Source organism: Mirounga angustirostris, unplaced genomic scaffold (assembly GCF_029215605.1).
Source record: "Mirounga angustirostris isolate CCGP_5_RB_7025 unplaced genomic scaffold, mMirAng1.0.hap1 SCAF_4, whole genome shotgun sequence".
Lineage (NCBI taxonomy): Eukaryota > Metazoa > Chordata > Mammalia > Carnivora > Phocidae > Mirounga > Mirounga angustirostris.
Window position 1 is genome coordinate 187081478 of NW_026991712.1, and position 288358 is coordinate 187369835.

At 51.9% G+C, this 288358-nt stretch overlaps 1 protein-coding gene across 2 annotated transcripts; it reads right to left on the reverse strand.

Moving 5' to 3' along the window:
- Positions 1–58237: 58237 nt before the first annotated feature.
- On the reverse strand, positions 58238–177540 carry AJAP1 (adherens junctions associated protein 1). 2 transcript variants are annotated; one of them, XM_045895529.3, is made up of 6 exons: positions 177312–177538; positions 119571–120376; positions 69315–69402; positions 66922–67164; positions 65113–65244; positions 58238–58330 (listed from the first exon to the last, which is right to left on the reverse strand). In XM_045895529.3, exons 1-5 carry the CDS (start codon positions 177338–177340, stop codon positions 65172–65174), a joined length of 1239 nt encoding a protein of 412 aa, XP_045751485.2. In that variant the 5' UTR covers positions 177341–177538; the 3' UTR covers positions 58238–58330; positions 65113–65171. The 2 variants fall into 2 exon arrangements, with proteins under 2 accessions (XP_045751485.2, XP_064446124.1); XM_064590054.1 differs by lacking the exon at positions 58238–58330 and adding an exon at positions 61829–63034 and having other exon boundaries at positions 177312–177540.
- Between the last annotated feature and the right edge of the window lie 110818 nt (positions 177541–288358).

Here is a 288358-nt window from a genome sequence, read left to right on the forward strand (position 1 = left end):
ACTCCACATCCACACTTGACCACTTGGCTGAATATAGACTGCTAGTTTAACTCCCTGACGCTCAGAACTGAAGGCAATGCATTATTCCATTTTCTCCTTGTTTCCAGAATTGCTCGTAAGAAGTCACATGTCATCCTGATTCTTGATCTTATAGGAAATGTGTTCTCTCTCATATCTCTCTCTCAGCTTTTAGGATTTCTGCTTTGTCTCCAGGGTTCTGAAGTTCCACCATGCTATGGTTTTATGTCTTAGTATGCATAACATTTTATCCATTGTGCTAGACATTCAAATGGTGTTTTCAGTTTGGAAATGTCAGGTCTGGAAAACAATCTTGAAGTATTTCTTGGATTTTATAAAGCTATTTTACTGAGAGGCAGTCTAGTGAAGTGGCTAGATCTTGGACAAGAGAGCCAACCTGCCTGGATTCGAATCCTTGCTCTGCCATTTATCAGCTGGGCGACCTTGGGTAATCAGACTTCCATCCTCTCTGTGTTTTACTGTCTTGATTTATAAAGTAGGATAAAAATAATGTCAACCCCAAGAGTTTTCATTAGAATTACATGAGTAAATGTGCAATGATTGAGTTATTAGACAATGCTTGGAACACTTTAAGGTACCTAGAATTACTACATCATGACCAGTTATCTCTGCTGTTCTTTGATGATTTATCCCCCTGTGCTACATCCATTCTCCTTCCAACTTCTCCTCCTCTTTTTTTTTTTTTTTTGTTGATTCTCCAATTTTCTTATCTTTTTTAGATTGCTTTGGCATTTTGCTACTCTCTGAGAGACTTCCTCAGCTTTATTAGAAACTTTCTTCCGAGTTTTTAATTTTTGCCATTATCTTTTTAATGTCCCCAAGCCATTTTGTTTCTTTTCTTTTCTAAGTGTTCCTTTTTAATGGCACTCTGTTCTTGTTTCATAGATGTAACATCTTCTCTTGTAAGTTGGAGGATATTATTGGCATCTTTCTTCTTTGTTTGGCTTTGGTTTTCATCTTCCTACAAAATCATTTTTTCCCTGGGGTTCTGTTTGTTTGATATCTGTCTATGTTACAAGACTTCTTCAAATATTTGATGATTTTTAGAAGTTTGCTCATATTTAATAGAAGGGTCCTAAAAAGTGGATTAGGAATTCCAAGTAATGGTGACACTTGTCAACTGTGGTCTTGCAATGGGGCAACCTGCCTGGAATGTCACTGTGGGGACCCTGCTGTTCTTATCTTTAGATCTTTTCTCTTGGGCTGGTGAGATTTCTGAGAAAAGAATTTTCTGGTCTCCTCCCTGGAAGGGAGAAGTCTGATCACCAGGATCCTGAGAGGCAACCAGTAGAAAAATCTCCATTTAATTATCATATTTTCAATTTGACTATTCATTTAATCCTCACATCTTCAGTGACCCTCTGTTTTAGCCTCTCCAGAGAATAGACCTCTGGTCTCCTGCCTGAGCCAACACACTGAGTGGGGGAAGGAAGGCACATCTGGGGAAAGGAGTGGTCGAACTCCACATTTGCTTCCAGGGTACCAGGTACATCAAGTCCTGAGCCCACTGGGGGTCTTCTATGTGTTGCATGTTTTCCTTTATGTTTGTGCTTTCTTCTGTTTTCTATGTTTTAGGTACTATAGATTGGATCCTCCTTTCTTGGATGGTCCAGTCTATAAACACTCATCTCTCTGCCTTTCAGCATCCACAGTCATGTTACCATTTCCTTTTCTGTTCTCATTGTCCTTGTGATCTTGGGTATGGCTAAAAATTTCCACTGAATCTCCTTTTTAGTAGGATTTAGGTAGGCACTGAAGACAAATGTGTTTGCATTCATTCTGACATCTATAACCTAAAATCCTAGATGCTATTTTAATGTGACAGTGTATTATTTCACCAACGTGTTTCCAAGTCTTCACTATCATAAAGAAACTAGTGAGCATCTTTGGGTCAAAGTCGTCATGGGACGGTGTATGTAGGCTCCTTCACAGACACAGAACAAATGAGTAAGTCACACCAGGCAGGAGAGTGAAAGCGTTGGGAGAACATGTCTTGAGTTCAAATTTTGTGTCTGTCATGTACTAGCCACATAACCTCAGGCTAATTGCATGAGCTCTTTCTTCTGTTTCTCTACTCAGAAGACAAAATGAAGGTTATGGTATATTTGACAGAAGAATCAATGCATTGGCTTCATATACCAGTGTGTCTATGGTACGTAGATTTGGACCTGGTGTCTGGTAAGTGTTAACTATTCTTTTCATGGGGGTTTCTGAAGTCTTTGATAAATATTGCGCAGAATATCAGTGTATATAGCCACTAACAGTGGCTAAGACTTATCATTTCACTAACTGGCTAGTAAAAATGTACGTGGCTCCTTCTAGTTGGTGGGCAAACACACACACATCCTTGTACACACATATTTTATCTATTGTTTGATTTGCATGTTTTAGTGTCAAAATTGACATTGCTTCCATTCATTTACTTCCTAGTCGTATGTTTGTGTTTGTGAATTACCTGCTTGTGTCTTTGGCCCATATGTATTTATGTTTTACTCATCGGTTGGTATGACATCACTGACATTTACGAAGACAAACTGTAATATTGAGGAACAATTCACTGCTGTCAGCCCCACCAGCTCTCCCCGGAATTAAGTTTCTATCAGACAGATTCAAACCTCTAGGGGGCAGTGTGGACGCCAGTGTGGACGGGAACACCTGCGTCCACCAGAGGCTTCTATAGATCCACTTTGGGGATTGCTGTTGACCTTTTGCTGCGTGGGGAAGGGTCTGCAGCTTCTTGTCGTGAGCATGCCTGGGAAGGTTTGGAGGCACCCAGGGACTGGGCAGAACATGCCTGGATTTACATCATCAGGCTCCTGCCAAAATGATAAACTTCTTTCCATCTTGAAAACCTTGACCAGATCCTCTCACTGAGATCCCAATGCCAAATGGCCTGAGCTGTTCTCGTAGATGGAAAACTCCGGGCCGGAGACACAAAATCGCCCATCTGGGGGAGAGCTGTCTTTCTTTTTGGCAACTGTTGCAGTGAAGGGGAAGCAGTAGTCCTTGTCTTCCTCTTGGGGGAATAGGAGGGAAACCACCTCTGGCAATTAACGCAGGCCGATTTTTCAAAACCGAAATGCAGAGGCCCAGCAGAAAGGTTGAAATGTCGAAAAGGCACTGATGACGGATCTCCTCCAACCAGCATGAGGTAAAGGCTTTGCAGGGTCCGTTTGCCCCGATGAAGACGCAGAAAGGAGAACAGTTTGTTTCACCCTCCACACCGTCTACGGGGGAGGAAGGCTGATAATCCCTTCATTATTTTTTAAGTGTACTTTCTCAGGGGCCAGGTGATTAGTGGGTCACAGAGATTTTATAACTGCAGAGGGCCTTGGAGAACATCGGGACATTTCCCAGCGGTCTTTCTTTGGAAACTAGTGAGATGATCCTATAAAAAATAATATCCTGTAGTCAGATCCGCTTGGGAACCTGGCATCCCACACCTGGCTCCCAGGGGACACCAGCATATTAAAGGCTAGAAGATGCTGCTCAAAATGCTTTGTTTAGTCCGGTAGTGGCCAAAGGATTGGATCTGAGAAACCCATTTACCTACAGGAGCAGCCAGCAGGCTTCAGAACCGCAGGTCCAGGGAATCTGTAAGAGCCCCTGAAGACTCGTCCTCCCATCTGATGAGGTCAAAGGGAGAAGGAACTGCCCAGCCATAAACTCTCCAGGACAAGACCCTGGATCAGGAGACTCTTGCCCCCAGATCCTTTCCAATTTTGCTTAACCACCAGACCTCAGGATCCCAGGCATCGGGGCTCAGCCTGTACCTTCCAGGGCTTGGAGAGGAACAAGCCCCTAGTGCTTGTGGCAGGGCTGAGCCCAGGGTACTGGGTGGTGCCCAGAGGGTGCTCCAGAATCATTGGTTACAAAGTAATGAGAATCTTGGTTACAAAGTAAGTGAGGGTGAGCTCGGGGCAGTGGGTGGTTCCCAACAGGTGCTCACACCAAACCCTGCCAGCCAGCGCTGAGGCAGAGTAAGTATTCTGAAAGGTAACTATTCAGATTTCTTTCCTGCTGCTTGAACAGAGCTTCTCTGACCAGACTCTAGTCAGGGCCTGCTGTAATCTCCTCCCAACTGGGCCACTACCTTTGCATTTCCACGTCCATCTGTGCACCACCCGGCTAGAGCAAGAACCCCATTGGGTTCGGTCAGTTTAGCCAGAATCCCTGCCGTTAGCATCTGATCAATCTGTATTGATTTGTATGTGATCAATCTCTCATACCCTGGCCTGCTTCCAGCAAGAATCCCATTGGGTCAGTTTAGTGAAGAATTACCCCGTCTTCTCACTGATTTTCCACCCACCGCCTCTCTCCAGCCCTGCTCCTTTGCTAGAAATCCCACCTTCTGTCTTGTGTTCAGAGTTGAGCTCATCCCTCTCCCACTGCAGACCCCCCACTCCCCACTGCCGCAGAAGTCCCTACCCTATCATCACATCATGGCCCTGAATAGAGCCTGACTTTTGAGTTTAAACAAGTGTCAGAATCATTTTGTCCTTAGCATGTTTGCCTCCATTATTTCTAAAATAATTAATTAAACTTTCACCAATCTTGGACAATAATCAAGGACCCATACCTAGTAGTCACAGGTCCGGATCTCTGTACTTTAGGTACACTAACTCACTAACTCCTCAAACCCCACAAGATGCAAGTTATTATTACCCCCATGTTGCAGATGAGATCACAGAGGCTACAGAGAAATAAAGCAACTTTCCCACAGTCCCTCAGCTGAGCTGGGAGCTGAGCCTCAGATGCCCACCCAGGCGGCTGAGCTTGCAGCATGTGTCCTTAGACATGGGTTACACGCCTCATCTACATGCTGCAGCCACCACTCACGAGCAGGGAGCTCTGTCCCTCTTCTCGAGAAAAAGTAACGGCCTATGCAAGCTGTAGGATGCACACAGTCACCAACATTATTTGTTAGAATGAATGACCGATGATGGGAAAATATGCAGTCCTGTAGGGGAGGGAAAAAAATCCTTTTCCTCCTACCCTTTCAGGTACTCAGCTGGTGCTAGGACAAAAGGCAGATTAACAAGAGAAAAACAGGCAAAAGTATTTCATATAAGTGTTTTATGATACGATAGCCTTCGTAAGGAAATGAAGACCCACTAAATGGTTAAAGCCTGGGCCTTTTCAGGTGAGGTCTGACGATGAGTGGAAAGTCACCAGACAAAGGGTACGAGCTCAGGGTGGTAAATTGGGGCAAACTCAGTGTGGCCTTTCATTCAGATTCCTCTCAGCACCTCTCTGTCTTTTCAGAGATAAGGCTCCTTTCCTCCAGACGCAACGAGGGTACCTCTCACAGGAGGGTCTGTGACCTGCTCCAGGGAGAGGATAGAGGGTCCTTCCCACACCTGCCATTTCTCAAGTTCCGTCAGCTTAAAATACTCTGCCAAATTGCCATATTCGGAATAGTGTGTTCTGAGCCCTATCAGTCCACATTTTAAATAAGTGAAGTCAGAACAATGAGCTAGGTATGGCTAATCCGTTTGCCCCGGGGAACAGACGTCTCAGACTCAAGGATCCAGGAGGCACAGAAGCTCCACGCTGGTCCAGTGCCCCTGAATCCCAGGGTCCTATTTCCAGATTGTTGCTTAGGCCCCCTTCACTCTGCAGTATTTGAGGGGGAAGATTCTCTCTCATCTGTTTTCCTGACGGGTGTTGAGGAACAGCCCACGGGAGGGTCTTTGTGTGGCAGGATGTACCTGGTTCTTCCTTATTCCTCCTCCGGACCTTTAGGTCACATTAGGAGAAGGGTCTCACTGTCTTCTTCCCGTCTCCAGGGTGGTCCCTTGATGTTCTCATGCTCACTCTGAGAAAAAGTCTCATAACCCTCTCCCAGTTCACCCATCCGGCAAACATTCCCCCGGAGAGGGATGGCCATGTGCCGTCTCAGAGACCACCGTGGTCAACACAAAGGAACATGTCTCTCATGGAGAATGCCGGCCGATGACCCCCACATCTTCTACAAATTGGGAACACAGTCTGTGGAGCATCTCAGAGTCCCTGGGAGGGGGAGGGAGGTGGGAGCAAGCTTAATCACTGCATGCCTGAAGGAGAGTGAAATGCTTCTGGTGATTAAACAGCATGAAACGAAGTCATTACAGTTTCCAGGTGCACCAAGCCAGTCTTGGGTGGTCCTTACAACCAAGTCACTTGGGAGAAGTTTCAGAACCTTTGCTTGAAGCCCAGGCCCTGGCGCCAGGTCTTTGCAGCTTAAGGGAACAAAGGTCCTAACTGGAGAACAGTGCTGCCCTGCCCGCCTCCCTCCGGGCCCTCCTGACCGGACGAGAAGCCTGGCCAGACAAGTCACACTTCTCAGCAAACACACACATTAGCAAGCCCTTCAAGAGCGTCTTTCCAACTCATCTTTTAGGATCTGGCTTCCGTCCCTAGATGAAAGTGAGCAGATGTGGGGTCTTTGGCCTTGGGGTCCCCAGGGCAATACTTAAGGTAGAGGCCCTCAGTTCTCCATCGTCCCTGAATCTCCAGTCCCCACCCAAAATCTCTGCACTGCTGGCCTTTCCGTCCTCCACCAGCTGATGGCAGAGTTGCCACCATACCCCTATATTATGAATCAGGGTCTGAGGACGACTCCCTCACCCCCTCTTACGTCAGCACCCAGTCATATGAGGGTCCTGTCCTAAATGTGGGGGCCTTTCATTAATTGCAGGTACTGGCACTGAACAGGCCAGGCCCCTGGACTGAACGAGACAAAGGACATCTCCCCACAGACCAGGGATTCATTCCTTGGCCCTGCAGTGACTTGTCTTCTTCTAGGGGCCCCAAGGCCTTCTCAGCCTGGGGAGCCCAGGCACTGGGGCTGATGTCTAGCGAAATCTGTTGGGTTGGGATGGAACCAGGGTTAGCCTGGAGTATTTGAGGAAAATTCAGAAGGAAAGCATAGAAGGACTTTGCAGGAACATGCAGGAACCTCCCAATAAACCAAAGACAAGTTCACATGCTCCAAGCTCCTCCCACACCACTAATTTAGTCATTAAAATATAAAGTCGAGCTGTGTTTGCTGTGAGCTGAAATATGTAATAAGACTTGCACTGGGCATCTCTCTGCTCCCTACTTCCTAAGGAGGGTTCCAGAGATTTGGAGGAACAGCCAGCATGCTGTCCTTCAGTGCTCGAGCCCCACATCCCACCTGCCAAAAGTTTCACCATCTGTCTGGTCCTATAAGCCGATGAGTATGATCCTGTCTAGCCTGTTGGTCAAGAAGTCCTCTCTACTTGCCAAGATGTACATGGGTTTTACCTCTTGAGGCTTGTTGAGTGAGTTGGCCCTGTCACGAGGAGGCAGAACACTCACATCCGTGACTGGGTGTGGGTGGGGGTCTGCCACCCCTCCTGGACCTTCACCCTCATTCTTCAACTTGCCACCCTGATTAGGTCCTTCTGCCCCTCCCTCTTGCCCCTTGTGATTGAAGATGTCAGCTTCAACTTCTGCTAAGACTGCCACCAACAAGACTCCAAAAGTCCCCCCAGGCCCCCCGGGGAGGAGAGAGACAGCCACGCACCAGCCAGAAACAGGGGCTTTCAGAATAGATGAAGGGAAAAGCCCAGCCATCTGCCTTGCAGAAACCATAAGATGGAGCTCACAGAGACCCCTCTGCAGTGGTGGGTTTGGACGTGGATCTCTATACCACCTCATCAATAGAAATCCTGCTGGCAGGGCCCCCAGGCAGACAACCTTGGGCTCGGGCAACCACAGTATTTGCTGGGAATAGTCTCCAAGGGTCTCCGGCTCAGCTCATCGCTTTGGGGGAGGGGGACGCTTGACCTTGGCTTTGCCATGTCCAGCACATGTTCTCATGTGGGCATGTGGGCCAGATTTAACAACTTATGTTTTCTCCTTTTTTTTTTTTTTTTTTTTTTTATTCATGAGAGACAGAGCGAGAGAGAAAGGCAGAGGGAGAAGCAGGCTTCCCGCGGAGCAGGGAGCCCGATGCGGGACTCGATCCCAGGACCCTGAGATCATGACCTGAGCCGAAGGCAGACACTTAACCATCTGAGCCACCCAGGCGCCCCTTATGTTTTCTCCTAAAGAAGGTTGGTTTTCTCTCACGTGGAAAGCCACCACCACTGAGCTGCCTGCATGTATGATGGCGTTGGGGTGGGGGCAGGAGGGAGAACCGCAGAAGGAGACCTAGTCCCTCTCTTACCCCAGGGATGGGACAGCTCTGTCACCACTTCCTAGGACACCTAATGAAAGAAGATTTATCCATATCAATGCACTGAATGAATGAGTGAATGAATGAACAATGCTTTCTGTCCCCCCTCGATGGCTGACTCACTCACCCACTCACCACCCACCCGTCCAGTGAGCAAGGCCTCTGTGGGGGCAGGCTGTGCCGGGCTCTGGGAGCAGTGAGTTAATTTTAGTTCAGTCCTAATTACTAATCAGCCCTGCAATGAGTGTGGAAACAAAACCGTCAGTACCGGCTATTACAGACGTGTAGACGTGTCTCATTTAGCGCAAGACGGAGCCGCGAAGCTGGTACTGGAGCAAATGGGTATGGACCAAATACCCCATTTAGAGAGAAGCATTTTTGCAGCATGAAGGTGTCTGCAAGAGTCCGGAGCTCACTCGGGGAACACTAGGCTGTGAGGCCCGGCTCTACCGCTCCGTAAGCAAGCTCCTGGACCTTCCTGAGTGTTTTTTCCCCTGGGAAACCAGGAATGACGTGCATCTTGGTGTTGTCAGGGACCCAGTTAGACAAGGATGTGAAAGTCCTCTCCTTGGAAAGATCGGCTCTGAGAACCAGCTCCTTTCACACTGCTTCTGTCTACTCACCCAGCAGGGTTTGCATTTTGAGGTGGAAACCGCCCGTTCTCCCCTCTGGCTTCAGCCGGGAAAAATGCCCCTGTGCAGAGCCAACGGCCCCTTGCTCCAGCGCCCCGTTAAATTGCTGGCGGGAGGGTGAGCCGAGTGCCAAATGGTGTGAGATTTAATCTGTGAATGCAGGCCTTGCAGAAGGCCCGTGGAGCTGGGAATGGTGAGTTTTGCTGATGGACCTGCAGATGGGTTGGCTCCTGTTGTCTGGTGTCAGAAACACTGGCGGGGAAGCTATGAAGCAGGCTGCTTCCTCCCGTTTCTGCAGACTCTTGGCAGGTACTTTAGGGGTGCACCTAGCAGTGATGAGAGGCTAAAGGAATTGGTGAATCACCAGCGGAGGACCAGGAACCACGGGGCCTGTCTTGCTTGCTGTTCAAACACTGAAGGAGCACAGGGCTATGCAAGAACAGGGGAGCCATCCCCGGCCACCTTCCGCAAGCTCGGGCTGGCTCTCCCTGGAATCTTAAATCTTCTGCAAAATGGAGTCAGCGAAACCATAACCTAGGGACATTTCCGAGAAATCGTTCCCTAGAATTAGCTGCAATATGGCTCTAATAAAGAGAACAGTCTATAAAACATTATCAGTTCTAATTGATAATGGGATTTTTTGCGTTACCATAAGTAAGGCTAAAAGCTTCAGATATTGTATTTAAATTTCTACTTTAAAAATCCGGGGAAACCCAGCCAGACTCTTCCATTAGAGAGACAGGAGAGGGAGAGAGATTTGCATAATGTGTATCAGAGACAAAACCTGTGGACAGCAGGGGAGCATGGCTTTAGTAATCCAGAGCTCTTAAAAAATTTCACTTCGACGTGCTCTTCTTAATCACCTCACCTCCGGATGACACATGCTTAGTGTACTGTTACCTGAACGTGGGACAGGCATGGCCCACTCTCCCCAGGGTTAGTTCCAGGTGGCGTCCTCCAGTTAAGAACGGAGAAGCCTGCAGGCTGCAGGATGCCATTTGGGAAGGTCTGGGCCCGCCCCGGGGCAGGTGAGTGCCTGTGGACGGGGCCGGTGTTGAAGACCCTCTGCAGTGAAATTATCCATCCCGGAATCCCGGCGCTGGAAGGATCCCCAAGGAGCACTCAGCTTTCCACCCTTCTTGGTGCGACCAGAGCGCAGTACTGAGCTCGGTACCTCCAGAGTGCTCTGGGGGCAGGGAGGGACATCAAATTTAAGTCCCAAGAAGGGACAGCCAGCAGTGGGTCAGCTGGTGCTCCAGTGTTAGTAACTGGATGAGAGGACATGCAGCTATTATATAAAACATTGTCATCCAAGCTTTCTGGCAAAGATTCTCTAAAATTAAACATTTTACACCAAAGATTAATTCTTTGGGTTCAGGCTTTGGCCTCTATTTCCCATTTGTCCACACTGAGAAAGCAATGGCGCCGTCAGTGGCCCTTCCCCAGGACCAGTGTGTGGTCAGGGCAGGACAGGGGGTGGTCCAAACACCAGAGCAGGAGTTGGTCGACCCGACAGGTGTTCTCTGGAAAGCCGATGAGGGGCTTGGGGACACAGTAAGGCTGGTGGTTAAGGCTGACTTGACCCAGATCCTGGCTGAGGAGAGGCATGACCTTGCATGACCCTGCACGACCTTGCATGACCCTCCACGACCATGGACAGGTCCCGCTGTGTCTCCAAGTGCAGATTTCTCTGCCCGAGCCGACGTGAGCAGAACCCAGGCCACATAAGACTGATAATATCTAGTAACTCTGCATCCCTGTGATTGCATAGAGGACCCTGACCTCAAAGGACCCAGTGAATATCGTGGGGTCCAGCACAGAAATGGGGGAGCGGTCATAGAAGAGACGTGTGTGTACGTGTGTTGGCTGTGTGGTGTGTCTGTGTGCGCCAGGGCTGAGCGGGTGCAAGAAGCAAACCCTGGGTCTTTGCTGCGGTTAAACACCGCCCCTCCGAGTGTCCCCGACCCCCACAGCCTTGCGTCTGAGTTCTGAAAGCATCTCGCTCGACAGATGCTTGGGACATGCAGAGCCAGCAGGGTGCCCCCTGGAACCCCCCCCATCCCCGAGCTGCCCCGGTACAGCCCTCCGGGTTCACCGTGGAAGACAGAGCCCTCGGTTCCAGCATGATGGTGCAGTCCTTAAATTTGCCAAATTGCTACAAGTCAGCCTACAATCACTTCTGTTTGCATTCCAATTATGGAGGAGGTGAATTTTACCAACTAAACAATTCATCAACTGAAATTCCCCTGGAGAAATACTTCTGATGTCGAGACCGTCAGCTTTGGATGGAGACCCAGTAGCCATGGAGCCACAGGTATAAAGCCCTGGGAACCGGGGGGGGGGGGGGGGGCGCTCCCGAAAACCCGGCCCTCGCTGCTTACCACATCGTCCAGAAAATCAAAGGATGTAACCTAGGAGAGAGCCACATGCAGCCCCAAGAAAAGGAGTCACATTAATGCAGCATCCTGCTAAACCCTGAAGCCCAGACGGGGCATCCCAGTGCGCTTGCTCTTCTCCTATGACCTTGCTCACCCCGGACCATGACCATCGCTGACACTCCTACCCCATTCACGCCTGGCTGGCTGGTACCCAGCGTGGTCCACAAGCTGACCATAGGGTCACAATCTGCCCTAGTAGAATGGGTCTCGGGGGGGTCTAGCCTGCCAACCTCCTCACACGGCTGTGACATGGGCGCTTCACACCAGAAATCCATCTTCTCCCGGTTCTGAAGGCCCGAAGTCCAAGATCCAGGGGTGGGCATGGCTGGTTCCTCCATCCCAGAGCCTCCCCCAGCTCCTGGCGGTCTGCTCGCATCTCTGGAGTTGCTTGGCTTGTAGAAGCCTCATTTCTACCTCATGTCCACACGGCATTCTCCTGGGGTGTCCCTGTGTCCACATTTCCCTCTTATAAGGACACTGGTCACATTGGACCAGGGCCATCCCACTCCAGCACAATCTCATCTTAACTAATGAACTCTGCAATGACCATATTTCCAAACGAGGCCACATCCTGAGGTCCTGGAGGTTAGGACCCGATGTATGAACTGGGGGGAGGGGGCACAACTCAGTCCACAGCATAATCCACCTTTCCCATTGGCACGTCCGTAACGGAGAGCTTCAGGACGTGTGCCGGAGGGGCATGCAAATATGAGAGCCATCCTGTCCCTCAATGCGGCAGACTGGTTCCCAACGGGATCCTCCCCCTTCCCAAACATTAGCGCACCCTTGCTGTGCCCCAGGGAACTCAGCAGTGCGTGCCCACTCTTGCCTTGTGTGCTGGGCTGGTCCCTCCCACCTGGGTGAGCCATCTCTCCTCATGCGTGAAGGGGACGTGGGTCTCCCTCCAGAGATTCACATGCAGTGAGTCCTGGCACCTGGCAAGTTCCCTTCCTGGTGCCCCCCACACACTTGTGCTGTTTTCCTCACGTCCCCACGGTGCTGAGGGGCTGGCCTGGGATTCCGATGGCGGAGCCGCCTCCATCCACAGACAGGCTCTCAGGGCCTCCCCCACTCCCTCCATTATCTCTGCCTGACTCTCCATCCTCCTCCCAAACTCCAGCAGCCCCTTCATGGGACCCCCTCCTCCAGTGGTGATGACAAGCTCCAGCGACCTTGCACCGAGAGCTACACTGGGCTCCTCCCAGAGACAGGAACTGGGATCCCGTCCCACTGGCCGGCGTTGGTAAGCCCCTGGGGGCCCTCCGGTGGTGGACGCCATGGGAGCGGCTCGTGTTCATATTGAAGGAGCTCCTGCCATGCTTCTCTTGCAGTAGAGACGGTTCCCACGGGATTCGCCCCAGCACACGGGGCAGGGCAGGTGGCCCCTCAGCAGCCTCCTTGTCCTCGTCACACTAATGAGGAGAGAGCGTGTGCATGAGAGCGGCCAGCTCTAAATGAACGGCCTCTCCGTTTCTCATTCTCTCTACTGAAAAATAGGTTCCCTTAAAAAAATTAAAAGTTAAAGGGAATTTGTCAAAAGGCCATTTACCTGCAGACATGTCTACCAGGTGCTTCTCTGAGTACTTGTGCATAATTAATTAGCAGCACAGTCCCTACATAACATTAAAATCCCATTTTGCCATGTTCCGTATCTTCTGCTCAGCATCACCGTCAAGCGGATTGCAAGGGAGACACGTATTTGCATCCTGCGCCAGGCTGCTCTTCTCACAGAGACAGACTTCCCCGGAGAAGTGAGCACGGGCTTCATCCTCACTTGTGGGTTCCGCCCAAAGGCCGAGGGCGAGAGATGCGTGGGGGGGGTGGGGGGGGCCGGCGCTTTCCAGCACCGCAGAGAGAGCAGCTCTCCATGGCCAGCAGTGCGTGCAAATGGCAGGGTGAGCTGCCCAGCAAAAAAAAAAAAAAAAAAAAAAGATAGGTGATTTAACTCAGTTTGGGATTAAGCAAGAAAAATAGAAAAGCAGTGGGTGCCTGGGTGGCTCAGATGGTTGGGCGTCTGCCTTCGGCTCAGGTCATGATCCCAGGGTCCTGGGATCGAGTCCCGCATCAGGCTCCCTGCTCCTTGGGAGCCTGCTTCTCTCTCTCTCTCTCTCTCTGTCTCTCATGAATAAGTAAATAAAAATCTAAAAAAAATAAAAAAATAAAAAAAAAATAGAAAAGGAGTAAGAAGACAAGGAAGAGGAAGAGAAGGAGGAGGAGGAAGGGGGAAAGGAGGAAGGAGCATCTCTTTTGACCTTCTTGCCAAGGAGAGATGGGGCTTTCTTTCTCAAGATCCAGGCTCCTCTGTGCCCAGGAGAGTGGTCCCATGAAGCGGGTGATGGGGAGGCTGGCACGAGCTGTTTTGCAGGGGGAAGCCCATCACAGTTGTGTTATCCTGGAAGGGAAGACACTGGGCTCTGTAGTTAAGGGAGCAAAGAAATGGCCCAACCCTTGGACATGCAATGCCCCAAGACCAGGAAAAGGACACCCACGTGTGGTGGGCTCCCTGAGGCATGGAGGGGACGGGACCCCCACGGCAGGCCCCTATGAAGGGTCAGTCTCTGAACATGAGGCCTCTGGGTCCCCTGGAAGATGCCCTATGGCTGAGCTAAGGCAGGAGAGATTCCTGGGAATGGGGTCCAAGCCAGGACACGGAGAGCAGAGCCTTCCAGGCTCTGTCTGGGGGTCGCCCAGAGCACCCCATTCTGGGGGACACTGGAGCGGGGGAAAGAGGTAACAAGGAAAAGTTGAACAGTGGTGGACTTGTCTCCAGGTTTGGTTCTAAAAGAGCTGGCAATAACTGCATTTTAGAAATGGCATGTTTTTAATCGCACCTCGTGCACGGTAGAGCTCTTCTTGCCTCTACACGGGACGATTCACCGCACAAGGCTGAACACTGGTGCAGCCACTGGTAAAACTGTGCGTATGAGAAACTGAGGGGAAGGAGCCCTTCCCGGCACACGGTGCTTACTCTTTACAGGGACAGAGCCACACACGTCATGCCTTTCAAGCCTTCGGTCAATCTGGCAAACCAGGGACTGCAACTCCGTTTTCATTCAGTGAAACTGAAGCAAAACGACTCATCAAAAATTTCACAGGCGGTCCTTGGTGTCATCGATGCTGACTCTTACCTGCCTTCTAAGAATAATTCAGGATTGCTTCAGACAGAAGGACCTTTGAGATGTCTCGTAAGACAGCAACTGAACATTCGGGTGCCAGGGTTCGTGGGCTCAAATCCTGGCTCCGCTGTGACCTAGCTGCATGACCCAGAGACACACTTCACCGGTGCTTCTTCGTCAGGGAAGTGGGGATGAGACTGGGATCTCCCTCCCAGAGCAGGGCTGTTCAGAATGGCGGTGAGGCCCCCATGACACACCCCATACTCTCAGAGATGACACAGATCCCTCCCGCAAGTCATTTCCCCATACTTAGCTTCCCAACACACCGACCACCTTCTCCGACCTAACGAGAGATCGTATTGTTCCTGTAATGGTCAGTTTGCTGAGTCAACCTCGCTGAGCTGTCGTCCCCAGGGGTTCAACCCAACATGAATCCAAATGCTGCTGTGAAGAAATTCAGCAGATGTGGTTGACGTCTACAATGAGCGGGCTCTCAGTGAAAGGGATCGCCTTCAATAATCTGGGTGGGCCTGGCCCAATCAGTTGAAGGGCTTCCAGACAGAGCTGAGCTCTCTCCGAGGAGGAAACTCTGCCTGTGGGTGGGCCCGTGGCTCTCCAGCCTGCCCTTGTTGATGGCCCACCCTGCAGATTCCAGGCCTGCTTAGTCAGCCCCACCATGGGGAAAACCAATTCCTCGGGGAAAAAAAAAATAAACCTTAATATGTGTATATCTAAGTATTTGTATTTCTACAGCCATATCCAGCTTTCTGTATCTTTATCTTTATATCTATGGATTTAGATCTGTATCGCCAGATCTATATAGATCACACATATACATATCTATGTGTCACGTATCCTTAATCTGTAGTGATGCACGCATCTGCAGGCTTATAGAAACAGAGATGTCTGTACAGATACGGATGTGGACATGTGGGTAGACACTGAGAGGTGCAGGTGTAGGTACGGATAGAGACGCAGATACAGGTCTCTTACTGGCTCCTTTCCTCCCTGCAAGGACCCTGACTGATGCATCTCCTTAGTAAGCAGAGATTGTCAGTAAGCTGTTGCAAGCTCAAGAATCGGGAGGGACTCCCTTCAGATCCTCATTACTCTTCACTATCATACCCTGGAAGTGCCTTTTTTTCCTGCTGAAGGCGAAATCATATCCGGAATGAAGCTCTCGGACGTCTCCGAGTCAGCAGGTGACCACCGCGCGCCCAACAGCACCCGAAGCCGAGGCCGTGTTTGTCTCGGTTTCCCGTTGCTCATCTGGCAAGCACTCCAACAGACCTTCCTGAGCCAGACAGGAGAGGCTTTTCTTGGACGACTCGCTTTGATTCTGAAGACCAAGCCTCCATGTCAAGCCGTTTCATCAGAGCCGAGTCCCTGTTTCCTGCATGTGCCTCGGGAGGCAGGCACTCTGCCTGTGTTTATAAACACGCATTAATCAGGGGCATAGGGCTTCCTAATTGCCATCAATCTCTGAAACCCCACAATGAACACGGCTTTCTTCTACATTATTTTACATCTGAAAAGTCTTGTTAGGGCCTCGTGTTTCTAGGTGATGTATACAGGCAGAAAGGAATAAAAATGCACGGTCGTTATTGTGAATTATAATCTCACGGTGCATTGTGCTGCGGAATATGTAATAGCGGGAGCGCAGGTGAGCATCTCCGGATGCTTAGGCGGTGAATGGGGTATCATCAGGGATGATAATGCCTGCCTGATTAACAATTACGGAATTTACTATAACACAGTGCCACACCGCTGCTCTTAATCAGCACCTTCTGTGCCAGGGCTGTTGGCCGCGAGGATGCGTCTGGCCTGATGTGAGCTTCCTTACGCTTTCCTGCTAGGCTCCTCGGAAACACGCTGGGCCACGTGATGTTTTTTGAGGCTGGTTGAGTGTGACCTGAGAGGTTGTGCTGCCATCATAACCCCACCCGCGGGTTCACCGCAGCCCTTTCTTTAGGAGACAAATGGGCACTGAGACCCTGCTTTTTAAGGCATGGTGCAGTGTAGGCTGAACACATTTTCAAAGTGTTGGAGTGACGCTCTAGGGCAGGACATTATTTTTTTGATGGAAAAATAAAGACTGGAGAATAGCACACCTAGCCGGGAAAGCTAACTTGGGGAAACATGATTGCCACTTACCTGCTTTTCTCCATGTTTAACTGTAGTTGGAGGAGACAGTTTGCTGCTCAGATTGTCAAGAAGCCCTTGAATAGTATCGACGATGGGGGTGAACACCATAGGACTCTCTGGTTTGCAAAGGTCTTTCACTTACATTACCTAAGTGATCCTCAAGTCCATCTCATAGGCTGGGGAGAGGAGGAGGAGGAGGAAGGCAAGCTTGGTGCAGGCCCCAGCTGTCCAGCATGTGGCGGTCAGACTAGGATGGTTTAGGTACCGGCCTCCATGGTACTAACAGCCTGGAGGGGCGATCTGACTTCCTCCCTATCTTGTAGCTGGGGAAACAAGGGGCTCGAGGGGTTTAGCCAGGCAGCCCCCAGGCACCGCAGATAGTTAAGACTAAGCTTAAAAGCAGCTCAGAGGGAAACCTCCATGCTGAGCAGAGCATGGGCTTGTGAGGGGACTGTCCTGCAGACGGGAGATAGGGTTTTGGGGCTGAGAAGCACAGGGGAGCTTTTGCTGAAAAGCAATCTGCTCGTTTGTCTAGAGGGCCTGGTGACAATGACCCGTTTGTTGAACTGCTGGCTGCTGAGTATGCTTGGGACCATGACATCACAGCAGCATTTGATGAACGTGGAAAGGGATTATGTGTATGGCTTCTTCTGCAACCTGGGCTAATTTAGAGGGTTCTATTAACCTTTCTTTCCTCATACTAAAGCCCTCAAAGGGGATAGATTTTAAAATGAATTTGAAAATAGAGTTTGGAACAGAAGATGTCCATGAATTGACCATGGTTGCGGGGGGGGGGTGGTGGCAGTCTAAACAGAGCAGGTGCATCCAGGAAGGCTCAGGGACAGCACTTTTTAATAAATGAATGAATGGATAGGTCAAGATTATTCCTAACAGAAGCTTAGAGATGTGCTAAAATCTTACATATTTAAAATGTCCCGGGCTTGCTGAGCACCCAGCCCCTCTAACACATCACCCTGTTGAGTCTCACATCACCCCAGTGAGGTAAAGATTATTTGCCTCCATCACAGATGGGGGAACTGAAGCTCAGAGATGTTACATAATTTTCCTCCAAGGGTCACAGGTTATAAGATCAGAGCCTGTGCCCCACCCCAACCCCACTTCCATCCCTCCATCCTCACTTTCCCACAGTGTGTTATAGAGGTCATGCTCCCTCGGTTCCCCCATGCCCAGGTTGGGGCAGACCAAGGAAGTCAGTTCAGTCAAAGCAGGGAATGGTCGGCTTCCAGCTGGGGGGAACCGTTTCACATCCTTACTTCGAAATTCCGAACCAGCGGGTGGAGGCCCTTCCCCAGCAGCAGAAGCAGTCTCCGTGGAATCCAAGTCCCTAGATGCCCTTGAGCTTGGAGAGTTCTGAGCATAAAGCTGTGTTTGTAACTGTGTGACCTTCTGAGTACCCTCTGGACAGTCCTACACACGGACAAGTGCTTGCTACTTTACCAACCACATCAGCAGAGGGAGTGGTGTGCAGAATAAGCTGCAGAAGTCAGGAGAGCCACGGCGAACTGGACTGGTGCCCCTCTGTGATCCAGAGCACCCACAGAGCACAGAGGACCCAGCCTCAGCAGTCCGTCCAGACAACTCCTCTCCTCGCCCTAGGATGGACAACAGTGACTAACATTCACTGGACTCTTACCACAGGCCATACACTGCCCTGAGCACTCAGTCTGCAACCCTAAGCCTCGTATCTACTGTGTGCAGTAGGCACCATCCTTTTTTTATAGATGAAGCCTGGAGGGGTTCGGTAACTAGCTCAAGGTCGCAGAGCAGGAAGTCCTTTAGACATTGAGTTCTTGACCAGCACAGTCTAGAGCATATCCCTCTAATTCCAGTGAGTTAGCAAATGGCAAGATTCTAGCGTCCACCTACAGAAAAGACCCATTCTTCCAGCTCAGCTCCTGGGAGAAACAACGAGGGTGGGGCTGGCTTGTCCATGCTGCCACCAGGCAGGGGGAGCTGGTACTCCCTGGTTAGAGTCGACGGGGGGAAATCAGGGCTAAGTGACAAAAGTTCTGAGAGCTTTGTTTGTGTCTTGCTTATAATTCTGTGTAGAGCTGAAAACATCCCAAGATTTTCAGTTGCACGAGCCAATAAATCCGCATTTTTGCTTAAGACAGTTTCTATCAAGTTTTGTCACTTTCAATAGAAAGAGCCTTAACTGGTTCAATATTCTCTCATTTTTCACAACTTAAATAGCATGTGAAATCTAAAGATGAAGTTGGCCTCTTTCTTCCTCAAGATAGAAGCCGAAAACACCGAAAAGCTGAGCAAGGCGTTCAGCATCTTGGGGCTAGCTCTGTGATGACAAGCAGGTGTGCTGGCCCACTGACAGCCCTAGGACTTGGGCTATGCCTTTACCTCTGACGTCAGCTTTGGGCCACCCCAACTCTGGACATATGCAGGAAGGGGGCCACGGCCCACATGTTCCCTTGTTGAAATGTACTACTCCCCTCCTGGGCACACAATCAGATTTCAGAGGAAATTTACTTTGATACATTTTGAAACTTCAGATGTGGGTATCAGCAGGAGCCTGGAACAAGAAAAAAGGTGGTGTGAGTGAGAGGTAGGTGTGCTCTTTGCAGACAGTGGGCTCATCGCCTTTTCAGCTATAAACGAGAGAAAGCGAGATGATGCGGAGAGTGAGTCCTACCCACAGGGGACCAGACATTTAGCGTTGCTTGCTATTAAATCATTATTGCTTTTGCATGCTCCTAACAACATGATATGCCTCCAAACTCTTTCATCCACAGCTGATTAATGTGTTTTAGAATTTTCCTCCAACTATCAATGTGGATGGGTTGATTAGCTCATTAAAAATTTTCCTCCTCTTTCAGAGTCCAAGAAAATCACATTTGTTGTAATTCATTGATTTAAATAGAGATGGTTGCCCTCCAATAAGTCCTAATTTCAGAGAGAAAAATAATTTGAAAAGTTATTTATCTTAATGTCAACGGAGACTAGCTAATTAGACGTAACTTCAGTGGTTTGTACTTACTGAACGCGGGGCCCCTGAGTCCTGTGATGGTGTTTATGGATCTGAAAGAGTTTTGAGGAACAAGAAGGAAAGGAGTAGGGAACTGGGGTCCTGGCCGGCCCGTCTGGTTCGACGGTTTGTGAGGGAGTAGCTCTTTCTCCTCTTCTGTTCCTGCCAGTGAAGTTCCTACATTCTTACCAGGCAGCTTTAGCAGTGGTAACAATAAAGGAACAGTTCCCTTAACTGGTCCTGCATGCTCACTCTGTATGCCAGGCAGGGTTCAAGGCACTTCACACAAAACGGTACATCTCATCCGACAGCACGTCTTTCCTCCTTACTGTGGAGGACACAGAAGCACACGGGGAATGCCATCACTCAGCCCAAATCTTAAAACCAACCAGTAAGGGACAAGCCAGGATTCAAACCTGCATTTGCTTTCTCACATCCGTGTTGTTGGCTCCTCTCCGGTGAGAACACGGGTTGAAGTTAAGGGCCCACCGCAGATGCGGAACTAGGCACCAGCATGCCTGGGCGAGTCACTGAGACTGAGTGTCCACCATCTCATTTGTAAAGCAAGGATGATAGAGTCTAGCTCGTGGGGCTACTGGCAACCCCGGGGAGCTCGTATATTTGGAAGGTGTCTGGTGTGGGGAAGGCTCTCCACATATGTGTGAATATGATGGAAAACCGCTCTTATGATTAGGATATATTAGATGGCCAAGGTGAGGGGACTCTGCAGGTGTCCTTAAGGTCCCTCAGCAGCTGGCTTTGAGTCGTTCAAAAGGGAGACTATCCTGGGTGGCCCTGGGTTATAGAGAGATAGAAAGATATATGGATGCATAGATAGGAAAACAGATGCAGAGAAAGTTAGTTATATTGTGTTTCAGTTTTCGACTGTACCACAAATTTAGTGGCTTAAAAAACCACAAATCTGTTATCTCATAGTTTCTGTGCATTGGGAGTCTGGGTAGAGTTAGCTTAGCTCTCTGCTCACGGTGTCACCAGGCTGACATGAAGGTGCCTGCCAAGGCTAAGTCTCATCTGGGACTAGAGTTCCTTTCCAAGCTCACTAATTCGTGATATTCTGTTTCTTGTAATGGTAGGACCGAGGCCCTCCGGTTCTAGAGGCTGTCCACTATTCTCTGCCATGTGGTCCCCTCCATAGCATGGCAGCTTGCTTCTTTCCAGGCCAGCAGGGGACCACCAGCTGCTTTTCATCTTGTTCAAGGGATCACCTGATTAGGCCAGGTTCATCAAGGACTATCTCCCATCGGATTTTTTCGAATGAGTACTAGGCAGAATTCTAGGATGGTCCCCACAGTTTCCACACCATGGTGTATGCAGACTGGGTATCCCCTCCCCTTGAACATGGGCAAGATTTGTGAATATGATGAAATATAATTCCCATGAAGGATCAGTTTATTTTATATGACAAAGGAGAAGGGATTTTGAAGATGTAATTAAGGTCCAAACCAGATGATATAACAATGAGGACAATGCAGAAATGTGTGGTCTCCAGGTATGGCTTGATCAAGGACCAGCTCCACTTCCTTAGGATAATCTTGACTCTCCATTTCTCTATGCAAAGACTGGCTCCCCTCACGGAGGGTAAATTACTGTAGGAAGTCTGTGTGCATGTCTGACCGTCCACAGTGCGAGTGGATACCTCTTTACCCCCAACCATCAAGCAGCAGAATGCCTCATCACCCAGTTAACCAATGCCTGGGCCAGAACAACTGTGTGCACTGATTCACCTCTGTCTGGGCTTCTGCCCACTCCTGAGCTCATGTCTGTGGCTAGGTGGGCAGGATCACCCAGCCTAACACAGACTAATCGGGGTCCACTCCTGAGCCTGGAGCTGAGGGTGATATAATCCCTGCACAAACAAGAGCTGCTGCAGAATGGGGAGGCTGCAGTGGTTGCCTGAGTGGTTGTCCCCATAGTGCCACAAAAAGGTTGCTGCACAGTTGCATTCATCAGGTCCTACATCAACCACCAAGCTGTTCAGGTGCTGGGCCAGGTGCCAGGCTAGACATGAAAGAAACAGCCCCTGCCCTCTCAGAGCTCACAGCTTTCTGGGAGACGAGCATGAGCTCACACACAGGCGTGCCACACGAAACCTCTCCTTAAACTGGGACACACTAGGTTGGTATGGGGGAGTGGGTCTATGGCTCTGCAGAGGGAGGGAGGGAGGGAGGATAGATAGCCCAGACCCTCCCCGCTCTGCCAGCCATGCATCTGTGTATGGCCATCAGGGTTCAAGCCCAATTCATGTCAAAAGTCTCTATTAGTTATCTAAGGTGTGTAACAAATGACCACACGTTTGGGAGCTTACAACACCATCCACTGATGATCTTGAGGTTTCCAGAGGTCAGGAGCCTGGTCACTCTGTCCAGATGGGTTCTCTCCACAGCAGTTCACAAAACTGGAATCAAGGGCACCTGGGTGGCTCAGATGGTTAAGCATCTGCTTTCGGCTCAGGTCATGATCCCGGGATCCTGGGATCGAGTCCTGCATTGGGCTCCCTGCTCAGGGAGGAGCCTGCTTCTCTCTGCCTCTGCCTCTCTCTCTCTCTGTCTCTCATGAATAAATAAAATCTTTAAAACAAAAAAACAAAAACAAAAAACTGGAATCAAGACATCAGCTGGGTGGGGCCCCTTTCTGGAGCTCGGGGTCCTTTCTAAGCTCATGTGGTGTTGACAGAATTCAATTTCTTGTGCTAAGACTAAGGTCCTTTCATTTTTGCTGGCCCATGGCCAGGAGCTGCTCATGTGGCTAACACCATGGCAGTGTCCTCTGTAAAGGCCAATAGGAAAGCATCTCTGTGGCTTTGGGTCTCTTTGACCTTCTTTCTCTGATTACTAGATTCTCTTTTCCAAGGGCTCACCTGATTAGGCCAGGCCCACCTACACAAAGGAGGGAGTTATACAGGGTATGCAAACCAGAAACCAGGATTCCTGAAGGCCATCTGAAAATTTAGCCCACCACAAAGTTCCACCCCACTGGTGTAGGAAAGCTTCTAGAGAGAAAGGAGGCTTAAAAGTAACTATTTCTTTTTAAAGGAACAACTTCCTGGAGGCCACATTCATGCATAGTAATGAAGCATCAGACTCAAAGCCAGAATGATCTGCTTCCTGGAATGAGTGTAGGGGGTGAGGAGTGCCATGGTGGCCCCATACTGGCTCTAGCCAGCCAAGGGCAGCTCAGCCCAGTCCTGCTGCAATGGATGTGTGAGGTCCTTTCTGGGTGGACTCCCTGCCCCAATGTTTTGCACCTTCTATAAGATTCACAATAAGCCTCTGCTCAGGAAGCCCCAGGACCTACCTGCCATGTCTGTGGAGGAGCACAATGCACCCTGTGGTCTTGCTGCTGATTTAAAAGGGCAAGCTGGTGCAGAGCTGGCTTGATGGAGCCCAGTGTCCCCACAGAAACCCCACTGAGGTCAGGAGATGTCACCCTGTGGAATCAGTGTCCAACTTGCTGGCAACCAACATAAGCCTGAGTTCAGGAGACAATCAGCTGTTGAGTTTGAAAAGACTAATAAGCCCCACTCAAGCCAACCTGGGTAATTTCCATGCTTCTTTCTCTGCTACAGCTTGCAAAGAGAGCCTCCCAATTTGTGGGAGGCAGAGGAAGCTGGAGAGAGGATCAAAGGGGTCCTTTCTCTCCCTTCATTAAAAATGACACCTCTCGTTCATTTTGAAGGGAATGGGAGCTGTCTTGAGGTTCCTATCCTGACACTTTGAGATTTTTCTCTGTTAAGAACTTGAAAAATATGCAAATGCCCTGCATAGAACCAGGCACTCTGCTTTTTTTTTTTTTTTTTTTTTTTTAATGGGTTGGTTCTGATGAAGACTGATTTTGCTCAAGGTAGCTGGTTTTCTTGAGCTCAGAGTCTGTTATCATTCTTCTGCCTTAAATGAGTTTCTGCCATATTTCAAATCTCTGCTGAGGGAGATTGCAGGTGGAAAAGGCTTATTACAACAAATTACCTTGACATCAGCTCTTTCATAACATTAGCTCCTTACTAAGAGCTCACCTCAGCCCCAGGTGAGCCGCTCTTCCTCCAGAGCAGGAGGAAGATACCTTATTTCAGACACTCAGTGTCTCCGACTCAGTGGTTTCAGATTTGGTTGGACTAATGCACACACAGTTCCCTGAGCACAGCGGATTGTCGGCTTTCCAAGGGAACTCCTCTGAATAGTAACATGCACATACATACAGGAATGCATGCACACATGTTGTATGCACACATACAGTGTGTATATGCTGCATACATGTGCTCACTCAGTCTAAACCACTGGGATCAGAGACTGAAATTAATCGGCACATGGAAGCCCCTAATTTCAACTTTTCTTGGAGGGAAACCAATGATCATCCAGCAAACATGCTTCCTCCTTTCTGCCTTCCCTCTCTTATTTTTCCATTCTACTTGTATCAGCCAGGAAAGACTAGGTTATGCTGCTGTAACAAGCAGCCCCAAAACTCAGTAGTTCAACATAACCAAAGTCATTCCTCGTTCACTCAAGGTCCTTGCAGGTGGATGGGGGATTGGTGATGACTGTCTTTCCTCGGGGATGGAGGTTGATGAGGCTTTGTGAGAGCACAGCTCCCGCTATCACCGCATGGATGAAAGAGAATGTACTGAATACACATAGGGTTGGGATCGTCTGTCAGAGTTAACACACTCTTTTTGCCCGCCCTGCACTGCACTGACCGAATCCCGTCCCATGGCCGCTCGTAACTTGAATGGTGCAGGGAGCCATGGTTCTACCATGTGTGCAGAAGAACCAGAAATACTTGGTGAATATAGTACAAATACCTACTGCACCTCCTGAATGAGTCGCTAGAGCGGCCGTGACAAAGCACCACCGGCCAGGGCTATAAGCACCAGAGAGCTATCTTCTCCCATTCTGCAGGCTGGAGGTCCAAGAGCAAGGTGTCATCAGGTTGCTTCCTTCCGAGGCTATGAGGCAGAATCTGGTCCAGGCTCCTCATGGCTTTTGTAGCCCAAGAAAGCCATGCAGCTACCATGGAGAATCAAGTATCATCAGTAGAGCATGACTTTGGAAATACGTTTGCTTGGGAACTCTCTCACCTTTTCAAGCCCTCACTTTCCCTTATCTATGAATGAAGGATAAAAATACTACCCTTTGGGGTTCTCAAGAGAGCAAAATAAAATAAAGTATGTAGAGGGCCCAGCCTGTTGTGAGCAGGAAGTGTGACGGGCATCCCTGCCCCCCAGGGATGGCTTCATGGGTGTGCAACCTGCCCAGTTGCACAAAGGCCTGTGCTTAACAAGGGCCCATGTTTGGTTTAATCTCTTGCTGTTTTGAAATTCATAATAATTCATGAACAAAGGGCCCCACACTTTCCTTTTGCCCTGAGCCCTACACATTATGAAGCCATTTCTCCACCAGAAAATGGGCTTCTAGGTAAACACTGATTTCTTGTTATTTTCCTATGCAGGGAAGACCCCAGGGAGAGGAGAGGAGAACCCCACAATGAGGAAGGGAGGAAATGCCCATGCACTCAAGGGGTGTCCCATCCTGGCTGTCAGTCCCTGAGAATGGATGTGCTAAGTAGTGGCATGAGGGAGGGATTGGCAGGTACACTTCAGAAGTGGCCACTTCATGCTCCTGCCATAGGGGACATCATGCCTTACTGTCAAAGGGCTGCTGCTCATCTGTGCAGGGCTTAGCTTTGGGAGCTCAGTGTCCTGATTGCATGTCATCCTCAAGCCGGCAAGTTGGCATTATGACCCCCAAAGTTATAGATGAGGAAATTGAGACTCAGCTATTAACCCCAGCCCAGGGTCAAGCAGCTGACAGCTGGGTTGGAGCAGACTCCCTTTGCTGCAATGTCCCCTCTGTTTTCTCAAGGCCAAGTGTCGATCGTTCCAAGACCACAGCTAGCTAGTAAATAATGCATGTGTGAATGAGTCCTACCTGCATACAGTGTTGAACAAAAGTGCTCTCAGATGTCACTTAGTATATTTTCAAGTAAATAAAATAATAGAAAAAATCAGGAGAAAGAATGGAAGAGTCAGGAATCCTGAACAATTACAAGAAGGACTCACAAGAACAAATTATGTCCCACATTCTTTATTGCTTATTTCCGCCCAGTAGAATTTAAAAAAAAAATAGAAAGATGATTAGACACAGTTGGTGCTATATATTTAGACTCATAAAATGTTTGATAGCATCTTGTGGAATTTTTACTGGTAGAATTATTTAAATTGGCTGGGTTCAGAACATTGTCACAAAGATTGAAGGCTGGATTACTGCCAGTGAATACAGGGTCATAATAAATGGCAAAAAGAGAGCATTTGAAGACTGGTGTTCTGGGGTTTGCAGAAATTCCATGTTTTAATTAACTCCTCTATCAATAATTAAAATAAGTAAATCTGGCTCTCTGGGAAAGGGGGCTGTAGTTGATGTTCTTGGAAACAGATATAGTCCAAACACTGACGACGACCACCACCACCACCACTGTCATCAACCACCTCCACCACCATCATCAACCACCATCACCACCATCATCAACCACCTCCACCACCATCATAAACCACCATCATCATCATTAGCCATCACCACCACCACCACCATCAACCACTACCTTATCATCAACCACCAGCACCACCACCATCATCAACCACCTCCACCACCATCATCAACCACCATCACCACCACCACACTGTCATCAGCCACCACCACCACCATCACCATCACGACCATCATAAGCCACCACCACCATCATCAACCACCATCACCACCACCATCATCAACCACCTCCACCACCTTCATAAACCACCATCACCACCACCACACTGTCATCAGCCACCACCACCACCATCACCATCACGACCATCATAAGCCACCACCACCAACATCATCCACCATCACCACCATCATCAACCACCACCACCATCATCAACCACCATCACCATCATTAGCCATCACCACCACCACCACCATCAACCACTACCTTATCATCAACCACCACCACCACCATCATCAACCACCTCCACCACCTTCATAAACCACCATCACCACCATCACTGCCACTGTTACAACAGCCACATAGCTACCAGCACCACCAACACCAGCACATTATCAGTAACAACCACACCGCCACCGGTACAACAATGGCAACAACAAAGTCAACAACTGTAACCATCACTATCACCACCACCACATTAACAAACACAACAAGAGGCCTGGTTTGAACATCAGGATGGAACTGTGCAGAGACCGCTGTGGTTGTGGCGCATCCTGTCTTTGACTTTGGCTCTAGCCCGTGATGGTCAAGCAAGGAAGAAAGACTCATCCAATCTGACCTCCTCCATCTCCGGGCTTCCTTCCAAGACTAAAATACAAACCCCTTGAAAGCAAGAACTTTGCCAGTCTCTCCATCTCTGTGATGCCAGCATCTGGCATGCAGCAGGGGCTTCTGACATATTTCTGAGTCAATGAACAATGAAAAGATGAAGAGGGGCTTTGCAAGTGGAAACACCCAGACAAGTAGCCTCTTGGCATCGAGGCTGCCCTGCTGGTTGATCTGTGGTGATGGAGGGGCCTCTATGGAGGCTGATACCCACCCTTCCCCCATGCACGTCAGGATCAATAACAACTGAGCTCCCTAGAATCTGGCATGATTTACAAAGTGCTCCCTGCAGTGCTCAGGGTTCTGATCCTTGCAGCTCCTGGAGGGGGTACGTGGATCTGGTGTTCTTGTTGCCTTGCTTTGCTCACCAGGAGAAGGACACACAGAGAGGGCACTGGTGCAGCGGGGTCTTGGGGAGGCAGTGGGGAGGTGGGGTCCGGCCTCATCTGAGGCGAGGGCACCTTCCTTTTCCATCTCTCTGGTGTAGGAACAGCTTCTAGAAACCCCCCTGCTGCCCTGCGTGCCCACTCACCAAGACTTGTGAATTAGAATTGCATCTGTAAGGCCCAAGCCCATAGTGCGACTGCCATCAGCAGGATCTGTGTGTGATGTGACGGGTTTTAAACATGCTGAGATGTTGGATCGAGTCTGGGTATATCCAATGTCTCTTGTCTTAACTAAGGCTCAAATTCTTAGCTGAAGGAACCTGCATTGCCACCCAGCCACATGAAGCGTCTCGACGCAATAGACGTCTCAGTGACAAAACTATACAAACCCATCAACGATTCAACCTATGCGGCATGGGGTGATTTGGTCACAGCGATGCCGCTCAACAGGGCAGCAGCAAGATGCATTGGTTTCGGACTGATTTTTACAGTTTTTTCCGGTTTATGGATTATACCCAAGATTCAAATATGAGGAAAAGTAGTATTCTAAATGAAGCCAAAAATGCAGACCAAAAGAAAATGTATTTGTCAGCCTTTTAATATTTCAAAGGCATTATGATTTTTTCTCATTTTAAATATTCATCCCATGATTTAAGTTTGTGTGTATGTGTGTGTGTGTGTATATATATATATATATATATATATATATATATATTTGTGTTTTAAATATAAGAGGGTCCTAAAATTATATATGTTTCTTGCACCACCAAACTTGGATTCACCTCTGCCGGTGATGACTCTGAAGTTTCCCTGTCCCCAGAGTGGAAAGCACGATCGCTGATCAGATTCTGTTTTTGCTTTCTGGGAGTTCATCGTCCACTGCCCATGGCCTCAGCTTCACCTCTGGGCTCCCCATGCTTCCTTAAAGGCTGAATTTTCAGGGAGATAGGGCTTGCTTTAAGATTCAAATGCTCATGGCTTTTGCAAGCAAAGGTTGCCTTTTATTTGGCAAACCAGTTTTATAAACTTCCTGGCTTGCAGTGTGTCCCAGGCCTGAGTAACCACAGGCAAAGCCATCCTTCCTGCGTGAGGCTTAAGCCTGCAATCCTTACTCATTCTGGGGCCTCTGTGTTTGGCTCATCTTCTTCTCAGTGATGGCTTCTTTGAGACCATCAAGTCGACATGGGTGGGGAGGTCCCACCCTCGATCTGCCCACTGCCCGCTGGACTGGCTCTACCATCTGGCCAGGAAGTATCAATGGGGGAGTCTTGTGGATGGCAGAGGCCCCCACACATACACCCAATTGTCTGTGGTTCAAAGGCGTTGACTTTCTCAAGCCAGCAAGGTCATGGGATCTGGAGACTTGGACACCTGGTATGTGGGCACCAGCAGAGCGCCTTCCCCAAGCAGAGCTGTGGCCCTTCTCTGCACCCCTGCCCACAGGACCCCTGGTACCTGTCCGGGCTCCTCTCTCATTAGACTTTGCTCAAACAAACAGGAAGCTGCCCACTAGACTCTTCCCAAGCACTTCTTCTCCAGCAGGTGGTTGACCGTCACTGGTGTTGCTGGTGTTCTAAGAAGGCCCTGCAGGATGCCCATATGGGCCACAACTCCTGGCCTGTGAGACCTGGGGCTTCCCTGAGTCAGTCCGCATCTCCTGGGTGTAAGTATAGCAGCTCCCATTTCTGTATTTATTAGACAACAGTCTGCAGTGCTCTAACTAGGGGACCAGACTAATGGTGGTAGAAATGTTCTCTTATGTTCTAGTTCAGAAGTAAGCAATCCATGGTCAGCTGGGCATGTCCGCATCCTCTTGTGGGTCATGGGGAGGCACCAATTCTTGCCACCCCCAGGGCCAGCTGGGAAAGAGAGGGACGAGGGGAGGGCACGGCTGATCCATTTCAGGGAAAGAAGCAGCGTGCCTCGCTCCCACTCACACCCACTGGCCTGAACTGAGTCAGATGACCTCACTGTGTGCAAGGACGGATGGAGGCGGCCACCTACCCAGCTACAGTCCTTTCCTGAGGAAGCTGAGGGGGTTAAGAGAAGTAGTGGGGCAACCAGCGTCTCCCCCATGTAACCGGGGGCCAGTTCTCCCCACTAAGTCCCAGTGAGGGCAAGTGCATTCACTGCATCGCTGTAGAGACTCTACCAACTCAGGCCCATCCAACGCGGGGAGCTTGTTTGCTGCGCACTCCTGGGTTACAGTCGTCATCCCCACCAGCTCCATTTCCCGGGACCATGGGTTTGGGGCAGACCTTCATTCAGGCTCTTTGCACTTGAAAACCAGAACCACGACGAGGCAAGTGGACTGCGCGGCATCACACGGGACTGCACGTCGGTGCCCAGGGCATGGGGACGTCCAGGAGAAGGGTCGGTGAGGGGATTTCTCACCGGCTTGTCTGCCTGAGGCTGTGCGGGGCTTGGGTGACTGCGTGTGGCTGGCACGCACGTGTGTGTGTCTGCATGTGAGACACTGAGACACATGGTTCCCTCTTCAGGTGAGAAGGTGAAAATGCCCAAGAAACCACACCTGCCATCCGGTCTCTCTGCTGGAGGCGCGTAAGAGGAGGGAGCTCGGCGCTGAGGAGGAAGAACCTCCCAGTGGGAATGCAGAGACCGTCTCGCACACCCCAAACCTGAACGGTAGCGACGCCCATCCCATACATCACATATAAGCCTACACCCTAACACGCCCCAGGTGCACAGTGACGCCCCCCACCGGTGTCACGCCCTCAAATCCACAGTCCTCTCCGTTAGTGACAGACAGACTCTTGGTGGCCCCAGCCACAGGCTCCTGGACACATCATCACCCACGGAAGTCACTGCCACACCCCCCTACACACCCATGTTCCTGCTGCTGCGCCCAGACTCACGCCCGCCTTGTGTGTTTACACACCCCCACCCTCACATACCCCACAACCCCTCTACACACCCTCCTGGGCTCCACACACCTGTGCAAGCCCCCAGCAATCTCAGCTCCAGAAACACCGTTCCCATCAGGAGCAAACAGGAAACAATCCCAACCCATCAATATGTCTCGGCATTGACGTTTATGCCCAGTAGGTGTCAGACAGGTGTTACCTGCTCCTGACTGGCAGTGGCCCCTTCAGTGAGTCCCCCAAGGAGAGGGAGATGTGTTAACACAAGAAACAGGAGCAGAAAGAGGCCTAGAGGCACCAGGACTCTGGGCTGCAAGGTTGGGGCGGAGCCTGTGTTACCTGGGCTCTCCTGGGCTCATGAATTAATGCATGAGCACGCCTTCAGGCAGGTTGCCCGAGGCCAGGTGCTGGTGGAGTTGGGGAGTCAGTTAACAGCCTTTGGAGGTGCCATCTGCATCCAGTGCTCAGGATGGGTGGGGTGTGGGGACGGGGGCCTCCTTGTACATCGGCACAAACCCTGTTGAGTGTGTCTGGGGAGGGTCGGGGGAGCAGTGAGTGTAAACCCAGTGCAAAGTAGGACGGGGCAGGCCTGTCCAGGCACTTCCAAGTCTCCACATGCAGCCCCAGGAGTCAGCGTGAGGTGACGGCTAGCCTGCAGGGGGCTGAGGGCGGTGGGTTCCACTCAAGCCCTTGGTCTTCCTGGGCATTACCTGGGGACCTTACATGGCACCCCGGCTCTGCACTCTGCTGGAAGCCGGTCTTGGGTCTGAGTACTGCTGTACTGGGAAACAGAGGTCCCCGCAGTTACTTACGAAAAGAATTGCTACATTGTATTGGGGCTGCTACAAGCCACTTCCCGATCCCGCTCTCCATTTCCCAAAATGATACACTGACTTGGGCTTAAAATATCCCAGACACTCCTCTCTGCCTTAATTACAATCATTAGGTTTGGAAAATGGCTAATGATGGGTGGGTTTTGTTGTTGTTGGAGTTTGTGTTCTTTGTTCGGCTTTCATAATAAGCCAGCTGGCCTCGGGCCCACGTGGGCCAGAAGCACTGTGGCCCCTTCCTGACCCAAGGACTAGGCATCCCATGCCACGGTCTCGGCTCTGGGGTCCAGTGGCCCAGGATGGCTACGGAGAGCCCCAGGAGGTTTCCAAGTGAACCCCACTTGTAAGTGAGCTGTTCCTCCCCAGCCTTGGAGCTCCTGACCCACCGTGAGCGCTCAGTAAACGTGAGCTGTTACTTGGTACCATCTTCTGTGGGGTGGGGGCAGCGGCTGTTCTCAATCTTGCGGAGTCCAGAAGCCCCGAGGCACAGCGCTGCCTCCCCGCCTTGCCCTGGAGCCAGAGTCTCTTCCCCCCCAGACACTGAATTCCTATTATCATGCTAATATGTTGACCGAGTAGCATTTCTCCCCATCGGAATCCTTAACCGGAGTTAATCCGCAGAATTAGAATAAGAAATGGGAAGGCCCCTGGGGGCACCACCTGAGGTTAAACCCTGGACCCTGAGGCGGTGACATCCCATCTCTGGGCCTTGTTTTTTTCCCCCATAAAATGAGGACCCTGACTGGCAAGGTGATGGCAAGTCCCCATTTGCAGAAGAGGCTGTGGTCACGCCTTTGGTCACTTTTAGACCCCCCACTCTCAAAGCAAATCCTTTGCTTCCTCCCTGGGATGGCCTGGGGCTCGGACCCCTGCAGCTCTGATTCCGGTGCCGCTGGGGTGGGTTCTTGTGGGGAAACAGGAGGCAGCACTTGGGAAGGGAGCCCCAGAAGGAGGGGCGGTTCTCTGGGCGTGGCTTCTTGAGGGGCTTGGTCTCTCCTCCAGGCTTCTCTTTCTTCCCCCCTGAAACGTCTACCGAGGCCTCAGACCAGGCCCTGGGTAGACTCACTTTTGGCAATACTGGTGTCTGTGTGAGTGGTTCCCGCTGGTGTTGTGCAGTACACAACCTGTGCAGCAGTGCATGGTGGTCCTGTGCGTCTGAAGCCTTCAGTGACTGCCCCATAATCTGCCGACCTTTTAAAATTTTTAAGTTATGAAATATAATATACATAAAGAAAGGTGCATAAAACACCACTGCTCGGATTAATGAATAGTGGTAAAGCATACATCCGCGGAAGCATGACCCAAATCAAGACATGGAATATTGGCCCAGGAAGATCTCAAGTCTCCCTTCCACAGAGCGTCTCCTATCTTGACTTTTAGGATGACTACTTCTTGCTTTTTGTTGTTGCTGTTGCTACTGTGTAGGCAGCCAAATGTGCATCCCTAAGCACCATACCTCAGCTTCACCGCTGCTGGAAACGCAGTATAAACTGAGCCATGCCATGTGTATTCTGTGTCTGGCTTCTTTCAACATTACATTTGTGAGGTTCATCCATGCATATTGATGTACCTTCGTTCATCTTTATTGCTGTTTAAGTATTTTATTGTAAGAATGTGCCGCCCTTCATGTATCTATTCTACTGCGGATGGAAGTCTGGCTCGTTTCCAGTTGGGGACTATTGTAATCAGGGTTGCCTATGGACAATCTTGTACACATGACCAGGTGCATTTAGGCACCGGGCTGTATGCCTGCCAGTGTGAAATCAGTAGGTCATGGAGAATGTGTGTGTTCAATTTCAGTAGATAATGCTCACGGCATTGGAAAGTAGCTGGAACAATTAATGTGTGTTTCTGTTCTACATCCTCAACGAACAGTAGATAATGTCAAATTTTTGCCAAACACGTAAGTGCAAAGGGGTATATTCTGGGATTCCTTTCGCATTTCTCTGATGATTAATGATATTGTGCACTTTTTCTTGTGTTTATTGGCCATTTATAGATCCTTCTTTGTAAAGTGTCTGTTCAAGATGTTTGCTCTTCTTTTTTAATGGGCTATCTATCTTTTAAAAAATTTTTTTACCCGTAGATGTTTTAAAGTATTGCCTCTCCCTCACCCTTCAGCAAATCAATTTCCAAAGCCACTTACTTCTCATTTAACATGCATTTTCATATTTGACTTCAGACCCTGGTCTTCTGTATTATGGCCTTTTACAATTTATTATCCACACAAATGCCTGATGTGAGCATGAAAACCAAGTCTCCATATGTCAGTCCCTGCATAAAACCCTTCATCAGCACACCATACAGGAAATGATGTCTTAGCCACTGCTTGAAGGCCTGTTTGTCCTGGCCTCCCCCACCTCCTCGGAAGCATTGGCGAGTCTTTCTGTCCACATTATAACACCAGAACGCAGGTGCCCCGGGGGTTACTGTCTGTTATTTCACTAGTTTCTGACACCCATCTACTTGTTCCTGGAATATCCTGCACACTTTTGAGAACCAACATTATTAAAAAATAAATTGCCCTGAATCCCAGTAAAAAAAAAAAAGAAAGAAAGAAAAGAAAAGAAAAAGAAAAAGAAGACAAACATTATTATTTTTTTTAAAGATTTTATTTATTCATTTATTTGAGAGAGAGAGAGAGAGCACATGAGAGGGGGGAGGGTCAGATGGAGAAGCAGACTCCCTGCCGAGCAGGGAGCCCGATGCGGGACTCGATCCCGGGACTCCAGGATCATGACCTGAGCCGAAGGCAGTCGCTTAACCAACTGAGCCACCCAGGCGCCCAAGACCAACATTATTGAAGTTAATTTGCAAACAATAAAAAACACCCATTTTAAGTGTAGACTTTGATGGGTTTTGACAAACGTGTAGGCATGTGTAACCACTACCAAAAATAGAGAGAGAGAGAGAGAGAATATTCCAATACTGCAAAAAGTTGCCTCGGGTCACCTTGCAGTAAAACTTGGCCTTCCCAGTGCCTCCCACCGGGCAAACTCTGATCTGCTTTGTGTTTTTTGGTGCCTATTCTAGAATTTCACATACATGGAATCATCATAATGTGTGCTTCTTATCTTGTTTCCCTTATTTTGCTCATCCACATCATTGTCTATCAGCACTTGCATCCTTTGCAACTAAGCTTTCCTTAGTGTGGAGGTACCACGGTGTCCTGGCCCTGTCACCTGTTAATAGACATCTGGGTTTTCCTGATGGGGGCTATTATGAATACAGCTGCTATGAACATGCATGACTAAGTCTCTGTGTGGACGTGCCTTTATTGCCCTGGGGTAATTGGCTAGGGGTGCAGTGCTGAGATCTATGCAAGTATATGTGACCTTCCTGAGAAGCTGTCAAACTATTTTCCTACGTGTTTCGGTACGACCAGCAATGCATGAGCATTCCAGTTGCTCCACGCCCTCACCACACTTGGTTATATTCATGATGAATTTAGCCATCCCGGAGGTATAAAGTTGTACCTCATTTCACCAATTTTAATTTGCATTTTTTGATGACAAGGAGGCTGAGAGCTTCTCATGTGCTCACCATCCACTCGTCTATCTGTTCAAGCTTCATGCCTATTTTTAAAAAATCAAGGGGCGCCTGGGTGGCTCAGATGGTTAAGTGTCTGCCTTCGGCTCAGGTCATGATCCCAGGGTTCTGGGATCGAGCCCCACATCAGGCTCCCTGCTATGTGGGAAGCCTGCTTCTCCCTCTCCCACTCCTCCTGCTTGTGTTCCCTCTCTCGCCGTGTCTCTATCAAATAAATAAATAAAATCTTTAAAAAAAAATCAAGTTGTCACCTTTTATTGGGTTCTTTCCAATATATATTGTAGATATTTTCTCCCAGTCTGTGACTTAACTTTATTTTCTTAAGAGTGTTTTTTTTGTGTGTGAAAAGCTGAAGTTTTAAATATTGAATTAAGTCCTATTTAGTGCTGTTTCTTTTCTGCTTTGACCCCTCTGTGTCCTATGAAACCTTTGCTCACCTCATGATCATAAATATTTGTTCTATACTTTATTCCAGAAGTTTATACTTTTAGCTGTTACTTTGAATTCTGTGGTCCATTGCATATTAATTTTTGAATATATTGTAAAGTGAGAATCAAAGCTAATTTTTTTTTGCAATGCTCCAACACTGTTTTTGAAAAGACTACCATTTCTCCACTAAATTATCTTGACACCTTTATTGAAAGTTAATTGACCACATAAGTGTGATCCTATTTCCTGAATCTCTATTCTGTTAAGTTGATTTATATGTCTGTCCACATGGCTGTACCACAATGTCTTGATTACTGTGGTTTTATAGTAAGTACTGAAATCAAGAAGTGGTAAGGCTCCCACTTTGCTCTTTGTGATGGATCCATATTTGTGTCCTGTCCCCCAAATTCATATGTTGGAACCCTACCCTTAATGGGATGATGGTATTCAGGGGTGTGGCCTTTGGGAGGTAATTAGGTTTAGGTGAGGTCATGAGAGTGGGGTCCTGGGGATTGTTAGGGTTACTGCCCTTCGCCAGAGAACTCTCTCTCTCTCCAACCTCCATCCCCAGTCCCTGCTTCCACCCCACACCATGTGATCTTGAACTTCCCAGTCCCCAGAACCATGAGAAATGCATTTCTGTTGTTTAAACCATGCAATTTATGGTATTTTGTTATAGCAACACCAACAGACTAAGATACTTTTTTTTTTTTTCAAAAATCATTTTGCCTGTTCTAGGTTTTTAAAATTTTCCAGATAAAGTTTAGAATCAGTTTGTCAATTTCAAAAAAAAAAAGTCTTTTTGAATTTTGATTGGAATTACATTGAATCTGTAGATGGATTGGGGAAGAATTAACATGTTGATCTGGAGTCTTTCAGTCTTTGGACAAGATATTCCTCTCCCTTTACGTAGGTTTTCTTTCTTTCATTAATGTCTGGTAGTTTGCCAATGGACAGTTCTTGCAAATATGTATGCAAACATACATATATTCCCAAGTATTTACATCATATATATATGTACACACATGTACATATACACAATGCTCTACTATAGGATATATAGTGTACTTAAATATACTATGCTAAGTACATATAACTATAATGAATAAACATGTATCCTCAAATATTTTGCTTGTGTGAAGCCGTTTTTAGAATTTCATTTCCCCTTTGTTTGTTGTTGTAATATAGGGCCAAATTGATTTTTGTATATTGATTCTGCTTTTAGAGAACTTGGTAAATTTGGTTACTTGTTTTAGCTATGCTTTTCTAGATTCCTTAGAATATTCTACATACATGATCATGTCATCTGCAAAGAAAGACAGTTTAACTGCTTCTTGTCGAATTTGTATGCCTTTTATTTTCTCCCTGTGTCTTTTTGTAGTGGCCAGGACCACCAGTAAAACAGTGACTAGAAATGGTGAGAACGGACGTGATTCCTACATTCCTGTAAATGTTCAGGTTTTCATGTTAACAGTACACTTTGGTTGGTTGGGGTTTTCTTGGAAACCCCTTTATCAGTTGAGAATGTTTCCTTCTATTTCTACTTTGCTAAGAGTTTTTAACATTATGAGTGGTGAATTTTGTCAAAAGATTTTTACTAAACCACTGAAAGGATTGCAATTTTTTTTTTTAAAGATTTTATTTATTTATTTGAGAGAGAGAGAATGAGAGACAGCACGAGAGGGAAGAGGGCAGAGGGAGAAGCAGACCCCCTGCTGAGCAGGGAGCCCGATGTGGGACTCGATCCCGGGACTCCAGGATCATGACCTGAGCCGAAGGCAGTCGCTTAACCAACTGAGCCACCCAGGCACCCTTGCATGTTCTTTTTTCTGTCAATATAGTGAAATATCTATTGAGTTTTTGAATATTAAGTCAACCTCTCTTTCCTGGGATGAGCACCAGGTGGTGTCATCCTCTGTACATATGCCTGGGTTTGATTCCTTTTTTTTTTTTTTAAAGATTTATTTATTTATTTGACAGAGAGAGACAGTGAGAGAGGGAACACAAGCAGGGGGAGTGGGAGAGGGAGAAACAGGCTTCTCGCCGAACAGGGAGCCCGATGCGGGGCTCCATCCCAGGACCTTGGGATCATGACCTGAGCCAAAGGCAGACGCTTAACAACTGAGCCACCCAGGTGCCCCCTGGGTTTGATTTCTCGAAATTAAAGATTTTTGCACATATATTAATGAAAGATAATAGTCTGTAAAATGTTTTGCTTCTCTACTTGTTCAAACTCTACAGAACACTACAGGTTTTTCTTTTTTCAATTGAAACAATAAAGTATATTTTTAAAAAGCAAGATGAAAAGAGCTTATTTTAGATTTACCCACATATTTACCATTTCTGGTATAGATCTGAGTCTCCCTGTTATCATTTCCTTTCAGCCTGAGAACGTTGAACATTTCTAGTATGAACCTACCGGCCCCACATTCTCTCAGCTTTTGTTGTCTCCAAAAGTGTTTATTTCCCTCTTTAAATATGTCATTCCAGCGTCTTCTGTCTTGCGTTGTTTTTGATGAGACATCTGTGGTAAATCTTCACTTTGTTCCCCTGTATGGGACATATCTTTACTTACTCTGAATATTTTTAAGATTTTCTCTGCCACTGGGTGGCAGGAACTGGGTGACAGTGTGCCTTTGTGTGGCTTTCGTTATGCTTATTGTGCTGGATCTGTGAGGCTGCTTAGACCCGTGGGTTATAGTTTGATCATATTAGGAAATTTTCAACATTTACTGCTTTAAATATTTTTCTGACCCTTTTTCATCCCCTTCTGGGACCCCGATCATACATATGTTACATACAAGACTTGATTTTTGCCCTCCAGGTCATTGAAGCTTTTACAGTTCTTTTCAGCCTTTCTTCTTTTTCTGTGTTTCAATTGGATAATTCCTACTTCTGTATCTTTGAATTAACTGATTCTTTCTTCTTAAGCATTTAATCTGCTGCTAAGCTGATCCAGAGAATTTTTTTTATTTCAGATATTTTATTTTTCAGCTTCTAGAAGTTCCACTTGCTACTTTTTTAATATCTTTTACTGTCTCATTATTTTCATATTTCCCTGTCATACCCCTGAGCATATTTACAATTACTGTTTGAAAGACTGGTTGATAATGCCATCATCTCTGTGACTTCTGGATCTGTTTCTATTATATATGTTTTCTACATGTAATTGGTTACATTATCCTGCTTCTGCACATACATAGTAATTTTTTATTGGATGCTAGACATTTTGACTATTACATTGTTGAATGTCTGCATTTTGTTACCTTTTAGAATACACTGAGTTTTGTTCTAGGTGCAGTTGGGTTACTTGTGGATCAATGTGATCCTTTTGGGACTTGTTTTTAATTTCTTACAGGACAAGTCTGGAGTAGCCTTTTATCTATGGCAATTCAGCCTTACTAATGAGACATAACTCTGGAATCTCTCTGGAGTGTCACAGATGTTAAGCAACTCCACTCTGGCTGATCAGAGTTCAGGATTCCAGGAATACTATGTGGATTTCAGAAAATGTTTGCTTTGCAGGGTCTTGGTAGTTCTTTAGAAGTCTTACAGAATGTTACCCTTTGCTGCTTAGTATTTAGCAATACACTCCTGAGAACCTCTAGGCAGATTTCTTGAGTTATTTGTTTCAACACGACTCTCTTCTCTCCACTTCTGAGCTCCCACCAATTCCAGTTTCTCTGTCCTCACCTCAGTGAGCCTGCCGTCTGCTTGGTTCCCCTCCTTATGCCACAGGATGGGAAGTACCCCTAGGGAGAAAACAGTTACCTCACTGGTTGCTTCTTTTATAGATTACAGTCCTACATTGCCAGTTCTCCGATGTTTCATATGTTTCATACAGTTTTTTAGTTTCTTCTTATAGGAGTACAAGTCTTATACCATTTACTCTGGATTGGTGAAAGCAGAGATTTATCTTTCTGCTCAACCTTGAGTCAGTAAATCCAGCCCAGCCTTTTCTTAAATGTCTGGCTTCTCGTCTCTAATTACCTAGAAGACATCCCCTGCCCTGCCATCATCTCTGAGTCACGTGTTCCCCTTATCTTTCCTTTCCCATCTGCTCTCCCTTCTAGTTCCCCTTTGTCTGCTAAGGTCAAAATCTTGGTCATCTTTAAACATTAACTTAATTGTCCATCTCTTTAAAATCAATTCCAGTTTCAAGCCATGCCAATTCTTCCTCAAAGATCTTTTAAGTCCACTCTTTTCTCTCTGTTTCTACTTCATCCTTACTGGGACAGACCCTCATCCACCCCAGAATAGCTTTCTAAATGAGACCATTGTGGGAGGCTGGGTGATAACATGTATGTCAGAGGCAAAGAGGACCCCACAACGATCTGCAGGGCTCTTCAAATATGTCCAGTCCCCTCCATATCCCATGTCCTGCGTACTTGCAGGGCCATATTAACCCCCTCCACCACATTCTCTCATCTTGCATACTGTTCCCTCTTCTTGGACCACTTTTCTTCACCCCCCACCAGCTATACTTTGTTTCCAAACATCTACTCATCCTTCAGTTCTCAAATCAGACATTCCTTCTTTCAGAAAGCCTTCCCTTTCACCTCTTCTACAGATGAGGTTTGGTGTCCTCCCCCTGGGTTTCTTTCCCTGGGAAGTATTTCTCCTATTTCTCAGTTTCATAATTGTCTACATCCTCTGTTAGATCCTAGGATGACGCTTGTGTGTCCCATGTATTCCTGGTGCTGCTACAATCACCTCCATTCATCAGTGCTTGGCACAGGATCTGGCACCTGTAGGATGCTCAGTACATATTTGCTGAATAAATGAATGGCCAGATAATTAAACAAGAGTGATGTTTACATTGTAGGTTCTTGATCCCATCAATGGACCCAAAACAGACTTAGAGACTTATAGAAAGTCAGAGCTACAAAAGACCTAGAAGTAACTTGGTTAATCTTCCATTCAGGGCATATGTCCCTTTGCCACTTCCTAGTAAATAATCAGATAGGTTGTGTTGAACCCACTTACAACTGGGAATTTAATCTTTGTCATAGCAGCCTGTCCCATTTCCAGACTATTTTATTGTTCCAGATTGCACCAGAATCTTCTTCTACACAGCTTGCACCCATTGGTCTCAGTCTTCCCTCTGAATCTGTGTAGGCAAGTGTTATCTTATATTCCAATAATAGCTATCAAGTGTCTAAAGACTTCCTGTAGCCCCCAAATCTCCCTGCTAATGATGATGATTATCACTATAATAGCTAATATTTCTCAGGTGTTTACCTGCTTGGTTTGAACTTCATAACAATCCCATAAGATGGTTCGTATTATCAGTACCATTTTAGAGATGAGGAAACTAAAGCTCACAGGGGGACCACACAGAGATAAAGAGAGATGCCTGAGGAGCCCCAGCTGTTCAGGGCTCCCCAACTCAGGTCCAGACTTATGAATGAGGATTTTGGAGGATTCCAGGTCCAGCCACCATCTGACTGCCACCAGGTGAGAGGCCTTGAGGGACAACCACCCACCTAACCCAGATGACTTAGAGATAAAAATAAAATGAGCATTTTTGTGCTAAGTCACTAGATTTGGGGTGGCTTGTTATGTAGCAATAAGCTACTGACCTCATCTTGCACTGCCCATTCAGGCCAGAGTCAGGTGTGGACGAGGTACATGCTCAACAGATGTCACCTGCTGCAGCTACCACTTCCTTGAGTACTACTATGTCAGTGATAGACACTGTTCCCTACTCATAAGATGAATAGGGAAGGGGGATGAAAAGACTAGGAAGGTAGGGAGCAGCCTGTCCAATCTGGTGTCTTTTGAGGGATGAGGGCAGCTTCCCACTGGCAGGAAGCATCCAGGCTTTGGAGACCCCTTCACTTGATTCTCCTGCATTGGGTTATCTTACTCCAGTGTCAGAAACAAGAGGAAAAGCTCCCACCCCCTTATCTGAAGATAAACAGGGGATCGATGAGATGCCAACAGAAGGGTTACAGCAGTAAAAGATATGCCCCTGATTTGGCCATTGTCCCACCATATTTTCAGAAGTTGACATTGTTAGATCTTGCTTGGGCAGGTTCTCCTTCTGGCTCCTTCTGTGCTCAGCCCCAAATCCCCGGCTACAGGCAAGGAGCTGCAGAGTTCATGCCTGTGCTTCCGGCACACAGCCAGGCAAGAGGACAGAGGCAGGTTCCCTCTCCCAGACACCCAGCACAGGGCCTCCCGGTGCCTGGCAGTTCAATTTATATGCTTTTGGTGACGTTTGATATTCTTACACCCATCACCGGCCAGAACCCAAACCTTAATGAAAGGGGAAAGAAGAAGTCCTCTTTTGGTGATGAGTTTCCCCCTGGTTGGCTCTCAGACTGCACAGATGACAGAAGAAAAGCTTTGGGAGAAAACCACAGGTCGGTCTAACCAATAATTAAAGTAGATCCAGAGAGTCTGGTTGCACCTGAGAAGTAAGAAGCCACCATCAAGGGGAAGGTAGGAAATACCCATAAAATAATTAGGCTTTATCTTTTACTGAATAAAATATAACTTCTCCTGGTTGTCAGTTTCCAAAGGAATGCTCTTTTCTAGGCAAAAATTGAATTCAAGGGGGTTCATTCCCGGGTGAGTAGAAGAAACAAAACCCCAGCTGTTTCCCAGGACTAACACAAAGACAGGAAATGAATGGGTTTGGAGGCTCTGGAGATTTTTGTCAGGAAATATTTAAGGCCGGCTTTGTGATGGGCAGGAGAGGCGAGAGATTGGGCAGGCCAGTGGTGGATGGGGTAAAGGGGGTGCAGCTTGATCAGAATGATGCAGGAGGGATGGAGAGAAGGGTGGTTGCAGAGCCAATTCTGAGGAAGACAGATGGCCTGTGGGGAGAATGGGGCTCCCCGGTGATGGGGCCTTGGTGATCCCCTTGCCTTCCTCGGCACTGGGCAGCCCCCACACTCTGCTCCAGCTCCCCTCATCTCTGTTCAGCCAAACACATCCCAAGACCCTTCTTTACTCACTGGCACATGTCCCTTCCTTCTCTGGGCCACCCCCCTGCCAGGCAGAGACAGGAGTCCCAGTGGGTGGTGGGTGAGAGGTAGCAGCAGTCTGGGACAATGGGGCTCTCTGAACCTGGCTGGATCCCTAGTGTCTGTTTACTCCAAGATCATACCAAAAAACCTTCCACCCCCACCCAGCCCCACCACCTTTGGGATTTGTGCCTGACACAGCCTTGTGTGTGGACATTTCCAGCATGGACAGCTAGCTTCCTGGCAAGCATCCCAGATGGCCATGGAGACAACTCCATGTTCTGTTCCTCCCACGGACGCTCCCCCTGAGCCTTGGCTCTGCCTTGGGTGGCCTTTTCCCTTGGCTGACTACTGGCTTGGGTCTCATTTCCCTCCAACCCACTGTCTGCATCCTTTTCCCCAAACTCTGCTCTGTCCTTGTAAGCCCTTTGCTCAAAGCCCCCCAGTGGCTCCTCATCACCTGAAGAAATGATTCTGCCCCAGTGGGGTATATAGGGCTCACCTGGGACACCTTCCAAAACCAGAGCCATTTAGTCTGAATGTGAACTTCTTGTTCAGGTGATCCAGTGTATGACAATTGAATGTGTCCCACTGGTCCACAGAATGAAGTGTGAATGTCTGAATCCATCCTTCAAGGCCCGGACCTATCTCCATAACCTCATCGAAATGATACCCTGGACAAACCTCTGTAGCAGATGGGTCTCCTTCAGGTTGTCTCATGTTGCCACTAAGCTGGGAAACCTTCCCACCTACCCCCTACACATTGAAGCCATACTTTCCCTCCAAGACCCAGCTTTATCTTCATTTGGGTTTCCTAGAAACCAGCTTGAGGGGGACTTCAGTGCTGATGCTTTTATTGGAGGGGGTAGATTCTAGAAGTGCGTCAGTTGGGGTGGGGGAAGAGAGGTGATGTGAAAGGGAAATGAATGCAAGATGGTGGTGCGTTACCGTGCTGGCCACGGTTTCCCCCAAACACACAGGGGGGTTGCTTTGTCAGGTAGGGCTTCTCTAGAGACACACTGGGGGAAGAAAAGAGAAGAATTTACCCCCTTGGTCCTTCTTTCCTTCCTTCTCCCACTGGATGTTAGCTCCCGTGGTCCACTAGCAAATCTTGGTCAGGTGACCTAGAGAGTCAAACAGATGTGGTGTGGCATCCTCACTCCTGTTGGACCCCTCAGGTCTCCCAGGCCCACTTATCTGTAAATTTCATATGTGTGAAGCACACGCTGTCTTGGACTTCACATTTGGATTCTATCTGACTCAGTATCCCTCCTGCACCTGTCAGTGAATCTTCTTCCCAGAACCTACAAGTCCTCCAGGAATGTTGGTCGAAGAAGACCTCTCCTCCAGAGGACTTTGCAGGATCCACCCAGCCACCACCAGCAAGTGACATTCTGGAGTGACTTCCTTGGCAAGTGGCTTATCAGAGTGGTGAGTAGATAGGCGCTAGAGTAGGACCACTGGGTCCAGGTCAGCATGTGTGACCGTGGATGAGTTACTCACCTCTCTGTCTCAGGTCCCTCATCTGTAAGGCTGGAATGACACTAATGCCTCCTTCCTAGTGTGGTTGTGAGGGGTAAATGAGGCGATGAAGTGGTATGCTTGGTGCTTGATCTGTGGTCAGGAAGGTCTCTGTCCCTCTTGTGGCGGCACCATGAAGGAGGAGGGGGAAGTTCAGGTCCCCTTGGAGGGCTGCACGCCCTCTGGCCTCAAGGCAGTTCCTTCTTTCCCTCCTCGTCTCCAGCACATTGCCCCATGGGGGTACATTGTGCCTTCTTGCTTCTATGTGATAACATGACACAAAAGGGGAATGTGGACCATTGCAAGATGTTGCTCACTTTGGTAGCCACACCCTTGGGGGGGTTGGCAGAGCCTTGACTGTCAAAAAGAGCCTTTCGTCAGCAAGACTGACGCTTCGTCTTTGACCTCCCTTACAGAAAAATAAGTAGAAAATTCTGATTTGTAAGTGAAGCATCTGCTACCTGGTTGGACAGGCAGGAAGAGAAGACATGTCCAACACAGAGGTGGTCTGGGGGCCAGTGGGACCTGACTGGGAAAGGTTGGGTCTGAGTTGGCACGGTCTCTCTCATATTCCCCTGGCTGGTTTACCTTTGCCCCTTGGCCCCTGGCCATATGCACCGCCCCTGCCCCCCCAACCACAGGAGACAGGTCTATGCCTTTGATATTCTGAAGAAAAGCGTCACACTTCCCATTCACCGTGACCATGGAGCTCCCCTCCACACTCCCCTCCAGCCTGACCTGAGCTGGGGCTTCCTTGGAAGATGTAAAACTCCCCACTGCCCCCCATGCTCTCCCCCCGTGCCACATCCTTCCAAGTCTGTTTCCTTTGTCATTGATTCCAGAATGAGATGTTCATTTGCTCTTTGAAAAGAGCATTCAGAGCCATTCAAACAAGCCTCTTTGGCTCAGATAAATCACAGAGAATGGAAGGGGAGCTCAGAGTTGTTTTTCATTTAGAGGAGCCCCGCTCTCCTGGAAAGCACCCAGGGCTTCCCAACTGAAATATAGCCTCCTCCTTAATTTCGTTCCACAAACCCCCTGCCCACTGTCAGTTTGATTTAAGCGGTAATTCAATCCCAAAGTGAGCCGCCCCTTCAAATGCTTCTCATTACTTTCTGCATAATGTTATCATATATAAGGACCTGGGCTGAGGGATGCTCACACCCCAACCATTACTCATGCACAGTGCCTGGTATGGCAGCTTGGCAAGGGTCTGGTTTAGGGAATCAGGTGTCTACCTCATTCTTGGGGGCAATTGTGGTGTGATCTCTTCTCTCATGGGAAGAACAAAGTTCAGCTCAGGATAACAATTCATTATTTTTTTTCTCCATGACCCAAAGCGATATAGTATAATGGTGGCCCCTTGCTGACTGGGGAGGATGCATGATAAGCCAGGTCACAGACTGAACCACCTCAACACAGAACAAAGACTTCCATAAGACAAGGATGAAGCATTCTCAGAATGCTTGAGTGCTCTCCTGACTCAGCGGCTTTTGGTGATGACAAGACCCACCAAGCCTGCTGGTGTTAATGAGACCCGTTGGAGCTGCTTTGTGTTCCTAGGAAGATCTAGCCCATGTCTACAGCTCATGTAGTGTCATTATCAAAAACTCATTATCTAGTAGTTTTTCAGAAGTTCTTGTTTGTGTGGAAGTGTTCTCAGTGACCACACTCAGGGCGATTGACTCGACAGCAATCAGCCAGATGTCCACACAGCTGGTTCTTGTCAAGATGCGTTACCAAGCCAAAGAGAAAAAGTGAACCAACCCTAGCATCTCTCCAGCACCAAGTTGAGGTCCAGGGGCCTCCTGGATGAGGGATGGAGCAGACGGGCAAGAGCCAGAGCAGCTCAAGTATAGACTCACTCTGTGTCGCAGCTGGGATGCAGTTTCCTCTGCACCATCTCGCCCCTGCCTCCGGCTCTGGCACCTCCAACTTCACTCTCCAAACCCTGCAAGCCTGGAGAACTGCTGCTTAGAAGGCCAGAGATTTGGCTGCATCATTTCAGCCAAGTTCAAAGCCTGATAGTTAGGAAATACAGAGAGATGTGGTGAAGAGGGAGCACAAAGCACAGGGTCTGGACAGATCCGAGAGGAGAAGGTCCTTTCCATATCCAGACTGTCTTGGGGAAAATGTGGGGAAGAGCCCACTGGATCACAGGCCAAGTTGACAAAAGTGTTTGCCTCCTTCTTGATCAGTGCAGCAGATCCTAATGGGGCACACCGTGATGCTGCAGGGTGGAGCGTGCAGGAGCAGAATAGGGAGTTCCAAACGTCAGGGATGAAGTGAGAAGAAATAAGGAATCACAGATGCAAACACGGGGAAAAAAAGAGGCACATCTCTGCATTGGCAGCTGCTCCCTGTGCAGAATGATGTATTCAGAGTTACCCTTTTTTTAAGTTTTATGACAGCATATACCCGTGGCAGCTGCTTCACCTTTGTCTGGCAACCTGAAACCAAAACAAAAACACTATTCTGGGGACAGTTACTTTAAAAAGGAAGTAGTGTCTCCTTCCGAAGACCAGCTGGGCCTCCAACTAGAAACCCAGCTGCCGCAGAAGGAAGAGGTGGTGCCACCACTGCTCCAGTCTTCCCTGGACCAGCCCCTAGCCTCACGTGGGGAGGGGAAAGAGCTCGAACCTCTTTCTGGACTCAGCTGCCAGCCCCACTACTCTTTCTTAGGGCAGATACAGAACAAGGAAAGGGAGCGCAGATTTCAGACTAGTGATGGCATGTCCCTCTGACTCCCTGATGCTCTGGGCTGAATTGTGTCACATGGTCAAGTCTTAGCCTCCAGTAGCTCACAAGGAGACCTTATTTGGAAATAGGACTTCTGTAGCTATAGCAAGTTAAGATGAGCTCATATTGGAGTGGGGCCCTAAATCAAAATGACAGGAGTCCTAATGAAAAGGGGAAATTTGGACACACACACACACATGTGCACACACAGGGGAGAACACCACAGGAAGATTGGAATTCTGCTGCCACAAACCAAGGAAAGACCAGAAGCCAGGAGAGAGGCCCGGGGTAGATGATTCCCCAGAACCTTCTGAAGGAGCACAGTCCTGCTCATCCCTTGATTCTGGACTTCTGGCCTCCAGAACTGAAAGACTCTAATGTCCTGTTGTTCTAGGCCACCCAGTTTGTGGTATTTTGTTCCAGCAGCCACAGCAAACCAATAATCTAGGTTAAAAATCAAAACCCAAAACCAAACCAAACAACAACAAAACAAAACAGGGGAAAGGGAGCCTATGCTTCACTTCTGGGGATGCCTCGACTGCCTCCTGACCAAGTTGCTGTTTTAGGGAATATTCAGTGTGGGTCAGTTCTGGGAGCCAAGTGTGGTAGACCAGATGTCTTGAATGACCAACATCTGGTCTATTTGAAATTACCCTCTGCAGAAGGGAGGCAAACCATAATTCCCCTAAATCAGGGTTTCTCAACGTAGGCACTGTTCCCATTTGGGGCCCGATCATTCTTTGCTGGGGGCGGGGGGCACTGTCCTGTGCATGATGGAGGTGTAGCAGCTTCCTTGGGCTCTACACGCCAGATGCCAGCACACCTGCCCTCCCCAGCTGCAGTGATAACCAATACCAGATGTCTCCCAGGGGGTTGTAGGGGGAGCAAAGTCTGCCCTTGATGAGAACACTGTCCTAAAGGGGCCTATCACACTTTCTTAGACCCCACGCTCTTGCTTCTGAAGCTAATGCATGAACTAGAGAGCCCCTGTGGGCTGTGGGATCTAGAAGCCTGCAGTCTTTCTCAGCCTGAGCCATTCCTTTGGCTGGTTTTGTAGCAGACCCAAAACACACCTTTGATTGTTAGACTCCTGAATTGGCTTTCTCTTGCAGGAAATGACATGGAGCTCCCCAGCTTCCCTCAAACCTATGTTCCTGCCTTCTTGGTCCAGAGTTGGTGGGGACACTTGCTAACGAGATCCTGTGTAACACGCCACATCCCTGGGATGCTCAGCCCATCTTCCCTGCGACTGGAGGGAAGCCTCTCTAGCTATTGTCCAGCACCAGGAGGCTTCTGTTGTGTTTGTATATTTGGAAAACCATCATAGTCGACTCTGCCAAATTCATTCAGCCATTTTGGGTCCCCCTATTTATTTTCTTGGCTTCAGTTCAAAAGCAAGAGCTTTATGCACTAGTAAATGGATACTAGAATCCCAATTTCCCCCTCTCACTGGTGAGCAAATTGAGTTTATTTTAATGGTATCCAGGCTGTTGATTTGTTTAAATCAATTCAATGACCAAAGTGGTATTATTTTTTCTGCTTGTTAAAGACAGTTATGTATCCCATTCATCAATGTGTCTCAGGGCATTAAGCCCATCACTGATTCAGGAGAGGTTTTCCCTGGGGAGCCCGTGGTCACTTCAGCCATCTGGCAGCTCACAGCTTCAGAAACAAATGGAAGCTCCTGGGGTGTGCATAAGAACCAAAGACAAAGGCACCACTCCAAGGTAAGACAGAAAGGAAGCTTGCGTGTCACCATGGGTCCTGTGTGCTGGAGAAGGCAACATGTAAATTGTGTATCGATTCTGCAGTGGTTATGGGGTGGGGGTAGGAGACAGAGTGCCACTTGCTTTCCTGAGCTAATTAGAGGTAAATAATGCTCAACATTAGTTGCACTAGTGCTTTCAATTTTTTGCACATCTGCATCTTTAAATGTTTTCCTTTTAAGAAAAGATTCTTTAGACCTTCTTTCTGCAGCTCTGCAGACCTTTGGCTGAGGTCCTGATGTGCACATCAGCTTTTTTGTGTTGACTGATCCCTAGGACCATGATTCCCAGCTCCATCCTTCTTGTCTTTCTGGGGCTTGTCTTTGGCCTTGGCAAGGGCTTCACCCAATAAAGAGAACCAGAAAACTTAGCAATAAGTTAATCATGCCTTAGACACGTTTCTCTGGGGGGTGGGGTTGGGTGAGGTTTCGGTTGAATAGGGGTGGACCGGGTGAGGTGCTGGGTCTGGTGTAGCCCCACCCATCCTGGGCTAGAGGAGGTTCACAAGCTATGTGCCCTCATGGTGCCTTGGTCTGTCCGATCCATTAAATGGGACAATCACTGATGCGTATGACATTCATGGTATGTTCATATGTTCAAATAATTCCAAATATGTGAAAATACCTCAGACATGGCCAAAGATGCTTAGCAGATGTAGAATGCACTGGGGCTGAGGAGCATAGCTTTACTGAAAAGAAGGCCTTATTGTTCTTGCTTTCTTAGACTAAGCCTTAGTGTCAGCTGGTCTAGGGGCATCCCTGGGGCCAAAATTGCCTGTGGTTAAGGATTGTTGCGCTGGCTGCAGGACCCTTACTCACACATAAATAGCCTCATGTGAACCTGTCTTTCGCCCTCTGTAAATTCTGTGCGTTCCATGTATCCCCTGGCTCCAATAATGGAGGCCCTTTGGAATTTCTTGCCTCGGCCTAGGCACACAATTACAAGCTTTGGGCCCATCTTTTCCCTAGGAGGTGGTTTCTTCTGCAGGAAACTCTGCAGATGTGAGCTGGACTCAAAATGTTCATAAGAGTGCAATGGAAATGCCCGGGCCTGCTCTTGCAGATGCATGTGGTCCCAAGCACAACACTGTGGGATGGTCTCCGTTGGTCCAGACTCAGTTATACCCAACCCCAGGGCCCACACATGGAGATCCAGAAATGTTTTCTTACTCGTTGAAGTAGGAAAGCTTTGTCTTGAAAATAATGCAGATCCGGGGAGGAGATTTTAGAATCTGTGAACTATGGCACAGAAACACGAATGCCCATATTCTTAGAGTTAGTCTCAGATAATATTGTTAAAAAAAATAAATGAACAAATAATATTTTTTTAAAAAGCCCTTTTGAGGTCATGGCCTCAACTCATGGCAATTCTTTTCTCATTTTTTTTCCATATTATGTTTTTTTTTTTTAATAGCAACATCAGAGTACTAAATATACACAGGAAAGTTGATATAGGTGTTGCATGTACAATGTTTTTCAAATACATAGCTTTGAGATACAGAAACAACTTAAAAAAATCTGGAATAAAAGTTAACCTGTTTGGAAATCACACCCAGCCCCCCACCCCCACTCAAATATATCATGTCATTTCTGTTTATTAACATGATTATGGTATGCATTTAAAGAAAAACACAACAGTAAACTACAATAGTTTAACTTTCAAGAAGATGGCATATAAATATGTCTATAAGGACAGCTGTGGTATATATATGTATAACACTTAAACAGAGAGGCTTTTGTTTTGCTCTTGAAAAATAACAAGTGCTCCATGTAAAAGTATAAATAAACAGTTAACAGTTTATTGTATCAGAAAATAATTTAGGAAAATCAAAATAAACCCAGCTTTACTATACATGAGGAAAGGGGGAAAAATAAAGTTCTACAACATTTAACTTAAAACTGTGAAAATAGGCCACTGTGGCCATCAGCATTTAATTTCTTGTCCTGTGGTTCAGGTTCATGGTCTGTGGATTTTCCAGTTCCATGGGTGAGCTGGGGAGGAGGAGGAGAGAGATGGGCCCGTCTTTAAATGTATGTAACTAGACCTGGCAAATTCAAGTGTTATTCAGATGCACTAGGAATGTGGAAAATAGAAATGGATCCCTCTGTTTCCCAGACATGTGTCACATAGATGCCCCATGTGAAAAATCCAGCCAATAATCTGGATGTTTCTCTGGGTATTCTGATTTATCCCACCCTAATGCCCAGGTGTGCCCAGTGACTTGAAAGCAAAACATCCAAATGGTTGACTGCCTTTTCCTCTCCCAGTGGCACTCTAATGATCGATGGTGAGTTTAGTCAGTGACAAGTTAAACCGGCAAAGAGGCATTCAAAAGCTAATTGGACTTTTTTTGTATAAAACATACATAGGAGCCAGATTTGTTGACTTGACTGTGCAACCATGGACAGATCTCTGCAATTGGTCCCCACCGGTTCAGCGCTGAACAAACTGTTTCCATTAAATGAAACAACAGTTGAAGGATTTCAGATATTTCCCTTGTTTGGTTATTGATAGTTTCTAAATGTTTTGCAGTAAACATTTACTCCTTCTGGGAAAAAAATGTAAAAATAATTTAAAAATATGATCCATGCTTCCTCTAATGTCCAGTTTAACACTTCTGGGTCTAACTCATGTTTGAGAAGAGTCCTGATCAATAGCATGTGTAGAGAGACTTACTCTCTTGCTGATCCATACCTCAATCCAAAGTTAAGTAAACTTAAACAACTTAAATGACAAGTTGAGGTTGTTAAAGCTCAGGGAAGTCTTTGTTGTTACTGTTCTGCTATTCATTTGAGTCATTTTAACTAAGGGTAACCGAGTTCTGGGCTCCAGCACCCGCCATCTTGCTTTTGTAGGGAAGGTGGGAGAAGGAAATGATCCAAACAGGGCTGCCAGAAGAAAGGGAAAACAAAACAAAACTCTAGTCTTTAAGAAAACAATTACCTGCAGCCCAAAGCTGGTCACATGTTTCCCCCAAATCTCTTTTTCATTCCAAAACTTCACAAGTTCCCACATGTCCCTTTCACCATGACTGGTGAGTGTTTCAGGGAGCAGCGGATGCCATGGATGCTGTTCTGTCTTCCCACCGAGCAGAACAAACACCGGGGCGGGAGTGGGGGGATCTCTGAAACATTCGCTGAACCTCAAGCCATTCCATGTCATCTTGGGCTTGGAATTCATCTTTAAGGATCAATTCTCTGGTCAGTTGACTGAGGACCAACTTTGTTAAGGGCCTTTCACCCTTCTGAGGAAGCAATCCAAATGCAGTGAAAAGAAAACAAAAGGCCTATTTTTTAATGTGTCTGTAGGTCATGACAGTTCAGTTCAAGGAGTGTGTGACCAAATGTGGGATCTGCTATGCCGGCTGACTTTTCAAAAGCAGCTGCCCATCCCTGTCTTTAATGCCCTTCACCGGGAGAACAGTTGTGCTTCTATGTGGAAGTGGCGTGGTACCTAAGAGCACCTTAGACCTGTCCTCTCCAGGAATTCCATGGTAAGTTCGTGTTTTCCTGCTGTAAACTCATCAAGGAAAACACTCCTGTTGCTTTGTAGACCTTAAGTTGTAAGCCTTCACATAACATATTAGAAATCTATATGCATAAGAGAAGAAAATGCAGAGTGGAGTTCCCAGCCCAAAATAGACTTTGGAGGCAGAGGGGGAGGGTGCCTTCTGGTGGCAGTGGTGCCTCACAAAACTTGGCCAGGAACAGTACTATGGGCTTGATGTCACACCCTTCTGTGGATTTTAGCAGCCTACGACTTCAGCAAAGCCCCTCTCTCCTACTCCTGATGGTCCCTCAGAGTTTGGAAATGGAGGTTGGATGTTATAATGGCTTTGAGATTGGCCCTTTTGGCTCGCAATGATTGCAGAGTGAAGGACACATGGTTGTCTTAGAAATGGGACAGTGGCCCAGGAGGGTGGTATATGTCTGCCTTTATGGTTCCCTGCATAATGATTTGAAATAATTATACGAGCATCCCTCAAAGGGTTCCCCGTGCCTAGACTTTTGTAGCTACAAGTCTTCATGGTACATGATGGTGCCCAAAAGTAGATGTTAGGACTGCATAGTGTTCTTGCTTCTCCCAAGGCTAAAGTACTCCCCGATTCTCTGGAAGCAATAATTTGCCAGATTCAGCAAGACTGGAATGAACTGACCAATGAACTGACAGTTGCCAACCCAAAAGCTATAAGCATCAACACCAAAGCATTTTATTGCAGAATTTCAGAAATCTGACAAAATCTAACCAGTGTGATGAGCTGAGTTAATGTCCACATAAGAATGAAGTTTATAGGGATTTGTTATTTGGTGTTGCAGATATTTACATGTTGATTTATGTGTGAAAATCCAGGTCTCCAGGGGATCCTATTTTAAGAGAAAGACCACCTGGGACAAACCTAATTAACTTTCAAACAGAATTTCCTACAGTCCGATCCTCTGCATCATTCCCACCACACATTACTCAGCAGATGTTTTACTGTGAGATTCAAGATATTGGCAAGAGTGAACTCAGCCCCAGGGGATGTCTTAGCAACTCTCTAGGCTTATTATATTAACCTATTTAATTTACACTATTCATGGTGTATGTGTGTTCTGATTCTACCCTACACAGAAGAGATAACATGACTATTTATACATCCACTGACCCTCACCCCACTACTCACTAGCTGTTTAAACTGCCCCAACCCCAAGTGCTCATAAACCTATATGTCCCAGATGGGCAAGGTCGGGCCAGTTTAAACCATGTCTCTTAAGCTGAGGTTGTCCCACACATGACTTAGATATATGGTTCATTCAAAACTATTCTCTTGAGTCTACGCACACTAACTCTTGGAGCATTTAGCTGGGGTGATCTAAACAATGATGGTTCTTTGCCTACACCTCTCTTTACCCACTCCTTACACTCGAATGCAAACGCTAACCCCAGAAAGGCAAAACTATGCACAACCATGCTCCACACTTTTCGGAAGGAAGGGCTGGTAGCATATTTCAAAATGTCAAACAGCTATTTAAGACCTCGCCAAAACCCCACGAATTGTGCTGAGTGTAACTAACACACAAATCTTGGCTCAGAGCAGGGAATGAAGAGCAAGTTCGTCTTCATAGCCGGAAGCACATCAATATAAAATAAGTCAGGAAGAATAATCAAAAACTCAGATGGTGAGAGTTTTGCTCATTTATGTGGGCTGTGCTATTTACATTGGAAAACAAACAAACGATCAAAAAACAGTATGGCATAGCAAATTGACAAACTGCACCAAAATAACCATTCCAAAATTACATGAATCATGGCGTGTTTCGGAGTATCTGCTTACTTAAAAGCAGATGTTGTTTAAGAAGTACGTTGCTAAGTGTGATCAGTATTGAGGGTGAGCTTTGGAAAAGGCAGCTGTCTTCTCTTCTTTACCAGGAGGGATGACTCTCCCTGGGGCTCCCAGGACCCTGTGGGCTGTGTCCTTGTCCTTGGATTCTTATGTCTTCCTTGAGAATTGGTTGACCTAGCTAAGAGTCGACAATGTATGTATGTGCACGGGAAGGCGTCCATGGAGAGAGGCAGCGCTCAAGGAAGAGAGAAGTTCATAGCCTCACCTCCCTGCCTCCCCTGCAGGGCCACTCCTGGCTAGAATGACGCGGGGTTTGGTGGGAAACAAGGTGGATGGCTTGTAATGACTGGGGCATCTCCTCCTTGGCACTGCACTGTATTTTCATCCAGGAGGCAGGAGCAAGGCTTCCTTATTCTCTTAAACCTCAGGCCAGCCCTCGTTAAGCAACTGACCATTCCCAGGAGATGCGGACAGCCCCCTCTTCTCTTCCTGCCATCACTTTGCCCCATTCTCTTCCTATCACTTATCCTTCTCTCTGGAAGTCACTGTTTTTTGCTTCTATGTTAATTATCTGCCTCCTCCTAGAGTAGAAAGTAAAACCCATGAGGGCAGGACCGTGTGGCCAACATGACAGTTCAAGCCTTTGCATGAGCAGATGAATGGCAAGTTCTGGCAAGCCACAAAGAATCGCTTCTCTTCCAACTGCATCTGTGAGTAGTGTCTTCTTAAGGGACTCATGCAGCGCAACAAGAATGACCCCAGTGCCCTTCCCCACTGTGACGTGTGGGGTGACTCGGTGGAGACAGGGCGGGGGGAAGACACCTCAGGGGAGTGCCGACACTCACTCATGCTGGGACCTGCCTGTCGAGAAAAGATGACGGTGTCACAATATGGACAAAGAACGGTATGTACCAATGCCACCACGTGCTGAGATGAAAGTCATGGGAAGACCCAGCCAGACCTGACAGGGCTGCAGGTCCCAGCCCTGGCTCCTCGTCTTATCTCCCAAGAGACTGGGATCAGCCCAGCTTCCTGAGCAGGTGATGCTACTGGACCATCTGGGAGAAGAAGCAAAATAAGATGGAGTAACTCCATGGGCAGTAAGAGTCACATGGAGACCTTACAAGGCAAAAGGGTCAAGTCTCCATTATGTGCTTTTCTTAATATGACAAATGGGAATGGACATCCTCACACAAAATTCCTGAAGACGAAAGCCTATACAGAAGATTCTGCCTGATGCTGAAATGTGGCTGAGAAAGAGTAATGTATCTGTGAGAAGGAAGAGTGCTCAAAGATGTCAAGGTCACGGGGGTAACTACTGAATTCCTGGGGGTCAAATTCAGAGTTGGTGGGATTTGCTGATAAGTCCAGGTTTCTGAGTTTCAAATGCTCCATGAAGGACTGAGATAAACATCTAGTCAAATGCAGCATGAGATGTCCACCCAAACTCAAGATGGGGAAGGACCAGAAACACTTGGGAGAAACCAAGGCTTCCTAAGAGGTGTCTACTTCCCACACAGGAAGGACACTGACTATGGAGACTAACAGCCCTCCGACGTGCCTGAGGGGTCCCCAGACTTCCACACTGAGTGTGAGCAGGCTGCAACCGAGGAGGAAGATGCGGTGGGCACACGGCCTGGCTTTGCCCTGGATGCTGCTGGAATCCGAGCCCAGTGGGGAATGACCAGGAAGCCTTCCCGGCTGAGCCTGGAGCCCCTTCCCCTCAGCACTCAGAGCTTGTCAACAAAAGTAATTACACCCATTATTTCAACCAGATAAAAATGACAAATGCACAAAGATTAGAAGTAATTAAACCTAGAAACAGGCTGGACTGAATAGCAGAGAGTGCCCAACGCCCAGCCTAATTGTTCAGAAAGTTTTAATGGTAGATGATGGGCAGTGGTCTGTGTGTGGCAGGGGCCACAACCACGGATTTCAGTCACTGAAGGGATGAGATGGAGGTGGACAAAAACTGGGGGACTTACCAAACTATAATCTCTTCCTCTGGGTACTTCTGTTGAGGGACAAAAAAATCTACAGCAAATGTGAGGACCCAGCAGATGGAGGGAGGCTGAGGAGAGCAGAGGCCAAAGCAGAGCGTGGCCCCAGGCTACGGACAGACGGCCTGGACACAGCCTCCACATGGACACACAGAACGCCCGGACCTGCGTGCCTAGGGCCTCACTCCGGAAACGCCTGCCCAGTCTCACCTTATAGACGTTCTCACGGGCAGAACTGAATTCCTAAGCCTTCTCGCTTTCCGTTATCATCCCCTTGTACAGAGATGATGCTTCCACGTTTCCAGGTGACCATTTAAAAGCTAAAATCCCTACACACACTCCCTCAATCGTCCTGAAACAGTAGCCTTCCCCGAGGTGGATTTGCCTTGACAGATGTCAGCTCAGAGCAGACTTCCTGGTGGGGAACGTGCAAGCATGTGTGGGCCGTGCGCGTGTGGGGCGCCCGGCCGTGCCCTGAGCGCGTGCCCAGCGGGGCTCTCTGTGTCTGGGGGGCTTAGTTATTTTAAGCTTCCTTCGAAAGCTCGGCATCACATGGGGCTCTGGAAAGAGTTCGGGTGTCGGGACAAGATCCGAGGAAGGGGCTGAGCAGCAGTCAGATGGGAGGGGTGGACGCCAAATTGCGGCATCATCAGGAATCCCGGGTTCCTGCTGTCGGCGAGCAAATAGGCCCCCTGCCGCCACGTCCTTCTCGCTCGGGCTCCCTGGAGCTCAGGGTGTCGGGGAGCAGAGGGTAGCTTCCGTTGCCCCCGCGAGCGCGGACAGCCCTTGCCTTGCACTCACCGAGCTGTGCCCACCTGAGTCAGGAAGGCCCCCGTGCCACCTCCAAAAACCTTCAGGTAATGAGATGGATGAGCGGGGTGATGGACGGAGAGAGGTGTGCCTTCCAGCGCCATGCAGGTGAGCCCCGGGAACCTGGCGACGCCAGGGGCAGGCGTGTGTGGTCTCCACACGTGCCGAAGCTTTCGGGGGGAAATGACAAAACCAAAACCCAAACCAAAAATCGGACTTTCCCATGTGGCGAGCAATTCCAAACAACACAGACCTAGCACTATGGTTTCCTCCTTCCCTGGCATCACTTTGGTCTCCCAGATCCCAAGAGGCGCAGAAGCATGTTTCAAGGTGTTGTAGAGGGAGACTGAGCCCGATGGAAGAAAGAGGTCACCGACCTGGCCAGTCAGTGGGCACAAGGCTTTCTGCCCACCTGACCTTCAACCTTTCGACCTGGTCTGCAGGGCATTTCACGAGATGGGCTCCCACACCCTCCTGGTGAAATCAAAGTCACACGTGGGCCATTCATAGAAGGCAGGCCACAAGCACCTAACCTGGGATCCCTGTGAGGAGAAAACAGCGTCCGACGGAGCCTCCCATCCCTCACAGTGCCCCCTATACACAGCACGATGGGGCACCAGGGCGCCATTATGTGGCCGGGATTGGGAGGGAACTGCCCGCCCCAGACACGGCAGCGTTTCTAATGAAGTATGTGTGGTTGGGATTCCCTGTCCCGAGGCTCCAGCCTCGAGCCCCTATTTCCACCGGGAAACCCCACTGTGGGATTCTTGATGGCAAAAACACAGATGTTGACCAACCAGCACCAGCGAGAGAGAGCATCTTTGCTCCAGTCCCCACCAAGACTCAAAGCCAGGCTTGGGTTCTAGAAAGAGCAGTGACTTGTCCAGCAACGTGCGGGAGACAAATGGGGAACACACTATAGGGCACAGCTCCCGTGGGAGCAGCCTGGATCCTCTGCACGTGCAATTATTTCTCATTCTCAAATGAACGGGGGCCCTTGTGTATTTTTGAGTTCTGTTCTGACGTACGCACACACATTATAAGGATATATTCCTTTAATTTTTGGAACTGGAAAACTTTCTTTAATTCGCTCTATTCTTGTAGGACACAAAGATGGTCAAGAATCCACCACCCACCCAAGCTGACGCTCAGCCCCGTTTGTAAGCAGCCGGCTACATAAATGTGTGCGTGGCTGTTAGGTAGTTTCTTCCAACGATTAAATGAAAAAAAAAAAAAGATCGTATTTATGTGTGTCTCTCTCTCTCTATATGTATGTATATAAAACCATGGCATTCTTAATTCTGGCCCAAGATAATAAAGTATACATCTAGTGCCACTCACCAAATACCAGCGAATGCAGGATGTGTCACTGAGGGGTCTGTTGGCGTGGGTCCAGGCTGTCCCCCGGGATGGATGGCAATGGGATACCAGGTCACCAGAAGGAATATGCTCACTCGTGGAACTGCATTTCCAATATATGCATATATATGCGTGTGTGTGTGTGTGTTCTTGTGTGTGCAGTATGTTGCCAAAGTAGAAAACACCAGTTTATTCTGCCCGTACTAAGCGTGTTAAATAAATCAGATTCTGTAACCGATAACATTTTTTTTTTAAAAAGGAACATTGAAGATCTTCAAAAATTGCTACAGTACAAAAAAAGTGTGTGTGTGTGTGTCTGTGTGTATTTATATATTTATATATGTATATTAACCAGAAATAGCGACTCTATTGGAAGATTCCCACCCCCTGTTTTCGGGAAGATTTCTACGCGTGGTTCGCTTGGCTTCACCTTGGTCACCAAGTCCTTCGGGTCAGTACATGGCACATAATGGTATTATCAGCAAAGGTTCAGAATCAGTTCAAATCCCAGGCTCCAGGTGCTTCCTGCTGGCCTTTCTTCTCTGTCTCCAGCTTCCTCCTTGCTTTCCTTCTTTCTGCTCTCCAAAGACAACTCTGGCAGAAGGCAGTCCCCCATAGGCGTGGGCATTTTTATAAAAATATATTTGGCCTATAGCGTCCTGCTCTTTGAGCTCCCCACCGGCAAACTGAAGCGGTAGGTATGGGGACCCTCCCCGTAGAGAGTTTAGTTTTTAGGTTTTGTGTGTATGTGTGTGTGTGTGTGTGTGTGTTTTAATTTTTTTTTTTAATTTTATTTATTTATTTTTTTTACAGGTTCACCAACGGAATCCTGTGTGGAAAGAAAACAAGAAGAGATTAAATAGCAGGGAGCCAAGGGCAGGATGAGTCTGTATAGCCCCTCTGAGCCTTGCTGGCTTGCAGACACCGGGGTCTCCTGCCCTGGGCACCGGGGACTGGAGCACATGCTAGGAGTCCCAGGGACCTCGTGCTAATCACAGTACTTGATGGTGGAGCTGTTGCTTCTGCCCGCAACAGGAGTGGGTCTGGGCTTCCTAAGAGGGGCTGGGACCACCCCTGCGTTAACTACGAGGGGGCCGTGCTCCACAAGCCTGCAAGTGACTGCATGCACCCAGTGCCAGGCTGACCCCCTTTTCAGCTCCTACCCACCAGGAGCAGATGCCGCCCGCCCCATTCCTGGATGGCGGGAAGCAGTGGGGTCCATTTCAGCCCACTGCTCAGCTGGAGGCTCACTGAGGCTGGGACTTGGGGAGATTAACCGGTTGCATCAGAAAAACTGACCCCTGGGTCTCCCCAAGACGCGATCTTGCTGAAGAAAGAAAGAAGGCGAGTGCTTGCAAGCCAAGTCAGCCGACTGCAAAGAAGGGCAGCTCTTCCCAACCTGGGCATACCTAGTCTCAGAAAGTAGGAACCCCAGAGTCTTCCCGCCTCAGTGACAGACCCCAGAGGTCAGCATCTCCCAGAGAGTCAGAGACCTGCGGCTGTTCTGGGCATGGCCAGGGGCATTGGAACACGCCATGGCTCAGCCTGGAGGCACTTCTGCTGTAAGGATGGGGCACTGTTTCTCTCTGCTGTCACTTGGAGTCCCCCCCAGCTCACAACTACAGGAAACGAGGACCCTCAGACAGTACAAAGGGGGAGGACGCTGCACACTCATCTATGCCGCTGAGACAACTAGACGGGGGACAGTAATTCCAAAATAAAGCCCAGAGGCCGTGGGCTGGAGCTCTGGCAAGTCCGCGGGGGGTCCCGGCCCCGCAGGACCGGCCCTGTCCTAGTCACCTGCTGAGCACTTCAGAAACACACACACCTGCACCCACCTCCAGAGGCCCAGACGCAGGTCCTCGGGTAGGGCCTGTGGATATGGGTTTCTACAAGCTCCCCAGGAGACTCTGATCCTGTGCCAGGCCTGGGCCCATTACCTCTGTCTCAACAGCCGAGGGGGTAGGATGCTTTGTCCTGAATTGAATAAGCCTGCCGGGTGATCCTCCCCGGGACTGGGGGCTGCGGGGCGCCCAGGCTGGGGGAGGCAGGAGGCTGCAGGCCAGCATCCTGCTCGGCACTGTCTGCACCAGGAGCTTCAGCACGGACATTCTCCTCCACTTGGGTTGGGGGTGAGGGGGCTCGTTTTCCCTCCGGGAGCCCTCCTGGTCTGGACAACAAGGCAGGGCCCCTAGCTGCCGCCTCACCTTGCCTTCTACCTCTGTATGACACGTTTGAGCAACCCTAGGAGGCCTAAAACGGAACGTCTACTCATCTCCCGAGGGACTGCATGCTCTGCTGTGGGCAGGGTGTCATCTCGTGTAAAGAAATAGGACATCTGGTCAGGTGGGTGCTGGACCACCCTCGGCAGCTTCACTCCAACGGTGCCCTGCCCCTGCTCACCTCCACTTTCTAGGATGGGGTGGGGGTGCTTTAAAAAACGAAGCCATTAAAGAGGAGAGTAATGTCCCTCCTGCATGTCTGCCCTCATTCTAATTTTTGGAAAGCTAAAAAATGTGGACACAAATGCTCCATGACTCCACTCACAGGAGGAGTCAAGTGCAAAGAGCCTGAGAGGAGAAGGGGGCTCCAGGGGCTGGGGGAGGGGGTCGGGGGGGGTCGGTGTTTCATGGGGGCAGAGTTCTAGTTTGGGATGATGCGGAGGTTCTGGAGACAGGTGGTGGTGAGGGATGCACAATGTTGTCGATGTGCCTGATGCCACAGAACTGGAAATGGTCCATTCTGTGTTAGGTACGTGTTACCGCAATTTTAAAAGTTAAAAAATACACACCAAAAAAACATGGGGACTCGAAAGCCTGTGCCTGGTGATCGCGGGCCCAGGTCCGGCGGCCTGGGACCCTCTCTGGTTTGAGCAGCGCCCCCTCCTCGCTGGCATGAGGGTCCTGGGTTGGAGCACCTGTCAGACGGCTGTCCCCTCACGAGGGGAGGTTTCCTGCGAGGACCGCTGCAGGGCTACCTTCAGGTCCTTTATTCTGACGGTAACCAGACCGATGGAGGTGACAGGTGCGGCCTCGTCCCTTCCCTCGCGCCCGCCGTCGCGTGGGGGTTCTTCCGTATGGAGTTTATGCGGCCACTGTCCCACCTCACGTCTTCAGTGCTTCTGACCCCGGACAAGGTCCTGCCTCCTCGTTCCATGTCCTTCGAGTACCTGCAGACGGTCACCTCCCTGGGGAGGCCTTCCTGGACAGCCCCTCCTCTCCTAAATGCGACCTCTAGTTCATCTTTGTCTATTCGAGCTCGCTGTTGTGGGGCTTTGCAGGTAAGGGCAAGCCACGCGGGCTCTCCTGAGTGTGTGCACGCCACGAGTCGTTGCAGGTGTTACGGGGTGCCTGCTGGGTCCACCGCGTCTCCAGCTCTGTGCCTGGCCCGGAGTGGACCATCAGTCCTGGACGCAGCTCAGGGAAGAGGCATGTGTGGGAGTAGCCTCGTCCTCGGCCCCCGAGACTCATGACCTTCAGGCGCTGCGTGCAGGTGGGTTCTGACTACTGCATCCGAGGACAGACGGAGCGGCCCTTGCGCTGCTGGGGATGGAGCCTCTTCCAAACCTACCGGCGTCTGTCTCAGGACGAGAGAGGCAGAGAGAGAGGGGCAGGGAGAGGGCTCCACTCTGTGCCCTGCATTCCACCTGAACAACAGTGCTGGCTTCCTGCAGAGGTGGGTGGGTTCCCTGCAAGGGTCTCCGGCAAGGGTGGCATCACCCCGTCAGGCCGGGAGCAGGGGCGTGACCTTCCACGCCCGCCCCACGTTCCTGCTGCTGGCACTCAGCTCACGGGAGGGCTTCGGCTTTCTGTTCCCAAGGCTCGGTGTATGACCCTCTCAGCTGGGCACTAACCCTGAGAGGGACCTGAGAGGGCCGTGCATCCCAGGCCAATGGGAAAGACAGCCAAGGAGCACGCCCCTCCACGTCCTGGCTGGAGACACATGTCAAGGGCACCCACACCCACACCCACGAGGGTTCCCGGCCAGAAAGGGAAGCAGCATGCTGCAAAGTGATCTGAGAGACTGGGACCTGGGATGAATTCTGACTTTGGAGAAACTAGTGCTCCCTGCTGCCTGGAAGGAGATCCTGGGTTTTGCCTGGCCCCCCCAGCAGCAGACCACACGCTGGGTCCCAGGCTCAGAGATCAGTGTCTGCCTTTGCAAAACAAAGAACACACCGTGGCAAGAGCACCCAGTGCCAGGGGCTGCTAGTCCGTTTCTCCACTGCTGCGTCCTGAAAGGGGTACTTTGCCGCCAGGTTTGTCTTGCTGCTGGTGCTCGGCTGAGACAGACCAGTTTGCAGTACGGTCTGCACGTTGCTTTGAAAACAGTGCTCCTCTGAATTGCAAAAGCTGGGTATTCTGTTAATGTGTTGTTTTTTGTTTTTTGTTTTTTTTTTAGAACAAAGCAGGAAGGCTCAGGTGCATATCTCGGCTTTTATTAGTTATGTCTTCAGTGTGTTTTTGAAAATAATAATAACACATGATTTATTTCTTACTGGCTTCAGATACGAGAACTTTTATTACTTTTCGGGCTCAGTTGGGAATAAAGTGGCCTTGGCAAATGCAAAGATCTGAACACTAATGAGGTTTTCTGAAGTTTACCTGTTATGTGAAAAATGACAGGAAATTAGCCCGAGAGCCAAGGGCGGGCGTGTGTCCTTGGCCCCTTTCCTCGGTGGGCGGGAAGGTCAGGACAACTGGGTGCCACTGTGGAGGTGGTCTGAGGCAGGAATTTGCCAGAATCGACTACAGAGGCCGAATCAGGGCGACAGAGTGAACATCTGCCCAGACGGGGGTGCCTGAATCCGGGACAACCCGCCCGCAGGGCAGCGCACTGGCCACTTTCGGGTCCCACGTGTGCGTGTGGGTCAGCGCGAGCGGACAAGACGGTGTGGTAACAAACTGCTCTGTCATCATGACAAACGCATTCGGAGGGGCTCAGCAACTACGCAGGAGATAAGTATCTCCGCCAGCTCCTAAACCTTAATTAAATATTTTAGTATTAATTGCTATTTATTTAAGGGACAATAAGTACCTTAGTAAATCTGAGCGATCTTCCTGGCCATTCTCTGCTCGATGCTCATGTCCAGGCATTAACTGCAAGAATCAGGGAGACTTAGAATCCGAATGCTTTCCTCCCAGTGAGTGATAACCGGTCTGTCCGACACGTGGTGAAGGAGTCTTTAAGCATTTATCAAAGGCTAACAAGACTGTTTGCGGAGCCCTCCTGGTCTGCGTCTGCCACCAGGTGTGGCTGCTACATGTGGCCGGACTCAGAGGAGGTCCTGTCTCGGCTCTTCTCACCTCCCCGAACGGCCCGCCTGGGGTCCACAGTGAGCGGGTCAAGCTCTTCGGACACAGATGTGTCCCTTCCTGAGAATGGAGGTGGTCCTGAGACAGTTCCTAGGACGACCTGGCAGGTGGGGGTCCAGACAGCCTGAGAGGAACGTGGTCCAGGCAGGGCCCACCTGGGAGTGGCAGAAGGGGTGAGCCCACCAACAGCTTGCGGGGGTCCTTTGATGCCTGAGTTGCTAGAAGAGAGAACTGAGTCTGAAAAGCTTTCTGGAGCACAGGAATCCATAAAAGCACTTTTCTACCATTTTTTTTTTTAAGTCAGGGCTGTGACTCTTGGTTCCAATGTGGGTGAGGAGGCTGGTGGCTCAGGCTGTTGGGCGCTCAGGAGCTGATCTCCCGTCTGTAGAACTGAGCTAAATGTCCCAGGATGCCAGTTTGCTGGGAAAGCCCACCTCCAGCTGCACCAACTCTCCTCCCACTTGGGGCCGGGCTGGGGGTGGCACAGGGGACAGAGGGATAGCGCGGAGGGCTGCAACCGAGAGAGAGCCAGGCCGCCTTGGGCTGATCCGCCCCACCACGAGCAACCTGACTGGCCCTAGGCAAGTCACTTAACTGCTTCGTTCTTCAGTTTCCTCTCTGTAAAGTGGCATTTCTGGGAGGACAGTAGGAGTCCCTAGATGTCAAGAGTGCTCCCTAAGTGTCCCCCTGAAAGTCCACCTCAGGGAACCTGCCGCCCAGCCCCTGCTGGTGGGGGGGAGCTCCCTGGAGTGAAGAGCACCTCCAGGCTGTGAGCCTGCAGCTCCTGAAGGAAGGGAGCAGAACCCTTGACGTGCAGGGCCAGATCAATGTCTTATGTTTTTATGCATTTTTAAAATCCTAACAGGGATACTGGTGACCACCGGGCCATCCTGCAGAGGGTTCACCAGACAGGTGGGAACTCTGCTGCTAATAAGAAGCTCCCTGTTGCCAGCCTGGTTGGAACTCCAAAGGGAGCTTTGTCCCTGGCCTTAATGAGGTGAGTCACATTGAGGCAGACAAAGGCACCAGGTTCTGATGGATGGGCCATGCAGGCGCATCTGGCCCTTGAATGGTTGGGGACGGAGTGCACCGTACCTAACTTGCCTGCACAGTCTCAACAAAGGCCTTTTGTGGGGGTGGGGAGGAGCGCTTTCCATTCTCGTCTAATCACATTTCTTTGCCCGATAGCTGCACATCATGCTAAGCAGGTCATTTTGGCTTCAGGACAGGAAGCGAGGGCTGGAGATTTGATTTGGAGCAAACACTTGATTCATGAGGGCTGGATTAGGACCGACCCATTCACTCCTATTTCTGAAAGCCGTGGGTTCCTCCAGCCCCTGGTTTCGTGCTGCGAGCCGAGCCCCCCAAGGGGCACACGGGCGCCCCCAGGAAACACCTCCCACCCACTCTGATGATGATTCCTGCCTCAGAAGGTGGGCAGAAGGAAGAAGCAAGTATTTTCAAATATCGATAACCCATCCTAGGACCTGGGTTCCCTACTCAGGGAAGGGATCCGATGTCACAGAGTATCTGTGTTTGAGAAAAAAATGAGGGTCCTTAGAAAACCCAACATCAAAAAGAAAAACAAGACCAAAAAGCCCAAAGTCCGGGTTGCATCTATTGACTGTGTGGAGACAATGTGCAGTCATGGGGGCAAAATGCACTTTCTCCCCCAGCAGCCTGAGTGTTCGGGAGACTCGGCACAGAAGAAAGCAATTTACCGTTAGCATTAAAGTTAATATCACTGAAAGCAAAGCAAATGTTCCTATTCAGCAGAGCGTGGAAAATTCATCCTGTTTTGGTGCTGGTCCCTGGCTTTAAATTAGTAGATGTCTCAACTCTTGCTTCCTTCCTTTATCTTTTCCCTTCTTATCTCTCATTTTTATATTCCAAAATTGTGTTTTAATTCTGCTTCGAGTCCTCCTCCGCCCACCCCACCCCCCGCCCCGACGTAGAGACATCCGATGCAGGTGTGATGCCTGCCCGCATAGCCGCTGCCCTGGTCTCTGTCTGTTGAGGGGCCAGGTTTCCCTGCCGGCTGGGGCCTTACCTGGGGCTGGGACGGCGCTGCCACTCGTGGGTGTCTGTCCCTCCCTCCACGGGGACATTTCTAACAAGTGCAGCAGAGAGACCACAAGCCCAGCCCTCCTGGCTCGCATTCGAGATGGCAACGCCATTGGAATTCCACCTGCCATGTCCAGAAGGGCTCCCGGTTGTCCCAGAGTGGAGGCGGGGGTGAGGAAGGTGAGGCAAAGGGGGGAAAAATTGATCGATGTCCAAAAAAAGAGGTACGTACCATAAAACAGACACATGGCGTCTGCCCTGCCCCCAGGAGGTAAACAAGACTTCGGCCAGTCAGCAGGAGATTTCAAACCATTTCTCAGACACAAAGGCCACAGGAATAAGATGCCGATCAGAAGAAGAGGGTCTGCAGCGATCAGAAAAACGGGCTTGCGTGCGCTCGGACAGAACACCGGACGAGCAGGCCGCCTGAGGCCTACTGCCGGAAACTGGCTTCTTGAGTCGAAAAGAACGCAGAAAGGTAATGCTCAGCTGGGACCCACTGGCCTTCGGCAGGAAGGGGGCCCCTCTCCCTGTGGCCAGCTAACACTCATGTCCACCCTGGAAGGCCCTGGAGGACACAGAGCCTGAAGGAGCCGTGCACAGAAGACATGTAATTTTTAGTTTTTTAATTTGCAGGACAAGCCCAAAGCTTGGGGTCTCCCCCTCCAAGGGCAAGGATTCCACCCACTTTACTGCACATGATGGAGTGGGCAGGGCCTGACTCCTGAAATGGGTCTCCTGTCACTTGTCACCTTTGAGACCTAAGCTACCATTTCCAAAGGCCAGAGAGAGCCAACAGAGCATTGCCTTGGGCCAAAAAAGCAAGAACCCATTCCACCCAATGCCTCCGAGCCAGGGCTCAGTGCGCCCACCTTGCAGCTGCACCCACCTTGCACGTGGACAGGGCAGGGCCAAAGGGGGACCAGTGGGAACAATGATGGTCACTTGGCAACCCAGCCCCCATTCCCCAAACTGAAACACTCGTTGGCCAGCACTCATAGCCAAACCGAAACACATGCGTTCAGTGAAATGGTTTGAAAATCCTCTTGCCGATTCTTTGTGAACTAGGCCTTCTGGAAGGCTGCGATGCAACCGAGGAGCTCCCCAAATGTCGCTGAGTCCAAGCAATGTGGGCTGCAAGGACAGTCCTGAGGCCCCTGCTCTCCACTCTCCTGGGCTGGGAGGGGAGCATCCCAGGGAATATCGTGGAGTCCAATGCAGAGATGCAAGAGGAGGAGCTTAAGGAAGGTCCCCCCATTCTCACGGCCAGGATGAGGACCCGTTAGCTATGGGCAGCACAGCTAAACGTCACCCGAGTCTCCTCAACCTGGGTTCTGGGAGGAACGCTTTCGGGCCCCCTGGGCATTCACAGCTACTCCTACTGCTGACGGTGGGTCCCTCGGGTCCGCCTGGTTTCCTACTCATTTCTTCCTAAGATGTTTAAGTGGTTGGAGAATTTTTTTTTTTTTAATTTACAAAATGATGCATATGTGCATGCTCACTTAAAAAAAAATAGCTTATTGATATTTTCATCTAATTCCGGATAAACCCTCGGAAGCTGACTCGAGGGTTTCTTAAATGTTCCCAGGGATGGTTTTAGGGTCATGTCTTCTTGGAAGGATTACCCATTAATAATAAAAAAGAGCACTGAATAATCAGGAATTTGGTATTTGATATTTTTGCAAGATGCGTCACTGACATTTTATTGATGGGCGTTCAGAGAGACTGATGGGGAGTGTGTTGATATCAGGAGGCCCGCTGCCACAAAGCCGGCCAGGATGCCTGCTCAGCCCCCGGCACGTGCTGTCCAGGGTGGGGAGGGCCTTCTGCCCGCTCTGCAAGGGTGCGGTCCGGAAGCGAGCGGGGCTGCTGCTGGGCTCTGTCTCTGGTGGGTGAAACACCTCCTTCCGTCTACCCCGCCCCTCCCGTTTCCTCAGACCAGCTGCATGCATTTGCTCGGCCCCCCAAAGACACGTGAAGGGTGCCCCCACCCCAGGTCGACGATGCTGTGGCGGAGGGCCTGGCCCAGGCCTGAGCTTACCGGTTCCCGTTAAACGTGGATTTGTAGTCGGCCGTCGGGTGCAGCGTCTCGTCGGTGTACATGGGCGCGGATGCCCGGACACATTCGTGGGAGCACTGGAGGGTCTCATTATAGGCTGTGAATATGTCCAGGCTGCTGGGCACCCGGGCAGGGGTGAAGTCCGTCAGGTTCTGGCAGCTCTCCTCCTGCTGGTTGATCTTCCGCTGGTGGCTCTTCCGACGCGTGTTCCCGCTTTGGGCACAGCTGGAAGACAGAGGAGTCGGGGTGGGGGTGCGGCGGGCAGATGCCAAAAGCCAGCACTCAGACTACGGAGGCTTCGCCTCTGGGCATGAATTATCCGTCATTTAATATTACATGGTAATTCCCAGCCTCTTCAGAAAGATCAACCACAATCAAACAATCAGCTCACTCTCTCTTTTTTTGTTAATAAAATTTGAATTTTAAATGTGGCCATTACTGCAGGGCAGATTATGAGATAAGTTTCTGAGCTGCGTTATCCCAGAACTGAGGCCTCGTCTGGCCGAAGGGTGTCAGCCAGGCAGGGGTGCTGACTCGGTTTCCCCATGAAGGGATGGGTACAGGTGTGGTTGGTCTGGTGGCTCATTCTGGAAGGGACTATTCTTTGGGGAGAATTATTAAGTGGGGAGCCCCGCGTCCTCAGCCCTGCCCCTGCCCACGCTCCCAAGTTGGAAATGAACGTGGATCGTCCATTCTTCACGGGTATCAGGTCTATGGAGAGAACTGTTCTGCATGCCCCATGGATCCTGTCCTGTTCCTCTGGACCACAGAGCCTTCCCAGCGCCACCAAGGATGGACACGGGAGTCCCACCCTTGACAGCCGAGCGATCTGGGGGAGTAGATTATCAGTGACCTCTCCCAGGCACTTCCGGCAAGTCACAAGAAGGGTAAGTGGAAGTCCCATCCCAGTGGAGGAGGGCAGCTAGGAGGAAATTTGGGGAGCCCCCAGTTTGGGGAACCAGTTTCCCTTCTCCCCCTCCCTGCTGTGCTCAGAGCCAATGCGGAAGGAAGTGGCCATGAGGGGCAAGGGTCCATGAGCCCATCTTCCTGTAAGTCATGGACATGCCCTATCTCATCTTTCCAGTGAGAGGAGCCCTGGTTCCTGGCGCAGAAGCCCCACCCCATAAACAAAGGTGGGAAGATAAATGCAAACCCAGGGGACCCCCCTCAAGGTCATGGAACCCCCTCATCCACTGCCTGGGTTGTCCTCCCCAGAAGAACTCTCTGAGGCTTCACTGCAAACCCAAATGTGGGAAACCACCAGGCGACAGCCTCCTCCATCTCCTCTGGGGGCCGTCAAGATGGTCAATGGGATTTGTCCAGCCACACATCCATGTGGTCCTGGGCTCCAGACCAGGACCAGCCCCTGCCCAAGATGCCCTGTGGTGAGCTGAGGGTCGTCCTCATCACCTGTCCCAGAAAACGCCCTGGGTCTCGGGTTTGCTGGCCTTCGGGAGGCCTCGCTGGTTTGCTGTGAGGTCTGCTTTGGGGTTGTGCCAATCCCACCCTGCCACCTTTGCTAACCCTGGAGACTGGCTTTCTCTCGGATCTCCGTTGTCTGGACCCTCGGGAGCAGTTGCTGCCCATCAGCCCCACTTGACCTCCTGTCACCACCTGCCGGCAACGGGGGCACCGTTTGGGTGTATTGCCCTACAAGGGAGTTTGAGCTTTGATGCTAAAAGGAGACACATTTGCTGGAGGAGGGGCTGCAGGCAGATGGGGCGTCGGAGGTGTGTGTGCACCAGGGTCACCCAGCAGTGCCCCGATTTTCCCAGGGGTGTAGCAGGTGGGTTCACCTAGCAAGGCCAACCTCAAAGTAGGCCAATTTCCAGGAGGAAATAGGCAAAAACGGGCTGCCTGGAGCAAAGCAATAACCTAGTTCAGCAGACACAGAGCGGCCACAAGAGGAAGGAAGGATTCAAATCGGTGGGCAGAGCACGGCCCCTGGACAGCCGGGGGCAGCGAGGGGTGGGCGCGAACCTGCCCAGGCTGCTGGCGTGCTGGGTGGGTGGCATCGAAAGGCACATTGAATGCAGACACAGGCTTCGGAAACCCCAACACCTGCTGCCTGAGAAACTGTCATGGAGGCTGGGCTCACTTGCATTCTGCAGAGAAAGCCACGGTCAGGGGCGCGTCCCCCAAGGGCAGTATCAGAGAGCACGGCGCCTGTGGCCGGCCAAGCTGCCGTGGGGCTGAAGGTGAGCAGACTGAAGCAAGGCCAAGAGCTGCACCCAATTCTCTGGCCCAAATGAGAAAAACAATGCCCTGGGATGCAATGTGGGACCGGGTCTGACAAGTAGGAAACCCTCTGTGCACACTTCCCGGGGGAGCCCCACAGCCCCCATGTCCAGGCCAGAGGGGCCGAGGAGCCTTACCAGTTTTTTAAGACAAGAGTTGTAATCAGAGCAGCTATGACCATGATGAGGGAGACAGTGATGGTGATAATCTGATGAACAGCCAGACCTGGAAAAGAGGAAGGGGGAGGGCAGCCATGAGACCGGGGCATGAGACAAAGGAGCCCAGGAAGGGCAGGGCCTGCTCCTGTCAACTCGGGTCTCTCCTTCCCCACGGCAGGGGCTGGGCACCAGGGCTGCGGTCACCTGGAGTCCAGGAAGGGAGTCCCCAGCCCCGGCGTCTCTTGGCTCCCCAGCTGTGACCCGGCCCACGGGCAGCTGTGTCCTTTCTTGCACCTGTCAAGCTCCTCACCTGGCCCAGGTGAGCTCAGGCTGAGGCACGCCCCCCAGGACCTGTCACTCTTCCTTTGCCTCCTCCCACCTGGCTAAGTTCTCCATTCTGAGCACAGGCCTTTGAGTGGGAGCAGGTCTGGCTTGACACAGGAGGGGCCGAGGCAGCCCAGGATTTGTTGGGAAGGTAGGGGAGAGTGAACATGGGTTGACCTCCTGGAAGACTCAGGGGTTACCTGGATCACTGGGGAGTATCTTCCTCTTTCCAGAGTCCTCTCCAAGATGCTCACTGCCTGATGAGGTTCCAGGAATAAAAGACCCAGGCCTAGCGGCTGATGCTTCCCCAAAGCCCAGAAAAGGATCTGCAATCTAGCCTCGCTGCCCTGTGTCTGCTGTGTGTGTGCATGGGGTAGGATGGTGCGGGGCATAAGGAGTGGAAACAGCAAGTCAGGGACAGAAGCGGGGCAGCCTGAGCCCCACCTGAGAGCTGTCTGCTGACCCCATACAGGGATAGCAGAGGACAGGGATTCTCTCCTACACTGTCCCTCTGTCCCCACCCCCTGTACCACCTTCCACTGACCACAGATGCAGGGGATGGGCGGCAAGGCTATGTTCCTCCTGACAACACATCTGTCACATCCTTCCTGGAACACAGACACTGGGGGCACGCCCGGCAGATGCCACTGGTCCATAAAAGCCACCTGCAAAGGCCCTGTCCTCCTCTGATCAGGAAGAACCCTACCTGAGGAGCTGGGCCATAAAGGTCCTGGGGGCTCTGCAGTGAGCCCTGCAGGGGGCAGCCCCTCGTCCCACCGAAGTGCTAATTTCCCTGTGTTCTTGCACCTGGGAGGTGTAAGCACTTGCCTCTCTCCACTCCAGGGGTCCAACTGCAGAGGCCCGCCCATCACCCCGAGGAACCCAGCGGGTCCTGGGGTGAGAACAAGACGCACATGTGTCCCAGCATGGAGGATTTCAGAATATAAGATTTTTCTGGCGGTCTCCCAAGGACACAGTCTCGCAAACAGATGTTACCTCTCTACTGAATATGATCCTCGTGGGGGAAATTATTAATAAATGATTCAAAGTTGGCATGACCAGAAAACAAGCTTTCTTTTCCTGTTTGCCCGTCTTCCGGGCTATTTCTGTTTGTCGTGAGGGATTCCTCTCCTGAGCCCACAGGATAAGCACCACTAGGAAAACTGGAGAAGACATGAATGTAATGGAAATCCCTTCATTTATTCTTTTATCCACTGATTCAAGAACCAGTTACAGAGCACCTACTGCATGCCAAACATTGTCAGTTTTGACGAACTCAGCCACGGTGCCCCCCCTTTAAGGAGCGGCTTCCCTAGTGCCCATTTTTTCACTTGATCTTAGCCGAAAGGCTGGGAAGTGATCTAGTGCCCATTTTTTAAAATGGCAGCATTCACTGCTGGTTCTGGCCAATGGCTTCACATACATCTATGCCCAAGTTGTGGCAGCTGCCATAAACCTCTAGGCCAGTTTGCCTTTTCATCTAAGACTGCCAAATCAGTTTTCCCATAGGACTGACAGCCAGTTACACCACAGGGAACACCCTCAGTCTCATCAACAATGGAGTACCCGCCAGCCTCAGAAATCCCTAACTATTCAACAGCTTCCCCAACACCCAACTCAGACCGCTTTGGCAGAGGAAGGGTTGGAAAGGATGGTGATGGTGATGATGGTGATCTCAGGCATGCTCAACAAGTGGTAACAATTGTCAGAGGTGCATTATCCAAATTATCCTGGTAACAACTCTCAAAGGTAAATACTATCATCATCAGTTATGCAAGTGAAAACCAAATGGACCAGTTTGTGTAAATTCCTTGGTTCGCATAGGATCTGCTGGCTCAAAGTCCATACTAAGAACAGCAGTATAATATGATTCTGAGCTCAAACTTCATTAATCTGCTTTTGCTCTGACTTTCTCTAAGCTCAGTTTTGGTCTCCTTTATTCCAAGGTAGAGGCTGGTACCTCTCCCGTCCACATTCCTGGGGGAGAGCAAGCTTCTACATCTTCTTGAGCCTCACCACCTCCTCCATGAACAGACCCCTCAGGAAGTGCTCCAGGCCCATGCCAAAAACTTCTCAGCCATTCGTTGGCAGGTCGCATCCCATTCCCCATGGCAAGAACCGAGTCTTCATTCCTTGGGCTAAACCTTCCATCTTCTAGGTCACGAGAATCCAGCTTATGGAGGCTGGCGATGTAAAAGTACACAGTGAGTGGGTGAGCCAAGAGGACACGGGGGCTGGTTCAACTGCTAGGTCAGGCCGAGCTGAAGGCATTGAGAGCCCCACAAGAGCAGAGCGCTGTGCCATCCATTCCCCACCATCTGTAGGACCAGGGGAGGCTCAGGGCACTGCTAGATTTTGACCTGTCATCTTGTTACTATGGGAATTCTGTGGGGTTGAATATCTGCAAACGTCCTTGGAAGGGAAGAGTTCCATGACCAGCTGCATCTTAGATGTCTGATCACCTTCCATTCCCCGCTGTGGGTGAGGATGGGAAGGCACGGATTCTCCTCCTCTGATAGATGTAAGAAACTGAGGCCTGGGGGCAGAACGGTTGGCTCAAGGGACCTCTCCCTCACTGATGACTCTGAGAATAGAAGACCAGCCCTTTGCCCGAGGGCCTCATAAGTCCCTGAGCCTCCTTAAGAAAGGGGCCTCTTCAGATGTGGTATATATATACAATGGAATATTATGCAGCCATCAAAAGGAATGAGATCTTGCCATTTGCAACGACGTGGATGGAACTAGAGAGTATTATGCTAAGCGAAATAAGTCAGTCAGAGAAAGACATGTATCATATGATCTCACTGATATGAGGAATTCTTAATTGCAGGAAACAAACTAAGGGTTGCTGGAGTTGGGGGTGGGGTGGGAGGGATGGGGTGACTGGGTGATAGACACTGGGGAGGGTATGTGCTCTGGTAAGCGCTGTGAATTGTGCAAGACTGTTGAATCTCAGATCTCTACCTCTGAAACAAATAATGCAATATATGGTAAGAAAAAAAAAGAAGAAGAAGAAGGTAGCGGGAGGGGAAGAATGAAGCGGGGGAAATCGGAGGGGGAGACGAACCATGAGAGACGATGGACTCTGAAAAACAAACTGAGGGTTCTAGAGGGGAGGGGGACGGGAGGATGGGTTAGCCTGGTGGTGGGTATTGAGGAGGGCACATTCTGCATGGAGCACTGGGTGTTGTGCACAAACAATGAATCATGGAACACTTCATCTAAAACTAATGATGTAATGTATGGGAATTAACATAAGAATAAAAAAAAAAAAAGAAAGAGAGCCCAAGATTGGGGGAAAAAAAAAAAAAAGAAAGGGGCCTCTTCATCTTCATACCCACCCCTAGCCCCCCACACAGTCTAACATAGTCCCTTACAACTGTAGCTGTGTGACATATTACATTTATAACTGAAAAGGAGAAAATAAAAACCAGGGGAACAGGGAGAAAGGCGATGATATAATCCTAAGGTTTGCCTTATTCTGGAGGCCCTTCTCCTGCCTTCAGTGTGCAACTCCTCCATAGAACTTACCAAATTAAATTTTGGGGGAAATGATCAGTGGGTTAATAACCAGCCAAGATCATCTGCTATGCTTTCTAGAAAGACTTCTTTATGCCAGGTACCTTGCCAAGTCTTCACATGTGATCAACCGAATCCATCACCATCCTGCACTTTTGCACCTGCCTGACTGATGAGGAGCTTGATGCTGAGGAGTAAAGTGACTTTCCCATCATCATTCGGCAGAGCCAGGATGAAAGGCAGTTCTCTGCTCTGGAGCCTCAGAGAAGATCAAACATCTAAAGCCAAACTAACCCATCTGTAGCTACATTCTGGTCATAAAACTAGCTAGAGGCAAACATCTGACTACTCCTCACATACTTTACTTGCAAGGCAAACAGCCTTATGCTTCAACGCCTGGCCCATGAGTTCTGATGGGCCCCTGGGCTCGTGCATAAAAGAGCAATAGCTTCAAGAAGATCCCATAGACCCCATGCTCATGATGGTGGAACAAGGATCAGGCCTTTTGACATGTGGCAAGAATGACACTTGTAAGAAGCAGGCTGGAAGACAGAAAATCCATAAGGATGCCTCCTCACTTATTCTCTCTGGGAGGTTGGCTACCACGAAGAGAACAGAATAGCATGTGAGAAGTGATGTCCTGTTTCAATCATCTGCCCTGTTATTTAGTCCTCCCCAAATGCCAGGAGTCCTTTCTTCTTCATCAGTATAAATCCCTTAAGTCTTCGCATGGATGCTGGGTAGGCAAACCTTGCCATGAAGGGCCAGAGAGTAAATATTTTAGGCTTTGTGGGCAGTATGGTCTCTGTCGCAACTTCCCCATCAGGCCGTTACAGGGCAAGAGCAGACATGGATAATACGCAAGCAAACGGGTGTGGCTATGTTCCAATAAAACTTTATTTACAAAAACAGAGAGCAGCCAAATTTCGCTCATAGTTTATAGTTTGCTGGCCTCTAATTTACGTGAACAGCTGAGGGTGGTTTGTCTTATAAATTAAATAGAATATATATCTATTTTGAAAGATTGGTTAAAGCTGGGACTCAAGCTGCAGTTCTTTGGTTCTGAAGACTAGAACCTTCACGCTCCATCATCAAAGGCTTCCTGAGTTCTGAGAATTTCACTGGCCACTGCCAAGGTGATTTCAAAGACAGCCACAACGTCCACTTTAGCAAGCTGGACCGTAACAGTTAGCCATGGGCAGCTTTGCCCTGCCAGGTTTGTCCATGTGAGGTTGGCTTGGGAATAGATCACTTTGTGTGACAGTTTCCTCGAGAACTCAATTAGACAGGATTCTTGATTTTTGGAAACCAAACTCCTGGGAGAATTTTATCAATTTAGTCCCTCCGGGGACCCAAAGAATTATTTCAGCCACATGTCTTTCAATTTTCTCCATCAAGCCTGAAAAGGAGCTGCATTTTGCAAAAAGACAAGGACGTTCAGATCTCAGATGTCAGAGCTACTGGTTTTCCCTGCCCCACGCAAATGGCAGGGTTCTTTGGAGGTTATCCCCCAAAGATTCTCTCCTTCCTCACTAATTTCTCCCATATTACTCACACCTTAACTAGTGCTCCCCTCAGGCCAGGTCCCTTGTGGACATTACATACTGCAGGTAGGAACATCTGTCCCACAAATCCTACTGACCCCGAGCAAGAAAAACCTAGAACAGTGTCTACTCCAGCTGTCAGGCAGGCTGTGATCCGGTGAACGAGGATGTCACCTGAAGGGAAGGTACACTCTATACACCCGAGAAAGGGAAGAAAACACAAACCTTCTCCTCTCCATTTACAAGGTCAATATTGAATCCATCTTCAAATTCTTTGCAACTCAGACATGGTCCCAGAGTGCACAGCATGCTGTGTGGGGTTCTTGCTTCCCCTTTCTGACAGGTGTTATTGTTCCTGCTAATTTAGGGGCCCTTTCTGCTCCTGGTAATTGCCACTGTATACTAACGTGTGAGGAATCAGCTGCCATCCTGATAATGAAAAATTATACCTGGAATAATGGATGGGGACAGATGGATTAGCAAACTCTGCCTCAATCAATAGGGCTTTTATGGTTGTATTTGTGGTGGTTTGTAATAAGATTAGGCCCTGGAGATTGATGGGGAGTTGGTAATCCATCTCTGGGTCTGGACGACTTTCTCATTAAATGGAGCTGAATCAAACATGGGCCACTGTCCATGGCAAAAGCAAACCCATCGAGGGCCTTCTTTCCTAGTGCTTGAGGAATGTACGTGGTACATCCGGCTGGTATCCTTGGATGAGGGCAGGAGCAATGGCGCTGGCGTTTGCTGAGGCAAAGGGATGACATATCTTTGTCAATGGTAGCTCATCATAGAATGCAGGGATCTCATGTGCCTGCGCCGTGGGAACCAGGGACGGTGACCACTGGATCCAAGGACGTCTGTCTTCAGGGGCTTGATGGATGAGAGGTGACAGGGGTCTCCCAAAGTACCAACCTCACTGCAAAAACTCCATTCCTTTTCCACCAAGGCTGCAAAACATGGACTCCACAGCACATCTTTGACAAACAGTCTCTCTGGGAACTTGGTGAAGCTCGCAGCGTAGTGAGAGGCTAGCCCAGCTTTCTTGAGAAGGAGGCGCTCTGAAGTTTGGGCTCATTCTGAGGCACTTGGCCACCTCCTGGGGTGAGAGAAGGCTGCTGAGGGAAAACGTGTCTTCCAAAACCAGGGTGTTCTCAGAGAAACAAGGCTGCTAGCTTTTTTGGTGTGGACACAAAGGAGTGTGCCATTTTCTGAGTGACCCTGCAGGGCATTCCATGCTGTGGGTGATGGGGGAGGCTGGAGCCAGGACTCCATGGAGATAAAGCTGCCTCTCATTGGAATTCTCTGCATCTTAAGGCAGGACCACCCCATACAGAGAAGAGAGCCCCACTCTGGAAACAGCTGTACTAACACCTCATGATAACATGGTGAAGTTAAGTCCTTGAGGAATTACCCTAAAGGACCTGTCAGATTGTCCTCAGCCGGGGGCATCTGGCCCTGTCTGGAGACATTTTTGGTGGTCACACAGGGGTGAAGGGTCCTACTGGCATCTAGTGGATAGAGTCCCAAGATGCTGGCTCTGTCCTACAGTGCACAGGACAACCCCATAAGATCTGGACCAAAACGTCAATGAGGCTGAGGTTCTTCACTAATGAAAGGAATGCATGAATGACACTAGGAAACAGTGTCCCCATCTCAGATCTGGCCACATCATCCAAACTGACTTGCTGGGACACAATCACTGTGGTGGTATGTTGGTAGTCGGTCAGAAATGTCCTGATCACACCCCGTATGGCCATAGAAGGTGAAATGTGGTCCTCTGCCCATCACGTCCCCTGTTCTCCCTCCAGCCACTTCCTTCTTGGTAGAAGGTGAGGCTGGTGGAGGGCATGCAGGACTGAGTCAGCAGTGACTAAGGAAGTCACACGCATCTTAGTGGTAGTAGGTGCCCCACATTGTTTTTGGCGAATGAGTTTATATATGCTCCCTCCAACCTCATGAGGTGGGTGCAGAAATGCTCTGCATTTCCATAGGGAGGTAGGGGGCTTTCTCAAAGCTGCACAATATATTGGGAGGTCGCCAAGACTGCCTTCAGGTTCAAAAATTCACTCAAAGGACTCACCGAATTGAGCTGTTACACTCAGTTTTGGCTGACTACAGTGAAAAAACACAGATTAAAATCCGCATTGGGAAGAGGCACAGGGGGGCAGAGTCCAGGAGAGACCAGGTGTGAGGAACCAGTGGAGGAACGTGGGCAGCCCTTACCTCCCACCCGTGATGTTGCATAAGAACACGCGCAGGGTGTCGCCAGCCCGGGAAGCCCCCCTGAGCCTGGGTGTCCAGAGTCTCTGTCGTGGCTTGGTCGTGTAGGCATGGCAGGTCTTAGCTCCAGCCTGACCAGAGGTGGAGCTGACGCCCTGGAGCCCAAGGCCTCCCCCATAAGTCACATTATTAGCACAGACTATCTGGGAAACCAAGACACTCTTATCAGGCAGGACAGTCGGAGGACTTACAGTGACCTCCCAGGAGCTGGGCTCAAGGTCATTTCTTTGAGCAAGATTAACCTTTTCCTGCTAAGAAAAGCAGCTCGGACGCAGGAAAGCCGGGAAGCAGGCTTGCTCCAGGGCCTGTGTCTTTAGCCGCTCCCCGCACAGCCTGCTGCAGAACAGTGGTCTTTTCACCACGGGGGGAGGGCCAGTGGCCAGCTGCTGTGATCTAGAGAATGTGGGGGTCATCACGCGCACTCACTGACAAGGGTCTCCAAAAGGGCCTCGAGATGGGGCTTAGTCCCCTGGCATTAGGCTGACTAAAGCTGTCCCACCCCCAGGTCAGTCACATCGAGGAGCAAATTCCTCGGATAAGGAGAACCTTCTCTGACTTTGGAGACTCCCCTGAATTTTAGAGCGTAGTGGGGAGACAGAGGGAGCTGGGGGCCAGAGATCACAGAGCAGCCAGGTCCAGACTCAAACAAATGCATCGGGAAACTCCGATTGGAAGTTTGGGAAACTCCACTCACCGCCAGCGGTGTTGTCCTCATTTTACGGATTGAGCTGTGTCTCCCCAAAACTCACAAGTGGAAGTCTTAACCCACTGCCTCAGAATGTGACTCTATTCGGAAATGGGGTCGTTGCAGATGTAATTAGTTAAGATGAGGTCATAGTGGGGTCAGTGGCCCTAACCCAGTATGACTGGTGTCCTTATAAAAGGGGGAGATTCGGAGACACACACCCCCACAGGGACAAGACCGGAGTTCCACTGTCAGAGCCCATGAACCACCAGATGCTGGGAGAGAGGCCAGAACATCCTTCCCTGGCCCTGCCTTGCTCTCATCTTCTGGTCTCCAGAGGTATGTAAGGCAGTGAATCTCTGTTGTTGACAGCACCCACTCTGTGGTATGTTGCGAAGCTATAACACTAGGAATCTCACACTCCTGAGCTGAAATGCTTTGTGGAGGCCCAGGAGCCTGGGGGGGGGGGGGGGGTGGTCAGTTAGAGTCACGGAGGCCCGTGGCCCTCACTCGACTCTGCAAAGCCATGATCCCCCACACAGCTGAATTTAGCCAGCCCTGGACAGCTGGTGCCGGGTCCTGGGAGTCCGGACCCTGGACGAGTGACCTGCTCTCCCCACAACCCTGAATTCACGTCCACTTGTCCAACCTCAGAATATGACCTGATTTGGAAATAAGGTCTTCATCGATTTAATTAATTACCTAAGGACCTTGAAATGAAATCGTCCTGGATTTAGGGTGGGTGGTCATTACAATGGCTGGTGCCCTTATAGAACCCCGGGGTGGGCACAGAAAAACATGAAAGAAATCCACGTGAAGGTGATGCAAAGGCTGGAGGCCTACGGCCGTGAGCCTGGGGCCACCAGCAACCACCAGAAGCTGGAGAAGGCAGATAGGACCCAATCCTAGAACCTTCGGAGAAGGTGTGGCCCTGCTGGCTTCAGTCCTCCGGAACCTCGAGAGAATAAACATCCGTTGTTTCAAGCCCCCGGCTGTGGGACTTGGCCCCTGGTGGCCCCAGGGGATTTGCACGCTTGCTTTGCCTCACTTGACTCATCTGCAAATAAGATCCCAGGAGAATTTATTCAGAGGCCGAGGGACCCTCATTAGCCGCGTGGCCTACGCACAGTAGGTCTCAGCAAAGGCTGATGTCATCCCCGTGCGGCCGTGACGATGGGGGCCTCTAAGGCCCTGCTTCCCCTCCCTGCACACATAGGAACCTTCTGGGGCGGGATGGCAAATGGGGCTGAGGTTTGCCTCTCTCCCACTTCCTGGGGTGGCTGGCAGCACACGAGTAGGAAGGCCTGGAAGCAGATGTTTGAAAACTGTGGCCTGAGGGCCAAATGCAGCCCCGACCCCGACTCTGTAACTGAAGTTTTATTGGCACATGGCAACATCAGACTAAATGTCCGAGGCTGCTTTGGCGTTGCCAGGGAAGGATTCAGTCGTGTGGCCCGGAAGCCTAAAATATCCGCCATCTGTCCCTTTAGGAAAGAGTTGGGGGCCCCTGCCCTAGAGGGCTGGCCTCTGTGACCCTGCCCACCCCTTGTCTCAGGGCCTCTCCCTCCACGGGACCACACGCAGTCCACCCCTCATGGAAGAGGGTGCAGGTAGGATACGTGTTTCTGAGCTGAATTTAACAGCTAGGAGAAGGGGTTACACACCGAGGCCAGGCCCCATCCATCTGGCCCCTCGGACTCACATTCACAGGCAGCAGTGACCAGGAGGCCGAACTGGGGCCCAGGAAACATGCCTCCCGCCTTGGGCCCTGAACACCCCGGAGGCCGGGTCAGACCTGCTCATTCACAGGCAGCACGGTTTCTGAGCAGAAAGGACAGTTCTGAGTGAAACCCAACCCCTCAGAGAGGAGGAGATTCGCAGCTTCAGGAGTTCTGAAAGCATGAGCGCTGGGGTTCCTTCTGCCGGCCTCTGCCTCCACCTTTCTCTTGCACTGGTTGCAGCTCCCTCCCTCCCACGCACAGGCATGCACACATGGGCACACATGGGCACACGTGAATGCACATGCACACACATGCATGCACACAAGACACCATACACACATATGGACACATGTGCATGCACACACGGACATGCACATACATTCATGCACATGCATGCACGCACACACGGGCGCACACGTACACACACTGAATTTATTGCTCATCTCATTCAAGAACAGACGCTGCTGATATTCAGCTTTGAATTCAGTAGCCAATATGGAAATGACCCACTTCTTTCACTTAACTCCCAAGAGCACTGGGGTAGTTCAACAAAGGATGGCAGGCAGGGAAGGAGTGTGCCGGGGGAAGCCGGCATCGCTCCATGCTAAGGAGATGTTGGGGGCTGGGGAGGGACTCCCCCGCGATGCCCATCAGCCAGCACGTCTGGCCTTCGGCTATGAGGGGCTTCGGCTATGAAAGCAGCATGGTCTGTGTGCAAGGGCCATTGGCCAGGGCTCCAGGCCCCATGAGTCAGCTGCAGAGTCTGTGGCTGGATTACTCACGAGGAGCGCCAGCGCCCGCCATCAGTAACAAGTCCATATTTAGCCCATACAATAGTGAATGGATCAAACCTCTAAGCAAACAGTGCAGCCCTCCCCCCCAAAGCCTGGCTCCCTCCCGCTCAGAGCATCCTCGCCGTGCGACCTGGCCATTCCCGCCCCGCAGATGGTGCACGAGCGCTGTGTGGTGCTCCCAACCAGGAGCCGGTGCCCCGTGGTGTGTGGAGGGCAGAGGCTCTCACCCTGGCTACTGTTACTTCTGTGGAGTGTGGGCAGAGGCTCAGGCCGCCTTCCTGGCATGGGTCGGCCGCGGCTGGGCATGCCCACTCGGTGCATGGACCGAGCAGACGCTTGGTTAGTGCATTCTAGATAAAGCGACGCACCAATGCCTAGTCTGCATCGGAAAGCCCAGCATGTGGCCAGATTCCCACCGAGTGTCCAGTCCTGGAGGCCTTAGTCCTGCTAATCTTTTCATCTGGGGCTCCCTGTGCTTCAGATGCCCACCCAAGCCTGAGGGACAAGGCCCACACCGGAGGGTATCCACTTCCTGTGGCTTAAGCACTTGTCTCCTACTTATTTTCAGGGACATTTTGGCGTGTTGATGGTGGCCCAGGACAGAGATGCTGTCTAGGGGCTGCACCTGACAGAGGCAGATCCAGGCATGTCTGCCCCCCACCAGGCAAAGACACCCCAAGGATGGAGCAGCAAGCGGTTCTCAGATGCTGGCTGTGTACCGAAGGTGCATGCATGGACTCCCGTGAGAAACCCCTTACCTGTCAGTGCATCCCAGGTAAGGACAGAATCATGGGACGGCCACAGGCGGGCTCAGCCATGCCTAGAGCGGGCTCATTGGCACCCTGTCCCCAGCATGGCTCTGAGGCTCTGAGCTGCCTGCCTCCTGACCTGCCCCGGAGGCTGCAGAAGACACACAGGAAGCCCCCGGCCTGATGCCCGGGGCAGAGCAGACGCAGGGACAGAGGAAAGCACAGTGTCTGGACTGAGAACCGGATTTCCAGCAGGAGCTGCCCCCCCCCCGTATCCTCGGGGGTCACTCATGAAGTGCCTTCTGTGCCCCCGCCGTCCCAGGGGAGCCATGCTGTCATGGGGCAGGGGCACGCCGATTTGCCCTTCGTAGAGAGTGAGGCGGGTGGGGACGTGTCTCTGCGCTGTGCCTGCAGGACCTCAGACGGCCGTCCTGTCACTTCTCTCCCTCATCCCCCAGTGTCACACGAGGGGGCAGTGACACACCTCCTCTCTGGAAGGTCCCTGTTGGATAGAAAAGTGCTAGGTGTCCGCTCAATACCTGAGGACCTACTATGGACCTACCACGAGGACCTACTCAGTGTCTGAGGCTGGATGCTAAGCTGCAGTTGGGGACAGTGGCTGCCCAGTCCCCACCCTGCACATGCCATGCTCTAGGGGGCCGAGGGGCAGGCACCAGCCAAAGGCGCTCAGGAGTAGACGTGCACTGCATCCGTGACGAAGGCTTCTGTGACCAGGGGTACCGTGATGGCCCATAATGAGCCAATCCAGGAAGTCGGGGAAAGGGTCCCGAGAGACTGAGACTGGCACCCAGCCCCAAGTCTTCACCCCTCCCTCCAGCCACACTCGGCTTTGCAGGGCGCCCCCCCGAGAATGGGGTGCCCTGCCCCAGCTCTTACCGCCATGCTGTGCCCCGAGGGTGCTCCCATAGGCGATCTCCCTGAGGTCTGGTGCTGTCATTTCTGGGACCCCAGCTAACTGACACTACGTGAAGAGGGACGGGGCCGGTCCTCCAGGCAGAGAGAAGGAGCTGCCGGGACACAGGTCAGAGGAGACTGCCAGGCAGGCCTCATGGCAGCACGACCCTACCAACACCACACGGGGGCTACGTTCCTGGCAGGACTGGCGGCTTCAGGTCCGGAGAGCTCAGAGCGTCAGACATCACCAGGCGCCACATCTCACTCACTGTGTTGCCATGTCCCTGGGCAGCTACTCGCACATGAGCCACGGTCACAGGGTCTCCCTGTGGGAGCCAAGTTCTGACACGCAGGAGGAAGGGGAAGGGATGCGGGACAGATCGGGTTTGCTTTGTAGAAGAGAAGGGTTTAGGGAGGTGGCCCGGGGCAACCTGAAGGCACCTGCCCACAGGGGCTATGATGGACGCAGGCCACGTCCTTCCCTGGAGACCCTTCACAGGGGTCCAACGCAAGAGTTTTGTGCTGTCCTTGGAACCAGGCACTGTGCAGGAAGCTTAGCTCTCCCTGCTGGAGACTCCTGATGCACGAGTTTGAGGACTGTCCGGTAAAGAAGCCTGTTTTATGATGTTGTTTGGACCCAGCACCCCCCCGAGAATCTGACACATGCATTGTCTTCCCGCAGAACATGCGTTTGAAGCCTGGCAAAGCTAGCTCTCCGTGGAGCTCGGCGGCACGCAGGCTCAGGAGAGGAACGAACCCCCGTCCCAAGGGCCTGCTCTCTGTTGCGCCTCCAAGGGCAGCAAACCAGCTGTTGCACCCACGGCCCTCAGTGACCATTTGTGGGGTGGAGAGAAGAAACTCAGCTTAGGAAACATGGATCCAGGGCAGATGCTCCTTGTTGCCTGGCCGTGGCTGGGACAAGCCCTGCTTTGGTGGCCAGAGGTCAGAGAAGGGCTGTCCAGGACGCACGTCAATGACGAGGGCCACCCAGAACATCCTGGAGCACTGGTCCTGGGCTCTGAGCCAGGTGGCCCACTGTGCAGAGCTGGCCACTCTTCCAGCCACCACTGAGTCCCTCCCCGCGGCTGGCATCTGGTTTAGGGCCCTGTGCTGGCCACTGCTCTGTCTGCATGCCCAGAGACACTCGCTCACTGACGGAGCTATGGAACCCCATCAAGGGCTACCTTCCAGGGACCTGGCAAGCTCCAAGCCCAACCTGTAGGGTTAGCCCACGTCCGAGGGGCAGGGTGGGAGGGTCCAGCCGGGTCTCTTCTGAGCACTGTGCAGCTTGCAAACAGAGCCCCGTGGCTCAGCACGCTGTCAGCTCTGCCCTCAAAATCCACTGAGAGTGTCGACGGAGCCAGCGGGAGGGAGATGCCTATCCCCTGTTCCATTAAAATCCCCATGAAGCCCTAAAGTTTGGGGAAATTGCAATGCAATTTTGATGGGGTGGGGAGTGTGGGAGAGAGGGGAAATGCAAGAGTGCCCACCAGCTTCCCAAAGGGGTGATCTGAGCACTTTTTAAAAGCTTCCTGGTGGGGAATATCCTTAATCCCAACAGCGGCCACTATTTTTATGCTGCCAACTGCCATTTTATTAAAAACAATAAGCAAACAAATAGACACACTTAACAGGGCCCAGTGCCCCCTCCCCAACCCAGGGGCCCTGTGCAGCACCCCCATTACCCTCGGACAATTGTCTGATCCTTCCTTTTCCCACTGGGAGGGGGCGCTCGATGAGAATCACTGCTGTCCTCACCCCCCTCTCCAGCACCAAGGCAGGGCCACCTGGAGGGTCAGCTGGGAAGGTCAGGACGTGACAGGTCTGAGCACCCGCAATGCTAGGAGAGCAGGGAGGAGGGCCTGAGGGGTGGGAGGTGCAGGGGAGGGGTGGCGTGTGGTGGACGATGGAGGCTGACAGGGAAACATCTGCCCTTCGCTTTGGTGTGTGGTCCTCACAACATCTGAACCCATGTTTGCAAGACAGCCTTTCAAAGCCCAAGACTGCCTGTCAAAGAGAACAAGCAGAAACCAACAGAAAAATGCCCAAGCTCAGCCTGGGGGATCAGAAGCCAGGAACTCCCTGCGAGTTTGGAGAACAGAAGAGGCGCTGTTCTCTCACCCCAAGATGACAGCCGTTTAGAGTCAAGGAGGCTTGTGTAGGCTGCAGACAGAAACGGGGGCTGAAGCCTTCCGAGGGGGATGGGCCTTCCAGAAAGACAGAAACCCAGCTTCCAGTCCTCATGATCCCAACCTAGATGGCTGAGGAGCAGCCTCGGGGCAGGAGTGGGAGGATGTTTCCTGTGAAGGGCCAGGGGTTAGCAGTTTAGGCTTGGAGGCCCCTGTGGTCTACATGGCAACCAATCACCTCTGCCACTGTAGCTCTGAACCTGCCACAGATCCAGGCAAAGAAATGGGCACAGCCGTGTCCCAGTAAGACTCTGCCTGGGGCCACGGACATTCGAATCTCAAATAATTTCCCTGTGTTATGAAATACCATCCTTCGATTTGCGCCTACTTCTTTTTTTAAAAAAGATTTTATTTATTCATTTGAAAGAGAGATGACAGAGAGACAGAGAGAGCACAAGCAGGGGGAGCTGCAGAGGGGGAGGGAGAAGCAGGCTCCCTGCTGAGGAGGGAGCCTGATGTGGGACTCAATCCCAGGACCCCGGGATCATGACCCAAGCAGAAGGCAGATGCTTCACCGACTGAGCCACCCAGGTGCCTCCTGATTCATGCCTGCTTCTGATCAGATTCTGTCTATAACTTTTCATCCACAATGTCCAAAACTGAACCGAAGTTTACCAGGCACACCAGGGGACAGCAACAAAGAACAAATTCCAGGAGGAAAGAGACAACAGACAAAAGAAATGGTCTTGCAGAATAACTAGGCATTGGTGTGATCAGGTGCTAACTTTAAAATTAAAGGTGATTAATATAGTAAAGAGAATAGATTACAAGAGGGAGAATTTCCAGAGAGAACTGAGACATACATAAATACTAATATCTTAACTATAAATCATGTCTATGGATAATTTACATATGTATCTAAAAATAATACATGTGGGTATTTTTGAAGAAAATAGAATCTATTTCTGCTTATTCCTGTGGGATTGGCCCTGGGCAATTGCGGTCCCCTTTCCAGGGGGTCCTGGTTTCCCCATCCGTGTAATAAGTAACTGAGTCTACATCGGTGGTCCTCCAACTATCCTCCTAAGCCCGGACACTGTACTTTTGGGGGTTGGGGGAGCATCGAGGAGGGTCTGAGGTCCCCTCTCCCTCCTTAACTGTGCCGCCCCCTTCAACCTGTTCTCCATACTGGGGGTACAAGATTTCACTAAAAAGAACTGTGAAAACATTTGGATGGATCAGTGCGGGGGGCCCCTCCAGCAGCAGCAATGTACGATTCTGTCCAAGGAGGAGGTCTGTGACAGGCTCCAGCTACACTCTTCAGAGGAGGGAAAGGACAATCAGGAGGGGCCCCTGATGGGGACCTGTCCGGTGGCCAGAACAAGGGTCATGTGGCCAAGGAGCCACAGGAGCATGATGAGGTCTTCGTGGGCCCCCCGAGGCCTCCCTCCTCCCAGGGCTCCAGTCATTGTCTCATGCCTTGAATTTACCATTTTGGGTCCCGGTTTTATAGATGTCTTTTGAGAGGCAAACTCCCTGTAAGAATAAATCATTCAGGTGACAGTGTAATGGGATGGGGGTGTGTGGGAAGGCGTGGGAAGTCAAGATCCCTTCTTATTGGCTGAAGGGATTCAGAGAAGCAAGAGAATCCTGGGTCCTGATCCAAGTGGTGTCGTTGAGAAGCAAAGGACCAAGAGAGGCCAGTACCCCCCCACCCCAAGAACTCCATGCAGAAGCCTTATTAGGCTCTGCTTATGTATCTGATTTACACTCTGCACCATAATAATCTTATTTGCTTAGCACCTACTATGTGCTAGGTGGAACCCTCAGCCTTCCCTGCCAGATACGGGGCTCATGGAGATTGCACTGTGCTCCCCCCAGGCCATTCCACCTGCCCTCAGAGCCAGGATTACCATCTCACCCTGACAGTGCCCACAGCATCTTCTGCTGCTGGTTCTCATTTGCTGCCTTCCCCTGTCTGCTGGGAGCTTCCCCAGCGGTAATTGCACCCCCAAGCACAAAGCAAACCTGTTCCTTCCTGGCCCCCCATCCCAGTGGATGTCACCAGTGTTCTCCCTCCTCCCCCCTCCTCCTCCCCCTCTCCCCTCCTCCTCCTGCCTGTTTAACCCCTCCTTTCATGACACGCTTGGCTTTCCCCTCCTCATGTATCTGCGACATGATTCCTCCATGCACTGAGCCCTGGACTCCACACGGGGGCTTTCCTGGCTAGCTCGCCCTGTCCCACTGTGAGCACTGCCATCACCATCCACGGAGGTGGCAGGTGCATGGCATTAGAACGGGGAGGGAGGCGAGCAGGAGGCCCAGTCCGGGAGCCAGGCCCCCCGCCAAGCCCCCCAGGCTCTGTGTCTACGGTCACCTGTGCACTCGGGCTTCTGCCCAGGTCTGGCTGTGTGTGCGTGCCCACTGACCCGCTCTTATCACTGTGGAAATGGAAAGACACTTCGCAGAGGGCAGGGATGCTCTTTCCCCGGCTTTTGTCTCCACTGCATCCTGTCCTCTTGGACAAAATGCTATCATCTGGTCTGCTCACCAGGTCTGTCTTCGGATGACATGCTGGATCCTGGATAAAACTGGGGAACAGACACCCAGGCAGAACGTGCCGAGCCGTGAGGACGGTGGCACACGTGGCTGTGGGCGGGGCCCTCTCCTTCAGCTCCCGCAGAGAGATACCAGCACTGAGGCAGAGAGCGCTGCCCCCAGGCCCCTCACACAGCCCACCTTCCGGAGCTGCGGGCAGTCACAATGCTCATTCACAGTCACCTGATGTACCCTAAGCTGTGCTGGACCAAGACGCCAAAGTCCTTCCCAGGCCACAAAGTGCTCTGCCGGATCCAGTAACCATGAAATCAACTCTGGAGGACGGTGAAGAAATGATTGTGACAAGGAAGAAATGGGTGGTGTGCCGGAGAAGCCCCTGGTGCCCCGGCATGGGAGGCCCCCCAGGGGCAATGGAGGGCTGGCCTCAGGGCCCCCAGCCGGGCTCCAGAAGTGGCCTGGCCAGCGCCAGCTTGGTGACCCTGGGCAAGGAGATCGGCCGACCACTCAGAGTCTTGGGTTCTACAATGGGAATGAGCAAAAGCTGACCGCTGCCTCACTCACCCCAAGCCCAGGTCAGGGTGGTGGAGGTCTCATCCCTGCCTCTTGGCTGCCCCATCCGCTACGCCTCCCTGTCCCTGGGACCATGGGCGGCGTTGCCGGAGAGGAGCATTTCTCCCGCTTCCCTCCTTGTCCCTTTCTGTCTGTCTCTCTGTCCTTGTCTGTCTGTCTCTGTCTTTTGGAAGTCTGGATCCCTTCCTCTCTAGTCCAATCAGAACGAAGGGCGCCACGGAGCCCTCTCCTGAGGTGACAGCAGGGTCCCCCTGCAGGGACGGAGGGCGAGGGGGTTTCACAGGAGATTCCTGAGCTTTGCTGTGACCCCTCCCCCCGTGGCCCAGGCCCAACTACAGCCCCATCCTTAGGGGACACACTAGTCCTGGCCTGAAGGGGAGGGTGGCTCCGCTTGTAAGAGCAGGGGCTGCCAGGTATAGCGTGCACTCCAGGTGTTCTCAGAAACCATTTTTAGAAGAGTTATGAGGGTGACAAGGTCCCCTGTCGGGTCCCTGTGGTCACCTCCTGTGTCGTTCGTTAGCACAGAGTTCTCAAGGGCAGGGAGGCAGTCCAGCCTTGACAGCATGAAGGGTATCCATACCTTGGCCCCCTCTGCTGCGGGCATGTGCACGCACACGGGCAACCAAGTACACACTCACACCCTTCCTTACACGCCGGCCCCCTCTGCTGCGGGCGTGTGCACGCACACGGGCAACCAAGTACACACTCACACCCTTCCTTACACGCCGGCCCCCTCTGCTGCGGGCGTGTGCACGCACACGGGCAACCAAGTACACACTCACACCCTTCCTTACACGCCTGCTTCCCTCTGCTGCAGGCGTGTGCATGCACACGGGCAAACACAAGTACACACACACACCCTTTCTTACACACGGGGCCCCTGAACGCCTCCCGCATCTCAGTCGCTGTGCCCCTCTGTGAGCATGTTTCTGGTGGTGGAGCCGACACGCTGAATCCTTTTGTTTTACCCGGACTGCCTCTTATCAGCCCACACCTCCCACACAGCCTTCCCTCCTGGTCAACCCGTCCTGGGAGAGCCTGCTCTGAGAAGAGCAGATGCAAATGCACAGAAGCCCCTGAGGTCCCCGGGTGGCACTACCTCCTGGGATTACAATGTCCCTGCCTCCTTCGCTCTTTGCAGAGGCCCAGTGGGTGGGGAGTCAGATGCTATCTCAGCTTTGCAGATAAAAAGACCAAGGTTCCAGGACAGGGTGACTTCTCCAAGGCGACTCCTCAGCTGGAAGCACAGTCTGCTTGAAGGTGCTGCTGGACCCTGTGCCCTGTGCAAGGCAGAGGTGTAGGTCCTATGGGGCCTGGGGGCGTCCTGTCAGCTGCTCAACCTCCCCCAGGGTCTTTATAACCATGCAGGGAATACAAAGTTAACGGGATGGAAATACCAGGAGGCTCTAAGGCTGAAATGCACTGGGGGGCTTGGAACGTGTGAGTAGAGTGGAGCTGTTACCCATTGTGTGGGGCCCTCTAAGAGACAGGCTAGAGTCTCAACCCCCAGAACCTCAGAATGTGACCTCATTTGTACATGGGGTCACGGCAGGTGTGATTAGGTAAGATGAGGTCGTACGGGAGCAGGATGGCCTCTACTCCAGGGTGACCAGTGTCCTATAAGAGCCGGAGACATAGAGATGCCCACAGAGGGTAGACAGCCATGCGGAGACAGAGGCAGAGGTCAGTGTGACTCCCAGGACCCCTGGGAGTAGAAGAGGTGGCCAGGATCGTCCCCCAAAGACTGTAGGGAGCTGTCCACTCCTGCATCCCAGACTTGCGGCCTCCAGATTATGACACTGACCATGGGGCTTGGTCACAAGAGCCCCCAGAGGCTGCCACCAGCAGTGAAGGCTGGATTCCGTGGGGTCAGGTGGCCGAGGATTCATGGGAGGGGTCTTCGGTGGCAGAGGCGCGGGCTGGACCAGCACAGCCTCGTCCTGCCTGCCCTGCCGGCCCTGTGGAGCGAGTGTTCTTTGCAGACAATTCACACGGTCTGTACCAGCAGCGCAGGGACCATAGGGACCCAGCACCTTCCCGACGTGGCGTGCGGTGACCTGCGGTGCACGGCTGTCTCCTCTGAGACACTAAAGGTCACCAGCTGCCTCCTCAACTAAAATCCCAATTTGTGGGCGGCAATTTCTCAGGGCAGGGAGCACTTCCAGAGGCCAGGCTGTGAACAGCCAAGCGAATAGACAACATAAAGCCTGGTGTTCCTTCCGCTTAACCACCACCCCAGCTGGTGCCCTCCAAAGAACAGAAACTCAAAAGAACGGAATGCAATGCAAACAGTTTGTAGTAAATATGACTGTTTTCATCCTAAGCCATACAACGTATTTCCAGTCGTGGTGTGAAATTAGCTTTGGAGCAGGCCTTGTGGGGTCAGCCCTGGCCAGGCGGTCCTTCCATAGAGAATGATGGCCCACCACCACGTGCTGGGCGGCCAGGTGCCACAGGGGGTCCGTTACACACAGTATTGGTTATCTTACGAAAATAATCTTACAGAGTACACACTCTTCAGTAGCAGGCAAGTCCTAACTCCCTGTACCTCTGAATGTGACCTTACTAGGAAACAGATTCTGTAGATGTAATGAGCTAAGGACCTCCACTGCTCTGGATTTAGGGTGGGTCCTAAATCCAGTGGGGGTGGAGACAAGAGGGGGGACTAGGACACACTGAGACATGGGGGCAAGTCCACGGGAAGACAGAACAGAGGTTGGAGCCGTGCCCCAGGAGCACCCAGGTGCTGGAAGAGTCAGGAAGCACCCTCCCCGAGAGCCTTCAGAGGGAGCATGGTCCTGCCCACATCTGGATTTGAGGCTCCTGGCTACCAGACTGTGAGACAATAAACTTCTGTTGTCTTAAGGGCCACCGCCACCACCACCCCAACCCCACCGCTGTTTGTGGAAACCTGTTTCCCGGTGGCCCCAGGAAACTCATACAGTAGACTCTGCTGTCTTCACTTTACAGGGAGGACAGCGAGGCTTGTCCAGGTCACCTGTAGTCCCATAAGGGGCAGAACCGTGATCAGACACAGCTCACCCTGATTCCAAAACCCTCCCTCTCTCCACGCATGCTCACGTCCCATCCAGGCACTGAAGCAGGCCACTCACCCCAGCAACAGGGGCTTGGGAGGAAGACCCTCTCCAAGAGAATGTGTATCCCAGTACCCAGTGACCTCTGCTGGCCAGACTCCACCTCAGATCCCCAAATGATCTGCCTACCCTGGATTCTAAGCCAAACGCAGAGGGCATGCCTCACTCACAGCTTTCAGAGACGACCTTTCATCCCCACCCTCTGTTGGGGGTACTCTGGAAACTCCAAGACATGCATCATTCATGCCTGAGCTAAATCAATCTGAGAAGCTGACTGGCAGGGGCGGGTGGTGCCTGCATCCAGCTGAAGGAGGCAGGGAACCCCCGAGGAGCACTCCTTCAGGCTTGAGCTTTATTATTTTCTAATCAAGGCACCCAGATCTGTACCTGCCATCAAGGTTGGGAAGTGGGGGCAGCATTCCTCCCAAAGGCATGGAGAGGAGCCAAAGGCTCGTAATGGCGGGAAGAAAACAACAAAGTCGGGACACCTGTTCCTCTTGGGACGCAGGGAGCCCAGAATCACCCTGAGTCTGCTTCAGCACCGGAGCCCACACCTGCTGTTTCCCCACGCACGTGAAACAGGAGGCCCCTGGAGCAATTAATTTAGGAAATTGTCATCCCGGACTCTCCAACAAACTCTAGCGTTTGACGGTGTCTCTGATGACCATTTGTTATTGTTACTCGTTGTTATTTAGCATGATTGCATGTGATTATTTTGATTATTTCAATTCTAGCTGTGGAGGGGAAACGCAGCTGGAAGTCCCACTGGGACTGCCTTGCTTCTTCCCTTCCTAGGATGCTCTGCCTAAGGGGCTCTTTCCTTGGCATAGTGGCGTTGATGGCCCGGGATGGAGGAGGCGCAGGTAGGGTCTGGATCCCTGGGTCCCTCAAGAGCTGTGAGTGCAGGATTCAGGCCCCATGTAGGTCTGCTTCTCTCCCAAAGCCCCTGTAACCCACCTGGTTTTACTTCTTCTGCTTTCTGATAACTCTTCACGGTGCCATCACCACCCTTGGGCAAAGCATTGTGCTTGGCTGGAAGCTGGAATCTGTGTGTGCACGGCGTGTGTGCTCATGGTGTGTGTGCACGGTGTGTGTGCGCATGGTGTGTGTTCACGGCGTGTGTGCGCATGGTGTGTGTGCACGGCGTGTGTGCACAGTGTGTGTGCGCATGGTGTGTGTGCTCACGGTGTGTGTGCACGGCGTGTGTGCTCAAGGTGTGTGTGCGCATGGTGTGTGTGCACGGCATGTGTGCACGGTGTGTGTGCACGGCGTGTGTGCGCATGGCGTGTGTGCACGGCGTGTGTGCTCATGGTGTGTGTGCACGCATGGTGTGTGTGCACGGCGTGTGTGCACGGTGTGTGTGCGCACGGTGTGTGTGCTCATGGTGTGTGTGCGCATGGTGTATGTGCTCATGGTGTGTGTGCATGGCGTGTGTGCACGGTGTGTGTGCGCATGGTGTGTGTGCACGGCATGTGTGCTCATGGTGTGTGTGCATGGCGTGTGTGCATGGTGTGTGTGCACGGTGTGTGTGCTGCATGCAGATGGCTGAGTGTGGAGACATGTGCCTAAGTGCACACGTGTATATGTGTTTGCATGTGGGACTATGTGCCTGTGCATGTGCGTGCTGTGTGTGCTGTATGTGTGTGGCCAAGTGTGCAGCGTGCATGCATGTGTGTGCACACGTGCCTGTGTCTCCATTCAGATCCACCCTCTGGCTAAGCTCAGCCAGGCCTATGTCTTCCTCCACGGGGCCTCTCTGTGGCACTCAGCACCGTGCTCTCTGACAGAGCTCAATAATAGCTCTGTTGATTGATTCATTGACCTTGGACAAATCACTTAAATTCTCAGCCTACTCATCTGCCAGAGGGGGAAAAAAAATGTGAGTCCTTTAAAAATCACAAAGCATTATACAAATGTAAGGATTATGTGTAAGGCTGGAAACAGGAGGAATGGTCACATCCAGCACTTGGGAGCCCAGGCTCTTTCTAGGCTAAACCTACATAGAAGTGGCTGCACCGTGTGCTGTGAAGATCTGGCCTGGCTTCGCAGCCCTTGACAAATGACTCAGGCATGCAAAGGGCCAATCTGCATTCAGCTATCCCTTGAAGTCACGGTGGCATTGACCAGAGCCCATGTGTCTCTGTGCATCCTCTCTCCTACTCCCTGCCTCTAACCCTCTCAACAACCCACTAGCCTGTCCACACAGACCCCATTCCCTCCCAATCAAGTCACCTCCCCATTCCAAACTGCAGTCCCAGCCTCACGCTGTGACAGTCCAGGGCACACCGAAGCCTCATCTTCTCCTGTAATTATATCATCAAACCTGAATCAGCACATGAGCCTTATTGAAGTCAGAAGGCCAATTATTCCCCAATCAATTTTGAGTAGGTAAGTCAGGAATTGTTCTTGGCGAGACCTCCTATAGATGGGGTTGAGCCAACCTGACCTTCACTTTGCAAATCCGCCCCAGATGCACTGAGCATTTAAGGGCTCAGGTCAAAATGTAAAAGACAAATTAACTGGGGTGTGGGAGAGGAAGAAATGAGAAAACCATTCAGGCCTATCTGGCTGTGAACTCTTAGCAAAGCCTCAGTATTTATTTGATGGCCTATGGCTGAATAAATGGATTGATGGATGAGTGGATGGATGGATGGATGGATGGATGGATGGATGGATGGATGGACGAGTGGATGGATGGATAGATGGATGGATGGATTTATGGATGAGTGGATGGATGGATGGATGGATGGATGGATGGATGGATGGATGGATGGAAGGAAGGAAGGATGGATGGATGGATGGATGGATGGATGGATGGATGGATGGATGGATGGTTGGATAGATGGATAGATGGATTTATGGATGAGTAGATGGATGGATGGATGGATGGATGGATGGATGGATGGATGGATGGTTGGATAGATGGATAGATGGATTTATGGATGAGTAGACGGATGGATGGATGGATGGAAGGAAGGATAGATGGATAGATGGATTTATGGATGAGTGGATGGATGGATGGATGGAAGGATGGATGGATGGATGGATGGATGGATGGATGGATGGATGGATGGAAGAATGGATGGATGGATGGATGGGTGGATGGATGGTTGGATAGATGGATTTATGGATGAGTAGACGGATGGATGGATGATGGATGGATGGATGGATGGATGGATGGATGGATGGATGGATAGATGGATGAAAGGATAGATGGATAGATGGATGAGTGGATGGGTAGATGGATGGATGGACAGATGGATTAAAGTATGGATGGATACACAAAACAATTGGGTGAATGGGTATTCAGGGAGGGCAGGCGCAGATGACAGCTGTGGCTTCCACAGTTTGTTTTTGGTGCTCGTACCTGTGCTGAGCCCTTCTGCTCTGAATTCCCTATAACTTGCTGTGCACCCTCATGCCCCTTAACTGCCTACCTCCCCCAGTCCTACATCTGTCCCTGACCCCAGCACATATGGCTCCATCTCAGCAGAGCCGGGTATTCAGATCTTTGCTTTTACAACATCTGTCCCGTGTCCTGTGTCCAAGGAGGGCCTTAGGGAGGAATTGAAAAGGGTGATGTGCTTTTAGATTTTGTGATTTACTTTACTTTGAATTTTGAAATAATTTCAAACTTAGAAAAAAGGGGAGAGGATGGACAAATTCACTGGGGGGTGGGGAGAGGAAGAAATGAGAAAACCATTCAGTGTGCGCCAACACTACACAGTGGGTTGAACAGTGTTCCCCCCTCCCCCAAAAAACACACATCTACTTGGAACCTCAGAATGTGACCTTGTTTGGAAGTAGGGTCTTCTAGGATGAGACTGAGTTAAGACGAGGACATACAGGGTTAGGGTGGGCCCTGACTCCAACGACTGGCATCCTTGTAAGAAGAGGAAAGGACACACAGACTCACACAGGGGATAATGCCGTGTGAAGATGGAGCAGAGGTTGGAGGGAGGTGGCTGCCAGCCAAGGGACCCCTGGAGCCCCCTGTTGATGGAAGAGGCAGAGAAGGATCATCTCCTAGTGTCTCCAGAGGGAACGTGGCCCCGCTCACACCTTGATCTTGGATTCCTGGCTCCAGAACTGGGAGAGAATGCATTTCCATTGTTTTGAGCCCCCAGCCTGGAGGATTTTGTGACACAAGCCCCAGGAAACCAATACATCCTCCAAAGGCAGCCTGACACCATGAGAAACCTGGTCCTCACTGTGTGTTTACTGACCCCCCCGGGGAGTGGCCATCCTCTGATGTCCTCCCGCAATGGTGGAATGGCCTTCGACTTGCAGGTGACCCTCCTCTGCTGTTGGGACCCCTGGAGAGTATCTCTGCTCAGATGCTTCCTCCCGAGGATGAAGGCCAGTGCCAAAAGCAAGATGCCCCGGTCCTTACACCGTATAGAACTTTGCCAGATCTTTTTTTTTTTTTTTTCATTTGAGAAAATTGTGATAAAACATACATATCACGTGAAATCTATCCTTGACCATTTTTAGGGGCATGGGTTAGTAGCCTTAAGTGTATTCACACTGACATGCAGCTAATCTGCAGATCTTTTTTCATCTTTTTTTTTTTTTAAAGATTTTATTTATTTTTTAGAGAGCGAGCGAGAGAGAAATAGCATGAGAGGGGCGAGGGTCAGAGGGAGAAGCAGGCTCCCCGCTGAGCCGGGAGCCCGATGTGGGACTCGATCCCAGGACCCTGGGATCATGACCTGAGCCGAAAGCAGACGCTTAACCATCTGAGCCACCCAGGCGCCCCCAGATCTTTTTTCATCTTGCATATCCGAGACTCTGTCCCCGTTAGACGAACTGCACACCCCCTCCCCCAGCCCCTGGCGCCCACCCACCCTTCTCCTCTCTGTCTCCACGAACTGACTCCTCTAGGGACCTCAGAGGAGCAGAAACCTACGGTATCTGTCCTTGGGCATCTGGTTCACTTTGCCTAGCATCACGTCCTCACAGTTCATGCACACTGCAGGGTAGGTGAGAATCTCCTTCCCTTTTTTTTAAAGGCTGAGTGATATTCCATCATATGGATCTACCACATTTTGTTTTTCCATTCATCTGTCAACTGGCACTTGGGCTGCTTCCACCTTTTGGTGATTGTGAATAATGCTGCTATGCAGACGGGTGTACAGATATCTATTTGAGTCCCTGCGTTCAGTTCGTTTGGGCATAAGACATGTCAGATTCTTTTCTCCTCCGGAGATGAGAGGGTCTGTGAGCTGCATGGGGATGCCCGTGGGGCGGGGGGCTGGCCTGAAAGCCTCTCAGGGGTCAGAGCCCTGGGGGCCTGGCATGGGCCATGTACAGGGGGGACCCCTACCCCCAAGAGCCACTCAGAAGCCAGAAACACAGGAAGAGACCCTGGACTCTGGCAGGGAAGCAGAAGGAAATGTGCATTTGACCAAATAACGCAAGTCAAAGTCAGAGTCAAGGGCTACATCAGCCACTCCCGGCTGGAGGAGCAGAAACCAAAGCACAAAAGAAAATGAGAAGAAAAAAAACCCAAAAAAACAACCAAAACAACCTACACACAACAACTCAGAATCTGTTGCCTCTTCCCGTTTCTCAGATGGCTTCTTTTTTTAAAAAAAAATATGCTGAAAGGGTCATGTCTGTGCAGCAAGAGAACATGAAAAATACCAAGAACCCATGTGAAATACCAGCCAAGATGACTAAGTAAGAAAAGACGAATGCAAATTGGTCTCTGCCTCCTGGGAACTGATTTAAGAATCTGTTCAAAATCAAATTAACTTTTTGACTTATTTCCCCAGAAAGCTCGAGAAGGCAGCAACGAGACCTCGGGTTCACATTCCCACGGGGAAGACACAGAAGCATGGGGGACCCAGTCGCAGGTGCATTCCCAGCACGGGGCTCCAGGCCGTCACCTGCGGTGGGTGCTACATGGACTGGGTCCAAAGCTGGTGGACCCCGAGGCCCAGCACGGTCCACTTCGCCAGCGCCCTGTGTCATCCAGATTCAGATTCACCAGGACTCACACTGGTGAAGAGGGAAATCTGGTCCCCTGTGCAACAGGGGGACAGAGAGCTGTGCCCTCCCAACGTCTCAGCTCCGTACCTGAATGCGTCTAAATGCTGAGGCATGCCCCACTTCAGGAGCCCACGGCTCAGGAGGACCTCGGCCTCATCGCCGCCCTCCCCTGGGGCCTCCGCCACCGCTGACCCTCATGAGTCACAGGGTTGCGTGTAGGTCCTGCCCCGCTTCTCCTCTCCCCTCCACCTGCATCCCAGCAGGCTGCCCTGGGCCCGCACTGCTTTGAAACATAGCAGCCAGGGAAAACCCTGAGAATGGCAATCAGACCTTGTCACTCCCCAGCTCAGACCTTCCAGTGGCTTCTTCCGGTCTTTAGACGCCTCAGAAGCACTGCCCATGGCCTGAACACCCTGTGCTGGCCCTCACCACCCCCCACTCACACCCTCCTCTTCCCCTTTGCCTCATGCACACTCCGCCCCATGCACACTCCACCCCCTGCACACTCCGCCCCCTGCACACTCCGCCCCATGCACACTCCGCCCCCTGCACACTCCGCCCCCTGCACACTCCGCCCCCTGCACACTCCGCCCCATGCACACTCCGCCCCATGCACACTCTACCCCATGCACACTCCACCCCCTGCACACTCCGCCCCTGCATACTCCGCCCCCTGCACACTCCGCCCCCTGCACACTCCACTCCATGCACACTCCACCCCCTGCACACTCCACCCCATGCACACTCCGCCCCCTGCACACTCTGCCCCCTGCACTCCACCCCATGCACACTCCGCCCCCTGCACACTCCACTCCATGCACACTCCACCCCCTGCACACCACATTCTGTACACTCCGCCCCATGCACACTCCACCCCCTGCACACTCCGCCCCTGGCACACTCCGCCCCATGCACATTCTGCCCCCTGCACACTCCGTCCCATGCACATTCCACCCCATGCGCACTCTGCCCCATGCGCACTCTGCCCCCTGCACACTCCGCCCCCTGCACTCGGCCCCATGCACACTCGGCCCCATGCATACTCCGCCCCCTGCACACTCCACCCCTGCACACTCCGCCCCATGCACACTCCGCTCCACGTGCACTCTGCCCCCTGCACACTCTGCCCCATGCACACTCCGCCCCCTGCACACTCCGCTCCCTGCACACTCTGCTCCACACACACTCCGCCCCCTGCACACCACACCCTATGCACACTCCGCCCCCTGCATACCCTGCTCCTTGCATACCATATCTTGTGCATATTCTGCCCCCTGCACACCACATTCCGTACACACTCTGCCCCCTGCACACTCTGACCCACTCCATACTCCTGACGGCTCCTCAGGCCCTGCACCCACATGCTGCCCCGGGGGCCAGGTTCTATGCTACCTGCTGGGCTCTTCCCTTGGGCTGCTGACCAACAACCCATAACCACTCGTCCCCTCTCCCAGCACACAGATTCCCCGGTCAGAACAGCACACCTCTCCTGCAAGTTCCTCTCACAGTCTTCCACAAGTTTCCAGCTCGCTCACTGCAGTTGGCAATTAGGCACTTGTTTGAGAGAATTTCCACATCACCACCCCTCCTGGACTACTGGCTCATGAGAACAGAGCCCCAGCTGGTTCACAACAGTATCTCCAGGCCCTGTCACCAGGGCCTGCATGTAGTGGGTCAGTGATGATCTTAGACATGAATGAATAAATGACCTCTACGACCCCCGTGGCCTTGACCTTCCTCTACTCTGGGGCAGTCACCCGAGCTCTAGGTCGTCCCACATAGGATGCTGTACATGGCAAGGATCGGGTGAGGAAGGAAGCGAAGCTTCGAGGCTGAGCAGACTCTGTCCCCGGCAGCAGCCAAAGGCCCTTCCTTGTCTTCCCGGGCGGGCACCCTGCTGGTGGCAAGAGTCCAGCCGGCTCTGTGATGCTGCGCTCCAGGTTACGTCCAAAACCCGATGGCGCCTGACTCTTGAGTCCCCGGCTCCTCTTTTGGCCCCTGGGCACAACTAGGCAGCTGGTGTTTCCCTAGTTATGCCCAAGCCCATGGACACGGGGCCCAGAAGGCAAGGACCCAGCACCCCAGGCCTGACTCTCCACCACGGCACACCCAAACCGACGGCCATAACCCGTGTGTCTCATGACAGTCAGGGTGAAGAGAAAAGAGCACGCCCACCCTCCCTACCCGACCCCTGCCAGGTGATCAATACGGCCCAATATCTGTACAAGACATGAGGAGCTGACCGGAGGAGAGGCAGGCTTGGCCAGGGTGATCACCTGAGGCAAGGAGCTGCAAAGCTCCCCACAGCTCGCCCTGGGGCTCTGCCCTCAAGGACCCCACCCCCGCCCCTGGGCCTGGGCTCTGATGAGAGCCCCCAAGTCTCTCATGTGCTCCATCCACCACTCCAGCACTAACTACAGATAGGCGAGGGACAAGCTCTGCTCAAGAAACCACGTAGAATAACCCTGTTTTCTTCCAACCATGCAAAAATGGGCAATAATCCCCATTTACCCAATGCATGCATGTCAACTCGGGTCTGGCAGGCTTACCCCGTCCTTCCCAGGGTGGCTGCATTGCTTGACTGGGGCAAACAAACAAAGCAGCCCAGGATGAAACTCCAGGCTTCACTCCACAACAAGAGCCCGCTCTAGGACTCCAGGGAGGGACCCAGGGGGAGCCCACCTGAGCTGTGCCTCCCAAGTGTAGATGGGCCCCCTGCCTGCACCCACAGGGCACATGGCTAACCCGGAACCTGAGGCACAGTCTGGAGCATTGAGGGAAGGAAGAGATTCCTTCTGGCCACAGGGGGTTGGGGATGATTTGCACGAGGGGGATGTTTGTGGTCAGGGGCTCTGGAGCAGGGCAGGGGGAGGCAAGGCAGCAGGCTGACTGCAGAGCAGTGGACAAGGAGGGTCCCGGGAGGCCACGTGTGAAGGCTGCTACAGCCCTGGAGGCAGAGGACAGCCCGGGACCTTGGGAACTCTGCACAGAAGGAGGGGACAAAGTTGGCCCACCGCCATCAGGGGCTCCTCTTAGGGGCTGCCTTCTTTTTCCTTCTGACAACACCCACAAAGTCGGCTCACACACTGCATCCAGCATCACCCGTGGGGCTCACTCCCCAAGTCAAACGTGGTCTGAGATCACAGGGTGGCAAGGGTCACCAATGCGTGCTGATGTCCGGCTGGGTGCCCAGGCTGCTGGAAAGGGATGGTGTTTCCCAAAGCTGACCTTGGGGGTGCTGTGACGTTGGAGTGCAGGTGGCTTTCCTGCTCTTCCCACACACCTTCTGTCCCCCCTTTGCATCAGATGCTTTGAGCACCGTCACCGGGATCCCCCGGGGCGGGTGCCTCCTGGGGAAGTAGCAGAAGCTGCAAGCGGGAGTGATGGAGACCAGACAGGTCTGGATGGGAGTGGGGGGCCCAGGCCTCCCCAGGGGAGAGGGCACTCCAGGCTTTAGGGTGCGCTCCCTCAGGGTGCTGGAAACGGCAGGCCTGGGGGACCAGCCTGCCCCAGGTTCCATCTCTGCTTCTGCCCCACCACAGATGGTGCTCAGGCAGCTTAATCTCTTTTGTGCTCTACCTCCTGATCTGTAAAATATCTTAAGAGATAAAAATAAATATACTATACACCCCAAGGAGTTGTGGCAAGGATTGAATGAGATAAGGCCCAGGGCAGTACCAGTACATGAGAGTAACATGCCCAAAGCCAGTTTCAAATCACAATCCTACCCTTTACAGGCTGTGTGACCTTGGGCAAATCACTTAACCTCTCTGTGCTTCTGTTTCTGCCAACGCTGAACAGGCTATTATTCCTGTTTCCCGGAAGTGTTGCATGCGTACAAGATTTGACTGAAGTGAAGCACTTAGAACCTGGCTCGTGGGGAGTACACCACCCATCTGAGGTAACCCTTAGTAGGAAGACAGGAGTCACGAACTGGACCGCCCTGCATTTTCCAGGGCTCGGGTGATGAGTGCTCTTTTCTTCTAAGAATGCAGCCTCTGAGCTGCCGCCTTTTCCCTCCACCCAGAACAAGTCTCGGGGTTCAGGAGCTCTGTGGATTGTATTTGGATCTGAATTGTCGTGACTGAAGGGGACTTTTGCGAATCACTCCCGTTTTTCCCGGGCTGAGCAGAGTCCAGGCTTGGGAAGTGATCGCCTATGAACGCGGCTAATTGGAGCGCGGCAAGGCCCTGCTCACACCACGCAGACCTTGCGTGAACCGCTCCGTGCAGCCCGCTCTCTCCCCCACCAGATCTTTGATCCACATTTCGTAAGGGCATCTTGCCCTAGAATTATGAGCACAGAAATCAGAGCAAGAATCTTCCGTGTTCTATTTCTGGCCCTGACACAGACGCCAGCGTGTGGGCAGATCATAATGCCAGAATTTTCTCTGGTCTCTGGGAAATAGCACAAGTCACAGTGGCCTTCTCCTGCCCCTGCCACCCGAGGGGGACGGGGCTTGTCTTGGACCGGCCACGGGTGGGTCAGGACGCCCTGGACCTTCCCCGCAAGGCGCGCCCACTGGGATTTCCCATGCTTGGGAGCCGGGTCCGTTCTCCTTGCTTGCTTCTTCCAGGACGGCATCAAAGGGGCTTTCGGAACAGGAAAGCAGCTGTTCGGCTGCATGTGGTTCCCACTGGATGCATCTTGATGAGGACGAGGGGCCGGCGCCATCCTGCTTGCTGGGGAGGTCCCAGCAGCCAGCACAGAGCTGGGCACCGGGTGTATGAATGAAGGATGGAAGAGACGAGCAAGCCCACGGGACTCTCTTGGCAGCTTCTCCTTCCTGTGTAACCTGCTTCCAGACCCAGGGTTTGGAGATGATTCTCAGAGCAGGTGGGGCCTTGGGCAAGTGCAGACCCACATTTCTCCTTGTGTGATCCGAGCTTCAGGGCGTGCAGGCAGTCTGGGGGGAGCATACTGTTCCTATAAAAAGTAAATCAACTGAAACTCTGAGCCAAGCCCCGGGGAGGCGGCGGGGGTGCTCCTGCCTCCGGCCTCAACACGAACAGAAAGAAAAGACTGGGGAGGGGGCAGCCCACAGGGGCCAGGAAATCCCATGAAGATTCCCAAGGTGCAAGTGTCTTAATAGCTTTTCACTTGTCTTCCACGCTAATATGCTCTGTGGTGGCCCACTGGGCAGAGAGGAGTTCAGAATCCTATTTCAGCTCGTCTGAGGGAGTCTGGAGCAGAGGGGGCCACAGGCAGGCACCCAGGTCAGATTCTAGCTCCATGATCTGTGTGCCAAGGGTCACCCCATATTACAGATGCGACAGAGGCCGGGGCCGAATGGCTCGCCCCAGGTCTCTCAGGGGGCCAACGAGGCCCAGCCGGGCCGGAACTGCAGGCGGGCGTGGGTACGCTTCTCTCCAGCATCTGTGTCCTGCTCCTGGACCTGCATGGTTTTCTCAGTATGCTCAGACCCCAGGGGTCCTTCCACCACCCACAACCCTCCTCAGGCTCTCTGGGGAAGGCAGCTCTCCCCCTCCCTGCGTGTTAGGGGCTCTCTGAGCAGGGGGCGGTGGCAGAAGGCTTGTCCCTGGACCCTCAGAGGCCTGTGGGAATGTGCTCACTGGCCCCGAGGGTGAAGGACACTTACATCCACTCCCTTCCTGGTGGAGCCTCTCTGTCCAAAGGTACATCCTGCTGCCATTCCAAAGTTGGCTCTGCCCCCACCCCCGTTGCCATTATAGTGAGACCAGGAGGGGAGGCACCCTGGCCTCTAGGGAGGGGTGCTGGGGGATGGGCAGCAGGGGGAGAAGAGCCGAGCTGCTGGTGACGGGCCCCCAGCCTCCCAGGACAGATGGAACCAGGGACAAAGGGGGAGGTGGGCATCCTCCCAGGAGCCTAGTGTGACTTCGGCTTTTCTCTAGAAACTGTCAGGCAAAGAGGCCACTGTATGAGGGTCTCTGCCTTTGTCCCAGGGGTGCTAGCCCTTCTGAGGCTCCATGCAAACAGCACCCCGAGTCCGAATGGGCTCGCTCCACCGGGGCCTCCATAAGTCACCTGCTTCTTTCTCCTTCTCAAGCTGTCCCCGCAAGTCTGACTTGCTGATGGCTGACCAGATGGGCACCTTCCCTGCAGGCTGACCCCGCCCCAGCCCCTCAGCCCCTGCCTGCCTACCTCATCCTGTAGTTTTCTTCCCTTTGCTCTGCACACCACCACCTCCTGACATTTTTATTGAGGTATAATTGACAAATAAAATTGTATACATTTAACATGAACAACGGGATGCTTTGATCTCCTTAACTCTTTGGGGGCACTTAAAAATGCAAAGGGAAGGGTTGTAGCAGGGCTCAGAGATGGCGGCGTCTGGAAGGAGTCTATGCGTGACAGCTCTTCAGTTACTTAAAAAAAAAAAAGCAAGCAGTAAAATGTTCTCATGATAAAAGCTTTTGCAATCTCAATCTCCTTTTAATTTTGGGAGTTGAATCTGAGTGAGACTAAGAAGATACATAGGGGAGAAGCGAACATGCTTTCTGCTTAGGGGGAATAAGGGATGCAGGCAAGGTTTGATCCAGCCAGGCAGGGATGAGAGCTGCTCAAGCACCGAATGCAGGAGGCAGTCGGGATGAGTGTCAGGTGTTGCTCGAGAGGTCTGTTCCTCCTTGAGCACCTCTGGGTGCCCAACTCCCAGAGGCACCTGACAGGTGTGCAAGAAACACTTGTCTCCACGGGGAATGGGGCTGCCCCAGTCCAGCAGCTGCAGGCTCAGGGCCGAAGGACAGAAACAGCTGGTGTTTTCCCCCTGGGAGAGATGTGTCTCCCCTCGACTCTGGCCTGAAAGGCAGGCCTTGGGTTCTGCGGTGTCACCCCCAACAGCAGAGCATGGAGGGCCCACAACGTTCCCGATACCTGGGTGATCAGGAACGACTGCAGGCCCCCCAGGAATCGACCCGCATGAACGACAAATGCAGCAGGAGAAGTGGAGGCTTGTGTTTTTGCTTTTCTTTAAAATTTGTAAAAATGAGACCAGATCAAGAGGGAGGTGGGCGCCCGGCTCGGTATGCCGCAGATTAATCCGGCTTCTGGAACAGCCGTGCCGAGCTGCTCTGTGATTGTCTTTCAGCGTCTCATGAGTTATTTTTCCCCCTGAAGCCAAAGTTAACAATAACATCAAACTTTGCACGAAACCTCTGCCACCAAACAGCAGCAGGCTTGCCTTCCCTCCCCCATCTTCTCCTCAGATAAGACGTTAAATGATCCACATTCGGTCGGGGAAAACTCCTTAAACTCCTCTTGTGGGTGAAGAGCCCGCCCCTGCTCAGGCTCAGGCTTTGCTCCCGAGGGCCTCATGGGCAGGCGTTGCCTGCTGACACAATTTCTTTGCTCAGAGACAAGACAGAAGAGCCGTGTTTGGTTGGCAATGGGGTGTGGAAAGAAGGGGGGTACTTCCAGGGTTGAACTTTGTCCCCCCCCCCAAAAGATGCTAAGTCCTCCCGCCCAGACCCTGTGAATGGGACCATATTTGGAAACTGGGCCTTTGCAGATGTAATTAAGTCTCTCTAGATGTCATCATCCCGGATTATCTGGGTGGGCCCTAAGTCCGATGACACGTGTTAGGACTTGAATTGTGCCCCCCTCAAGAGATATGCTGAATTCCTAGCACCCCCAGAGCTCAGAATGGGACTTTACTTGGAAAGTGGGTCTTTACAGGGGTCATCAGTTAAAATGAGGTCATCAGGGTAGGCCCTGACCGAACATGACCACTGTCCATATGAAAAGGGAAATTTGGACAGAGACCCGCGCACAGAGAGCACCCTGTGGAGACACAAGGAGGGGACGGCCGTCCATAAGCCCAGGAACCCCGAGGCTACGGGAAGAGATGCCTGGAGTGGATTCTGCCTCACAGCCTCAGAGAACTTCCCTTGGACCTTCAGGCCCCAGAACGGGGACAGTAAACGTCTGTTGCTCAGCCCCAGAGAGACTCAGAGGTCCCTACGCAGAAAGACACCACCCCCTCCCCCCACTGCATGGAGCTCTTAGTTGGCTCCAGCTGACGCGTTATGGCACCACATTGGGATTCAGCAAACAGGCCTGCACGTGGGGCAAGAAGGTCCTCCTGAGGGGGACACAGAGCCCAGGAGCCAAAAGACGCAGTTGTCTGGGAGGGGCCTGAGCGTGCAGCGTGTGGGCAGGGGGCTCTCTCGCCCCAGGGGCCCGGCCCGCACCTGCAGCTGGACCGGCAGAGCGTCTGGGTTAGTGGGTGACAGCCGTGGGGACACACGCCCTGTGGAGGGTTGTTCCTGCTCTGACCTGCTCTCTTGCCACAAGCAAAGGGAGGACCTGTCAATATCCAGGCCGGGAGCCAGGCTGCTTGCTTATTCATTCACTGTCGGTGCTATATACGGGTGGGAGTCGAGATGGCTGAGTTTATTAATTAATGATCCATCTCTGCTGTTGATAAATAATTCATTTCAATGATCTTTCCCAGGACACAGCACAACCATGGGCCCCGCGCTAGCCCAGGCTCGAAGGAAGAGTGTGGAGGGCTCTGCACACGTTGGAGCTACAGGAAGACCAACAGAGGGTCTGCGGCCAGGGCTGGAGGGCCAGTGGACACCCTGAGAGCCCTACATGTCTGGTGACACGCCTGGCGAGGCTGATGACAGAGACCCCAGGAGGGCGGGTCAGAGGAGGAGTAGGTCTCAGAGACCCTGGGCGCCAGAGGTGTCCAGTGGGGGCCGGAGATCTCCCATGGTGGGGCTGTGTTCTCATCTGGAAGCTCAACCAGGGAGGGGCCCACTTGCAAGCTCATTCCAGATTTCATTTCTTCATGGCCGTGGGACTGAGAGGGATGGCTCTGTGCTGGCTGCTGGGGGGGACAGTCCTCAGCTCCAGAGGCTGCCTGCAGTCCCCCAGCCTGTGGGCCTCCTGTCCCACCACATGGTGGCTGCTTCGTCTAGGCCAGCATGAGAGTCTCCCTCATGAATCTGCTGGCAAAGTGGGTTCTGTATGAGGGAAGGTAACCAGAGGATAATGTCACCTGACAGCCTTGCCATGTTCTACTGGTTGGAAGCAGGTCCCAGGCCCTGTTCATGCTCCAGGCGAGGAGATCCCACAAAAGCACCTACCCGGAGGTGGGGATCATGGGGCAGACAGGCCAGGGCAGGGAGAGACCAGAGAGTTCCTGCTCCATGTTGTTGTGCAAGAAGAGCTGATTAAAGGAGCCATGAGTTTTCTCAGCCACAGGACGGATGGCAGCAAAGGGGATACACTTGGGAACCCTGAAAACACACAGAGCAGGACATGGGGCCGGTCGGTTTACAGGGCGTCTTGGCTCGGGGCCCAGAGGGACACAGCGGGAGTCGTCCCACAGCATTCGCACATCAGCAGGGCGGCCAGCATGTTAGGAGCAGGTGGACCCCAGGTCTGAGCAACGGCTCGGCGTGGAAGAGACCGTGGCCGTAGATAGCGCTGTGCAGACGGCTCCGGCCGGGGGGGGTGGGGTCCCTCCGGGGGCCTTTCGTGGGAGTCTCCCCCCCTACACCCAGAGGAAGCAGAGATGAAGATGCCCGGGGGAGACGTGCCCAGCCCCAAGCTTCAGCTCAGGGCACGCCTCCGCTCTTCTCATCCATTTTCTCTCATCCTCACTAAGTCAAGCAGCACTTACCGAGGTTTTGAAACCTACCTTCGGAAATATGGAATCTGACCACTTCCTCCCGCCCAGACCATCCACCAGGAAGCTCCTGTGGCTCCCAACCTGCCACCCCAGCCAGCACCCACTCCCCACGGACAAGCCGCACTCGGCTCCGGGAAGCAGACTGCTAGCAGCCCCTCGTGGCTCCTGGGGAAATCTTCCCAGACTGCAATCGCTGAAGTCTCCCCCACCTGATAGGGAAGGCAGAATACGAAATGGGTATGTTCAGAACACACACCAGCCCTGACCACTGTGAGTTCGCAACATAGGAGCGGTGCCCCCAAAGACACACATGCACACAAGCAAGTCATGCTCAGCTTCTGCTACGGGGTTCCACGGCCTGCCCCCCACTTGTCTTCATCCCCATGGGCCCTGGAGTGCATTTTCTTTCCACCCAGGACTGTGGACTGAATTGTGTCCCTGCAGCACCCAATGTGCCCTCTTTAAGGAGGTGGCCAGGATAAACACGGTCATATGGGTGGGGCCCTGATCCTACGGGACGTGTGTCCTCCTAAGAAAAGGAAGAGTCACCAGAAAGCCTTCTCTCTCTACACGCACAGCTGTGCCATAGAAGACTTTCCTCCTCGCTGCCTGCTGGTGGGGGGATGCCCTGGCCAGTCTGGTCCCCAGGGCCCTGCCAAAGAGGACTTCACACCTGGGTGGGACTCCCCGCCGCAGTCTGCACCCCAGCTGCAGGGGACCGGTTAGCGGGGGCCCAGCTGAGTGGCTCCCAGCTTCCCTGCTACCCTGAGCGTGTGGGATGGCAGGCAAGCAGCTTCATTCTCTTCTCCAAGACACGGCTGTCTTGCTCGCTCTGGATGAGCCGGAACTGCTCCCCACATTCGCACATGTGTGTGGCGGTGGATGCCGGCGGGCGAGCCCCGGGCGGGGGGTGCCCACGCAGCCCCAGTGGGCATGTACGTCGGCACGAGTGTGGGGGTCTGCACAGAAGCGGTACCTCCTCTCGGCCTGGGCTCGGGCGACTTTCCGAGGCGCGGTGCGTTATTACCCCCCGTCTCTCCTCTTCACGTCCTCTTTCCCTCTCACTAAGGGTCAAAGACTGCACAGCATCCCCCCCTGATGAATGCATGCGCACAGGAGTTGCATTTTTTGTCTGTTCAGAAAAGCAATGCGAGCCAACTGTGGGCCAGGCGCTGTGCTAGGAGCCGGGGCGCAGGGGATGTGGGACCTGGGAGCAGCAGGTTGGTTTCTTCCCCTGAAGGAGCTCCGAGGCTGGCTGATCACCCAGGGAAAGTGCTGAGCATGCAGGGGTATGTGCTGCTATTGGTCCTGGGTGGTGGGGGGTGCGGGACAGACGTCCGGGCAAGTGGCCATAAGATGACAGAAGTCATGGTAAACGCCACGAAATGGGGACAAAGAATCCAGGGGGCCCTAGAGGTGTGGGCGTCAACAGGAGGAGGGGGAGGTGGCCCCTCCAGCTGAGGGAAGAGCGTAAGCCTGGCCAAGGAGAGGACTCCCGGATGCTCCGGAGAGATCCAAGGAGGCCCCCTCCCACCCTCCCTCCTGCTGCCCGATTCTCAACACAGGAGCCAGAGAGGTGCTTCCCCACCTTGGGGGAGGGGCGGGAGCTTAAGTGTCCCAGACAGTGAGGAACGGCCCCGAAAAGACAAACTGCAGTCGGGAAGAATCGAGAGCTGGGGTGTGGCCAGGATGACGGCGGGGCATGAACCTTCAGGTCTTCCTGCGAAACGTGAGACCTCCTGCCTCCCTCTCCTTGCCCCGAGGCTCTGCGGCCCACACTGCCCCCCAAGTCCGTGGAAGTCTGGGACAACAGCAGGGCGGAGTGGAGTGCCTGCTGAGGTGCCCGAGGTGGCCTCCACCCCCTTACACCACGTGGCTCCTCGGCTCCCCTGACGAGTCAGCCTTCCACCAACCGGAAGGCCCTGCCCAGCCCTGCTGAGAGCAGGCAGCTGACCACTGACCCGTGCTCTGGGTGCAGCACCAGCCCTGGGTCTTGGCCCGTAGGCCCTAACCAGCCACCCGCGTCCCCATGGAGACAGACAGAGCGCACGTTCCCAGTAAAGCCCGAGCCTCATTTCTGAGTCTGCGTCCGAGTGTCTGCCAGGAGCAAGGCCAGTCTTGGTGTGGGTTAGAGACGGCAGTGGGTATCACCTCCACGGCCTCGGCGAAGGCTCTGAAGGAGGAGACGCCCCCGCTGCACCTGGGAAGGGCGGACGGATGGCAGAGGACGGCCCCGCGATGCTCAGTGCATCCGTGGTGTTTGCGGTAACAGCGACTTTTGGCTGCAGCGGGCGCGGGTCTCAAGGCCCCGGGAGGGGGATGCAGGAGTTGGCGCAGGCTGGTGTCTGGAAGGCATCATTCCGATTCCTCTGGCCCGTGACATGACCAGGTGAGGATGCCGAGCTCCCCTCCCCAGATGAGGGACCTCCAGGGAGGCCGGGGACATTGCCAAAGCCAGCGGGGACAGGGCTGGCCTGCACGTTTGGGGATGGCCCTCCCACAGCTCCTGTCTGCACTTGGGGAAGCACCCAGTTCCTGCTCCTGACCAGGACCCCCTTCTGCCCTTCCCTCATCCAGCCTCCCTTGTGCCAGGAGGCCTCTGCACGAGCCCCGCATCCCCGGGCCCACATCCTCTCCCAGACGCCGCTTCCCACCAGGCAGGCCCGGCTCACACGTCCCCACCTGCATCTGAGACGGTGTCCACGTACCTGCTCATCGTCGGTCCCCACCTGGGGACAGCAGCGCTGCAGGGCGGGGCCCCTCTGCACTGTCCCTCGGGGGCACGACCTCCCCCAGCTCACACAGAGCTTCCCAAGTGAAAAGGGGAAACGTCTGGTGCCAGGAAAGCGGGATTTCCCAGACAGACTGACTTCTCCTCACGCATCCTGCTCCCTCCACAAACCCAGCCCATCCTGCGTGTCGCTCAGCTGTGCGCACAGGCGTGGGCCGTCCGGCAACCATCGGGGACCGTTCTCACTCCGCACAAGGACTTTGCTTGCGCACCACCAGCACCCGAATTCATCCTGCCCTGGACCCTTCACACTGGCGGGACCCTCCACCTCCCGCTCCCTGGCAGGTAGCAGCAAAGGATCCTCCCCACTGCGCCTTGCTTCACTTCTGGTCCACCCTCCCCAGCACGTTCCAGCCGGCCTTCTTGTCAAGCCTCCAAGCCTGCACCTCCGCGGGGGACAAAGGTGATGGTCACCTCCGTGCTCATCCCTCTTGTCTCCCAGGAGCCCTGATGTGGGACCACGTCCTCCCTACTTCTCCTCCCTCCCTCCTTCTTGTTCCTTCCCTCCCTCTCCCTCCCTCCTGTCTGCTCCCTCTCCCTCAGCCCCCCTTCCTCTCTCCCTCCTCCCTCCTCCTCTGTGAGGTGCTTTCTGCCCCAGGCTTCTCTGGTCCCACCCTCCCCCATTCCTGCTCCCCAGGCACCCTTCCTTGTGCTTTGAGGACTCTCTGGGGCCCTGTCTTCTGTCCCTGTCCCCCTCGCACACCGTCCACTCTCCCTCCAGGTGATCTCAACTATCCACAGGACCTTTAAAACCACCCAGACCCTGATGGCTCTGGGGTCTCCACCGCAGGCCAGACCTTCCCCAGCTGCAAACACGCAAGTCCAAGGGGGCCCACAGACGGCCCCTTTGACAGCTGATTCAGCAGCTGCAGTGAAACCGGGCCCCCAAGGGGCTGCCGGCCGCCCTTTCCCATCCGCGCCCACCCCAGCTCAGGACAGGCGCCACTTCCTTCGAAGGCGTAAGTTGCTCAAACCAAACACTTGGGAAGCCTTCTAGATTGTTCTCTTTCCCTCATGTCACGCACCGAGTCCTCAGCTTCAGGACCGTCCACAGGGTCAGCCCACTCTCTGCTCCCCCCATTATCCTCAGACTAAAGCCCGGAGCCCCCACGACTGCCTCCAAACCCCAGCCCAACCTCTGACCTCCCTGCCCCCCCGGCCATGTGGCCCGCCACACCACAGCCCTTGCATTGCTTGTCACGCTCCCAGCACCTCGGCTCCTGGCCGCCACCCTCCTTCCCCGTCCTACCCCCCTCTTCTCATCCACTGGTCTCAACTCGAGCATCAGCTCTCCGCCCCAGGCTGCGGGCATCCTCCCCACACACCTGGGGAGGTGTGTTACTTACTCATGTTCGGATGTGTGTCTGTCTGTCTGCTGCCCCTGGAGGGGACAGAGACTGTGTGTTGTCTTCTGACGTAACAACACTGTCCGACACATAGTAGGCGCTCAGGAAATGGTTCAGATGGATGCTCGAGTGAGTGAAGGATGGATCTTCAGGGCACAAGGGCCAACCAGAGGTCAGACATTTTCATCTCTGACTTGTTTGTGAAGCTTGGTATATACAAAGCGTTTTTTGCAAATGGAGGTAGTGTTTTCTCCAAGCCCCCCAGTGGCTCCCAGGGCCTCGTGAAGGGCGGGTGGGGTGAGGCTTGGGCCAATGCCCTCCCCAGGCCCGTATTCTTCTCCAGCAGGACTGGGGCAGATGAAGGGTCTGCGATTCTCCCAGCTTCTGGAGAAAATCCCCAGGCACTGCTGACCCCTGGGCAGAGGAGGGGATGCCGGCCCCCTAGCCGGAGCAGATGGCCGCTCTTCCTGGATTGAATGGTAGTGCCATGGAATAGATATGCCCTCGTCCTAACCCCCCCGACCTTGTGAATGTGACCTTATTTAGAAGAAGGAACTTTGCAGATGTGATGGCATTTAGGATCTCAAGGCGAGACCATCCTGGATTCTTAGCTTGGGCCCTGATGCAGTGGCTGGTGTCTTTATAAGAAGGGGAGAGACACAGACACAGAGGGAATACGCCGTGTGAAGACAGAGACACAGGCCAGGGTATGGCCAGGAGCCAAGGAACACCTGCCCGTCACCCCCAGCTGGAAGAGGCAGGAAAGACCTCCCCTGCCCTGAAGACTGGGAGAGATCTAATGCCTATTGTTTCAAACTCCCAGCTTGTGAAGAGTTATTCCTGCGGCCCCAGGACACTCAGGTGCAGATGGAAGCTGGTCCTTTCTGTGCAGTGTGTGGATGGGGGCAAGGCCACCTGTCTCCGGGGTGGGAGGCTGCCTCTGGAATGTCTGGGCCGAGAACAGGGATTCTCGGGGGGCGGGGGCATCTAGGAATGTGGGGGACGTTTCTGGTTGTCACAATGACTGACATTATTTGCGTAGGGGGCAGGACGCTACCTGCCCCACAATGTATAGGACAGACGTGCTCACCCACGGCCGGCCCTCCATTCTGTGTGACTCTGAACGTCCTTCTGCTCACTCCTGCTATAAATGCTCAGAGAGCCTCCTTCTGTTCCACGTACAGACCCAGAGTATTTTTTGCATGGTTTTAATAAGCACCAAAGTTTCCAAGAACACAACCACCATGTACGTCGAAAGAAGGCTGGATTATTTTTGTCCCAAATGTTGCCGGGAGTTGTTCACCATTTTCCCAAAGTCACCTGCCCCCCCCCCCCCCCCCCATGCTCAGACGGCACACCTGTCTTAGCTCGCGTTGCCCTCAGGTTCCTGACGATGCCACACGGGGGTGGGGGGTGAGCCTCCGACGACCTCACCACACCTTCCGGTGAAGATGTGCATGGAGGAGCATCTATCAAACATCATGTCACATCACGTCTCCTCTCAATTCCACTGAGGGCATTAGATGAGTCTGGAGGACCATCAGCTTTGGTCGGTTATAGTTTCTCCAAAAAGGGGCACTCAAAGTGAGTAAAAGGGGGTATTACCAAGATGCTTTGTAAACTTGGGCCCCCGGTCTGGAAGGGCAGGGAGCTAACTCTAGAGTGCTAGCTTTTCTTCCTGCCCCACTCCTTAGACGATGCCGATTCTCTCCTTCTGGCAGATGTGGGAACAGGGATGGGGACCCAGGTGTGGCTCTCAGGGGCTCTGCCTCTGGCCCCAGGACACATCCCTGGGGGCTCTCTGTTCAGCATGTGAAACCACACAATGGGGGCCTCCAACTCTTCCACCCACCTGCCATGGGCTCTGCTGATGGAGAGGCCTCCCTGGAGCTTCTAGAAGGTTCCTTCATCACTGGACCTCACATATGGGCCAAGAACTTCCGAGGGACTAAGGCAATCAGCTTCCTCTTGGATTTAGGTCCCACTCAGGATGCCCTGATGCCTCAGGCAGCAGGGCTGTGTGTCGAGGAGGGACCCTCAGCATCAGAGAAGGGGCCCTGACCCACTTCCCCCGACTCACGAGAGGCTGAGCCTCCCTGAGTGTCAGCCCCACCGCCTTCCGTGGGCAGTTCTGAGAACATGAAGAGTGAAGCACAAGTTTGGCAATAAGCCACTTAAAGGGATGTGTGCAAGGGACAGTCTGCTGAGAAGCCAGCTGGCCCCTGGCAGAGGACACGCGGACCGGCACTCCAGCAGACAGCCCTCCCCTAGGCCGGGCCGCTGGACGTGGTGCTCCCCCTGGGCATGGGGGCTGCTGACCTGGCGAGTTATGGGGCTCTGCTGATGGGTTTCCCAGTGGGTCCGACTGCCTAAATCCTTCCAGGACAGAGAAAGGTCATGAGGCAGCTAGACCAGCATTGGCCAGGCACCTGCACGTGCTCAACCCAGCCCCGTCGGGGGATGCTAAAGGTGACAGGGGTCCCGCTTCCCCAGCACCGGTGCCCTTCCCTCCCCGATGGAGCCGCAGAGCGAGGGGGCCTTCATGCACCCGGGGCCCCTGACACTCGCTGTGTGTGCCCAGCTTTCTATGCGGGTGAACTCAGCCACGTCTCAGAACCACCCCTCGAGGTGGAAATTACTTCTCAGTCTGCTGTCAAAAAAGCCAGCACTCCCTGAGGTCACGGGGCACAACAAGGGCACACCAATGGCCAGGGTCGGTGGGCGGCCAGGGCCTGGGTTACATCTGGGTCAGGGCAGGGGCTCTCCCCGTCAGCACCAGCTTCACTGCCCCCACGTCCCATCCTCGGTCAGCTCGGCAGACATCTCCGCCTCTGCTCCTGAGACAGACTGGGCATCTGACGGAAAGTTCTGGAAGAGAAACTTAATCCTCTGGTGGTGCTGATCATCACCTCCAAGCAACAGACTCCAAGGCGGAGATTCACTGAACCACATGGAAAGCCAGGACCGGGGAGGCCTTGTCTTCCCGTCTGATCATATGGCCCGACCATCACGTGTCTGCCTGTGATCTTGGCTGAGCCTCCAGAAGCAGGCGGCCACCTCGGGGGTGCGCCGGAGCTTCCCCTGGAACCCACCTGCCCCGGCGCTGAGGGCAATGCCTCTTGCAGCAAGTACATGCACGTGGGGCCTTTTCAAACTGGCCACCCGCCATGCAGAGCCGCTCCTGGGCGGGGGTGGGTGACTTCTCCCACTCACCCGGCAGCTCAGAAACCCCGGCCGCAGCTGCCTGCCCCACCGACCCCAGAGCTTGCTGGATCCACTGCCTGGAGTGACGCTGGAAGGGAGGGGAGGGCCAGAGCCCACCAGCCTTCTCCTCTCATGACAAAATGGCAGGGCAGACCATTTTCCTAGCTGTGGGCAGAAGGAACACAGAGCCTCGGACGTTCTTATGGACCGTTAGAGCTGGAGGAGGGGCCTCAAGGGTTTTTCCTCCAGTGTCTTTCTAGATGTGAGGAGACTGAGTCCCAGCCCACCTGCTCTGCTGCCTCCACCATGCAGGCCTCCGGGCTTCTGGTCTCCAGAGTGCTTGGTGCCCTCTGCCTTCCCCGGTGCTCTGCCCATGCATGCCCTCCCCATCGGTCAGGACCAGCCTCATTCACTCTCCAGGAAGCCTGGCGGGACCCTTCCCACCAGGACCAGGCCCCTCCTCCTTTTACTGGGTTTTCAGAATCACTGTGCAATTGCCCAAGCTGGGGCTTTCTGACATGTCTGCTCCCGTCCTTAACTGTCACTTCTCTCTTGTGAAGCCTCGTGTCCTTACCTGTCTGACTTTCCCAAATAGATTTTAAACTCTTTGAAAAGACAGCCAGGGCCCCGGTTTTGTATCCCTTCACGTCTCCCCCACCCTGAAGCGTGGTATTTCATATCAACCAAGTTCAGAGCTGACAGTTCCCTGCACGACAGATCAGAAGCTAGAAATTCCAAAACCAGTCTTCTTCACATCGTCAAATAATTCTAAAAATAATGTTCTAATATTTAATCTCTACGCTTAGAATCATTCCCCTGTGTGTGGATGAAAACCACAAATTCAATCCACCATATATCACACTGGTCTGTTACCCATCCCGTGTTTAGTGAAGCGATGGATGTCAGGAAGTCACATTCTGCGGGGGTGGGGGTGTCGCCTGCAGCCCCCCAATACCTGCATCACCAGCAACCCAGCCTGCCGCCCTTACAGAGGACCAGTGTCAGTTCAGGCCCCTTCCCACAGCTCCTAGGGCTGGGCAAAGGGAAACAGAGAAAGGGTGCTAGGACAGGCACTGTGATCCCACGAGAACTCAAGTAACTTCCCGACCCCTAAACTCGCTCTCAGGAGAAGGAGGCAGCTCTGGCAGAAACAAAGAAGTCTAAGAAGCACTAGATGCAAAAGCTGGGGCAAGGAACACATTAAAGGGAAATAAAGGTAAGCGGGTGATAAAATCATCTCCAGAAGACTTCGAGACCAGCTCTAATGAGTCGGAGCTCATTTATCCATTTGGTGTGAACACAGCTTTGCTCAGCAAAAGCAGAGGAGCGCTCTGGGAGGTTGGACGGGTGCAGAGGGCTGTCGGCAGACGCGCGCCATCCCACCCATGCCACAACGGGTCACCACGCGAAACCAGGCGCATCCATTCTGACGTCCCAGTTAAGACCCTAAAGCCCAGCCTCGCCAGCTACGGAGTGTGGGATGTTTAGCGAGCTCCAAACACTCATTTGTTCGTGGATGCTCTTATCCCAATTAAGCCACTCAAAACTTTTGAAGTTCATGAGTCATTTGCTTCAAATATCTTTAAATTAGGGATGGATTCACTTCCCTGGTAGCAAACACCCAGCAAGTTAATTAAAAGGGGCTCAGCATTTAAACCACCATCACAGTTTTAAACAGAAGGAGAGGAGCACGTCTCTCCCTATCACAGCTGCTCCTAACTCTCTTCCACTTCTATCCCAGCATTTTGAAATATTTCCCAACATGAGACTTGCTCCCAGGGTTGCTCTGCTACTCAGGTCAGCTGACCATCACTGTGAGAGAAGAGGACACCAGTCTGTCCCTCCTGCTTACAGTGGGACACACCTAAAGGACACTGAAGGCCCCCTGGTGACAAGGACAAAGCAACTTGGAAATCATCCTTGGAAACGCATGAGTGCATCCCAATGTAAAAATTACCAGGCAGGATGGGGATGACATCTGAGCCATCTCTTCCTTGAGCTGCTGGGTGTCACGAATACATGACTGATCCAAATGGGAACACACCTTGAATGACCATTAACGGAGACCTTGCAGGGCTTCGTAGCCCCTCCTGGGTGGTGTACTTTCCAGAGCTAGGAACACGGATAGTTGAGGAAAGCATCAGATGTATCTGAGCAGGCTGGAGAATCTCAGGGTCCAGGGGCCAGCGGGAAGGTCTAAGAATATCAGGTCCCAGAAGTCTTTAATGAGCACTAGCTGTATGCCACGCACCCACAGCCTAGGAGATCCGCGGTGGGCAAATGCAATAACCAAAATCAGCTGGCTTGAATTCCCCACAGCTCCCTTTACGAGTTTTAAGATTAAAGCCCAGGAAATGACTTTGTGTTTTTCTCCCAGGAGACTTTGTGATTCCAGACTCAGAACATGACCAGCAAGAGAGCTGTCACAGGAAGATGGTGCTTCGCTGTGGGGAGTCCTCCTCTCTCGACCTCAAGTGAACTCCTGCCCCATCTGACAGTCACCCTCTGCCAGCACCACGTGAGGCTGGAGCTCAATGCCTCGGTGAACCTAAGCCAGGTGATTTTCCATCCCAAGCAGTTCCTAGCTAATGCCACCTATACCTCCACAAAGAGCACCAAGGTCAGGGACAGGGATGTGGGACTTCATCAAATGATCTCATCAAATGACCCCATAATGGAGCAGTAAATGTAGCAGCAAGCTAGTGGTAGCAAATCATCACAAGAAAAACAATCATTATTACCATCACTATCACCATCACCTCCATCACCACCACCTCCTCCTCATCATCATCACCATGAGCCTCATCACCATCATCACCATCTTCACCATCATCACCAACATCACCACCATCACCATCATCATCATCACCATTACCACACTCATCATCACCATTGTCATCATCACCATCACCATCATCACCATCATCACCACCACCATCATCACCATCATCATCACCATTGTCATCATCATCATCACCATCATCACCATCTTCACCATCATCACCATCATCACCACCATCTCCATCATCATCATCACCATCACCATCATCATCACCACCATCACCATCTCCATCATCATCATCACCACACTCATCATCACCATCATCACCATCTTCACCATCTTCACCATCATCATCACCATCATCATCATCACCACACTCAACATCACCATCATCACCATCTTCACCATCATCACCATCATCATCACCATTGTCATCATCATCATCATCACCATCATCACCATCACCATCACCATCACCATATTAACAGCAGCAAACATGTAATGAACAGCTGTTATGTGTCAGGCACTGACCACCTGGCATACGCTATCTCACTAATCTTTGCAACTTTATAAGGTGGTTAATTCTGTAATTCCCACTGAGGCACACAGAAGGTAAGCAAGTTGCCCAAGTTCACACGGCTAATACAAGAGGAAGCCAGAAATTCGAAGGCAGACACTCTTATCCACTACCTTAAAACTAGGAGAGACTTTCCAATCACTTCATTTATGGGGTGGTCTCTGGGAGACGGGCCGTTTGATGATTCCAGCAGCTATCCCACGTAATATTCACTCCTGAGGGATTTCAGAGTGCCCCAAATCTCCAGCCATCTGCTTTTCTATGCTCACTGGTATCTGTGCTCTGGGCAGATGGGCCAAGGTAACTTTCCCCTTCAAACACCTCTCTACAGAAGCAAAAATAAAAACTCACAACTCCCCAAACCTGATTCCAAAGACATCTCTTTGGACAACAGAACTGACTTAACAAATTCTTCCTATCTTTCCAAAACCTTAATTCTGTCCTTTGGGATGCCCTCAGTGGTGAGTGGGCAGAGCTGGTGTGTCTCAGATGAAAAGACTGCCATGTCCCTGGTGGCTTGTTGCCCCTGACACCTGCAGGCTTCTCCTTGGAGTCCTTCTTGCTGGGTATAGAAGCACCTGGCATGGTCGCAGGGTTCTTAGTTCATGCTTGATGTTGTTCTACCGAATCCTCACGACAACCATTTGGAAGAGATATTTCTAAGCTTTAATTTTTCTGGTGAAGAAAATGAAGCCAAGAGCGAAGAGAACGTCCCTAGGGTCACACAGCTACCTGCAGCTGAGTCCGGATTCGCAGGCGGTCTGCGGCTTGCAAGCGCATACGGCATGCCCAGCCTCCTGGACCACCGCGCTGGGATCCCCAAGACCACCCTTGCCGCCTTAATCCTGCCTGAGAAGGGTGAGCAGCAGAAGTGCTCCACAAAGAGTTGAGAGCCCAGGTCTATGTGTGGTGACTGCCAGGACAAGGGGGATTTATGGGGCTCCCGTCAGGGCCCTGAGTGGCTTGGGTCACTTTTGTGGGATCAGCTGAGCTGTGACGGACCTAGTTAGAGGTGTCACCTCAGCACTTCCCGTCTTGCCTTGCCTTGGCCTGGATGCCGAAACCTGCTGGCGCCCCTTCTCAGCATCCAACATCACTTCCCAGAATTAACATTTCTCTACACCAAAAGCAAACACATGTATTCCCGCCCCCCTTTAAATTTGTTTTGCTAAACAAATTAATCTAGTACCAGATTATATTATGAAGAACCATAAATCTTTTCCAAGATAAGCATCTGTCGAGTTGGATTAGCAACATCCATTGTACTGTGAATTAATTTGCTGAGCCTTCTAATGCTGTCCCAAGCATTTAACTTTAGTAATAACAAATGTAATTTGGAATAAACGGGAACTTGTTTTCTCGTCCGTGCCTGTATAGTTAAGTGACGTGTGTAGAGGGTATGACAGTAAATGAATGCAGCACTAAATTCTATTATGATGATGGCTTGTGAGTTTATTGAGGTAAAAACAAATGCTTTCGTAAACTGCTTTCGGGCACCTGGCGCAGACGTGATGGACGGCAGGCTGTGTGTGCACAGGTTCTGGACAAAGGCTGGCCGGGAGACAACCCGCGACCCCCTGCAGACCTTCTCCCCCCGTGCTCCAAGCTCACAGCCTCCGCCCCTGGGTCTGGGTCTGGCCCTGGCCCCTGGCGTTGAGGTGGAGCTGGGTTTGCTTTCAGAGATCTGTTGCTCTATAGGGAAGAACTGCTCAAATACAAAAACTGCAGTTCTCTCGTCCAGGTGAAGGAAGGAAGTAGGTCATGGAACAAAAGCCACCCACTCTATGAAAACCTATCCAACTCCTGACCACGGCCAGACGCAGCCTCATGCGGATGCAGCCTGCAGGAAAAACTATGCTGCCGACAGACCCTGGGCAGCAAGTCTCTTCTGTCCGGGGTCCTGAAGAGGGCCTGCATGGGGACAATGGACCCCGAGGCCTCAGGACGTGGAGAAGCAAACAAACAGGGCGCAGAGGCCACGCGGCAGCCCCACCCCTTCGTGCCAACACCCTGGACTTCACATCCCATTTTAAGAGCTAGCCAACCCTGCGGCTCGTCTGGGATGTGCGTACCCAGATCTGATCTGTGAACATCCTGCTCCTGGTGGGGCGTGGGGTCGTGGCCTGTTCCCAGAAGCAAAGGGGACCAGAGGTGGGCTGGAGCACAGGGGTCCCGGACTCTGCACACGCCCTCAGCCTGGGGACGTGCCTGTGGCTAGCCCTGGAAGGACGGGCTGTGGCCTGGGAGATTTTCAAGGGCCACTCCTTTAGAAGCAACTGGAAGAGGAGGTAGAGGAGAAGAAAGACAAAACTACGTTGCAGTAGATATTTCACGGTAACTGTCCATATGCACCCAGAGCAACGGGCAGAGGACCCAGAGCCGTTTGTTCTGACCCCGTCCCCCAAACACCTGCGACATCGCCTCCAGGGAAGATACTCCCCAACCCGAGCCAGTTTGCAGAGGCTCAGCAAACAACCACAGGAAGTTCTTCCTTATACCTGACCTAATCTCTTCTGCTGCTTAAAGTGATCCCTAATTCTGGGCCAATGTGGCAGTCGCCCCTCCACAGGCCACAGCCTTGAAGGTTTTTGGGTACTCTACTTGGGCCCTAATTCCACCAGCAGGAGTGTCCGCATCTCACTGCCAGGCTGGCCCAGAGGTCGAGGTTCTACCATTTGGGAAGACGTGGCTCTGTGCCTGGAGGGGTCTGGACGCCCATGACACAGGCAAGGCGGGCACAGCGTCTCCTTCTAGGCCACCACTATGGAGAGACCCTGTCCCGTCTCCCTTCCACCAGCCAGAAGGGCTTGGCTAGAGCACAACCCGCAAGTCCACAGACACACATGCCCCCTCTGTCCCCAAGGCCGCCACCCAACCGTCAGCACTCTGCCGTTGTTAGGTTTCTGCCGCTGAGAAACAGGGAGGCCTGCCACGCAGTGTCACCGGGCACAGCACGGCATCCTTCGTGAGCCACACCCCCAGGTGTCCTCCCCCCACCAACCGAACCCCAAGCAGAAAAGAGGTGGGTGTACCTGAGGTCTCCCCCAGAATCCGTGGGGGCTTGACGTCTTCACCATCGTCTTTGCTGGGACTGGTGGAAGGCTCTGTTGTGCTAACCCCAACCGGGATCCTATTCCTCGGGCCCAGGGGCTCAGTGACCCCCTTAGTCTGCAGCGTCGTGGAGGTGGCCGTGGTGGCGGGGGCGGTGGTGGTGGCCACAGTTGTCTTCTGTGTCTGTGGGATGGAGGCCGTGGTGGGGCCGTAGAGCCCTGGAAATGTGTTGGATTCCGGGGCCTCCTCCTCCCCCGTGGGGCCCCAGGCGATGAACTCCGTCTCTGTGGTGGGCCTGCTGCCCCGGAAATCAAAACCGCTGAAGCCAGCCCCCTGCAGGTGCCTCTTCTCCCTCCGCAGGAGGGCCTGCTGGTCCGTGGTGGCCCCGCTGCCCGCTGCGGGGGACGGGGACGACGAGGAGGAGCCAAGGGAAGGGCTGGATTTGGCAGCGGCTGGGGGCTTGGCGAGCCCCCCTCTGGGCACCAGGGCGGCCACCTGGTCCCTGGGTCTGTGCGCCCGTTTGGCGCGCGGGCTCGGCACCTGCCCGTGGCTGCGCTCCACGCGGGCCGGGCGCGGGCTCCACACGGGCACGGGGATGCGCGCCGCCTGTCCGCTCTTCAAACTCCACAGCCGGGGCGGCCGCTGCGGCGGCCGGGGAAGGAGCCGGAAGTCGGGGCCCGGGCCCAGGGACTCACACGAGGGCAGATCCATGGCGAGCTGAAACATGGCTATAAGTATCCAAGCATGGCTTCCTAGGGAGCAGCCCGGCCAGCGGATGGACATGGAACTGCGTGGAAAAGAGAGAGCAGTGTCAGGTGGGGGCTCTGGGGGCTCCGCCGGCGGTCCCTCCACCCCCACCAGGACACGGAAGCGCTCTTCTGGTTATGAGCGCTAATCCTAACTTCAGAAGGGAAACCGAAACCCTCCATTAGCTGACTTCACAGCCCTGCTGCAGTGCCACCTCTTCATCAGCATCTTAGAAGCCCTGTCCCCCATGCACCTGCTCCCAGGAGCCGGTTCCCCCGCCTGCACCTCACATCTCTTCCCAGGAGCATGCAACGCACATGGCTGGTTGACATGATGCAGGAGGGAAACCGAGTCTCAAAACCCCCAGCTCAGCCGACAAGATGACCTCAAACACCTTCTGTTCCCCACTCGGCTTCTGCCCGGAGTTCATGAAACGGAGACATGGAGAGGACGTGAGGTAAGACGACGGCAGAGCTGGGGGCTCGGGTCACCCCTGGGTCCAGGGCTGAGCACCTTCCTCTGTGTCACAGAACTTACAGACCCAAGGTGTGTGTCTCCCTGAGGCCTGCGAGGACGGGGGTTCCACCCTCCGTGTGGCTGAGCCCGCCGGACTTCACGGGGGGCCCGAAGGCCAGGCATCTCCCGGGCCCCCGCCCCATGCTGTGGTCCGCAAACCCCACCCCCACCTTCTCAGGCAAATGTGCGTATCTCACAGCAGGCTGTGGCCTCGGATGCCGTACGCTAAGAAAGCTTCTTATTTTTGGCCTCCTCTGGATTTTGTTCAGGAAAATGAGATCTGCTGTGGATAAGCTGGAAGTTTATTGATGCACCAGCCCTACCCAAGTGCTGTTCTGTTGACATTTCGGCTTCCCCTATTTATCTTCAGCACAGGTGCCCTTTGAAACCCCATCATCCACCTGCTCAGCTCCAGGCTCGGCTGGAGAAGGGCAAACCCCACACGACCCGGGGAAGATGGTGGGGGGCTGGGTGCACGGAGCATCACGTGAGCACTCAGAGCGCGGCAGACAGACCCGGGCAGGGCTTGGTGTCCCCGGGGCCCACGCTCCCTCTCCAGCTTAGGTAATTGAGGACTGGGTGCAGGCGCCGTTCGAAGTCAGTACTCGTCCCCGGCGTCACGTCTGAAAATTGACACGGATCCAGAATGTGAGTGGCTGGTGCGGGTGGGGGCGGGTGAGGGCGTTGGGTGCGCCGAGCCGCCAGCCTGGAAAGCTGCTCAAGACCAGCCCCGTAGAAAAAAAAAGGCCTGGCAGTTTTTCTTTATGAGGTTTCGCGTGACTTTAAAAGGGAATAAATCAGTGAGTGAGCAGTGTGTGGTGTGTGAGTCATGTGCGCGTGCACGCACGGGAGTGTGTCTCAGGACTGCGTGCCGCTGATGTGTGATAGCACGTCAGTGCCTGTGAAAGACAAATGTACAAGTGGGTGTGAGTGTGTCAGCAAGCGTGTAAGAGCGCGAGGCTGTGGGGGGTGTCTGTGTGCCCATCTGTCACATATGCGTGTTTGTGCATGTGCGGGTGTGGCCGAGTGTGGGGTTCATGTCAGTGAGCGTGAGTGTGTCAGTGAGTGTGCAAGAGTGTGAGTCTGTTGTGAGGCGGTCTGTGTGTCACATATGCACATGTGTGTGCATGTGCGGGTGTGGCCGAGTGTGGGGTCTGCATGCCGGTGTGTGTGTGTGTCAGTGAGTGTGCAAGAGTGTGAGTCTGTGGGGGTGGTCGGTGTGCCTGTCACATATGCATATGTGTGTGCACGTGCAGGTGTGGCCGAGTGTGGGGTCTGCATGTCGGTGTGTGTGTCAGTGAGTGTGCAAGAGTGTGAGTCTGTTGTGAGGCGGTCTGCGTGTCACATATGCACATGTGTGTGCATGTGCGGGTGTAGCCGAGTGTGGGGTCTGCATGTCGGTGTGTGTGTGTCAGTGAGTGTGCAAGAGTGTGAGTCTGTGGGGATGGTCTGTGTGCCTGTCACATATGCATATGTGTGTGCATGTGCGGGTGTGGCCGAGTGTGGGGTCTGCATGTCGGTGTGTGTGAGTGTGTCAGTGAGTGTGCAAGAGTGTGAGTCTGTTGTGAGGCGGTCTGTGTGTCACATATGCATATGTGTGTGCACGTGCGGGTGTGGCCGAGTGTGGGGTCTGCATGTCGGTGCACGTGTGTGTGCACGTGTCTGTGTGTGAGCCCCCCCTCGTTCTGCACTGAGCCCCACGTGCCCGGGGCCGCCTCTTCTCTGGTGGGTAGTTAGGCACGTGCCGCTCCCTGCCTGTCATCAGGATGTGGAAAGGAAGAAACTGGTATTAATGAGTGCTAATTACCGAAAAGGACTAATCCCCAAATAAAAAGGGCCCAGTTTTTTAATCAGAATGAAAGTGCTTTGCTGCAGAAATTAGGAATCGCTCATTATGCTAATGCCTCTGCACCGAGTTTCTGCCGGTGTGCAATTTCTCTGCACAGCCCGCCAAGCTCTGTGCAGGGACCAGGGCCTCTGTCACCCCACACAGAAATTTAGGTCAGTGCGAAACATCCCCGTGCCCACGGAAAGCACGGCTCCTGTGGCCACAGGTGGTTCAGTGAGGATGGATGGTTTAGACCCTCTGGTTCCCCCACCACTCTGCATGTTTGGATGGGAGCCCAGCCCCCAGGAAGTGGGACACTTCTTTAAGCAAGAGCGGTGCTCAGCCCAGAAGGCCCTACCAGGCCCCACCAGGTCCTACCAGGCAACACCAGGCCCCACAAGGAAACACTAGGTCCCACCAGGTCCTACTAGGCAACACCAGGTCCCACCAGGCCCCATGAGGCTCCACAAGGTCCCACCAGGACACCCCAGGCCCCATCAGGTCCCACCAGACCTCACTGGATCCCACCAGACAACACCAGGCCCCTCAGGTCCCACGAGGCAATGCCAGGCCTCACCAGACCTCAACAGGCCTCATCAGACCTCAGCAGACACAACCAGGTCCTACTGGGTCCCCCAGCACTACCAGGCCCCACCAGGCCCCATCAGGCCCCACCTGGCCCCACCAGGTATCACCTGGCCCCACCAGGCCCCACCAGGCCCCACCAGGCCCCACCAGGCCCCATCAGACCCCACCAGGCCCCACCAGACCCCACCAGGCCCCACCAGGCCCCATCAGGCCCCACCTGGCCCCAGCAGACCCCACCAGGCCCCACCAGACCCCACCAGGCCCCACCAGGCCCCATCAGGCCCCACCTGGCCCCAGCAGGTATCACCTGGCCCCACCAGGCCCCACCAGGCCCCACCAGGCCCCATCAGACCCCACCAGGCCCCATCAGACCCCACCAGGCCCCACCAGACCCCACCAGGCCCCACCTGGCCCCACCAGGCCCCACCTGGCCCCACCAGGTACCACCTGGCCCCACCAGGCCCCACCTGGCCCCACCAGGTACCACCTGGCCCCATCAGGCAGGCTGAATGAAGAGCAGCCACGGGTGAACCCGAGTGCCATCAGTACTTGGAGAAATATTGCCCCAGGAAATTAAAACCGCAGACCCCAGCCTGTGCTTGCCTGCCTGCCCCAGCATAACTTCACATACAGGATATTTCTGTCATTTTTCACCAATCATGAGCTGTAACTGGTTACCATAGAAACCCCCTCATTTCCACGCCACCTGGCTGTTATGCAGAAAAACCAACGGATCGCAAGAGCGAGGAGAGCTTGCTTTGTTTCTCTTCGAGTCCAGTTTCTTCCTTCTTAAAGTGATGGATTGGTCCAGAGAGGGAATATTAGGAGGGCGCGGGGACAAGTCAGGACAGAGGCTCCTCCCCACCGCCAGCCGCTGGGACACGCCGGGCCAGCGTCTGGGGCAGAGAGATCCCCTCCTGTAGGGAGGTCGGGGGCCGATTCTGTGGCCTGCAGGGGCCGGCGGTCTCTCCACGGGGTCGAGGATCCCAAGCCTGGACCTTCAGGCTCCCGAGGTACACGCACAGCACTTGTCGGGATGACGCTGCGTCCTGCCATCAGGGGATCCAGCCACGCGTGCGAGGACCACATGAGGGGCACCGCGGGACCTCTCTCTCCATCCTTCCAGCTGGCCCGGGAGGCCTCAGTTCTGGCCACAGCCCTCCTGCCCAGGGAAGGCGCCGTGGCGCTGTCAGCCACTTCCCACGGGGATGGAGGGCCCCCCCAGGTGCGGGAGGGAGGCCCTGTGGCTGTCAGCCCCCCTGCTAGCCATCAGAGTTGCCACGGGACACCCCAGGGAGGCCAGGCCACAGCGCAGGCAAGCAGAGCCGATGCCAGCCCCCCCAAACCTCGAGGGCATCCACGGGCCCCATAACAACACGCCCCCACCTCACACCCACGAGGACGGCTACAAGCACGAAGCCAAGTCCAAGTGCTGGCAAGCACGTGGGGACATGGCAACTCGTGCACGCAGTCAGTGGGAACGGAAAAGGGTGTTGCCGCTAGGCAAAACAGCTCAGCCGTTCCTCAAAGACTTAGTTCCCGGACGTCCCTGCATTTCCACTCTTGGGTATAAACATGAGTCCACACAAAAATGTGTGCACGAATGTTCACAGCAGCGTTATGCATGATAGCGGAAAGCAGAAACCGGCCCCAGCGTTCATCAGGTGGATGGATCAGGAAAATGCGCTCTGTCCCTACAGGGGAACGTTCTCGGGCCTTAAAAAGGACAGAAGCATCAACACATGCAGCAACGTGGATGGAGCTTGAACACAGTGCGTGAAGGAGAAGAAGCCAGTTACATCAGGCTACACGCCGTCCGAAACGCCCGGAATCGGTGAATCCGTAGAGACGGGGAGTAGATTCCTGGTTGCGGGGGCGCTGGGGGAGGTGACTACTAGTGGTTATAGGATTTCTCTTAGGGGTGACAGGAATGTTCTGGAATTGATAGTGCTGATGGTTGCACAACCTTGTGAATACATTAAAACCACTGAACTTCACCCTATGGGGAGTGAATTTAGGGTACGTCCATTGTAGCTCGAGAAGCGGATGTGTTCGGGGGTGGAGAGACCAGCCTGGGGTGGATTGCATGGCCTCCTGCTCTGGGTGCGGGCTCTGGCAGGTGGGAGGAAGGAGAGGGTGCCCAGGCTGGAGCCAGAGTCTGAGCTGCCGGCACGGGGCAGAGAGCGTGCGTGAGATCTTTCGGGCTTGTGCACGGTCCTCGCAGGGGCCCGGGCTCGTCTGCCCATGCAGGGGAGGGTCCCAGCTCCCCCTCCGCCACCGGCCTCGTGCACATCAGGGCTGCAGCACCATCCCCTTTATTTTCTGGTTCACAGCTTTCTTGCTTCTCCCCCTTTTAAATTTTTATTGAAAGCATTTTTTTTCCCCTAAGAACACTTTCGTATGATTCAGTGGATTGAGATTGAATTTGCTACCTTCTGTATATTTTCTTCACAGAAGAAAACCGCCATCAATTAAGGGAGACAAAGACTTGTCTTCCACTTACGGTCGCACTTTTCCCCAGAGGGCTCGCAGGCCAGGCCTCCCGCAAGGGCCCAGCTCCCACCCGCAGGAACCCCCAGGGCGGTGAGACTCTGGGCTGGGCCGGAAGCTCCTGCGAGCCCTGGAATCTTCCTTGCATGCAATGAGCCCCCCAACCCCACACACACACAGTCCCAGTGCTACAGCCCCGAGGAACACCCCTGCCCCCAGAGCGTCCACTTGTCATCAGCTGGCCTGGGACACCAGCCACATGATTCTGTGGGAGGGAGAGGTTGGCTCACACCTGCTTGGGATGGTGACTCCCTCCGCTATGTCCCATCCCATTTCTTCCGGCTATGAATCGGGTGAGTTTTGGAGAGTTACGAAAAGCGGGTGTCCCCCAATAGTGTGCGCTGTGCTTAGTGACCTGCTTCCCAAAATTAGCACACGGAAAGGGGAGGGAAGTCACTTTCCAGTGGAGACACCTGGCATGCAGGACCTTGGCCAGTGTCAAGGTCGCATCCGCGGTGGTGAGTCAGGAGAGCAGGCATCACTCCTGACGTGATGGGGAGGGCACTGCGCTTCCTCCCGAAACCCGTCACCCCATCTAACCGTGAGAAAACCACCCGACAAATCCCGATGGAGGGACAGTCGACAAAATCCCCGACCAGTCCTCCTTGAAGCTGTCAAGGTCATCAAAATCAAGAAAAGCCTGGAAAACTGTCACCACCAAGGGGAGCCTAAGGAAATGGGACGCCGACATGTCATGTGGTGCCCTCAGTGGGATCCTGGAGGAGAAAAAGGAAGTCGGAGAAAAACTGGGGAAATCCAGATAAAGTGCACGATTTCACGAATGGTAAGGAGCGGTGCTTCCCCTTGGTTAGGACCGATACACCGTGGTGATGTAAGATGTTTACGTGAGGGGCATCTGGGAGCAGAGAACTCAGGACTCCTATCTGCTCTTTCTTCTTTTCAATTTCTGCAGATTTGAAACTATTCTGAAATAAAGAGTTTATGGAGGCAAACCCACCAACAGAAGTGGGGTGGATACGGGGGTCATGCTGAGGGGGTGCAGGTGGACTCCGTAGGGGCTCCCTGGGGTCCCTGGGCCCCGGGTGAACGGACATCCACCTCTGGGGGAGGCCTGGGGAGGGGCATCCACGAAGGAGCACAGCCTCGTCACCGTGTTTCCATCAGGCAGAGAAACGTGGCTTTAGGTGGGAGGGGAGACCCTGGCACCTGGTGCAGAGAAGACCCTAGGTCCCCCCGCCCCCTGTCACCCCGAGTTCTCTGACGTGCTGGCCTGCACAGAAGGGTGCCAGCAGACTGCCCCCTCTTGCCCCTTCACACGCTCGGGAGGCTTTCACCCATGCCCCACGAAAGCCAACGGGACGACGGTGCAGGAACAGAGACCCGCCCTCCCCCCTCGGGGCAGGACCCCCCAGCCTCGGCTCAGGAAGGGTCCACACACACACTTTCTTCCGGTAGGCAGTCGCTGGTTCAATTTTCCTACTGGGAAAGAAAAAGGGGGAGCCGTGACTCTCTGGAATGTTTCCCCAGCCTGATGTCGTTAATGTCCTGTAAGAGCCACCCCTGGCTCGCATTACCCTGTGACTTACTATGATTAAAAGCGTCCCTCTCTTTCAGGAAAGGTGCTCTGGGCTGCCTACAAGGCTTTCATCTTCAGTGGCCCATGGATGTCAGGCACACACGTGATATTTGATTCACGGGGAAAGAGCGGTGTAGGAACCATTCATTTGCGCGGGACAGAAACCTCCAGAACGGCAAGAAGTTTCTGGCTACTGGCCTCCTCCAGCGCAGGGGGACCCGCAGTGGGATTCTGGGGTCTCTTAGCACCCTCCCCTGCTGGAGTGGGTCCCACCCCTGGGTCAGGCTCCTGGGTCCCACCCTGGGTGGACCGGGGATGGTGCGTCCTGCTGGCTCGGGGGAGCCAAGGGTCAGTGCCCTGCAGAGAAGGTGCGCTCGCTGCAACGTGAGCTCCTCCCAGGGTCAAGGCCATGGCAAGGCAAGTGTGAGAGGCATCTGAGTGTGCCCAAACGCGTGTCCGCCTAACCACCCTGCTGGCCTTCACCGCCACACCCAAATCACAGGAGGTCCTCTTGGAAGGAACAAAGACGGTCCTCGGCTCCAGCCCACCCCAGAGCTGGACTCTCAGCCCCCTGGTGCTTGGGACCCGAGAGGGTTTACCAGCCTTGGTAAAGGGCTCCCGGTCAGGCTCGTGTGAGAAGCAGTGGGTAGGACAACCTGACGCCAGTCTCTTGACGAAGCCGGTTCTCCTGAGGTGTCTGTGGGTGGGGGTTCCACGGGCACCATGCTGCCAAACACCAATCCCATCCCAAACACTCAGTACCCACATGATGCCAGCATGAGACCCACAAATGAGGGGGCCCGCTTGCAGTCACAGTGAGCTGGCATCAGACCTGGAGTCTAGGACTCAGGGACTTAAGGTCCCACCAAGCCCAGATCTGTGGGACCAGGGACATACTGAGAAAAGTAAAGCAAACAAAACCTCCGTGACCCACAGCCATGGTGGCCCCACTCCCTGGACCATCTGCATGGTGGCTCCGCCCGGAGGGGAGGAGTGGGGTGGGCACTGGACCCTGGCAGGTGCTACTCCACGCCCCCACTAACCTCTTGCCGCTGTCGGGGCCCTGTGGTCCCAAGGAATTGCCTGACACTCTCTTGCGGAAGGTGAGAACCCCTGGCTCCTCAGTGGTGCCTTGCGGTTCACAAAGCACATTGTATGTATCAGCGATGCCCCCCTGCGAGGGATTTTACCCCCAGCGGGCATCCAGAGATGTCTGGAGACGTTTTTGGTTGTCACTATTCGGGGGTGCTACTGGCATTTAGTGAGAGCCCTGGGATGCTGAGAACATCCTACAGGGCTCAGGACGGCCCCCACAAAGACTTACCAGCCCCAGCGTCCACGGGGCCGACGTTAAGAAGCCCTATTGCCCACGTTCCATTTGCTCCTCCCGGGGCCTGGTGACGGGGGAATGAGCCTCTTTACCCCCAGAGGAAAGAGGCTCAGAGATGAGCCACCCGCTCACGCTCCAGAAGAAGCATGAGACAGCGGAGACACAGGGGGCTCAGGGCCGGCTGCCTGGCTCCCAACCTGCTACCGCAACATGCTGGCTTCACGAGCTTCCGCGATCCCCATACCCTCTCTGTGCCTCAGTTTCCCCACGGTGAATCCTTGAGGCTTGGCTCCCTGGAAGCACGCACAAGCATCAGCCATGACCGCCCCCCACTCCCCTCGAGGCCGTCAGTGGTGCCCGGGGGCCTTGTGCTCTCCCTGGGAGCCCTGGAGCAGGGCGTCTGCAGGACTCGGAGGTATGGGGGATGTTCTCAACAGCCTTCACAGGTGCCTGAAGGAGCCTGAAGGATAGCAGCGCGCTGGCGTTCTGGTTGCCCGGGCAACGTGCCCGTAAGCATTCTGGAGGAGTGAAGTGGTGACAAGCAGTGGGTGGGTAGCACCGTGGGAGGGAATGTTCTCTCCCCAGGAGTGGGGAGCAGGGTTTCTGCGAGTCTGACACACAGCCCTGCTGCTGCGGCCAGGTCCCCAGAGCCCTCCACCCTGTGTGGGGACAGTAGGCACAGGCCATCCAGCACCAGCAGGTCCCCTCGGCTCAGCTACCGCCCCTCCTACATTGCGTCCTTGTCCTCTCTGGGCACTGCCCAGGATGTGGCCAGCAGCTGCCCCAGGTTTGCCAGGTACCCTGTGCCCTACCTCCCATGCTTCCTCTGCAGGCAGGGACAAACGTTTAGATGGGCCCCCAGCCCAAGCCGGCCGGCCCATCCCGGGGACAAGTCATATCCGTCTGGGCAGAAGAACAGACTTGGCCAAGCCAGACTGTAATAGTAGCAGGACCAGAATCCTGCTGCCTGGTAACCTGAACCCCACACCAAGTCAGTGCGGAACAAGGATGCTCAGAAGGGCCCTGGAAAGGCAAAGTGGAATCGGCAAACCAACCCCCGACCGGCACATGTTCGCAGCTTGGGCCTCCCGTGAGAAGCACCTGGCTGGGGAGAGGGTGGTTACAAAACGCGGAGACCCAGGCCCCACTGTGGACCCATGAACCAGCATCTTCGGGGGGAGAAGTCCGGCATCTGTAATGTTTTCAGAAGCTCCCCTGGGGCGTCCAGGATTGAGAGCCAAGAACACAGTCCATCCCTCCCTTGGACCCCGTTCAGTCCAACTTCAGCAGCACTTTTAACAAGACATACAGGATATGCCTGGTGCTGGGTGACCCCTCAGCACAGGGCCCTGGGGAGAGCAGAGGCACACAGCGGTCCCCAGCCCCCGTGTCCATTTCCTTCCAGAGCTCGGCTGCCCTCAGCCTGGTTGTCAAGCCAGGCAGATGCTCACGGGCAAGTTCTCACCCAACCCCGTGAAAAGAGCCAGGGCCCAAACGCACACTTACGGAAATCCAGACCAAAGAGAAGGGAGCATGGGGATTAAGGACGGCACGGCGCACGGAACCGTGGCCCACGCGGGCTGACCCACAGCTCCGTGCCGGGCACCGGGCCCCACACGTTGCACGACTCTCTCCTTCCTGCGCTCGGGCACCCTGGGGGGAGGGCCGTGACTGTCCTCTTGCACAAGAAAGAGAAGCACATAAACAGCATCTGTGTGTTCTCTGGAGAGAAGTCTCTCGACACAACTGAAAGTGGGGAGGACGTAAGCACTCAGCCGCGGGAGGGGGTGCTGGCCGCACGCGCTCCTCCCAGGCTCCAGGTGTTCAACCGTCCCGTCATCCCTCTTACGCCGGCAAACACGCATCCCAGCTCCTCACACGCGCCTGCCGGCAACACACCGCTCCTTACTGGTGTCTTGGCCCCGAACCGTGGACTCTCGAGAACAAATAACGGGGCTTCCACGGCGCCCGCTGAAGGCCCGCTACCGTCTGGTTCTGTTGCCGTCATTGTGTTGGCGTGGACGCAAGTCACTGCGTTCAAGGGGTTGCTAAAACCACCCAAGGATGGAGGGGGACAGTGAAGGGTCACTGCCTCTCAGAACAACAAAAGCAGGCCCCCTGTGGGTTCCACGGGGTTCTCAGGTTGACAGAGAGGGGAAGGACGGTGTCGACGGCGGGGCCCAGGGCTTGGCGGTGGGAGGAAGAGCGAGCCGCCCCAGGGGAAGCCGGGTGGGTGCTCTGAAGGAGGCAAAATCACAGAGAACCTGGAGAGGCTCAGAGCCTCGTGGGAGGCACCGGCGTTGGCCAGGAGCACCTCCCAGAAGGACGGACAACTGTCCATCAGGCAGTCGATGGGGGGCTGGCAGAGGGCAGATGACCCTGAGGGTGCTCCTGAGTCTGTGACGTGCAGACTTCAGACAGCACAGGGGTCCACCTTCCACGGTCAAAGGTAGACCCAGGCCACCTGGGGAGGAGCCCCGAAGTCCTCAGCCTTCTCCACACCGTGCCACAAGCAAGTCACCTTCCCCGCTCTTCACACCTGAGCATAAATGAGGCTGAGAGAAACGGGTCCTTGCAGGGGATCAAGGGACTCATGCAGTGGCCGTCACAGGGCGCAGGGCCTGTGGTGGGGAGGGGCAGTCAGGGCTCCCCCGTGGCCCACCTGACATCCCACCGTCGGTCCACGGATGGGGAAAACAGGCAGTGGTAACATGGGTACGAGCCCGAAGTGCACGAATCATCCATGCAGATCCCACAGTGTAGCTCATGGCTCTACCTCGTCTCCAGCTAGAGTCCCCACATCCCCATCAGGACAGGACGTGACAAGGAGAGGAGTCTTGCTCCCCCTGACCCGACGCCCCACCTGTGCCCAGCCTGCAGATGGGAGGGCACCTGACACAAATCCCAAAGGGGTTGCAGGCGAGGCCACGGAAATGCTGCCCTGGGCACGTGCTGCCGGGGGTGAGGTCCACCCTGAGCACAGGCACCCCTAGGATAGCCCACCCGGGCCAGCTCCCATCTACCCGCCCACACCCGCTGAGCCCCTCTCCCCCGTTACCAGTGAGGACGACGTTTCAGGGACGTAGCTGGGCTTGCCTATGGCCACCACCTAGCGCCCTGGGGACCCCTTTGCAGCTGCCTGCCCGACCGTGCCCCTGGGCTTGGGCGCAGTGAGGCGGGGGCCAGCCTCCAGCCGGTTTCAGAGTCACAGGGAGCTGGAAGGAGTTCCACCTGACGCAGACATCTCTGCTCTGACCACCAGCAACCGTTCCCCAGCCTCTGAACACAAAGGGCAACAGGCGACTCACTACCTCGAGAGAACAGCACTGGGCAAGTGTGGGGCAGTGTCTCAGAGAAGCCACTCTGGGTGGCATCTGCGTCCCGCTCCCAGCCGTGTCCTGTGGGGGACTCGGGACTAATCGTAGCCCTGAGCTGCTCTCCCACATAGTGGTGGCATGTAGCCCAACACACGCACACACACACACACACGAAGACACACGCACAGATACACGCGACACGCACACACCAGAGACACACAGGGAAGCGTGCACACATTCACACGCATGCTTGTACACGGATAAGCCAGGCATGCACACATACACCCAGACACACACACACACGCGTGCACGTGCTTACAGACACACAGAAGCACTCACATGTATGCACACACAGAAACATATGCATGCACATGTGCACGCACATTCTCAGCCACCCCTTTCCGGTTCTCCCTCCCGCAGCAGAGCTGAGAAACCCCACCATCCCGGCCACCTCCACCAGACACACGCCGTGTTGCCTGAGTCTCCCAGTGGAGTGTCCAGAGCTTGGCTGCAAACACAGCTTGGCACAAAGCTGATGTGACAGCTACCGCTGGCGTGGGGACAAAGCACTGTCGTTTGGGGAAATTCTTCCCAAAAGAACCCAGTGGAGCTGGGCCAGATGGGTCAGGGCTTCCAGCTCTTCCTGAGGAGGTCATCACATCCCGACACTGTCTCGAGAAACAGGTGTCACGGGAGTTCTTGCTGGAATGTCTGGGGGGCATGAGAGCTTTTCCAGGAAGGCCCAGAGATTCTGGGCAGCAGCTGGGGCTTGGAAGGGGAAGAAATCCTCTGGTTTCTGGGAAAGCCAAGTCCCCAGTGCTGGGCTGACGGACCAAGGGCCAAGGAGGCCTCTGAGCCCGTCCCCCACCCCAAAGCTCCTGGCTTCAAGCTCTGGTCGCTTCCGTACGGAGGTCCCTGACCAGCTGCCGGTTTCTTCCAAGGGGAGTTCCAATTGTCCTCTCAAGAGAGGGCTTCCAATGCTTCTCTGGAACGTTCTCCACCTCGTGCCCCAGCATGGATGGCCGTGGGCTACTGACAAGCTCCCTGGAACCCATAGCTCTCTCTTGTGGCATCTGTGAGAGCAGGTCTTACCTCTATCATGCATCTGAGCTCCACGCCCCAAAGAGAATTTCCATCCCAGGTGGGGCAGGAATGGTCATTCCCGCGGTACAGATGGGGACACTGAGGTCATACAGGGGAGAGTGCAGGGGGTGATCAGGGGCGGAGCCAGGACCTAAATCTGCCTGGTCTACCTGTCACCCAAAGCACCCTCCGCTGTCTCGGGGAACGATCTCCACCAAGGGAGCTGCTCCCCGTGCAGAAATCAATGGTCTTCAGTTGTCACTGAACTCCATTCACCAAGAACAGGAGACTCCAGCGCTGGCCCCTGGGTGACAGGGTGTAGAGCTTGGGGCCCCCTCCGTGAGGACCACCCACACTGATCTTCATGGGAGGTGGAGGAAGGAGAGAAACTGCCACCCATGGAAGCCGTGAACCTTCTATGCACGAGCTGGGCGCTGAGCTGTGCCCTCCTGGGAACGCCGCCCTGGTGTGAAGAATACACCCCAACGCTGGAGCCGAGACGCCTCATCGTTCACCATGGTGGGACTCAGGGCAAGATCATCTGTGAAGGGGCCACACTCACCGGGGTGTCCGGAGCCCCCTGCTTGCTGCACCCTGCCTTACGGATGCCACCAAGATGACCTACGGTTGCTGAGTTCCAAAGCCAGTGTTTGACCCCTGGCAGTGCTGACGACAGCCGTCCCTCCAAAATGTATGTGTTGAAGTCCTAACCCCAGGACCTCAGAATGGGACAGTGCTTAGAGACTGGGTCTTTAAAAAGGGGAGTAAGTTAAAATGAAGTCATTCGGGTGGGTCATAATCCAATAGGACCGGTGCTCTTATAAGAAGAGGAGATCGAGACACAGACACGCCCAGAGGGACCGCCCTGTGAAGACACAAGGAGGGGACAGCTGTCTACACTCCATGGACAGAGGCTCAGAAGGAGCCAGCCCTGCCCACACCTTGACCTCAGACTTCCTGCCTCCAGGACCAGGAGAAACAGACGTGTGTTGTCGACGCCGCGCGGCCCGTGGTACCAGTATGTACGGCAGGAGCCACCTCTGCAGAAACCTTCCCTCCCTGCGGCTCCTGCCTCTGCTCCCCTCGGGGCGGTCAGGGCCGCCTTCAGCTTTCTCCGGGAGAGCCGCTGCCCTGGGTCTGGATCCTGCGCGTGCAGGGGTCACTCACAAACACGGCCGCACGGCCGGAAATCCACAAGCCAGCTGATCCAACCTTTTCCTCCCCGTCCTAAAAACACACGTTCAGCAGGTCCTGTCCCTCCCTCCCCACCACACAGGGATTCTCAGCCTCCCAACACGCACATGTGGGCGGGATCGGTCTGCGTTGGGGGCTGTCCTGTGCGCTGCCTCCATCCACAAGATGCTAACAGCACCCTTCTCCCCAAATGTGACAACCAAAAATGTGTCCAGACATTGGCACACTTCCCCCAGGGAGACCGCCTGCCCCGCTGAAAACCAATGCTCTGAGACACACCTTGATTCCACCCACGGCTCCCCCCTCTCCCTTCCCCAGGCCACCACCTCGCCTGATGCTTCCCACTGGCTCCCCATCATCCATTCTCCACCCAAAGCGATGCTAAAACTCCAGGGAACAACGTCCTGCTCCTTCCCGCCCCTCCTCCTTTCCCCCCACCGTCCCCAGTCTGTCACAACCCACCCAGAACAGGGCCCCCTGGGGTCACAAGCTCCTCGCCTTGGTTTGATCACTTCTCTGGGGTTGATGCCCCACGAGAACAGGAATTGCTCCCATCTTCCTCACCAGGGTCTCCCCAATGAGCAGGGCAGCTCCCGGCACAGAGCAGGAACCCCATAAATATTTGTTGAAGGGATTAATGAATGTGGTAAACCAATGATTGAGTGTCCCCCGAGCTGCACGCAGAGGAACCAGCTCCAGGACAGTCACGTGGCCGCCGTCCCTGATATTCATGGTTCTCTGACAAGTTCTGACAAGCCTGACCCCACCAGCATGGGAACAGTGCTGAGGGCATGCCACCCCGTGGATGGAGCCCAAGCCCACCAGCTGGGAGGGGCCTCACCTTGTCCCCTCCCGACCAAGTGGTGGATCTCCTCCAGAGACTGTCCCACTCTCCTGTACTTGCCCCCACATCAGGGGCTGAGGCTCGTTTTCCTCCTCCAGTATTAATTCCTGACACAGCTTGACAACTCCTTCTCTCTCTCTCTCTCTCCCTCTCGGTGCCCAGAGATGGAGAAGTCAGCCTCACCTGGGGCAGGAAGGGCCATTTTGCAGATGGTGGGAGTTAGGGCTCTGATGCTTCAAGGAGGACACCCTCCAGCCCCAGGGACCCCTCGCCACCTCCAGGAAGCCCACTGCCCTTCCTTGGGCACCCTCCGTCTCCCATTCCACTCACCACCTCCAGGAAGCCCACTGCCCTTCCTTGGGCACCCTCCGTCTCCCATTCCACTCACCACCTCCAGGAAGCCCACTGCCCTTCCTTGGGCACCCTCCATCTCCCATTCCACTCACCACCTCCAGGAAGCCCCCTGCTCCTCTTTGGGTGCCCTCCAGCTCCTATGCCCTCCCAAACCATTTTCTAGAAGCCCTCTATGACTACCTGCCCTCCACCTTCCTCTCTCCTGACCTCCCATGGGGTTTCCTCTGATGCCAGAGTCCACCCTCACCAGGACCTGCCCATGGGTACTGCATCCTGCAACATCAAGGGGGCTTCCCTGAGGTTCCCTCAGAAGCCCTCTCCCCATAAAATGAGAGGAACTTGGCCCCAGGGCTGTGGTGGGGAGACACAGGGCACAGAAAACTAAATTGTAGCCTGAGGTGGGAGCTTATTAAGCTTGATTTTTATTTAATATTAATTACACCTTAATACGAACATTAACTATGCTTCATAATTTTAATTTTTATCCAATTATTCTGCAACCATTGATTAAGCACCGACAATGATGGGTGCTGGGGATCGAGGAGTGAGGAGGTAATGCCCTCACCTTCTCCAACCCCACGCACAGCTCAGGCTCGCATATGTGCACTCGGCGATCAATGATGGAGGGAGGGAATGAATGAATGCATGCAGGAATGAATGTGAGTTAGGAGCTTGCAGTTCACTTGGGGAAACAAGCGCTTTGGGTAATAAATGACCCAGAGGCAGGCCAGTCAATGTGCTGGGGTGGATTCAGCTCTGTCTGGACGATCCTGGAGGGCAGCTCAGAGGCGGTGATGGGTCTCAAATGCCCAGTAGAAGTTTATTGGGGAGGACACCTGAGAGCAGAAGGAATGCAGGCTTGATTTGTGGGGTCCGCTTAGGGAGGCCAACAGCAGTCAGGAGGGCTGTGGAGGAAGGAAGGCAGTGGGAACTCCCAACATCCCTTTCCTCTGGGGCACTAGGTGGCCCCTCAGCAGTCACTGAGCGCTTTGCTGGGGCAGGAAAGGGGACTGGTTCTTACAGTCACACGCTCCATCAGTCCCCACGACAATGGATGATGGAGGGGGCACCCTGCCTCCCTGTGCCTCAGTTTCCCCATCTGAACAGAGGGAGAGGTGACCTGGGAACACACAGTAAGAAGGGAGTGGGGGGTTCAGACCCAGGCTCTAAGGCCCCAAAGTCCAGGCTCGCCGCTGCTCCATATTCTGCCTCGTCAATGTTTAGGGAGAAGAGACATACTTGGTAAACCAATCCCCATGACCAGATGCAGCAGCTGGGTGGCCCGGGGCCCAGCTGCTTTTCTCGGGTGGACCCTGCCCATCACCTCACAAGTGTGGGTCTGGGGGTCCAAGGTGGGGAAAAGCTGAGCAACGCACGCAGAGGAGGGCAGAGGGACATGTAGGAGGGGAGGGGGAAACGGGGGAGGGGAGGGGGACGCCAAAGAGGGAAGGGGGACACGGAGGAGGGGAGGAGGACACGGAAGAGGGGAGAGGGACACGGAGGAGGGCAGAGGGACGTGGAGGAGGGGAGAGGGACACGGGGGAGGGGAGGGGGACGCCAAAGAGGGAAGGAGAACACGGAGGAGGGGAGGAGGACACGGAAGAGGGGAGAGGGACACGGAGGAGGGCAGAGGGACGTGGAGGAGGGGAGGGGGACACGGGGGAGGGGAGAGGGACGCCAAAGAGGGAAGGGGGACACGGGGGAGGGGAGGAGGACACAGAAGAGGGGAGAGGGACACGGAAGAGGGGAGAGGGACACGGAGGAGGGCAGAGGGACGTGGAGGAGGGGAGGGGGACACGGGGGAGGGGAGGGGGACGCCAAAGAGGGAAGGGGGACACGGAGGAGGGGAGGAGGACACGGAAGAGGGGAGAGGGACACGGAGGAGGGCAGAGGGATGTGGAGGAGGGGAGGGGGACACGGGGGAGGGGAGAGGGACGCCAAAGAGGGAAGGGGAACACGGGGAGGGGAGGAGGACACAGAAGAGGGGAGAGGGACACGGAGGAGGGCAGAGGGATGTGGAGGAGGGGAGGGGGACACGAGGGAGGGGAGGGGGACACGGGGGAGGGGAGGGGATGCAGCACAGCACCAGGGAGATGCCCCAAGTCCCCGACAGCCCCCTCCTCAGACTGGAAGCGTAGGGACCGCAGATGCCGGGCAGTACCAAAGGGCAAGGAGGAGCCTCCGTCTCCTCACCTGTAAAAGGGGCATCTGGGGGTCACAGGGGCCCCTCCTAGAGGTTGTCGCCCCGGACCGTTTTCACACCCGGCCTCGAAGCGCTTGCCTGTGGCTCTCTCGCTGCTCAGAGCACCTGGTCATGTCCTCCTCACGCCTGGATTCTTCCTCCCACACCCACTCCTGACGCCCAGAGTGAGCTGCTTAACTGCTTTAACCCCCCAGCATGTGCTCACGTCTGCCGGGGGCGTCTGTGGAGGACCAGCTAACCCCAGAAATGGAGAAGGAGCTTGAAACCCCACACCCCATCTTTCCCTCTGGACATCCCTGGGCTAGCCCAGCACACGTGTCCAGGAATTCCCCCGAGATCTGCCGTGTGTCCAGCACCCTCAGAGCAAGTGGACCAAGGGGGCAAGGCCTCTGTCCCCCCCAGCACTGGCCCCTGCTGACCAGCAGCACAGAGCACCCTGTCCACAGCCTCCAGGGGCCAAGCCCTACTGCCCAGGGCTGGCCCAAGGGAGGTGGTCAGCAAGCCCCCCAGCCTCGTCTGCAAAGGCTGGGGGAGGGACGGAGAGCTTCAAGAACACCAGACACTCTGCAGCCCGGGTGTGCCCCCTTAACAGGAATAGGGGTCACGCAGAGTGGAGGCGGCCCTTCTGCCAGAAACGGTTGGAAGTGTCCCAAGAACTTGGGAAAGTTCCATTTCTCCTTGTAGACCACGAGGCCTTAGGCAGCTGTTTAGGCTGTCAGTGTGCCCATCTGTAAAATGGACTAAAATGCTTTGCCGAGAGGATTAAATGAAACAAAGCCGATCTAGGACCCAGCCTCCTGCAGGCGCCCCATAAACAGGAAGGAGCCACGTCGGTCTCAGACCTGAACAGCATCCCATGCCCACCAGACCCAGAGGTGTGGACAGAAACAGTGATGTCCTCTGTCTCGTGGGCCTCCACGGAGCTCATGTGGCAGCTCCTGGATCTGGGTCCACAAGGACAAGGGGGTGCAGCCATGGAGACTGCCAACTGCCACTCCACCTGGCTCCTGTCCTTAAAACGGGAGCTCATGCCAATCGTAAAGTCGGGAAAGATCCGGACACCTCAGGTCCGTTCTGCAGACCCAACCCAGCACCCCAGACCGGTAGCTACTGAGGGTCGCATAGTGAGCAGCCCTGGCTAGGGGACAAGGAAGGGCCCAGCGGGGCTGATTTCAGACCCTCCTGCAGGATCTGGCTGGGTGCAGCCTCCCAGAGGAAGTTGGAACATTTTCTGGAATGGGCAGCCAGGGAATCGGACACTACACCGGGCCAAGTAGGGTGGGTATGCCTCCTCTCGTTGGAAGGGAAGAAAGACCTGTCTCCACCGGGGGCTTCCATCCCCGGGCAGCGGAGCTTCCCACCAGCCCCACCCCCACCGCTCCGCCCGTTCACAGCCTCACGTGTGCCAAGCACTCTACAGTGTGGAAAGCACATTCTGTCTGCTCTGGATGCTAGAGCCCAGTCGTGCTCTGTGGGCTGGGGAGTGGGTGTCAGAAGCCCAGCGACTTGCCTGGGAGCTCCCCACACAAACGAGCTGAAACCAGGCCTCAGGTCTCGGGGCTGCCCTGGTCTGCATCTCCTCCGGGCCTCCCAAGCCACCATGTCCAGCGGGAATCTACGGGAGGGGGTGCCGGGAGCCAGCCAGAGCCCACCCCAGAGTCATCAGAACCGGAGGGCCAGGCACTCCCCCTGCCGTGTGCAAAATTCCAGCAGGACCATCTCCCCTTCTGCATGGAGGGCAGGCCTGGCTCTGCAGCCCCACGGACCCAGGTGGGCTCTGCCAGACTCCACTCTGTCGCCATTAGGTTAGAAGACATGTATTTTGGTGTAACCAACTGCTTGTTTGGTTGTTGACCGGGCAACCCTTTGGCAAGGAAAACAATTTAACTACCTTAATCAGCTGAATTCATACCGGGGCCTGTTCTGATTTCTTAGTAACTGTCTCGGTAACCTGTTTTGGGGCAGAGGATGTTGGTGTGTTTCTCTCTCTCCTCACTCACCAGAAATTGTTCTGGATGCCCCGTTTCCTCTAGGTGAGCTCAGGAACAGTCCATGGAAAACGAAGTGTCCAGACCAGTCAGTGTGCCTGGTGGGCCCAGGAGCCCTCGCCATCCCACGCACACAGTAACCTCACCTTCCCCGCCCTGGGGCCAGGACAGCCTCTGAGACTGGGGCAGGGCCTGAGCGCCAAGCGTGGGTGTATGCCCCACCGCCCCGTCTCTGGGGGGAGCGAGGTTCTCGGGGCGGCCTGACTCTCCGAGTGGACGTGATTCCGGCATGCGGGTAATCTCCACAGCAAGGGGAACGGAGACGGCAAACATCAAATCCAGGCCCTTGTTTTCAGAATTCTATTTTCAAGTTAATCATTTGTTTTGAAGCAAGAAGCTACACCTTGAGTGTTTTCACTAAATAAGGCTGTGTTTGTATGTCGACCAGTGTATTTAAATCCCTCACATGCTGCATTTCAGGCCAGGACTTCACCCCCTATCCCTCTCTGTCCCCCTCTGTCCTTCTCTCTCTGTCCCTGTCCCTCTGTCTCTGTCTCTCTCTGTCTCTCTCTGTCTCTGTCCCTCTCTGTCTCTGTCTCTGTCTCTCTCCCTCCCCTCCCTTCTCCCCTTTCCCTGTCTCTCCTCTCTTTGGGGTCAGTCTGCCAATCCCCCACTAAAACATATTAGTTATCAGGCCTGCTCCACACTGGATCCCTTTGGGCCGTGGGGTATGACACACCCAGGGGCCTCGAGGTGAGGAGAGGGGCAGATTGATGACTATAAGTGGGGAACATGCCGACTGAGACCCTGGACAGCTGACACATCCTTGCGCCGCCCCCCACCCCGCCCAACATCTCCTCAGGGTCTGGGAGTGACCAGGTGAGTGGGGGAGCCATGCTTCAGCTAGGCCATCCTCCTCCCAGCCTGCACACATACATGGTCAATTTGAGTCCCCGCTCATGTTCACAGTGGCTCAGCCAATACCCTGGGCCACACACCATCCTCTCCTAAACCACAGCCACCTGCATGGGGTTCACAAGGTCGCACTCCGGCCACCTTTCCAGACGCATCCAAGAGAGCCTAACCCCACATCCCTCTCCCTGTCCTGGCCACTGCTCCTGCATCCCCTGGGCTTGACATAAAGGTCCCTTCCTCTGAACGTCCTCCTGTCACCCCAGAAAAGGCTGGACCCCAGAGAAATGTTCTCCTAGGTGCAACCCCTCATTAGCCGCCACTTAAGAGCTATAATCCTTCCCTCAGCTGGTACCCAGCGCCCACACACAAGATGCTCCACAAGTGCCGATGGGTGGATGGATGGACACATGGATGGATGAATGGATGGACAGACAGGTGGATGTATGTATGTATGTATGTATGGATGGATGGATGGATGGATGGATGGCTAACTGGCTGACTGGATGGGGGGATGGACAGATGGATGGATGTACAGACAGATGGACAGACAGATGTATTGAACAGATAAATGGATGGCTGGCTGGCTGGCTGGCTGGCTGGCTGGCTGGCTGGATGGATGGATGGATGGATGGATGGATGGATGGATTAGTGGGTGGATGGATGGATGAGTGAGTAGGTAGATGGATGGATGAATGGTTGGATGGAAGGATGAGTGGATGAATGAATAGATGGCTGACTGGATGAAGGGATGGACAGATGGATGGATATACAGACAGATGGAAAGACAGATGGACAGATGGATTGGATGGATGGATGATGGATGGATGGACAGATGGTTGGACAGCACCAGTACTTCTCCTCTCTCATGGGATGTCTCACTGCGTTCGCCATCTGCACTGACTACCCTGGTCCTGGGTGCTCTCCCTTCTTTCAATGATAGCAATGTTCATCATATAATTCAGTTCAGCACTCAACCGTGTGGCTGAGTGGTCTATTCCACATGTGAATGTTCTCTTTTCTTAAAGAAGACATAGTTACAAAGGGCAGAAACCGCCATTATTCTTCGTATGTTCTTTGCCTGGCTTGGCAACATTTAACCCTTGCCCTCCGCCATGATAAATGCAGTAAAGATGTTATTTAGGTCTTTATTTCCAATCAAAGAGGAAACCAGGACCCCGGGGGAAAGGTCTAGCATGTAAACCCCAGGGGCTCCAGCTTCCATCCAGAGCCAGTCCACCAGGCTGCTGCCTGGGTCTGCCCTCACATTGGGCATGGTGTATTAGGGCTGAATCAGTGTGTGGAAGCCAACTGAAGGTGTGCCAGCATTTCTACAGTTTTCTGTGCTGGGCTTAATAAAGGAAACCTAACTCCGAATTTCAGCTGAGACAACAAATAATTATGGGATATTGCAAAAATGATCCACGGTTTCCCTCAAAAACTGCCCCCAGGATTCTGTTATATGGTGAGTGCCCATGGTGGACTTCATGAGGTTTTCAAGCCCTCAATCCTATAATCTCATTCTGATGATGGTTTTAAAAAGTAAATACTTTCTACTTTGTTGAGTGGATTCTATAAAGAGAGAGACAAGAGAGACAAACACTCAGCAGTCTTTTAGGAGGAAGATGCCAAGCCAAGGATCTGAAGGGAGGACCAGGACTCTGGCTCCTGTCACCACCCACTGTCCCTGTCCTGACACTTACAGGAGGGCCCATGTGGGGGACGCAGCTCATGGCTGGTAGACAGCTATCCTCGTCAGCTCAGGGCTGAGGAATGGGCAGCAAGGACTCTGGTCCAGCTCAGGGGCACTGACCTTCTGTTCTGACCCCTCTGCAGAGCAGAGACCACCCTTTGCTTGGAGGCTGAAATCCTAATAAAAGCTGGCCAATGCATGCCAACAAGTTACACAGAGGGATCGGAGAGATTGGTGACTTTCAGAAGGACAAAGGGGACAAACAGACCAAGGGGCTTATCTTACCCCAGACCTAAAGGCTGGGGCCAGGATGGTATGCTGACCATAGCTGGGAAGGGCAGGCAGAACATTCTGGAATAACAGTCTGCCCGCATTAGCATCTCAGCCAATCTCCTTATTAATTTGCTGGCATTGAGACTGTTCCCTGTGACAAGAAAGGCTCTGTGGGGGCCTGGTATGCCTTGCCTGCTCCCTGAGAATAGGCGAGGGATGGCGGAGAACTGGGGTTTATCATTTCACTTACTTATTGAAGCCCGGTAACCTTGTGGGGCATGGTCTTGGAGATGGGGCTGTTCTGGGAGCACAAATGGATTAAGGGACTTATATGCACTCTTGGGGAAGAACTGAAGCCAGCCCCCCTTGAGGTTCTGGCTGCGGGAAGGGAGACAGGGTGGTCAAGGGTAGGAATCTGGACCCTGAAACCCAAGGGACTCAGCTGCTCTCTCCTGCTATACCACACGGCCTCTGGTGCACATGCACCATTGGGAGCATATGTCTTCGTCTGTCAATACAAACGACAGGAGAGGTTTTCAGCAAGAGGAGGGTGAGGGACACGAGTTCCTGGCACACAGTGGGCCCTCCAAGGGACAGCATTGCTATAGTGGGTGAAATGGCAGCCCCCAGAAAGAGACATCCACATCTTAACCTCCCAAACCTGAGAATGTGCCCTTATTTGGAAAAAGGGTCTTTGCAGATGTGATTAAGTTAAAAATCTCGAGTTGAGACTCTCCTGGACTACCTGGGCGTGCCCTAAATCCAGTGACAGGTGTCCTTAGAGGAGAAGGCACAGGGAGGTCATGTGGGAGCAGAGAACAGAGTGATGTGACCACCAGCCAAGACACACCAGAGCCACTCAGAGCCAGCAGGAGCTGGGAGACAAGGCAGGATAATCCTCTGGGTCTTCAGGAGGAAGCACGGCCCTGTGGATACCTTGATTTTGGACTTCTGGCCTTCAGGACTGGGACAGAATACATTCCTGTTGTCTGGAGCCCCCCAGTCCATGGCACTTCATTCCCGCAGCCCCAGGAAATGCACACCACTGCGATCAGTGGATTTGGGGCCGCGGAGTGGAGACAGCCCTACTGGCTGGAAGGATGGAGTGAGGTTAGATCATTCCACCAGTTCAGCAACCAGCAACTAGCTAGAAGCAGCTGCCTGGTGCACGGGATCTGCTTCGTGGGGGAGGGCCCCAGAGAAGAAGAAAAAGGCCCTGCCATCCAGGACACAGTTTGGGTTTACCCAGGGAAAACAGAAGGCAATCCCTAAAGGAATGGGTCCTGCCAAATTTGGTGTGCTGCCCGGGTCCCTCGGTCTGTCACCTGATACTTCCTGCCATCTCCAACCTGGCAGAGGCTGCACGAACCAAGCAAACAGACCTTCAGCCTGTGGCCTCAGGTTGACCAGATGGCTGATCGCCGGCTGCCAACAACACCTGCCCCCATAGTTGGGTGTGCACCAGGGGGGCAGAGGAGAGGCACCCACGGTGCATGCTGAGATGGCACCGATGAGCCTGTCTGTCCCCTGCCTGGCAGCGGGTGGCAGCCCTGGAGTGGGCTAGATCTCTGGTCCCAGGAAGGAGCTCCTGCCAGCAGCGGACTGAAGACAGAGATGCTGCGTTTGGTGATCTGTCAACGTTATTAGTTAGGATGGTGGCTGCCGCCAGCCTCCCACAAATTGTGATATACAAATTGTTAGCAGCTTGCAGACCATTTGCAAATAAACCATCGCAGCGAGGCATTAAAAGATCCCCTAAATAAGCATCCCTGCGGAAGGTAGTGACACGGGAGTTTGTTTATATCCTTTCTGCTTAACACTTGTTCCATCAAAGGGAGGCCTCGCTTGTCCCGTGGAGAGGCTGTGCAGGCAGCATTTAAAATGCAAAGATCTGCTGATTTTTCATACGGAATTATACAAATGGAGCTGCTCTTCCATTTTATGATTGAATTAGGTAATGTATTGATGGTGCAGAAAGAACCAAGGTTATGTCCTTGTTTTTCATGATTTATGGGCTTGGAGCATTTCACAGCTCCTGGTTCTGGACACAGTCTCGCTAACATGTGCCTTGGTGCCCAGAACGCTGGCTGTCACAGAGACACAGGACGGCCGCTGGACGGACAGGGTTCTAGGCCATTAGCACGTCCTCCAGAAAAGCCCTGCTTGGAGGAGAAGGTCCGAGAGGCAGGAGGCTGGTTTTGTTTTTTGTCTTTTTTCCTCCGGCCATGGTGACTTATGATGACGAAGGCAGGAGACAACTGCCAGGGACCAGGTCTGACTCCGTTCTCCGAGGCCCCGACAGCCAGCAGCCTGGAGGCTGGGGGGAGCTGAGCTCACTGGACCCTCTGATCCTGCCTCTGTTCCGTTCGATCAAGGCACCTACTCGCCCACCATTTACTAGCTGCCCTTGGACAAGCAGCTGTTCCCCCCGCCTCAGCATTCCCACCTGTGAAATGGAGAGACACGTGTCTGTCTCTAATGGTTAACTCGCAGCTCTATTTAGAAGCAGGTGGTGAGCCAGGGGTGCTTGCAAAAATCTTCTCATCCCGGGATTCACCCCAGGAAAGGCAATGGATTTGGAACGCGTGAGGAGCAGGAGAGAAAGAGCTCCCTGGAATGAGGATGAGCTGAGAACTTGCTCAAGTTGCTCCCCTCCCCTCCCAGGCTGCTCACCTGCCTCCATCCCTACCAGGTTCTCCCACCAGGCAACCAGGCAGGCCTGGAGGCCTGGAGCTGCCCTGGGCCTTGCTCCCCGAACTCTCCCTCCTACAGCTCATTAAGCTGATGGCTGGGAAAGCAGGCCCTCATAAAGGTGGCCATGTAGTCCCTTGCCCGAGGCTCGAGTGGAGTCTCATGGCCTATTCCTTCCTGCCTTCCCCGTGAACTCTTAAACCTGCAAGATGTGCTGAGCCAAGAGCAAATGGAACGGAGGACGGCTTCCATGGCGGAAATTATCAGCTCCGTCACAAGTGGCCCCTGAGCAGCTGGGGGTGCGTTCCTGGCCCTTCACAGGCGAGAGTAGCAAGGTTCTCTGAGCCTCAGGGCTCTGCAGACCGCAGGAAATTAAATAACCGGAGTGAGCCCGCCACACCCAGCCCCAGCAGCCCCAAGCGCCCTGCCCTTGCTGGCCTTTTATGGACTGCTCCCGGGGGCCTCCTGCCCAACCAGCCTCATGGAGGTTATCCAAGCTCTGAGGCCCGGGCGAGCCAGGGCGGCCGGCGCCCAGCACAGCAAGCCATATCCCCTAAAACGCACGGAAAGGGCATGTCCTCCATCTCCCAGTTGTCCTAAGTTGGTGAAGTCACACCTGCTTTTCGCACACATCAAGGTCACAGAAGATCGGCTGAGACAGGAGGGACGGGCTCAGAGGTTCTCAGAGGGGTCCCCAGGCCAGCAGCACCAGCGTCCCTACCTGGGCACTGGTAAGAAATGCAACTCTTGGGCCCCGCCCTGGACCTGCAGCATCATCAGCCTCTGGGCCCAGGAACCCGCATTCCACAAGCCTTCTGGACGCTGACTCTGAGCTCAGCAGGCCGAGTGGGAATCTCGGCTGACCTCCGCAGAACCCCTGCTCCAGGCGGGCTCTGTGCCAGGCATTTACGGCCGTAATCAACCCAATCCTCCCACAGCCCTGAAGGACGAGACGCCGATTAACCCCATTCTACAGATGATGGGCGTGGGGCACAGAGAGGGTGAATTAAGCACCCAAGGCCACAGAGCAGGTAAGAGTCCAGATTTGAGCCTTAGCAGCCTGACTCACCATTATTCAGAGCTGGGACTCTGGCAGGTGATGCTCTTGGAGTCACGGCGAGGAGCGGGGGGGGGGTGCTGGGGACCTAGACCCACACGGGGGCTTAGCCCTATCCTCACCATAGCCATGTCCAAAACCCCACGAAGGGCTCAGCGTGGCTCTGGATGCCATGGGGCCGGGGGTACAGGAGACACGCAGGCAGGGCAGTCCCGGGTTTCAGACTGCACAAAGCCAGGCAGACTCTCTCCAGGGGCCACAGACCACGGAGAAGGTGAGCCTGGAAGGGCTGATATGTCTCAGGCTGGAGAGCGGAGAAAAGGTGGTCTGGGTGGAGGCTCAGGTGGACGTGGGCCTGGGTGGGGCTGGAAGGAGGCAGCCGGGGGTGGGGGGAGGCGTCCCTGAGTGTCCCTGAGCAAGGAGACGGGAGCCAGGGTGCCCACGGTGGTGATGAGGGCTGCCCAGCTGTGGAGCGCCCCATCCGTGAGCAGCACAACCCTCCACGTGCCTCAGATTCTAAGACACACGCTGCTAGTACTGTCCACATCGCCAAGCTGACAGATGGGGACGTGTTGCCTGTTCCTGGCTTCGCAGTCGACCACGGCGTTATCAAGGGACTCTGGGCCAGGCTCCCTAGGTGCAGCCTGGCCCGGGCACCTCCTGGCTGCGTGGCCTTATGAACTTACTGACCCTCCTTTGTCTCAGTTTTGTCATCTGTGAAATGGGGATCATCACAGGGTGCTGAGGATTGCCCACGGCACGTGTCCAGCACACAGACTAGCACCTGGAACATGCAGGCCTTTGCAGATGGGAGACCGAGGCAGAGACACTGAGGAAGCTGCCCAAGCTCGCAGAACTGACTCACATTCCCCACGCGGTCCCTGAGAGCCCAAGCACGCAGCCTTCCCGCACATGGCGGCCCTGGTCTCCATGGGAGAAGCTGGGAGGTGCAAATCCAGGCCGCACCTTTTTTTTTTTTTTTTTTTAAGATTCTATTTATTTGACAGAGTCATCGAGAGAGGGAACACAAGCAGGGGGAGTGGGAGAGGGAGAAGCAGGCTCCCCACTGAGCAGGGAGCCCGATGCGAGGCTTGATCCCAGGACCCTGGGAGCATGACCTGGGCTGAAGGCAGACGCCCAACAACTGAGCCAGCAAGGCGCCCCTCAGGCCACACCGTTTCTAAAAGGCCTTGCTTGTCTGGTGCTGTGAGGGACAGGGTGTTGTCAGGAGGAGGAGGAGGGGAGTCTTCTGCCCCAGGAGCCGCCGAGCCTGGGCTTGTCCCCTTTGCCCCCGCTGGGCTGGGCTGGTGAGGCGACCAAAAATGCCCAGAATAGAAAGAACCCAGCCCAGCCTCCAGCCAGACTCCCAGACTCTGGCCGCAGGCCATCCCCCAGCGCCTGCCTGCCTGCCTGCCTGCGCATCCTCGCCGAGCCCGCCCTGGGGCAGGGTGCGGCGGGCGTCCTGGCCCTGCTCCCGCCGGCGTTTGGCCTCCTTTCCTCGGCCTGTGGCTAGCAGACGGGGACACTGAAAGTGTGGTCCAGTTGACACCCCTCTCTGCTGCAGTCTGTGGCAATTTTGCACACTGTCCGTGCCGCTGAAAACACGGGCTTCCGAAGGGCTCCACCAAACACTGCAGGCATTTAGCGGGCTGTGGGTTAACAGTGGGGCATTTCATCAAACTGTCTGAAATAACACTTGATGTTTGTCCAGTCTAGACAAAGGGATTTTGTATGAGTTTGGCTGTTTAATCTGAAACCTGCACCTGTCTCTTTGATTTATTTAACTCTTCCCTCAGGATTTTCAGCCAATAATGGGTGCTGGAAAACACTCCATTTCAAACAGAACTTGCTCAGAAGTTTATCTTTGCAATATTTCCAAATCCTCCCGCATTCTAATGTCAAAGACCTATTATTTAGCTCATATATCGTGTAGCTTATAAGTCACTAAACTGTAATCCTGCAGAGAGATGCTCTATTTCTACTCCCCTTCAGCCAAAAGTCCATATAAAAACACCGCTAGAAAGATGTCGGTGCTGGAATCCAAGCTCCTAAGTAGCAATGCCACACGGAGCTTCACCATTCTTACTGGGATGGAAACAAATTTTAGATGTCTAACAAAGAAAAACTCCAGTGCACCTGAAAACACAGCTGTAATTCTCGTCCCCGGACAGTTCTCTCTCCCTGGACCCAGGGTGAATTTGCAAGGGAGCAAAATGGACAGCGGTGACCTGAATGGGGGCCAGAGACGGAGGCCAGCAGGACGGTGCTCCCTGCAATCCCAGGCTGGCCATTCATTTGCAAGCATCTACTGACGCGGGGCGTCCGGGAATGGAAGAAGGCAAAGCCCGGTGGACCCACAACCCAACTCCTTCCCAGGATTTGCCTCCCGTAGGAAGGTAGTGAGAGGATGGTGTACTCCCAAATTCAGGCCCACCTGGAACCTCAAGAGTGACCTTACTTGGAAATAGGGTCTTTTAAGATGTAGTCAGTTAGGACGAGGTCCTCTTGGATTATGGTGGACCCTCGATCTAATGATTGGTGTGATGGCTAATCTCATGTGTCAGTGGGAATGGACCAACAGGGCCCCCATACAGTTGAGGAAAGGTGATTCTGGGTGTGTCTGTGGGCTGTTTCTGGATGAGGCTAACATTGGAATCGGTAGACTGAGTAAAGCAAGCACCCTCCCTGGTGCAGGTGGGCTTCATCCAATCAGTTGAAGAGCCGAACAGAACAACAACAGCAACAAAACCCCAAAACTCTCCCCTTGACTGCATTGAGCTGGGACAACAGTCTTTTCCTGCCTTCAGACTCGAACCGAAGCATCAGCTCTTCTCTAGGTCTCCAGCTTGCAGACTGCAGATCTGGGGACTTCTCAGCCTCCATAAGCACCTGATCCAATGCCTTCTAATAAATCTATGTTCACTTAGGTATATATACACACATCCTACTGATTCTGCTTCTCCGGACAGCCCTGGCTAACACGCTGAGATGCACGCAGGTGGAAGAAGCCTCGCTAAGACAGAGCCAGACACGGCAGAGATGCAGCCACAAGCCGAGGACGGCCGAGCACGGCCGAGCACGGCCAGCAGCCACCAGAAACTAGACGAGGCAAGGATGGATTCTTCCCTGGAGCCTTCGGAAGGAACGCAGCCCCCACCTTGATCTGTGACCTCTGGCCTCTGAGACGGGGAGGTGACAAATTCTCCTTGTCTTAAACCCCCAGGTCTGTGGTATTTTGTCACAGTAGCCCCAGGACACCAGTCAGCCAGGGCCACTTAGGGTCTGAGGCCCTTACCACAGAGTCCAAGACACGAGGACCATGCATGCATTCACTCACTCATTCACTGAGTATTTGAGGGTCTCTGTTCTGGGATCTGGAGACGCGGGATTCAAGTTACTGCCCTCATGGAGCTGACATTCTAGGAGAAGAGACAGACAAGACAGAAACCAGGCAAAACGCACAGCGGATCAGAGGGTGACAAGAGCTTTCTCGAGAATGCTGTGTCAGGAAGCAGGACATGGTGCGCAGAGCAGGGATGGGGTTTGAAACAGGGCGGTTCCTCTAAGACTTGGGGGAGCTGAGGGTGCCTGGCCCAGCACCATCTCCCAGAGCCCGGGTCCTCATCAGCAGCTCGCCCTTGGTCTCGAGGTGACACAGATAAGGGTGTGACAGCTGATCGTGGGTTTCAGATCCTCACTGTGCGGCCTTGGCTGAGTTCCTAAACCTGCCTGTTAACTGGTTTCCTCAGCCGTCGGATGGGATAATGGCAGGGTCACCCTCAACTGTTCTGAGGGTGAAATGAGATATTTCAGGGTAGGTGCATCTGGCCTGTGGTCTTGTTAAGTCTGTAACTGTTAGTGGTTATTTTTCCCCATGGTCCCTGCCTCCTGGTGTTCACACCTTCTATAATCCACTCCTGAGTGTGCATAGGACCAGACCCACTTCAAACCAACGGGAAACAGCAAAGGGGGTGATGTCCCTCCCGGGATAACCTTGCACAAGATCACAGCATCCCATCCTGCTGGGGGACTCCCTGGCTCACTGATTTGGGGAGGGAAGCTGCCTTGTTGTGAGCCACCATCTGGGGAAGACCCCAGAGCCGGCTCCTCCCCAGTCCAGCCTCAGATGAGACCCCAGACCCTGCGGACACCCTGACTGCAGCCTCGTGCTGATCCGCTACATCAGGCCCGGGCCCTGGACCCGCAGAAGCTATAATGTAATAAATGCGTGTTGTCTTAAGCCCCTGAGTTTTTGGCAGTTCGTTACACAGCAATCACTAACTAATACAAACACTGCTCATCTTCAGAGACAGCCCAGCACCGCAGGGCACAATCCAGGGCCAGATGGACTGACCTTTCTGTCCTGGACACCTTCCTAAGTGAGTCACCGATAAACATACTTCCTCAGCTGGACCCATAAGAATCCTATGAATTTCAGGCCACAGGGAAGATTCATCATGGAGTCATTGAATGCGCCCACTAGTTCTGGACAAAGGAACACTGTGACATTTGCTGGCAGGGCATCCCTACTGGGTCTGCCCCAGGAAGGGCCGCTGAGCCTGCCCCTGGCTGGCCGGCCAGCCGGGCTGACCCACACTCAGCGAGCCACCGACAGGGACAGAACGCACTACCCACGGGAGTAACACAGGCTCAGCTCCAGGCGATGTTTATATGTATTTTTATTTGATATTTACTTTATATATAAATATATTGGTACATTTATACTTCTTCCTAAAATTCAGGAATTGGCATTCCAATGTGAGCCAACAGTCGGCTCCAGGACCACTGGGGTCAGAGAAGAGGAGTTCCCTTCCGTCACTGACGGGATATATTTAACTGCGGGCTCTTTTCCTTTTTTTTTTTTTTTAATAAAGATTTTATTTATTTATTTGACAGAGAAAGCACAAGCAGAGTGAGGGGGAAAAGCAGGCTTCCTGCCTAGCAGGGAGCCCGATGCGGGGCTCGATCCCAGGACCCTGGGATCATGACCTGAGCCGAGGGCAGACGCCTAACGACTGAGCCACCCAGGCGCCCCTCAACTGCGGGCTCTTAATGACCTGAACACATAGTCAGTCACACATACACACTTTTTTGGGGGGGCCAGGGGGGAACTTCAAGCATTTTCCTTCGGAGCGCTTTTATGAAGCGACTCTCCCTCCCACCCGGTGTGAACGTCGGCAGGTTGGCTTGAAAAGAGCTTCTCGGGCAACCGCGGCCTCACGCCCACCGCACAGCTCGCTTTGGTCTCAGTTGTGAGTTGTGTTCTGTTTTGTAAACCCTCATCCCCTCTCTGTCTGCTGCTTGGCGGAGCAGAGCAGGCCAAGAGAGGGTGAGATCCCCGGTGGGAAGAAGAGGGAGAAGCTGCTGGCCAGCCCCCAGCGAGGCCCTCCTCTATCTGAACAGCTCATTTACTACAAATAAAAGCAATTAATCTTAGCAGCATGCTCAGTGGGGCGGCTGCGTACCCAGGGCAGCCTCTCTATTAGTGGAAGCAGGGTGTGTGAGGCCAGAGGACTCAGCGTCCAGGAGCCCTACAAAGCGGGAATGTGACTCTCCGCTGGTGTGTCCCCTCTGCAACACCCTGGCCACCTGTCACTCAACCCGGGCTTACGTGCCTCATCTGGCGGGGAACTCGCTCTCACCACAGGTGGCTCATCTCACCGCTGGACATCGGCAGTCGAGGTCCACACGCACCACTAGACAGCCTTCCTGACCTATGAGCTCAGTTCTCCTGGCCTTGGTATCCTCCTGACGCCCCCAAACCACCTCTCCTCCTGAATGAACAAACAGCTCCGGCACGTCCACACGTTCAGTCCATCCGTCACCCCCTACCCATCCATGGGGTCAACAAACACTGTCTAGACGCACACTGGGGACGTGCCAGGTCTGTGCCAGGCACCGGGACCCACGGGGAGCCCCCCCTCCCCTGGAGCATCTGTCCCAGTGGAAGCAACCAGAGGGTCAACATGGCCATTTTAGATGGTCCCAGATGTCATACAAAGAGAGGTGCGGCAGAGTCTCAGGGAGGCCCTTTGAGATAAGGTGGCCAGGGGCGAACGTTGGAACAGAGACCTGCAGGGGTGAAAACAAATGAGCCAAGGGAAACACTGAGCAGCGGGGCACTCCAGAGAGTCATTCCAGCTTCTAGAATATTCTCTCCATGGCTCCTTGTGGCCCTGGTCATCTCTGCAAGGGAACAGAAGGACAGTGGTGGAATGTGGGTCGGGATCTCCATAGTCATCTTCTGACCTGCCCCTGCGGGCTTCTGCAAGCTCCTCACTTCCCGGGTGTGCTCAAGCCCACCACCATGGCTGACGTCCTCTGCAGAAGGACCAGGCATCTCCAGTCCAAAGAAGCCAGGATGAGGTAAGAACACAGGTGTAAGCGTGCCCCTCTGTGAGCTGGAGAGCTCTTCTTTTTTTTTTTTTTTTTAAAGATTTTATTTATTTATTTGACACACAGAGAGAGAGAGCGAGAGCAGGAACACAAGCAGGGGGAGTGGGAGAGGAAGAAGCGGGCTTCCCGCCGAGCAGGGAGCCCGATGCGGGGCTCGATCCCAGGACCCTGGGATCATGACCTGAGCTGAAGGCAGACGCTTAACGACTGAGCCACCCAGGCGCCCCTGGAGAGCTCTTCTTTATCATACTCCCTTCCACCCCAGGCCTGGGGAAGGCCCAGCCTTCTACCCACGTCTACCTGACAGCAGCTTTGGTAGGTTTTTTTTTAACTCCTGGAGCCAAATACCATTGCATCTGTGTTTCCTACTCACAGCAAATTCAGTAACACAATAATAGGCCGAAATTCTCGTGTTACTAGTTTTTTTTTCGTTGCCTGGTCCCTGGTAGAGAAGACCCGTTTGCAGGCCATGTTGCCCCAAAGCTTGGACACTGGATGAGTGGGGGACACAGCAATCCTCGGCCTCCCACTCCCAGGTCAGCGTCCAGGTGCTTTGTGGGCTGGAGTTCCCAAGGAGCCACCTTCCTTCTCTCTCTCTCTCTCCCTCATATGTGCGTGTTATTTGAAAGCTGACTTCAGAGTCCCTCAGACAGCACTGGCTTCACTGGTCTCTGGGAAGGGCGGTGTAGGAGTGGACATCAGGGGACCCAGAGGGACAGCAGTGAGGGACAGGGTCTAACCCAGCCAGTCGGACCACAACTTCATGTAACGATGATGCAACCAGGCAATTCCAGAAGCCAGTGGCCTCTTCTGGAATCCTTGGCCAAAGCTTCGATGGTTGTAAATAAACTCAGTTTTTACTGTCTTCACACAAATCATCTTTTTTTGGAACTGCTTAAAAAAAAAGGAAGGGGGAAAAAAAACGAGCAAGTGCATAGGAGATGAGGAAATTGAAGGAGCGTGACTAATACACAGGCACTAAAACTGAAATGAGGAGGCAGACACATGGTACCCACTGATCCTGCTGCAGCCACAAGGGACTGGAAAAGCATCCTCTCCTCAAACATGCCGAGTGTCCAGAGGCACAGGAGGGGAGGTGTCACAGGTGACCTGCAGGACTGGCTGTCCCCACACGAGGACACAAAGCCGGGAGCCATGGGGTGGACCTCCTCACTGGGCAGGTGTCTGGGTCCCACTGGGAAAAGTGACCCGGATGCTGCTTCGGCAGCAACTTCACTGAACACCCCGGGGATGTCTTGCTGATTAAGGGAGAAACTTCTCTCTACTCTCTCCCATTTTTCTGCCCAGAAGACCTTTGGGGCAGTGTTCTGCTGGCTTTAGCGACACCATCATCAATACTGGGATTGTGCAAGATCCTGGACCTGCGTGTAAGGCACGCGGGGTGGCAAAGAATTTAACCTTGCCCAACATGCAAACGAGTATACGTGGCCAGGCACCAATAAAACTTCCTGTCTTTGCCCTCGGCTACTAGGAGGTGTGACCAGGCCCGTGAATGTCCTGCCTGATAAGAGCATCTGTATTTTTCTGGGGGCTTTGGCCACAAAACAGTCTAACAGCATGACTGATGGTGGGGGCTTTGGGTCACGTGGTATCTGCTTGACCTCCCAAGGGGCTGAGACTGAGGTCAGCCACATGGGCAGTCAACTCGGTCTCTGTGCCCACGCCACAGTGAAAACCTCGCACCCCAAGACTCCAGTGAGCTTCCCTGGCCCTCCACGGGCCCTGCCACACACTGTCGCCAGGAAAGCAAGGTGTCCTGACTCCATGGGGAGCGGACGGCTGGAAGTCTGTGTCTAGTTCCTCCCTGGACCCCACTTCGTGCATCTCTTCCCTTCACTGATTTTAATCTGTATCCGTCCCCTGTAATAAACCCTAGCTGTGAGCATAGGGCTTTTCTGAGTTCTGTGAGTCCTTCTAGCAAAATACTGAACCTGAGTGTGGTCCTGGGGATCCCCATATGCTGCAGCTGGTGTCAGAAGTGGAGTGGTCCCGGGACCCGCCCCAAACACTGGAGTTGATGTCAGAGCGAGGATACTCCTGGGGACAGCTCCCTCCAACGTCACCGAGGCATGCTCCCACGGCTCGCCCTTGGAGGCTTGGGAGGGAGAGGGTGGCCCAGGGGAGGAGGGCACAGGCTGTGTGTGGGTCCTGTCCCCTCCCTCCAGTCCTGATGCTCTGACACCTGGACCTCCCGGTGAAGGGAGAGCATTCTCCCTCTTGCAGGAAGATGCTCGAGCCAACAGCCAAGACAACTTCTCCAGAGCCACATGGCACTGTGATTCATGCCCTGCACAGAATCTGTGTTTGAAAATGCTGAATGTCGAGAAGGAACAGCATAAGTACGCAACACGACAGAAATAGGAGGGCACGGATAAAATGAGGCTTTTGTTTGCCCAGAACTTTCTGCCGGAGACCCCAAAATATGGAGGTGGGGAGGCAGAGAAGGGTGGAGGCTGCTCACTCTGCCCTGTCCCCATGCCATCCAGAAAGGGAGCTCTGAGAGCCTCCTATGGAACCAGAGCCCCAGGAGTGGGGGCCCCGAGACCAGAGGCCAAGAGCCCCTGCCCACCGCACTAGGGGGCCAGGCCAGTGGCCCTCCAGGTCAGAAGATGCACCCCCACGTCCAACCGGAGTCCTTCGCTCCACTCCCAGCACTTACACTTTCCTGCTAACTTCTGACCATACAGCAGGGATCAGCCAACTCTTCCCAGAAAGGCCCAGAGAGCATGTGTTTTAGGCTCTGCAGGCTTGGCTGGGGTCTCTGTCACAACCATTCAATTTTGTCTTTTGTAGCACAAAAGCAGTCACAGACAACATGCAAATGAGTGTACATGGCCATGTGCCAATAAAACTTTATTTATAAGATCAGCAGTCACGGCATTTGCCCCTTGAACCATAGTCTGCTGAGCCCTGACCTTGAGAAGGGTTACTAATCCCACAGCTCCCCCGAATCCTGTCCCCACTGCTCCCTCCCTGCCTACTGCTCTGTGCTCTATCTAACCCAGCCTCGCAGCCAGTTTGCAATCCCTGGGAACAGGGAAGTCAGACTTAGCAAATAAAAGTACAGGATGCCCAATTACATTTGCATTTCAGAGAAACAAGGACTTTTTTTTTTTAGTGTAAGAATATCCCCTGCAACAGTTGGGACATACTTACAACAAAGAGTATTTGTTATTTGTCTGAAATTAAATAATAACTGGACATAAATTAAAATAACCGGGTGTCCTGTATTTTTGTCTGGCAGCCTTACCTGGGGGCAATGCGGGTCGACACATTCCACAGAGATCTCAAATTCTCTGCTCCCGCCTCAGGAGCAGAGCCTCCCCTCAGTCAGTAATTCTGATAAAGCCTTGATTGGAGCAGGAAAGGCCAAAACGCCAGTGGTGAATTCACTCAGTCACTGACGAAGCATGAGGCTGAGCCAGAACTCACACCAGAACTGGTCCGCTCAGAGACTGCGAGCCACCAGCGAGCCCGTCTGTGGGGACAGCTGCCAGCTACATCTGTCTCGCGGACGCCCCCTCCGCACCCCACATCTGGAATATAAAGTGCAGAGAGGGAGGGAGGGAGATGGGGAGAAAACTGGATGACTGGGGCGTCTCATTAACTAATTTATTTGTACCAGTTATCTGCAGCTGTGTAACGAGAGACCACAGATTAGTATCAGCTCACAGTCTGTGGGTCAGAGCGAGGCTCAGCACGGCTGGCCCCTTGCTCGGAGTCACACAACTCACATCAGGGCACCGCTGGGCTGTGTCCTCTCCTGGGAACCCCAGGAGAGCTGACTCCAGCCCCTCAAGCTTCAGGACTCAGGTCCTGTCTCCTTGACGCGGGGCCCTCTGCCCTCTACCCTTTGAGACGCATCCCATCCTTGCTGTGTTTGCAGTCTCTGTCCCCACCCCTGCGGCTCTCCATCTTTCTTTTGTCTCTGGGTTTAAGGGCACATGTGGTCACATTGAGCCTCCTGCATAATCTGGGATAATCTCCCTATTTGGGGATTAACTGATTAGTGACCTTAATTACTTGTGCTTAAGGCCCTGCTGTGAGTCAGGATGGGGTATCACACCATAGCCACCGCCCAGAGCTAGGGGGTAGGACCACTCAGGGTTCACAACCCCCATATCGCCCATGAGGTAGGGACACAGTGAGCCCTGGACAGGTGGGATCCCATCCCTGGAAATGACTCTGGAGAGACCTGGCGTTTGCCGTGGAGGAGCCTCCACTCTGGGTTCTAGTCCCCAGCACTGACTGCCCTGGGGTCTCCCGGGGGGTATGTGCCCGACATTCTGCCCCCAGGCTCCTAGGCTGAGCAGTGTATCATCATTTGGAAGCATAGTGCAGGGTCCCCGGCAGAAACCTGCTGCATCCCCACAGCACATGGGCGAAACTGGCAGAGACAGCCCTCCATCTGGAACGCACCCGAGACAAAAATATCTGGCTGAGTGTGGCCCTTCGAGGCTCCTGGTGGCTTGGCTCCTTCATTTCTGTTTGATATGCTTGGAGGTCCTTTATGTCGCAGTGATGGGGGTCCAATAACCTCAGGGACATTGGCAGCCATGTGGGAAGGCCCACATGACCCCCGACGGCTCCTTCCCCCTAGCACGGTTGTGCAGGGGCCCCACGACAACCCCCCGACAAAATCCACACCCTGGGAGAAGCCCGACTGCCTAGCACGGCTTTGCACATCATCACTCGATTCACAAGCAGCCCAAAGACTCCCTGTGCCCAACCCCACGGAACCCCGGGACAGAAGGTGAGGGTGCTGTGAGGCCTCCACCAAAGAGGGGAGAACGGGGCTCACGAGAGCGCTCGCTTCTGAAAGTCTCCACTCTTAGCAGGCACCTGAGTGCAGGTGGGCGGTCCACACCGCAGGTCCCCGGTTAGATCATTACAATGAAAGCAGGCTCTAACCAGCTTCCCTATGAAAGGCTGTGTTACCGTTAATTGCATTTTCTGGTTACCCAGGGATTCAGTTTTGTTCAGTCTCTGGATTTACAAAAGCAGGAAAAATAATGGGCCAATATCTTTTAGATTAGAAGCACAGCTAACGAGGTTTCCATGTCACGATGCCATCGTCCTTTGAGGAATGTGATGGGCACAGACCAGGAGAGGCGCTCAGAAAGGACAGCAGGACCCGTGGGAGGTCCATTCCCTCAACTCCCAGGGTGCGCTCAGGAGGGCAGACCATCCTGAACTTGGGACCCCACAGCTGTTAGATGGGAGACCCAGGCTCCGGTGCTCTGGGCGGGCTCACGGATGAAGCAGGAGGATGTGTGCACCCTACAAGATACTCCTCACTGTGAGGTGCTTTGTTACTTTTTTAAAAAGGATTTTATTTATTTATTTGTCAGAGAGAGGGCGAGCAAGAGAGCACAAACAGTGGGAGAAGCAGGCTCTCCGCTGAGCAGGGAGCCCAATGAGGGTCTCGAACCCAGGACTCGGAGATCATGACCTGAGCCGAAGGCAGACGCTTTACCGACTGAGCCACCCAGGTGGTGTTACTTGCCGTCCCGCTGCTTTGCTACTTTCATGAGAACTGTCCTCAGAATGGCAATATTATGATCATTATTATGCTTTGGGCCTCAGTTTCTTCTACTATATAAAGTGAGCAAAGTCACCCAAAGTCTCCTCACTGCTGTGCAGACAAATGGAAACAATGCATGGGAAGTGTGACACACACTTTAAAATACCAGCAAGTGTTACTACTACCACCGTCTCTACCGAGAAGTAACGATGGATCAAGCTCAGGATATTCTCAAATGGTTTGCGTGCCAGGGCATCCCTTAGAAGATGGCTTTCCAGAAACTTAAATCCCCAACATGGACTCGGCTTGTGGTCATTTTCTTTTCCCCTCCTCCAAAAAAGGGAGCGGGCGGAAGAACATCCTGGAAAACCGTGTTCCAGTTCATTTGGGTCTGCTCCTGGTTTCACATGATCTCCTGAACAGGTGACCCGGCGGGTTCTTGGGGCAGGAAACGCGGAGGGGTGAGGCTGACAGTGAGACCCCGCGCGGGGCCCCAGTGGGTGCTGGAGCCCAGGGGCTGCAGCTTCCCGGGAGCCAGCGGCAAGCAACACGGATCATGCTTCTGTGCCAGCAAGATGCTGTTCTCAGTGAAAAGCGACAGGCTCAACAAGCTGAGCCATCACCGCAGAAGCTCCAAGTTCATGGCACGTGGCTGGGTCACAGAGGTCCCACGCTCCTGCAGGGTCTGGGCTGGTATCTGGCTAAAAGGATAAACGTCAGCTCAGGTAGTTTTCAATAGACCATACAGCTCAGCTTTGAGGTCCAGGAAGAGGGGAAAGCAAAAGTCACCGAGAATAAGATTCATCCCAGGGGCAATTGCTTTAATCCATTCCCAAAATGGCTCATAATCCCTCTTTAGTGTAGAGCTTATAAAAAGTGCTGCTTCTCACCCGAGCCTCCTCCCTGGGGATGTGTTAGGAGTAAAGACAGAACAGCTGCTCCTCGACCAGAGCTCCAGCCAGCGCCCGGCCCACAGGCAAAGCAGAGGCCTGTCTGCTCGGTGACGGGGTTGGGGGCTGGGCCGGCTGTCACCGAGCCGCCACCGGCGCGCGCCAGGCCCTGGGCTGTGCTTTTCATGCAGTCACCATCCTCCCAGCCCTGGGCGGGGTGACACCTCCACTCCCCATCCTTCAGATGGGGAAACCGGCTGGGAGGGAGGGAGCATGGGAACCGCCCAAGGCCACGCACGCGGTGCCTCTGTGGACACACAGCTGGGATACGCACCGCAGGGAACCGGAAACAGACCCCCGAGCACCCACGTTCACAGCAGCTCCACGCCCAGCAAGCCAGAAGGCAGAACGACCCAAATGTCCGCCCGTGCGCGTCAAAAACGAAGTACGGTCCACGTAAGTGAGGGAATAGTACTCGGCCATTCAAAGGAGGGGAACATACATCGTGGTGTGGGTGAAGCTCGAAGCAGCGTGCAGACGGACGGAAGCCAGGCACAGAAGGTCACACGCTGCATGTTTCCGTTCATAGGACTATCCAGAATAGGCAAATCCAGGCACAGAAAGCAGATTGTGCAGTGGGGAACGGCAGCTAACAGATACCAGGCTTCCTGTAGGAAGATGAATATATCCTGGAACCAGCGAGTGCTGATGGCTACACCACAGTATTGTGTATGTATGAAGTGTCACTGACGGGTACACTTTAAAACGGTTAATTTTATGCTATGTGAATTACACCTCAATGAAAAAAAATAAAATAATTGGTTGACTCTGGGTCCCTCCTGTTGGCCGAGTCGGAGTCCCACCTGCTGGCTGAGTCTGGGTCCCACCTGCTGGCTGAGTCTGAGTCCCTCCTGCTGGCTGAGTCTGAGTCCCACCTGCTGGCTGAGTCTGGGTCCCTCCTGCTGGCTGAGTCTGAGTCCCACCCGCTGGCTGAGTCTGGGTCCCTCCTGCTGGCAGAGTCTGAGTTCCTCCTGTTGGCTGAGTCTGGGTCCCTCCTGTTGGCTAAATCTGGGTCCCTCCTGCTGGCTGAGTCTGGGTCCCACCTGCTGGCTGAGTCTGAGTCTCACCTGCTGGCTGAGTCTGGGTCCCACCTGCTGGCTGAGTCTGAGTCCCTCCCATTGGCTGAGCCTGAGTCCCACCTGCTGGCTGAGTCTGGGTCCCACCTGCTGGCTGAGTCTGAGTCCCTCCCATTGGCTGAGTCTGAGTCCCACCTGCTGGCTGAGTCTGAGTCCCTCCTGCTGGCTGAGTCTGGGTCCCACCTGCTGGCTGAGTCTGAGTCCCTCCCGCTGGCTGAATCTGAGTCCCACCTGCTGGCTGAGTCTGGGTCCCTCCTGCTGGCAGAGTCTGAGTTCCTCCTGTTGGCTGAGTCTGGGTCCCTCCTGTTGGCTAAATCTGGGTCCCTCCTGCTGGCAGAGTCTGAGTCCCACCTGCTGGCTGAGTCTGGGTCCCTCCTGCTGGCTGAGTCTGAGTCCCTCCTGTTGGCTGAGTCTGGGTCCCTCCTGTTGGCTAAATCTGGGTCCCTCCTGCTGGCTGAGTCTGAGTTCCTCCTGCTGGCTGAGTCTGAGTCCCTCCTATTGGCTCTCCTCCCATCAATCTGAGTCCCCGTGAAACCTAAATATGCCCCATGGCCACTGACATGAACTCTACCTGCTGGGACTCAGTAGGACTCTGGAATTCTTACACAAGGCAGAGTCTCAGACTGATGGGATGAGAGAGACTGGGGGAGATTACTGTCCCTGAAAAATAAGTGAGGGATAATAAAGTGCAGGCAGAGCCCAGCCAGAAGACCCACCAGTGAAGGCTGTGCCCCAGAGACATCAGCCCTGGACACAGGCCATCTCCCAGGCGGAGGCGCCTGGCACCCGGACACACACCACATGCAGAACACGGGAAGGAGGTGCCCGTGCTCCCCAGGCGTCCCCGCCCAGGACTGTGGCAGGACAGAAGGCCACCTGGGGGTCTGGTCGGACTCCTCTGGAAGTCCTTGGGTGCCCCTCTGCTGACCATTCATGGCCTTAGAAACACTGCTGAACCCTGCAATGCCTCAGTTTACCCATCCGTGAAATAAGGCTAATGATATTTCCTGACCTTGGAGGGCTATCAGGAGATTTTGTTAATTAAGGGTCTGAACTACTTGGCAGCTGATGGGTGAACAGGGCACAGATTTATCAATTGGTGATTTTCAAGTCCACTGACGCCCCAGTCCACTCCACAACAGACATGGACACACACACCTGCACACACACACACGCACGTGCACACACAGCTCTCTTCCTAAGCTACTTTAGCTTCGCTGCCGTACACGTTTGGACCCACAGGTGACAGAGGAAGCTGCCACCCTGATCATATTATTTGGACAGGAAACAAAGCCCCCCCAAAGCCTCCCCTTTCCTACTCGAAACTTCCACATTGACTTGATGGTGTTGTTTGATCACCTGGCATCTTGGGGTCCTTTCTCGAAATGTAAATGTGCCTTTCAAGGGTGGGCAGGATGAGCTGAGCATAGCCTGTGTGGGGGATGGGTTTCTCCAAGGGGAGGGATGGGAGGGGTCTCTAAGGGTGGAAAAAAATGCAGAAAACCGGACGGAAAGAGAGGTGGGGTGGTTGGAGGGGCTTGTGCACTGTCCCCGTGTGGTCTCAAGCCAGCACTTCTCCTAAGAGTAATTTGGAGTGAGAACTGGCCAGAAGATTGCCGGGCAGCCACATCTCTGACTGAGGGACGTGGCCAGGCTGTCTTCCTGGCCTGAGCCCTTCACCACCTGGGGTCTCCTGGGGCCTTCACAGTGGCTGGCACAGGACCCCACTGACCAGCCAGGGCAGTGGGCTCTGCTTATGGGGGGGGGCTCCTGCAGTCGGCTTGCTCCCCTGCCTCTCAGTGGCCACTCTCCTCTGCACCTCACTCCCCAGGGTCTTTTCCCTTTCCCCCCGAACACACCGGGGCATTGGGGCAGCAACCCCCCCAGGACCTCCTGAGGCTCCCAGCCTGCAGACAGAAGCCCTAGTGCTGGGCTTAGCGTTTAAGGTCCCCACACTCTAGCCCTCCAGGCCTGTCCAGGCTCCTCCCTCTGGTGCTCCACGTGTGCCTCCCTCCTCAGCTGTGCAAAACCTGCAGACTGATCCAAATGCACCTGCTCTGCCCACACCTCGCACCTGGGCTCCCCTGGAGCCAGGACGTAGGAAGTCTTCAGCAAGTCACTTAGCTGCTGGGTGCCTCCGCGCCCCTGTGAAGCACAGCACTAGAAGCACTCAATAAACAGAACCCACCCTGCTGCCTCTGCCTGGATGCATCTTCCTTCTTGGGCCCACCTAGCCTCCTTCCACTCGTCCTTCCTAATGGGGGTCGAGTGTCACCTCCTCCAGGAAGCCTTCCCACTTGCTTCAGGTAGAGCTACATGCTTCTTCCTCTTGGCTCCTGAAATTTCATTTGCACCTCTGCCCCCACTCCCCTTAAAAGTTCCTGCAGGGCCAGGATAGGGTTCTCCTGTCTCCACGTGGGCCCAGCACAGCACCTGCAGGCAGTGGGCACGCCATCTTTGTCTGCTGACCAGAGGTATCAGAAGGGACTCTTCCTCAGCCCTACCAGGCCCAGAGCCAGCCTCGGCTGCAATCCTGAGGAACCGCCGGCCATAGCCCTGACCTCCCCTGCTGCCCTGGACAGGAGAACCTGAGGGGCAGACGCCATCGGAGTAAGCTTGGGGCTCTGGGTTTCTGAGCATCAGGCTTCTGTGAAGAGAATCAAATTAGCCTGGAAAATGCTGAGGGAAGAAGGAACCTGGGCCTGTGGGAGCTAAAAGAGACCTCTGGGGTAGTAACGGGCAGTAAATTAGTCCATCCCGGAGCTTTAACCGCGAGCCTGCAAATGCCCCCCTGCAAACCTGCAGGGTGTGATGGCACAGCTTTGGGGGGGACCCGGGTGCTTAATGGGGCCATTCCATCAACATTTTCTGGGATTTTGAAATGCGGCGTCATAAAAATAAACATGCTTACTCTTGTCTTGCATAATTGGCTCCCTAAAGAATCCTTGCATTCTGAAAGCCACCATGTCCCTCGGCAGGAAGTACAGCTTTTTTCAGCATCTGGGTACAGTCCTGCATTTTTTTGTGCAAAACAGAGGGGATGGGGGGAGTGAGGGAAAGCGGACTCCTAGGTGGGCTCTTTCCCTCCTCATTATTATGTGCTCCTTGCCAAGTGCCAGAACAAGGTTTTCAGCGGGTCTGGAGGCTGAGGCCTTTGTCACAGGGCTGGCCTTGGGGTTTCGGGAGGTTCACTGCAATATGAGACATAGGATGCCCCTGCCTGGCAACCAACTGTTTTAGAAAAGTCCGTTTTAAAAAACAGTAGTCATGCGTCAACGAAGCCTATCAGCTGTCCCTGGGCAATTTCTTCACCTTTGCCTAATATGGCTTTTTGCAACAATTTGGGAGATGGAATCCAGAGCAGAAGGTTTACTTCTGATCACAGGTCCAGGAGGGCAGGGACAGGACCCTCGTGAAAGGTGAGCCACGTGATTTAGATGCCCGAGCACAAGCCTGGCGAGCTAAGTGGGTGTCACCAGATGTTTTCTAGGAATAGCGAAGCAGGTGTGGACCTGAGCTGCTCCCTCCCCAAAATCGCCCCTTATCTCTCAGGGCCAACCGTGGGGCAGAACCGACGGGCTGCACTCCTTCCTCTGTGGCTACCCAGCCGGTCCCCAGGCAGGCCCGACTTTGGGGGCCCTGGCCCCCCAACCACGTGGACGGACCTCTGTTGGTGCCTGGGCACTCCACAACCATCATCTTTCCTAGCAGGACACCTGAAGGTCAGGACGTGTCATTTTCAGCTCTGTATTCTGGGACCCATGTGCACTCCACACTGAGCCAGGTCGGAAGGACCCTGGCCCCCCATGCTGGGCTCCCATCCCCCGCCTTGCTGCCTGCCTGGGCCTGGTGGACGTCCCGCTCCTTAAATACATCCAACACCCATGCATTGTCTTCTAGCCTGGGAAGAGCAGGGTGTAATGCGTAGACGCCAGAGCCCCGCTGCCTGGGTGTGAGTCCCAGCTCTGCCATGTCCTTGCTGTGTGACTCGGACAAATCACTCAACCTCTCTGAGCCTCCTCGGGGATCAGGACATCATTAAATGCCTACATCACAGCAGTGTCGTAGGGATGAGCTAAGACGCGTGTTAGGGTCATGCCTGGTACGCTGTGATCACGAGTGCTCACTAATACACACCTGCCTCAGTGAGATGTTCAGCCCATGCCCACTCTCAAGTCCTGTCGTCTGTCCCCCCGGGGAAGGAGGCGAATTCTCTGACACGGCCATCCCGTGCCCAGCACAGGTATGACAAATGGTCTAGGACACTTTTTCTCTCTAAGTCTCAGGAGAACTCAGAACCCTCCTCAACACGGAGCTCGAGGAAGCAGCCCCCCATCAGCACTTGTCCCCGGAGGGGAGGTCTGCTCACCAGGTCTGGGAAGCCCCTGCTCTCGACCCCAGCTGCTAAGTTGGCACCTGGGAGCAAAGACCCTGTAGGGCCAGCTGGGCCATGATTCTTGTCCATGCGCTTGGGACCAGCCCAGGAGGGCTGCCAGGAGCCCACCCTCCTCTTGCCCCCAGCCCGAAACGCAGGCTCAGGGATAACTGGCAAATATGTTGTCTCCCCACATAATGGTAAATACTTGCTTCATTTTTTCCCTTTCAGCAAATCAGTTTCTTCAAAGCTCCGGGCTCCCCCCAGAACTAACTCCACCTTGGAACCTGCACATGGCATCTTCCATTCGGTTTAACCTCTCCCCCAGGGAAGCTTCCTATGAGCACTGCCCTGTGCTCATGGACTCGGCACTGTCTCTTTCATTTAAAAAGACATTCTAAAGCCCTTGGCTATAAGGCGCTCAGTGAGTGTGGAGTTCCCTAACCTGGCACCACTGTCCCATTGTCCACTGGAGGGAAGCCCCCGGTCGGAGATACGCACGGCGGCCCCCCTGAGGCTCCGTGGGCCACGCCACCCAGCAGCAGGAGAAGGCTCAGGGGCCAGGGGAGTGTCTGCAGGACCACCTGCCGGCCCTCTCTGCTCCAGTCCCCGGCCACGCATGGCCCTCCTCCTGCCTGGGGACCACGCCCAGGTCAGCCAGAGCCCTTCTGATGAGTCCACCGTCCCCTGTCACAGTATCTTTGCACCAAGGCAGAATGGAAAGCTTTGTACTCCTCTGTATCTCACCACGACGCAGCACCATGGCCAGACATGGCTGACACTCAGTGTTCATCAAGTGAAAAATGAGCCAGTAAACAACGGCTTGTGTGTCAGCTTTTCCTTTAGAGTGAAGAGAAGGAGCCAATCCAAAACCAGAGGTGGAATCGTGCACCCCTGCCCTGTGCATCCCCACGAGCTTCATAACACAAGGGGATTCTCTGACCGTCTACGGGTACGGAGGCCACGGGGAAGCAGCTGCACCACCTGTGGGAAACGCCAAGTCGAAAGAAGCCAAGTGCCCACCAACCAGTGAACCACAGGCCGACTGTGGTACGTCCAAAAATGCAGTGCCCCTCAGAAATAACGCAGAGACCTAGAGAGACCTCAAGGACGTGAGGCCAAATGAAGAAAGCCACCCAGACCGATGGCATGGTGTATGGTCCCGCCTCTGGGGAGTGCCCAGAATGGCAAGACTATGGAGACGAGGGTACATCAGTGGTTGCGTGAGTCTGAGGGTAGAAATGGGGGTCAACTGTTAACAGCATCAGGGATCTTAGTGGGGGCGACGAAAATGTTTGCACTCACAGCACATTTACTGAAAATCACTGGATCCTACACTTAAAATGGGTGAATGTCATGGACTATAAATTATCCTCCAGCAAGTAAGCACATGCACACACACACACACACACACATGGGCGTGCCCACGGTCGACAAGCCTTCCATCCAGACTGGTATCACGCGAACCCAGCCTCGTCAATGTGCTCATTCATTAACTTCCGCGGTGTAATCTCGCAAGCGCTCTCAAGAGGGGCCTCCATGGATTTGGTGACACATTTATTTTTAATTATTAAGTAGACTGAATAACAGTATCTGTGTCACAGACATGTTTTCATCCCTTCATGACGTTTCATCAATTCTTTGCTACAAAATAATCTCTGCTTGAGACTACAGAGCTTCCACCTGAAACTCTGGTTGCCAGAAGAACCTGTGATTCCAGCATCAGCTGGACTCAAGGACGAGATCCTCAAAGTGCTGGCCTGACGTCACAGCAGACGGGTCCTTCTAGTTTTGTTGTTTGTTTGTTTGTTTGTTTTTCCCAAAAGGGCAATGTGCAACTTAACCAGAGGAGTGAGAAGGAGATTTTATATAAGACACGGGAGCCATGCAGGGGAGTGGGAAGAGCACGAATGGACCTGGGAGTCCATGAAACCTGGGTCCACATCTCAGCTCTCCCACTACCAGCTGTGTGACACTGGGCAGATCACTTAACCTCTCTGAGCTCCAGTTTCCTCCTTTGCAAAATCAGAGCAATGATAGCCACTCCACAGGGTCATCATGAGGATCCTGAGGATGGACCGAGAGGATGCACACTGGCTGGGTCACCTAGCACAAAGCCTGGGTTACGAGAGGGTCAGGCCCAGCACCTCCCAGCCAGACCTGAAAGGACGGAAAGACAGAATTAGCGGGTCTAGAAGCTCACAGCCAAATCCACGTAGAGCTTCCCATTGCAGTAACCAACTCCATTCAACGAGCATTTATAGAATGTGCATGCTCGTGCACACACACACACACGCACGTGTTCTCTTATCATAAAGACCAAAAGGAAATGAAAACAGCAAAGCCACAAGCCAGTGCCCTGCCTTCACGAACTTGAGGCTCATGTCTTACTGATCTAGAAACAAGAAGCCAACTGTTTCTGCATTTGACTTAAAATCCTCAAAGCACGATCCTGAAGCCACCCTATGTGCCGGGGTAGGAAAGTGGGACTGTCCCCAAAAAGGCTGCTCTATTTTCAGAGCTGACCTGATTTATATAAGGATCTGGACAGCTCTTCTTATCCAATAATTATGCACCAGGTCATTTATTACTGTCACTGATGATGGATCTGGTAACATTAGCAACACCGTACGTTCATATGCTGCTGTATTTTGCGTTCTAAAAAAAAATGTGGCAGAACCACAGCGTAACGAATTCCATAAAGTCATATTTTTACCCCTTTACCCACTTCCACAGTGCCCGACTGTCATTAAATCCCAATACACGGTGCCTAAGACTTACACACACCCCCCAAACAATCAGATGCTAATCTTTGGCAGATAAGTAGAGAATATCCACTTTTTAATTAAATTTTTATTTTGTTAATTGTAGATTCACAAGCCTTGTAATATGTAACACAGAGAGATCCTGCACCTGGTTCCCCCAGCAGTAACATCTTACAAAATTAGGGTACAATGATATAAGCAGGATATTGGCATCGATGCGATCAAGATAGAAAGCATCCCCATCATCGCCAAGAGCTCTTGTGCTGCCATGACGTACCCACATCATCTCCCCTCACGCTCCCACCCTATCTCTCACCCCTGGCAACAACCACCCTGTTCGTTTCTGTAATTTTACCACTTGAAGCATGCTATGGAGCGGTCATAAGGACACTTCCAGACTGTCTTTTTTGCTTAGCGTTGTTCTCCGGATACTCATACAGGTTGTTGGGTGTAGCGGTGGTCCTTTCATTGTTATTGCTGGGCACCATTCATTCCATGGTGTGAAGGTACCAGGGTTTGCTACGCCATCCACCCACTGAAGGGCATCTGGGTTCTTTCCAATTTGAGACTATGACAAATAAAGCTGCTAGAAAACATGTGTGCACATGTTGGGTGAACATGTCTGCATTTCTCTGGCAGAAATGCCCAGGAGTGAAAAACTCCACTACATGGTCCCATTTTACCTTCCCAACAGCAGCGTGTGAGGGACCCAGGTTCTCCACGTCCTTGCCAGCACTTAGTGTTGTCAGCATTGTTTATTTTCGCCGCTCTCATAGATGAGTAGTGACGGTTGTGGTTTTAATCTGCATTTCTCTAATGAGTAACGATGCTGAACATCCTTCCATGTGCTTTCTGACTACCCGACTACCCTCTTTGGTGAAATGTCCCTTCATGGTTTTCACCTGTTTCTAGCTGGGTTGTGTTTTGAGAGGTGTTTGTTTTTTGGATACTAGTCCTTCGTCAGGTATGCGGTTTGCAAATATTCTCTCCCACTCTAGTGTCTTTTTACCCTCTTGGATGAGTTTTTCACAGAAAAAAATTATAAAATCTTGATGAGGTCCAATTTATCAGTTTCTTCCTTTTATGGATCGTGCTTTGGGTGGCAAGTCAAAGAGCTCCCTGCCTGTTCGCACCACTTGAATACCTTCTACTTGTTCTTTTTTTTTTTTCTTTTCTAAAATCTTTCTAGTTTTACATTTTACATTTAATTATGTGACCAATTTCAAGCTAATTTTGTATTAGGTATGAGATTTAACATTGAGGTTCTTGTTTGTTTCTTTGCTCTTGGCTATGAATGTCTTATTGTTCCAGTACAATTTGTTGAAAAGGCTATCCTTCCTCCACAGGATTAGCACCTTTATCCAAAATCACCTGGGCATATTTGTGGGAGTGTGTATGCAGATTCTCTGCTCTGTTTTGTTGATCTATCTATCCCTCCATCAATGTGACACAGTCTCGATATGACAGCTACATAATGTTTGATCATCAGACTGATTCCTCTCATTTTATTATTCTTTTATTATTTTATCAAAACTGTTTTAGTATTTCTAGTCCCTTTACCTTCACATATGCATTTTAGAATAACCTTACCTATGCATGCAAATATTTTGCTGGGATATTGACTAGAATTGTGTTAAACTTCTATATCAGTTTGAGAAGTGACCGTCTTCCTTGAGTCTTCCCATCCATGAACATGGTATGGCTTTCCATCATGTAGACCTTCTTGCATCTCCTCCACCAGCACCACATACCTCCAAGCATGCGAATCATCAGCATAACACGATTTGTTAGGTTTACACTGAAATATTTCATTTTGGGGGTGACTGAAAATGGCACTGCATTTTTGAAATTTCAGTGTCCATGGGTTCATTACTAACAGATGGAGATAGAATTCATTTTTATACATTTATCTTGTATCCTCCAACCTCCCTGAACTCACTCATTAGTTCTAGAAGTTTTGTTTTGGTTTTTTTTTAATAGATTACATGAGATTTTCTATGTAGACAATCACAACATCTGCAAACAGGGACAGTTCTATTTCTTCCTTTCTGGATGTCTTTTATTGCTTTTTTCTTCCTGTGTCATCCCTGGCTTGTTACTGATCTCAGGGGGAGAAGCTTCTAGTTCTCAGCATGAAGCGTGAACGTAGTCGTAGGCTTTTGTATATGTTCTTTATCAAGCTGAGGAAATGCCCCTCTATTTCTGCTTTTCTGGCAGTCCTTCTCATGGATAGGTGTTGAATTTATCAAATGCAGAGGATCCTATGATATTTCTTCTTTAGCCTTTCATTTGATAGATTGCCGTGACTGATTTTCAAATATTGAACCATCCCTGCATCCATGGAGTAAACCCCACTTGGCCATGGTATATGCTTCTTTGTATATATTGTTGAATTTTGTGTGCTAATATTTTGTTAAGTTTTTTTTTGTTTTTTGTTTGTTTGTCAGCAGCCAGGTTCGGATGTGGCGTGCTCCATCCTTTCTTATTTAGACTCTCAATCGTGTGAACACTCCTTCCGCAGGAGTTTTGTTTTAAAAACTGGTCTCTTCAGCTGGAGTTGGAGCTCCTAATATAGGTGCTTTGATACCCATTGGTCCCCAAAGTGTCCACCACACACACGTACACACTCGTACACACAGGCACACACACCTATGTCTGGAACAATATTCCTAAATGTCTCCATTGGAATCAGACCTTAGCAATTACCATCTTTCCTCCTCCCACGAGGCCCAGGGTGACACAGACGCTCAGCATCATGTTGGTGATAAGTGCTGAGTGCAGGGGAGAGGATGAAGGCCCTGCCCTCAGGTCAGATGTGGTGCGAGTCTGCTGCCAGAGGAGCCCCTGGGAGGTCTGTCCCAGGGTGCTGGCTCTGGGGCACATTGGGGCAGGACCCTCGAACCGTCCCTCTAGGAAGTCAGCTCTCCCTTCTGGAAGGTGACCTGGCTTCTGTCTTGTTCTTCCATGTGCTGGTCTTCCCCCTCCACTGACTGTCCCCCCGGCCTCTGACACCTCTGCTATAAGTGAGCAGGCTCTGTCCCTCCCTCCTCAAGTTCCCCAAAGTGCTTCATTACAACCCAGCGTGGGAACCACTCCAGAAGGTGTGAACAACCTGCTTGCAGGCCAGCCATCTCCTGCCTTGAGACAACTGGCCCCTGAAGGAGGCAGCTGCTGCCCCAAACCTGGCTCAATGTTCCACCTCTGGAACTGGCACGACCAGGCACAGGTCTGGCACTCAGCAAATGTCAAATGTCCACTGTTGAATGAGGAGGAGTGCTGGCCAGCCTGGCCCTTCTCGGAGCTCATACTAACCAGCAATGGTGCCAAGCTTGACATTGGTGGGAAGGAGGGGTGGCAGGCTCTGAAACATTTACTTTTTTCACTTCTGTGTTTCCCCAGGAAAGTGTCCAATATGACAACCAGCAACCCCATGAGGCTATTGAGCACCCCAAATGTGGCCCATGTTATATTTCGATTGGACACTGCTGGTCTCCACTCTTGATAACAGTATTTTTATCCCCGCACATATCCCCCCCTCCATTACTGGACAGCAAGGTCTTCAAAGGCAGAAACCCACTCATTTCTGGGTCTGCATGGCATCTGCTCGGGGTCAGCCAACCCCAGGCATGCAAGAATTGAGCAGTGAGTTAAAGGTGTGGATGAAATGAACGAAATCAGAGATCAGAGCATCCTCTCTACGTGGCATAGACATTTAAAGCGGACATGTGTGATTAACTAGAATCGCCATGCTGTACCTGACACCCCCATGACTTACTTATTTTATAACTGCAAGTCTACCTCTTGACCTCCTTCACCCCTTTTGCCAACCCCCCACCCCCCCATCCCAGCAAGCCCCAGCCTGCTGCCTGTTTTGCATACTTGAAAGTTGCTAAGAGAGCAGATCTTAAAAGTTCTTATCACACACACACAAAAATTCTGTAACTGTGTGAAGGGATGGATGCTAAATACATGTTACCGTGGCGATCATCTTGCAAATCGTTATGCTGTGCCCCTGAAGCTAATATAATGTTGTAGGTCAGTTAAACCTCAACGTGTATAAAGAGGAGACATGTTTTATCTGACTACCATGCAAATTCTGTAGCTCACATCTGGGACAGTAGCAAAGGTGCCAGAGGTGTGTCAATGCCTGTCCTCAGCATCTACCTACCTGCCCACCTGTGTGCTCGCACACTGACCAGAACTTTCTCTTGCAAACGAACTGGCTGTGTCTCGAGTTAACCTTTTCCTAGTCCCGGGTAGGTGTATGAACTGTCCCAGTGCCCGGGAAAGCCAAAGGGAAGGGAGAACTCAGTCCAACTGTAAAGCCAATAGTTTGCATTTGGCCCCAAGCCAGCCTCACCCCACATCGCCTTGTCCTCCCTTGATGGTACCTTTTCCCCTCAATCCCATGACCACACCTGTGCCCCTGCCTTCACGTTCTCTTCCCATCCATACCCATTCTTCCCCCAAGACACTTAAAACTCAGATACTTTCACTCCTATTAGCATTCAGGAGAATGACTGAAAGAGTTCAACAGGATTGTTTTTCCTAAACACGTCTGCATTCCAGTCAGGACTAAATCTCACAGCAAAGGAAAGAACCTCTAATGGTGGAACCGTGATCACCAGCAGTCGGGTGGAAGAAGTGGTATATCTACTTGGGGCAGGACAGGGCCTAAACATAGGGTGGGCCCCGGTGGGGAATTCCTTTCCTAAGCCTCAGTGTGGAGTTCAGGACGAGTAACCACAGGGCAAGACTTGACGAAGCCAGGGCTCTGGGCCAGGCAGACACATCTACTCATGCACACACATCTCCTGAGCATTGACTGCACCACACTCTTCTCAAGAGCTGATGAAGAATGAGACTCGGTCCCTGCCCTCATGAGCCCACAGTCCAGAGACCAGGGCTCCTCTTCAGGGTCAAAGAGGAAGCCTGAACACAGGTTTCCGGTGGACACATCCCCTGGGTCTCCACTGCCAGCTACAAGGTCCTGATGCGGCCCCATTCCAGAAACCCCTGAGGTCACGCACGGGGAGGGCAGGCGACACAGCCCAGGCAATTGCCCACATGGGGCTGCAAACGGTGGGAGAGGGCAGAGCGGCAGTGGGCCCTGCCACGCCAGCCCTCCTTGGCTGGCCACCCAAGGGAAAGTGCAGCAAATGGCAGGCGTCCCAGTGAGTGGACAGAATGAGCACAGTGAAGGGCAGGCTGGGAAGGCTGACGCACAGATGGGCCCAGCATGGCTGCCACCAACCTTTTCTTGGGGGGGAGCAGGGGGGATGAGGAAATAAAGTGACACCCTTCTGCAGAGCGCATGCAGGGGATGGAAAAGCAAATACGAGCCCCAGCCCCTCCCCCGCCATCACCAGGTCCCCTTGGTCCAGCAGCAGGACCCTGGCCTCTGCCAGCACACGACTCCCAACATGCCGCCCCTGCTCTGGGCTCTCTTTCAGCCATGTCGGAGATCCTCATAACAATGAAGACACCCACCGAGGAATGTTGGGTTTCTGGCTTCTCACTGTCCCCAGGGCCCTTGTACAGCTCACCCGGCCACTTCTCCGCACCTGCCAGGCATCCCAATTATTAACTCGACCTGTCCAGAGGCTACTGGGAGACAATGAGGCAGCTGCCCCCCACCCCCCAGCAGCAGCAGGGAATGAATCCTGCACCCTCTTCTGGAAGGAGCATCGGGGACCTGGCATTGAAGAAATAATCCCACTGTTTCTTGTTGATTGCTGGAGTACAGGGCCCTGCCCCAGGGGAGGGGGCTGGAGAAGCCAGGCCTCCCCCAGGCAACCAGCTCTGCTCCAACCCTGATGTGGATAAGGAACTCGGGGAGCCGGACCCCCCCACACACACCGGGGCCCCCGAAGCTCTGACATGGGGACGCTGCAGCCTCTGACTTTCTATTAACTGAGAGTTAATCTGAGTTACGTAAGTGCCACTCCCCACTCGGCGGCCTTATGACTCACCGACTCCTTTGAATTCCTGGAAGGGGGTCTTAGAGAAAGAGAGTCAGTGGGCCCCACGGCTTGTCTGCTCCAGCTCCAGCAAGCCCCGGCTCCTGCCTCCCCCTCGTGTCTGACTGGCATCGGGCAGGAGAAACCCTCTCGAGCCAGACTTCAAACATGAAAATCTAGATCAAGGATATATTTGGCTTTCCAAGCTAATCTTTACATCAATTTGGTCTCTACTGACTTGTAGCCCTTTGAAGAAAACTTGGCAACCACGCATATGGAAAGCAGATGACTCTTACATAACCCCAGACAGGAGCCCCTGGGCTCTGGAAGGCCCGGCAGTCATGGGTGGGTTGGGGTTTGCTCTTTACCCACTTCATCATGACCTAAGGGGCAGCTTTTATCCACATGGCTGGGCAGCGGAGTTTTCCCACAAGAAGCCCAGGGAGATAAATGCGGCAGGAAGCACGCTGGACCCCCTTGTGCCAGACATCTTGATGGCGCCCAGGCCAGTGGGCTGGGGGATGGCGAGGCCAGCTGGGCTGCCACCCGGCCGCTGACACCTGAACGACCCCAGCTAAGAGGATGCAGGGCGCAGTGGGGAAGCAGGCTGTCCCCCTCCGGAGACAGACGTCTCGGGGAGGCGTGGAGCTGTCTCTGCTTGTGAGCTGGCTTGCCCTGCTCCCCGCTTACCGCCAGCTTGGATGCACAGAAGAGAAGGAAGCAGGTGATTACAGTAAATCAACAGAAGGGACCGACTAGGAGGCGCCCACCAGCCCCTCCTCCGCTTGGACAGTGGATCCCCTGGGTGGGCGTGGCCGGAGGGGAGGGGGCCGCGCCTCAGCGGTGGAAAGATTGGAGCTGCCTCTCAGAAGGGCCATTTACTCCAGCATCGCTGTCGCTGGTGAGCTTCCCAGCCGCCGACCCTCGATGGATTCCGGCTGCAATCAGTTTGGTATAGCAGCCGTCGGAAATGGGCACGAGCCAGGCTTCACCAGGAGGGCGATGTCCGTGGACAGGGCGCCTGGCTCCGTCCGTCCCCTTAAAGCCTCCACACAGCCCCAGCTGCTGGGCTTTAGAGGCGGGGATGGTGACAGCCCGCCCCCTGGGCCCATGTGGTGAGGCCCAAACACGGTACCGCGCGCATGGCCCGAGCTCGGGGGGACTGCGGAGCACCCGCGAAGGAAGAGAGTCCCAGCACTTTGTTACACACCCACCCCCGAGCAGACGCACACAGCCAGGGCCTTGGGGGGTGGGAGAACAGACAGAGCGACCCCCAGGGGCACGGCCTGGGAAGAAGCGTGGCGTTGGCTCGCCGCGGCCCGCCTGAGCACATCTAGCAAATGCCGTGCACGCTCCCAGCCCCTGACGAAGCTGCGGACTCCGAGGCCACTTAAACACCGAGGCAGCCACACTCTCCGCTGCGTGCTGAGTAAGCGCCCCTCCAAGCTGGGCCCGGTGCTCGTTTATGTCTGAGCTCCGAAGCAGCTGGTCAAGCTACTGGGCTGCCTTCGAGAGATACCTTTATCCGTGCTCGGAGCTTTGATACAACTACGACCAAAAAGGCATGAAAACAAGACTCAGTCTGTTTCTGCCTCGTGAGAAGAAAAGGGCTCCATGCACAGCTCCGGTCAAACGCAGGAGCAAAAAACCAAGCCCAGATTTTGCCTCAGGAGCCTGAGCGGAGGGCTTCTTGCTCCGGTGATGCTCAGAGCAGCCTTCCACAGACCCGGGCTCTAGGTTCGGTGTCTGTCCGAGAAACCAGGTTGGAAGCCGGGCAGCAGGATGTGCAGGGCTCCCCCGGGGAGCCAGAGTGTGGCTTGTAAGCAAAGCTGACGGGCTTTCTTCAAGGAAGAAGCGCATTTCCAGGTCTGGAGCAAGCTTTGACTTTGCTACCGTTACCCTTGCCTGGTGTGATGGGAAAACAACACAGACCCTCCCGGCAAGACACCTGTGTTGGCCAGGGGATGGCCCTCACAGATATGACAGATCTCTCTCCTGTCAGCCTCCTAGATAGGTGACAGCTCGTCCTTAGAGACACTCACAGAAAATCTCTTGTGCTAACACCGAAGGAAAAAAAAAAAAGCAAAAGGTCAAACTTCAAAATCACCAACAGAACTATTTCCTACAGCAAAATCCCAAGGAGATCTCACTTGGGGATGCTTTAGAGGAACTGTTTTAGTGAATTTTGAACAACAGAGAGGTTTCTTTCCACGGCATTTACTCTTCTCTTCCCCTTATCAAAATGTACTAATCTTTCAATCTAGCAACTTAGTAATAAAAAAAAGAAAAACCTGTAACTTGCCAGCAGTCAGTCAGGAACCAAGCGACGAGACAGTAGCTCGGGAAGCATCTGGGAGCCAAAGGTGCTCCCAGAACCAGGGCTGGGACCTCCTGATCCTTCCAGAGGGCCTCCAGGGCTGGCTGAGCCTTGAGAGGCGCCATGGCAGGGCACCTGGAGGGGTCACCAGGCAAGGCTGCCCTAGCTCCATTTTGTCTGCGTCCCAGAACAGGGAGCCTAAACCTTATCTAGTCCAAACACACTATATCGATTCAGGCCACGCCGATACCCAACAGGATCCGCTTCACCATTAACCTTTTAAAGCCCACACTGGCAAACAAGACCCAGCCCCCAGGAGAAGGAATGCCGCTTTCCAGAAAAAGGCGGATAACATTTGACAATTTTCACTAGATGTTTTAAACAGTCTTTACCCCGGGGATGGGGGATTGTCTCATAAATCAAAGGTAGCTAGAGAACGCGTGGCGCGCTCTGTCCTCTTCTGATTTCTCAAAATCAGGACGCGCACTTGATTCTCCTTTCGGCTCACTCCCCCCAGCTTTGATGGGGCGGCGGTGGGGGCGGCTCAGGCAGCCGCTCCAGCACCTAGGGGCCCTTCTCCTCCCCAGCATGGGAGCGCAGTGCATCCCAGTGGACAAACTCGAGAACCGCACCGCTTTCTCCGCCTCCGCCAATGTCCTCCTTGCTTTCGGCTGCAACCCGGGACCCAAAAACGCACCAGCTCCGCGAAGCCCCCTGGCAGGCGGGCGACGGTTTGGAAGCAGCTTGCCCCGCCAAGGAGACAACTATGCACTGCTGAGCTTTACGCCGCCCCAGGCACGGGCTGAAAGCCCGAGCTCCACAGCAAGCAGGCAAAGTTTGCCGGAAAGGGTCTTCCTGTGTACCCCTGGCGCCGAGTTCCGGGCTCGACCCCCTGGTTCCAGCTGGCCCTGGAGTCCGGACTCAGACAAGCCCCGGGGCACTCCCGCGGGTGTTTGCGTGAGTGGGTAGGTGGGGGGTGCCCGCCCGCGCTCCCCCAGAGCCCCAGCGTCTCCCGCCCCAGCTGCCCGCCAGCTGTGCGCGCCCGTCGGGCCCGGAGGTCACCGGCAAACAGCTGGATCGGCAGCTGGGAGCCCGGGAGGCCCCTGCTCAGCCCTGGGGCCCCGAGGAAGGGAAAGGGAGGGCGCAGTGGCTGTTTGATTTTGGTTTCCTCCAACTCCGCCTTCTAAGCTCTCGCCGGGAGCCGGGAGCCGGGAGCCGGGAGCCGGGGAGCTCTAGCTTTCTCCGGCAGCCCCGGCCCCCGCCCCGGGTCCACGGCCCGCCGGGCCCCGGGGAGGAGGCGCGCCGGGGCGGCAGGCCAGGACACTGCGCTGCTGGTGCCGGGAGCCGCGGGCTCGCCCCGGCCAGCCCGGCTGCACCGGGAGCTGGGGCGGGCGCCGCTGGCCGGACCCAGACGCGCGCAGCCCGCGAGAGCCGGCCGCTCCCTGCGGGGCCGCGGAGCTCCGAGCTCCGGACTGGCACCCCGACCGAGCTCCCGGGGCCCCTTCTGGCAGCTAGCGGGGCGCGGGGAGGGGTCCCTTTATTTGCAACGTTGAGGAGAGCGCCGCTTCCGCCCAGCCCGGCACCCACGCACCCACGCACCCACACGCACCCCGGCGCTGGCCGGGTCGCTCACCTGAGTCCTAAAAGCTGTTGAATCCACATGGTCACGTTTCGGGGAGCGGAGCCTCAGACCTTGCTCGCCCCGGCCATCTGCGCGACGCCCGCGCCCGCTCGCTTCCGTCCCGCGGCGCCGGTCTCTGGCTCTCGGTCCGCCGCCGCCCGCCGCCCGCCGCCCGCCGGCCGCGGGGCGCAGAGCGAGTCAGAGCGCGGCCGCGCGGGGCTCCATGCCGGCCGGCGCGCCGCCGCCGCTGGGGCGCATGGCTCAGGCGGGGCGGCCCGCGGGGGCGCACATCCTCCGGCCGGGGCGCGGGGCTCGTCGCCCCTCCGGGGGCGAGCCAGCGAAGGCGGCAGCGAGGCAGGGGCGCCCACGGCCGGCCCGGGGGGGGCGCGCTCCGGCGCTGCGGCCGCGCGGTGAGAGTCGGAGGAGCCGCGGCTTCGCCCTCCGGGGCGGTGGGGAGGGAGGCCGGGCGGCGCCGCCGCGCACGGTGCGTGTCTCGTGGCGCGGCTCTCGCCTCCGGTCCGAGCCCCGCGCCGAGGGGGCGGCGCGGTCCGGGGGTGCGGGCGGCGGCGACGCGGGAGGACGCGGGTCGCCTCCGCGCGCCGCCAGGTCAGGGGGCTGTGCCGGGGGTGCGCCGCCGGCCGGCACCGCTCAAGTTGGCCGGGGGCTCCGTCTGAGCGCTCGCTCTGCAGACGGCCGCGGCGCCGGAGGCCGGCAGGAGGCGGGCGCGGGAGGCGCGCGGGGCGAGGGCGCCGTGGAGCGCGGGGCGTGGGGACGCGCGGCGGCGGCGCCGCGCCGAGGAGGCGCGCGGGGATCCCGGGGCCCCGCCGCCCGCGCCCACCGCGCCCGCCGCAGAGCCGCCCGCGCCGCTCGGCCGCCTCCCTCCGCGCGTCTGCCTCTCCGAGCGCTCGCCCCCGCCTCCGCGAGCGGGTCCCAACTCCGCCCGCCCGGCCCGGCTCACGTCACCCGCCTTCCCCGCCCCTCGAACTGGAGCCCGAGCCCCCTGCCCGGCGCCGGCTGCCGCTCTCTGCCCCGCCTCGCCGCGCGGGGCTGTGCCCGGCCCAGGCGACACATCAGGCGGGGTCCCCGGCCGCCCCCTCCCCATCGCCGGCCTCGTCCCACTCCCCACCTTGGGAAAGGCTCGAGAGAGGCCGCGGGCTCGGATTGGACCGCTGGGCGCCGCCGGATGGTGTTGCCACGGTAACCGGATGGCCTGCGAAGCGGTTCGAGGTTCCGACCCATTTACGGGTGCGCCCGGTGGACCTGGAGCGCTAATTTGGGGAGGGGGCGTTCCCGAGGGAGCACTGGTGGGGGGCGCCTGGAGCGAGAGGCTGCGCAGAAAGTTTCCTCCAGGCGGAGCTGCACCAGAGGCGCGCCAGAGTCTGGGAAGCCGGAGGGTCCGCTACTAGGGGTCCCTCTCTTCCCGCCTCCCCGGGCCCCAGCCTTGGGCCCTGGCGGAAGAAGCCCCGGCGTCCCAGGTCAGAGCTTAGCACCTTCTGCCCCAACCCAGCCCGGACCTGAACGTCCAGGCTCCCACAGCCCCCGGGGTTGAGCGTCAGGCAGCAGCCGCTGCTCGGCCAGGCCCTCGCTCCCGAGGAGTCCCTGAGAGTTCTGAGTCCTCGGCCTCCCAGACTCCCGCCGCAGCCGGTACCCCGGCCCGTTCCCATCGCAACACTTCCCCTTGCCTTCCGGGTGAGGCTGTATTTGCAGGACAGTGGCTGGAGGAGGAGGGGCCCTACAAGCGGGCCTCTCGCTGAGATAAGTGACCTAGAGCGAACCGCTCTGCCCACCCGGGAAACCGCGCGCAAAGGCCTGGCTGTCCACTCGGTGCCCTCGAGGGCGCCGCAGAATCTCAGGCCTTAGGGATCACCTGGCGCAGCTCTTCTGTGGCGAGCGCGGAAGCCGGCCCAGGATTGGAAGGAAAGTTAACTAACACCAGATCTGACCCATGCAGCGGCCTCCCTTAGCCAAGCTCTGGAATCACCCCAGTCTTGTGAGGTCAGCACAGAGACCCCACTTGGCTGGTCTGGCCTCCCTGAGAAGGGGCAGTTTGTGGTGGGGCAGATCCAGGCCCTGCATGGCTGGGACTTGGACTCCCAGGCAGGCCCTTCATCCCTGGGCTTCGGGTCTCTGAGAGCCATAGGGGTCTACTCCGCCCAGACAGCAGGTGCGGGTGACCTGCCTCCCCACGAAGACAGCAAAGACAGGAGGCGAGGAACCGTGGGGGCAAGAAACCAAGGTTTGCGGTGAACACACAAGGCTGTGCTGTTTACTCACTGAGGGGGCCCGGGTGCCTGATCTAACTTCTCTGCCCCTTTTCCTCACTGAGGGGGCCCGGGTGCCTGATCTAACTTCTCTGCCCCTTTTCCTCACTGAGGGGGCCCGGGTGCCTGATCTAACTTCTCTTGACCCTGTTTCCTTCTCTGTAAAATCGCTTTCGTTTTTGTGGGGAGTAAATGAGGTGGCCTCACACACAGCGTCGCTATTAAGGTTCAAAGAAGCACCAGGCTGAGTCAGCACTTTGCCTGCCTGGCCCTTCCTGGATGATGTCCCCCCCCCCCCCCCCCCGGAGCCTACTCCCTGTGGAGTTTGGGGGAACAGAGCCCCACCACAGGGACCAGGAAGTACTAGAACAACAGGCTGGGCCCAGGATAGTCCGGAGAAGGGGGTGCCCACAGTGCTGCCACCTAGCGGGACAAAGTGGGGGTGCTGCAGGAGGGAGGCCCTTTCAGGAGCCAGAACAACCCTCTAGTAGGCCCCTGGCCAGGTGGGGCTGGGGGTGGGGGGACGTCCTGATCCCCTTGGTTCCAGGGACCCCTTCAGCAACCGTGTGCAAAGTGGGGACCTTGTCTCAGAACGTTTATAAATGCATACGCTAAAGGGACTAGGAAGAGTTATCAGGAAGTCAGTTATATTGCAATGTGTCATCAAACTATTAAAACCAAGTTTTGAAATAGCAATGTGTGTTCTTTAATATTGTGTCAAGTAATGAGTGGGTGGATCTAAAACATAGCGCCATTTAGAAGTGGAGATGTGCAGCAATGGTATTTTGAGACAGCCGAAATGTCGGTCGCGTGATGGGATGCCTGCAAGTTCTGGGTTTGAGAGCAGGTCACAGGGGCCTCGTGCCCCTGCGGCCTGTTGCCTACGCTTGTGATGGAAGGAAATGCTGGATTTCAGTTGGAATTTGCAAGAAGAAACGTATCATTTTTCCCCACTCATGTATAAGGACACCTTGGGTTCTACCCACATTCCCCTGGGGGTCCCTGGACCCTGGCTAGGCTAGAAAGGAGTGTGTCCTGAAAACAGCAAGGGAGTAAGCTGGCAGAAGTAAGAAGAGAAGTCAGAGTCTGAAGAACACAGTAGTTGTTCACCAAGCGAGCGCAGGCCTCTGTCATCTCTGGGGGCGGGGGCCTGCCCTCCGTCCCACCCAGGCCGGAGCGCATCAGTAAGGACTAGGGCACACTAGAGTTCCCTTTTTCCTCTGGGTGCTGATAAGTACAGCACAGCTCCCTCCAGAGAAAGCACCCACCTGGTATTGTTTGTTTTTATATTTTTCTCTTGATGAAAACATTGTCGTTTTTTACATGCTGTAAAATAATAAAACCAGGACTTCTGTTTCATCATTAATGTAATTGATTTCTTGTACTTTGAGGCCATCTCACATTTCTGACCTTTTCATTTGCCTCCTCTCTTGGGAACTGGGAGGGTGGACAGATGTCATCCCAACACACACACACACACACACACACACACACACACACACACAGGCCTCCCAGCTTCAGCAAGTGCAAAAGGGAAGTCTTCAGAGGTAGCCGCTATAGAAATCTCTCCTGGCCCCCTCCCCACTTCTGGTCGCTACCCCCCACTCAGGAGCAAGCCGCACCCTGGCACCCTAGAATCAGCTTCAGCACACTGGTCTCTCTGAGCCCCCTCGCCTCTGCCCTGCCCTATTTTGCCAACCAAGGAGTCTGCTGACCCCCTGCAGGTGGTCCTCTTTGAAGCTCTCTTAGGCCATTTACCTAATGGCCTTCACAGAGTCGACTATTTTTAAAACCCATCCAAAGCCAAATTGAGCTGCCATTGTTCATTTTTCTCCCAAGGAGGTAAATGTGTCTTAAGCATGACATTTGATTAAGTAGCTAAGTTTGTGATTTTAAAGGGAAAGAAAAATGCTGATTAAAATTATTATAAGTTCCTTTAAAGCATTCACACTCTATCTTCCCTGCCCCCACCTTACTAGCTCCCCCACACAAGAAAACTTGCTTGTGATGGGGTGGGGGTGGGGAATGAACTCCAAGTCGCTTTTCCTTTGTGGGTGGGGGAGGTTCAGTGCCCAGACTTTGGAATCTCTCTCCTGCCTTCTGAGCTGCAAACTCCAGCTGGGTGCAAAGAGCGAGGCTGCCCTGTCAGGGGCCAGAGAGAGAAGCCGAGGCTCCCCCAGACAAAGTGACTCACAGGACAGTCAGCCCACAGCCCAGGGCCAGCACGAGAAAATGCCGGGTCTCTCCTGTCCATTCAAACAGGCTCGTGTATCTGAAAGAGGAAAAGTTGCTCCCTCCACTCCGTCTGAGCAAGTGATGGACTCTGAAGGCAGGTGGGAAAAGGACTGCCTAAGAATTTGAGCTGGCCTGGGATAGAGGAAAAAAACCCATTTCAAGGCTTTTAGGGATTCAATGCGATGACAGGTTTGCTTCTTCTATTTAGATGGGCAAGGATGATGAGAAAGAGGATTAATTTGCATTGCAAAATAAAGTGACAATTTGAACACAGTCCCTTGGCAGTGTGGAGTCCGGAGGTTTGGAGCCTGCAGCTGGAGGGAAGAGGAGAAGGTCCAGAGGTGGGCAGAGGCATGCAGGGAAGCCGGTCAGGAGCTGGGGTGCCCCTGGGAGGGGCCACAGTGCCCAGTTGAGTCCTCACATTTTCTCGTAACTATGGCTGAGACCAAAGTCTGAGGGTTTTGTCCCACGTTGTGGTTCTGCTCCAAGGCAGTTGTGATCCTGTTAAAGTATGTGATGAAGCAGGGAGGGTCTCTGCTGTGGGGCAGGTCAGGGTGGGGGAGAGGCAGGGGGTGGAGCCAGCGGAGCCAGAAGATGGGAAGAAAATCCCCTTCCTCTCCCATACTCCAGAAGACACTGGACCTTGGGAGGTAGAGGGAAGGGGTGCTGGACTTCACGAAGTACCCGGGATGGGGCTCATTTGGATATTAAGGAAAAGAGGGGAGGGGAAACCAGGGACATGGGAGATCAGACCCTCGGCTGTTCTGGGGGATGAGTCTCTCTCTGGCACCCAAAGTTCTGACACCTGGTAATAGGAGGATGAGAGAATGGGTTCATCCTGCTGAATGAGCCCTGAGCACATACAGAAAGGACCAGTGGGTGAGGCTCCCTGGAAACAAACACGCCTTGCTGGAGAAGCTCCTGAAACGGGGATGACTGCACAGGGAAGGAGGTCTGACCTGGGAGTGGTTGCTGCCACTGGCTGGTCTCTGGATGCCAGTGTATCTCCAGTATTGATGTCCCTTCCCAATTGATTCATAAGCCCCATCAGTCAGCAAAGACTAGATTATGTTGTATCAACAGACAACCCCCAGAGAGCTCCACGGCTGAACCCAACGAAGGTCAGTTTCTTGTTCTTGTTCATGACCACCAACTGTTGCCATCAGCTTTGCTGCACATGTTGTCTTCATTCTGAGACCCAACCTGAAGGAGCTGCTCTTACCTGAACATCCCCAGTCACATATCACATGGCACAGAGTCATGGTGGAAACTCATGGTGCCCCTTAAAGCTTCTGCTGGGAAAGAACACATGTCACTTCTGTGCACGTTTCACTGGCCAAAACAAGTGATATGGCCACGCTGACAATAGAGGCTGAGGACACGTAGAGCTCACACAGGAAGGGACAGGTGACACCTTGGATACTCACACAGTCCCCTAAATTTACCAACATATGTCAATGATTCAAGAAGATAGTTTATATTTCAATTTCACAGAGACCCTAAACTTGACAATGCCAGAATCTGTTTCAAAGGAAGGAGCATGTTTTCTGGCAGACATGCTGAGTTTGCATACCTTTCCTATCTCCAAACACTAGGGAGATTCTTGACTTTGAAGGCTGGGAGGACTCTGGACCTGATTGCATCACCCATCCAAGAGTCAGGCACCTGATTAATGCTGGAAACACAGAGGCAGGCACTTGCCAACTACAATTGGGTAGTGGGGGTGATTTGCTTACCCATAGCAATAGCCATGGTCAGATAATGCATCTTTGGAAGCTATGCTTCTATCTAAAGGGGAAAGCTGTGATTAGTCAAGAAAAATCATCATCATCATGAGCATCATCATGAGCATCATGAGCATCATCTTCATCATAGTCACCATCACCATCATCACCATCATCATCATCATCACCATCTCCATCATCATCACCATCTCCATCATCATCATCATCACCATCATCACCGTCATCACCATCATCATCTCCATATCACCATCATCATCATCACCATCTCCAGCATCATCATCATCACCATCATCATCATCATCAACTCCATCATCACCATCATCATCACCATCACCATCAACTTTAAGAGTTTTATTAGTAGTTAGGATCTACTGAGAGACCACGTCTTAGCACACCAAAAAGCATCCGGCCCTCCTATGGCCCCCTTTTTTGGCCAGGGATCATCAGACCCCTTTTCCCCAGGCAGAAGTTCAGGTGACGTCAGGGATGCTCACAGCCAATCTGGAGAGTAATCAAGCAGAAAAGCCATTTCCTCTAACGATGCCTTGTCCAAGCTGTTATTCTCAGGCTTGAAGAGGCTTCCGGAACATGCCAAGGAGGGAGGAAGACATGTCACTTATTGAGTGTCCTGATGCAGAGCAAATACCCAGCTGGCTTGCTCCAGTGTGGCCTGAAATTCACCCCAGTCTATAAGCATCAGCCACCATGATGAAGTTTACATTTCTAATCTCATTTAACCACCACAACAATGCAGAAAGGTTGATAATATCATCCTAGCTGAGCTGAACATTTAAAATATTAAGCACTATGCAGCTTGAACACTGGAATGGAGGCTGGCTTATGGCCATGGAGTCAAGCAGGGGTTCTGGGTGAGGGGCTGAAGCAATATGAGGTGGTGCTGGGAAAGTTCAGGGGCTGTTTCCAACTGGCATGTAGAGATTTCAGTATTGTAATATTGTAATATTTGGGCACACTGCCTGAATCTCAGGCCTGATTACATAGGTATGTACGTAGAAGTAGTTCAAAGAGGATTGTCCAAGATCACCCAGCAGGGAAGGGATGGCTCTGTGATCCAGCCCCGGCTGGTCAAAGCCAAGACTCTCTTTAGTGTATCACATGGACGACACTTCTCCCCCATTCTATTCCCCACTTTCTGAATATGTCAAAAAGTAGAACCTGGTAGGTAGAATGTTTCAGGGCAGCAATATCCAAAGAGTACCAGCCATTGCTCTGGGCCATTATATTCTTAAAGATAGTATAGCTGGTCCCCAAATCGCACCTTTGAAACTGTGCTTATATGAAATGTGCACTTTTGTTTAGTCTTCTGGGGAGTGTGGCTGCTGACCATCCGATATCCATTCTCCCTTTCATCCTTAACAGAACTTATGGTGGTGGTTGGGCGGGGGCGGGGGGGGGGTGTTGGTGACAAATATGCCAGGCCAAAAATGCATCTATCCCAGCCTTTCTCATACCTGGGGTGGCCCGTGACAAAGTCCTGGCCAGCAACACGCAGGCAGACATTGCTTGATGGGACTTCCCGCAAAGCTCTCTGGGAGAGGGCTGACCCTCTAGCACACAACTTTTGCCTTCCTTCTTCTCCTTACTCCTGCCTGGAACGCAGATGGGATGCAGGAGATGCAGCAGCCATATTGTCAACCTGAGGTGGCAGGTATGTGGGTGGAAGCTATAAGCCAAGAACGCCAGAGTGAATGGACAGAAGCAGTCTGGGCCTCTGCAGCATCGTGGACATCCATATGAACTTACCTACAGACTCTCTAGTAGGCAAGAAAGATAAATCAGTCTTAGTTCAAGCTACAGTTTATTACAGTTTTCTATACATTTTGGACAAATGTAATGGAGCAGGTCAATGCTTCCCTGCAAGGCTGGGAAACCCCGAGCACAGGCCAAGCTTCTTCTCAATGGTCGGGGGAGGAATTTTACTATCCCCACTAAATGTTCTAGTCAAAGAGGGGGACAGAAATCTGGAATCAGCAAGCTGAACAGAGACATATCATGTGGGTTTCACATCCCCCGCTGTGCATCCTGAGCCATGCCTACCTCACCAATGCCTAACGGGCATCTCTGGCTGAGTTCTGACCTGGGGTGGGGGTGGGGTGGAGCCAAGGATTCCTCGGCTTTTCGTTCCAGGGTTTCTGAAGGCTTCACTGAGAGAACAGACAAATGCCGAGTCTCCTGGGAGACAGCAACTCCTGGCTCTGGGCTTGACGTCTGGTGCTCCCGAGCTCTCCTTTGTTTCAGGAGCCAACAAAAGGCTCTGGAGAAGGCAGCACAGATCTGCCGTGTCTGGATCAGGTGTTTAAAAGCTGAATCAGGCCCATAGCTTCCCAAATGAGCTTGAGGAGTTTCATTTCTCCCGGCTATATAAAGTGAGGGTAGCAATCCAGGATCTCTTTTCATGGAGCAACTGTACTAGAATCCCTCCCCACATCACCCCCGGCAGCCCCTCCCACTCACCCCCAGCAGAGATCTGCAATATCAGCATGGACACTTGTATCCAACAAGAGGAAGCCCATGGTCGTCAGAAGAACACCGTGTTTGTTTGTTTGTTTAAGAAACAAGGAATTCAGGTCCTGCCTCCAACACTTAGCCATTGTATGAAGTCAGACCAGTTACGTCACTTCCCAGACTGGTTCTCACATCTTGAAAGTGGGAAGTAAAGGGGTGTGCCTCGGTAGGTTAAATTAGATGAGCTCTGGAATGCTCCTCTGTGTTGGGCACTCATGGTTGCCATTATTAGGAAGAGGCCCACAGTCAGCATCAACTACTTATTAACCTTTTCTTCATGCAACAAGCATTTATTGTGCAAGGTCCCAGCTGCCAGTTTGTTAAGTTAAACACACCTGATCTCCACCTTCATAGGACTTATAGCTCAGGGTGGGATTCGGATGATAAACAGGTGCACAAGACACAAATGCGTGACTATCCATCGACAACCTTCTGAAGGCCATCTGCTGGCCCCTGCCTGGTGCTCAGCCCCAACCCCGTTCTAAGCTCTGTCTGCTCTCAGGGGCTACAGCCTGAAGCTATATTCCCAGACTTTCTTCCTGCAGGAGCATATGATCCTGTAAACGGCTGTGGAGGGACTGTGTCCAGGTCTCAGAAGAGAGTCAGCAGAATAATACTGTCGGAGACCAGGTGCTACATCCACGCATGTCCGTAAGCATGATACCTTCCTCAACAGGAATTGAGTGCCTGCCTACTGCAGACAAGAATGTGCTAAGAGCTGTGGGGGGTGTCAGTCCACCTGTGCCCTGAGAGCTTGGTAGGAAGAGGATGACGCATGCACATTTGGGTCAGCTTCCCTTCGGGCAGAATGCCCAGCAGCTTAGGGTCAGTCATTCTTAAATTCATCCACTCGCTTAGCCAGAATGTATTCTGTGACTGCTGAATCAGGCAAGTGAGGTATGCTCAGGAAGCTCTCTATTTCATTCCAGCGAGTTCCAGAAAACCTGGACTAGACAAACATGCCTTTGGAACCTGGACTTGAGATTAGGGGCTGGCGAGGTTGGACATTTGCCACGTCCCTGCGGCCAAATCTCAAGCCCCAAACATCCAGCGGGGATCGTTGTTAAACCCTCTGATTGGGGAATCCCCTATTAAAGGTTGCTTGAAAATGGGGAGAGGGGCAGCCAGCCTCATCTGGGGGAGGTGGGTGTTGCAGAGGGAGGGTCTCAGCAAGCAGGGTGTCCTTATGTGTCCCAGTCTGCCTGGGGCTACTGTCCTGGAGTAATTGTCCACCATGCCCCATCTCCCCTTCAAGTGTCCCAGTTTGGACTGTATATTTTGTGCTGACCCAATCAATCAAACACTCCCATGTCAAAAGCTATCAGGCTTTGGGAGAGCCCACTTGGAAGATATAAACTACCAGGGGTCTTAAGAATGAGGAGGGAAGGTCCACACAGAAACTTGCACATACATATTCATGTCAGCATGATTCACAGTAGCCAAAAGGTGGACACAACCCCAATGTCCATCAACAGGCAAGTGGGTAACAAACGTGGTCCACACAGTGGAATAGTATTCAGCCATAAAAAGGAATGAAGCTTTGACTCATACACCACCAACAGGGATGAACCTTGCAAACATTATGCTAGAGAAAGAAGGCCACGTACTGTTTATTGATGCAAACTGTCCAGAGTAGGGAAATCTATAGAGACAGAGAGCACATTGCTGATTGCTTAGGGCTATGGGGGCTGGTGCTGAGGAAAACAGGAGAGAGACAGCTAAAGGGAACAATTTCTTTTGGGGGTGATGAAAATGTTCTAAAATCCCCTGTGGTGATTGTTGCACATATATGTGGATATTCCAAAAACGACCGGATCGCACACATTAAATGGCTGAATTGTATGGCATGGGAATTATATCTCGATAAAGCTGTTATATGTTAATTCTACTGGAATTAAAATTAAAAAGTTCATTAAAAAATCCTGCATAGGTGAAAGAGCCATCCAAAGTAAGATAAACCAATATATTTTAATTTAATACAGGGCAAAAGGTGTGAATATGGAATTTCTCATTACAACTAACGTTTAGGAAACTACCACTTGTCAAATTTTAGTGTAGTATTAAACAAGAAGCTCACGATTATCTGAAAAGACTATTTCCTGACTACATATATGTCTGAGGCCAGGTTTTCTTTATAAACTTTAACCAAAGCAATCATAAAGTTAAATAAGGACACAGATATGAGAATCCAGATGTCTTATGCAATTTATTTTTAATGTGGAACTATTACTCTTAAAAAATGTTCTTTACATCGTCAACATTTTTTTTAAGGAAGAAGGAGATGGAGACCCAGTGGCAGGCTACTGGCCTTGGCTATAAAATGGTCACAGTATGATCACTGACCTTACACAGCTGTTCATTCATTCCTTCATTCGTTCATTCGGAAGATCACTGGATGCCCACTCTCTGCCAGACTGATGATGAAGATGATTATAAATATACTAATTCTAGCTGATATTATAACCTAGTTACTATGTGTCAAGTGATCTATGAATTTGAGCTATTTATTCCCCATAGCAGTCCTGTAATGTGAGAATATTATCAGCCCCGGAGGCAGCCCAGGATAAGTCCTGGGTAAGAGGCATAGCTCTCGGCCACTATGGCTAACACCCAGGTCCTCCCCGTGGGGTACGTACATCGGGGGCTGCCACAACCTTAGCAGGGTCTGGATTAGGTGTGCAGGGGGTGTTTGCAATCATTGGTACTGCGGAACATTAGCCCCCTCCCCAGGCTTCCAGATGGGACTTCCAGTGCAAAAATGTAGTTCTGGGGACAGAGTTAGAAAATCCACTTGACTGCTCACCTCGTCCACATCCTGACACATTTGTTTTGTACCTGCCTGCTTCCTGGTCAGCCTGTGGGGTAGGGTATCCCAGTGGTTAAGAGCCAGCTGCTAGATCCAGATCTTGGCCGAACCTCAGGCCAGTGACATCACCCCGCCTCCCCATCTGCAAAATCAGGATAATGGTTACATCTGCCTCATGATTGTTGGGAGGTCTTAGGGACTGAATGTTTGTGCCCCCCCAAACTCATATGCTGGAGCCCTAGCCCCCACAGTGTGATGGTATTTGGAGGCCGAGCCTTTGAGAGATGATTGGCATTAGATGAGGTTATGAGGGAGGGGTCCTACAAGGAGGGAAGAGAAACCAGAGCTCATTCTCTCTGCCATGTGAGGACCCAGCAAGAAGCCAGGAAGAGGGCTCTTGCCAGGAACAGAGTCCTGGACTCCCAGCTCCAGGCCGTGAGAGCTACCGTCCTGTTGTCCAAGCCCCCGGTGGGTGGTGTTTGCTGCAGCGTCCGAGTGACCAGGACAGGACTGCAGGGAGTCCACCCAGCCCCCCTCAGGTGCTACCTGTTCCTCGGGCCGCCTCTCGAGGATTCAGAACCCACCGGGATGGGGCACTTATTCTGAAAGGCATAGGGTGAAGGGCCACCCTGCCTATTCTGTCCAGGGTTTCCCCACGGTGGGCATGCCTACGTGAGTTTCCTGGCTGGAGATCATATCCCACTTTGGAAGGTTCCGTTCCTTCTCTTTTGGCTAAGATTTCCCTTGCTTTTCTGCAGCTCTACAGGGATGGCCCACTGATGTGAGCATCTTGCAACATCTGTCTCTCACTGCCCAGCCTGCCCTGCAGGCAACTCCCTGTGCTCCCAGCGGCCATGGAGGCAGACATCAGGGAGAGGGGGTGGTGCGGCCGATAGCACCCCGTGTGATTGGCCTGACTGGTCCTCTGGGGATGGGAGTCCACTTTTCCCCTTTGTCCCATCCCACGTATGGGTGGCTCTGAGTCTTTATGCACACACTACTTTCAGAGGCTCTTACTGACCTACCCAAGGCGAGGGATTACCCTGGATTTGGGGCAGAGCAGAAATCACCATGTCCCAAGGCCAGCAGTGCAGGATAGACATGTGACCCTGAGCTGCTACGGAATTTGTCCTGGATTCTGACACATTGAAGTCCCTGGTGGTCCCAGAGGCTCCTGTGTGGCATTAATGCATTTTTGCCAGATCTTCAAAAGGCCTAGGGCCGGGAAGAGAAAGATCAAGGTGAGAGCATTAATTTTCCAAAGCCCTATTTCTGCATGAGCCACTTTCCTCGGCCGGATAGTATTCCGGCTTTTAGGAAGGGCATGGCATGGGATTTGAGCATAAAGTCAGAGAGCACTAATTAGCCCTCCCTAACTTCAAAAATAAAATCACCATGCAGTATGATGATCATTATTATTGTTCCCATTACTACCACCACTCCAATCACTGGTGCTCCAGCCCTTTCATCCCAGAATTTCAAAGCAGAATGCTTTATAAGAAGATGGCTGTTCATTTGTACAATGAGAAGCATCTTTTGAAAATGGAGCTTGCAGACTCTTGATGGAAAAAAACCTCTGATTTCTACCCAGCATGATTAATAAAATGACGGAGTCCCTGAGGATGAATGTGTCTGGTAAGTGAGGTCCAGGCACTGATGTCAGAGGCAAAAGGTCCCCACACACTACAGGATGGGGGACCTTGGGTGTCTAAACTTCTGAAATCCTCTGCAGCCAACTCTGTCCCCTTCATGCCCACACCTTCCCAGGAGCCATGGCATCCATCGAAGGTCAAGGGCAAACCAGATCCATGTTGCAGTGGAGAGGCATGGCTGAGGTGCAGCTCTGGACTGATGCTTGGGTTCCCACTCTGGCTTTGCACGGGAAATTTCAGTTGTACATCCTTGGGCAGGTTGCTTAACCTTTCTGTGCTTCTGTAAAATGAGATGAACACTAGTTTCTACCTCTTGGGAGTTCTCAGTGGCATATGGAGTCACCATAGGTCCAGTCCTTGGAATGGTGTTTGGCACAAAGTAGGTACTTGTGAAGTTCTGGGGACATGGATGATGGTCATGGTGATGCCACTTCCTGGCTAAAAATTCATCAGTGGCTCCCTACTGCTCTGATACAATGCAGACCTCAGCATGGCACACGAGGCTCCTTAGGGCCTGGGCCTTCTCTCCCCTCTAGGCATGTTCCTGGGTGTTCACACCACCTCCCACCTGGCCCAGCCCCTCCACTGCCCCTCCTCATCCCACTTGTCCTTAGGCCTCTGTATTCAGTGGTCCCCAATGGAGACTTCCTCCTCCTTGTGCTCATATTCCTTGGCCAGCTTGCCCTGGTCCTGTAGGACTCAGTTCAGTGTCACCTCCTCTGGAACGTTTCCCCAACCTCCCTGTGGGATGAGATGTGCCACCTATGTGCCCATGTGTCATCTTCCTAGCCACAACCCATGGCTGGGTCTCCCCCTCCCTGTCCCTCTCTTCCAGCTTCTCCCACATCCCCATCATCATCATCATCACTATCATCACCATCACCACCACCATCATCATCATCACCATCACCATCATCATCACCATCATCATCATCATCATCGCCATCACCATCATCATCACCATCATCACCATCACCACCATCACCATCATTATCATCATCACCATCACCATCATCATCACCATCATCATCATCTGCTGTTCCTCCCGCTGGCCTATCCTTTCCCCCAGGGCAGAATTTGTACTGGCAATCTTAGTAGCTGGTCCTTGCAAATGCCCTTCCCAGTTCTACCAGGAACACGCAAGCCTCAACGTGGAGTTTGGTGTTTGTGAACAAAGGTGATGTCCACACCTCTTGGGAAGTCCTTCCCCCTTCATTGGGTGTCTCAGAGGTCATGGGGAGATGGCATGGAAGCGCCACTCCTGGCCTGGCTCACTGAGGGTGCTGGGTGGTGGTGCACTGGATGCCTGGATGGATGAGTGCAGCGGTGAACAGGTTGGTAAGTGTTCAGGTGGGAGCACGGGTCATTCATGCAAAGGCTGAGGGAGGGCTGCTTCCATCTTTCTCTGTCCTACAAGAAAAGCCCCCTGGGTCACCTAGCAGACTCACTCTTCTGTGTCATCATAAAACCCTCTGACAAATTAATGGAAGTCATTTCTAGGGAAGCCCCCAACAAGCAGACATCTCCTTTCATTGTTGTTAAATATCTTAAATGGCTAATGCGTTCTGGAAGCATATGACACACAGGGATTTTGCTAAACATCAGGCTTTTGGCTGCACTTTGGGAATGACTGGCTGAGAACAAGATGCTGGTTTAACCAAGGGGAGAAGTTGGATAGGGTTGCAGACAGGATCTCCACGCGGCTCTGCCTCTCTGACACTGGTATTGTCGAAACAGGCAAATTCTCAGAAATTGCCTTTATGTGCCCAAGGAAGATTATGCTATTTTGAGCTCTGGAGACTTTTAAAAACAAATGAAAAGCAAAGCACAATAGCTCAGGATGTCTGACTCACTCCGAAGGAAAGCAAGCCTACCTTCCAGGAGAGGGGAGACCAAGGGTGCAGAGAAACAGGGGTCCCTGTGGAAGGACAGGCCATGGGGGCTCAGCCACAGAAAAGTAGTGGACACAGCTGTTTATCTTGAACTAACACCATCTTCCCCATTACTGTCCATGTCACCCTCAGGTGACCAATGAGCAATGAGGCCAGACCTTCTGGAAACTGAGAGGAGGCTGATGGGACAGTGGGGGGCTGGCACCCCTAAACCCTCGGATGCAGAGGGAATGTTGGGGGACCCAAGTCCTGCTTGGTCTCTTCCTGCTACAAGGCTGTAGGAGGGGGCTGGACACCTCAAAGCCAGAACCCTTCCCAGAGCTCCAGGTAATCCATGTCTCACAGATTCCTGCCTAGAATAGCAACCCCGGGGGTGGTGGGACAGCCAGAAAGGGGACGTAGCTCTGTGTTCCGTGTTGTGGGGACAAGGGTGGGAGAACCAACTTCCATGACGGGTTGCAGTCTACCGCCCTTCCCTGGGACCACCTGTCCGCACTTCTCAGAAGCAGTGCTGGGCATGTCCAGGTGCGCTGCATCTACTCAGCTACATGGAGCAAAGTTTCAGCCCTCCCTGGGGTCCAGTCTCTACCTTCCCTCTGCACCTTCCCGAGAAGCTCAATGTCAGGCATGCAGCAAGCACACCTGGATCCCTCCCTTCATGCATCTACGTGTCCACACTTAGTAGGACCTGGGGGTGCAGCAGTTAGCAAGTCCCTGCCTCAGAAGACATCTAGTCTGGTGTGGGGGTGCAGTCAGTGAGGGAAGATGATGAATAGGTACCTTACAGACATAGATGGTAGGCTGACTGATGACCCCAAACATGCCCATGTCCTAAGCCCCAGGACCCAGGATTATATGACCTTACATACCCACAACCTGGTCACCAGACTGCACAGGTGATTTCTCTGATTGTCCTGAGATGTCTCCTGGCCTCAGGGTCCCTTAGAGAGGGTGTGACCTGGCCTTGGCAGGGGATCCCATGGAGTCCTGTGTAGAAGAATTTAGCCTTGCCCTAAGAGTGGTCTGGCCCTTGCTCTTGGCTTCTGAGAGGTGACCTGTGTCATCCTAATAGGAGGGCTTTGTTTAAGCTGGGGCTGGCCACGTCAGAAAGACCAACATGGGACTGGGTCGGGGAGGGCTTGGGTCATACAGTATCACCCAACCCGGTGACTGAGAACGTTGTGGGCATAATCACCAATCCCTCAATCATCGATCGGTTGTGCCCACGCCATGGAGCCCTGAGAAAGCCCCAGGCTCAGATGAGCCTGCCTGGTTGGTGGCATTCGGTGTATGTTGTCACACCTTGGTGCTGAAAGGGGGGTGGGGGTGTTGCCCCCATGAGGAGAGGGAAATGCCAGCTACGTGTTAGGAGACGGCTCAGTCTGTGCCCCGCATGCCTCTGTCCTGGGCTGGTTCTCACCCACATCCCTGCCGTGTAGACCATGGCTGTGATGCACCACTGTACTGGGTTCAGAGTCTTTCTAGCGAGTTATCCAGCCAAGGGTGGTTTGGGGATTCCCTCTGCTACTGGGGCCAGTGTCAGAAGTGGGGCCAATCATGCCCTACCCAAGACTGGGGTTCTCCAACCCAGCAGTCTGGCTGACTTTCAGGTACCCTCCCCAGTGTGGAAAGCCACAGCCCTCCTGGAGGGATACCCAACATTAACCCCAGGCCCCAAGCAACAGCCTCCTCGTGCAGGGCAGATTGTCTCAAGAGGCCTCAGCATTCCCCATTCCCAAAAAGGGCTCTGACAGCTGCTTCCAAGTTGTGGGTTCTCTGTTGCTCATTATTATGGCTTATGACTGAGTCTTCTCTCTAAGAAATGTGAATTAGAAATAGCTCCAGCGGCTGACCACCCCAAAAATGCAAATCAGTATAATTTCAATCAATACATGCAGCACTGAGCATTAAAAATGCAAATTTCCTGCTGTGCAGGGAGCAAGAAAGAACAGTGCCTTATTTAGAAAGAAAACTCCGTGGCAGGAGGACCTTTCTGGATCCCAGCATAAACTCGATCCTTAACTGGGACAAAGGAAGGAGGCGCGGAACAGCCAGGGCATCTTGCTGCACCAGCTAGGCTGACGCTGTTTAAAAAGGGGCTTCCTTGGCAGGCCAGAGCACGCCTCCCGGCCCTCGCAATTAGAGGGAAGAGGGCACACCTTCCTACGCCCTCGCCGGCCTGCCTATTCTTCATCGTTCTCCACCCCCTCTCCTTCCTCAGGTGGGAAGGCTTGCCTCCATCCTCTCTGGGTCAACACACCAAACCCACGACCCTAACTTCTCCAAGCCCCAAGCTGCGTCTTCCTCATCTTCCTCCGGGAAGCCCCCCTCCCCCCTTCCCTGCCCCACAGGCCTTGTTCTGCAGCATACTGCTGTTGGCCCGTGTCCGGGGGTTGCAGTCTGGCCTTCCCACCTGTGTCTAGCTCCTGGAGGGCAGGCATCACCCGGGGTTTGGCTCTAACATGTGCTCTGCCCAAAATGTATGGAGATTAATGAATGAGGCCCATTGGGTCTGTCCAGGGACTTGGAAGAACAGATTCCAGGAGCCAAGGTGAGCGGTCCGGTGCACACCTGCTGGAGAGCTACCTGGCTGCTCCCTGAGCTCTTGCAGGACGGCAGGAAGCTAAATGTCTGTGTTACTACCAGCGCCGCAGAACAAACCACCACCAGGCTGAACAGCACCTGCTCATTATCTCACACTCGCCGTGGGTCAGGAGTCTAGGCTGGTCCTCTGGGTGGGTCTCACAGGCTGTAATCAAGGTATCAGTGGGGCCTGGGGGTCTCATCTGAGCTCCCCCAGTTGTTGGGAGAATTCAGTTCTTTGCTGCTATAGAAGTCGTGGTGGTGTCCTTCCTCAGAGCCAGCAGGAGAGCGGGTTCCGGATTCAGGAAGGGCCCCGGTGCCTCTTGCAAGAACCTTCACCTGATTAGACCAGGCCCAGCCAGGATAACCCCCCTTTTAATGAGCTTGAGCTCAAATGATCAGGGACCTCCACGACACCCACAAAAGCCCTATAGTCTATGGGTGAGAAGCAGGTCACAGGTTCCAACCGTACTCAGAGTGTACCCCCATCGTGGGGCCATCTTAGAATCCTGCTGACACAGCATGTCCCGAGGCAGCCCATTCTTTGGACTGTGACCCTGGAGTTTTCCTTCCCGTGTTTGGACCCCACATCACTGTTGAACTGTTGGCAACCTTGGAGGATCTGGCCTGACCCCTCCTCTGCCCCTTTGCTCTCTGACCCGGGACACCCCCCAGACACAGTTGTCTACACCCCACTCAGGTCAGCCCCAGATCCCACCCCACCCCACCCCCAGGGCACCTCCCCAGCCCACCTCCGGCCTCCCCACTGACTGCGTTCCCAGCTGCCTTCAAGGCCCCAGATCCCGGGGCACCCCCAGGGCCTTGCTTCCCCCACTTCCTGTCCACTCTGAAAACCAAAGCAAAGGCGTCCCCACACTGAGCTTGCTCCTCCGTGTCCAGCCCGAGCACTGCAGACACTGTGCTGTCCAGGCTTGGACTCCAGACTCTCCTCTGCTTCCAGAGCCGCTCTCAGCCCCTGTATCTGCTCCTGCCCAGCCCACCTCTCACTCCCCAGAGCAGCGCTGTGGTTGGCCCGGCCCAACAGTGGCAGCACCATCCTATAGCCCTTGCCTGGCTGTCGGGGACACTGGGAGCGCAACCAAGACTCAACACCAGCCTGAGAGGCCATCACTGGGGTCGGCGCCCCTGTCACCAGTGAGCATCCTGTCCTGTCAAGTGGACATTGTTTGGGGATGAGGAACCCGAGAAATTGGGAGACGCTGAGGACCGCCTCGGTCCAGGATTGCAAGATGATACGCAGGATGCTCGGTTAAATTTAAATTGCAGAAAAACAACAAATATTTTTTATAAATATATCTCAAGTATTCCATGGGCTATACCTCCAGCAGAATGTACTCGTGGTTTATCTGCAATTCAAATTTAACCGGGCGTCCTGTATCACACAGCTGGTGACAAACAAGGGAGCAGGAACTGGAGCCCAGATCCTTCTCCAGAGGCCGGGCTTTCCTCTGCCTGCAAGTGGGGTCCTCAGCCACCACCCTGGGCGACCTGGAGGGAGGAGCCAAATGCCTGTGGAGGAGTTGGACGAGACAGCAGGTTTTAACTGCTGGGGGTTGTAGGATGACATTCTTGCAAATGCTGTCCCAGTGACCTGCTGCGGACTTGTGTCCCCCCCAGTTTCTATATCAAACCCCTAATCCCCAGTGTGGTGCTATTAGGTAGTGGAGACTTTGGGAGCTCCTGAGGGGTGGGGCTCCTGGGAATGGGGTTAGTGCCCTTATAGGATGAGATGGGAGAGAGGGTCTCTCTCTGCCGTGCGAGGACACAGCAAGATGGGGTACCTGTCTGCAAGCCGGGACGTGGGCCCTCAGAGGGAACAAACATGCCGGTGCCTTGATCTTGGAGCTTCCTGACCTCCAGAGCTGTGAGCAATAAATGTCAGTTGCTTAAGCCCCCGGTGTGTGGGGTTCTGCCACAGGGGCCCAGCAGACTGGAACCATGGCCCCCCACGCCCCAACTCCCTGCAGAGGCCGGCCCTCTCCCCTCCAGAAGCCCACGGCCTTGTTCTCTGCCCGAGCTGTTCATCAATGCGGGGCAGGCCTGTTCCGTGAAACCCTCCAGTGGAAAGTTATGAAGTTATGGGGCACTGTTGTTTCCATGGTCTGTCTCTGCTGGGAGTGGAGCACCTTCTAGTCTCTGGCTCATCACCGCCCATCTTGAGATGTCGTATTTAAATGATTAAGCTGACAAACAGTTTTATATCCTCCAGCAACTGACAATTCCACAAAATGGAGAGATTTTAATTTGAAGTGACACAATAAAAATCCTTCCCCGTTACTTCAGAACTCAGCGAGGAGGCTCTGAAGAAGCCCCAGGAGCCGGTTGCTCAGGAAGGAGGGAGGCGGCGTCCTCCCCGCCGCACAACCCCCCCCCCGCCCCCGCCCGCCCTGAGCAGGGACAGGCCCGCCCGGCGCACTGAGCCTGCTTTCGGAGAGGGTGCCGAGGGCCACACACATGTGACCACCAGCCAGTCTCCCCACACGCTGCACCCAGCGACTTCTCGCCCAGGAACATCTCCAAAGGCACGTTGTTTGGCAATGCAGAGCTTTATCTGGAGCGTCTTCAGTGTGCATGTAGGTGGTGGGACAGTCAGCCTTTCCATGTGTGGCTGGTCCAGGCGTCCACGCTGACCCGTCCCTAGCACAGCCCTGAGGACGCCGACTCCTCTGTGTCCAGTGGACTCCTCTGCGTCCTCCTCCACAGGGGAAGCCCCGGGTGCTGCTTCTCCTGGTTCCATCCCGGCAGGATGAGCATCCCCTGCGAGCCTGCAGGGCCCACGGCGGGGCTGCATGCGGGTCTGCAGGGAGGGGAGACCGGAGCTGCCACCCTGCCACAGCCATCCGTCCGGGCTCTCCTTGCCATCCGTCCCCCAGATTTACCAGGAGAACCGTCTTGGGCGGCTGTGCCCCGCTCCCATCCTGCCCCGCCCTGGGGAAACCCGCTCCCAGGAAAGATGAAGGTAAAGAGAAGTCCTGCTTTGCTGTTTTGCCAAGGCTCACGAAGACAACTTCCATCTGCACTGATTCCAGCTCCCAGCTGCGGACAACCTGCTCCCAAACGTGGGTATCTGACAGTAGGCACTGCGAGCCCATGGGAGCTGCATCCAACCACCATCCCCGGGTGGCAGGTCCCCGGAGTGGAGCGAGCCGTACCCTGGAGGGCGGAGCTGCATCTTCTCTACTATCCTGGCCCCCACAGCACCAGCATGTAGACCTGCAACAAACGTGCCCCCCCCCCAGGGTGAGGCAGATGGGCCTGCCGACCCCCAGACCCCACCCTCGCCTGGCACACCCACCTTGGGCTCCATGCTCCAGCACACACAGCCTGCCGTCTGTGGCCCCCACACTTCGGGAGTCAGTCCTCCACCTGGCCTGGCTGCCATCCGCCCTGCTCCCAGCAGCCTCAGCATGGGTGGCTTTGGCCAAATTAAAGAACCCCCTCCCCCCGCAAACCCCGCACAAGTGTCTGCACATTCCCTGCACTCTAATTCTCTGTCCGTTTCTCCTACATGAGAGGTCTCAGCGGCAGTCCCGTATCTCTAAACACGCGCCCGGCAGCATGGTGTCCGGAGTGTGAGTGCTCAGTAGAAGACGGCGTCTCCCCACACGCATGATGTGAGGGGTAGCGGGGCCCAGTGGCAGGAAATCCCCCAAAGCCACTCCTCCCCAGGATCAGCGCTAGTCCTTCTGTTCTCTCCCCAGACCCACTTGGGCAGGCCCCCAAACACTGACTGCGTGTGCTTCTGCCGGGCACATAGTAGGTGCTCAGTCAAAGCACAATCAGCGAGAGAATGAAGGGCAGGCTCCCGTGAGACAGTTCAGTTTATACGGACCCGACGGCCACAGAGAGAAGAGACTGCAGACTTTCTCTGCGTCTGCTCCTCTCGTCACAGAAGTGCATGGAATTAAATCATTCTGTTAATTGCCATGGATTTGCTTGGAAAGTCCTCCTGTTTATAATTTGGACAAATGGCCCTGTATGCTCTCTCAATGCACGTGTGTGTGCAATGTGCCTTGGGGAGGTATTGATTGATTTTCTGTGGGGAGACCAGCACCCCGTGAGCGGCTGCTTCACGTAGGTGCAAGGATGTGGCCTCTCTGGAGCCGCGGAGGGGTCTCAAGGGCATTGCCTCTCCAGATGGGACTCCTGTGCTCTCCCACGTGAGCAGGGGAGCCTGGAGGGAGACGCACATTCTTCAGGTCCCCTGGTTGTGCCTCAGGAGGGAGGGAGCAGGGTTTTAAGGGGAAGCAAGACAAATAAACAGAGATGTTAGTCATGGGGGTTGGGGGGCACCAAGGGCTCCATGCAGAGGGTGGAAGCTGCCCCAGGGGTAACCTCCAAGTGAGCCAAGTAAGGGGCAGCAGGTGGAGTTGAAAGGTCACCTGGATGTGGGTTCTAGAGTCAGACACACCTGGGTTTAAGGCTCTACCCTTGTGGCCCGGGCAGAGACAGAGAAAGCCTCTGGGCCTCAATATGCTCACCTGCAAAAACTGGGAGCTGGGGATGTAACCTGCCCAAAGGGGGTGGTGTTTGTACAGCATCCCTCCTAGGGAACCATGCCCCTGAACACGCTGTGGGTCCTGATGAGCATGTCCCTCAAGCTGCATCCTCGAAGCCCGTCCTTCCACCAGGAGAAGGAGGAGATGTAACCAGAGCAGGGCCAGCCGGAGCCGACCTGCCTATGCACACGGGCCAGGAGGAGCGGGCTCCAGTGGATGCTGCTGTGTATTCACAGGGACCTCCTTCCTTTCCTTCTGCACACATAGCCAGCCAGATTTCCTGACCTCCTTTTCTGTAGACGAGGCCACGTGTCTGCCAGCCAGTGGACAGTGGGCAGAGAGGTGGAGTCCATGTCCAGGCCTGGCTGCCATCAAACCTTCCCAAAGGAGCCCCTCCGTGGGCTTCCCCATTCTGGCGGCTGGGATGGAGAAGGCCCCTGGGTGAGCTCAGGGGCGATGTGTTGAAAAGGGAAAAGCCACACACTGAAAGAGTCTGGGTCCATGGGACAAGGCTATGAAAAACTCCAGAAGAGCAACTCCCCGATAGAGCCGGGAGAGCAGGCTCTGACTTTGGGGTTAAACAGGGGGAGCCATGGGCACAGAGAGCAAGCCCGGCCTGACCGTGCAAAGAGCCCATGAAGATGAAGACCCTATAGCGAGAAGCAGATGGTCAAGAGGAGCCCAGGACACAAGATTTGGGTTCAGGGACCTGGCCTGTTGGGGGCCAGCAGCACCCCAGGCCATGCAGACACAGGGTGAGGACTCACTCTGTGCCTTCATGGAGTGTGGGTTGCTTCTCTTCCAGGGCCGTGGTGGGAACTCGCTGATCGTGGATATAAAGCACAGAGCGCCGCGGGTAAGTTCTTCTCGTGGACGTCCGAGTCCTCCTCCTGTTTTGTCCCACTGCAGCTCCATCTTCTCTTGGGCCTGGTTCAAGGTCGAGAAAGCAAGTGTCCGTGCATGTGAGCGGGGCCGAGGGATGCTCGCTCACAGCCTCCAGCCCCAAATCCCTGACACAGGTGCCCGAGGAGGGGTCTCTCAGCCCGGACACGTGAGCCACGATCCCACGTGCAGCCCCTGGGAAGCCGTGTGTAGCTGTGTTCTCGGCAAACATACGTGTGTATGGCCAAAACTGGGGACAGGAGGTGGGGAGGATGCAAATGAACTGGCCTCCCCTGCGTCCTCCCCAAACAGGGCAAGCTGGAGGGCAAGTGTCACGGGCAGGGCAATCCCAGAAGTCTTGTTGAAATGCTGACTCAGGGTCCCTGCCACTAGGGAGTCTCACTCAGTCGGTCCCACCAGAGCGCCAATGGGTGTGTTGGGGGAACAGGGAAGAAGGCAAACACTAATGATTTTGTCTGGCATGGCGATAGCAGGGTGGCTGAGAGTCGGCACAGGGTCAACCACCTGGACTGGAGGGGTTGGGCGAGGACAGGATAGGAGAAAATAACTCTTGGCCTCTGGGCTTGTGGGAGATGGACACCCCGGGCAGGAGTGACTGATTATCCCCCAGGAGGATGGCTGTCTCGGTCCACTCAGGCTATCACAGGACACCGTAGGCGGGGAGGCCCACACACAACAGGCTTTGTTGCTCGTGGTTCTGGGGGCTAGAGTCCAAGATCAAGGCTCGTGGCATCCGGTGAGGACTGGCTCCCTGGTGAAAGGGACCAAGGAGCTCTCTGGGCTCTCTTTTATCAGGGCACTAATCCCACTCATGAGGGACCCACCCTTGTGACCTAATCACCTCCCAAGGGCCCCACCTCTAAATACCAAAACACTGGGGCTTAGAATTTTAACACACGGATGTGGGGGCCACATGCACATGCAGTCACAGCAGTGACCTTAGTCTCCGTCCACACCTGTAGCCGCTGCACCTTGTCAGCTTGGCATCTGGGCCGGATTTTTCACTTTCTAACCAAGTATCACAGTGAACGTTCGCATTAAAATAAGCAATAAAATAAAAATAAATTTAAAAAAGGTGGTCTGGTAAAGCCACCTTTGGGTCCCTGGCTTCTGTGATGGTCTTGGCTGCTGGTGTATGCCATGTGTGCCTGGGAAGTTTTAAATTTACATGTGGGGGCGCCTGGGTGGCTCAGTTGGTTAAGCGACTGCCTTCGGCTCAGGTCATGATCCTGGAGTCCCGGGATCGAGTCCCACATTGGGCTCCCTGCTCAGCGGGGAGCCTGCTTCTCCCTCTGACCCTCCCCCCTCTCATGTGCTCTATGTCTCTCTCATTCTCTCTGTCTCAAATAAATAAATAAAATCTTTAAAAAAATAAAATAAAATTTAAAAAAATAAATTAACATGTGGGCCAAGCTGAAAGCCCAGCAGGGACGATAGCCTGTTCCCGACCCTCTCCTGACCCAATGTCTGCCCCTCCTGCCTACCAGCAAGGGCAACACATGGGGGACAGCCCATGCCCTGCCACCACCCAAAGCCCCTCAAAACCCCCACTTGGCAGTCAGTGGGATCGGGGGCGGGGGGTACATTATAAGCCAAACGTGAAGATCGAGGCAAAGCCGTCCTGCCATAGAAAATACAGACAGGGAGCAGCAGGCCCGCTCTCGCTACGGACGATCCTTCTTTATGGCAGGGGAAAAGACACAACTAAGTATTTACTTTATTGTTCGCGAATGCTTTTAAAATTTTGCGATAAACCCGTTTGGCAGCAATGAGCTAAAATTATGAAAGGACGCGTTTATTGAAAACCAAGTACAGAACTTCCCACGGTCATTACAATTATGCTGAAACTGGAGTTTGCGCAAAATGCTCATTCACGGTGTCCACGGGCCCTCGAAAGGACACTGATTACACAGCACCTTCCACATGCAACGTTAGGGGTCGCTTTGGGAGGACTTGGCTCAAAAGATGGGATTCTACCACTTGTGGATGCAGAAGGTCTCTCGCGCATCCTTGCCTCGAAGCATCGTTTTTCTTTTAGATGACGTGCTGTGCTTCCAAACTCAGGCTGCTCATTTCAGAGTCTAATTTTCCCGGTGCACGTGTGAAAGGTAAGCAGTTAGCTGTTCGTATGCCACCAGCGGGAGAAGGACTCTGTGAGCTCGTCAAGGAAGCCCATCTTCAACGATGACAGCAGATACTTGCAGACGGGAAATCAGTGAACTCCAAGAATGCTTCAGTGTTTTCAATCCCATTCGTGAATGAAAAATACAGCTTTCAGAGTTTCATCCTGTTGGAGGCAAAACACCTGAGGCTATTGTGAGCACCATTGCAAATTCACTTGTAAAGTTCCCCACTGAAGATTAAATTATTTGTTTTATCGTGGTGATAGTATGTCTGCGGTCTGTGATAAGAGCTTCAGGATAAAAGCCATGTGCTTATAGTAAGCATCTTGGGGAACAGATATGAAGGAGGGACAGGTTGCTGGTGCACTCATAATTCAAAATTGTGTCCAACGAGTTGAGACAGTCTAACAATCAAATCATGTAAGTTGAGACAATCTAACAATCAAATCATGTAAGTTGTGGCTGACAAATTTACAAATACTTATATGCATGCAGTTAAAGTAACTAAATAGCAAATGTTATAACAAGCAGATACTGAACTAAAATGAATTAAAAGAAAAAAAAAACCCTCCCATGTGGCAGTGTGTGCTCTTCTTTGCTGCTTGCCATGAAGAAGATTGTGGAAATGTTTGAGCCTTTGGAGAGCTTCTTTGGAAACCAATCTGAGTGTCCTATGAGGGCATAAAAACTTTTGTAAATAAATCCTCTGAATTTTTGGTTGCATCAAACGACTTAACAACAATGACAGTCATAACAAAAACTCCAGCTTTGGAGGCTTTGAGAACATTATAATTATGGAAAACAAAGCTTGCAAACAGGAAGACACTGTATTTATCAATATACATTCAAGTGGGTGAGTGGGGGGAGAAAAATGAAACAAGACAAGTCCTGACAGCATATAGGATTTGGTTTAGAAACGATAGGATGGTGCTTTGGAATAGCTCAACTGGTAAACAGCCTCTTTTAATAAAACCCTAATTTTTTTTTTTTAAAGATTTTATTTATTTGACAGAGAGAGACACAGCGAGAGAGGGAACACAAGCAGGGGGAGTGGGAGAGGGAGAAGCAGGCTCCTCGCTGAGCAGGGAGCCCGATGCGGGGCTCGATCCCAGGACCCCGGGATCATGACCTGAGCCGAAGGCAGATGCTTAACGACTGAGCCACCCAGGCGCCCCAATACTTTTATTTTTTTTAAAGATTTTATTTATTTGACAGAGAGAGACACAGCGAGAGAGGGAACACAAGCAGGGGGAGTGGGAGAGGGAGAAGCAGGCTCTCCGCAGAGCAGGGAGCCCGACGCGGGGCTCGATCCCAGGACTCTGGGATCATGACCTGAGCTGAAGGCAGACGCTTAACGACTGAGCCACCCAGGCGCCCCAAAACCCTAATTTTAATTAAGCAAATTGGTATCCTGTACTGAAATGGAACAAAATTAAAATATCTACAAGTTTGCTGCATCTAAATGTAAAGACACATTGAAGACAATCCTATATGAGAACAACTGCGAAACAGACAATTTATTTGATGAGTTTTTATCTTGCAAGAATATTTGTGAAAGAAAGCTTCTCAAGATGGAAGCAAGAAGCCAGACTCTGTAGATGCCTTTGGGTGAAATATTTACACATTTCAATGTGGAGAAAAAAAAATAACTGTGAGCATATCCTCTGTGGAGCCGAATTTGCTCTGAGCTTACCAGGTACCCCTGCACCTGCAGAGAGAAAATTATCTCAATTAAAAATGTTATGGTCTAGCAGAGAGGAGTCATCTTAAGGTGTCAACAATTTCAAATGTGCTAACAAAAAAATTACAGCTTTGAGGAAGGGCATTTTAAATGTTAACATTCTAATGAAAAATGCTATCCTTTAGAAAAATTCCGGTCCATGGATATAAGAAGACCCACTTAATAAAAAAAAAAATACTTCAAAAAAATATACCTGTAATTATGTTTAGCTCCCCCCCCCCCACTCTGAAACATGCCCGTTTGGGTGGCAGACTGAACGATCAGCCTGCATGTCTGCCACAGATTTTCAGACTCCAGAATCTTCCTGGCAGTTTATTTCATTCTGACACAAGCAGTCTGAGATGAGACTTATGCTGTTGCTGCGTCTTCAATCGAGGTGTAATTTACAACACCGTGAGATGCAAAGATCTTAGGTGTACAATTCAATAAGCCTTGATGTCTGTGCACACCTGTATGTCCAACACCCAACCAAGATATGGAATGTTTCCATCGCTCTGGAAAATTCTTTGTGCCCCTTTGCTGTTAATCCCCCACTCCGCAGGTGACTACTCTTCTTGTTATCTGAACTCAGAAGGATCTGGGTCTGGACCTTGGCTCAGTCACGGGCCAGCTGTGCGTGGTAACTTGGGTAGATGCTCAAACTTTCCAAATGTTAACCCTCCATCCATGGAATGGAGCCTAAGGGTTGTCGAGAGATGCCATGGGTTAAGGTGTTGGCATAGTGCTGGGCATACAGTTGGCGCTGAGTAAAATCAGTGGTGATTGAGGCTGAGGGAGCATAGTGGGTGCCTTGCAATGAAAAATACAGCTTTCTGTGTGCACCAGGGCGGGATTCCACCACCATGGAGGGTCTGAGGGAATGCGATTCCACAGGCAATTCTGTCAAGGTGTCCTGCTTGTCTCCCAGGTGTCCCACCTGTCTGCCCCTCCCTGCCCAAACCCCCTGTAACCTCCCTTCTTGAGACAGACTTGTGACCATGTCCACTGCCTGGATTTCTATCCTCTCCCTGAAATCTCTTCTCCCCTAACACTGCAAGAGGGAATCAGGTCCCTGCCCCCCATACACACATCCCCCTCCTCCAGCTCCTTCGCATGGCCCTTAGCACCCCGGCACTAGTCGCCCTGTGAAGATAAGCCCAATGTCCCTGTTGAGTGCTGCCCTTGGTGTTCGAGCCATCTGACACAAACAAAAACACACAAGACAAGTGAGCCTCAGCTCGAGGGACCTACTGATCCGCGTCTCAGTGGAGAGCAAAGAGCTCATGTTCATCGGAACGCAGCGATTGTGAGGGCCCGTGAAGGGCTATTCTACAACCTGAATGTTACACACCCTACATGGGAAACGGGAAGCCTTACTATGCCCATTTTATGGATGATGAAACAGGCTCCCACCCCCAGCTAGAAGGTGCTGGAACGGGACTTTGAGGTTGGCTCTTCTACCTCTGCCTCCCGGCTCCGTCCTGCCCGGCCTGCTGGAGACGTGCGTGTGCATATCCTGCCTGCTTCTCATCCTTCACTGGGCTTCACAACCACCTCGGAGTGTTCCCTGGGCTGCTTCCCAGAGACCCAAATTCAGCAGGTCTGCCTGCGACAGTCTGCCTGTTTGGAAGTCCTAAGGAGACTCTAAGGCAAGGGATGCAAGTACCACCAGCCCTGGGGCCCCCCACCCTTGACTGCACAGGAGTCCTCTCCCATCTCAGTGGCTTGACCTCAAGCTCAGTTCCTGCAAGAGCCTGGGACCACAGAGGGGACAAGGAATGGGGGCTCACACTTCCTGGCTTTCTGAGTCCCTGTCCTCTGGACCCAGACCCTCGGGAAGACCCAGGCCCTTGTTCCCCACCGCCCCCAGTCCCCTGGGAAGAGGCGATACAGAACTGCGAACGTCTCACCAAAATTCAGTCTCACATCTGTGTCCCTCAATGCAAATGCCAAGGGAATTATTTTTACTTTGCAAGGAAGGGCTTGTTGAACATGTCTGATAATGTATTTATAACGGCCCGAGGAACTCAGCGAGTAACAACCGCCCTGAGTGACAAGGAAAATTGTTAGAAATTGTTCCCTGTAAAAATAACGAGCCCTGCTGAAATGAGCCAATCAAAACAGCCTTCTGATGGCTTCCTGCAAAGACAGGTGTGGCGGGATGGGGAGCCCTTCTTCGAATGCTGGAATGTGGGCCCCTGTTTCTGATACAGGATCTGGGTGGGCAGGGGGTTTGGGGCTGCTCTGTTTCTTGATGCCCACGAGCAGCTGTGTCCCCCCGGGCATGGCACTGAGAGAGCCAGGAACAGCAGGGTGGCCCAGAGGGAGAGGCAGAGTTTGTACCATTGCCTGCAGGATGACTCAGGTCCACGTTCGCACTAGCCACTGGAGCCCCCAGCACCTGGGCCAGCCCACTGGGAGAATGCCCCCCTCATGCCCTCCCTCAGAGGGAGCTCAGGCTCCCTCTAGCCAGTGTGGTAGAAGCCACTGCCACCCCTCCCACTTCTCCTGTCCCATCCATCGCTCCCTCCCCAGGGCTGGTGCCTGCACCGCCCCTCACCTGGCTAGTGGCTTCCTCCCAGGTCCCTGCCTGGCGGGGAGCAGGACCCTGTTCTGGATCCCAATAGAGCCAGCCCAGGGTGTGACCAGAACTCACTACTGGGTCTGTGGACACCTGTCTGTTTGTGTTTCCTCTGCTAGAACAGGATCTTCTGGGGCCCGTGGGCTCTGCCTTCATCTCCAAGGTTCCTGGGATTGAGTGAGGTTGAGAATAGATGCCCAAAACTTGAGCATGGATGAACAGATGAATGAGTGAATGAATGAATGAATGCACGCATGCAGTGGGGCTTGTGTTTGCACACTGTATATGAGTGGTCCATGATGCTATGGACAGCTATCACATGTTCCCCAGTACCACCATTACATCTTTCACCCGTTTCTCCTCCTCACTGCTGATTTTCATGACTAGTTCTGCCAATTGTCTTTGTCTCTCCCTGGTCCCCGTTCCTACCCTCGGCCTGGGTTCAGGGCTCATCAGCTCTCCCCTGACTCACTTCTGCTGTCTCCCTGCCTCCCACTGCCCCTTCAAATCTCCCTTCCTCAGGGCCCAGGCCGAACATGCCTCTGCTCTCTCTCTAGCTTCGCTGTGGCTCCCCAGATCCCAGACGTGGAGACTGAGCTCCCCTGCAGCACAGGGAGCAGAGCCCTCCATGGTGCCGTCCACCCTCCCTGCCCGCTCAGCTCCTCACTGAGCTTCCACCCGACCCTCTACTGCAACCTGGGGGTTCTGACCTGGGGGTCTCTTTGCTCACACTGTCCTCTTTGCTCCCCGTCACTCTCTAGTGCTTTCTGCCATGCCCGGGTATTTACTCTTGATTCCAGCAAGCTCTGGGGCCCAGTCCCCAGGCTCCCCCTCCCCCCTCTCTGCTCTCCCACGTCCCGCGCCCCACCCCCAGCCTCCTGCAGCTGCTGCAAACTCTGCATCAGCGTGGGCACTTCGAAGCAAGAGTGCATGTCACCATCCTTGTGCCTCCTGTGTGGCCCTCTCTTCCTGGGCTGGTTGCCCACACACTCAGGGAGTGAGGCCCAGCACATCCTGTTGATCGGAATGCGCGTTCAGCAGGCTGGCTCCGAGCTCACATGGAAGTAGGAGGGCCGCCTGGAAAAGTCACGGTGAGAAGGGTAAGGTCTTCTTCAAACCCAGTTAAATAAATGTGGCCCACCTAGTCTCGGGCACACTTTATGCCACACCATGCCCACCATGGCTCTGTTGGCTGGCTGTGGGTCCTCTCCTACAGGTGGGGAATGTGACGTGTGTGGTGTGGAGCTCCCATACGGCTGGGTCTCACAGGCTCCGGGCCCCCCCGGCTCTGCAGCACCCCCAAACACACATGAGAGCCCCATGCGAACAATGGCGCGGGAAGGGGACTGAGGCCAGGGCGGCTGTGTGTGCTCCCTTGTCAGCGAGATTCTAGGTCTGGGGCTCTTCTTCTGGGCCCAGATAACTGGGGGTGTCCTCAAGCCCCGAGCAAGCAACCCCGCAGTGGGCGAGGGGAGCGAGTCAGGGACCCGCGTGAGGAGGGTCAGCTCCTGGCTGACTTCAGAAGCCGCTCTCCTTCACTGCAGCAGATCCCAAACCCAGTGGGATAAAAGCCTTTTCTCCGCTGCTGCCAAATGACCAGTGTGAAAGCGACAGTGTCTATGTCAGCTCTTGGTTCAAACCGAGTCCGGGATGAGGCAAATTGGATCATTATTCATTTTATCGGTTACTTATTTTTAGAGCAATCTAACAATTACATGTAAAGTGCAAAGCATAAACCTGATTTACAGTGAAACTGTTCATTTACTACCCCACTTGGGCACCTGACAATCGTGTTTCCACTTGGCATCCCCGCCCCTCCACCCCTCCTCCCTGCCTGGGTTCAGCGTTCTACCCGTTTATTTGCAGGAGAACCTTCCAGACGGTGAGCTTGAAACAGAGCAGCGATGAATGCCACTGACAGGTGAAACAGTCCACGTTCCGTCTTCCAGGGACCCGTGTGGACGCCTCAGAGCCACCACAGGGTGTAGCTGAGGCCGTGGGGTGGGGAGGGGGCAAGAAACAGCAGGAGGCCAGCTGGAGGGACCCTCATGGGACTGGTCACCTGGACCCTAGAGCACCCTCACCCCCCCGATATGGCATCTGGAGAATGGGCTCCCCCAAACAGAAATGGGATCGGTCCAGGCACAACCTTATTATCTGCTCTGCTCAGGAGCTCCCCGCCACCCCCAGCCCCGTTCTCAGGGATGTCTCAGTGTGAGCAGCCGGGCTCTGGATGTGAGTCTGGTCCCCCTAGACGGTCCGTCTGCAGAGCACAGCCTCCCGTGGCCTGGGAGCACCCAGGGGCCCCGCTGTGCATGGCCTGGAGAGGATTTTGACCTTGGTAGTCAAAGCGGGGCTGTCACTGTGCGCTGACCCCCAGACAGATGAGCCGCTGGGCAGAGGGAAGTCGAGGCAGGGGTGAGCGGCAGGAGCAGGGGGAGGGAGGGGCAGGCAGCCCACCCGTGTGCAGGGCCACAAGAACCCCCAGCCCAGGCCACAGACCCCACAGCCGGCCTTCCTGGGTTCCAACCCACTTCGTCCTGGCCACAGGGAACAGGAGGCTGGAGGGAAAAGGCGCCCCACCCCCAGTCTGAGCAGGCAACTCTCCACCTTCCCACCCTCGCTGCCTTCTCCTCTAATTGAATGAGGGTGAACTGACAATTCATTGCTGTGGATTTTTGTTTATTTGAAAACAAAGAAAAGTACCTCAGATTGAGAAGGGAACAAAGCCTGTTGATAATAAAAAACTGCCTCTGGCCCTTGGAAAGCCAAAGCCAGGCCCCGGATTACCCCTGGGGGTAGGGTGGGAGAGGGGCCCCGGGGTCTGCAGGGTTTTATTGTCTGTGTTGACAGAGCTCCTCTTAATTGCCTTTTAAATTATTCAGGCAGTATTGCCAGGCCTGTCAGCAGGGAGGGGCCTCGTTTTCAACCTGGCAGCTGATGGAGGCCCCCTTGCCCTGGTATCCTCGATATTTCTCAGGGCGGTCACTTTTCCTCTCTCCAGGGGGCACCTAATTTTTGTTGCCTCTTAGGGAGAAAATGCCCTCCTTTCCTTTGGGAAATCCCACCCCATGCTCTTTCAGCGGTCCTGTGGGGCCTTGACTGGCTCCAGCCAGGTGGCAAGTCTCACCTCCCCGGCCACAGGGATCTGCTCTCGGGAGGGCACAATAGTGAAGCTGGCCTGGTCCTGTGACCTCCGGCCATCTTCTGGGAAGGGTGAGGCAGAGACCAGACTCCAGTGTCTCCCACAGGACGAGCTAAGGAAGGGCGGACCCTCATGGCCACTGGCCGGCCCGTCGTTCTGCAAAGATGACGGGAGACTCAAAGAAGTCAGGCTCCCGTCCCTCCAAATTCATGCCCACCTGGAATCTCTGAATGTGAGGATTTTACAGATCTGATTGGTGAAGTGAGGTCACACTGGATCCAATATGACTGGTGTCCTCATAAGAAGAGAAGACAGACAGACACAGGGAAGGAGGCCACACCACCAACAGGTGGAGACTGGAAAGATGAATGAGCAAACCAAGGAAAAGCAAGGATTGCGGAAGGCCCTAGAAGCCAGGAGAGACGCGGGGAGGGACCCCCCGCTCGAGCGTCCAGAGACCCTCCCCTCTCACGTCCAGACAGCATGGCCCTGCGGACGCCTTCATGTCGGCCCTCCAGCTGCTGGCCCTCTGACAACAAATCCCTGCCACTGGGAGTCCCCCCGTGGGAGGAGTTCTGTTGTTGGCGCAGTCCCAGGGAGCTGGGTACAAAGTATCACAGAGCCAAGCCGACGGGTGTGGAGGCTTTTCCAGCTCTGGACCGTGGAGTCAGGAGAGCTCGTGAATGCTCTGGGCTTGGCCAGTGTCACGTGGGGTTTGGTGACTTGTGACCGGAGGGTTTCTGACGGACATAGCGTCTGTAATGAATGAAGGGGCAGGACTGTCTGGGCAAGAGCAAGGGGTGTGTGTGTTTTCCCCGAAGGACACGTGCTCAGGCCACACCATCCACACGTGGCCAGGTGCCACCTCCCCAGGCATCCTCATAATCCCAAAGATGACCAAAGAAGACCCCGCCTTCAAAGAGCTCCGTGCAAGAGGAATAACCGAAACGCGGTTCACTACAGAAGGGCCACCGTAAGAATTTACAGATGGCTCGGTCCTTTCTGTCGGGCTTGATTGTCAAAGGCTGTATTTAGAGGGTGACATTCAAAATGCCTCACCTTAAATGACTGGGGGGAAATGTGTTATTTCTGAGCAACATTTTAATGTGTTACATATTCCTCTAACTTTGATTACTAAAGTTCGTAAAAGTTGAGTGCCTGTTGATGGAGAAGAAAATATTTAGTTCCCGAGTGTGGAGAGCACGACCACTCCTCATGGACAGCTCACCTTCACCGTTTAAATTCTGTTTCACTCCAGGAGGAGGAAAGAAAGCCATGTTTCAGTGTTTGTGGGACAGGGTTTGGACAATGCATTTTCAGATTCGGTGCTGATAACAACCTGATGAGGAGCATATCCCCCATTTATTTCAGCTCAGGAAATAGTTAAATAATTTTCCACGATCACATGATTGGGTAGTGTTGGAATGCACTTCTGTCTGTTTCTAAAGCTCATGCATTTTTTTTTTTTTTAACTGGATCACTCCATCTCTACGGGTTTGGTTTTTTGTTTTTTGGGGTTTTTTTTAAGATTTTATTTATTTGACAGAGAGAGACAGCGAGAGAGGGAACACAAACAGGGGGAGTGGGAGAGGGAGAAGCAAGCTCTCTGCAGAGAAGGGAGCCCAATGCGGGGCTCAATCCCAGGACCCTGGGATCATGACCTGAGCCGAAGGCGGACGCTTAATGACTGACTGAGCCACCCAGGCGCCTCATCTCTACAGATTTTAAAGGAAGAGAGGCCCAGTGTGGCCACAGCCTGAGCTGTGGTTGTGCAGAAGGTCTGGGGCAGAGTGGCGGACTTGCCTGGTTAATCCCCAATTCACCATCTGTGCATCCTTCCGTCTTCCCTGTGTTCCAGAACGTGACCCAAAAATCTTAATATGAGGAAGTGCTTCTCAGAGGACTTATTTGCATTTTGCTTTTCCAGCAAGAAAAAGGAAGTGAGCATTCACCTCCTCCCTGCTTTAGAGGAGCAGAATGGATCTGCATTTGGACTGCTGAGGGTCTGCTCCTCCTGACTCCGTAGCACGATAAACTGACTTGCATTCTTCCTGTCTCTAATGTAGGCTTTGCCCCTAAGGACAATCTGAGAGCACAGCACAGCTGGACCTGGAGGAGCATTAAGAGGGACCCCGAGTCCCAAGAGAGTGAACCCCTGAGTGGCATACTGACATGCCAGGGAGCCAACCCAGGAGGATCTCAGGCAAGGGAGAACACCCCCTGCCTCTTTCCCCAGCTCCCCTACCGCAAGGAAGACCTGGAGGTGATTGTCACGGGTTGGGGGGGGGGGAGTCAATGTATCCCCACTACAGGTGAAGGAAGAAGAGGACCCACTGACCCACTGCTGCATTTCCTTGCCCATGAAACTTCCTGTGGTTTCCACTCAGATGCGGCTTGCTGCCTCCCCACCCCGCCCCCCAGGTCTTCTTCTTCCCCAGCTCCCCAGTTTCCCCAGCTCATCCCATCTGGGAAAGACCACCCCATCCAGCAGCTGTGCCTGCACAGGGCACCTGCCACCTCCCTTCCTGCTGAGCACAGGGCTGCGCTCCTGCCCTGAAAGACAGAAGTGTTGTTTGCTAAACAAACACCACAGTCTTATCTTTTCATATGGAGGATATTCCTGCAACAGGCAGAAAAGCTACCTCAAATGCCATGCTGCTAAAACGGCTGGCTTGACCAGGCTGTGAGATATGCATGGACCTTCCCTTTATCCTCACAGGAAGGCATTCTTGTTTATTTAAGGAACTCATAAAGGAGAGTGTAGGGGGCCAAATACTGGCCCCAAAGATATGACTGCATCTCAATCCCCAGAACGTGTGAATGTGAACTTCTCTGGCAGAAGGATCCTGAGAGGAGAGGTTATCCCAAATTATTCAGGTGGACCCAAAATGCCATTGTGTGCATCTTTGTGGGAGAGAGGCAGAGGGAGTTTTAAGACAGACACATAGTATGGAGAAGGCCATCTGAAGACTTACGAACTATGGGACACCCAGAGCCCCCAGAAGCTGAAAAAGGCAGGAAAGATCCTCGCCTAGAGCCTCCAGAAAGAGCACAGCCCTGCCAACACCTAGATTTTGGACCTCTGGCCCCCAGACTGTGAGGGAAGACGTTTTTGTTGTTTAAGCTAACCACCCCGCATTGGTGGCACTTTGTTATGGTGACCAGAGCAAACTGATACACAGGCATAAGAACAAAATGCCCCCTTTAGAGGGGGTTTCCATGAGAGGCAATGATAAAGCCCCTCTCCCCCAAGGAGCCTGGAATGCCCCGAGGCTAGGGGCCAGTGCCCTGGGGAAGGAGCAGAGATCAGCCCACAGGGGTCAGGTTGGCACACTTCAGGGTTTAGTTTTTATTCCAAGCACTCAGGACATTATTGAAGTATTTTAATGAGGAAAGTGCTGGATCTGACTTACATTAAAAACAAACAAGTTAACAAAGTCTGCCAGGGAGGTTGCTGATGGAGAACAGACCTGCACGGGAAAGACCAGCAGAGGAGAACTCTAGGATAGCAGGGGAAGAAAGCTGACCCCTGTCTGGGCTTGTTGGGCTTGAGACGCTTGGTATATTTTCAAGTGGGGAAGTCAAACAGGCAGTTGGATGTGTGTCGTCTGGAGCCCTGGGGAAAAGATAGACTCTTGTGGATCACTGGCTGCAAAGGGTCATTCACAGCCACAGGGCCAGGTGATACACATAAGGTGGGTGCAGATGGAGACATGGGGTGCTCCGACCCTTACAGATTGGGCCAAGGAACAGGAGACAGGATGGGGAAGATCCTGGAAATCCCAGGAAAGAGGATCAGGAAGAGTGGGTGGTAAGGTGGGAAGTGTCCAGGGGAGGGTGGAAGCAGGGGTGCTTCAGGGAGGAGGGGGGTCCAAGAAATGCACCAACAGCTCTCATATGATGAAGACAGATGGGTTCCTTGCATGTGGCAGCGTGGACGTCCTTGGCAACCTTGAGAAGTTTAGGTCTTAGTCATGAGGATGGAATTGACCATGTGCCAGACAGGTTGCTGCTGATGAGAAGCTGAAGCAGTTCCTGGAATCCACTTAACCCGACGCAAAGCATCAGTCATAGCCACCACCCTTCCCGAGAATAAGTTATTATGGAGTCATGCTTGAGATCCTCCTGGCCTGGAGGTTGGCAGAAGTGCTGGCAGGTGCACGGGGACCTCCCCCTCCAGTGGTGGAGGTCCTCAGTGTTACCAAGCAGCTGTTGGGCACTCGCTCAGTAAACCCACCGGGGCATACGAGAGCCACCCGGTTGACACCCTATTTCTTCCTTTACAGTGGCCTGCTTAGCACTTGCATCCGGAGAGGAGGCTCTTTTAAAACACTGATAACTGAGGTCTCCATGTCCCCTGCTAGGGTCTTGTCATGTTGTGAAGGTCCCCTAAATGGCACATCTGATAAAGGACTGTGATCCAAAATATACAAAGCACTACTCAAATTCTACAATAAGGTAACAAACCACCAGATTAAAAAAACGGGCAAACATTCTGGGCAGGCACCTCATCAAAAAAGATAGACGGGAAACAAGCATATTAAAAGATATTTCACATCACATGCCGTCAGGGAAATGCAAATTTAAAAGAATCAGGAGAGACTAGAGACTCCAAGAAACAAACTGAGGGTTTCAGAGGGGAGGGGGGTGGGGGGATGGGTTAGCCTGGTGATGGGTGTTAAGGAGGGCATGTTCTGCATGGAACACTGGGTGTTATACGAAAACAATGAATCATGGGTCACCACATCAAACTAATGATGTATTGTATGGTGACTAACATAACATAATAAAACTAAATTAAATTAAAAAAAAAAAAGAATGAGATGTCATGTACACATATCAGAAGGGCCAAAATCCAAAACACCAACAACACCAGATACTGGGCAGCATATGGAGCAGCAGGGATGCTCACTTACTCCTGGTGGGGATGCAAAATGGTGCAGCCACTTTGGAAGACAGGTTGGTGTTTTGGGGTTTTTTGTTTGTTTGGTTTTTATAAAACTAAACATACACTTACCATATAATCCATTAACTACTCTCCTCGGTATTTATCCAATGAGTAGAAAACTTATGCCCACACAAAAACTGCATATGAATGTTAATAGCAGCTTTATTCATACTTGTCAAAGCTTAAAAGCAATCGAGATGTCCTTCAGTAGGTGAATGGATAAATAAACCACGGTCCATCCGGACAATGGAATATTATTCCTCACTGAAAGAGAAATGAGGTACCTAGCCATGAAAAGATATGCAGGAACATTAAATGTATATCACTAGGAGAAAGAAGCCAATCTGAAGGCTACCTACTGCATGATTTAACTACTTAACGTTCCGGAGAAGGCAAAACTATGGAGATAGTAAAAGGATCAGTGGCTGTGGGGTCTGCTAGGGGAGAGGAGGGATGAATAGGTGGGGAGTACAGAGGATGTTTAGGGCAGTGAAACTACTCTGTATGAGGCTGTAACGGTGGACATATATCATTATACATTTGTCCAAACCTATAGAATATATAACACCGAGAATGAGCCATAATGTAAACTGTAGATTCTGGGTGATGATGACATGTCGACGTAGGTTCATAGGTTGTAATGGAGGTACCACTCTGGTGGGGATGCTAACAGTGGGGGATATTGTGCAGATTCCTGATTTTGTCCATGTGTGTGGGGGGGCCAGGTGTTGTATGGGAACTCTCTGTGCCTTCCCCTCTATTTTTCTGTGGACCTAAAACTTCTTTAAAAAAGAAAACCTATATGTAAAAAAAATACCCTAAACGTGTCAGGATGGCTGGACTTGACCCTGCACCCCCATTAGTTGCATTAGAGGCTCAAGATCAGGTACACAAACTGCAGCCTGTAAGAAAAAGCCTCAAATTCCTAAGTTCTCTTCCAAGGCACTCCTGACAGTCATTAAATGAAGGTTAGAGGATAGACCAGCTGGCTCAATCGATTCGTCGCCCTTGCTTTAGCGTGACTACTAAATATTATATATACCTGTGTTATCCTAATATAATTATACACCTATAATTTGCAGATTCCTGATTTTGTCCCTGTGTCGTAACTAACTTCAAAACCAAAGCTGCCTCATGTTCTCTTATGTGACTCCTCTAAACCTGAAAATTTTCTCAAACTCATTCCAAGAGCATGTCCCCAAAATACAGCTGGAATTGAACAATTAATTCTGACATTTACCTGTCCACAGCAGATGACAGAACTTTCAAAAACATGAAAACCAACCCCTCCGGAGGATGGTGCCAACATGGCGCCAGATGGGTATTTGGAATATGGGAACCGTCCCTGGTAAAAGCTGGGGTTCCCCTCACTGCAGCAGAACTCCATTCACCTGGCAGTGGCCCAGGGTCTCACGGGCACAGCTGACACCAAGCAGGATTGGGATCGTTCCCGAAACAATAACCCTCTTTGCCCCTATAAGACTTGATGACCACACTTCTGACCTCTACTCAGAAAATTGATTCCTATAATCCTGCCAATAGGACGTGAACCTCCCGGTGTCCCTGAATTTGCTAGAGCAGAGAACAGAAAAGTCTGAAATCAGGGTCTTGCCTTGGCGTAGTACGGTGTTTCCCATCCTCTGCCTCTGCAGAGATCCGGCCCCTGTTAAAGCATCACAGATGTGAAGAATAAGGCAGGAAGTGGGAATTGAGATTCCTTGCCAAACAGCCCTCTGGAGACAAGCCTGGTCTGATGTACAGGGTGGTGTTTACTATCTCCCCCCCTTTCCTTCTCCTCCCAGTGTGTTCGTGGCTGCACCCCAGCTGTGCTCCGTGAGGGCAGGGCTCCCCACTTTACCTCGGGTTGCTAGTGCTGGGGTAGAAACTCACAAGCAAGAGGCCTTTGGTAATCATCACTCAGTGACTCAATTATTTAATATAAAATTTGCTAAGGGCATCGATCTGGCCTGCTCCGTACTCTGCCATTTGTCAGAACACAGGTGCCAATAAAAGAGACACACTCATGTCCGCGGTTCTGACGGGGAAGGCTCTCCTGTCACTGGGGATGTGGCGTCTGTTTCCCAGCAAAGGCTGGGAAAGGCAGCTCCAGTCCACCTTCCCTTTCCCGCACCCCAGAAGGGCAGCTCCAGTCCACCTTCCCTTTCCCGCATCCACATTCAGAGAGTCTCTTTCATTACACAAATCTGTCTCTTGCTGTCTTCGTCTGCATGCTTTTATCTGTGAAGGTTCTGCCATGAGCCATCTAGAAAATCTTAATTCTCAGGCTCTAAAAGGAATTGTGTTTTGCCAGCTGATACGCTGGGTTTTATGACACCTTTGGGTGCAGTCCCTTTTCTTTCAAACAGAAGATTGCTAAGAACAATTGGAAACCTGCCCGGATGACAAGTGTGAAAACAAACAAAGCAGAGGCAAGGCGGCGCGGAAGGATAAAGTGTCTGCAGGGACAGGGTGGGTCTGGCATGGCACCGAAAGGAAGCAGACACACCTGGCCGGGCCTTTTGTGTGATGCGCCCTGGCTGCTGGGGGAAGGAAACCACTCTCTGGGGAGCTCTTTGACGGAGCCCAGTTAGGGGGAAAGACTGCAGGTGGGGACGGGGACCGGGAGCTCGGGGAGCTGCCTGCTGGGAAGGATGGAGCTGGCCAGCCGGCTGGAAAGGCTGCTTCTTTGAGGCCAATCTTTACGGCCCCTGAGTCCCACGGGATTCTACTCTTTGGGGGAATTAATGTGGAAAAATATGCCTGTTGGAGGGGTTACTATTGTGACGATCTGGGAGTCCTTGTTTTCAGAGTGTGAGACAATTCTGGGGTTTTTGGAACTCTGGGGGAGAACAATGTGTTCATTCAGGCAGAGGTGTGTTACCATGCCTGCCAGGAAGAAGCAGCCCCATAGGGACAGTGCCCAACAGCAGGGGACCCAGGGAGCGTCCCCACAGCCTGCACACCCACCCTGAGCTGCACAGCTTTTACTGAGACCCTCCAAACGCCAGGTTGAATGGGGTCAGGGAGGAGGAGTGAGCCTGTCCCACAAGTACACCTGCTCCCCCTTCTCTTGCCCTGGTGACAAACGAGAACTCACTGACACCTGATTCTTCTTGGCTTTCTCAGTGTTGACCGTGACATCCACCCCATGGCATGTTTCCATCAGCAGCCACCTCACCTGACTAGGAGGAATGGGGACACATGGCAATCACCCCATTAGCGCTGGGCGGTCCGGTGGGTCAGAAGCATGGGGGGAGCAACTTCACCTATTTGTTTCAGGACAAAAAGGAAGAGGCAGGATGGGGTGAGCTGATTTGTGGAGCAGCTGCATGGGGAAGGAACTGCAGGCTCTGAGTTCCAGGTGGGATTTGTTTTCATGAGCTGGCTGGGTCAGGAGGAAGGAGGGGACAGGAGGGGCACTGGGCCCACCTTATAGAGTTCAAAAGTGACTCGGGCACCTCACAGCTGTCTTGCTGGTGCATGGAAGTGATGATCTGGGCAGATGGTGGAGGTGGAGACATGTTCCTTGGCCACCTCCTGCCAGGTCCTGTGTTTGCTGTGATAGGTCATAAACATCACAGTCCTAGGCTCTGAGGGGCCAAGGACTCCCCTACCCAGGCAGCACACACTCCAACATCAGGCTGGAATCCGGGAGGTCTGCCTGGAGAGGGAGGAAGGGTGGACATAGCAGGCGTGTGTCCAGGAGGATGGAGGAATGGGAGGTGCATTTGCAAGTTTTCGGTCAAATGCTTCATGAGCACCTCACCATCTTGATGCTTCATGTGTGAAAAAGTCAGATTACAGTGTGCACCCAGATTCCGCATCTACTGTGCCAGAACTCGGCTGCCCATGCGGTAACCTTCGGGGGCTCTATGAATTAGATGAGGTGGCGGTGGACTCTGTACCCACCGAGGTGCCCCGGAACATGCAAGGTACTGCAGGCTCACCTCTGCACCCGGAGCCCCGACCCCACTCAAGGCCTTTCTAGACCACCATCATTGCGTCCTAATAATAGGGTATGGGGTCGCTGGCTGCAAACCTGCTCTGTCCCTTCATGGTTCCATTTTACAGATGGGGAAACCGAGGCTCAGGGAGATTAAGCCATTAGTCCAGGGCACACAGCTGGCTATGAATGACGTCCACGGTGGACTCCCTGAGCCTCCCCTGCTGCCCAGTCCCTGCTCCTCTTCAGCCAAACTCATCTTGCTCTAGCAGAGCTGCTGGAATTCCTGCCCGTCCAGCAATACCCGACCACATCATCTCCAGTCCCAAAGCTGTCCAGGACAGCCCCCTGCCTCCAGCTAAATGATCTCTGCCATCCCAGTGCTTGGCTCAGCAGACCCATGGCAGACATGGGCCAAAAAACCCACAGGTCACTGAAGTTTACTGGAATTTTGTTAGGATTTGGAAGTTAGAGACCATGAGGTGGGTGTGGAAAGTGAATCACTTAGCTAACAAGTGAGCCTAGCCGTGCGCCAAGCACCCACATGTTTGTTGCTGTTCATCTGTTACCCGTGGTATATGTATGCTGGGTAACGTGTGATTTCCTAGGTAATAAGTAGGTAAGTACCCAGTGGACACAATCTAAATGCCTGCTATTTCAATATTAGGCATACATACTCTACCTAATTGAGGTATACCTAGTTATTTAATAGCTATTAAACTATGAAACAATTTAGCAAATATTACTTACAAAAATCCTGGCTTCAACATCATTGGGCTCAGAGGGGGGCTGCTTGTTTGGTGCCAGGCGAGGGGCAGATTCCAAAGGTCAGGAAACCAAGCCCGGCGATGCTGGACACACTAAGATGAACGGTGACTCCACTTCACCCCCATCCTCTGAACTCGGGGCGCCGGCCAGGACACATGCCCCACGGCCGACGCAGCCTGGTTCAGCCTGTTGTGGATAGCTGAGATGTCCAACTGTGGGGGGACAGTCTGGCGACACTCATTTATCACATGTGTTGAGGTGGGAGGAAGCCCCAGACCCTGTTCCAGGGAGCGGGGGCCACAGAAGTGGATGAAGCATCCATCCTACCCGTGAGCGTCCCCAGGACCAGCCACGGCAGCCCTGGGCTGACTACAGCACAGCACGGCCTCCAACGTTCCTGGGGTTTGGTGTTCCAGCAAGTGACATGGAAGGAGGGACGGGCGACAGCCACCTCCACACTCCGTATGGAGTCCCCCTGGTCCTTGCAGGGAAGGTCCTTGCCTGGCCCCTCCAGGTGAGGCCCTGCCTTGCTCATCCTCGTAACCAGCATCACGGACTCCTGAAGACTCTGTGCCCAGCAACAAACACTGGTGCTCACTTTGTGCTGTAAACTGAAATTCTGCCACTGAGCCCCTGTAATTTCTTAAATGTTTGGTAACTCTTTTTGCAAATGCAAGCATTCATGAGCGTAAGCTCCATTTTGCCGAAGAGAAATCTGAGGTCCAGAGAAGCTGTCAGTGGAAAGAGGTTATGTGGCCCACGGGAGCCAGAGGTTTCCACGGTGAGATGCCAGGATGCTATTGAAGTCTGGCCCCTTGGCAGTGCTGCGGGCTTGTCTGGAGCACATGAGACATTTGGTCCAAAAATATATCAGTGGAGGGCCCACTGCGTGCCAGGAGAGAGCAGTGAGCAAGCACACAGATGCCGCGCCCTCCCGGGGCTCATGCTCTAGCGAGGCGGCCTCTTCCTTAATTGGAGGATTATGCTTGCATGTGGGGTAAAGAGGGACATGTCTTTTAAAGTTCAATTGCAGACACCTTTGCCCATTATTCTCCAAATCCCAAAATATGCAGGTGACCACATGTGCACCAACTTGTGAGCTTTTCTATTTTATTTTGTTTTGCTTTGTTTTATTCTTAAATGAACATCTTGCCTCCCAGTAAGACCGTGTGTCCCCAGGTGTCTTCAGGCCCTGCTGACCGGGTGAGAACCAGCAGACAGCCGTGGGGTGCAGGCCACACTGTTTCTGGGTATGCCCAGGTCCCTGCTTGGTGAGAGGAGCCATGGCCCCCCGGGGCTGGGACACATCTGTGTATCGGTGCCCAGACGTGGTTCCTGGGATTGGGGGATGGGTTGAGTCCCTGTCTCCCCCGGAGATGCCAAAGCTGTGTCTGCTCCAGAGTGGGAGGTAGTGGGGTTCCCTCCCTCCCTGCCCAGCCTGGGACTCCCTGCGGAAGCGACCAGGAGCAGGGGAGCAGACAGCGGTGAGAGGGTGAGGCACACTGTGGGCTGGGTGGCCCGCGTTGCCACTAGAGGGCTCAGGCTCGCATGCAGGCCACCCCAGCTCCCATGGGAGGCCAGGTCGCCTGGCCAGCACAGCCCTGCTCCCCCGGGGGGCTGAGGGAGGGTCCTGGCTGCCCGCAGTGCCCTCAAGCTGTCTCCAAAGACACTCGGGGCACCTACGAGGCCCTGCTTCTATGTTCAGTGGATGCACGCCAAGTTCATCATCTCGGGCTTTTTTTAATGCGTGTTTGTCCTTTGTCTTCTCCTTTCTTCAAATACTTGAGGCTGTTTGTCACCTACAGGGCTGCTTCAGGAACCCTCTGCCTGCTCCTGTCTCACTGGGCTGGGGCACCAGCGATAGGGAAGGGCATGCAGGGGAGCAGCTGGAGGCTGGGTCCCCGCTGCCCCTGCAGCCGCAGACTAGGACTGCCACCTCCATGACACATCAGCACCGGGGGTCCCCAAAAGCCATCCTCCGAGACACTCGCAAACTCATCCAATGGAGGGATCAGAGGATAATTTGTCTGTGGTCTTTGGAAGAACAGCAGCTTCTCCTGGAATGGGAGATCAAGAGTGGACTCCGTAGCAGGCTGGCTGGCATCCCCCAAGGTAACCACGTCCTAATCCTGGGAACCTGTGGATATGTCACTTTATATGGAAAATGGGTCTCTGCAGTTGTGATTAAATCAAGGATCTTGACATGAGGAGATTATCCTGGCCTGCCAGGTGGACGCTGAATACACCACAGGCGTCCCTACAAACAGGAGGCGGAGGGCGATCTGACACAGACGAGGGGGATCCGACACAGGTGTCCCTGGGACACCTGAAGATGCTGTCCTGCTGGCTACAAGGTGGAGAGAGGCCACAAGCCAGGACATGAGGGGAATGCAGCTCTAGAAGGCGGGAGAGGCAGGAACAGATTCTCCCCAGAGCCTCCGGAGCAAGGACGGCCCTGCAAAGACCTCAAGTTCAGACCGCTGACCTCCCGACTGTGAGAGAGGCAGCGAGTAGCTTTAAACCGTCATGTTTAATTTGTTAGAGTGGCCATAGGACCTGATGGGGGCCAACTCCCTCTTGTTCTTTCTAGCTCAGCTCGGACCTCATCTCCTCCAGGGAGCCCTCCCTGCCCACCTGCCCACCTGCCCACCTGGCTCTGTTTCCCCAGCAGTCTGCGTTCCCAGTGCCCTGTTCTCTCCAAACTGCTATGCTCCTGTCCGCCTCTCTGATCGGCTGTGAGCTCTGAGCAGACGCCTAGCATTCAGTGACTTACATGAGGGCATAAAGAGACCATCCTGTGCCCTGCAAAACCCCCAAAGACTCTAGCTTTTAAAACCTGATCATTGCACCAGCGACAGAGTGCAGGGAGAAATGTACTGGACGCCCTGCAGGGTGGTGGGAGGGGTTTTCTCCTTCCTGGCATCCCTGTGGGGCATTCAGTCCCACCCAGCAATGCCCGTTCTCTCGGCCCTCCTTCCCTGGAGACCTGAGAGGGAAGTCGGATTTCCTCTCCACATCCTTAGGCCTTGCTTGCACTTCCTGGGGGGGAGGACAGGGCAATAGTGGCAGAACTGGCTGTTCTCGGACGTATGTGTCCCCAACTTCTCGGCAATGCCGGGCTTCCAGGGAGGAGAGAAAGCCCTTAGCACTGCAGGGCCACTGGTGGCCTCGAAACCGGCAGTCACCCCCAGAGTCAGAGAAAATGGCTCAGACTTGTTAACACGTTAACTTATTAACTCCCAGGATGGCTGAGCCTCGAAGGAACGGCCAGGCTCTGCAGAGTTCCCTGCGGAGGCTCTCCGGTCAGCTTCCGGACAGAGGAACCAGGACCTCCGTGTGCAGAGTGGATGTTCTGGGCCCACGCTGGACAGCCCCACCCCACCTGTGCACATAGATTCTGTGGCCTTGGGGCCGAGGGTGGCAGGAAACTGGGAGCACCAGCAAAGGCGTGGCGGCCAGAGAAACCAAAAATCTGTTCATCTCATCAACAGATATTTACCGAGTGACGGCCATGTGCTGGCAGTCTTCCGGGCAGGAGAGAAGCAGCAAGGACTAGGACAGTCAAACTGCCCTCCCGGAGCTCACAGTCCAGTGGAGGAAGCCAGACAAGACACAAGAAAAGAACCCAAGTGAGCCTAGAGCATGTTAGCCAGGAATAGAAAGACAAGGTGGAGGACCAGCTGGGGGAAGGTGCGTGAGTGTGTGGATGGTGGGGCGGGCCTGGGAGGATTTCCAAGTTAAGGGTGATGGGGAGGCATCCTCTGAGCAATGACCAGAGATTGCAGCTGAGGATATGAGCTGCAGAGCTGTCTGGGGCCAGGCGGATGGCCAGTGAGAAGGCTCTGACATGGGAGAAACCCCAGTGTTCCAGGAACGCACAGGAGCAAAGTGAAGAGGACACAGTCTGGCTTGGGGCTCCGCGGCCGCCCTGCCGGGAGGATGAAATCATGAGGCTTCATGAAAACCAGGTGACTGGCTGGTTCCGCTTTCATGGCCCGACAGACTGCGAGCAGGTCCAGGTAGAATTTACAGAGCAGGGATGGTCCAACCCTCAGGACGCCACTGTCTGTTTACGAGCCGGCAGCTTCCCGGTGCTGTTAGTAGATGGGGGGGGGGGGGGGGGGGGGGCTCGCACAAACACAATCCCCAACTTAAAAGAAAGCTTTCCACGCATGTGAGCCAATTTCAGGGCATTTACTGAGGATTTCCCCCATCTCTCACTGCTCTTTTTTTTTTTTTTTTTTTTAAGAGGATTTACTCAAAGCCTGCCTGATGCATGTGGACGGCAGAACCACTGATCCTGTCCAGCCAAGATAGAGGGCATGTTGCAGATGAAACATTTCCAGGACCCTGTGCCCAGAGAAATGAGCAAAGCCGGGCCTGGCTCTGGCGGAGGGAGGCCCCTGGTGTTCGGGGACCACCTGGTGTTCCTCCAAGAAACCTACTTGCTGCAACGCAGAGATGCTGTTTGGGAATCAGGCACCTACTTCGTGCTTGCTTGGTCTTAGATGCACCCACAGGTGGAGGGATTGGGATTTCCCTGCTGGGATGATGCTCGGAAGAGCATCAGAGTTAGAGGGATGTGCTTCTGTTCTTGACATGAAAGCCCTGCTGGGAGCCACAACCCCATCTGACCCCAGTCGCATGGGCCGGGGATCTGATGAGCGCTGCTCTTCTGGGCTCAGCTGAGGTAGGCAGGTAGATGGAGGGGACCCCGACGATCCGGACCCTAAGATCCTGGCGTTTGGCAGCTTCAACACGGTGAGTCAGAACTCACTCGGAAGCCACACCGTTTCCACTCGGCTTGTCCAGGTGGCCCAAGGCCACCTGTCCTGCTGCCTTCACAGGGTGATGGAAGACAAGGCAAGGAAGGGAAGGGGAGAGTATGTCTTCTGCACTGTAGGATCAAGGTCTTCATCCTGGGAGTATGGCCAGAGCCCTTGCAGGGGCTGGTCCCCCAGACGATGCCGGCTGTGCGCAGGACACAAGGTGGATGCTTCCCACCTGAGCATGGGCGCCTCAAGCTGGCCTGCTTGCAAGAGGAGAGGCGCTAATAGTCAAGATCACCCTGGAAAATCTAAAACACAGCTAAAGCCCCATATATGTGGCTTTGCATCAACACAGAGTAGGTGGCATGCACATGGGGAGCGTGATGGAGGGAAGATGTGAATCTGCGAACGAGAGTCTCTCCCAACGCAGTGAGGTGTGAGATGCTGTAGCTTATGCCTTTTCATCGGGCGGTGGGCAGGGTCCCATCTCTGCCCAGACGGCCGTGCACCTTAGCTTCTCACCCTCCTCCTGAGCACACACACCTGAATTCCTCTAAGGTAAATAAATGTGGATCTGATGGGATGATGAATTAACGAAGGGGTGAATGAATGAGCCTGCTCTATCTGCTGAGGTGGCTGATGGCTCCAGGCTTCTCGCAGTCCAGTGCTGGGAACACAGGGGCTCGTACCCAGGACAGGGGTCAATGCCCAGCTCCGTTCTCCGCCTCCGGCATGAACCCAGGTCTGTGTCTGGAGCCAGCCCAACCATCAAGTGCACACCCAGCTTTGTGCCAAAGTTAGTGTCTTCATACAAGGTTTTCTCCTCCTGCCTCCAAATTACTTCTCCACCTTCAACTCCTGCTGGTCCCGTTCACCCCCCTCCCCCGAACCTTTACCAGCGTGTCTTTCCATTCCCCGCTTGCCCCCACACCTCATACGCTCTGACACCCAGTCCTAATGCCACTCCACCGAGAGCCTTCCCTGGCACCGTCTTGCAACAGTGCACACCCCCGCCCCCACTCCATTTTCCCACAGTGTATTTTTCATTTCCTTTTTACTTCACTAATGACAACAAACATGTATCTGTTGTCTTTGCAAAACCATGTTCTCCTTGAAAAGAGGGACATAATTTATCCTCAAGTGGCTGGTACCTACATCATGCCTGACTCATGGTAGGTGCTCAAGGCTCCTGTTGATAGAATTGAATAGTTTGCTTCTCGGGTAAGAACACCCAAAGGCCAGGTGACCGGAAGGAAGTCCTTGTCCTGCGCCCAGAGAGGAAGAGCAAGGGTGGGGGGAGTGGCATATGCAGCTGCCTGACTCCTCTTCCAGAACCACTTCACTGTTGACGAGTTTGGTCTCAAGGGGCAGCAATCCCCTCCATTCCATCATCTGTACATTTAATGTAAAAAATCTGATCTTATGGGGGTGCCTGGGTGTCGTAGTCGGTTGGGCGTCTGACTCTTGATTTCAGCTCAGGTCGTGATCTCAGGGTCATGGGATGGAGCTCCGTGTCAGACTGCAATCAGCAGGGAGTCTACCTGGGATTGTCTCTCTCTCCCTCTCCATCTGCCTCTCCCCACCCTCACACGCATGTGCGCGTGTTCTCTCTCTCTCTCTCTGTCTCTCTCTCTCAAGTAAATAAATTTTTTTAAAAAGATCTGATCTTATGTTTTTGTGGATAATGGGAGAATCTGTCGCAGTCCCCTGAGTTTCCCCACCCCACCCGGGGGAAAAGAATCCGAATAATCTTGCAGTGTCTTTAAGCAGCTCATATAAGCAATCCTTGGTTTGGTCTTCTGTGTCAGCCAGGACCAGGCTGTCCTGTCCCTTTTGCTGTCCGGGTCTGGCCAGACCTTCCTTTGGAAATTTCCCAGAGGATTCCCAGACTGCGGAGAAAAGAGGACAGGTAAAACAGGCGGGGACAACCTGCAGAGGCAGTCCTGAGATGTGCCACCAGGGGCAGGAGACCAGGCGGGTCACACAGACAGGGATCAGAAGCTCAGCACAGCCATCTGTGTGTGAGCCTTCGGATTCCTACTACCTTTCATGTACGCACCCTTCAGACCCTAATACAGAGCAGACACAGGCTGTCTGCCCTCCTGCCCCATGGCTACGTCTCCTTCCCTTCCGGCCAACGCCAAGCACCCACATGGAAAGACAACGTCATTTCCTCCATGGGCTCCTATGCGTACCTGAGGGAACTTAACTTCTTCTCCCTGAATTGAATAGATGCATCTCCAACTTATACTTCTTCAAAACTGGAAAATCACATTTTAAATCTCTTTCCATCATCTGATATACACTTTGGTTTTTGAAGATGGGTTCGGAGAGGGGGGAGGTTGGAAGGGTCCAGGGGAAACATTTGTTTCAGGCCAGATTGTGCAATTGGTGAAAGTAAAATATTTATATTCTTTGTACCCGGCTTGTTTTTCCTGTTTTCCTTCAAAATAAGAGGTCAGGGCCCCCATGAGTGAACAGATTGTTGACTTCTATGCCTGAAAACACCCAAAATATCTCCCATTAAGGCCCCCTGTTCTACTCTCTTTGTTCTGCCTGGGCGGAAGAAGCTGTCTGTGTTCCAGAAACAGAATTTCAAATTAGATTATTTGAATGAAATCAGCAGCTGTTGATTCAGAAGAAGTGAAGGGCCGGTGTCATCAAATCCTTTATCAAGAGGAGATCTCAAGAGAACATCTGCCCTGGTCTCCTACACACGCCGGCGCGTGCCCGGCCTAAACCCAGCAGGACAGATGGTCTGCTTGCTCTCCCTGAAGGTCCCTGGGGACAGATGCCATGACTTCCCAGGCACCTATGTCTGGCTGGCTGGCTATTTATAGAAACATTTGTTTGCCTTGCGCTCCTTCTCCTGGGAGTAAGAGCTTTCAGGGAATACTGTCTGCAAGGAAAGGGAGGTGGTTCCTGCCCAATTCCTGGAAATGGCTCATGCTCCACAGCAAAGCATTAGTACAAGGGGCCCTGTAAGTGAGCCCAGGGCCCTGCAGGTGGTTCTCAGAGGTGTTCCCAGTCAGGGTTCAGGAGCAGCCCTGTGATGGTTAGCTCTGCGTGTCAGCTTGCCTCGGCCAGTGCCTGGATATGTGGTCAAACGTTATTCTGGATGCTTCCACGGGGGTGTTTGGGGATGAGATTAACATTCAAATCAGTGGACTTGAGTAAAACACATTGCCTTCCGTAATGTGGGTGGGCCTCACCCAATCAGCTGAAGGCCTGAAGAGAACAAAAGGCTGACTTCTGCTGAGCAAGAGGGAATTCTGCAGCACACCACCCTCAGACTCCATCTGCGGCATGGGCTCCTCCCTGTCGTCCCACAGACCAGCAGACCACCTTCGGACTCAAACTGCACCTCTTTCCTGCGTCTCCAGCCCACCAGCCTCCTCCATCAGATTTTCTCCAGCCCACCAGCCTCCTCCATCAGATTTTCTCCAGCCCACCAGCCTCCTCCATCAGATTTTCTCCAGCCTACCAGCCTCCTCCATCAGATTTTCTCCAGCCTACCAGCCTCCTCCATCAGATTTTCTCCAGCCTACCAACCTCCTCCATCAGATTTTCTCCAGCCTACCAGCCTCCTCCATCAGATTTTGGACTTGCCAACCTCTGCAATCACACGGGCCAATTCCTTAAAATACATCTTCATCTCTACCTGTATACATCCTATCATTTCTGTTTCTCTGGAGAACTCTAATACAAGTCCCAAGAAATGGGTCTGAAAAAAGTGAGGGGAGGATGGGTGAAAAAGGCGAAATCAGGGTATTTTATATGTCCCAGAAAGGAATCCTTTGGTTTGAAAGATGACTTATATTTTTATATTTCAGCCTCAGCATTTCCCTCCTCTTCTGATATTTGAAAATGCATCGCGACTGCAGGATGATCCACTCAGTTCTTCCTCTGGGAGGTCCTGCCACTGTCCTCGCTCTGGGCTCTCCGCGGATGGGGCCCCCACTGCCCGTCTCTTGCTCTGACTGCCACAGTGTGTCCTGGGGCCTTCACAGTTACTTCCACAATCCCTCCTCCTCTGACAGCCAGGAGATTTTTCTCCCCCTAAAGTTGAAATCTAATCATGCCTGAGCATACCAGCCAGATCACAAAGTCTGGCTGGAGGATAGGGAGCTGGTGACGTGGATTCTGTTCAGGCTTGTACCCCAAAGCTTCCAAGAAACCCTGCGAAGAATGTTCTTATTACTTCCCTTGTGTTGTATCTGAGGTCTGAGCTCCAGCCCCAGCCCTGCTACATGTCTCTCCACCTTGCTCACTATGCTTTCAATACTCAAGTCCAATTTCTCCAAGAGCTTACAGAACTTCTTCTTACCTTAGGGGTATAGGCACACTTTGTCCCCTCGGTGGGCCATTACCCTCTGTCTCCAACCTTCTCCCATAGAGTGCCGGGTGCTGAGCCCCAGACAAATTCCTATTTCTGTTATATTAGTCTCATATCACCATGTACATTTTCTTCATTGTTCTTATGGTATTTTCATTTTTCTGTTTTTATGTTATTTACTTGTTATGTGTCTTCCCCAAGTGGACTTGGGACAGTTTCTGGCTCAATTATTACTATATTCCCAGGCCAGCAGGGTAATTGCCGTGTAGTTAATGCTCAAAAAATAAGTGCTTGAGTTGAAAATCATGAACCTCGAGCTCTCTAAGGGCCTCATCACCATTGTGACCAAATAAATCAGGATTTTCCCACTAAATTTTAATTTTTTAACATTTTTTTCATTAAAATTTTAAAACTGTGGCACGTGGGTGGCTCAGTCAGTTGAGCGTCCAACTCTTGATTTTGGCTCACGTCATGATCTCAGGGTCACGAGATTGAGCCCTGCATCAGGCTCTGCACTTAGTGGGGAGCCTGCTTGCGATTCTCTCTCTGCCCTTCCCCCTGCTCACACTCTCTCTCTAAAAATAAATAAAATAAATCTTTAAAAAATTAAAAATTTTGAAACTAATTTTTACTAGCAAGTGAAGGGACTACTCAATTTTGCTAAGAAGTGGTAGCTATTTGTCATTTTTTTGGACTGCCTTGCAACTGAACCCCATTCCTACGTGGGAAATTCTCTACTTTTGTGGGTTTTGATGGGAAGCAGAGTTATTTCCCATTAGAAAAGTTGAAAATGCCAGATATTCATACTACTAAGCCTTCCGCAATCAGATGTCCTCACCTGATCTAGGACTGGGGGCTCAGGGTGCATGGGAAGGACAGCATGAAGAGTCCTTGTGCAGTGGTCCTTGTAGCAAACTTAAATTCCAGGAGCAATAACAGTGTCGATGCTACTGGTGATATCCAGCACTGGGGACTCTGAGAGTGCACACTGAAGCAAATGGTGTTCAGCAGTGGTGTCCTTACTGGAGTCAAGAACCAGATGATAATGTATGGGACGGGAATAAAGATACAGGAGAGAAAACTGATGAATCATAGTGCCCTGGACCGCCGACCCCCTCTGGACTCCTTGTGAGCCCAAGCACGCCACCTCCCCTCTCTGAACAGGTGCTTACCTTGCTTGAAGATGCCGCCATGACTTTGCTGGAAGACCACTATGAGAAGCCATGCCTACATGTACCCACTCCTCCTTTCCCCAATTCTTTCACTCCAGTACATCCGTGGCGGGACCAATTACAAACTAAAATACAAAAAGAATTGCAAGATTTTATTCATTCACATCAGAAAAAAATATGTTGCATGCCTAATCTTGACTAATGATACCAAGACCTGCAAAAAGACAAAAAGCATAGAACCAATTATGTGTCAGGTTGAAGGCATACAAATATTCAACATGTTGTCTGGTGATTTTAAAACATGGTAAATAACTAAAGAATAGTAAGCAATTGATAACCACAAAATTAAGGATAAGGATTATATCTGGGGGTAAGGGGAAGTATCAGTCCAAGCAGGGAAGAACGTAATATTGAACAGGGTGATTTTTTTTTTTTTTTTTGGTCCTAATATGGGTGCACATATCAGAGATCTGATTGCAATGTGCTAGGTCAAACCTCTGGAAATAGTTCTGACTGTTTGCTGAGTTGGTTGAATAAAGCCTGGACCCAACATTTCACCAGAGGCTCACACTAATGAAGTTGGGGTGCCAACCTTCTTTTGATTAGTGCAGAGGAAGAAATCCAAGATGAGAAAGATTAAAATACTGGAGTGGATTTATCACCCCCTCTCTGACTCCTTAATTATGCTCCACAGGAGGGCTTGGAGCATTCCCTTCACTGAAGCAGAGAAATACTCTGCAGATGGTAGAGCTGAATCTAAAAGAACTGAATGGGAAGTCATCAGAAAGGGAGAAAAGCCATGAGAGACTCTTAACTAGGGAACAAACTGAGGGTTGCTGGGGGTGGGGGTGGGGGATGGGGTAACCGGGTGATGGGCATTAAGGAGGGCATGTGATATAAAGGGCACGGGGTGTTATATGCAACTGAGAAATTATTGAACATTATATCTGAAACTAATGATCTACTACAAGTTGGCTAATTGAATTTAAATAAAAAAATAAAATTAAAGAAAAAGAACTGCATTGGGAGTTTCTTTGGGCTGGAAATGTGGAGAGGCAGAGACACTGCAGCCGACCTGGGCTTTCTGATTTGAATAGGAATTCCAGGATCCTGGGTGGCAGGGGCCACGGCAAAGCTTTATCATTCAGGGAAAGTGGATGTGGTTACATCATAGGTACAAAAGTAGTAATTGGGGTGGTCTGCTGTACATAAGCCATTGGAGGTAGCTCACTGAGACAGCACCGAGGACCCCATTTTATTTGTATATACCTGATGAGCACAACCAGAGTTGAGCCGTAGCGATGTAGTCTCAGCCCTGATCCAATCCCCTGACCTGAGTCAGTCCAAAGGTCCAGGACCTCTCAGATGAAGACCCAGCTACACACGCTTGAGGATGCATCCAGGAATAATCTCACAAATAAGAATGATAACTCTTCCTCCTGGTTCTCTCCAAAAAAGGTCAGCAGCCCTTTAACAGGTCAACTGTGCATTGAAGAAGGGAAGTGCTCAGCCCTTCAGGGATTATTGGAAATGGACCAAGCTCACACTCATCATGGGTTGGTATGGGGATTAGGTGACTCATGGAGAGTCACCCCAACCCCATTCTGGATGCCCAGAGGACCCTTAAATCCATCCAGCTTCCAATTGCGTAATTGGAAGAAACACAGGGACACAACTCCCACATTGTCTTATTGGTCTGTGAAGTGACAGCCAGAGCTGTAGGAGGGACCAAGAGGAAGCAGAGTAACGGCTCAGGAGAATATTTTGTGATCCTCAAGCCACCAGGTGGAAAATTTAAAAATGTACTGTGAGGCTGGCTCAAGTGACAGATTTGGACGACGAAGGGAAATAAGCGGCTGATAAACAGTGGAGAGAGGGAGGGGTGTGGAACTCAGGGGAGCCCCTGAGTGCCTCCTCAGTCCGCCAAGCCTAGTGGTAATCATCAATGAAAGCTTCACCGAGGGCTCAGACCCCTCGGAACAAAAAGAGCCTGAGCAGCTGAATGCTGGCTGAAGGCAGTGGGAATGGGTAGCAGGAGAGGGGGTCACAGATAGAAGCTACCATCTCTTCACAAATCGTGGGCTTGAGGAACGGGCACACACCCATGTCTTCTCACTTCCTGACTCATGAGTATTCACAATGGGGTTTTTGGTTCGTTGGTTTGTTTTACTAATTCTCCTCTTCTTGTCTTTCCATTCACGCCAGTATTATCTACAGGGTCTGTTGGGGGTGATCGTTTTTGTGGTTTAGACCACACGTTATGGAATGTCCAGATTAGAGCATGATTGAACTTGGAGGTGGGTGCAGTGATCAATAGGACTTGGAGTCATCCTCTTTTTCTTTCTAAAGGGGGTGAGTTTTCTGTTGTACCAGAGGAAGATGAGTTAGTTTGGAGCCTTGTTTTAGAGTCACAAGGGTGGGATGAAGGGTACGCGCTGACGTCGAGCAGCAGAGTGGTGCTCTGTCGTGGATGTAGCCTTTTTTCCTGCTGCCGAGCTTCTGGACTTCCTTTCTACGAGGGGGAATTTCCCATGATGGGTCTCGGTGGGAGGCTGCAATGAGAGAGCAGCCCTTCTGAGTTGCCGTCTGGGCATTTTATGATGTGACAACCCTGCTCACACCACGATCTGGGCATTTAGGACCTGAGGTTAGGATTCCTGACACAAGCGCCCACCTTGTTTTTCCCAGGGCACCTTTAGAAATGACCCCTGGGTGCTTGCTAACCTGCTTGCTCTCTCACTCCTGCTCGCTCATGACCGGGATGGAGGACAGTCCTTCCTCCTGCTCATTGAGCCTCTGCTTTGGGACTTGTAAGAAACAACCCCTTTACTTCCTTTGTGTGGGTGTGTTGAAATTTCCTTCAATCAAAATGGCCTCAGGGTTTCGATTCCCTAAAGTGGGAGCTCTGTGGCCAAGGGTGCCCCTGCCAGCCCCACGTGGGTGGTTTGTGCCTCTTATTCAGCAGGTCACAATGGACATAGTCCTAATTTAACACACAGCTCCAGACTTTCCAACACACAGGCAGAGAAGCTTTTCATACAGAAGCAGACAAAGACAGACATTCACAATTTAATCTTCTTTATGGCATGATTGCCTCACCCAGAGCCTACAACCACATGCACTTACTCAGACATGGAGTGAGGAGCTGGGGACATAGGAAAGAGGGTAGAGACGGGGGGTCATCTGTGGGAGGAGGGGGGTTGCCAGAACTTTCCAGGGGCACCAGCAGTAAGGTGCTTATTGTTCCAGGGTCCAGCACCTCACACTCGTGGATACTGCAAACTTCAACAGCTAGGGACCAATGTCAGGTGCTTCCCTGGAAACTCTGCAGCACGATTATGTGTGTTGTCCTTGGCTCTGAAGTGCTGAGCCTGCTTCCCCACTTCTCAGTAACTCCATGAGCTGCCCAGTCTCCTTTGAGCAAACCCCTTTCTGCTGAAACAATCACAATATCAGTTTCTGTTGCTTGCAGCCAAGAACCTTGGCTACTACCAGAGGAAAGCAGCAGGTGACATCCTTCCTGCAAATGGAAACTTGCGTTCCTTAATGACACAACTGCAGGCCAAAGACATCTGTGTCATTAATAATGAAATCAGCACTGAGGGCCTTGAGGCCTGAGGTCAGCTAGTCACTTTTTTTTTTTTTTTTTTGTCTATTCAAAAGTTAATGCTTCTTTCCAGGAGTCAGCCACTGAGTAGGGAGTTTGAATTGTTTTTATCTTTTCCCCAAAACTTTCTTTGCAATAAATATCTGCCAGTATATCCAGCAAGAGGGTGATACTGAAAGTGAGGATGAGAGCCTTATGGTGCTATGTATGTTTGGGAAGTTGTCAGGGCTGCCCCGTTCTACCTGGTGTAGACTGATGTGGTCTGTTATACCAGCACCACTTACCCTGATGATGCCGCTGACCATCACCCAGAATCAACCCACCCGTTCTCTAGGAGTGTGACATTCAACCCATGGGTAACCTCTCAGAGAATGGAAAGACACCGCTCCTCTCTAGGAGATGCTGGTAAGCTGTAAATAGAGAGCCTGGAAAGATTAGCAGTAACCATTAGTGGGAATTAGCTGATACATTCATCACTTAGGATCCACAGATAGAGCGCAGAGAAAGTTTGGAAGCAGTGTAGGGGTTTGTTTGCCTGATTTACAGGTGATTAGAAAAAAAAAAGGTACAAGCTGAGTTTTGAGTCTTTAAGTCAGAATCTTCCAAACTGGTTTTCCCAGAACACTTCATCAGAGGAATATTAACAATAATTCCAAAAATGAAGTCTCTGTGATCAAACAGGTGCAAGTATCTCCCCTGTAGAAAGAAAACCATGCTCAAGTTCCACCTGCCCCCCTAGCTCCAGGCTGTTTGTAGGGAGACTCTGGTTTTCCTCTCACCTCTGTGGTGGTTAATTGGTGTTTCAACTTGGCTAGGGCACAGTACTCAGGTACACTATTCTAGATGCTTCTATAAAGTCATTTTTTTATTGGAGGGGATTAACATTTAAATCATTAGACACTGAGCAAAGCAGATTACCCTCCATAGCGTGGGTGGGCCTCGTCTAATCAGTTGAGGGCCTCACTAAAAGACTGGGGTTCCACCAAGGGATAGAGAGTTCTGCCTCCAGACTGCTTTTGAATTTGAACTGCAGCATCAGCTCCTCCCTGGGTCTCCACCTCGCTGGCCTGCCCTCTATATTTTGGCCTTGTCAGCCCCTATAATCATGTGAGCCAGCCCCTATAATCATGTGAGCCAATCCCTCAAAGTAAATCTCTCTCTCTACACACACACACACACACACACACACACACACACACACACAGATCCTATTGGTTCTGTGTCTCCAGAGAGCCCTGATTAATACAATCTCTACCACTCTTTCCTCAAGCTCCTGTCTTGGGCATCAGTCCCCACCACCCTCCAGAGCCTGCTCTTGTTAAGATCAGCGATGTCCTCCTTATTGCCAAAAACAACAGTGACTTCCATCCCTTTATATTATTTGAACTGTCAGCAGCATTTGGCTCATTTGTCACTACCTCGCTCTTGAAATCCATCTCTTCCTGACGTTCATGACCCCATACCCTTCTAGGTTTTCTCCTATCTCATGGGAAGTTCTTACATAGTTTTCTCTGTCAGTTCTTCACTCTTTGATTGGCCCCCAAATGTTGGAGGGTCCCAGAAATTAGCTACACACTCTTCCAATTTGATGCCATCCTTTGTAAAGGTTGATTATTTCTCTTGTTTCATTGTCGGTTTTCTTCTTGAGGCTTCCAACACAGCACATGCTCCTGGTTTTCATCCTACATGAATGGTTGTCCCTCCTCATTTCCTTTGGGTTTTTCCTCTTCTCCACAGCTCCTTAAAGTGGGAGCACAGAGAGCTCAGACGCTGGCTCTCTTCTCATGTCTATTCATTCCAGGTGATCAATGTCATGGTTTATGCAATGACTCTGTATTTGCATCTGCAGGCAAGACCTCCTCCAAAAGTCCAAATCCATATATCTGACTGCCTGCTCAATCACCACACATCTGCACATTTAGCCAGAATCTTTCCCCAAACTCCAGATTTAGGCACCCAAAGCCTCAATCGACATTACTACTTGAACATCTAATATCTCATATTCAACATGTCAAGACTTAGCTTCTAACTTCTCAACTTCCCCCAAAGCATTTCCATTCCACCCTTCCTGGTTTCTGAGACAACAAATTTGGGGTCATCCTTGGAGAAGACTCTCTCTCCCTCACACCCCACATATGATCTCTCAGGCTCTCCCTTCAAAATATGTTTGCATGCTCCACAACTGGATTGGCAAGCTTGTTTTGGATGATCTTCATATAGGACAATTTCTGTACAGAGTTTTGTATAGAGAATTTCTTTTGTGTAGAAAATTCAGGGGAAAAATGTCTTTAAATGAAGCATGTGTTTGCTGGCATCTGAGTGCAATCAAGGTAGCAGAACGTGTGGGAATATCATCCCAGGGAGCAGGCCAGCTCAGGGAGGAGAGCCAAGAATTTGGCATGGCTTTTCTTCTTGAAGCACCTGCTGACTTGATTGAAGGGGGCTGAAGGCTAAGAAGCTGAGTGGAGCTTTTTCACAGGGGTGGGCGTGTGAAGGACACTCACAGCTGTCAAGCAGGATGTGTCCCAGTGAGCATGTGGGCATCAAGCTGGTATGCAGGAAGGGCTGTGGCCTGGCACTGAGAACAGACCAGAAATAGACTAATCACCCATGCCCTCAAAAGAAGAGGGGAAAAAGAGGGAGCAGGATAACAACAGCAACAACAGAACCATAAAACAAACTTCAAACCCACACTCCAGAAAGAACAGGACTTAGGTCAGCACTGCTTTTTCTATGAAGGTATTTGATGATTTATTAGCACAAGTCCTGAAGCTGAAAACCAGGGAGGATGTGTTGGCTAGGAAGCTGAGGGGCTAAGCACAGATCTTGATAGATTCACAGGGAGATAAAATGGAAATCCAGGACCCTCCAATCATGAGAGGTCCTGCTAAACCCATCTGGCTCTCAAAGTCCTATAGCTTGAAAAAACGCAAGAATCGAATGAAAACCAAGAGAAAAACAGACAATAGAAACAAACCCACAGCGATCCACAGATGTTGAAATTTCAGACACAGACCTTCAAGCACCGGTGATTAATATGTTCAGGAAATTTAAGAACAAGACATAGAATTTTGGCAGCGAAATGGAAGCTATAAAAATAAATCAAAAGGTAATTCTCGAACTTAAAAATAAACATCCACAAATTAGGCACTTAGACAGACAAATGCAATGGAAAATAGGCAAAAGGTTTAAATAGGCACTTTGCAGACGAGGATATCCAAATTGGTCCATTAAACATGAAAAGATGCTCAACCTCATTAATCACCAAGGGAATGAAAATTAAAGTCACAAGAGGAAACTACTACAGGCTAACCAGAAAAAAGTAAGGTTAAAAAGTCTGATGGTTGTGAGTGGGAAGAAACCCTCTTGCCTGCTTTGGAGACGTGTTTGATAGTATGTCCTGAAGTTGAATCCAGGTGGTTCCATGGTGTAATGGTGAGCACTCTGGACTCTGAAGTTGAATCCATGCACAGCCTATGACACAGACACTTCACTCCTAGGTATGTACACAACGGAATTGCATGAACAAAACGTTTTCACAGCATTACTCATAATAGTCAAAGTGGGAATCAACCAAAATGACATCAGCAGCAGAATGCATAAATTCATTGTGGTATATTTGAACATTTGAACATTTGTAGCAACAAAATGCATGAACTCGTGTTGAAATCAACAACACCTGGATGAACCTTGCCTGATGTTGAACAGAAGTATGATTCATTGTGTAAATTAAAAAACAGGCAGACCTACTCTCTAGCTTTAGAGCTCAGGTATTGGCTGCCCTCCGGAATTGGATGGTGGGGTTGGTGATAGGAGGGTGTGCTAGGGAGACCTTCCAGACCCAACTGCTAAACACATGAACATTTCAGTCTGTGATAATCCATCAAGCTGTGTGAGCTTAGAGTTTGCACAGTATTCCATATGAGTACACAGTTAAGCATAAAATGTTGACTCAAAGGAATAATAACACAGATCTGGAATGCCCCCTCTTCATCAGCCTCCTTATTGTTCCTCTGTCCCTGTCACCCCCCACCTGGATTTCTGCAATGGCCTGACAGCTTCTCTGCTCTCACCTTGCCTCCTGTTGTGTTATTCACAAGAGCACAGCCAGAGTGGTCCTTTCAAAGCCTAAATCTCAGGCTTCACACCTGGGTTCTTCCTGCCTTTCTGACCCCATTTCCGACTACTCTGTCCTTCACCTGCTCCACTCCCACTGGTCAGAGCTTTTTTCTGTTCCTTGAATATATCATACTCATTCTCATTGAAGGACATTTCCACTAGTCACTCCCCCCACCTGGAATGTCCTTTGCCCCAATTGTCCCTTAGTCCTATCTTTGTCACTGAGCCTTCAACCTAAATCTCCTTGGAGTCCTGCCTTGATGCTCTGATCTAAAGAAGCCCACCTGTCACTCCATCATTTCCATTCTCTGCGCCTCTTCTTTCACTCACGTACACTTTCCTCCTTCCTTTCTCCCTCTTGCTCTCCTCCCCTTCCTTCTTCACATCTGCTCACTACCCCAAGACCGACAGAACAGCACACTTTGTCTTATTCCTGCGTGATCCTGAACACCGCCAAGTGTTTTGCATATACGTAACATAATAATTAGGTGTGAAATGAATTAAGTTTGGAAAACACTGCCGACTATTTCTCTCTCTTGGAGAGCCCTAATTTACATGAGCATATTAATGTTTCTGAGAAGTCCCCCATAAAAAAGAAACCTATGTAACTTTCACTTACTATCTCCAACCTTTGTTGGACACAAGACACCAGTTTTGCATTATGCCTATTAATGCCCACTTTCAGAAATGCTGCCTCGGAGGGGGCAGGGGTTGCAACTTTCATCGTTGAGAACTTCCTTGTGGCAAACACCGGGCTGGGCTTCATACACTCACTATCTCCATGACAATGCCAGAGGCTGGGCATCATTACTCTGGTTTCAAATATGAAGATGTTGAGGGGTGCCAGGTTGAAGTGGCCCCCATGTGATGTGGGTAGCATGTGATAAAGCTGGATGGCTCTCCATGGCTGCCCTCCCTTGAGCCTTGCTCTTGGCTCGGTTGGGTGAATCCAGTGGAAAATTCCAACCCAATGCAGAACCTGACTTCCCACGTCAGGTTCTGCTTGCCTGGGACAGCTGAGGATTAGGGCTTTTGGAGAAGGTGAGACCTCTGCTTCCCTTTGTACGTCTGCATCCTTGTGATGCTCCCCAAGTCATGGACATGAGACAGATTTCCCAGCACATTTTTAAAGCCACAAAACTGCACTTTATGAAACTCCTGGCCAAACAGATAGGAAAAGATGTCAAGACAACAAATTCCCAACCTACCCAAGGAGATAATTTATGAGACCAGCAGATTAGCCACAGGAGTCTCCATCATGCCACTAATTAGGGTGCATTCCAGAACCATGTCTCTCCTTTGGGCTTTAATCCTTGCGCTGCACCAGCAGTTGGTCAGCATCTGCCCCACCCCAGTGTTTGTGCAGAAGTGGGAGGCAGGCTCGGAACAATGCCTGCCATTCACAGGTACCAGTTCCCAGGGGAAATGCCCCCAGTGGCACAAATGAGAATTCTCACCAGACACATGAATTCCCTGACAGTGATGACTGTCTTTTTCTTCCCCTTTTCTAACGTGCTCATCTATAACAGTAATGAATCAGCTCTCAGATTTTACTATCTTATGGGTTCCCTTGAGTCTGAGATGATGGACAGGAAGCAAAAATGTCAAGTCCTTCCAGAGCCCTGGTGAACATCGTAGAGGCCCTAACACAGAGCTCCCTTGCTCTGATGAACTGAGAAGGCCCCTTGAGGTCTTGGTCACCAGCATGGGTGACATCTGCTCTGGGGGCTGGCCTCTACTCACTAGGCTCTGCCCACCCCTCCCAATTTATAAAAACCAGAAATATCTTCCAGATATTGCCAAATGTCTTCTGGGGGACAGAATTGCTCCCAGCTGAGAACTGCTGATCTAGATTAGTGAACATACTGAAATATGGAATGTTTTAAAAGAAATGGAGATGAATTAGTCAAATAATGGACTGAACCGCCAAAATTAAGTGTTTCCTTTGGGTGCTTATGTTGATAAAAAATATTCATTTCTTTAATCAGCAAGTAACTTAGAGTATGAAGCATCATGCCGGTCCCCGGCCCTCGTCAGGTCCCTGCCTTACAGTCTGGTAGAAAACCAGCTAAGATAAATGGGTAATTGGCAAACCAACTATAGATTAAATAAACGGAGTGTCCCTCAGTCCCTGAGAAGAGGCTGCCAGCTCGAGGAAGCTGAACCCCCTTTCTGCATTTGCCATAGCTTCTATCCATGTAAATCATCATACATTTCAGATCAGAGGCATATATACAAATAAGTCTCTCCTTCAGCTCCAGTTTCCTGGCAAAACAAGATGGGAATGACCTCTGAGCAGCTGGGGACTCATCTCATGCCCAGCGTGGCCTAGTAAGAGTCCCCTCTGGGAGATTCGGGCGGGGAAGCAAGAGTAGCAACCGAGGGCTTTGAGGTTTAACATTAACATGGTGGAAGGGCCTGGCATTTCCAATCAGTGTCAACATTTCTGCCCTCCCCGTGCTTTCCTAACAAGGTGATATGTCCTACTTTTGAAAACATACATCAAAAGAAGTTCGACCGACAGCTTGCATATTAGGGCAGGGCATGAAAGGGAACTGGGGTAGTTGTATTTTTCCAGTAAAACCTGTTTTAGAAGGAAAAAAAAAAGTAATTTAGCAGTGTGCACTTCACAAAAGAGAAAGACAACGAAGCTCAACAAATCTGAAAAGTCATTTCAGATACCATCTCCAGGTGGAAGAGGGGGTCACCCGTTAGGCAAGAGGCTCGGCACTCAGCCCTCTGTGCACATGTTGGCTAGGATGCATCAGCCCTCCTTGGAATGAGTCTCTGAGCTTTCCCACCACCAGTCTCTCCCCTAGTCCGCGTGCTTTCAGCCGTGATCATCCTGGTGCCCACCTCCCTTTTGAGCTTTCTCCCGAGTCAGGTCGGAACAGAAAGCATCAGACAGCAGCACAGACAGAAGTCGGTGTTGGTCAAAATGTGTCAGCACATCAGAACGCTCGATGCGCCTGTACACACAATGTTCTCTGCATCCTTCGCCACTGGTGAAATGCCCTTGTGGCCCTTCACCCACAGGAATTGGCATCCAAATGCAAAAAATTAGAGAAGGCTCCCAAAGAGAACATTCTGGACCTTTCGCACTCCTGCCTGTTCAGTGGGTCCATTCCGTGAGCTCGTCCCCCTGGGAGGCACCGTGGACTACTATCCTTTCCCTCTCCCACTGCCGTGGAGGTCATGCTCCCAAAAGGTACGCTGGCGGTGAAACTGAACGTCCCAAGATCAAGGCCCCATTGACAGAGGAATTAGGGCAAATTCTGGCATTCCTATCGCTCTTTCCACCCTCAGGTTATCCGCAGGGGTGGGTGGGGTACACCACAGTCTCCAAGAGGTGGTGAGGGCTGTGGGGTGAGGAGACATGGTAAGCCCTCCTTCCCCAAATCCTCAGGTGGCCTTACACGGAGGCCAGCCTTCTCCATCACCCACACAAGGATGCTGCAGAATCAAGGACAATTATCACGGGTCCACATGACCCACGCTTGTGGCCAGGAAGGCAGAAACAGGACCACCCCCAGGGTCTTCATCCCTGGACCCAACAAGCACTGTGGCTTTCTCCTCCCGAGACAGAATTGTCTTCATTCTGTTCACTTGTTCACTTAGAGTCCTTCCCCAGCATTCATGGGACATAAAGAGTATAAAATAATTGTTTTTATGCACCAAAGTCATCTTCGAAGCAGAGCATAGTAAGAATACCTAACACCTGCTTGCAGAGTACCCAGCGCTGTTCTAAGGGCTTCTTAGAAATTATGATGAATGACAGCTCAGTGGATGCCATTAACTGGCTCTTTCCCCCCACCGCACAGGAACAGCCTGTTGAGCCCGCAGAGCCAAGCATACTCCTTGGTTCGGTAAGGGAGAATCCCACCTCGGCAGGAATCGCCGGAGGTGAGAGGTGAAGGCTTGTAAGGTCTGGGGTCCGGTTTGAGACATGGAAGGTGAGTTTTTCAATGCGTAGCTCTGACTGGGACGCCCGTGATTGAGCCGTTTGGAGCTGGTGGACATGGCCAAGCCGGGGCAGGGCGGGGGCTGGCCCCCGAGTTTGATGAATGAACAGTCGTTTGATGAATAAGTGGGTTTGCCCAGTGGAGTGGCTGTTGTCCTGAGAGTGAGGCTGCTTGCCCACGTGAGCAAACCGTTGTTCAGCACAAGTCGATTTTCAGGATGTTGCTGAAACGGACAGTTCTGCGACTTACCCATCGACAGACACGTCTTCCTGGGCAAGAATTTCTGGGGACAAATAGTAAGTTAGGCTGATAAGTAAGCTCTGGCACTGTCAGTGTCTCGGTTCTCAGCCATCTTTTGTGGTAGATGCTATTATCGTCCCTCATTTTACCCCTGAACAAAGTAAAGCACAGAGATGTTAAGTGCCTTGCCCAAAGCCACACAGCCAGTAGCCAGCAGAGCCAGGATTTGAACCCGGGCTGCCTGGCTCCACGGCCCATGTTCTTCATTTCTCCATTGTCTGCTATTTGCAAAAGCAAGTCCAAAAAGCATGCAGGAGAAACAGAAGCCAGAGAAATCTGCTGAGCTCTCCATGAAGCTCACCATTTAATTAAAAATGACAGCGTTGTCGCTCAGCAAGTCAGGGGACAGGGGATCTCTCCTTTCTCCTCCCGCACAGGACGCCCCTGCTCCAGGGTGGCGAGACGAGGGAGGATAATTGGGCTCCATGCACTTTTGTTGAAGGGAGCTGGACTGAGTCCCACAGAGGTGGCAGCTGCAGAGTGAAATACTGGGGGCGTCCACATACGTAAACCGTGCTTCTGCTTCAGCACCGTGACCAGGGAGGTAGAAAGCGTGGCCTGAAAACGCGCTCTGTCTTGCCCAAGCCGAGCACCAACAACTGCTCAGAAATGTTAGAGCTGTGTCTTCACACTCCACCTCCCGCAATCCAGAGAAACAAGGCTCACACACACACGAAACCAGTGCCCTCCCGGGAAGGTTTGCCGGGCTCCGGGGGCCGGGCCGAAAGAACAGCGAGAACTCAGGGACTGGGAGCCGGTCTGCTCAGAGAACAAAGTTCCAATTTGCAAGAAGAGAGAGAGACCAGGTGTGTGAAAGTGGGTGGGAGTTTGGACCTGTCCAAACAGGCAACGGGGAGCCACAGAAGTTTCTAGAACAAAGAGATGCTTGGCAAGGAAGACGGAGACTCACACTATCAGAAAAGCCATGAAGCAAACTGCCGACGGGCGCGATGTCCATGACCCATAGAACTGTTTCCTCGAGAGGCAACAGATCCTCGGTAAGCGATTCAGGGAATGAAGGTTTAACTCAGCCCCGTCGGGCGGTAGTTAAGCATCATATCTGCTCTGCTCTCACCTCCGTATGGAAACAAGTTCATATATGATCTCCCCGGGAGAAGGAATCCGCTGAGCGAGGGGCTTTGTCATCAAACGCAGCCTCATGCCGGCGCATACATGGAATGCCACCTCCCCCATATAAAAAATCGATTCTATTCTATATTCAAAGGCCCTTAAATGTGAGAGGAGCAATCTGTCTTCGTTTATGGCTGTGGGTGGTGGAAAGAAAACCTGCCATATTAAATAACCCTGCGGTGAGGATCTGTACCTCTGAAACAAATAATGCAATATATGTTAAGAAAAAAAAAAGAAGAAGAAGAAGGTAGCAGGAGGGGAAGAATGAAGTGGGGGAAATCGGAAGGGGAGACGAACCATGAGAGATGATGGACTCTGAAAAACAGACAGGGTTCTAGAGGGGAGAGGAATGGGAGGATGGGTTAGCCTGGTGGTGGGTATTGAGGAGGGCACGTTCTGCATGGAGCACTGGGTGTTGTGCACAAACAATGAATCATGGAACACTTCATCTAAAACTAATGATGTAATGTATGGGGATTAACATAAGAATAAAAAAAAAAGATTATCAAAAATAAATAAATAAATAAATAATCCTGCGGTGAGGAGACGAAGGTCATTATCATAAGGTGCATGACCTTCTAGAACCCAGCTGGCCAGGGCTGACAGGGCCGCAGAACGACAGAGTGGAGGGGCCTTTCCACAGGCCCGGCCCCCTGGCACCTCACTGGGGTTGTACTGAGTGGCAGAGTGCGGGGTAGAACGCTGTGGCTGGCCCTCGGTGGTGGTACAGGCTGAATAGTGCCCCCCAAACTCATATATTGAAATTCTAACCCCCAGTAGCTCAAAATGTGACTGTGTGCAGAGATAAGGTCTTTACAGAGACAATCAGGTTAAAATGGGGTCATTGGGGTAGACCCTGATCCAACATGACTGGTGTCTTCATGAGAAGCCGAGATCAGGACAGAGACACGCACAGAGGGACGACCTTGTGAGGACCCAGGGTCCAGCTGCTGGGGAGAGAGGCCTCCAGAGGAACCTGGGAACACCGTGATCTTGGCCTTCTGGTCCCCAGAGCTGGGAGAGAGCACAATTTCCATAGTTGAAGCCCCTGGGGTCTGTGGTCTACGGTTCTCCGTTCTGGCGACCCCCGGGGGGAAATTATACAGATGATTTACACATAAGTCCATACCCCATGCCTGAGGCCAGCGGAAGGTCACACAGCGGGTGACAGATGAGCTACTCATGACATGGACAGTCAAAATTAATAAAACCTCTTATTTTCAAAAACTATTTAAAAAGGGGTAAAATAAGGGCGCCTGGGTGGCTCAGTTGGTTAAGCGACTGCCTTCGGCTCAGGTCATGATCCTGGAGTCCCGGGATCGAGTCCCGCATCGGGCTCCCTGCTCGGCCGGGAGTCTGCTTCTCCCTCTGACCCTCCTCCCTCTCATGCTCTCTGTCTCTCTCATTCTCTCTGTCTCAAATAAATAAATAAAATCTTAAAAAAAAAAAAGGGGGGTAAAATATTTTATGAGACTGTATAAGTCAGTTTCTCATAGAAACTGAAAAAAAATGTTATGTTCTCCTCTCTGCTTTTTGCTGTACATTAGGTGGGTCCCCTTGGATCATATGATCTTCTGCAGGATCCTCGTCACCCTCCCTGCTCACCCGGGAGAATGGGGCCCCCCTAGACCTACTTATTAATTAGGAAGGTGAAACAGACCAGAAATCTCAGGGAAGACAAAAACTGTAGATGAGGAACAACTCCCTAATTTCTGCTCCGTGCTCCTCTTACCAGATCTACTGCTCCATCATATTTGATGAGCACAGTGTGTGTGGATTGTCGTGTGTACTTTTTGTTTGGGGGAACTGACTCTCCAAGACTCTGCTCCCTCCTGAAAAGTGAGCCGGTGAGTCCGAGTGCTCAGGCCCATTATCTGGTCATCAGAAACCAATTTCAGCGCTCCGGCATCCCTTCACTTCCTGCAACCTAATTATTAATCCATCCCTGCCCCGTAATCCTGGCTGGTGTCTTCACCCTTCCACGGATGCAGGGGCGGGAAAGGGCGGCTGTTGTGGGGAAGGGACAGCTGAGGAAGTTAGGAGCAACTCTCCTTGCCCTGGTAGAGATGAAGGGTTAATTGGCTGATAGCTGCTTACGAAAGGGGCACCAATTCACCCTGGAAGCACGGGCTTCTGAACAAAAACTTTGACCGATAAGACAGAGCAACTGCCCATAACCCCATTTACCCAAGAATAATAAGACTCAGCAGATACCTTCAAGGTATGGGTAATATTTGTACCTGCTCAGCAGTTTCCTGGCGAAAGTCAGCTATTTATATCCATCACCACCATCCTAGACTTGATGGAAACCAAATGTAATCCTTCCCCTCAGCAAGGGTCTCATGCGACATTTTATTTTTATGAATATGGGTGTTAAATGTGGAGAGAAGAGCAGTTCATTCAGTGTTCGCTGAAGGTGACGGGGCGCAGAGAGATGCCCACCTTGGCATGACTTTGTCAACACTCTTCCACCTGCTCTCAGGCACCTCAGGGATCCAAAAGAGCCGCCCAACTGGGATGTGACTTGTGCATAATTCACGTTCTCTTTGGGGTCCCCATCATGGTTCCCCACAAGGGTTCTGCTTCTTCCTTCACCTGTCTCTTCCTCTTTGTCCAGGCACTCATGAGAACGGGTGTCTACCACTCATCAGTCATTTTACAGAGTCCCGTGTCTTGGAGTCCTTTGTTTTGGGCTCTCTGGGGCTGACCTAAACATCCAACGCGGGCAGGTTTCAGGATAGGTGACCTGTCACCTCTCCTGATAATGTATTCACGTGTTCACATGGGTATCTGGGAACATGCCCGCCGTCCCAGCTTAGGTGCCCAAGGCATCAGTGAAGAGCCCGGCCGAGCCTTTGGAAGTCTCTAGATGCAGCTACAGTCTGCATGTAGCCACAGAAGATGCCAAATAAAAATCACCATGCTCAGCCCAGTCAATCTATAGAACTACAAAGGGTATTATTAAATTGTTTTACAGTGGTTTGCTATGCCACAAAGGATATGAGAACACTCAGTTGTCCCACTTGTACTGATAAAGTGAAGCCCCAGAAGAATTAAGTAATTTATCTGAGACCACGAGATTATTAATGGGTTAAGTTGAGATTGAAACGGGAATTGGCCTGACTTCAAAGACCACTTTTCTTCCCAAACCTTAATCCTGACAAAAACAAGAGCTATGTTAGAGTCAGAATTTACTGCTCAATCTGAATTGGGGAAAGGGCTTTAAGTCCACCCCTAACCCATCCCGCTGCCACCATGGTGAAACTCCAGTTGGGCCCACCAGGCTCTTTTTGCTTCTCCAGTTGCACCTGCACACACCCAGAAATTGTCCCCACCCCCTACCCTGGAGGACAGTGCTCTCAGCACCCCATGAGAATCCAGAGCTGCCCACCGAACAGTCCCTGAGTGCCCGTACATCAGCGAGAACGCCAGAGATGAGGAACATACATCAAGCGGCTGCAGCATGAGGCTGCTGCTTGCTGCTCGTATGAGCGTCTACTCTCAGAAATGCTATTACACCCTAATGAGCCGCTCAGAAGCATCAACTTTTCAGCCTGCCCAGCTGCTGCAAGGGCGGTTATGGCTTCACTGCAAAGATAAAAAACACCCAGAAAATTCCTGAAACTGATCTTAAACTATGTTTTACTAGGAGGCAATCTGGTTCTCTGCTACCAACTGATTAAACTGTGAAGGTCACTTTCATAAGAAGAACGGAGCAACAAGAGCTGGGTGACCCTTGGGTCCCACCCCTTCCTCATTCTGACCTGGGATTGATGGGCAATGATGGCCACAGTCAGGAGTCCAGGTACACGTAGAAGGACGAGGTTTTTACCTAAATTGCCCATCCCTGGGGCCATATAACAAATGCCCTGATCCCCCAAACTGCTCAGTTCATTACCTCCTATTCTTCAGGAGTCATAGACTCAAGGGCATCTGAAGTGTCAACAGGTAAGAAACAGTAGCACTTAAGAAAGGCAGGAGCCCACTCTGCAAAAGAGTGCCAATAGGGCAGAATGGAGATGGATTTGGCAAATTTGTTTTGTTTTGGACAAAGAAAATGCATCAAGCTAAGTGAGTCAAATGCACCTTAGTTGTCGGCATGCCTCCTCTCTGACATTAATGATGAAAATGATAGTGACCCTAATGAGGACAATGACAATGACCCTAATGAGGACAATAAGATGATGATGGTGATGATGATGATGGTGGTGATGGTGATGACAATGATAATCAGAAGGATCAATGTTTTTTGAGGGTTCTTACCTGCACCAGATACTTAACAGGAATTATTCCATTTAGCCCTTCTCAAAGTAAGAGGGGCCAAAGCTTAACCAGGGTAAGTGACCTCCCTGCATCCTGCAGCCATGTAGCCAGGAGGGATGGCTCTGGGATTCAGGCACCAATCTATTCCCAAGCATGAGCACTTAATCAGCGGAAGTCCCTGAATCTTTCTCTCTGTTCCTTCCTGCCTCACTCAGATTCATCTTCCAAAGTGTGCAAGAGTTACAAGGGACCTAGATAAGAATCCAGCTTGGTAAAAACTGATCTCTTTAAAGCACAGGAGTCGCATTTCTGTTTTTCTCAAGGTTAGAAGGAACATCTTCAAATTTTTGTAGGTTGTTGTGTATCGTGGGACAACCACACAACACCAGCAAAAAGCCCTTCTTTGGTCCAAGTACAGCTGATGATCTGGGAAACAGGCACACTCCTCAACTTAATTCTACCCACTTCAATTAAGCACCCACTATGTGTTGAGACTACCATGCTGCCTGTGGGTGTTAGGACACAGGGCAACCCAATGTCACCCAACAAGTACAATGTTAAAAGTATTTCCCCACAAATATAGCATGATGCATTATTAACATATTGTTAAGTACAGTTGCATGATTGTAGAAAAATGAGTTCCATCCACATGTAAAATTATGTTATTATTATGTGCATATATTAGAAGATTAAGTAGTCAAATAACCAAATACAGCAACAATAACTTGCTGAGCTTTTTCACATAATTTTGCTTATGATATGTTGATTAAACTCAAGTTCATTATTCCAGACAATATTGACCTACTTTGCTCCACAATATCGGCCAAACAGCAGTTTCATATATTCTCATAACCATCAAAACTGTCCTGTCCTTGATAAATGTGTCTCTCACATGAAACTTCAACTTTCAGGGCAACTGCGGGTGTAGCATGGAATGGGAATGCCAATTTTCCAGACTGGATAGCTCCTTCTTTAAGGACAGGGAGCCACAAGGTCAAATCTCCATCTTGGCCATGCCTGTGACCGTATTATGTTTTGCTCAGCCTTTTTTTTTTTTTTTTTTCTTATTTTGGGAAGTCAGGAAGGGTCAGGTTAGAAAATATTTTGCTCTGGGGAGGTTGGTCAGAAAAATCCATGGAGGTGAGAGGACTTTCATTTATCTCTCCCCACCATTCCCTATCACGTTGCATTGTCTCCAAGATCAGACAGATGCCAGTAGGGCTGCTCAGGTGGTCCTCACCAAACTGGACAGAAAGCCCAACACTCCAGCCAAATGGCATCCTGGAACGTGGACATTGCTTACCTCCAGCCTTACACACAAGCAGGCTCACCTCCCAGAACACTCTCCTACCTGCCCTCCCTCCCCATTCTCCTTCTCCTAGCTGACTTGGACCTGCCCTTCAGCTCTCTGTTGGATGCCTCTGCCTGTGAAGATCTCCCCATGGCTGGGGTAACTGTTCCCTATTTGTGGTTCCAACAATCCTCACAACACTAATCCCATTAAATTGCCATTGCCTGTTTACCTGTCCCAATGAAACTCTGAGATCTGAACTCTGAGCTTGGAGACCTCATCTGGTTTGTTGTGGTATCCCCACATCTGAAAGAGGGTCTGACCTACTGTAGATGCCCAATAATATTGTTGAATGAAGTGGATTCAGACACAAAATTTTGGAACTTACACAATAAAAGAGGCTTTGGTTGATCCCAATTCCCCATGACTTCAATCAGCAAACATCTAAACCCCCAAGGACAGTCTATCTTGTTCTGTAAGTTTTAACAAAAATTGGTGAAACCAAGGAGTATGACATCTACCATAAATGGAAAGTAGCTCTCTGATAGGCTCAGAATTTATTTTGGTGTTCATTAAGAGGGTCAAATATTTTAATCACGCCACCCTGTCCTGTCTAAATGAAGAACAGCTCCTAACCTATTATCAAGTTATGTATTTATGCATTAATTAATTAATTAGTTAATTAATTAAACATGTACTAAGGATTAGCTGTGTGCTAAGAAAGCCATGCCAAATATTGGAAAACAAAGATTATTAGGGACACAGTTTAAGGAACTCCCAGGCCAATAAGAGACGATGAGGACAAGTAAGTTTGATGCAGAGTCAGTGTCCTGGGATGGAAGGTTGACCAGACAGAGGACACAGTCCGTGAGTGCTGAGACTCGGCCTCACTGGGACTACACCCTGACCCTCCCTCTAGGTAACATGCACTTGCCAGTCACAGGATGCTTGTCTACACAGGCTCAGAACCCCAAGACTCTGAGACCCCACCACCTTTATCAGGGTCCCAGGCACCTGCCCTAAGCAGTGGTGGGTGGGGACCCTGGGGTGGGTGTTCTAGTTCTTTGGACCCCATTTATTCCCCAGTAAAATGAGGGGCTGGGACCAAGTTGATATCCAAGGGCCCTGCAAGCTCCAGTCTTCTGTTGACATTGAGATGCTTCAGATGGCAACTGGCTGGTCCATAAACTGTTTTTCTTCTGAGCTACATAAAATCTCGTCACTGATACAAGCACGTTACTCATCACAGCTGTCCTAGAAGCAGGCGAGGGGCTGGTCATTTAAGGGTGAGGGAGCATATGTCTGTGTCTTCACCAATATCAAACCACAATCCAGGCTGTCCGTAGCTCTGCAGGACATAGACCTTTCCCCCAAGGGTCCAGTTCTTGCCAGAAGCTCACAAGTGGTGGCTTGATTCTTTCAAGCCAGAGTGAACAAAGCAAATATGAGTCCTGAATTTCTATTTACCAGATCAAAAGTAGAGAAAGCAAAAAGTAAACTTTCCAAGTGTGTGTTTCTATCCTGTGCTGGGATTTTCCTGGTTTGGGTGTCACTTCATAAGAGCTCATACACATTTTTAAGAGAAAAAAAAAAATGAGGCCAATATTTGTTAAGATTCTCCTAAGTTCTCATGAGGTACACAAGCCAAGTGAATTGCCAGATTCATCTCCTCAGCCTTTCCCTTGAAACCCAGGCTTCACAGTTTGCTGGTAGCTACACTAGTCCTTTGGAGTACTGAATAGAAATGAAAGTCTGAAAAGTCCACATGTTGTGTTCGGTTAAATGAGGGTCTACACTAATGGTTCTCGAACTTCTCAGTCTCTGGAACGCTTCATGGTCTTAAAATATATTGAGAATCCCAAAGAGCTTTTATTGATATCTATTCAGATTTATCATATTAGAAATTAAAACTCAGAAAAAATAAAACATTTATTATTTCATTAAAATAATAAGCCTACTACATATTAATATAAACATTTTTTCTTTCTTTTTTTAAAAGATTTTATTTATTTATTTGACAGAGACAGAGACAGCGAGAGCAGGAACACAAGCAGCGGGAGTGGGAGAGAAGCAGGCTTCCCGCTGAGGAGGGAGCCCGATGCGGGACTCGATCCCAGGACCCCGGGATCATGACCTGAGCCGAAGGCAGACACTCAACGACTGAGCCACCCAGGTGCCCCAATATAAACATTTTTATAAAAAGAAATATGTTTTATAAAACAAAAAAATTAGTGAGAAGAGTGGCATTATTTCACAACTTTTGCAAGTCTCTTTAATTTCTGTCTTAATAGAAGACAGTTCAGTGCTCACATCTGCTTCTCCATTCAACTAGTGGTGGTGATACTACACATCCAGTAACCTTTGGGAAACTCCACTGGACGCCCGCAGGAGAATATGGGTGAAGAGGGCAGATGACACCCTAGTATTCTGATGGAAAACATTTGACCCTGAAAACCCCCAGAAGGGTCTGAAAATTCCCAGAAGCCCTTGGACCACTTCTTGAGGATTGTGGCTTTCCACAGTTTTCAGGTATAAGCACTTTGGAAAGGCTTAAGGCTTTAAAATCTTGAGTTCAAAATTCCTATCCTATTTCACTTACTAGCAGGCAACCTCGGGTAATTCACTTAACTTTCTGGCCACATCAAGTCTTCATCTCTACAACAGGATTGATAAGGTCCACCTTAGGTTGTTACGAAGATGAGACGTAATGCCGGTGATGTGGTAACACAGCCCTTGGCTCATAACTGGCTTCCCTAAAACTCTTCTTTGCCAGGATGTGTCCTTCCATATGCAGGGACCTATCTGATTCGTAAATATGGGAAGAAAAAAATTGAGAATGCTCTGGAAAGTGCCCATGTCCTCTTCTACTCCACTGAGGTCCACCATGGGGAGTCCTGGGAAGGGTGAGAAGGTCTACCCAACATCGCCAGCTCACAAGGCTAGCAGAGCTAGAGCTGCATCATCCAATCTGACCTCCACCTGTAAGATGGTTCAGGTGTTAGCCTCCATTGGCTCCTTTATTTCCCAATTTGGTCAGAACCCGATGGTGGGGAGAATGATGAATAGGGTTATAACAGGGCACCTGAAGATCCCATCAGCTATCATCATCACCACCATCACTGCCATCATCGTTCTTGTTCACGCCGTGAGAGCCATTTCTCTGTGGCCATTGAGAAACAAGTACATACCATGTATATGTAACGGGCTTGCAAGTCTGCTTCAAATTGCACAAAAATAAAATACCTTACAATGCTTTTATAATCTAGGCATCATCAACTGGACTCAGGATTAAGGGATCAACTATAAATTGAAATTTGGGATTTTGGTAACCCATCACAAGAAGGAGAAAATGTCCGTTAATTATTTTACCAGACAGCATTGACAACCATACCTAGAAGGAATTGAATTCTCTTGTGTGTGTGAGAAATTTGAGGACAATTGCTTAAGTCTCAGTCATTCCTTTATTCATTTTGTGTGGTCACTGCACTCATTTCAAGGCTTACAGGAGGTCATCCAATAGCATAGCTGAAAGGAAAGCAATTGTGTGGCATGGCTCAGTACCTCACCCTGGAGTATGGCCAACCTCACATATACCCAGGAAGCTTGGTTCTGAACTAGAATTGCAGGATGGCCAAGTAGACACCGACTGCCAGTGTTTTATGGACCTCATTTCTAGAGCTATGGCCCTTTGCCTCCCCTTGTCTCTAGGAACACTTTATGTTGGTTTTTACTGTTGGATAAAGTTCCAGACTCATTTCTTATTCAGTTGTGGAGGTATTTGAACTTCTTAATCTAGGCAGTTCGTTCCCAAGGCCATAGTTCTGTGGAACCTTTTTCCTCCCTGGCCCCAGGGCTTGTTAGTCATTGCTACATTAGCTCATTTGGGCCACAGGGTGCCCCCTGAGTCCCTGAGGCAGGGGACAGCTAAGAGCACCCTCATTAGTAACTATCACCAGAACCTTTGTTGGGGCTTAAATAATTAGATCCACTTAATGAAATGGGGTCAATTAACTTCCAGTTTATAACCAAGAAATAATTTCACCATGTGGTCAGACTCTGCTTTAGGAGGAGATTCACACAGCCTGGATCCCAGGAACAAGGAAACATTACCCTGGCTAATTTGTGTGGGTTCTCGCTGGGTACCCTTCATACTACCTCTTCAATAGCACTAAACATAAACCAGTCTGGGGATGCCTGTCAACCCCAGCCTCCTGAAAGCATCCACCACTCACAAATTGTTCCAGAAAACATTTCTGGAGTCTAGTTCCCCAAGTTCACATTGCAGGAGAGGAGCCATTAGATATGCCTGTCTGGTCCCTAGTCCACCATGGATGATGAAGGGAGCCTATGATTATATCCCGTTTGGAAAACCTGACTCACAGATTCCTGTATACCTGAGAGGCAGGATGGCAACTCCAATGTGGCCCATGCATTGTCTTTAGGGCTTTAACACTTCCAGCTGTAACCTTTCCTCTCTTCAGTGCTAGCCCAACCCCAGAGCCACCTGCCTGGGGGCTCATTCCCAAGAATCTTGCTCTCACCTGGTTGCTCCCCAGCCACAGTTAAATGCACTCTCCCTGGGGGTTTTGGCAGGTTGTCAGATAATCCCTGGGGACATCAAATCCAACCATGCTCCCGGGTACTCTCTCCCTAACGGTGGAATCCTATGGCATTAAGATAGGCTGGAGAGGATTGGGCCCTGAGGCCCTAGCTTTATACCTTCCAATGTCAGTTTGTAAGGTTGGTTGTAGCTGTCACAGGGAACTCCCCAGAAATGTCCAACTACCTCTTCATCTCTCTTCAGAGGTACCTGGGCCACGGGGCCTTTACTCTATGATGTCTTTAAATCCTGCTCTTCTTAGCTTCGTGCTGCTTTTTGTTCACATAACAGGCATGAGCTAGGGATCCTTGCAGGTGAGGGGAATATAGACATGAAAAAGCATGGTCCTTCTCAAGAAAAGAGTAGGTGGGTCAACACCAGTACCCAAATAACCCTGATATAAGGTACTCTTCTAGATTTGTGCTGCAAAACAAGAGGAGATAATAAGCTCAGAGGAAGAAAGATTACTGGGAGGGAGAGATTCAGGGAAGGCTTCATGGAGGAGGTGCCATTGTGAAGGGCATTGAATGACTTAAGGTGGGATAGCAATGTGACAGAAAGTGGGGGCATAAGAGAGTAAAGATAGTAGTTTGCAGTAATCTGGGGGATGGAGATTGGAAGAATAGAAGGAATCCACTCTAAGAGAGATCCAGGGAGTAAAACTGGCTTCCTTTGTGACTGCTAGGACATTCAGGCTGAGTGAGAGGGAGTGGATATGGGTGAGTCACACCCAGATTTCCAGTTGAGACACTGGGGAAATGGTGGCAGTGTATTCGTGAAGTTGCCAAGTTGAGTTTGGACATGATTCGTTTGTGAAGGGAGGGGGCATCCAAATAGAGATGTCTGTTAAGAGGTTTTGGAAACATGTCTGGAGCTTAGGCGAGTGGTTGGACCAGACACAGAGTTGGGGGTCACGGGCATAGAATTATAATGAAATGAAATGGCAAATCTCAGAGGTGAAAGAACCGGTCACCTACATAGGAATAAAAAGAGTAGAGGAGCCAAATACATAAAGAGTGAAGGTGTGGGCAGAAGAAGAGATGCATTTTACGAAGACTGACAAGTGGCAGCCAGAGAGATAGCAGACGTCAGTGTGGTGATTGATCGACATGTCTTTTCTTTGCCATACTTTTCCTCTAAGAGGTTCAGGAGCACACCTGGGTTTTTGTTTTGTTTTTTAATTTTTTTTGTTATGTTAATCACCATACATTACATCATTAGTTTTTGATGTAGTGTTCCATGATTCACTGTTTGTGCATAACACCCAGTGCTCCATGCAGAACGTGCCCTCTTTAATACCCATCACCAGGCTAACCCATCCTCCCACCCCCCTCCCCTCTAGAACCCTCAGTTTGTTTTTCAGAGTCCATCATCTCTCATGGTTCGTCTCCCCCTCCGATTTCCCCCCCTTCATTCTTCCCCTCCTGCTATCTTCTTTTTTTTTTCCTTAACATATATTGCATTATTTGTTTCAGAGGTACAGATCTGAGATTCAACAGTCTTGCACAATTCACAGTGCTTACCAGAGCACATACCCTCCCCAGTGTCTATCACCCAGTCACCCCGTCCCTCCCACCCCACCCCCCACTCCAGCAACCCTCAGTTTGTTTCCTGAGATTAAGAATTCCTCATATCAGTGAGGTCATATGATACATGTCTTTCTCTGTTTGACTTATTTCGCTCAGCGTAATACCCTCCAGTTCCATCCACATCGTTGCAAATGGCAAGATCTCATTCCTTTTGATGGCTGCATAATATTCCATTGTATATATATACCACATCTTCTTTATCCATTCATCTGTCGATGGACATCTTGGCTCTTTCCACAGTTTGGCTATTGTGGACATTGCTGCTATAAACATAGGGGTGCACATACCCCTTCGGATCCCTACATTTGTATCTTTGGGGTAAATACCCAGTAGTGCTATTGCTGGATCATATGGTAGCTCTGTTTTCAACTTTTTGAGGAACCTCCATACTGTTTTCCAGAGTGGCTGCACCAGCTTGCATTCCCACCAACAGTGTAGGAGGGTTCCCCTTTCTCCGCATCCCCGCCAACATCTGTCATTTCCTGACTTGTTAATTTTAGCCATTCTGACTGGTGTGAACACCTGATTTTGCTCAAATCTCCATACTCAGTGCCTGTCGTACCACCTGACATGGCATAGTTAACAGAAAAATGTTTGCGGTTGAGCAAAGGAAGAGAAAGAAGAGTGGGATCATTATGGTTAGAAACCTTGTACAATGTGAACCAACCAGAAGGTGAGTGACTTGGATCAAGGCAGGTCCTCATGGGTGCATTGCAAAACATTACCTACATCTGGCATTTCCCATTTCATGGAATCGTCAAAGGGAACACACAGGTTGTTGACACTGAAGGACGAGCTCCTTTTTGAGGATTGGAGAAAGTATTGAGATGTCAATCCTCCTCCCTCTCAAGAGCTTGCTGGGGGCCATGGCCCTGTGCTATGAACAGGGATGAGGGACAGCGAAGAATTTATCCCACATCAAGCAGAGCAGGCCCCCCAAAGAACTAAGACATCACCAGAGTTCTTCTCCACCTGTGGTGACACCTACTAATCCAATTGCCTACATTTTCTTCTCTTTATTCTCAGATGACATTTCCTATTCACATTGCAAATTCCCACCAAAAAAGTTCACTTTTTTTTAAACTTTCATCCATCACTTACACATTTATGTGCATAATAGAGCCTAAGGAAAAAAATGATCAGAGAGAGACTTAGGAGGACTCTGGGTTTCTTATGGAAAGAAGAAAGGGGCACTAGGGAAGGGGGGTACTAAAACACTAAAACCAGAGCACAGAGCCACAAATCCTAGCTTATGAGTCTTGGCCTGAGGATTTTGGTAAAAAAATATGTTTAGAGAATTTGCAGATGTTAGATACATAGAGTTTTGGGTTTTGATGTCTTACCATCAAGTCTGGACTCAGAGGTTATCTTGCTAAATGGCAGGGAAAAGTCTGTCTGACATAATTTAGGATCCTGTTTGGACTTTTCTGAGCTCTAAACAATAATTGAATCCCCAGATACTTAGTAGAATCTGACCACATGGTGAAATTATTTCTTGGTCATAAACTGAAAGCTTAATTGGCTTCATTTCTTTAAATAGATTCAATTATTCAAGCAACAATGAATCTTGCAGAGGTACTTACAAGTCTGGGGTGACTACAAGAGATGAAGGTTTAAGGCATGCTACCCAAAAGCCTTTGCAAACTGCCACCAAGGAGCTTGCAGATTGGGAAGGGATTTATATGTGCTTATAAAATATAAAAACTGCCCTCTGTGGTGTGATTAGATATGATGCAACCAGCTTATTAAAAATTAATGCAGCCAAGAAATGATGCCCATATGTATGGTGGAGTTCAGCATTGTTGAAAACAGTGGGGTGTTTCTGAGTGGGGATCTTAGGTCTATAGCCCACCATCTCCTCTGCCTCTCAGAGAAAGCAGCTGAATCACATACCTGAGGCCATCTCTGCCTCCACGTGCTGTTCAGTGATATTCTTCTCCTTCTACATGGCTTACGATTGGACTCTAAATGAAAAGATTAATTCCTAAAGCTCACAGAAGAAATGCAGAGTCATGGCTGGGTTCATCCTAAGCATAAGGCTTCCTTCTACACAATAGACATCTGTGGGTTTAGCTCAAAAACTTTTTCCTATCATGTCCCCTCCAGCTTTGGCCCTGATTCTGAATGTTAATCATTCCCAGAATAATGTGTCTGTAATTAGCTAAGAATCTGACTCAACCTCCAACCTCTGCCTGTTGCCTTATTAAAAGTTGCTTCGCATTGCCCTGACCCTGTAGCTGGGGCATGTTGTGTCCTTGCATGCCTCCTCTAGTATGTGTGAATTACCTCCTGAAAGAACATGCTTAGAAGCAGAGTTAAATCATTAACCTTAACCCAGAATTTCACTAACACAAAGATATCTGAAACTGCAGGGTTAGATGGGTTAATTAGGATGCAATATCTACCTTTTCTTCAAGCAATTGAAGAGATCAATGAGCTGATGGTCATAGGCATGCTTCGAAGTGTGAGGGCGGGTGAGTGGGTAGAGGGTGAGTGACCATCTTGCAGGTTGGATTTTTCTTTAACGAAACCAAGAGAAGGAAGACACATACCCTATCGCTAGGTTCCTGCAAAGGTTCACTCTTAAGATAAGGGAGAAGGCAATGGGATCAACCTTTGGGGAAGGGTGTTATCTGTTCCTAGAGAGGAAATGTTCCCGCGGCCGTGGAGCTGTCCAGAGGTCTCAGTGCTGAAAGCATCCCGGTGGAAGGACACCATGTGCGTTTGAAATACCGATACACACTGCACTTGTGCTTTCTCCAGGGTCCAGACTGAGCTGTATTTGAAACAATATATTGAATGCCTTCCTGAGAAAAGGACTAAGGGTTCACTTTAACTTTTTACCATTAATACTGCGAATCATTGTTTGGCCACCAGTTCTACCTTCCAGTATATGGCATGTCTAAGATAGGGTCCCATGGGGGAAAAAAAATCATGAGATAGGATGATGATGCATTTCCCAATATTTTAAGTGAACTAAAGGGGTAGGGAAACCATTGATATTTAATTTTCCCATCAGAGGGCCCCTGTCTTGCCTAAGTGTGACACTCCATCGCCAGAACGGTACAGGGAGCTTTGTCTTCCTTGAGCTTCATCCCCTAAGATGGAGCTCCCCTCCCAAACAATTTCAGGATGACATTATCACTTTGCCATTTATAATATACCTATACACATCTTGACTTTTCAAAACACTATTTGAAGTGAAAAGTACAAAACCTGGTGTAAATATGGAATTAATTAACTCCATCTATGCTTTTGGTCTTTTCAAAATTAACTTACAAAATGTTTACCAGTAAAATTATTAACATGTAACTCTGAAGATAATGAGTCAGTTTAAGGTTATTTAATTACTGGTAGAATTACAGTATTTACACTAAAGTTTTTTCTGCCGCTCTGTTCTCATGTGTGATACGACTCTGAAGGGTTTTCAAGTCTAGGGTCTTCTGAGACTTCATTCTGATAATTATCTTCACCTGAAAGGATGAAACCTGTTGAACAAATGGAGTCAGTAGTGTTCAATTGGATGGGCATCTTTGGAACCTATGTCTATGTTGATAGAGAAGTCACTATTGAGGACTAATTGATCACCATCCTTGTGTGCTGTGAGGTTCAGAAGGTTCAGAGCAAGTCCTGAAAACTTAGGCCCTGGCTCCCTTCCTGTGGAGGGTCACTTGGGTGGAGCTCGATTAACACCAATTCCTCGTTCTTCGTGGAACCAGTAAGAGCACCATTAGGAGCAGAACCTCTACAGCAGAGAGCTCAACTGCCCTTTGGGTTCTTGCTGGAGAGTACAACATAGTCCTGTTGAGTGGCTTTTGTTGTATTGTCATCAATTATTCAGCATTGGTGTGGGCTGAGATAACTGCCATTCTTGTGGGGCTCCTGCTGAGCAATGAATTCTCCTCCAACTTTCTCCCAAACAACTTATACTTTCCTATAGGTAACCCAGCCAGGTTTTAGAGCAGTTTGCCTGAAGCAAAGGCCTTTATGTTGTGATCTATCAAAGAGACTGTATGCATCAAACTTGGCAGCCGCCTCTTTGATAATGCTTCTTCTCCAGCCAGATTGTCAATAACTGACCTTTATCTAATGACAGAGAGTCAGAAGACTGCCATGAGCAGCAAGGACCACAATGGGGAGAGGCAGAAGCTCTGAGGGGCCACTTCAGCAAAGGAGCTGGGTCTGTTCTCTTCATGGATGGAGCAGCTTATAGGGAACAGCTTATAGGGAAAGAGAGCTAAGTGCCACAGATTTCAGTAGGCTCTGATTTCATGATGATCACCTTTGAGCCCCTGTGGTATGTCCAGCCAGGACTAACCATGGAGGGTGGTGGTGGAGGTGTATGTGTATGTGTACATGTGTGTGTGAGGATGTGTAGAGAACAGATCCCTTGTAAGTCTTGGAGCTTACTACTCGGGGAAGCCAAATATGCATGCATAATCAATTGGAGAAGAATATAATAAGGACAAAACCAAATGGTCCACACTCAGGGCCTTGGGATCCAGAGAAAGTCATCCTCATCCCATGCCCCCCTTTTGCAGTAACATGGAAAGGGTTCTGGTGGCCCTGAGGGAAGGAATCTGTCCAGTTAGAGACAATGGAAGAGTGGGGGGAAGCCTGGAGGAAGCCTCAAATATTGGGGGAAAACTTTTATTGGGAATTTAGAGTCTAAGGTTCCAGTTCCAATAAATCCTGTGGGAAGCAGAGGTGTTCTTATCCATGGAAGGGTCATTCTCAGACCCCCGGGCTATGTGGCTTGTGCAGGTTTATTCTCTAGTGGGACAAAATTCCCTTCAGGTGTCTCGGGATGCTGTCATTGGTTAAAGGAATGCTGAGAGCATATGCTCTCCCCTCCCCCAGTTCTAACCTTCCAAGTTCTTCTCAGATTTCTGCAGTCCTGCCCCTTCTCTGGGAGCTGGGATGGAACTAGGCAGCAACTCCCTGCCAACACAGGCTTCTTCTCTGTCAGTGCAACAGCTTATGCAACCTTAGAGAGAAGCCCATGAGGTTTGGAGTCATGCAGCTGATTCCCTAGCTCTCATGAAAGGGAAGTGACTTTGTGGCCTCCCCCTCCAGACATGTGAAACCTGCAGAGAGATGATGCCTGTGCCGTCGGAACACCTGGATATGCTCAACAAGATGGGCAAAGTTTTTGTTTGTTTGTTTTGTTTTTTACTCTCATGTCTTGGCTACCATCAACCTTGGGTCTCCCAAACAGACATCTGGTTCTCTTGCATCTTCTCCACCATGGCCAGACCAGCACCCAGCTTGTTCGTCCTGCCTGGGTCTCTGCCTGATGGAAGAATCTTCCTGTGGTACCAGCTCTGTTTCCGTTTCTACCTGGCTTCCGGGGATGCTCTCAGCTCTCCAAGACAAGGAGGAGAGGCAGAGCTATAAAATAGGAAGACTGTATTTTTTAAAGGAGAAATAAAGCTCTATGCCCCTGGGAGCTGGGCTGTAGGATTCCCAAATCTAACACAAAATGTTGACATTTGAGATGCAGCTAATTTTTTTCTGGGAAGTTCTATAGCTCTTCATGCTCAGAAACAAGGAAGCCAATTTCATGCTTCAGGGAACTGGTGGATGGTCTGTGGGGTCAGGAAGGGACTCCTCCACTTGGGTGGGTACAGCCACTCTCAGGTGATGAGCACGAGAAGCCACAGACTTAAGCTTAGACTCTCTGGAGACCCGCAGAGTGGCCAGAAATGCTCTGGGGTTGTGGGGACCGTGGGGGGAAATGCCATGATTAACACAAAATCCAGCAAAGGATGGGGGGGAAATTGATGGTTTTAATACACCACCCTCCTCTCATTTTTAATAACAGTGTTGCCTTTGCAATATTAGCTCCGTTAATTCTCACCCCATTCCATCCGCTTTTGTTTTCACACACTTGTGCTGTAATTTTCAATTTAATTAGTTGCAGTTCTGTTAGATGGCAACAGGTCCTGGTTTATCTTCCCAGCTAATACTGCTAATTGTTTATCCAGCCTTCAGTAATATCTCATTAACTTTATAGGCTATCGTTTCCACATCATCTACAGAATTAATTTTCTGCAAATCTAGAGATGTTGGTGCTGGTGAACATTTCCTCTAAGAAACACAACAAAACCAAATAGGAGGAAAACAACAATGAAAATCATCTGGCAAAGTTGGAGAAGCCAACGTCAATTTCTGCTGTGGTGTCCCTCAAGGAAATAACGTCTAAAGACAATCTTTCCTTTGTTTTTTTTTTTTGTTTTTTTTTTTTTTTTGTAAAAAGAACCCACCTAAGTAATTCATCATTTTTATAACAGCCATTATCCATAAGGCATTTATGGATATGCAGATGAGAGATGAGACGTGCATGCAGAATATTTGGAGTCAACACACATGGGCCCTCCAATTACTTGCCTTAATATAATGAAGTTGTTATCCAGATGATTTTTATGTTATCCGTCTTGATTTCTCAGAACATTTAATAACCGCCCCACCTCCTTATTTAGAAGATGGGAAATTTAGAAGACAATAGTGCATGATTTAGCTGTAACCCACCATGACCCCATCTAAGAGCTTGATACCAGTTCTGCCCTCCTTCCTCTCCCTTCCCCTGCCACCTTTCAACCAAGGTGCAAAATGTTTGCCCTTCACATGCCTCCCCTCCCCTGCTCCAGAGTTGGCCTCTTCATAGCCTGTCTGGTCCCTGGTGTTCAAGACAAAAAAGACGCATTATACACCTCCCCAGCACCATTGGATCACATAGATCAACTGTCCCCTTTCTCTGAGTTGCAGATGGCAAGAAATGACCTCCATTCTTTGTCACATTCACAAGAGAGCTTTGCTAATGGAGTGGGCTAGAGACTGAGACTGCATGGTCCCTGCAGTTGCTGCATCCTCCCCCTGGCTTCTGGGCACAGGTGTTGCTTCTCCTCCTGGTCTTGGGTTCTGCAGGAGTCCATTCTCCAAATGGCCAGAGGGTCAGTCTCTTCTGTGTGGAGGAATTTGTGGACTTTCTTCACAGCCTAGATCACAAACAGGAACATGCCTTTCAATGGCTGTGTTGTGGTTCCTGCAAAACTGGAAGCTGTTACTTATCCACACACTAAATGGGGCAAAGATGTAATCACCAGCTAGCGAAAAATTGGGGAAACTTATTAACTGGGCTGAAGGCAGCAGGGGCATCTGGCGCTGGCTGTTTAACTGTGGCCATGGCCACAACGCAAGAAGTGTCTGAGAATCAACATAGGGTGTCCTGCTTTGATTGAGCGGGAAAATCCACGTAGCAAGGACTGGAGAGAGAAGACCACACATCCGTTGGACAGAAGAGAGGAGGCCAGGTTAGACAATCAGCTTGGACTTCTGCTCCAGCCACCCATGCTCACTCTTCTCCTGTACTGGAACCTTCTCCTCACACCCCATCCACCAGCAGCACCCTATGCATGGTCACGTGTTCTGAATTTCGCTGAGTTACAAACACCTTTGGGAATATGAAGGAAGATATGAATGAGAAGCTCATTATGCCCAAACATATCCACATGGCTTAGGTTTGGGGGAGATTTATAAAACCATAAGGAATCATAGCATCCCTGTTCTATGTGTAATAAATTGAAAATGGCCAGGAAATCAGTAGACGTTTTCTTTCTATACGTTCTGGAGACAATGGTAAAGCAAGACACATGATGCAGCATGCGGTGACCCCTGGTGCTGAGAAGATAGCTTAATAAATAAGCGTTTGGCTCTTCATTTTTACTGTCTTTGGAAACAGCAAACGCAATTCAATTTTACAAATATTTTCAAGCATTTGGTCCAACAAAAGCTACATACCCAGTGCTTTCAGATAAAAGCAGCAGAAACCTAACTCAAAATAGTTTAAGCTAAAATGAGGGTTATTGGCTCCTGGAGCTGAAAAGTCCAAGAGTAGAGCTGGCCTCAAGGGCCCCCACCCTGTGGACAGGTGTCCAGGTTTTCTTATTTATCTTCTCTCTTTCTCTGCTTCCCTGTGTCTCTTTGTCTCTGTCTCTCTGTCTCTCCCTCTGACTCTCTCCCTGTCTCTCTGTCTAACTCTGTCTCTCCTCCTGTTTCCCTTTGTCTAGCTCTCTCTGTCTTTCCCTCTGTCTCTATTTCTGTCTCTCCCTATCTCTGTCTCTCCTTCTGTCTCTCTGTCTCTCCCTCTCTCTCTCTCTCTCTGTTTCTGTCTCTCCGTCTCTCCTTCTGGCTCTCTTCTGTTTCTCTGTACCTCTCTATCTCTCTCTCTCTGTCTCTTTGTCTCTCTCTGTCTCTCTGTCTTTCCTGTCTCTGTGTGTCTCTCTATTTCTCCCTCTGTCTCTCTGTCTCTCTCTGTCTCTCTCTCTCCCTCTGTCTCTCTGTACCTCTCTATCTTTCCCTCTATCTCTATTTCTGTCTCTCCTCTCTCTCTCTGTCTCTCCCTCTATCTCTCTGTTTCTGTCTCTCCATCTGTCTGTCTCTCCTTCTGGCTCTCTTCTGTTTCTCTGTACCTCTCTATCTCTCTCTGTGTGTCTCTTTGTCTCTCTCTGTCTCTCTATTTCTCCCTCTGTCTCTCTGTCTCTCTCTCTCCCTCTGTCTCTCCGTACCTCTCTGTCTCTCTTCTGTCTCTCCCTCTCTCCCCCTCTCTCTCTCCATCTCTCCCTCTCCCCCTCCCACCTCTCTCTGTCTCTCACCCAGTCTGGTCCCCCTCTTGCTCTTGCTTCTCCTTCTGTAGCAGGGTTTTCTCTGTGGGTGGAGGAGGGGACTAAGAAGGTAGTGGAGGAAGCACAGCACGGTCAGATAGCTGAAGATTTCTGTCCTGCCAGTCCACGGCCCCAAATAAAAAGGCTCTGTGTCGTCTTCTATTCCCGTGGTTTTACATTACATATTTATTGGCCATTTGTGTTTTCCTTTTATTAAATTGCCCATTCATACACTCAGTCCGTTTTCTCACTGCTGATGCCTCCGAGTTGCATAAGTAGCTTGAGTACTGGTCCTTGGTTTCCCGTGCTACAAATACCTTTCTGCATGTGGCAAATACATCCACACACCACATACTTTGCTCTTTCAAAGTGAGCAGTTCAGTGGGTTTTAGTACATTCACAAAGCTGTACAGCCGTCACCTCTCTCTAGTTCCAGAACCTTCTCACCACCGAACTGAAACCCTATGCAGATCGGCACTCACTCCCGTTTGCCGGCCCCCGGCCCCCGGCGACTGCGAATCGACTTTCTGTCTGTACGGATTTGCCCGTTATGAACTCCTCATGCAGATGGAATCCTGGCAAGCGGGGTTTTCCGCCTGGCTTCTTTCGCTCAGCGCCACATGTCCAAGACCCATGTATGTCGAAGCACAGATCTGCGCCCCGTTCCTGTTTGTGGCTGAGTACTATTCCACCGTACGGATACAGCACACTTTGTTTATCCATTTATAAGTTAATGGACTTTGGGGCTGTTTCCACTTCTTGGCTACTAGGAATAATGCTGCTGTGACCAATCACATGCATGTGATTTCGATCCTTTTAAGTAATACCGGAGGATGGAACTGTTGGGTGTACTCACTCCCCACTGCTGTTGTGAATCTTCTAACTGCTGGCATGACATGTCCATACCCGGTGCGGTCAGAGATACGCATGCCATAAGGCCCAGCCATTCTGTGTGGCCCAAGGAAGCTTTCCTCTGTATTCCAAAGGAGATATGTAAACGAGCTCATAACAGCGTTGCTTGCAAGAGGAAAAAAAAAATCAGAGAAATAGTTAAAGTGTCCAACTGCAGAAAACCAGATATATTTATTGCCAGATGATATTATCTATATATCCATGAGTATAAATGAACTAGAGCTACAGGATTCATGAGAGGGGGATATCACAAATATGTTGGAAAAACATTTTTGAAAAATTTCAAAATTAAAAATGCAAGTGGCAGAAGAATGTGTCCAATGTGATGTTGCTTATCTAAAGGTCAAAAGCATACATAGGAATATGTTTGTGTGCATATATGGAGTGTAAGGAAAAGAGATGCACGTTACATCAAAACCCAAATTTAGAATAGTGGTTCCATCTTGGGGTGAGGGAGGTGATAAGGAAAGGGTAACTAGTAGTGTTTAATTACAGTGATAACGTTATTTCCTAGGCTGGCCAATGGGTACATGAGCATATATTTATTATTCTTCACACCTTGTTGCGTATCTTAAATGTCATATAAGAATTTCTAAAAAAAAAAAAAAGTAGAAAATATAATTTAGAAAATCTCTCATTCAGAATATCAAATTATTAGATAACTAGGCACAGATATAAAATAAAATAGGTGTAAGCACTAATCAATAATGTAATGGGATTCCAAAAGACCAACAGGATATTTCTTGAGAGTTAAAAACTGATCGTGGAAATGAAAGGGAAGATCGAGGGTTCAAGAATGGCCAAAAAAATTTTTTTAAAAGCTGAACAAAAATGTGTGGTTGTCCCTGTCATATTGCCAAGTTCATTGCAAAATTACAGTATAAAACTATGTCACTGGTATGGGGATAAGAAATTAAATCAATGGAACTGAAATCAGAGGTAAGGATAGACAAACACCCACACCTGTATTATATTTTGGTTTTGACAGAGGTGACATTAAATTAGTGGTAGGAAAATTGAATTTGTACCTCACAATGCACACAAAATAAATTGCAGATGAATTAATGTTTTTAATATAAGCAGTGGTTTATTACTCAGCTATAAAAGAGAATGAAATGTTGCCATTTGCGACAACATGGATGGAGCTAGAGGGTATTACATTAAGTGAAATAAGTCAGAGAGAGAAAGACAAATACCATTAAGTATCTCGGGGAAAAAAAACCACACACACTATAAGGCTCTTGTCTGTGGACCAGCCAGTTGCCATCTGAAGCATCTTAATGTCAACAGAAGACTGGAGATTGCAGGGCCCTTGGATATCAGCTTGATCCCAGCTCCTCATTTTACTGGGGAATAAATGGGGTCTAAAGAACTAGAGCACCCACCCCAGGGTCCTCACCCACCACTGCCCAGGGCAGGTGCCTGGGACCCTGATGAAAGTGGTGAGGTCTCAGAGTCTTGGGGTTCTGAGCCTGTGTAGACAAGCATCCTGTGACAGCAGGTGCATGTCACCTGGAGGGAGGGTCAGAATTGCTCTGGCTTCTGTTTTAACAAAAGACTGAAGGGAACAAGTTCCAACCAGGGATACAAACAAACATTCAGGCGAGAGAGGATGGCGCCTGGACCTTGCTACTGAACAGTGGAGGTGTGAGGGTGGCCGGCCTGCAGGTGTTTTCAAGGATGTCCTTCAGGACAAATGTCCTGACATGGAGGAAAAGGAAGAGTCAGAAACAGGGCTATGCTCTTATGGATCAAGGATCTAAAGGCATGTCATTTCTATCAACTTTAATTTGTAACAAATTACCACAGATGTAATAAAACATAAAACAACACATATTTATTACCTTTTATTTATTTTTCTTATCTAGTCGCCCTGACCTGTGGCTTATCCTTGCATTTCTAATATAGCATCTCCTGATGACTAAAAAGTTTCTTTTTTTAATATAATTGAATTTAGCAATGATTTTCTCTATTTTTGCTTTTTCAATCTTCCTTAAGAAATACATCCCTATTCTGAAATTTTTAAGATATTCTCATAATTTTCTTTCTAAACTTAAATTATTTTGCTTTTCTCATTTAGTGTTTTAAGCGACTAGAATTGAATATTGGATGTAGCATGAGGTAATGAGTTGGGGAGCTAATTTCATTTTATTTCCCACGTGGATAGTCAGTTGTCCCAGCACTATTTATTGAATAGTCTATTCTACCACTGGCCTCCAAGAACATCTTTCTCATATTTTAATTTCCCATTCATGAATGGATCTGCTTCTGGGGGCTGTATTCCATTTGGTGCTTTGACTGTCACATTGCTTATCTGCCATAACTTTACAATACATTACAATATCTGGTATGGCAGTCTGCCCAACACACTTCACAACACCTTATTCAGTTTTCTCAAAATTGTCTTGGCCATTTTTATCCTTTTGCTCTTCCATTTATGTTATAGAATTAGCTCGTCAAATTTCTGCTTATAAAGGATCAGAATTTTGATTGAAATTATGTGACATCAGAGATTAATTTGAAGATAAATTTTTATGTTTACAAAATACAATACATTAAATTAGATTTTCTATAGTGTTTTAAAATAAATATTTTGTCTTTTTTTTTTAATTCTATTATGTTATGTTAGTCACCATACAATAAATCATTAGTTTTTGATGTGGTGATCCACGATCCATTGTTTTCGTATAACACCCAGTGCTCCATGCAGTATGTGCCCTCCTTAATACCCATCACCGGGCTAACCAATCCCCCCTCCCCTCTAAAACCCTATTTGTTTCTCAGAGTCATTAGTCTCTCATGGTTCATCTCTCCCTCCAATTACCCGCCCCTCATTTTCCCCTTCCTTCTCCTAATGTCCTCCATGCTATTCCTTATGTCCCACAAATAAGTGAAACCATATGATAATAGACTTTCTCTGCTTGACTTATTTCACTTAGCATAATCTCCAGTCCCAACCATGTTGATGTAAAAGTTGGATAGTCATCCTTTCTGATGGCTGAGTAATATTCCATTGTATATATGGACCACATCTTCTTTATCCATTCATCTGTTGAAGGGCATCTCGGCTCTTCCCACAGCTTGGCTATTGCGGATATTGCTGCTCTGAACATTGGGGTGCATATGGCCCTTCTTTTCACTGCATCTGTGTCTTTGGGGTAAATACCCAGGAGTGCAATTGCTGGGTCATAGGGTAGCTCTATATTTAATTTTTTGAGACACCTCCACATTGTTTTCCAAAGTGGCTGTACCAACTTGCATTCCCACCAACAGTGTAAGAGGGTTCCCCTTTCTCCACAACCTCTCCAACATTTGTTGTTTCTTGCCCTGTCAATTTTTGCCATTCTAACTGGTGTAAGGTGGTATCTCAGTGTGGTTTTGATTTGGATTTCCCTGATGGCTAATGATGATGAACATTTTTTCATGTGTCTGTTAGCCATTTGTATGTCATCTTCAGAGAAGTGTCTGTTCATGTCTTCTGTCCGTTTTTTGACTTGATTTTTTGTTTTTTGACTTGATTGCTTGTTTTTTTGGGTGTTGAGTTTGAGAAGTTCTTTATAGATCTTGGATACCAGCCCTTTATCTGTAGTGTCATTTGCAAATATCTTCTCCCATTCTGTGGGTTGCCTCTTTGTTTTGTTGACTGTTTCCTTTGCTGCACAGAAGCTTTTTATCTTGATGAAGTCCCTATTTTGTCATTTTTTCCACAAAATTCCTATATATCTTCTATTAGATGTATTCCTGTTTGTTTGTTCTTGTTGTTGTTTTTAGTTTCCATTTACAAAAGCAACAAAGGTATAAATTACATTCCATTTTCATTGCTGATATATGGTATTGAACTTCTTTTCTTATAGTATTCTTACACTTGTTTATTTGTCCAAGAACTATGTTTTGAGTACTCACTGTATGTTATACACCATTTCAGGGGCTGGGACTTCACACATATCCAAACAGATTCAATCCCAGCTCTTCTGGAGCTCACGTCCTTCTGACAAGAAGGTGACAATAAACACATAAATCTATGATATGTCAGATGATGGGAAATGCTACAGTGAAAATAAAGCCAGGCAAGAGTAACAGCATCCTCTCTCAAGGAGTTTCACTAGGCAGGGAGCTCTGATGATATGGCCATTGAGTGGAGCCTGAAAGAAAGAGGGAGTCCTTTAGGTACACGGCAAAGGGAACAGAGGGGAAGGGGACCAGCAGGTACAGAGCAGAGCCCTGCACATCCCAGGTGTGCTCAGGACCACCTAGGAGGTAGCCTGCATGTGCGGAGCCCAGTGAGCCAGGAGGAGTGTGGAGGGAAATGGGTCCAAGTGGTAGTCAGAGCCAGACAAGGTAGATAGGACCTTCCCCAGATCTTTGCAGAGCTAGCTCCCCCCGTTTTGACTCTGAGTTCAAGAATCTCTTCCAGGACCACAGCCACCTCCGCCACTGTGTTCTAAGATCTTGACCCCACACATCGCTAACTGAAGCTGCCTGGTTTATCTGTTGCACAGTCTCTGTCCTCCCCTGGAGCCTACACTCCATGGCAACAGGCTCTTGCTCAACTTCTGGACCACTGCTTGGTTAGAACCCACAACTTTGCATGCTTATTAACGATATTCATAAATGAACCCACCCACAGCCAAGCACAAAGCTTTCCCTTTCCATCCCCGCTAAACCCACCACACCTAATGCTCACACACCCACCGTGGCCACATTTTAGCTCATTGCTGCTGCATTGTCATGTGGTGGGGGAAGCAAAGTCACCTGCAAAAGGATCCACATGACGGTTTTCCTTGACAACACAAGTGAAAGGTCCCAGAAGTTTGCTTTGGAAGCTGACAATTCGGGATGTGTAGAGCAAGCCCTATGCCTCAAATGTGGCTTAAATATATCTAATCAGTAATGTAGATTGGCAGATAAAATCCTTTTACTATGAAAAGTTTCCAGCATATACAAAATTAGAAAGAAGATTATAATGATCTCTATGTTCCCATCATCTAGCTACAAATGTCCCTCTCCTCTCAGATTATTTTGAGGCAAATTCAGGCATTGTATTTCTTCTTCTATATATTTTTTACTTATATGTCTAAAAGATAAGGACTAGTTTTAAAATACATATCACCACAATTTCATCATACCTAAAATTTGACAATAATTTCATAATATCATCAAATATACAGTCATAGTGCAAATTACCCAGTTGTCTATTTTTTTTCTCTCCTTTCATACAGTTTGTTTGTTTGAATCATGATCCAAATGAGATCCATACATTCTGGTTGGCTGGTGTGACCCCCATTCTCTTTCAGTGTAAGGTCCCCCTCACTCTCTTATTTCCCTTATAATCTGAGTCTTTCCGTCTGGATTTTGTGGATTGCATCCACATGGTGTTGTACAACAGGTTATTCTGTTCCCTGTATATCCTGGAAAATGGTAGTCAAATCTAGGCATTTGATCAGATTTAGGTTTTGTTGTTTGGGCTGGAACACTTCATCAGTAGCATGTGATTCCAACCAGGGTCATGCCTGCTCACCTTTTCCTTTGTGGTGTCGGAGGCCATTGATGATTTTTGCCTAGATCCATTTTTTCACAGGAGAGACAAAATGGTGAGTGCACCTCCATTTGTCTGACTTTTTCCTCATGATTAGACTGAGGTATTGGCTTCAGGGGAAGAAGAGCACGGGGGTACCATGCTCTGCTCATCGCATCATATCAAGGGAACGGATGCTACCAACATGACCTGCACTGGTGATATTAACCTCCATCACTTGGCCAAGACAATGTCTGCAGGACCTCTGTGGAAAATTACCAGTTTATCCTTCCCACCCTCCATTCCTTGGAAGTGAGTCACTAAGCCCAGGCCACCCTCCAGGAGAGGGAAATGAAGCTCCAACCTCCCACAGGAGGGGTATCTATACTTATTAATTGGAATTATTTTGTAAGAAACACTTGGCACTCCCCCACCCCATTTATTGATTTATTCAACTATTTTTTTATATTGGTATGGCTCATACATATTTATTTTTTCTTTAGGTTATAATCTAATGTTATCATTATTTTGTTGCTCAAATTGTTCCAGCTTTGGCCATGTAAGTCTTTTAATACAAGAAAAACATACACTTTGTTTTGTTTTGTTTTATTTTCACCTACTACTACCTTACTGTTTTCACTTATCTCTGCATACAAGAGATGGCTTTGAAAGAAATCTTCCTGATTCCTTTTTACATAGGCAAAATAATCCATCGTATGGCACTGTCACAGTCCTTTCGGTAATTCCCCGGTGGTGGACACTGGATTGGGACCCATCTCCTGCTCTTTCAGGAAGTGCACTAATCAGTAGGCACACGTCTTCATGTTTTCCCTGGTGCGTTTGCAAATAGATCCTAGAAGTCGATCCCTTGGACAAAGAGTACATGTATACAAGATTTTGCTAGACTTTGCCAAATTCCCCGTCACAGGGGAAGTTCTATTTTGAACAGTGTGTTGCCAGTGCCGGGAGAGGGCATGCACCTGTTCAAGGCTAGAAACACCTGTGTGAGCTGAGAGGTTGTAAGTGGGGCACAAGATGTGCCCTGGAGTAAAACCTCACACAAAAGATAACAGATAAATAGGGAGCTCCCTGGGGTCTAATCCACAGTGGGGAAGCCCCAATGCCCCCCACCCCTGGCAATCCCTGAATCACCTTAGGGCAGCGTGGAGCAGGGCTCACCGCCACCAGATTGGGTAATTCAATTATTGACACAGTTGGCATTAACATGCAATGGTCTTTTCTACATAGGAAGGAGAAGTACACGTCTGGGAGGGAAGCTGTACCAGATGGGGTAAATAATCAGCTGCTGGTTTTTTTTAAAGACTTTATTTATTTATTTGACAGAGAGAGACACAGCGAGAGAGGGAACACAGGCAGGGGGAGTGGGAGAGGGAGAAGCAGGCTTCCCACCGAGTGGGGAGCCCAATGCAGAGCTCGATCCCAGGACCCTGGGATCATGACCTGAGCCGAAGGCAGATGCTTAATGACTGAGCCACCCAGGCGCCCTGTCAGCTGCTGTTTTTGTTGATGTTGTTGTTGTTGTTGTTTTCAGGAGAAACAGAGGCTCAGGGAAGCTAAGTGATATGCCTTGTGCACACAACTGGTGTCTGGACACACCGAGACTTGACCTCAAGGTTTTCTAACATTCAGGAACATCGTTCTCAAGCTGGTAGACAAAGCTAGTAATAGAGTAATCTACCTTGGTGTCTTCGTCACCTAGGCTGTTACAACAAAAATACCACAGACTCGGGAGCTTATAAACAATAGACATTTTTTTGCTCACAGTTCTGGAGGCTGGAAGCCCAAAATCATGCCCTCCAGAAGATTTGGCGTCTGGTCAGAGCCAGCTTCTTGGTCCATAGACGGCGGACTTCTTTCTGCGTCCTCACATGGTGGAAGCAACGAGGGAATGCTCTGGGGTCTCTTTGATAAGAACACTCATCCCATCGTGGGGCTCTAGCCGCAAGACCTAATCTCCTCCCAAAGGCCTCCATGTCCTAATACCATCACCTTGGAAATTAAGACTTCAACATATGCATTTGACTGGGGGTGGAGGGGACACAGACATTCAGCCCACAAACCCCTGCTTGGGATGTTGCTTTTTGGACCCCAAATCTGCTTAAATGTCCTTTGTGTTCCTGGTCCCCGATTCTGGGATGGCCTCTGGCTGACACACACACACTGCTGCTCTCTCACTCAGTACCCCAGCCTGTGTTTTCCTGTCCCTCCCATTTCTCCGCGGCCGGTTGACCAGGAGCGAAGAGGCGCTGCATTCCGCCGGCTGTCTTGTGCTTCTGCCCAGGACAAGGAGGTAAAGTAGCACGACCCCTCTCTGCATTTCAAGCCCCACTCGTCACCGCTAATGAGCGAATGTTCACAGTTGAGACTCTCCTGGCTAAAGAAGGAAAGAATGAAGTCTGCAACAGCCCCCAGGGGTTGTGCTCCCAGCCCCACAAATGGCTTCTGGGACCCTGGGGTGCACTGGGGTTGAAAGCTGGGAGCTGGATCTCACACTCAAAGTGCATAGCTCACAACCATCTCTGAGCTTGTCCACTGTTCTTTCTCTCGCTCCATCTACTTCCCTAGTCTGGTTTCTGCCTCCAATGCCTTTGGCACCTCCGAGGTTCAGGCAGAGGCTGCAAAACCTATGAAGAGGATGCTTTTAATGAGTGCCTTCCTCAGGGGCAAGGCTTGCTTAGGACCCACCAAGAGGGCGTAGACACCCAGACCCTTGTCGTCCTCAAGAGCTGTGCAGCCCACCAGGCACATGGTGCAGATGAGATATCCTTCGGGGACCTCTTTTTTCTTTCTATTTTAAACAAGAAACTCTGAAATGGTACATTACAATCAACTGGATTCGAATCAGTGCAGTAATGTAATAGCACCCCGTGGTGACAACAATGTAACCAGCGTCATGGGTTACTGAGCACTCGCTTTTCTCACTGTCTTGGGTGAACTCACGGGGGTGCCGTGAAGGAAGCTTCGTCATCTCCGCCCTACAGAAGAGGAGCTGAGGCTGAGGCGGGTAAAGCAGCTTGCCCAACAGCACCCAGCCAGTGAGGAGTGCTGCTCTCACACCCATCTGGTGGGACGTCCGGATGCTGCCCCTGAGTCCTCGCCCAGGGATGAAGCATGCCAAAGGGCTGACTCTTCACTCCCTTCGCAAAACTCAATGAAGAAGCCTTGATCACAGCTCTCAAGTGAGATAGAGACGTGTCCTTTTGCATGTGATTCTCAGGTGGTCCTCAAACTTGAAAGGCAGCTCTTCCTCAGGTCTCTAGCTCACCACCTGCTCTGCAGACTCTGGACTTGTCAGCCTCCACATTGGTGTGAGCCAGCCCCTTGAAATAGGTCTCCCTCAGTAGATAGGTAGATAGATAGATAGATAGATAGATAGATAGATAGATAGATAGATAGATGATAGATAGACACACTCTATTGGTTCTGTTTCTCTGGAGAACCCTGATTAATATTTTCCCTAAGGTTTGTAGGGGTTTGAGCTATAAAAATACAAACAAACACAACACAGAGTACTAACCACTATATGATCACGGCCACAAACAAACAAAAATCATGCAAGATAACATGGGCTCCCTGGAGACAGAGTTCTTGCTCCCTGAGAGGGACATCCATCTTTTTCTTAAGGCCTTCAACTGATTGGACGAGGCCCACCCACCATAAGGAAGGTAATCTGCTTTACTCAAAGTCTATGGATTTAACGTTAATCCCAACCAAAAAAACACCCTCACAAAACATCTAGAACGGTGCTTGACTAAATATCTGTGTACCATAGACGAGCCTCGTTGACAAATGAAATTAACCAACATAGGAGCTTTCTCCACAATGGCTGTTACCCTCAACCTATCCAGACACATGATGCACAGGACCGTATGGAGGAAGGCCCATGCAGCAGCCTTGAGCAAGCTCGTGCAGGACAACAGGGCCTCCCCATGCCCATTACAACCAACGATCAGTCTCAAACTGGTGCATCTCAGATCAATCACATATTATCTGCTTAGATTTCCCCTGCCACATGACAGGGGTCATATCAGAACTTTTGCAACTTTGAGCTGACACCTGTAGCCAGTTTCTGCCTCCAAATGTGTATTTTCTGCTAGATTTCAGAGTCCTGGGCAGAGACCCCAGGAATGGCCATAGGCTGTCCAAAGGGAAGTGACCAAATATCAAGACACCATCCAGATGGCAAGAGGTTCACAAGATTGCCCCATGTTCTGTTTAAACATTGTCCCGTTTTTAGCAAACACATCCACGAGATACACAGAGCTCCTTCCAGTTAGTATAACCTTCCCCTCGACTTCACCAGTCGACATGAAATACTGACACCACAAGAAGAGCATCTCACCAACTTCCTACTGAAGGTTGGATTGAGCAAAACCTCTGCACCAAAGACTGGCTTCTGCTGGCCAATCAACTTGGGAGCTCCAGGATTATTTTTTAAAAATAGCTTCCAGATATGTAGTATGCTAATAAAAGCATTGAAAATCTGGTGGATTGGGATCATTTATATTCAGGGTTACCCCCATGGTCCTTATCTGAAAAACACTTTACTGATGCCCATTTTCGACTATTGCTTACAAATTTCATAGCAATTGCTCGGGAGCTGCCTTTAGTTTTCTACTCAGGATTTAAATCCTCAACCCTTTCACCCACCTTTTATAGCTCTTGGAGTGTGCACGCTGCTCTCCAAAGCAGGCCTTGCGGGGAGAGATCAATAGCAGAAGCAATTGCCTGCTGATTTCCAAACCACCAGGAGCTCAAGCATTGGTTTCAACACGGCTGCACATTTCAGATGATTTCCCAACCCTCTTTAAGAACTGTATTTTCTCACTACGGAGGAATTATTTGCGTCTTCCTTAAAAACCTAACAAGAGCGAAACCTAACAAGACGGAACCGTGGCTTAGAAGTTTGGCAGAGGTTTTTCTGATCTTCCTCTAAGCCCTTGAGGAGCACTGGAGCCCAGAGCGTCTCATGTGCAAGGCCACAGAGATGCGGCAGGTGTGCGGTCCTGGGCAGGGGGTGGGGGGGTGGGGGGAGACTGACCTGTGACCTCCATTCCTCCGCCATAGAAATCACACAGCAACGGGTTTTAGTGGATCCTAAAAGCACTGGGGCCTCGCGGTAACTCTGGTGACCTTGCATATGAAATGCCTGTGTCTTTGAGCAAATCAAGAAGGCGCTCCCGATGTGATGGAGCCTGGGAGGATGATAGCAGTTTCCGTCTCCTGCTCGACTTCAGACGAGGTTCACCAACAAGTTTGCAGGGGCTTTTCTCTCTTCTACTTTCATCGCCAGCAGGTTTGAGCTAGCGGGCATGTCTTCCTGCAACTTCCTATTTTTCTGATGTTCTTTTTATCCTGTGCTCCTTCTTTTTCCAGCGTTCCCAGCCAAAGACTCAGGGACACTTCTCTATCCAGGAATCCTCTCTGAGACTCAGGGGTCAGGAGTATTCTTCTGGGGACTTCCTGAGGCCGGGACACGGTGTCCACCACCACAGAGGGTCAAGTCCCCGGACCCCCCAAGTCTCCTTTGAGAAGATGGACTCTTGTTCTATCCATCATGCCCTCCAGCTGTGTCCCCTTGTCCCCGAGACCCTTGAACTTGGCCTGGCCCAGAACCCCGGCGATACTGCTTGCCTGGAGGCTGGCCTTGGGGAGGCGTGATAAGCCAAGGGGACTTTGGCTGGCAGCAATTTAATCATAGTTCACAGCCCCCCTTACAACCTTGCTCCCTCCCGATTAAGAAAGAGGGAGCTTGTGTTGACTCTGGATTCCTCACCTCCCCACCCCACCCTCCACCCCAGAAGTGCTTAAGAAACATTGCTTCCAATTTAAGACAACTTTAGAACAAGAAAGGAAAAGGCCTTCCAGTCATTCCTGTTCAAAGCACGAGGCAGAGCTGGCCTCAGCCTTCGGGGCTGTGGGTGCCCTGTGTTTATTAACTGAGAAAACTGGGTTTGCGGGCACCTGGGGAGGTTCTGAGTCTGTGGCACCAACAGAAGCAGATGAAGGGTGAGCCCCCTCCCCTGGGTGCTCAGGGGCTGGCCCCAGACTTCATAAAGAGCTGCGCAGCGGAGGGAGTGGGTCGACTCCAGGAGTGTCAGCGGGAGAGGCGTTGCCGGCAGGTTCTGGGCGCTGACATATCAATCAGGGAGAGAGATGGCTCCGGGTTTGGGAAATAATAAGCAGCGATGTTTGCAAAGGTCCAGCTAACAGCGGTAACCGGCCGGCTCGCTTATTAAACAAGAGAAACGAGCCTCCACTCCCTCAGAGACGGCGGGTGGAAAGGGCGCAGGAGTTTTAATTAACTTTTAACTTTTCAGTCTTTGCTGTCAGCCTGTTTCAGGGCCCGCAGTGAGGTGGCATCACTGGGCACCATCACCCTGGTCTAAAACGCTTGCCTTCTGCACTCATTCCGTGGTCAAACGCAAGCAGGGTGCCTCAGGTGTGAGGGCGGCCCGGCCTGCCGTGGCTCTCTGGGGAGAGAAGACACCTGCTGCATCCCTGTCCGGCCTGAACTCCTTTCTTCCAGTTCACAGTCCCAGTGACCTGGCCATGCCCCCTCGATATCCACTCTCATGGTGAGGAGGGCAGCCCCCCCGAGGGCCCCAGGGAAAGCACGCTTTTCCACTGACATGCAGACACGACTTACTAGATGCTCACCTGGACATTGCTCCTTTGGCAATCGAGCCTGGAAGGGCTCCATGTTAGTCCACAGGCATCTTCCTTCCACATCCTGTGGACGCACCACAGTTCATTCAACGTTTCTGTGTGTGAACGCTTAGGTTGTTTTCAATACTCTGCAGTGACGGACGGTGCCATCATAAGGAACGTTGTGTATATCTATTTTACAGGGTTGGGTGCATCTTCAGGGTAAGTTCCTAGCTGACGGATTCCCAGTTCAAAGGGCATCCACATAGGTGGTTTTATTAGGTATTGCCAAGTTCCCACGCAGAAGGCTCAAGTCACTTTGGGCTCTGCTTCATTTTCCTCCTGGAGCTGGTACCCGGTGGCAGATTCAGGACTAGAATCTGTGCAATACTAAATGAGTGAATCATGTGAAAAAATCGAAGCAAGAACCAGAGATTAATGACTACCTTCTTGAAATGTACGGTTTTGGTGCTCTTCCAAGCTCTCCGGGGATGCACCACTAACAACAGTATGATGGACGGTGACCTTTACTTTGCAATAACTTTGCAATAACTGTTTTTTAATTCATTGTTTCTAAAAACTGTCACTGGTAAGTAAGCTGTGGTGCTCGGTAACCCTGCTTCATCCCCACCTCATAGGAGGAGGGGCACTAACAGGGGAGCCCCGAAGTCTCCCCCGAAGGCCCGAGGCAGATTTATTGTTGAATCAGAAGATGTGTGTTTCCCCCTTGCCTTTGACCTTTCATAACGATGCTGCCTCACTGCGGGCAATTAAAAATAAGAACGATGCTAAACTATCAAGTAAGTGCAAGTCCAAAGAGATTTTTTTCTCTTCTTTGCCTCTTTGATGCTTAAAAACATATACAGTTGATTCTCATTATTCATGGACTTCATATTTGCAAATTCCCCTCTCTAAAATTTATTTGTAACCCCCAAAGCAGTAATTGGTGCATTTGTGGTCATTCTCGGACAGGTGCAGAGGGATGAAAATTTTGAGTCACCTGATGGATGTGCACGTTCCCAGCTGAGGTTGGACAAGACCACGCTCTGCCTTCTTGTTTCAACTCTCAGACTGTAAATAAGTATCCTTTTCATGGTCTATTTAGTGACACATTTTTGGCACTTATGTACTTTTTATTGGTGGTCTTGCTTTTTAAACTGGTTCCCAAGCATAGAGCTGAGGGGCTATCTAGTGTCCCAAGCACAAGAAGGCTGTGCCTTACAGAGAAAACGTGTGTGTTAGGTAAGCTTTGTGCAGGCATGAGTTACAATGTTGCTGTCAGTGAGTTCAATGTTCATGAATCAACAATATATATTAATGTGTCTTTAAACACAAACACAAAACAGGGCCATGTATTGATTGCTTGATAAAAACATCATGACCACAGACCCACAGGATCCTAACCTTGTATTTCTCCTAGGAGCAACGGCTCAGTATTCACTAATCAGCATTCATGGTGACTTTATAGACCATTACTACCGTGAATAATGAGAACTGACTGCAAAATGGCAATTTTCCTCCTCTCTGGTTTCCTTGTTAGTTCTCAAGACATATATATATATATATATATGGCATGCCCAGCATATAGGCTGTCACCTGATTCTTGCCAGAGGAACTGGTCCAAGTTCTCCATTCACCCCCACCGTGGTGATCACCCCAGCTTCAGGGTGATGGCCTTGTTCAGATTCCACTATCAAAGAGCATCGTGCGCTTCTGGTAGTGGATGCCTGTCTTAGGACCACACTGTAGAACTGTCTCTGGAGAGCCCTCTATGGTATCAGACAATTCATGAAGAAGAGAACAGCTTCCTTCTTGTGCCTTGAGGTGCTGAGCAAGGGGTACTCATCTGTTCTCCAAGCTTTGGCCCAGCACCGTGTTGGGCTTTGGGGACTGCAAGACAACCAAGCCCTGCGTCCTGTTCCAAGGAGCATAGAACCCTAGGTGAGACAGACAGTTGAGCTAGGAACCACAGAGCATGTCACGTGTGCTAAGGTAGGGTTATCTGAGACATGGGAGGCATACTTTTTCTGTCAAGGGCCACATGGTAAATATTTTCATCTTCATTGGTCAGAAATCTTTGACCCCCATTACTTAACTCAGCATAGACCGTTTGTAAGTAAATGGGAGTGGTTGTGTTCCAATAAAACTTTATTTACAAAGACAGCTGGACTGTGGGTCATGGTTTGCTGACCGGCTTGTCTAAGAAACTAATCGGAATCAATTCCAGAGTTCCTGAAGGAGGTGGGGGTCTGAGCCAATTCTTAGAGGATAGGCAAATGGTTTGGAAGGGTAAATAGTGTTTTCATTTCACCAATTCCGTTTCCATCTCAACGAAGGGCCAGGGCAAAGGGACTCACCGAGCAGCTTTTCTGAATATGGTGGGGGATGCAAGCATAAGAAAAGAGCCATCGTATCACATTTTCAAGCCTGGTGCAGTGATTTCTCACCTGTGTCAGGTGAGGTACTTATCGATGCTTCAATCACCATTGTTGACTAACATGGACCCATTCTTCAGGTGACGACTTTGAAGAACCCGTGAGATCTAGACCCGTGGTTCTTGGAGTGGGGTTTGGGCCCAGCAGCCTCAGGGTCACCAGGGAATTCGGTAGGAATGCAAATTACTGGCCCTGTCCACCCTGACCTACTGACTCTGATGCTCTGGGGGTGGGGCCTGGGCATTCTGCTTTAACAAACCCCCAGGTGATTCTGATGTGCAGCAAAGTTGGGGACCCTCTGTCCTTGAGCAAATGGCTGAGTCCCTCTCCCCTACCCGCTCCTTTCAGCGTGCTCGCAGGCTTCCCCGAGACAAGCGAACCGCCGCCACGGGGAAGCCTCAGCAACCAAAATGTTGTGAATTCCTCCTGGTTGGGCTGAAATTCACCTTTTCATTATCTGCAAACAAAGGACTTAATAAGGAAATGAAGTAGATGAACGAAATTACAAGGAGCTATTCAGAGGAAAAAATTGTTTTTGGATACCTTATTACATTAATTGTCTACATGCAAATCATTTCTTCTAATTACAAACAAGTCTTCATTATGAAAGCGGATACATTGCAACATGCTTTGAATACTCAAGTCCCCTCACTACTTAGGCCTGGGTATGGTCACACAAAATACCCTGTGACCTGGACCCTCTCTGTCAGGCCATTAACCCTCATGCTAGCAAGTAATCTAGAATGAGCACCCAAGGAAAGAAATCTCTGGGGTTTTTTGGTTCGGTTTGGTTTGGTTTTTAAGATTTTGTTTATTCATTTGAGAGAGAGGGAGAGAGAGAGAGCACAAGCAGAGGTGGGAGGAGAGAGGGAGAGGGAGAAATAGACTCCCTGCTGAGCAGGGAGCCCGATGCGGGGCTCGATCCCCAGACCCCGAGATCATGACCTGAGCCGAAGGCAGACGCTTAACCACCCAGGCGCCCCAGAAATCTCCGTTTTTGTTGATAACTTGCTGATGGCATCCCCACGCTGTTGCCCCAGCCGGCTTCAGACGTGTAAGTTGCATATGAAAAAACACTTGCAATCAAGTGGGCTCTGGCTGATGTCCTCATCAAACAAAGTGACAGAAAGTCTCAGGAGATAGGAACATGCAAATAGGCGAATGTTTCCCTAACCTCGTATTGACTTTGGCTTCTAAAATCAATTTTCTTTATTAGCTGTTGTATCTCTGCAAAAGACTTTATGCATAGAATCTGGATAAATTATTTAAGCAGTAAATTGTTTCCACTCTAACTGGTAATAGCAGGAAGATTTAATAGGATATAGCATAAGCCAAGGGCTTAGGGCAAGGTCACCCTGGAAGGGAAAATGGGCTCTTAATGAACCCACAAAGGTGTATCTTTGAGGTCAGAACCAGACAGGACATCCACACTGCCCAACTCCAGAGGGCTTGCTATACTGTAATCGAAGTATGGTTGGGCAGTGTGTGCCCTGAGTGACCTCATATGGTGGCCCAGCCGCTAGGCATTTAAGACTCATCAGGTCTTATGCCGAATTAATGGCCAGAATGTGTGTGACATGGCATGCTTCTTCATACCCCCCATGTCCCTTGTAGGAATGCCATAGTTCTCCAGAATAGGATGTGTGTGCATATATAGATGTAGATGTAGGTAATCTATGTCAGAGAGTAACAGCTCTTTTGAGGAATTGGCTCACATTAACATGGGGGGTGGCTGGCAAGTCTGGCAAGGTAGAGACCCGGGGAAGAGTTGATGTTGCATCTTCAGTCCAAAGGCAATCTCAGGCAGAATCCCTTCCTCTTTGGGCAACCTCACTATTTTCCTCTTATGGCCTTCAACTGATTAGATGAGACCCACCCACATTATGGAGATCATCTACTTTACTCAATAGACTTAAATATTCATGTCATCTAAAAACTATCTACATAGCAACATCCAGACTGGTGTTTGACCAAGCAACTGGGCTCCATGTCCCAGCCAAGTTGACACATAAAATTAAGCATGACAGAGGGACATTTGCTGATTTTATTTACTGGGAACCTTTCCCTGTTTTGCCAGTAACCCCACCCACATTCTCCTTGGGGAGCCTACTCTCCTCTAGGAAACCTTGAACCCACGTGTTTGGGTGCACAGACTTCCAGGTGTAACAATGAGCCAGCCCTAACCAAATGGCTTATTCTTTTGGCATCCCCACTCACTACCTACAAGTCATGGGGATTAGTTTTGGGGTGGAAACATGACCTCAGATGGCCAGTCAGAGCCTTTTGCCCCCTCACTCCACACTCAGCTGCTGTGGTGGATCGAGGGGTGGGATGGAACGCACATTGCTCTCGTGACATCACTTGCTCCCGTGATTCTGGGTGAATTGTCAGGAGAGAAGAAACACTATGAAGTGACCTGATGCCATTTGAACCCAGGACCTGGCGTGTCTGGATTTTTCCCCTACAGGACCGTACGCTCGCATGTGAGCTCCAGGAGGGCAGGTCCTAGGTTGGCTCACTTCTCCTTCCCAGCACCCAGAGCTCTGCCCAGCACATGGTAGAATCTCAGTGACTAGCTGCTGAAGTAATGAATGGATACACCAAGATGCGCCTTCTCTGCTTAAGCCAGCTGGGCGTCTGTCCCTTATAGACGAAAAAGCCTGACTAGCACGTGCCTAGATGAATCACTCCATAGCCTGGCACAGTGGACTGTGGTGTGTCACCAGGACTGAGGCATCGTTAAACCCAAAGCCAGCTCTAGTTTTCCATCCGGGTCAGATGAGCTCACCTGAGATCAGCTGATTGGCAAACCCAAGCCGGAGCTCTTTTCTGTCTGTAGGTGACACTGAGAGCTTGTCCTGAAGCTATCCTTCTCAAAACCTGCCAATTTTTCAATGCAAATCAGTTGTTAACAAAAGACAGGCCCAGCCGAACACTAATGTTCCAAAGCAAGATGCCCTTTGTCTGGGCTTCTGGGAGCCACGCTGTGTTCAACTTTGATCAAAAGACTCACAAATGAGTTTAGAGTTCTTGTAACAAATGGGTCTCAGAATTCTTCCGTGTTGTGTTTGCAGAGAATCAGAATTCCCGCACAGCCGACAAGCTGCAGAATTCACTGGTAAGAGGTTGACAGGAGGTGGCTTTGGGGCTGAGTCACCAAACCTTGAGAGTGATGGGTGAGCAGGGGTTCACGCACACAGGAGACGGGTGGGGGCATGGGGCAGGGGAGGGCTGTGGGGGGGCAGCACATGGTGGGGAGGCATGGGGGACAAACGGTCCCCCTCTGCTCAGTTCTGAAGACGACTGGGATGCAGGAATTTGAGTGCTGATGGGACGGTCTCGGGCCATCCTGGGCTCCCTGCTGATGGGTCCTGCGGCCCAGGGCAGCACACACACACACTCCCCTCTCCCCACATGGGACAAGCCCACTCCGGAGCTTCACTGCTCGGACAGGAGGAAAACACCCTTTAAAATCAGCTGATGAAAGTTACGTCAATAGGAAATGATGACCTTCTTAAAAACGGCTTGATGGTGGCCATCTGACTGAGATCACTTCACAGGAAAGGATGGAGGCGGAAGGGTGGCAGCAGGTGGGGAGGAGGGTGAAATGTGCCAGATTTAAATTTAATACTTGTCGGTGATTTTATTTTTCATCGTGACTTAAAGAAAGCCAATCTCTTATTTGGGGCTGTTCACCTCTTGGGACCCTGGTGCCCACACCTGGCAGGCCCTGAATTCCTGTGCAGACAGACCTGGGTGACGGGAACACTGTCCCCATCATTCAGGTTGGGAAGGCCGTGACCAGCCTCCCGAACGGCACTTGTGTTTTGAATGAGTCCAGCTCTGGAGCACCTGCAGCCCTGTGCCATCCTGACGAGTCACAGCTGCCCAGTCTCAAGCGCCTCGTGCGGAGAAGCCTCTCTGGGTACCCCAGCCAGAGCAAATGGGGTGTGGTGGGAAATCGAGGCCAAGCGAACCCCTGCAGCAGCCTGGGACGCGGTCCCTTCACGGAGCCTGTCTCATTTTTGTGCCCCTGATTTGAAATGTCCCCCTCAATTGATTTCATGTTTGTTCTTCCTCCTAAACTTTCTTTTCTCCAAAAAGGAGACATTGAAGAAATTTTCCCTAGGTCTACTATTTTCCTGTTTCCTGATGACCTGACTTTCCTGCAGCCCAAATGGGACTGTTTGAATCACGAAATGACGATCCGGAAGAAGAGTGATTAGCTAGCTCTTACGATAGAGGACTCAAATAGGAGCCATGGTCCCTGCTCCCCCAGAGCCCAGAGTCCCGAGTCCTGCATGGAATGGTACTGTTCCACGTCCGAGGGCTTCTCCGTGACCGTGTGCGGTCCATGGCGTGCGTGAGGCTGACGGCACCTTTGATGGAGGGGTCTCGGAAGCTCTCATGAAGACCGGCCTGAAGAATGGATCCGAAGGAAGTTCTGAGGGTAAAGACAGCAACATGTAGGGAGCTGTGCAAACGATTCCTCGGCGGCCAGCACAAGCTGGACAGGCAGGTGGGGGGTCATTTCCAAGCCGAAAGACAGCCGGGCCGAGAAGGAGTGTTGGAATTGGTCACACGAGATTCGGGACCACAGGTGAGACTCGGCAAGCAGGCAGGCCCAGGTCCGAGGAGACCGTGCTCCTGGAAGCTGATGTTGGTGGCATTTTTCATGCCCTGCCCCTTCTGTTCCTGCCACGCTTCCCAGGAGCGTCCGTTGACGGCTTCCAGATCTTGGGGTCTGGGTGATCTTGGCCTTGGAAGCCATGCCGGCCAGTTGAGAACATCTGGTAGAAGCAAGACATGACTTGAATGCATCCCTCCTGAGGATGATTTACCCAGGTGGGCTGTCTCCTCGGATGTCAGGGAGCCCTGGTAAGGCACTTTGCTCCCCGGAGGGGTCACCTGTGACCTGAGTGCTTGCAGAGCTGCAGAGACCTGCCAGTGGCTGGCAGGGCCATGCCTCGTATTTCCCAGGGCACACAGGTGGGGCAGTCACCCCGTCCGCCCCTGCAGACAGCCACAGCCGCAGGGCTTAGCGTCCGGGTTCAGCACGGCAAAGTGGACGATGATTTAAGAGAACCACAAGTGGGCAGCCTGCATGAATTAACGTGACGCTTCATGTATGCTTGATCAACCTTCCATTCTGTGTTTGGGAATTGATGAGAATGTTTCAGACTGTCCGCAAGGCTGCCTGCCACCTGCCCTTGGTAGGGGTCGGGGATCTGATTCATTAATGCATTTTGGGCAGACGTGAGCTTGGCATTGACAGAATCACTGTTTTTCTCAGGATGAATCATTAATGCCTTATTGGTTAAAGGGTTTGGGATATTTACCCTTGTCTTTCTTGCTTCTTGGACTCGCCCAGTGCTGTTATGCTGTCCTTAGCAAGTACTTGCCCCCTCGTTGATAGCCCAGCCCCTCTGGAGCAGGTGAATGGCAGTACACAGAGGAGCTCACATTTGCAAAGAGCTGCACGTGCTGTGGAAGCACCTCACGGTCTGCAATCTGCTTTCACTCTCGTAACCGGCTTTTTGCAAATAAAAAGCAGTCATTGTGTTGGATACCCACTGGCCCCTTCAGATGCTTCTGCTTCAGATGGTCCTGTGCTTTGCTGGAGAAACGGTGTCGTTTGTTAAGAGCTCTTCCATGGGAATTCCTCCTCTTATCTCCAACCCCAGCTCCCTGCCAGCCCCTTCCACAGCCACAGGGCACCCCTGTCCCTGGCTGCCTGCCCTCTGCCCTCACCTGGGTCAGGGGCAGGAGAGGTCTGGCTGCCTCCCGACTTGTCCAGTAAACCCCAACCTCCACCCAGGTCCCCTCAGCCACGTGCCCTGCAGCCAAAACATGCTCGGGGCAGGTGGTGCAGGAGCCCTGGGCCTCACTGAGCAGCCAGCCTCACCTAACTCCCAGCCATCAGGCCACTGAGACAGGGAAGAGATCTGCAGCCTTTCTTGGGAAAAACACTTAACATTTCAAAACAGCAAGGCTTTTAACGGTGAATGGAGGAAAAAAGGCAGCTCACCAGAGGTAGCAATTAATATGCCCAATTTTTCCATCCAAAGCTATTTCAAATCCGTCTCTAGCTGTTTCTTATTAAGCTCTTTAACATTAAAAATGTTCCATATTTAAAGCTGAGGCGAGTGCAAACATGGGTAGGTGTGGGAGGGACACTGATGATCGCCCACCGGATCAGCCGCGCTGTTTTGGGAGGGGCAGCTGGCTTCAGCCATCGGGGGCCTGGCGCCGCGCCCAGCGAGGTGGGTGACAGGAGATGTTACACCTGAGCTCTGCCCAAGGTCACATCGCCACCCCTGTCCTCTGCACTCACTCTCCTCTTGTGACTCTTCCAGCCCACCACCTGTTTCTGCACAGCCTGTGAGCTGAGAACGGCTTTTACATTTTCAACGGGTGGGGGAAAAAAATCAAAAGCAAGGATAATGTTCTGTGGCTTGGAAATGATGGGAGTCAGATTTCAACGTCCATAAATAAAGTTTTATTGGCACACAACCCCCCTCCCTGCCCCCGCCCCCCCCCCCCCCCCCCCCGTTCATTCACATACTGTCTCAGGCCACCTGAGGGACAACGCCAAATCGAGCACCTGGAACAGAGACCACACAGCCCACCAAGCCCACATATTTACTATCTGGCCCTTTCCTGAAAAAGGGTTCCCATCGGGCTGTAGATAAATCCTGATAATGGAAGGAGGAGCTGTGAGGGCGTTTAGCCTACTTCAGCTGCAGTTGGGTCACGGTTCGGACTGGGGAGTGGTGTGGACTTCAGGGTTGCATCCCCCCAAATTCATATGTTGAAACCTGCTCCCCGGTGTGATGTGTTAGGAGGTGAGGCCTCTGGGAGGTGACTGGGTCACCAGCGGGGAGTCCCATGCTGGGATTACAAGGGCACACAAGGACAGGGCGGCCGGCTGCAACCAGCGACAGGCCCAGGACGCGCAGGAGCCGGCACCTGACCTCAGGCCTGCAGAACCGTGAGCCACGCCTGGCCTTTGTTAGTAAGCCCCCAGCCTGGCACGTGGTCACAGCCCCAGGAACCGACTAGGACAGGGATTAAGGGGGAAGAGGGAAGACATCCGCAGACATCCACGGAGATAGGGATGAGGGGCACGAAGGCTGGCCGTGGTCCCCAGGCCTCCGGGGGGAAGTGACAGTTCTGAGAACGTGGGCGCTAAGGGACGCCTGCCAGCTAGGAGGGGCAGCTAGTTCCAGGCCAGCGTCCGTCCTCTGCAAACACGGCCGGCAGCTGTCACGGGCACTGGAAGGACAGACGGATCTGGGCGTGTCCTGGAGAAAGTTGGGGACAGTCTGAAGGCCTGAGCTGCCTCTCAGGTCCTGGCACTGCCCCCAGTGACCTTGGGAACCCCCTTAACCCTCTGTCTGGAGAGAAGAAGGTTTAATCTGGACCAACGCGGAGGTCCTGGCTTCAGACCCGTTCATTCCCAAAGGCAATGACCACTCAGATGGACGCTTGTGTCCTACAGCTCTCGACACCCAAAGAGGGGACAAGAAGCTCCCGGAAGTGGGGAGGGGGTCCCTGCTTTGCTGCCTCTTCCAGAACGGCCCCCTTCCCCTCCTGTGAAGCCAGCTCCTAATGTCAGGTGGCAGCGCCCGCCCGCGGAGAGTTCCTTCCAACAGCCTCGCTGGTGCCAAACCCGCTTTCCTTCCCCACGTGGGCTATTACTTTCATTCCAGAAAGCCGTTTTGCTGGGACAGAGCTCATTTATTGTCTGGGTAATAGAAACTCTGCCTGCCTCACTTCGCAGCTTTATATGCAAATTGCATTTAGATAGTCCTGCTTCCCTTTCATTGTCAGGCATAAACAGAAGTTGGTTCAATTAACGCTCCCGAGGAGATGCGTGGGGGCCATCCTTGGGTTCCTGGGTCCCTGTACCTAGACCCCGGGGGAGAAAGTACTGGCGGGGGAAGCAGCTGTTTGTGCCCCCACGCAGGCTGAGTGGATGAGGGGAAAGCAGTGGGAGAGGGGCACCCTTCTAAAGGCCAGGTGGGGGTGAGGTGCTCGGGGAGCAGTTTTGTGTCAGCTTGCCTGGGCTGAGGGCACCGGAGAGTCGGTCACGCACGAGTCGGGTGTGTCTGTGAGGGCGTCTCTGGAAAAGAGGAGCATTTGAATTTGGAGGACCCAGTAAAGAGATGGGTCTTCCCCAGAGCGGGTGTGCTGCATCCTATCCCGTGGGGCCTGAGGGCACAAAGCCTGACTTTGCTCTCTCCTCCTGAGCTGGCATGTGCATCCTTTCCTCTTCTGGGGCGTCGACGCTCCTGGTTCTTGGGCCTTCAGACTCAGACTGGACCCCACCGCTGGCTCCCCTGGCCCCCCAGCTTGCCGACGGCAGATCGTGGAGTTCCTAGCCTGCATTCTCGTACGAGCCAATTCCCATAATAAATGCCTTCTGATATCTACTGACACTTGTCCTGCTGGTTCTGCTTCTCCGGAGAACCGTGATGATACCGGTCTCCTTCCCCCACGGGTCACGTAGCGTCTCGATCAGAGGCGTGTCCGTGGCAGGGGCTCTGTGTGTTCCAGTGCTTTTGCAGAGACAGCAGGGAGCTGGACCATCGGGGGCCCTCACCCTGCAGCCAGGAATAGGGCTCATTCCCCTGCCACCAGCTCCTTGCAGGTCCCCCGAGCCAGATGTCTCCAGGTCCTTGGGGAAAGCACACACGCTCTGCCCTGTCCCCACAGCGCACGGGGAGGTCCTCCAGGAAGAGCTGCTCCACGTGCAGAAGGCTAGCGACAAGTCTTCCCCACACTTCTCTCAGCTCAGAGCCGGGAGAGTGTCAGGCGACCCCATCCATACTCTTGATTCTCCCTCTAAACCCACACCGGGCATGTTTGAGGACTCGGGGCTGTCCTCTTTGAAATCAGTATCAAAGTGTGGATGGTGCTATAGACTGAATGTCTAATTCACATGTTGAAATCCTCACCCCCACGTGACGGTGTTAGGAGGTGGGGTCCTCGAGAGGTAACCGGTCATGTGGGTGGAGCCCCGTGATGGGATCAGTGCCCTTGCAAAAGGGGCCCCGGAGAGTCTCCTCTCCCCTTTGCTCTCTGGACTGGAAAAGCAGGTGTGCTTGAACTGGGGACGCTGTCTGGGTGCTCCCATCATCCTTGAGTTCTGGAGTCTTCCCAGTAAAACATTTGGGGTGAGGAAGAAGGCACCACGGCCCCTCCGGCCTGAGGAAGGATGGGTGAAGGCTTCAACCCTGAGTGCACTTTGTGGGGTGTCGGGAGCCTATTTCGAGGTCTCGGCCCACCCACTCAAAACCCTGCTCTCCTGACACCGTCTCCCCACCCCCACTGCTCGGCGGGGGGCAGCCAGGCAGTGCCACGTTCCCCCTA

Bases quoted from the DNA above. Each gene is read 5' to 3' on its own strand.
- AJAP1 (XM_045895529.3), bottom strand. From the start codon at position 177,340: ATGTGGATTCAACAGCTTTTAGGACTCAG. The intron at 69,403-119,570 runs GTACACCCACCT...CCTCTTTTCCAG, and splicing joins GATTCTGGGGGAGACCTCAG to GTCTGGCTGTTCATCAGATT. The intron at 65,245-66,921 runs GTAAGCTCAGGC...TGATCGCTGCAG, and splicing joins TCCACGTTTAACGGGAACCG to ACCCTCTTCTTCTGATCGGC.